This window comes from Lithobates pipiens, unplaced genomic scaffold (genome assembly GCF_037356315.1).
Source record: "Lithobates pipiens isolate NorthernLeopardFrog02 unplaced genomic scaffold, aLitPip1_a1.2 Scaffold_10, whole genome shotgun sequence".
Classification (NCBI taxonomy): Eukaryota; Metazoa; Chordata; class Amphibia; order Anura; family Ranidae; genus Lithobates; species Lithobates pipiens.
The window spans coordinates 192,313,781-192,602,138 of NW_027507686.1; the positions used below are offsets into that span (position 1 = coordinate 192,313,781).

Here is a 288,358-nt window from a genome sequence, read left to right on the forward strand (position 1 = left end):
TTCTAGAAGTCTAGACTTTGTTTTCTCTATTCCAGAGCATCTCCAACTACCATCTCCTCCATTCCCCTGAAGAAGGGATTTACCCTGAATTTCCTGAAACGCGTCGGACTATATGAGAAGTGCTTTGTTCTCATATTATATATGGAATGATATGTACTATTCTGTGTATGGTGCTGTCTCAGACCGCCATACTGTTTTATGAAATAATAAACTTTTCTATTTTTTTAAAATACTGTTAAAAATAATGTTTCTCAAAAAGTTCACCGTTAAAGTCCCACAGTACCGGGGGGTCTTACCTTCTTTAAATATAATATATTTGGGATGGTGGCAACAACAAATGGAGCTTCTTTGCTCTCCATAACGGTTCCCTCTCTATAATAGTTTTGTAAAACTAATCCTTTACAAGGCAAGTCTACTAATGTTAGGCATAATCTTAGGACATGTTTAGTCTGCCATAGCAGTGACTTGGTGTCTATAGCTCATATAATATCTGGTAAGTTGCCCTGCGGATACTTGTTTTCTATGGTATAGATTTACATCTACCTGGGTGGACTAAGTCTTGTGTGCACAGGTAAGAAAGCTCAAGAGTAAGATCCTGTTTATAAGCACTGGGAGTAGTAACACTGATTAGAATTAAGACTTTTTATTTAATATTTAAAAAAAAAAAAAAAAAAGTGGAAAGACTTTAAAACAAAAACTTGTACTTTTTCTTCCCTCTCTTCAATTGACAGGCCAGCAAGCTGTCTTGTTGTACAGATCCCAAAATACACAGTGTACTGTGCCTGCAATTGTCCTTATGTCGCCCACTCTTAAGTAAGGTTTTTTGGCAATGCAGAAAATAGTTGACTTCAGCTGAAGACCCCAAAGGGTTCCCAGGGACCCAAGGCTAATTATTATGACTGTAGCTGACACTCAAGACTGGGTGTTTGAGCTAGAAAACTGTAGAACAATGTTAATCGAAGCTTACAGAGTCCCTCATTAAATATAGGAAGGACAAACTGCAGGGGTTCGAGAACAAAGTTAAGGGAACATTTCTGAGGGGATCTGGAATGCAAAAAGATGCACGTATGCAGTAGTAATGCGTGCTGGAAATGAGTTATGTCAAGATATTGATGTGATCTACTCTTCTATATGATAATGATGCAAAATCATGTATCAACTGTAAAATCACCTGCTTGAGTACTTGTCTTTTAACCACTTGTTTACCAACCTGTAATATCCCTTCATGTTCTTTTTTTAGTGCTGTGCTTTGATGATTAGTCATGAAGCACTGTACCTAAATTAATTTTAAATCATTTTTGAGATGGACAGAGCCGTCTTTTGGTAGTATTTATTAACCATTGTTTTTTTTTTTTACTTTTTACTGTAAAAATAAAAAAATTGAGGGGAAAAAGGGATCCTTATTGTACAGTACAGGAGACAGGCTTGATATTTATAGATTCTGGTGTATTGGTTCATACCTTCAGACGATCGGAGACTGGCTGTGCCTCCTGGGCACCCCCCTATAGTCCTATCCCACTCCATGAATTCTCCGTTTTTTTCTAGGTGATGGACCTCTTCTCCCTTATGGAGAAATCACTCTTAACTCGTTTATTGTTTTAATTTGGATTCTTCAATAAACTCTTCAATCAACTCCATACTGTCTTGAAATACTATAATAAAAACAATGCATCCGGTTTGGTGCAATCTTGCAAAAACCACGGAATCCATACCTGGACCCACACCATAGGGACAGCCTGTAATATTAAAACATTTTTTTAAAAACTACAGCGATACTAAAAACCTAATTATAGTCAAGAGATGGTATAAGGATTGGGGGATAAATAGTATGACGGCTGCTCCCCTAAACAGGTCCTGAGTAACTAATACACATAAAGAAAGCAAGAAAGAGAGGGGGTGCCTCTAACTAAATGCAGACTGTATAGGAAATGGCATAACAAAAAAATTAAAGTATTACACTCCCTTTTACACAGTTGGTAGTGTGCATATCATCAAAAATGTGGGTGTCACAGGAGTTGCAGAGATCAGAAGGGAACAGGGGCGGACTGACAACTCATGGGGCCCCCGGGTAATAGGAGATAATGGGGCCCCCAGGCAATCAGAGATTATGGGGCCACACAGTATACACACACACAGTATACAATCACACAGTATACACAGACATGTTTCTATTGGCTGAGAAGGTACTGGAGAGGTGGGGCAGCTATAATCTCTGGATTTTTAGACCAAAAGGATGTCGGTAAGGGACATTTCAGAGACAGATGTAAAAAAAAAAAAACACAGATTTTTACATACTGTCCCTGGTTTTACTGAGGTTGGCAACCCTGATGGGGCCCCCTAGTGGCCCGGGACCCTCGGGCAGTGCCCGAGTGGTCGAATGGTCAGTCCGCCCCTGGAAGGGAAGGTGGTTGGAGTCGGCAGAGTGGCGCCAGGAAGCGGTTGGATGTCGGAGCCTGAGGACGGCTTGGATGCTAGGTAATGGAGCGCAAGCTATCCGGCTGTGTGGCGGCTTCCGGAGGCTTCTCCATCTGCTTGGCTTAGGTCAGCTGGACTCTATGCTAAGGGGATGGAGCAGAACCTATCTGGTTGTGCTGCAGCTCCTGGAACCTCTCAGCCAAGCTCTACCATCTAGCCACTTCCTGGCGCCACTATTCCAACTCCAGCTGTTTTTCTGCTGATCTATGCAGTTCTTCTGACGCCCGCATTATTGATGATATGCACACTACCTTCTTTGTAAAGTGTTTCTTTATTTGTTATGCCATTTGACATGGACAGGTAAGATAGGGTCGACCTGTTTCTTTGACCATTATTATAGTCCCAGCAACTATGATCTGTAATTCCTTCATTAATTGGTTTACACTGCATTGTGTGTATCCTGAGTAGTATGTTCATACATTAAAACTACTAGGAAACCAGGAATGTGTTTGAAACCTTTTCACTTAAACAGTATTGAAGTTTGAAAACTTAGTGCTAAATTCTATCATTCAGAGGTTAGTCTAAGGTAGATGACTAGGTATTACATCACACACTTTACTGCCACTTCTGCCTAGAGAGCTTTTCATATGGTACTGAGGGTCTTCCTCCTTTTTGCCACAAGCACTTGCATGCAGGATGGTCACTTCCTTGATTGCTGCATTCTATTTCTTGGATACACCTGTAGCGCAGGTGTTTTTGCCACCTAAATTACCATATGAATAGTGTGATATTTATAAGTTAGAGAATGGCTCCCTCTAGTATCCTTTCTTTGCATTATTGTTGTTAAGACTTTTGTTTGGCTTTTGCAATAGCCAGCTCCAATGCATTGTGCGGTATGTAGTGAATAGAGAAGTGACTCATATGTAAATTACCAGTCAAGGAACTACATACCCACAATGCCCACATACCTACGCACAAGGCCGAGTTAAAGAACTGCATGCTGGGTAGGGAATAAAAGATACAGAGCAGCCATGTTTTTGCTCTCTTCTGCCTGTGACGTGAGACCTGCCTGGGGGATCTGTGTGGGTGTGATCGGAAGAGCCGTGGCCTGCTTGGCGAGGAGCGGAGTTGAAGCCTCCGGAGAGGTCTTGAACACAGTGTGCTGGATCAGCGCATGATCGGATCGGAGGACCCAGGATACCGGAAAGAGTTCAGCAGTCATATGACGGAGAGGTTTGGCGTACGGAACTAACTTAGAGTGGGGCTGAGAAGGACGGAAGCAGAGCAGCAACATTGTTCAGGCCCTTTGTGGTGAGAGGGCTGTTGCCCAAGATTTATATATTATTTTGTCACTTTGCAGACTAGTTCAGAGGATTGCTGAGACCTGTAGTTCTACAGAGTGGTCTCACTGTTAAAGACTGTGTCCAACCAGGCCTCAAAGTTTGCCTTTCACATAATATAGTGTGTCCAGTTGCACTGTTCATAGAAGAAGTTTGCACGTGTTTCACATAACCAAGTTCACAGTTCACCTACCACCCTTATCTTAACATTTGCTTACTCACTGGATTACACATACTGCAGTATAATAAAGCTAGCTGAAGAAAGAAGATCGAAGACTTTGCCATTCACTATAAAGCGCTTATTACTTTTCTTACACACACTCTGAATACTGCAGTACAACCTAGGGGAAGCCTTTGAGCATATGTATTGAATTGCATTGTTACCTAATACAGGTTAGTAGTGTGTTTGCGCTGCTCCATCAGGAGTGGGTAAGTGCCAAGTGTCAAGGTTTTGCCACTCTGAGCATCAGTCCCACTTTGAGGCATGCTCGCATGCGTTACTCATGTGGTCTTTGAGTTTGAATATTTACATTCACCTAATTATTATTTTAACCCTGTGTATTAGATTTATTATTGTATTTGCTATCCTAAACCAGTTTCCAGTAAACTTACTGTGTGGTTAAAGTACAAATGGTGTGAGACGTTGTCTATTTCTATAGCAGGTGGAGTGACGGATAGGGATGAGCCGAACACCCCCCGGTTCGGTTCGCACCAGAACTTGCGAACGACCCCCGCGTTCGGTACGAACGTTAGAACCCCATTGAAGTCTATGGGACTCGAACGTTCGAATTGGAAAGTGCTAATTTTAACGGCTAATATGCAAGATAGTGTCCTAAAAAGGGTTTGGCGACCTGCCTCCTGCCTCAGGGGACGTGGGTCACTGCAAAAAAAAGTTTTAAAAACTACCGTTTTGGTGGGAGTACTGATTTTAATGACGATTAAAGTGAAAAAAAAAAAGTGAAATATTCCTTTAAATATGGTGCCTGGTGGGTGTCTGTAGTATGCCTGTGAAGTGCCACGTGTTTCCCGTGTTTAGAACAGTCCCTGCACAAAATGACATTAAGCGGAAATAACACCATTTAAAACTGCTTGCGGTTTTAATGTTATATCTGGTTCCTGCAATATGGTTGAAAATCATTCAGAAAAATGGCATGGGTAGCCCTCCCTGCCCATTACCAGCCTATTTGGGTCTTGTACGCATATTAAGGGGAACCCTGTACCCATATTAAAAAAAAGAAATGCGTGTGGCCCCCAGGCCCTATATACTCAGAACAGCAGTATACAGGCGGTGCAAACAAGACTGGGACTGTGTAGGTTTGTTGTGTTAAGTTGAATCTGTTTGTAATTTTCAACTGGTACATTTTTAAAGTGTAGCTCCAGTCAAAAAAAATATTTTTAAGCTTTTTGGAAAACATAGGGAAGGGTTATCACCCCTGTATAATTTGTTTTGTCGTCCATCTTTTTTCATCTCACTTGCTGTTGTCTCCTTCCGTTTGCAAGTAGGAGATGTTTGTAAGTTGGATGTTTGAAAGTAGGGGCCTGCCCTATATGCTCTGCAGAAATGGCGGAACAAGGTGTTGGTTTTGCAACAACATTGTAAGCCCTCAAAGTGACTCTTGGTGGGCGCTGGAGCGCCCTGCTGTGAACGATTATATCAAGAATTGTAATTACATGCCATTGTTGAACAGTGGTAGAAAAATTGACCTTTGGTGGTTGTGGTGCTGGTGCCACAACACTATAAGTCCTCACAGTTACTCTGGGTGGGCACAAGAAGGGGCCCTCCTGTGAAATATTATATCAAGAATTGTAATTACATGTCCCTGTTAAACAGGGGCAGAAAAATTGGGCCTTAGGCACTGGTGCCATCACACTGCAACCTCTGCCATACACTCTAGTTTTATTGCAGGAATTAGCCCTGCTGCAAAGCATTGCATCAAAAATTGTACTTAAACGCCCCTGTTAAACAGGGGCAGAAAAATTGGGCCTTAGGCACTGGTGCCATCACACTGCAACCTCTGCCATACACTCTAGTTTTTTTGCAGGAATTAGCCCTGCTGCAAAGCATTGCATCAAAAATTGTACTTAAACGCCCCTGTTAAACAGGGGCAGAAAAATTGGGCCTTAGGCACTGGTGCCATCACACTGCAACCTCTGCCATACACTCTAGTTTTTTTGCAGGAATTAGCCCTGCTGCAAAGCATTGCATCAAAAATTTTACTTAAACGCCCCTGTTAAACAGGGGCAGAAAAATTGGGCCTTAGGCACTGGTGCCATCACACTGCAACCTCTGCCATACACTCTAGTTTTATTGCAGGAATTAGCCCTGCTGCAAAGCATTGCATCAAAAATTGTACTTAAACGCCCCTGTTAAACAGGGGCAGAAAAATTGGGCCTTAGGCACTGGTGCCATCACACTGCAACCTCTGCCATACACTCTAGTTTTTTTGCAGGAATTAGCCCTGCTGCAAAGCATTGCATCAAAAATTTTACTTAAACGCCCCTGTTAAACAAGGGCAGAAAAATTGGGCCTTAGGCACTGGTGCCATCACACTGCAACCTCTGCCATACACTCTAGTTTTATTGCAGGAATTAGCCCTGCTGCAAAGCATTGCATCAAAAATTGTACTTAAACGCCCCTGTTAAACAGGGGCAGAAAAATTGGGCCTTAGGCACTGGTGCCATCACACTGCAACCTCTGCCATACACTCTAGTTTTTTTGCAGGAATTAGCCCTGCTGCAAAGCATTGCATCAAAAATTGTACTTAAACGCCCCTGTTAAACAGGGGCAGAAAAATTGGGCCTTAGGCACTGGTGCCATCACACTGCAACCTCTGCCATACACTCTAGTTTTATTGCAGGAATTAGCCCTGCTGCAAAGCATTGCATCAAAAATTTTACTTAAACGCCCCTGTTAAACAGGGGCAGAAAAATTGGGCCTTAGGCACTGGTGCCATCACACTGCAACCTCTGCCATACACTCTAGTTTTTTTGCAGGAATTAGCCCTGCTGCAAAGCATTGCATCAAAAATTGTACTTAAACGCCCCTGTTAAACAGGGGCAGAAAAATTGGGCCTTAGGCACTGGTGCCATCACACTGCAACCTCTGCCATACACTCTAGTTTTATTGCAGGAATTAGCCCTGCTGCAAAGCATTGCATCAAAAATTTTACTTAAACGCCCCTGTTAAACAGGGGCAGAAAAATTGGGCCTTAGGCACTGGTGCCATCACACTGCAACCTCTGCCATACACTCTAGTTTTTTTGCAGGAATTAGCCCTGCTGCAAAGCATTGCATCAAAAATTGTACTTAAACGCCCCTGTTAAACAGGAGCAGAAAAATTGGGCCTTAGGCACTGGTGCCATCACACTGCAACCTCTGCCATACACTCTAGTTTTTTTTGCAGGAATTAGCCCTGCTGCAAAGCATTGCATCAAAAATTGTACTTAAACGCCCCTGTTAAACAGGGGCAGAAAAATTGGGCTGCTGGCATCACCCAGAACCAAAAATGTTCTTCCAACATATCAGCGGAGGAGGAAGAGGATAGACAATCAACATAACAGGACAGTCACTCAGCATCAGCATAGGCAGTCTTGAAGGGATGTGGTATTTCAAAAAAAATTATTCGGTTACATCAGCTTCAGGTGCTTGGTAGCTGTGGGTGATCCAAGACTGATTCATCTTGATGAAGGTCAGTCGATCAACTGATTCGGTGGACAGGCGCACCCTGTGATCGGTAACGAAGCCACCAGCAGCACTGAAGGTGCGTTCCGAAAGAACGCTGGATGCAGGACAGGCCAGTAGCTCAATTGCATACTGTGCAAGCTCTGGCCAGTGATCCATCCTCAAGACCCAGTAAGCCAGAGGATTTTCAGTGGGAAAGGTGTCCAAGTCTGACCTTGCCCCTAGGTATTCCTGCACCATGTAAATTAGACGCTGGCGATGGGTGCTGGAACCAATCATACCTTGGGGCTGCGGACTAAAAAATTGTCTGAAAGCATCAGTCAGACGGCCACCTTCTCCACCGCTCCTTCTGACTGATGCCTCAGCAACACGTTGTCCAGGACCAGGAGTTTGTGACCTCCCAGTCTCTGGGAACGCGTTGCACAGAGCTTTCTGCAAGGCCTCCCGGAGATGTCTCATCCTCTGCTCCCTCTGCGATGGCAAGATAAGGTCGGCAACCTTACCCTTGTACCGTGGATCAAGGAGAGTGGCCAGCCAGTAATGGTCCCTCTCCTTGATCCGAAGAATACGAGGATCCTTCCGCAGGCTTTGCAGGATCAGGGAGGCCATGCAGCGTAGGTTAGCTGAGGCATTCGGTCCGGAGTCCTCTGGGTCACTAAGGACAACATGATCCGCAGCTACCTCCTCCCAGCCACGTACAAGTCCACGTGTTTCTTGGGACTGTAAATCATCCCTATAAGACTGCTGCTGCTGATGCTGAGTGCCAGCCTCCACCTCCATGCTGACACAATCATCCTCCTCCTCCTCTTCCTCCTCCTCACCCTCTTCCTGTGTGATGGGTGGCACAGCAGGAACACTGTCTGGATAAAGGGGGCCTTGAGAGGCAAGGAAGTCCTCCTCTTCCTGCCTCTGTTCTGCCTCAAGTGCCCTGTCCATTATTCCACGCAGCGTATGCTCCAAGAGGTGGACAAGAGGTATAGTGTCACTGATGCATGCACTGTCACTGCTCACCATCCTTGTGGCCTCCTCAAAGGGTGACAGGACAGTGCATGCATCCCTGATCATGCCCCACTGGCGTGGTGAGAAAAAACCAAGCTCTCCTGACCCTGTCCTGGTGCCGTAGTCGCACAGGTACTCATTGATGGCCCTCTGCTGCGTGTGCAGCCGCTGCAGCATGGCCAATGTTGAGTTCCATCTGGTGGGCATGTCACATATAAGGCGGTTCTTGGGCAGGTTCAACTCCTTTTGGAGCTCAGCCAGCCGAGCACAGGCATTAAATGATCGGCGGAAATGCACACAGACTCTCCTGGCCTGTTTCAGGACATCCTGTAAGCCGGGGTACCTGCCCAAGAACCGCTGCACCACCAGGTTAAGGACGTGAGCTACACAGGGCACATGGGTCAGTTGTCCCTGTCGGAGGGCGGAGAGGAGGTTGGTGCCATTGTCGCAAACCACCATTCCTGGCTTAAGCTGGCGTGGCGTCAACCACCTCTCGGCCTGCCCCTGCAGAGCTGACAAAACATCCGCCCCAGTGTGGCTCCTGTCCCCCAAACAAACCAGCGCAAGCACGGCATGGCATCGTTTTGCCTGCGTACTTGCGTAGCCCCTGCAACGCCTACGGAGCACCGCTGGTTCTGAGGACAGAGCACTGGAAGAGGCCATGGAGGAAGAAGAAGAGGAGGGGGTGGAGGAGAGAGGTGTGTCACAACCAATAGTAGCATTTTGGAGGCGTGGTGGCGGAACAACCTCCAATACTACTGCACCTTGTCCTGCATCCTTCCCAGCAGCCAGAAGAGTGACCCAATGGGCCGTGAAAGACAGGTAACGTCCCTGTCCATGCCTGCTGGACCATGAGTCAGCGGTAATATGCACCTTACCGCTGACCGCCCTGTCCAGCGAGGCAAGGACATTGCCTTCCACATGCCGGTAGAGAGCCGGAATTGCCTTCCGTGAGAAAAAGTGGCGTTTGGGGACCTGCCACTGAGGAACCGCACATTGTACAAACTCACGGAAGGGGGCCGAGTCTACCAACTGAAAAGGCAGCAGTTGAAGTGCTAGCAATTTAGCCAAGCTAGCATTCAACCGCTGGGCATGTGGATGGCTGGGAGTAAATTTCTTCCGCCGGTCCAGCAGCTGGGGCAGGGACATTTGTCTGCTATAATCGGACGTGGATGTACCACTAGCAGAGTTCCCGGAAGCACTTGGCTGTGACACACCTAATTCTACACCTTCATTCCTCTCAGAGCAGGTTGCAGAGAGGACTGAAGGTCTAGTGGGGTTGGAGATGCCAGCTGATGAGGAGCAAGGAGAGGTCCGCTTTGTTCTTTGGTGTGGGTCTTTGAGGTATGCTTGCCAACGAGCTGCATGGCAGGTCAACATATGTCTGGTCAAGCATGTGGTGCCCAAGCGGCTGATGTTTTGGCCACGTGAGATACGCATGAGACATATGTTGCAAATAGCAGCGGTGCGATCTGATGCACTCGTCTCAAAAAAGGCCCACACCAAAGAACTTTTAGAATAACGCGCAGAGGAAGCGCTCTGTGCAGAGGAAGCGCTCTGCGCAGGCGGAGCTCTGCGGTGTGATTCAATCGGTGTGCTGCCCCTAAGCTGGCCCCCGGAGGGCATCCTGCCTCGTTGGACATGTGCCTCCTCCTCCTCCTCCTCCTCCTCCCTCCTTCCAGGCACCCACGTGGAGTCAGTGCCCTCATCATCCCCTCCCTCTTCATCGCTGTAGCAAACCTGGCAGTATGCTGCAGCTTGTGGAACATGACTGCCAGATTGCTGTCCTTCTTGAGCATCCCCTCTCTCTGTGCTCACGCTACTGCCTTCCTCTAGCTGAGTGTCATCATCAGAGCCCACCAAACACTGGGCATCCTCCTGGAGCATGTACCCATGACTGTGCTCAAAGAGTTCAGGAGACTCCTCAGGAGGACGTGGTGGGTCTAGGGAAGGAGTCACTGATGATGACATTGAGAGGAGGGACGACGATGTGTTGGCAGCTGCTTTTCTACTACCCTGAGACTGGGTGAGAGAGGATGAGGAGGATGAAGAGGGCTTGGTCATCCACTCTACCAAGTCGTTGGCATGTTGCGGTTCAACATGTCCAGCTGCAGAAAAGAAGGACAAGCATGTTCCATGGCCACGTGCTGATGACAATGCACCGCGTCCACGACCAGCACTGTTGTCTCTAGACACAGAGCCTGCTTGCCCTCTTTTATCGGCTCGCGCCTGTCTGCCTCTCCTTGCTGGCCTTCCAGACATGGTAATGGCCTGAAGGGAGTTGGGTAAAACAGTAGTTGGGTAGTTTATATTGTGCTGGAGGCACACAACACCCACTAACTCCTGCAGATGCCTTTTTTATAGAACAGCAGAGTTAAAGGGGTATATACAGATGTATACTGTGCTGTGCTGGAAGCACACACAACTTCCAATAACTCCAGCAGATGTCAATCGGGCCCAAATAGAGAACAGCTATGTAGGTGGATAATAGCGGTATGTACTGGGTACAGAGCAGGCACACAGCACGCACTATCTCCTGAGTGACACTACTGACTGCAAGCTCTATTGTTAAAGATGGACCACTAGCTATATAGGTGAGGTGAATATCACGGTGTATACTGCGGTCAGGGCACGCAGACAATAACCAGAAAACAGCAGAGTTAAAGGGGTATATACAGATGTATACTGTGCTGTGCTGGAAGCAGGGCCGCTGATAGGCCAGTACAACTGGCCCTGCTGTACCGGGCCTGACCAGCAGGGGGGCCCGGACAACCTGAACTGCAAAGTAAATTTTTAATGGAAAAAAAAAAAAAAAAAAGATTCTCCTCCACCGATCATCGTCCGCACCCCCAGCCGCTCGGTAAAGTTTTTTTTTTTTTTTTTACAGATGTGCTTAATCTGTTCTGTATGCGGCTGCAGGGAGGGGAGGGACTATTTGTTGTATTTCGGGCGTGGAAGAATATGTCTTCTGCGCCTGCTCCTCATGCCCCGCACACCGCACAAGTCCCGGCCAGCATATCCTATGGTGTTGCGGAGTGATATTCCTCTCTCTCTCTCTCTCTCCGCGTGAGAAGTAGCAGAGTGAGAGGAGCAGAGAGAGCAGGGGCCGGGCGATCGAGCTATTGTGGACACTCAGGAAGAGGGAGAAAGTGATCTCTGCTGGGGCCAAGGCAGCTGAGCTAACAATTACACAGGTGAGGTGTATGCTTGCTTGGGGGGGGGGGCTTGAAGTTTAACATCTATTACTACTCTGCAATACATACTCTGCCAATACTCGCCAATACTTACCCTGCCAATACTCACCCTGCCAATACTCAGCAATACTTACCCTGCCAATACCCTGACAATACTCTGCAATAAATACCCTGACAATACTCTGCAATACTTACCCTGCCAATACTCTGCAATACTTACCCTGCCAATACTCTGCAATAAATACCCCAACAATACTCTGCAATACTTACCCTGACAATACTCTGCAATAATACCAAAAATACCATTTTTAATTGAAAAACAAACTTTATTGAAAGGAGCAGAAAACAGGGTAAAAAGCAGACATAGCAAACATGCCATCGGTACAGAGGGTAACATAGGCCAACATGGCCAAGACAGTATCGCCTATATGAGTACATTAGATTAGCTGTGCTGTAGAAAAATAAACACTAAACATTGGCAAAGTCATGATAGAGCCATTGTGTATCAGCCGGGGTAGGGGGGGTAAGCAGAGAGAAAGGAAAAAAATAAAGAAAAAGGGGAGAAGTTTGATACAAAAGTAACTGAAAAAAAGGGGGGGGGAAGGAGGAGGAGGGGGAAATAATAAGAGGAGGCCCAATGGGTGGAAGATACACAGAAAGGGAGAGGCAGAGGGGGGAGGGGGGTAAGGGATCAATATAGCAGCAAATCAGGTACATGTCTCCCCATCTTCCAACCATCTACCCCAGATCTGCTCATATTTAAGTGGACATCCTCTATGTGCATAAATCAATTTCTTATATGGAAGGGTATCGTTAATCTCCTTCTTCCAGCACTGGACAGTGGGGGGGAGGGCCTGCATCCAGCCACGAGCAATCCCTTTTCTCGCCAGGAACAGCGTTTCATGTAAAAAGGTGCGAAGAGGTTTGTCAGCGTCTAACTCCGGCAACAGACCAAGCAGGCACATCTTCGGGTTAAGGCTAGCAGGAGAGCCCATCTGATCATGGAGAAAGCGAATCACCTGTATCCAGTATGTTTGGACAACCGGACAGGACCATATGAGGTGATAGAAGGTGCCTGGGGTGTGGTCGCATAAGCGGCATCCCGGATTATACATTGGTTTAAACCGTGCTATCCTCTGGGGAGTCAAGTATGTCCTATGAATGATGTACAACTGCGTAAGGCGGTCCGACAGCTTGGGGGAAACTCTCTTCACATCCCCCAAGACTTCATCCCACTCCTCATCCTCAATTATTCCAACATCCACCTCCCATCGGGTCTTAGCAGCATATGCCAATTTCACGGTGCCTGGGAGACGGATGGTGGAGTAGAGGGCGGAAATCAACCTGGTTGGCTCATCACCTTTAATGATATCAACTATAGGAGGGACTGTCAGGGTTGGGTTGGAGCCGGCGAATTGGGTCTGTAAAGCATGTCGGAGCTGTAAGTACCTGAAAAGGACATGATTAGGGAGTGAGAATTCTTCCTTCAACGTTTGAAATGATTTGAGCCCAGCGTTAGTCATAGTTTGGTGCACGTATAGGATCCCATAACGTATCCAGACCGCGGGGTCTGGAACGGACAACAGTTCGGGCAAATGAGTGTTAAACCAGAGAGGTGTATAGGAATGGACCTGCGGGGTCCCGATTTTTTTCAGGGCCGTCCGCCAGATCCTCCGGTGATGTGTGAGCATGTCTACTTTGTGATGGGGGGAATGTCCTGACAATGGGGCCCGAAGGACCGACTGAAGTGGGGTATGGGCCGGGTCGCCCGGACGTTGGCAAAGTAGTGTCTGGTATCTTGGTAGCTCGCTCTTGTCAAAATGATAAAAGTGGGACAATTGGGAGGCAAGATAGTAATCCTGGAAATCTGGAAGAGCAGCCCCTCCCAATGTCGTTGGATTCTTCAGAATGTTCCAAGACAATTTGTGTCTGCTGTGACCCCATACGAATGAATTAAGAATTGACTCGATTGTTTTGAAAAACTTTTGTGGTATGTATAGGGGTGCATGCCACACCAAATAAAGTATCTTAGGTAGAAGTATCATTTTGACCAGACTGATGCGTCCCATAACACCTAGAGGTAGTCTGGCCCAGGTTTGTGTCTTGTTCTTGATCAGGGTATACAGGGGTTCAATGTTTAGAGGCACGTAGTCCGTCAGTGATCTAGTGACCTGCACTCCTAGATACTTGATCACAGAGACTCTAGGGAGATTCAGAGGAGGGGAAGTGGGTACAGGGGGGAAATGATCAAGTGGGAGGATCTGCGATTTGGACCAGTTAATACTCAGACCCGAGTGACTACCAATACTGTCAATGGTGTGAAGGGCTGCAAGAAGGGAGGGACCCGAATCGGCTAAGTAGAGGAGTGTATCGTCAGCGTACATCCCGATCTTTTCCTCCAGACTCCCTATCTTAAGGCCACGGATTCTGGTGTCTGCACGAACCATAATAGCAAGTGGTTCCACAGCCAAAGCATATAGCATGGGAGAGAGGGGGCAGCCTTGTCTGGTCCCTCTCTCCAGCGGGAACTGGTCAGAGAGCCAGCCATTTACTAACACCTTGGCCTTAGGGGATTGATACAGGAGCTGGACCCATCGAATAAAATTGGGGCCAAGTCCAAATCCCGAAAGGCACTCCCACAGGTAGTTCCACTCCACGGAGTCGAAGGCCTTGGCAGCATCTAGAGCCACCACGACCCGCGAACCGACTTCATCATGGGATCCCTGAATATTCATGAGTAAACGGCGGATATTCATGGCAGTGTTTTTTCCTGGCATAAAGCCAGTCTGGTCTGGGTGGATCAGTGAAAGGATGACCTGGTTAAGGCGGGAGGCAAGAATCTTAGCCAATATTTTAATGTCGACCTGTAGTAGGGAGATGGGTCTATATGATTCCGGATAGTGTGGGTCCTTCCCGGGCTTGGGAATTACTACTATTTGAGCTTCTCTCATAGAGGGGGGTAGGATTCCCGTGTCAAATATCGATTCATATAGATTGTGAAGTTTAGGGGTCAAAATTTCAGAGTAGGTGGCATAAAATTCAAGCGGTAAACCGTCCAGTCCAGGTGCTTTAGAGGTGGCCAGAGAGGAGATAGCCCCGGAAATATCCTCCTCAGTAATGGGGGCCTCCAAGAGCTCGCGTTGGGCATCTGTCAGTTTGGGAAACGTAATTCTCGCTAAGTAGTCTCTGGTGTCCTGGGGGGTATGAGTGACCCGGGTGGTGTAGAGCGTGCGATAAAAGCTCGCAAACTCCTCCGCCACTTGTTGTGTATCAGCAAAAATACCATTTTATTTATTCATTAATGGTTTGTATTACATATAGATATTAAAGAGGTATGTTTCAAGGCGGGGTCTGGGAAGGGGCAATGGGTGGGGTCAGGGGTGGGGCTGAAGGAGGGACCAGGGGCGGGGCCAGGGAGGAGCTGAAGGAGGCCCCATCAGGTAGGCTGTACGGGGCCCCATGATTTCTATCAGCGGCCCTGGCTGGAAGCACACACAACTTCCAATAACTCCAGCAGATGTCAATCGGGCCCAAATAGAGAACAGCTATGTAGGTGGATAATAGCGGTATGTACTGGGTACAGAGCAGGCACACAGCACGCACTATCTCCTGAGTGACACTGCTGACTGCAAGCTCTATTGTTAAAGATGGACCACTAGCTATATAGGTGAGGTGAATATCACGGTGTATACTGCGGTCAGGGCACGCAGACAATAACAAGAAAACAGCAGAGTTAAAGGGGTATATACAGATGTATACTGTGCTGTGCTGGAAGCACACACAACTTCCAATAACTCCAGCAGATGTCAATCGGGCCCAAATAGAGAACAGCTATGTAGGTGGATAATAGCGGTATGTACTGGGTACAGAGCAGGCACACAGCACGCACTATCTCCTGAGTGACACTACTGACTGCAAGCTCTATTGTTAAAGATGGACCACTAGCTATATAGGTGAGGTGAATATCACGGTGTATACTGCGGTCAGGGCACGCAGACAATAACAAGAAAACAGCAGAGTTAAAGGGGTATATACAGATGTATACTGTGCTGTGCTGGAGGCACACACAACTTCCAATAACTCCAGCAAATGACAATCGGGCTCAAATAGAGAACAGCTTTGTAGGTGTATATAGTGGTATGTACTGGGTACAGAGCACGCAGACAGCACGCACTAACACTACTGACTGCAAGCTCTATTATTAAAGCTAGATCACTAGCTATATAGGTGAGGTGAATATAGTGGTGTATACTGCGGTCAGGGCACAGACAGTAACCACTACACAAGAGCAAAATAGTAAATCAGCCAAAAACGATTGGTGTGTAACTGTGTTGAAGGTACACAGAACACCCACTGCTTCAGATGCTAACAAACACTACACGAGGCCGCCTGAAAGGCAGCTTTATATAGTGTGGGGCGTGCACTACACAGTCTGAGCTATGATTGGCCACAGGCAGGATGCCTGTGGCCAACCATTGCTCTCCTCGCTACTGGCGCTGCGATTGGCCAAGCATGCGGGGTCACAGTGCATGCTTGGCCAATCGTGAGACAGCAATGCATTGCGCCATCGCAGTGCATTGTGGGCCACACGAATTTTGCCGCGAACGGCCCAAACGTTCGGAATTCGGCGAACGCACGAACGACCGATGTTCGAGTCGAACATGCGTTCGACTCGAACACGAAGCTCATCCCTAGTGACGGATACCCAGATAACGGTAAAGGTGCAATATGTAATACTATTGTTGGGTTGTTCCTTGCTATTGGGTTTCACACCAACACTATTACACAGCTGTGTCAAGTTGGTTGAGACAATTCTTTGGGGGTGGAGAAGCAGAGTACAGGCCCAATTAATTACCAGCAGCTCCTTGGGGGGTAAGTGCTACACACCTACCCCATTTTCACGTGAGTACAAGATGGTCATTTCCTGGATTCCTGCATTCTGTTTCTTGGACATATCTACCCCATTTTCACTTGGGTACAGGAGGGTCACTTCCTGGATTGCTACCTTCTTCTTCTAGGACACACCTACCCCATTTTCACATCCTACTTAATAAGTACCCCACAGAGGGATACCCTCACCGATAGCAATGACAGAAACTAGACATGAGGGGACTAAAAGACAAAAGCGATCATCTATTCTGCCAAAGGCCTGCATGACCTTTAGACCACTTAGAGTGCTGATGGTTTCCTTGCACTATAATGGAATCTTATTTTGCACAAATATGTTTTTTTTGAACATATGAGAGTACATATGTAAAAATAACAAACATTGTAACCACAAGTAGTATATGAAATACCAGAAGGGATGTTTTTCACAATGTCAATAGACATGGTCATGAAAATAACATAGTAATACATTTTGACTATTCGGTATAAAAGGTGGAAGAAAAAGAATGTCACATGAAGAGATAGCAGAACTCTATTTTAGCACCTTTTTCATCTGATTTTAGCTCTCAGGTATGCGACAAGCAGCCTACTTGGCTAAAGTGGGTTTTTCTACAACTCGTTCACAAATGTTCAGGCGACAAATGGCTTTAATACACCCATCACTGTCGAGGGCTCAAAGGTGCCACACTCCTTTTCCACCCTACTTTCTGCGTGAGTCGGGCCTGATATGGATACTCTAGAAGATGTAGACAAAGAGGGGAAGAGGACCCAGGAGAACATACTGTGTGCAAAAGCCTGGGCATTTCCGAACTCGATTCTTTTTTTTTTTTTATCATTTTTTTTTTTTTTTTCAATAAAAATTAAGTTTTTTTTACAGTTTACAATTAAAACTAAAACAAACATACATTCCCACTAAACAAAAAAAAAAAAAAAGAAAGAGCAAAAAAGAAAAGAAACTGGATTCTTCTCGAACTGGACACACCCCTTTGGGTTCTAAGAGATCTGCTAAGTCTAAAAAGACATTGTTTAAGAACCAATAAAATGGGCAATCTATGACTTAGTTAATCCTAAAAGATTTTCACCCCTCTGAGAATCAAGGCTAAGTTCTATCTAGTGGAAAAAAAAGAGTTCACAAAAAATCGGTTTGTACTGGTAGTAGACCACCCCTGTTTATAACTAGCCAAGGAAAGGATAGGTTCACCTTTGGAAGAAATGCTGCATGTTACACCCATATTTAGGATGTAACAAGCTCCTATGCACTGGCCTCCCACCGTCAGCGCTCCCCTCTCTGTGAGAGTGGGCGAGGGATCCTCTCCCCGCACCTGTTGTCACATTTTGAAACTAGCGCAACTGTGCAGGGCTTTGCTTGCACAACCATATCATTAATTCACAGGAATCTGAGAAAGAAATAAACTACAAGTACTGTCTGCCACTGCGGCAGATTAACTTGTAGTATCAGTGAACTGAGAGGGTGCTGATTAGCAGGCTCATAGTTCATTCACACTGCCGACAGCTCAGGAACTGTCTGCCCACACATAGATATGGGCAGAGAGCTCTAGGCAGAGGGTGCAGGAGCCTGACATTGTGAAGTCTGCAGGCTGCAATGCTCTGCCAGGTCCAGTTAAAAAAATGAAAAATGCTAATTTTTATTTCCTGCAAAAATATGATTATTTTTTTACTCACAATGGTGAACTTGGCCTTTAAAGATTTGCAGGTTTTAATAGCACACCATAAAGTGGTACTAACTCTAGTGCAGGGGTGCCGCAAGAAGTCCTCAGGAGTGCCATGGCAAAAACATAAAAAGCTTCACCAACTGAGGTAGGCAAACATTTTTTTACTTCCGGCTTTTATTTAACTACAGTGCTGATCTTGGGCCTTTTAAACTGTTATGTAACCTCCTGTGGGACTCTATCCTGAGCGGGCTGCCCAACCACATCCTGATGACATCATCAGTAGATAAGGAGCGTGTTCAGTTCAAACAATTAAATTCAAACCCAAACCCCACAGGAGCAATTTGTCCTATTCTGGACCTAAAATCCTTAAACAAGCAACTTCATGTTCCAAAGTGTTGTATGGGGTCCACAAGGTCAGTTGTCACCTCTCTAAAACAAGGGGAATACCTAGCATCCATTAACATCCAAGATGCCTATCTGCATTTTCCCATCTACCCACCTCATCAGTTCTTTCTGCATGTCACAGTAAGAGACAAAACATTTCCAGTGTGCTGTATTGTAGAGATGTGCAGAGTAAAATATTTCGTTTCGGAATTTCGTTTTCGTCCGAAAAATTAATTTATTTAGTTACTCCCGAAATTAGTTTTTATTTATTTAGTTTTTCGTTCAAAAATTGCATTCATCCGAAAATCCACATGAATTACATCTGTCTTTGAAGGCTTATGGTGTCTGTCGAATGTATAAAGAAGATTCGACGGAGCTAGTATATAGCTAGTATATAGCATACTTCGTGTGAACTTTAGAACCCTATTAAAGTCTATGGGACTCCAACGTTCAAAATCTAAAGTGCTAATTTTAAAGGCTAATATGCAAGTTACTGTCCTAAAAAGTGTTTGGGGACCCGGGTCCTGCCCCAGGGGACATGTATCAATATTCCTTTAGATTTCGTAGGGGGGGGGGGTGTCTATAGTATGCCTGTGAAGGGGCGCATGTTTCTGGTGCTTAGAACTGTCCCTGCACAAAGTGTCATTTATGCAGGAAAAAAAGTCCTTTAAAATCACTCGCAGCTATTATGAATTGTTGGCTCCGTAATACAGAGAACACTCATTGAAAGTCATTGATAAAATAAATAAATAAATACATTTAAAAAAAAGCGTGGGGGTCCCCCAAATTCAATTACCAGGCCCTTCAGGTCTGGTATGGATATTAAGACCCTGATATTACCCTGCGTCAAATTAAAAAAAAAATTTGACGTGGGGTTCCCCCTAAATATCCATACCAGACCCTTCAGGTCTGGTATGGATATTAAGGGGAACCCCGCGTCAAATTAAAAAAAAATTAACGTGGGGGGTCCCCCTAAAAATCCATACCAGACCCTTTATCCGAGCAACCTGGCAGGCCACAGGAAAAGAGGGGGGGACGAGAGAGCGGAGCCCCCCTCCCTCCTGAACCGTACCAGGCCACATGCCCTCAACATTGGGAGGATGCTTTGGGGGTCTGTGACCCCTCAAAGCACCTTGTCCCCATGTTGATGTGGAGAAGGGCCTCATCCCCACAACCGTGGCCGGTGGTTGTGGGGGTCTGCGGGCGGGGGTCTTATCATAATCTAAGAAGCCCCCTTTAACAAGGGGACCCCCAGATCCTGGCCCCCCCCCTGTTTGAAATGGTAAGGGGGTACAAAAGTACCCCTACCATTTCACAAAGAAAGTGTAAAAAATAGTTAAATAAGACAAACACACTTTTGAAAAATTCCTTTATTAAAAATAAAAAAAAATAAAAAAAAGATTCCAGGTCCCCAAACACTTTGTAGGACAGTAACTTGCAGAATCTTTTCTCTCTGTCAAATCTTTTTTTCTCTGTCGAATATTTTCTCTATATAATCTTGGACTAATAGAGGTAAGGTTAGGCACATTCGACCACAGGTTCTATAGACACAGATTGTTATTGTCAGAGTCAACGTCGAATCTCCTATTCTATATCGAACTGTTGTAACAACTAAAACAAAAATAAAGCATTTATTTATGTCGGATCTTTTGTTTTTCGGATTCTGTGCTTTCGTTATCGTTTGTCAAAACGAAAACGAAAATAGCTGAAATTCGTACGAAAATGCATTCGGACGAAAAATAATGCACATATCTACTGTATTGCCACTTGGCTTATCCGCTGTGCCCAGAGTATTCATAAAGGTACTTGCACTCCTCCCTCCTGTCTTGAGAAGTCAGGGCATCCAGGCCATAGGGTATCTAGACAACTTTCTTCTGAAGGACACATTTATCTTTTAAACTATCTGCAAATGTCTGAAAGGCTATTCAGATACTTCAGAACCTAAGTTGGGCAATAGGGATGGGCGAACGGTTCGGCCCGAGCATAAGTTCGAGCAGAACTTTAGCTGCTCGGATGTTCGACAAACAGCCGAACAAACGGGCCGTTCGACCGCTTGTTCGCCCCCCCCCCCCCGAACCGACCACACTGCATTGCTCCGCTGAACAGTGCATTGCAAGCCCTGATTGGCTGAAGCAGTGAAAGCTTCAGCCAATCAGGGCACAGAGCACTGTCAGAGTCAAGATTGGACACTGTCATCATGCCTTTATCCAATCATGGCTCATTCCCGCCCCACAGTATAAAAGTATTCTTTCAATGGCAGCCCGTTTTCAGTGTGATTTTGGCATGGAGAGAGATAGAACAGGGCTCTGTTCAGTGCTATAAGTTATTTAATGTGCTATACTGTGCTATTTAGCTTCAATTGTCAGGGTAAAATATTATTTTAGTATCGGTCTAGGGATAGTGTGAGTGTAGTGAGGGGGACCATCATTCAGCTTTGCATAGTGTGCAACTAGTGTAGGGACAGCTCCGATAGTTTCACTGCAGTGTAGTGAGACCGTGTCATTCATACATACATTCGTGTAGAGTAGGGACGGCTCAGATAGTTTCAGTGTAGTGTAGTGAGACTGTGTCAGTAATCTTTATATTAGTAGCTAGAGTACTGACAGTTTATATAGAGTCAGTGTATTTGATTGTGTTACTGCCAGTTAAACCACTTGACCACTGGCCACTGGCCACTGGCCACTTAAACCTCCTTCTTATCCAGATAAATTTTCAGCTTTTGGTGCTTTCACACTTTGAATGACAATTACTCAGTCATGCAACACTTTACCCATATGAAATGTTTGTCCTTTTTTCCCACACAAATAGAGCTTTCTTTTGGTGGTATTTAATCACTGCTGGGTTTTTTATCCTTTGCGCTATAAATAAAAAAAGACAGAAAATTTGGTAAAAATAAATAAATCGTTTCTGTTAAAATGTATTGGCGAGTATTGGCAGAGTGTTGGCAGAGTATTAGCAGAGTATTGCACAGTGTGGCAGAGTATTGGCAGAGTATTACACAGCGTTGCAGAGTATTGGCAGAGTATTGCACAGTACTGGTAGGGTATTGCACAGTGATGCAGAGTATGTTCCCCAAGCCACAGCATATTGTCAAGTTGTCTCCAGTGGTAATGATGAAGATGATGATGAGGTCACTGATGTGACTTGGGTGCCACATAGAGCAGAAGAAGAAACTGAAGGTGAGGCGGCACAACCCCAAAGAGCCCAACATCAAAAAAGAGTAGAGAGCAGCCATCCTATTCCATCACATTCTGCAGCTGTTATCTCCCGGCCCACTACCCAAAGCTCAGCTGTCTGGGCCTTTTTCAGCACATCTGCAGCAGATCAATCTGTTTCTATCTGCAAACTGTGTCTCAGGCACATCAAACGTGGCAAAAACACCAACCATATGCCCATCTTTGCAATTTTTATTGCCTTGATCAAGAGCACCTTTTTAGGGTTACAGTGGGAAGCGCTCCCGACACCCAATGAGTCATTTTTCTGCACCTGTTTGACAGGTGCATATCATTGCAATTTTTTACAGCAAGGCCAATTCTTGCTTTCATCAAGAGTACCTATATAGGTGTAGCACAGACCCCCCGAAGGAGCTGCTGGTTTTATTGGGCTTACCATTACCTTGTTGACCTCATCTCTGTCTAGGGTTTCCCGTGGTACATAGCCAAAAGAAATGCATAAACTGACACTGGATCTTCTTTTAGGTTATGTAGCATCGGCTCCTGAAGAGCACACACTATGTGTTTTTAAAATTTAATGTTACACCTAAATTGCAGTTTGGTTTGGGTTTAATTACTCCAAATTTTGACCTCAGTATCAGTCTGAATAGACTACAGGATGTTCTGCCTAGCCACAGGGGGTGCTGTCACCTCTGGTAGGTATGGAAACACAGTCTGGTTGGGTGTTTTAAGGTTACTTTCTTTCGGAGCCAGCCCAGTGGCAGTGCCACTCTTGCTGTGCTTTCTGGGAGAGGGTACTTAAGATGCGGATGTCACTTGTTTCGGGGTTCCAGTCCAGAAGTATGTTCTGACTACATGGTCCTGGTCCTCCTGACCAGCCCCCAGGACGTCCATCCGAATTTATGTTTCGGGGCTGGCTAGCCCGAGGCAAGGAAACTGAAGAAAGGACTGATGCCGTCTCAAGTTGTGGAGAGGCCCAGCAACTTCGAAGTTATCCAGGGGAGGACTCTTCGAGAGAAGGCCACACAAGGGTTGGTTTCTCAACAAGAGCCTGGTAAAGCTGAAGGCCCTAAGTGAATCCAATCTCGTGGGTATCACCGGACCGGCTGCAAGATTCTGGTACTGCGCGAGTGTTCTACAAGTTTTTCCAAGTTTTCTTACACGTGTTCTATGTCTGTGGCAGAGACTTATTCCTACATGTTCTACAACAAAGTCTGTGGCAGAGACTTATTCCTACATGTTCTACAACAAAGTCTGTGGCAGAGACTTATTCCTACATGTTCTACAACAAAGTCTGTGGCAGAGACTGGTGAGAGAAGGACTATCCAACTAGGGTGAGGATTCAGCTGCGAATGGCTATTCTCTGGATTTTACTCAAAGCAAGAAAGTTCTTTATTACTGACTTAGAGTCACTAAGAGTACCTGGACTTTCTACCTAAATCCTCTGATCCTATACTGAGAGACTGTTGCAATCAGGATGACTGGGGGTTGGGACTTTGAAGCAAGCAGGTGTAAAACATTTAAATTTATTGGAAAATCAGTGGTAAGTTGCATGAGGGTAATCATGAGTACACCAAGAAAACCAATATATTCCATTCAATGGATAAACATACAGCAATAACAATTGACAACTAAAAATACAAATCACATATTACAAGTGATCATTAAGTAAGTAAAACATAAAGTTGGCATAAAACATGGCATATAGTAGCTCTATGCATTTTGTGGATTCATCCATAGTGATGGCCGAACGGTTCGCCCGGCGGTCGTTTCGCGGCGAATTTCCGACTTTCGCCGTCCGCGGGTTCGAACGCCTTTTTCCGTCGTTCGCCCCGGCGGACTTACGTGTTTAATGTATACAAGAACTTTAACCTTTCGTGACACGTTTATCATGTGTTACAGGACAACCAATTGAGACATGACAGCTCATGGACACTTGGACATTCCCCCTAACCTATAAATACACCCGATCCGGTGGCCATTTTACATTCTTTCTTCTGTCACTGTAGGGAAAGGATCCTGTGTGGAGTAGGGACAGAGAAAACGCTAGCTATTTGGTACACAAAAGTTCTTTTCAGGACTGGTATAGGTGTTAGGTCAGCAGCCTGAGTTTCTTTTGTCAGTTTAGATAAAGGGACAGAGCGCTGTATGCTGCTATTTTAGGGACAGCTCAGCCAGATTAGTCTTTCTTCATCATCATCATCATCATCATCATTAGCTGTTACTATCAGGTCCACAAAAGAGCTGTTCCAGCTAATCGTTCCAGCCTACTCTTTTTTGCCAATTTGTATAGGGACAGGCAGGAAGCAGTGTGTCAGGCAGTGAGGATAATTTTAAAGACTTGCTGTTACTATTAGTTCCACAAAGGTTCTTTTCAGGACTGGTATCAGTGGTACGGTAATAGGCTTGTACACGTATAATATTCTTTCTTCCAAATATAGAAAGAATATTATACTTGACTGCTGCCCTTCTGCTGCAGTCTGCTAATCATTCACAACTCACTTGTTCCACAAAGCTCTTTATCAGGACTGGTAACTTGGTCTGTCTAGGGTGCTACGGTACATAGGCTTGGGTGCGGTACAGTCTGCTGTTCTGTAAGGACCGCTATCGGTCCACAATACATAGGGTTGCCGTGCACTACTGCTGACCGCTGCCCTATACTGCAGCAGTCCTTCATTGGTATAGGGACTGACGTACAGTCTGCTAATCACTAACACACAACCTGCTTGGTCCACAAAAGTTCTTATAAGGACTGGTAACTTGGTATAGGGTGCTACGGTACATAGGCCTGAGTGCGTTACAGTCTGCTGTTCTGTAAGGACCGCTATCGGTCCACAATACATAGGGTTGCCGTGCACTACTGCTGACCGCTGCCCTATACTGCAGCAGTCCTTCAGCGGTATAGGGACTGACGCACAGTCTGCTAAACACTAACACACAACCTGCTTGGTCCACAAAAGTTTTTATAAGGACTGGTAACTTGGTATAGGGTGCTACGGTACATAGGCCTGAGTGCAGTACAGTCTGCTGTTCTGTAAGGACCGCTATCGGTCCACAATACATAGGGTTGCCGTGCACTACTGCTGACCGCTGCCCTATACTGCAGCAGTCCTTCATTGGTATAGGGACTGACGTACAGTCTGCTAATCACTAACACACAACCTGCTTGGTCCACAAAAGTTCTTATAAGGACTGGTAACTTGGTATAGGGTGCTACGGTACATAGGCCTGAGTGCGTTACAGTCTGCTGTTCTGTAAGGACCGCTATCGGTCCACAATACATAGGGTTGCCGTGCACTACTGCTGACCGCTGCCCTATACTGCAGCAGTCCTTCAGCGGTATAGGGACTGACGCACAGTCTGCTAAACACTAACACACAACCTGCTTGGTCCACAAAAGTTTTTATAAGGACTGGTAACTTGGTATAGGGTGCTACGGTACATAGGCCTGAGTGCAGTACAGTCTGCTGTTCTGTAAGGACCGCTATCGGTCCACAATACATAGGGTTGCCGTGCACTACTGCTGACCGCTGCCCTATACTGCAGCAGTCCTTCATTGGTATAGGGACTGACGTACAGTCTGCTAATCACTAACACACAACCTGCTTGTTCCACAAAAGTTCTTATAAGGACTGGTAACTTGGTATAGGGTGCTACGGTACATAGGCTTGAGTGCGGTACAGTCTGCTGTTCTGTAAGGACCGCTATCGGTCCACAATAGATAGGGTTGACGTGCACCACTGCTGACCGCTGCCCTATACTGCAGCAGTCCTTCAGCGGTATAGGGACTGACGTACAGTCTGCTAAACACTAATACACAACCTGCTTGGTCCACAAAAGTTCTTATAAGGACTGGTAACTTGGTATAGGGTGCTACGGTACATAGGCTTGAGTGCGGTACAGTCTGCTGTTCTGTAAGGACCGCTATCGGTCCACAATAGATAGGGTTGACGTGCACCACTGCTGACCGCTCACCTATACTGCAGCAGTCCTTCAGCGGTATAGGGACTGACGTACAGTCTGCTAATCACTAACACACAACCTGCTTGTTCCACAAAAGTTCTTATAAGGACTGGTAACTTGGTATAGGGTGCTACGGTACATAGGCTTGAGTGCGGTACAGTCTGCTGTTCTGTAAGGACCGCTATCGGTCCACAATAGATAGGGTTGACGTGCACCACTGCTGACCGCTGCCCTATACTGCAGCAGTCCTTCAGCGGTATAGGGACTGACGTACAGTCTGCTAAACACTAATACACAACCTGCTTGGTCCACAAAAGTTCTTATAAGGACTGGTAACTTGGTATAGGGTGCTACGGTACATAGGCTTGAGTGCGGTACAGTCTGCTGTTCTGTAAGGACCGCTATCGGTCCACAATAGATAGGGTTGACGTGCACCACTGCTGACCGCTGCCCTATACTGCAGCAGTCCTTCAGCGGTATAGGGACTGACGTACAGTCTGCTAAACACTAATACACAACCTGCTTGGTCCACAAAAGTTCTTATAAGGACTGGTAACTTGGTATAGGGTGCTACGGTACATAGGCTTGAGTGCGGTACAGTCTGCTGTTCTGTAAGGACCGCTATCGGTCCACAATAGATAGGGTTGACGTGCACCACTGCTGACCGCTGCCCTATACTGCAGCAGTCCTTCAGCGGTATAGGGACTGACGTACAGTCTGCTAAACACTAATACACAACCTGCTTGGTCCACAAAAGTTCTTATAAGGACTGGTAACTTGGTATAGGGTGCTACGGTACATAGGCTTGAGTGCGGTACAGTCTGCTGTTCTGTAAGGACCGCTATCGGTCCACAATAGATAGGGTTGACGTGCACCACTGCTGACCGCTCACCTATACTGCAGCAGTCCTTCAGCGGTATAGGGACTGACGTACAGTCTGCTAATCACTAACACACAACCTGCTTGTTCCACAAAAGTTCTTATAAGGACTGGTAACTTGGTATAGGGTGCTACGGTACATAGGCTTGAGTGCGGTACAGTCTGCTGTTCTGTAAGGACCGCTATCGGTCCACAATAGATAGGGTTGACGTGCACCACTGCTGACCGCTGCCCTATACTGCAGCAGTCCTTCAGCGGTATAGGGACTGACGTACAGTCTGCTAATCACTAACACACAACCTGCTTGTTCCACAAAAGTTCTTATAAGGACTGGTAACTTGGTATAGGGTGCTACGGTACATAGGCTTGAGTGCGGTACAGTCTGCTGTTCTGTAAGGACCGCTATCGGTCCACAATAGATAGGGTTGACGTGCACCACTGCTGACCGCTGCCCTATACTGCAGCAGTCCTTCAGCGGTATAGGGACTGACGTACAGTCTGCTAAACACTAATACACAACCTGCTTGGTCCACAAAAGTTCTTATAAGGACTGGTAACTTGGTATAGGGTGCTACGGTACATAGGCTTGAGTGCGGTACAGTCTGCTGTTCTGTAAGGACCGCTATCGGTCCACAATAGATAGGGTTGACGTGCACCACTGCTGACCGCTGCCCTATACTGCAGCAGTCCTTCAGCGGTATAGGGACTGACGTACAGTCTGCTAAACACTAATACACAACCTGCTTGGTCCACAAAAGTTCTTATAAGGACTGGTAACTTGGTATAGGGTGCTACGGTACATAGGCTTGAGTGCGGTACAGTCTGCTGTTCTGTAAGGACCGCTATCGGTCCACAATAGATAGGGTTGACGTGCACCACTGCTGACCGCTCACCTATACTGCAGCAGTCCTTCAGCGGTATAGGGACTGACGTACAGTCTGCTAATCACTAACACACAACCTGCTTGTTCCACAAAAGTTCTTATAAGGACTGGTAACTTGGTATAGGGTGCTACGGTACATAGGCTTGAGTGCGGTACAGTCTGCTGTTCTGTAAGGACCGCTATCGGTCCACAATAGATAGGGTTGACGTGCACCACTGCTGACCGCTGCCCTATACTGCAGCAGTCCTTCAGCGGTATAGGGACTGACGTACAGTCTGCTAAACACTAATACACAACCTGCTTGGTCCACAAAAGTTCTTATAAGGACTGGTAACTTGGTATAGGGTGCTACGGTACATAGGCTTGAGTGCGGTACAGTCTGCTGTTCTGTAAGGACCGCTATCGGTCCACAATAGATAGGGTTGACGTGCACCACTGCTGACCGCTGCCCTATACTGCAGCAGTCCTTCAGCGGTATAGGGACTGACGTACAGTCTGCTAAACACTAATACACAACCTGCTTGGTCCACAAAAGTTCTTATAAGGACTGGTAACTTGGTATAGGGTGCTACGGTACATAGGCTTGAGTGCGGTACAGTCTGCTGTTCTGTAAGGACCGCTATCGGTCCACAATAGATAGGGTTGACGTGCACCACTGCTGACCGCTCACCTATACTGCAGCAGTCCTTCAGCGGTATAGGGACTAAGAGTTTTGTCACAGGGTCATTTAAAAAATGACATGCAGAGGAAGAGGCAGGCCCTTCCGCAGGGGTGGTAGGGGTAGGGCAGGAGCAACAGGCTTGAGCCAAAGTGGGAAGTTGCAGAAGGTGCGTTCAATTACTTTAAAGGATGCACCAGACTTGGTTGAGTGGCTCGCTCAGCCTTACTCTTCTGCACCCTCCTCATCCTCTCGATCTGCACCCTCTTCTTCACTCTCTGCTATGTGCACCCCCAAAGACACTACCACCAACAACACGACCACCACCACCACCACCACATACCTTCCGCTTGAGTCACTGGAATTATTTTCCGATCCATATCAAGAGGACATTTCTGATGCGCAGCCACTCTTGGTATTGGATCAGGAAGAGGAGGTAGCAACAAGCGCTACTCAGCAGTCTGACGCCAGTACCCAGATCAGCCCAAGGAGGAGGTTGGTCCCCGGTGTTGCTGCCTACTCTACTTATAGCGGTGGGGAAGGTGACGTTGATGATGACGTGTCTAGTGATGTCACGTGGGTGCCCACAAGAGAGGAAGAGGAGGGGAGTTCAGAGGGAGATATGGACCAGCAGATAGGGAGGAGAAGCAGCAATGACTTACATTGCACAGCAGGGACAAAGCAGACTGCAAATGTATCAGGAGCGAGTCATCGACCATGTACGGTCACATCTGGCGCTCCCAGGACACCGGCACATGGCTCCGCAGTGTGGGCTTTTTTTAACGTGTCCGCTGCTGACAATAGCGTTGCCATCTGCAATCTTTGCAGTCAACGCGTTAGTCGCGGTAAGCCCAATACTCACCTAGGGACGACCGCCTTAAGAAGGCACATGAGCAGCCATCACCGAGCCCAGTGGGAGCAACGGAACACACAAAGCCACACTGCAGGCTCTCACCGTCCAGCCTCGTCTTCTACTTCTCCTTCTCCTCTCTCCTCACAATTGTCCTCCACTCCACCTTCCATCACGCCAAGCTCACATTTTTCTGCAAAAAGGCAGGCTTCCGTGGGCCTAATGTTTGAGCGTAAAAAAATGATGACGCCGGATAACCCTCTTGCCCAACGGTTGGCGGCTGGCTTGTCAGAACTCATAGCCCGCCAACTACTGCCATATAAACTGGTGGACTCGGAGGCCTTTCGCAAATTTGTGGCCATTGGAACACCACAATGGAAGGTCCCAGGAAGGAAGTATTTCTCAGAGAAGGGCATCCCAGAGCTATATGGCCATGTTCAGCGGCAAGTGAATGTATCTCTGGCACACAGTGTCGGTGCCAAGATACATCTGACCACAGACACGTGGTCTAGCAAACACGGGCAGGGAAGGTATATCAGTTTTACTGCCCACTGGGTGAACCTTCTGACGGCCGTCAAGCATGTAACCCGTGGCACCCGTGTAGATTTGGTTTTACCGCCACGGATTGCATGCAGGCCTGACTCTTCTTCTCCTCCTCCTACTCCATCCTCCTCCCTCTCCTCCTCAGCTGCCTCCTCCTTTTCCGCTGCTAGCGTCTCTTCCACTGCACCGCCCAAGCTCCCCAGAACCTATTCCACATGCCAGGTGAGACGTTGCCATGCCGTGCTGCGTCTGTTGTGCCTGGAAGCAAAGAGCCACACTGGCCCGGCACTCCTTTCAGCTTTGCGTTCACAGGCAGATGAGTGGCTAACACCGCTCAATTTGACAGTTGGTAAAGTGGTGTGTGACAACGGTGCCAATCTGCTTAGCGCATTGAAACAGGGCAAAATCACGCACGTGCCGTGCATGGCACACGTCTTAAACTTGGTCGTGCAGCGATTCCTTGTCAAATACCCTGGGGTCCAGGACATCTTGCGGCAGGCAAGGAAAATCTCGGCCCATTTCAGAAGATCTTACACGGCCATGGCTCGCCTTGCTGACATTCAGCGGCGACACCATCTGCCGGTCAGACGTCTTATTTGCGATTGCCCGACGCGATGGAACTCAACCTTCTATATGCTTGATAGGCTGCTCCAGCAGAAACGTGCAGTTAACGTCTACCTGTATGAACTCTGCGAAAGAAACGGTTCTGGGGAGCTGGGTTTTTTTTCACCGCGCCAGTGGCTGCTCATGCGCGACACATGCAGACTTCTGCGGCCATTTGAGGAGATCACCAAACTGGTCAGTCGCAGCCATGGCGCCATCAGTGACATGGTACCTTATGCCTTCTTTCTGGAGCGTGCATTGCGTCGTGTCATTGATCAGGCTGTGGAGGAGCAGGAGCGGGAAGATGAGGAAGTCGCAATGCTGGATGAATTCCCAGGGGGGGCTACTCTATCTGAGACAAGTCAACAACAGGAGTCTGATGAGGAGTCAGAGGAGGATGGTGCCGGGGCGGATGAGCAGGAGCAAGAAGAGCATGCTTTAAACCTTTCTGGGATCCCTGTTGTGCGAGGATGGGGAGAGGAGAATGAAGAGGACGACATTATCCTGGATGATGAGCAGGAGCCAGGCCACCACACCGCTTCCACTTTAGTGCAAATGGGGGCCTTCATGCTCCAGTGTTTTAATAGGGACCCCCGTATAAAAAGCATGAGGGTCAAGGACCAGTACTGGGTGGCAACGTACTTAGACCCCCGGTACAAACACAAAATGGCGGAAATGTTACCGCCGTCGCAGAGGGCTGTCAGAATGCAGCACTTCCAGGCCTTGCTTCGAGAAATGCTGCATTCTGCTTTTGCGTGCGCTGGCAGAGGAGCAATTCCCACTCCCAGAGAAGGATTTGCGGGTACCAATCCAACAGCGCCTGCAAGAAGAGGCCGGTTTGAAGATGTGTTGGTGACTTCGGATATGAGGTCATTCTTTCAGCCGACCCATCGACAGGTGTCATCCGGATCCAGCATCAGGGAACGCCTAGACCGTCAGGTGTCCGACTACATTGGGTTAACGGCCGATGTGGACGCTCTGAGGAGTGATGAACCCCTAGACTACTGGGTGGGCAGGCTTGACCTCTGGCCAGAGCTTGCCCAATTTGCAATCGAACTGTTGGCTTGCCCCTCATCCAGTGTCCTGTCCGAAAGGACGTTCAGCGCAGCAGGGGGGATTGTGACCGATAAGCGTACTCGCCTAGCTCACCACAGTGTTAACTACCTCACATTTCTAAAAATGAATGAGGCATGGATCTCGGAGGAATTCAACACATGTGATCAGTAGACCATGTATATGTCTATAAACAATTTTTGGAATCAAGCACACAGACCTTCTTAATTCATTTGGCTCACTTCCCTGACCCAAAAAAGCACACCGTACTATATGCCCCTACCCTCCTCTTTGAAGAGGTTGAGCGGTGTCATATTTCTACTGGGGCTGCTTATTATGAGGGGTTCCCACCATCCCTGTGCTGTGCTGACTTCCTCCTGGGTGTTCTTATTATGAGGGGCTCCCACCATCCCTGTGCTGTGCTGACTTCCTCCTGGGGGTTCTTATTATGAGGGGATCACACCATCCCTGTGCTGTGCTGACTTCCTCCTGGGGCTGCTTACGGTGCTGCTGTCAGCGCTGTATGTCACGGAGCTGCTGTCAGCGCTGTATGTCACGGAGCTGCTGTCAGTGCTGTATGTCACGGAGCTGCTGTCAGCGCTGTATGTCACGGAGCTGCTGTCAGCGCTGTATGTCACGGAGCTGCTGTCAGCGCTGTATGTCACGGAGCTGCTGTCAGCGCTGTATGTCACGGAGCTGCTGTCAGCGCTGTATGTCACGGAGCTGCTGTCAGCGCTGTATGTCACGGAGCTGCTGTCAGCGCTGTATGTCACGGAGCTGCTGTCAGCGCTGTATGTCACGGTGCTGCTGTCAGCGCTGTATGTCACGGAGCTGCTGTCAGCGCTGTATGTCACGGAGCTGCTGTCAGTGCTGTATGTCACGGAGCTGCTGTCAGCGCTGTATGTCACGGAGCTGCTGTCAGCGCTGTATGTCACGGAGCTGCTGTCAGCGCTGTATGTCACGGTGCTGCTGTCAGCGCTGTATGTCACGGAGCTGCTGTCAGCGCTGTATGTCACGGAGCTGCTGTCAGCGCTGTATGTCACGGAGCTGCTGTCAGCGCTGTATGTCACGGAGCTGCTGTCAGCGCTGTATGTCACGGAGCTGCTGTCAGCGCTGTATGTCACGGTGCTGATGTCAGTGCTCTGTATTACGGTGCTGCTGTCAGTGCTCTGTATCTCCTGCACCCTCTTGTTTGCCTACCCTGGTCCCTGACCTTCCCTCTCCTCCATTGCCTTCATTAGCTCCATAGTCCTGAATTGTCAGAACAATTTCCCAAATAAAAAAAAAATGCTTGTAGTTATCGATCCCAAATTCACCTCATACATGTATTATGCTATTGTCCAGGTGGTGGGACTACGTGCTACCCCCTAATAATTACCCCGTGGCCGCAAATTCGACCTAAAGGTTTGCGAAATTCGCCTCCCATTGAAGTCAATGGAGCCCGCGGCGAACGGTCGTTTTCGCGAACGTTTGTGTCCGTTCGCGTTTCGCGTTCGCGAAACGTCCCGTCGGAAGTTCGTCCATCACTATTCATCCACTCTTCAGGAGCATGCACGTGGAAAACTGAATGCTGTAGTATGATAATAACAAGAATATCTGTAAGGTCTGACCCTGTCATGGAAAGATAATAAATAAATGTGCCTAAATTAACAGAAAATAGTAAGAATATAAACGGTATCCTCATCCTCATAGATTTGATATAGGAAACAAAAATAGGGAAAGAGGCCTATGCGTGGAACACTCCAACCACGGCCAAACTTCCCCCAGTGGAATAAAGAACTGTCTTGATACCCAGAAAGTATAACAAATATAATTAAAATGGTTTTTATTTAAACAAAAAATATATGTATACAGATTAAAAACATTTGTTGACACACAGTATAGTTACATCACACAGTCGTGTATTTAAATGGTATGATTAGTATCCAAGTTTATCGTTTGTTCAACTAGTTTCGCGACTGTTTGTTGCTTCTTCAGGAAAGTCTTGGTACTATCTACAATTAAACATATAGCGTCAACATTGATAATAAAATCTATAGAGCACATTTAAAAATTCATAATATACAGTGTATTTGTTGATCGTAAACATTACAGAGTGAGTGGCTCACCGCTATGGGATACCGAGTTACGGACAAAAATTGGAACACGGGTGGTCCCTACCCGCTGGGCTTAACCACCCTTGGGGCGGACACGGGAGGTTTAAATAGAGCCGGCTAGAAAAGGAAAAGAGAGAAAAATAGCACCAATGCCATCAGTCTTGGTGTATCCTTATATCGTTAGAACATTGATATTTTTAAATTCAGTAGCATTATTTACATACCAGTGTGCTTATCAGCAATTCGTAATATGGTCTACGTTGGAAATGGCTGCAGAGATCACAAACAATCCCTAGAGATGCGGCTAGGTATGGTGAGTGCATAGGGTTAATCCCCTGTCATCAGTATCCAGTTCCAGAGACAACAGGTGCCTTTGTTTTGTTCAGGACAGTAATGTTAATTCTAGTAAGGCAAGTATATAATATATTAGAACCCCCCAATGAAGAAAAGGGTCAATGGAGGCCAGATCTATAAAAGATAATTACCGGGGGGAATTGATCGCTGTCTGCTGCGCCAACCATCCAGGTGGAGAAGCCGCTCTAGCAGGGGGCCATGATGGCTCTCCTTTTAACCTCCAACCCGGCGGCATCAAACGAACGGCGCCGTGCGCCTAGCAATGACGCCGCCGGGTCCGCCGCAGCGGGTAGGGACCACCCGTGTTCCAATTTTTGTCCGTAACTCGTTATCCCATAGCGGTGAGCCACTCGCTCTGTAATGTTTACGATCAACAAATACACTGTATATTATGAATTTTTAAATGTGCTCTATACATTTTATTATCAATGTTGACGCTATATGTTTAATTGTAGATAGTACCAAGACTTTCCTGAAGAAGCGACAAACAGTCACGAAACTAGTTGAACAAACGATCAACTTGGATACTAATCATACCATTTAAATACACGACTGTGTGATGTGACTATACTGTGTGTCAACAAATGTTTTTAATCTGTATACATATATTTTTTGTTTAAATAAAAACCCTTTTAATTATATTTGTTATACTTTCTGGGTATCAAGACAGTCCTTTATTCCACTGGGGGATGTTTGGCTGGTCCGTGGTTGGAGTGTTCCACGCATAGGCCTCTTTCCCTATTTTTGTTTCCTGTGATGGAAAGGAGGAGATTAAAATAAAGTAATTAGAAGTGATATTGTCTAGGATTACCCCCCAAAACCACTCTCAAAAGTACTTACATTATCTGTATCTATGCAGTAGCAATGTGCCAACATGAATCAGAATAACCCCATAGGGGTATCACTGGTGGGAGCTGAGGTGGTTAAGGCAGACCAGGATTGGACAAAGATGGTTTCCAAGAAAGGAAATTCCAAAAAGTAATAAATGATCAACAATGACCATATGTGCTAAAAACAAAAAGAGAGATTGTAAAATAGGTTGGAAGCTCATATTATGTGGTACCATAGGTCACCTGTCCTAAACTTGGTAAAGGATAGGATAATGAGATGCTAATGAGCGTATAGGTAAGGTTAAGTTAGTGAGAGTAGCAAGGTAAAATGATTGGAAAGGTGAAATACATAGAATATGAAAAATATTGAGAAACCATATCAACCAAAGAGATTGGATGAGATAAAATAGAAGTACAGCTTAAATCAGATGGTGAAAAAGTAAGATCAATTTACCTAATAAACACTTCAGTGTTAAGTGAACCACAAAGTGTGCAGATAAAAGGCTGAAACCACCATGTGAGTCAATCTGCCCCAGGAGGCTTATAAGGGCTAGTCTGCCACACCCACACCCACACCCACACTAAGGAGGATAGGCAGCTGCAGCCGGGCGGAACCGCCCCCAACCGAAACCGCCCTGAGAGACTGTTGTTTAACTAAGTTTTTTTTGCAAATAAAAATCCCTTTAAGCGGATCAATCGTCAGTCTTTATAGTTTCTGGGCATCTACCTCGGGAAACCCCTAGACGCATACGAGGCGCAGAAGGTAAGGGTAAGCCCAGTAAAACCAGCCGCTCCTTCGGGGGGTCAGTGCTACAGTTATTTATTTGGGATAGAAAACAAGATCTCTCAGTCTTGGGTAGAAGGTTAGGAGGAAGTTCAGGTACTTTTGAACTGCAAAAATAGAAAGTCTTTATAGGAAGAATCCAGAGAATAACCGCTTCACAGCTGGATTTCCACAACCTCTGGATAGACCTCCTCTCACTAGGCCTAGCAGCCAGTAGGGTGCCAAGTAAAGAAAAGTCTCTGCCACAGACTTGAATGTAACCGAGGGACATAGACAAATTTAGAGAACCATCATACGGTAGCAGTATCTCTCAGCCGGTCCGGCTATAATGTATGAGCGTAGATCCATGAAATGTCCTTCAACTGAGCCTCCAGGCTCCTTCAGAGAAGCCAGCCTTGTGCATGGCCTTCTCCTGAAGAGTGCTTCCCTGGATGCCTTTCCAGTTGCTGGGCCTCTCTTTAGATGAGACGGCACCGGACCACCTTTGAATCCTCAGGCCTCGATATCCATACAGGCCTGTCCCTGCAGTTACTTCGCCTCGGGCTATCCAGCCCCGAGACTTGGAATTGCATGGATCCGCACCTCAGGAGGACCAGGACTGAACAGACAGAAAAATCTTCTGGGCCGGAACCCCGAAGAGCGTAATGTCAGTACCTTAAATACCACCTCCCAAAGTGCACAGCAGGAGAACACTCCCACTGGACTAGTTCCAAGAAAACGTGGCACCCAATACACCCAGCTAAACTGCGTTCTACCACTTGTGGTGACAGCGAAACCTGCGGCCAAGGAGAACTCAGTGCAATCCAACCAGACTGGTACTGAAACCATAATTTAGCAAAATTAGCCCTAAAACCCAACTGTGGTTTCAGGAATATTAATTTTCAAAAACATATAGCGCATGCTCGTCAGGAGCCGGTGCTAAGTAGGGTTATGGTGGAAAGGCGCTACCAACACCCAAAGACCAATTTTTACACACCCGTTACTTCTATACAAAGTCAAAGTGACAGCAGAATGTATCCAAAAAATGTCTCATCCCAGTGAGCTACATTGTGGCATCATCATACCCACTGACTCCCCAGCTGTTGCTGAGCAAAATAAAGGCAGCTTGCAGGGAAAATTTTATTTTTTTGGCTTTATAAATGCAATTATTGCTGCAGCAGATTTATTTATTTTTTTATCAGAAAGATTTTATTGAAGTAACAGTAAACATTCAATCCAACAAATTAGGTTTTCCACGGCAATTATTGTCATATAAGGTTAAATACATCATCATCACAATTCACTAGTACAAGCGAAAATTGCAATATAGCTCTACAGATCTCTGCTTCCCCCTTCCGCCCCTGCACTCCCACCACCCTTTAACTAACTTCCAACTCTGTTAGATATAAGTAGTAGTGTACGCTGAAAGCAAAAGCAACATTCATACATACATTCATACATTAAACAGTCTGTCTAGCACCAACTCCACTGGGCTAAGGCCGGGAGTATCCAGCCATGGGGACCATAGAGTGTTGAATTTTTCAGGTCGACCCCGGTGCTGGAAGATATACTTTTCCAACTGCAGGGTGTTCCCCATTTCCGTTGTCCATTCTTTAAGCGTGGGGGGGCTCTGTTCCCTCCCAGGGTCTGAGGATAAGTTTACGTGCTTGAAACAGTGCTCTGGCTATGGCTTGCTTAGGAATGTGCTCATTTGAGAGATCGTCTAATATTCCCAAGATGCATGGCTTAGGGTCCACCAGCACTGTGACCTGAAATGCTTTATTGATGGTAGCAACAACTCCCGCCCAATAAAGATGTAGCTTGGGCCAGCGCCACAGCAGGTGGATAAGGTCTCCATGGTCTCTGGAGCATCTAGTGCAGTGGTTCTCAACCGGGGTTCCACGAGAGGTCCCCAGGGGTGATCTGACTGTCAGTCAGGCAACTGACAGGAGGATCGCACAGACACAGGCAGAGATAGGCAGGGAAGCGGCTGGCATCCTATTGTCCCCCACCCCATGCAATGTGCCCTGTCCCATGTAATGTGCCCTTCCATGTGCCCTGCCCCATGTAATGTGCCCTGCCCCATGTAATGTGCCCTGTCATGTGCCCTGCCCCATGTAATGTGCCCTGTCCCATGTAATGTGCCCTGCCCCATGTAATGTGCCCTGTCATGTGCCCTGCCCCATGTAATGTGCCCTGTCATGTGCCCTGTCCCATATAATGTGCCCTGTAAGGTGCTCTGTCCCATGTAATGTGCACTGTCCCATGTAATGTGCACTGTCCCATGTAATGTGCACTGTCCCATGTAATGTGCTCTGCCCCATGTAATGTTCCCCGTAATGTGCCCTGCCCCATGTAATGTCCCCTGTCCCATGTAATGTCCCCTGTAATGTGCTCTGAATGGATCAGCTCTGCAGGAAAAGAAAGCACCAGTTTCACATTAAATAGGTACGTTTTAATATTTATTATTTTATTTAATGCTATTTCTACAAATATTTTTTGTTATCAACAGCTCGCTGATCATACCAATGTTCCGTGAGCTGTAGATGTGAACATTATTTCAGGGGTACCTCGAGATCTCAAACTTTTTGCCAGGGGTTCCTTCAAGGTAAAAAGGAATCTAGTGCATTCTGCGTTTTCTCTAAGACCTATCCTGTGTACAGTTAGGGTTGAGGAGTTGCACCACATTTAGAGAACACATCTGAACTGCCTGCAGGGCCTCCTCCCACTGATCTTCTTCAAATGCGCCCACATCACTTTCCTATAGGGGCGTTACCTTGGCAGGGAAGTCCTGCAAGTGTATGGATGAAAGCATGGCCTAGCACTGTGACATGAATCCCTTAAGATGAGAGACTTCCATCATGTAATGGAAAATATGGGCAGGAGAGTATCCACACAGTTCCCTCTGACTGGGCATATATGGGAAATACATAGACTGGGGAAGGTTGAATTTAGCCTGTAAGGATGCAAAGGAGTTAAATTTGCCGCTCGAAAAGATGTGAGCCATAAGTGTAATACTGCTTCCATCTTTGTCCACACGGCAATGATCAAAGTTCCTCATAATGGCCATTATCCCATATAGGGCTATAACCCATAAATCCATTGACGTTTTGCAGCAAGCCGGTCTTTAAACAGGAACGCAGGAGATGGTTTCTTGTGATGTGACCAAGGCGAAGGCAGAGATGAAGTGAGCTGGACAGCTTTAAGTAGGCAGGTCAGACGAACAGGATCAGGAACAGCTGGGTAACTGTTGAGAGAGATGAGAGCTGGCAATTAGCTGAAAGCTGAGCAGCCAGCCCAGAGAAGGAAGGGTTAAGCCAGCCCTGACAAGATGCCCCCGTGTCCCCCAAAAGTTACATGGTGTCATCGGCATAGAGCATGTGTTTCTCATGAATCTTTCCGTATTTGAAGCCCTCTTATGGAGGGGTTGGTCCGAATCATGACTGCTAGTGGCTCTATGGCGATGACGAACAGGAGAGGGGACAATGGGCAGCCCTGTCTTGTACCTCTATAAAAGGGGAAGGGCATGGAGACCTGCCCAGCCTGCCCGATGGCTGCCTGCGGGGAGTTATATAATAAATGCACCCAGGATAGGAAGACTGGGCCAAACCCTAACTTCTGCAAGGTGGGCCATAAGTATTGCCATTCCATGCTGTCAAAAGCTTTATGGGCATCCAATGACAGCAAGGCCCTATCCCCCCATGTTATCCGCCGGGACTGTATGTTAATGAATAATCTACGCAAGTTAATCGCAGTATCGGGTATAAAGCCAGATTGGTCTGGATGGTTAATTGATGAGTCTCATGGCCAGGACTTTGGCAATATACTTTGGGGCAATATAACCTCTCCATATTGCTTAAATACCTCCACTGGGAGCCCATCTGCCCTGGGGGCCTTCGAGTTTGGGAAAGAGTTGACCGCATTCCATAATTCTTCCTCTGTTATGGGGGAGTCTAATACCTGTCTCTGAGAGGCTGACAGACATGGCATCTCAAGCCCTTGTAGAAAAACCTGCAATTCCAACAATGTACATCCCTGCCAAGACTGGTACAAATTCAAGTAGAACCCCACCAGCTCCTGGATAATAGTATTAGGGTCATTCACCACCTTCCCCCTACCATTGTGCAGGGCCCCGATAGAAGGGGAAGCCTGGTTCGACTGTACGATCTTCGCCAGCAGCCTGCCCATCTGCTCCCCCTCCTCATAGAAGGCCTGTCTATTGAAAAGCATTTCTTATCCACCGTTGATGTTGCTAGGCGGTCCACCACTGCCTGCACAGCCATCCAGGCCTCTCTAGTATCATCAGAAGACTTAGCAATGAACTCCACCTCCAGTCGACGGACCAGCTATGCAGCCTGCTCCCTCTGTATCCTAGAATTGTGTTTGATCACATTTACCTCGGTGATGAAGAATCCTCTCAGGTATTCCTTGAAGGCATGCCATGCAACCAAGGAGGTCAGGGTGCTCCCTGTTGTCTCTCCAGTATGTAGAGATCTCGTCAGTGATACTGTTCTGTGAGGTGAAGAGGTTTAGCCAAAAGGCATTAAGCTTCCAGAAAGCCCTTGGAAGGGTCGATGCAGGGCCTACATTGAGGCTTACCACCAGGGGGGAGTTATCGGAAACTCCTCTCACCAGATATGGTATGTCTTGGACCAAGAATGCGGCATCCCGGATACAGAGTTATAAATCAATTCTGGACAGGGATAGGTAGGACTTGGAGAAACAGGAAAACTGTTTCTGTAGTGGGTTACGGAACCACCATGGATCCATCCATCCTACTTCCTCTATGAATTTTTGAAGTGTAGTGCGGGGGCATTTAGACCCCACAATAGGTGGGGGGTGTTTTTCCAATTTTGGATTTAAATATCCATTAAGATCTCCGACTAGTATTAGGGGAATGTCAGGGTTACCCAGCTGGTAAAGTAGTCTTAACACTACAGAGCTAAAGGGAGGCGGTATATATACCGCTGCCAGAATACACCACCCTGTCGCCCAGAAGTGCTTGTTTAGCTATTTTGGTCACGTTCATCTGGGCAAGGGTATATATAAAGTTGTAGACCCTGGTCCAGAATCTTCTAACCTTAGAGCATGTCCACCATATATGATAAGTGGTTCCATCCTGACCACATCCTCTAAAACACTTGAGGGTAGCTCCATGTACAAAGGTAGCCAGTCTGACCGGAACCATATACCACCGTAATAACACCTTATAGTTTGCTTCTATTATTGAGGTATTGATGAGTGATCGAGAGGCCGTCTCTGATATTGCATGCCAATTCTCCATGTCAAGGGTTTCCTGGAAATCCTTTTCCCATTGGAGCATATAGTTCAGTTACATAGTGTAATGTTTATGCAAAATCACTGTGACCCTTAACCCCTTTCTCCTGATGCATGCTGTACCAGGAAGTCAGTTACAGTGTGTGTGGGACTGGAAGCAGCAGCATGAAACTTAGAGGGAGATCTGTTGTATATGACTCCTCCATGTAAGAATGTACATCCCTTTCTGAGTGAGTAATAAACCCTTCCCTGGTTAAGAAGTGCATCCAGCCTGTGTGTAACTTGCTGAGCGGATACTGGCAGCATTGCTACCAACACCCTGAGAGACCCTGTGTCCAAGGGACATAACACATAGTTACATAGTTAGTCAGGTTGAAAAAAGACACAAGTCCATCCAGTTCAACCACAAAAAAAAAAAAAAAAAAATAATATCATACAATCCCATATACCCAATTCTATACTCATAGTTACATAGTTAGTCAGGTTGAAAAAAGACACAAGTCCATCTAGTTCAACCACAAATAATAATAATATAATAATAATAATAATAATATCATACAATCCAATATACCCAATTCTATACCCACAGTTGATCCAGGGGAAGGCAAAAAATCCCAGCAGAGCATTATCCAATTTGCTAAAGCAGGGGAAAAAATTCCTTCCTGATCCCCCGAGAGGCAATCGGATTTTCCCCCGGATCAACTTTACCTATAAATGTTAGTAAGGAAATAATCCAGGCCCTTCTTAAAGCAATCCACTGAGCAGGCCAGAACAACCTCTGCAGGGAGTCTATTCCACAGTTTCACAGCTGTTACTGTGAAGAAACCTTTCCGTATTCGGAGATGAAATCTCTTTTCCTCTAGACGTAAAGAGTGCCCCCTTGTCCTCTTTGTTGACTGTAAAGTGAATAACTCGACACCAAGTTCACTATATGGACCCCTTATATATTTGTACATGTTGATCATATCCCCCCTCATTCACTCTTGATAAGAGGAGATTAAATTCAGTTCCTCTAATCTTTCCTCATAGCCGAGTTCCTCCATGCCTTTTATCAGTTTGGTTGCCCTTCTCTGCACTTTCTCCAGTTCCCCGATATCCTTTTTGAGAACTGGTGCCCAAAACTGAACTGCATATTCCAGATGAGGTCTTACTAATGATTTGAACAGGGGCCAAATGTTATCTCTCTCTCAGTTGATCCAGAGGAAGGCGAAAAACCTCAGCAGAGCATTATCCAATTTGCTAAAGCAGGGGAAAAAATTCCTTCCTGATCCCCGAGGGGCAGTTTTGTCGATACATTTATCAATATTGTATATATAGCTGACATATGGCCCCTGAGTTTATCATAATGATTGCATATGTATTCCATAGGGGTCAGGATTGCTAGATCACTCTTACGAGCTACAGATTGAACATAATGGTGTATTTGAGTGTATCTATAGCGTTCTACTGGTGGCATTTGATGTTTTTCCATCATAGAGCATTCGGATAGAATGCCCCTGCTGTCGCAAAGGTCTGCTATATGTAGTAGGCCCTTATTGGTCCACCATTCAAAGGCGAGAGGAATAAGGCCCGGAGTGAACGCACCGTTTTTAAATATGGGTGCCAATGGAGTATGGGGCGATTTGAATTTCTGGGTTCTGGAAAGCCTGTCCCAAATCTCCAGTGAGAAGGATAAGGATGGACATAATATTGTTTGTCTTTCTTTAGGTGTAAGCCACATAATGTGGGATACAGGGTGCGGATGACAGGAATAGGATTCCATGGTCATCCATATTGCGCGTGGAATCCTTGAGTGAAATCTAGATAGTTGGGCCATCTGGGCTGAAGTATTTCTGAAGGTCTGGCTGGCCAAGTCCTGCCACTTTTGATTTTTGATGTTCGGGTCGCATTGACTTTAAAGGGGGGGTCATTATTCGGGTTTGAACTTTCGTGGTGTTCACAAGTTCTGGTGCGAACCAAACAGGGGTCTGTTCGGCCCATCCCTATTGGGCAATTGGCTTCCAAAATCTCCTTTCCTTGGACCTCCTAGATCCAGCCGGAGCAAAGGTCTTTTCTTCCAGAAAACAAACCAGTCTTTTTCATATCTCATGCTTGGGTCTTACGGTCAAAGAAGCATCCCTCTGAGATTTTCCATGGGCATTCTGGGTCCATGCAAATGATTGTTTGCAAGGAACAAACATCCTCTCTCTCTTGACCTACCTATGCTCTTATTCAGCCAAGCAAAGTTTTTTGTACCATACCACTGGAAGGTATTAACAGATGCATGTCTCTCAGGCTGGGGAGGATGCTCCAATCTCTCACACTTCAGGGAACATGGTTACTCAAGGAATCAAACTTCCAGCAACATCTTGGAGCTCATAGCGATAAAAAATACTCTGAACCACTGAAAACACCTTATCAAGGACACCCAATCAGGGTACAGTCAGACAACCCCACAGCTGTGGCCTACATCAATCACCAAGGGGGCACCAGGAGGCTTTTAGCCTTGAAAGTAATAAGCCTGATCATCTCATGGATGTAAAAACACTGTCCAGCGATCACTTCTGTTCACATCCAAGGAGTAGACAACTGGAAGGCAGTTTACCCCAGTCATAACCTCCTGAACTAAGGGGAAATGGGCCCTTTGCCCCAACATGTTCAACCTGGATGTGGATGCCCGGCCTCCAGGTTCAACAAGAAGTTACCTCTTTTACCATGAATCCTCTAGCAGTGGCATGGATGGTTTGAAAATTCCACACTCTCCTTACTTCCAGTTCAGGATAATCTATGCTTTTCCTACAGGGTAAATTCTGCCCTGATTAGAGCACTCAGGGCAGAATTCACCCTGTATAGAGCAAAAGAAGAAACTGGTAATTCTCATTACACCCAACTGTCCCAGAAGAACCTGGTACATGGACATACCCAGACTTCTAGGCGATAACCCCTAACAACTTCCAAACAGGCCAGAACTGTTGTCTCTGTATCACCTGTTCTATCCCTCTTCTCAGTCGCTGGCTTTAAATGGCATGGCTGTTGAACCCCAAATCTTGAGGGACAGAGAGGTCCCTGATTCTGTCATTTCTATTCTGCTAAAATCAAGGAAAGCCACTTCCAGAAAAATCTACCATCGTACCTGGAAATCCTTTTTGCCTGGTGTGAACACAGACAAAGATTACTCTGTGCCTTACATTCTGGCCTTCCTACACTTGGAACTTGACCAAAACCTGGCCTTAATTACGCTGAAGGGACAGGTTTTGGCTAGAAACCTCTGGCTTTGCTTTTGCTTGTAAAGGCTTTTATATAAGGTGTTTCTCATATCAAACCACCCTTGTAGTAACCTGAGCTTCTTTAAAATCTAAATTGAGTTCTCCCTGACCTGCAGAAATCATCCATTGAACCCATCAGGGAACTCATTTTGAATGATCTCTCCTGCAAGTTAGTCTTGTTGGCAGCTATCATAGTTTCATAGTTTCATAGTTAGTAAGGTTGAATAAAGACACCAGTCCATCTAGTTCAACCTGAGTGTCTACAATTGTCCCCATACCTGTACATTGCACACTTACATTGGTCCCTACCCTCAAGGAGCCCACAATCCAATGCCCCCATTCATATACTATGGCCAATTTTGGACAGAAGCCAATTAACCTACCTGCATGTCTTTGGATTGTGGGAGGAAACCGGAGTACCCGGAGGAAACCCACGCAGGCACAGGGAGAACATGCAAACTCCAGGCAGGTAGTGTCGTGGTTGGGATTCGAACCAGTGACCCTTCTTACTGCTAGGTGAGAGTGCTAACCACTACACCACTGTGCTGCCCATGTCTGTGAGTTAGTGGCTTCCTCCTGTAAGGAGACATTTCTCATTTTTCACAACGACAAAGTAGTCTTGCTCCCAGACCACCCACCTTACTTCCAAAGGGGTGTCAGCCTTGAAGTGCCGAAATTGTCCTTCCTTCATTTTGCCCTATCCCAAAGCACCCAAAATAGATTGCCCTTCACTAGGGATGAGCTTGGTGTTCGAGTCGAACGTATGTTCGACTCGAACATCAGCTGTTCACACGTTCGGCGAATACCGAACGTTATGGGCCGTTTGCGCCAAATTCGTGTGGCGCTCACGGCCCAAAATGCACTGCGCCATAGCAGGGCATTGCTGGCTCATAATTGGCCAAGCATGCACTGTGACCCCGCATGTTTGGCCAATCACAGCACCGGCAACGAGGCGAGCCATGATTGGCCACAGGCAGGATGCAATCTAGGAGTCATGTTCCACAAGCTGCAGCATACTGCCAGGTTTGCTCCAGTGATGAAGAGGTAGGGGATGATAAGGGGAATGACTCCACGTGCGTGCCTGGTAGGAGAGAGGAGGAGGCACATCTGCAACGAGGTAGGATGCCCTCCGGGGGCCAGCTTAGGGGCAGCACACCGACTGAATCACACCGCAGAGCTCCGCCTGTGCAGGGCACTGCCTCTGCGCGTTATTCTAAAAGTTCTTTGGTGTGGGCCTTTTTTGAGACGAGTGCATCAGATTGCACCGCTGCTATTTGCAACATATGTCTCAAGCGTATCTCACGTGGCCAAAACATCAGCCGCTTGGGCACCACATGCTTGACCAGACATGCAGCTCGTTGGCAAGCTTACCTCAAAGACCCACACCAAAGAACAAAGCAGACCTCTCCTTGCTCCTCATCAGCTGGGATCTCCAACCCCACTAGACCTTCAGTCCTCTCTGAAACCTGCACTGAGAGGAATGAAGGTGTAGAATTAGGTGTGTCACAGCCAGGTGCTTGCGTGCACTCTGCTAGCAGTACACCCACGTCTGATTGTAGCAGGCAAATATCCCTGCCCCAGCTGCTGGACCATAGAAAGAAGTTCACTCCCAGCCATCCACATGCCCAGCGGTTGAATGCTAGCTTGGCTAAATTGCTAGCACTTCAACTGCTATCTTTTCAGTTGGTAGACTCTGCCCCATTCCGTGAGTTTGTGCAATGTGCGGTTCCTCAATGGCAGGTCCCCAAACGCCACTTTTTCTCACGGAAGGAGATTCCGGCTCTCTACCGGAATGTGGAAGGCAATGTCCTTGCCTCGCTGGACAGGGCGGTCAGCTGTAAGGTGCATATTACTGCTGACTCATGGTCCAGCAGGCATGGACAGGGACGTTACCCGTCTTTCATGGCCCATTGGGTCATTCTTCTGGCAGCTGGGAAGGATACTACTACTGGTTGTGACACACCTCTCTCCTCCACCCCCTCCTCTTCTTCCTCCATGGCCTCTTCCAGTGCTCTGTCCTTGGAACCAGCGGTGCTCCATAGGCGTTCAAGGGGCTACGCAAGTACGCAGGCAAAACGATGTCATGCCGTGCTTGCACTGGTTTGTTTGGGGGACAGGAGCCACACTGGGGCAGATATTTTTCAGCTCTGCAGGGGCAGGCCGAGAGGTGGTTGACGCCATGCCAACTTAAGCCAGGATTGGTAGTTTGTGACAATGGCACCAACCTCCTCTCCGCCCAGGGACAACTGACCCATGTGCCCTGTGGGGCTCACGTCCTTAACCCCTGGTGGTTCAGCGGTTCTTGGACAGGTACTCGGGCTTACAGGATGTCCTGAAGCAGGCCAGGAAAGTCTGTGTGTATTTCCGCAGATCATTTAATGCCTGTGCTCGGCTGGCTGAGCTCCAAAAGGAGTTGAACCTGCCCAAGAACCACCTTATGTGACATGCCCACAAGGTGGAACTCAATGTTGGCCATGCTGCAGTGACTGCAGACGCAGCAGAGGGCCATAAATGAGTACCTGTGCGGTTATGGCACCAGGACAGGGTCAGGGGAGATCGTTTTTTTCTCACCAGGCCAGTGGGGCATGATCAGGGATGCATGCACTGTCCTGTCACCGTTTGAGGAGGCCACAAGGATGGTGAGCAGTGACAGTGCATGCATCAGTAACACTGTACCTCTTGTCCACCTGTTGGAGCATACGCTGCGTGGAATAATGGACAGAGCACTTGAGGCAGAACAGAGGCAGGAAAAGGAGCACTTCCTTGCCTCTCAGGGCCCCCTTTATCCAGACAGTGTTCCTGCTGTCCCACCCATCACACAGGAAGAGGATGAGGAGGCTTGTGTCAGCATGGAGGTGGAGCATGGCACTCAGCATCAGCAGCAGCTGTCTTTTAGGGATGATTTACAGTCCCAAGAAACCCGTGGACTTGTACGTGGCTGGGAGGAGGTGGCTGCGGATCATGTTGTCCTTAGTGACCCAGAGGACTCCAGACCGAATGCCTCAGCTAACCTACGCTGCATGGCCTCCCTGATCCTGCAAAGCCTGCGGAAGGACCCTCGTATCCTTCGGATCAAGGAGAGGGACCATTACTGGCTGGCCACTCTCCTTGATCCACGGTTCAAGGGTAAGGTTGCGAACCTTATCGTGCCATCGTAGAGGGAGCAGAGGATGAGACATCTCCGGGAGGCCTTGCAGAAAGGTCTCTGCAACGCGTTCCCAGAGACTGGGAGGTTACAAACTCCTGGTCTTGGACAACGTGTTGCTGAGGCACCGGTCAGAAGGAGCGGTGGAGAAGGTGGCCGTCTGACCGATGCGTTCAGACAATTTTTTAGTCCGAAGCCCCAAGGTATGATTGGTTCCAGCAACCATCGCCAGAGTCTGATTTACATGGTGCAGGAATACCTAGGGGCAAGGTCAGACCTGGACACCTTTCCCACCGAAAGTCCTCTGGCTTACTGGGTCTTGAGGATGGATCACTGGCCAGAGCTTGCACAGTATGCAATTGAGCTACTGGCCTGTCCTGCATCCAGCGTTCTTTTGCAACGCACCTTCAGAGCTGCTAGTGGCTTTTTAACCAATCACAGGGTGCGCCTGTCCACCGACTCGGTTGATCGACTGACCTTCATAAAGATGAATCAGTCTTGGATCACCACCAGCTACCAAGCACCTGAAGTGGATGTAACTGAATAATTTTTGTTTGAAATATCACATCCCTTCAAGACTGCCTATGCTGATGCTGAGTGACTGTCCTGTTATGTTGACTGTCTATCCTCTTCCTCCTCTGCTGATATCTTGGAAGAACATTTTTGGTTCTGGGTGATGCCACCAGCCCAATTTTCCAGCTCCTGTTTAACAGGGGCGTGTAATTACAATTTTTGATGCTTTGCAGCAGGGCTCATTCCTGCACTACAAATAGAGTATATGGGAGAGGTTGCCGTGTATAGGCCCAATTTTTCAGCCCCTGTTTAACAGGGGCATGTAATACAATTTTTGATGCAATGCTTTGCAGCAGGGCTCATTCCTGCACTCCAACTAGAGTATCTGGGAGAGGTTGCAATGCTGTGGCACCAGCAAGCAGTGCCTAAGGCCCAATTTTTCAGCCCCTGTTTAACAGGGGCATGTAATTACAATTCTTGATATAATATTTCACAGCAGGACCCGTTCCTGCGCCCACCGAGAGTAACTGTGAGGACTTACAGTGTTGTGGCACCAGCACCACTACCACCATCAAAGGCCCTATTTTTCTACCACTGTTCAACAATGGCACGTAATTACAATTCTTGATAGAATTGTTCACAGCAGGGCTCTCCAGTGCCTACCAAGAGTCACTTTGAGGGCTTACAGTGTTGTGGCTACACCAACACCTTAGGCGCAAATTTCTGCAGAGCATATAGGGCAGGCCCCTACTTTCAAACATCCAACTTACAAACGTCTCCTACTTGCAAACGGAAGCAGACAACAGGAAGCGAGATGAAAAAAGACAGACGGCCAAACAAATTATACAGGGGTGATAACCTTTCCCTATGTTTTCCAAAAAGCTTAAAAATAGATTTTTTGACTGGAGCTACACTTTAAAAATGTACCAGTTTAAAATTACAAACAGATTCTACTTAACACAACAAACCTACACAGTCCCTGTCTCGTTTGCACCGCCTGTATACTATTTTTCTGAGTATATAGGGCCTGGGGGCCCCACGCCTTTCCTTTTTTTTATATGGGTACGGGGTTCCCCTTAATATCCGTACAAGACCCAAAGGGGCTGGTAATGGGCGGGGGGACTACCTATGCCATTTTTCTCAATGATTTTCATCCATATTGCCGGAACCAGATATTACATTAAAACCGCAAGGGGTTTTAAATGACTTTTTTTCAGTTAGATGTAATTTTGTGCAGGGACTGTTCTAAACATGGGAAACACGTGCCACTTCACAGGCATACTATAGACACCTCCCAGGCATGATATTTAAAGGGATATTTCACTTTTTTTTCACTTTAATCTTCATTAAAATCAGTGCTCCTGAAAAAATGCCAGTTTTTAAAAACATTTTTGGCATTGACCCATGTCCCCTGGGGCAGGAGCCAGGTCCCCAAACCCTTTTTAGGACAATATCTTGCATATTAGCCATTAAAATTAGCACTTTTTATTTCGTACGTTCGAGTCCCATGGGGTTCTAAAGTTTGCACGAATTTTAGGTCCGTTCGAAAGTTCTGGTGCGAACCGAACCGGGGGGTGTTCGGCTCATCCCTACTCTTCACTGTCTGGACATGGAAAAGAGCCATCAGAGTCTATCTCAAAGATACAGCTTCTAGACTCCCTTTTCCATCTCTCCTCAGGACCTTGAAAGGGACATCCTCAAGAGTTTACACCCTAGGGACAAAGCACACCTGCACTTATACATGCTCATTCTATAAGATCGGTAGGAGTTTCCTGGACATTTACCTCCCTTTTAACTACTTTTTAGTGTAAAGTGCAATTTGAAGGGCTTTAAGCAAAACCTACCAATCAGCATCCATTTTGAAAAATTTCAGCAAGTGTACTGAAATTGCCTATTTCCATATATGCAGATAGGGATCTATTAGGATGTTTGCTAATATTGCCATTACATTTAAAGCTGACCTGAAGGGGATGATTTATTTTTTCTGAACAGAACATTCAATTTAAACTGAAATCATAACTGCCAATGCTGGTAGAACTGCAAAACAATTGTATTCAATGTATATTGATTAAAAGATAACGTAGATTATCCAGAAATTCCAGAGACGCCAACATCGTGGGTGTTAGGAGAGAATGTAGTTGTTTATCAAGTGAAAATGCAGAAGGAATCTCAAGCCAAAAGGGAGGTGATCTTATAACAATAGAAGTATCAGTTATGGATAGTTGTCAAGAACACATGCTAAGTGGGAGGAATAATTTGGATGAGATTAAACAATACCTAATAACAAGATCTTGAATTCTCAAATTAGGATTTTGAAGGCTCGTAGGTGTTTAAATATGTTCAGAGTGGTGGAAATTTAAACAGCTTGTGCTGATACAGCAGAATAAAACAGAACAATCTTGTTCTGTGCCATAGCTCAAAATTTGCTTTTGTTGTACAGCAGCTATAACGACTTTTTTTTTTTAAACTGACCTTCTTAACAGCGTTTACAAACACTAGCAAGACTGAATTAGAGACACAAAGTAACATTATTGTTACTTTGTATTTACCCGTTTTGCTCATGTGCAAATCAAAGTTGTGACCATTGAGCTGGATACAGTGTGAATTAAAGCAACACTCTTTATGTTTAAATAACCTGTTCACTTTTAACCACTTCCAGGTCGTCCCATAGCAGATACACTGCTACACGGCAGCCCTCCTGTGCAGAATCACATATACTGTATATCCGTGAATCTGCACTGCCGTCTAGGGGGCGTGCGCCACCGGCGGGTCGCTTCTGCTGTGATTACTTACATCAGAAGCTGATCTGCAGATGCTGGGCAATGGATGTCCGCCGCCACCCTTCGAACGTTGGGCAGAGACACAGAATGGAGCTCTGCCTATGTAAATAAGGAAGAGCTCCGTTCTAAAAAGTATATACACACACACCATAGTTTGTAGACACTAACTTTTATGCAAACCAATCAGAATTTTTACCAAAAAATGTAGCAGAATACATATTTTTTCAATGGCAGAAAGTAAAAGTTAGAGCAGAAAGTAAATATTGGTGTTTTTTTTTCCCAAAATTTTTGGCCTTTTTTGTTTAGAGCTCCAAAAAATAAGAAACACGGTGGTGATCAAATACAAAAGGAAAGCTCTATTTGTGGGAAAAAAAGGCATACATTTTTTTTGGGTACAGCATTGCATGACCGCACAATTGTCAGTTAAAATAACACAGTGCTGTATTGCAAAAAATGGCCTGGTCATGGGAGGGGGGGGGTAAATCTTCTGGAGGTTAAGGTTAATCAGCCCTAAATAATTCCTTTTCCTGGTCCCTCCATGGCAGCATACCTGTGACAAGCTCCGCCTTGGCTCCTCCCTCAGGACTAGTGAATATTATAAAAGAAAAGGTTAGTACAGCCCCCGCATTCTCCTTTTTTTCCTCATACCTCATGGCAGTGAATCCTGGTCGGCGTCCTTACCTTCTGCATTCGGCAGCGTCCATCCGGGTTCAAGCCTCTCCCGGACGCAGTTCCTTCTCTTGGGCAGCTAAATGCGCTTATAAGGTTGGAAGTCCCTTCTGTAGGATCTTTTGGGACAAGCAGTTTGTCTCTTAAGTAAGAGCTTTACCTGCAGTATGGGCGTTCAGGCTCCAGTCTATGGCAGCAGAGGTGGCAGCTTTTGTTCTGTCCCTGAGACTTGTTGTTTCCCTCCTGTCTCATCTGTCCTTTCTCTCTCGCTCTCTTGCGCTCTGTTCCCCTGGTCCCCATAGCTTAGGAGGCCCCCCCTTCCCTTCCCACGTGCGTCTGTCATCCTCAGACTCACTAGGGGCCGCGCGCGGCGAGTCTGTGTCATTTTATAATAGTTTAGCGTTCCCGCCGTCGTCTGCGCATGCGCCGGCGGGTCGTATGTTTCGACGGCCAGTCTTGACGTTCGGCGCTTGCGCGGTAGCGTCGGAGGTATTCGACGGCCATTTTTACTGAGGGCGAATGGTTCTTTTTTGCCCTCAGAGTGTCAGGGGAGGAGCTCAAGCACTTCCCCTCCTCCTATTTATTTCCCCAGCAGCACAAGTGAAATGCCTGTGGTCAACAAGAGAATTACACTCTAAAGTTCCAGGCTATACCCACCCCTGTTAAGGTAAGGCATGTCTTAATGCATTTGTTTTCTTATACATGTGAGCATGCAAATATATTTATGTATAGCTCTGATGGAATAACTCGTTCATTAATTTATTAATTGATTTATTAATATTATTAAATTATTTAAAAAATTTATTTTTTCATCGGAGCCTCCAAAATAAAAATAAAAATAAAAAGATGGATGTTTTAAAAAAAAAAAAAACACAGCACACGGTAGCAGGGGGGGGGGGGGGGGGGAAGTCGTTACTTATGTAGGCAAATTCCCTTTTTTCCGTGAATCAGCGCACGACCGGTTGACGCCTTTTTCCTCTGACTCTTTCCTAGCCGTTACCTCTGCTAAGCCGCCTAACATGAGCCTTTCGCCGCCCGCTCAAGATCCTACTCTACTCCCAAGGTAAGGACCTACGCCCAGGTAAGTTTAAAAAAAAAGAGTGCACTAAGGACGATACTTTTTGTATTTCAGTCCTGTACGCCAGAAGACGTCTAAGAAGACCTCAAGGCGATACGAAGATGATGATGATGATTCCTGTCACAGCAGGGACAGGTCGCCCAGGCATGGGCATTACAGAAGTGGCAGGAAAGCTTCAGCCAAGAGGCGCCGTTATTCGCGCTCCCCGAGACCTAGACCTAATAGATGTCAGGCCTGCGGAGGCACCCCACTTCCGGACAAACGAATTTGTCGAGATTGCCTTAGAGACTATGCAGCAGACAGAGAGTCTGAGGGCCTACAGGTGGCAGATCTCCTTAAAAAGGCAGTAAAAGACTCCCTTGCGGAATTGGTCGCCACAATGCCGACCCAACAACCGGCATCCTCTCCTCAGGAACGGATGGCTGAGGCCTCCATTCCCGTTCCATCCACGAGTGGAAGTGGTCGTCCGTTCCCTCCCTCCTCCTCTAAGCATCAGGACGAAATGGCCATTTCAGAGGATTCTTCAGATGACACAGATGCCTCTGGCTTTGCCTTTGCCATGGTCCAGCCCTATGTGCAGGCTGTTAAACAAGTAATCGGTTGGGAGGATTCCAACGCGGAGGTCAGGAAGTCCAAATCATACTTCCTTTTCCTTAAGCGCCAGATCTCCTTCTTCCCTCTTATGGAGGAAATCAGGGAAGTGATCGAGGAAGAATGGGGGAGGACAGACAAAAGACTTTCCACCAATCGATTGGGAAAATTACACCCTCTCTCCGAGGCAGATTCCAAAATGCTGGACGGCCCTCCGGTGGTAGATGCTGCAGTGGTAAGGCTGGCCAAGAATGTCACCTTGCCCCTAGATGATTCAACCTCCTTCAAGGACCCTCTGGACAGGAGGATGGACCTCGACCTTAAGAAGGCCTATCAGATGGCAGGAAATGCCTGTAAACATGCAATAGCTCTGACATCAGTGTCCAACGCGTTACGCGTCTGGACAGATAATATAGAGTCGGCAATCCAACAGGATATCCCTAAAGAAGAGATAATCAGGGCATTGGATGAGCTGAAGCTCTCAGCTGACTTCATTGGGGAGGCCGCCATCGATTCGATTCGTTGCTCCGCAAGGGCAATGCTCCACACAGTAATGGCCAAAAGGGCACTGTGGCTAAAACCATGGGCAGCGGACGTTGCCTCGAAGCAAAATTGGTGCAAGATACCTTTTGACGGTAAAGCCTTGTTCGGGGAAAAACTTGACATAGCCATCTCTCGGGTCACTGGCGGAAAGTCAGGCCTACTTCCTCAGGACAGGCGATCCAGACGCTTCAGATCATCTGCACCAAGGTTCCAATATTCCAAAAATAGGGACTACCGACAATCCAGACAAGGGAAAGGCTTCAGGCACAACTGGAAAAGCACACAGTCTACGTTTCTCAAGTCCAGGAGGCAGAGGCCAGTGCCTACCCCACAGGATCCACCAAAATCCTTTTGACGCCAGGCCGGCCCAAGTGATCCCTGTGGGGGCCAGGTTGAAACAGTTCTCAAAAATTTGGGAACAAAAATGCAGGGATCCTTGGGTAGTTGCAACAGTCAAACACGGTCATTTCTTGTCCTTCCTAAACAAACCCCCCAAGGACTTTTTTTCTCCGACAAGGGTATCAAGATCTCCTCAAAAAGCGGAAGCTCTGAAGCAATTTCTTCTTTCCCTACAGGAACAACGAGCAGTAGTTCCAGTGCCTCCATCCGAGAGATTTTTAGGTTTCTATTCCACTCTGTTTCTAGTCCCCAAAAGAAACGGAGGGTGGAGACCCATGATAGACCTAAAGAGGCTAAATCGCTATATCTTTCTGGAAAAGTTCAAGATGGAGTCTCTTCAGACGATTATTCGCGTAGTCCAACCGGGGGATTGGAGGTTGTCAATAGACCTGCAAGACGCTTACTTACACATACCCATACTCCCTACATTCCAGAAATACCTGAGAATCGCGGTGGGGCAAGTACATCTCCAATTTCGGAGCCTTCCATTTGGCCTCTGCATGTCACCCAGAGTCTTTACAAAAACCCTGATTGCCATCATAGCACCTCTGAGAGAATTGGGGCTCCGGGTGTATCACTATCTGGACGACCTTCTACTCTTGGCGAAGGACCCAACCCAGTTATTAGAACACAGGAATATCCTGTTAACAACACTAGTGGATTTTGGATGGAAGATAAACTACGAGAAAAGTCTTCTCTCTCCGACTCAAGAGATGGTCTATCTGGGAGCCCTGTTCAATACAATGAACGGATCGGTGTCTCTCCCACTTCAGAAGGTATCTTCCATTGTCCAACAGATGAAGAAGGTGAGCTCGAGATCCTACCTGACAGCCTCAAATTGTTTGAGCCTGATAGGTCGGATGTCATCATGCATCCCTATGGTCCCCTGGGCCCACTGGCATTTGAGACATTTTCAGCTGGAGTTCTTAAGAATGTGGAACAAACGATATCTATCCCAACCCATACGCCTAACGACCCGGATGCTCAGGAGTCTACATTGGTGGATGAAGAGACAGTCGCTTCTGAAGTCTCGCCCGCTAGGGCATGTCGACTGGATCATAATTACTACCGATGCCAGCGCAGCTGGTTGGGGAGCACATTCCAACAAGACCTCAGTACAAGGAAGATGGTCCTTCAATGCAGCCGGCATGGTGTCCAATGTCCTGGAGCTCAGAGTGGCCTATCTTGCACTGCTAGCCCTGGAATTCGAGATTTCGGGCAAACCAGTTCTCCTCAGGATGGACAACAGAGCCGCGGTATCTTATGTGCACCGTCAAGGGGGAACGCGCAGCAGATCTCTCCTGAACGAGGTGGAGCCCATATTCCTCTGGGCCGAAAGGAATCTGAAGGACCTGAGGGCAGTCTATCTGCCCGGCCATCTCAACTCAAGGGCAGACGGCCTTTCCCGCAGGTTCGCAGACACCAACGAGTGGTCCTTACACCCGGAAATCTTCAACTGGATAATGATCCAGTGGGGGCCCCTCGAGCTAGACCTCTTTGCGACAGCATCCAACACCAAACTCCCAAGGTTTATCTCGAGGTTTCCGCACCCCCAGGCGGAGGCAACAGATGCCCTCTCAGTCCCTTGGGCATGCGATCGGGCCTACGCTTTTCCTCCACGGCCCCTCATACCGAGGTTCCTGTCAAGGCTCGTGAGGGAGACATCGACGGTGATAGCGATTCTACCATACTGGCCAAGAAGGCCTTGGTTCCCTACGGCAATGGATCTGAGCACCAGTCCTCCAGTCAAGGTTCCAATAATACCCCTCCTCCTGTCGCAAGGTTGTCACACCCACCCAGATCCCCGCAGGCTGGACCTTCACAGCTGGCAACTGAAAGGAAAAGGTTCCAATCCCTGGGGTGCTCCGACAAAGTGATCGCAACCCTGCTCAAAGCAAGAAAACCATCCACGAACAACATATATGATAAAGTATGGAACAAGTTCAGGACCTTCATGCATGATAGAAACGGTGATCCAGGTTCCCCTTCGTCATCTCAAATTCTTGAGTTCTTGCAGGCAGGCCTGGACCTAGGTCTTGCATTAGGTACATTGAAGGTACAGGTGTCAGCGATCTCAGCAGCAACCAGTAGAAGATGGGCGGAGGATCCATTGTTAATCCAATTCTTTAAGGCCGTCAGGAAGATCAGACCACCAACCAAACAATCTTTTCCCACTTGGGACCTTACGGTCATCCTGGAGTCCTTAGCCAATCCACCCTTTGCCCCTTCGAACTCAATATCGCTCTGGAATCTAACTTTAAAATTAGCCTTTCTGATAGCCATAACCTCCGGCAGACGGGTGTCAGAGCTCCAAGCTTTGGGAGCAGATCAGGATCACATTGTATTTTACCCAGATAGAGTGGAACTCAGAACAGTACGAGGGTTCATTCCCAAGGTCGCTTCATCCTTGAGCATGTCAGAACCCTGGGCACTCCCAACATTTTCTGAACAAGACTCTGTCACTCTTCATGAATTAGACATCGCCTCCACTCTGAAATGCTATCTGCAAGCCACAGCTTCATTCAGGGCTTCCATCAGACTGTTCATAATTCCCTGGGGAAAATACAAAGGAAAGGAGGCATCAGCCAGAACGATCGCTTCATGGATCGTCAAGCTCATCCACAAGGTGTACAGGACAAAGGGACTAGAGACCCCTTCGGCGGTCAGGGCGCACTCCACAAGAGCGGTTTCTGCCTCTTGGGTGGCAAGAGCGAATGTGTCGATCGAAACTATTTGTCGGGCAGCGACCTGGTCGTCCCAACACACATTCCTGAAACATTACAGGGTGGACCCAGGAGCTCTCTCCTCAGTGGAATTTGGCAGACAGGCAGTCACTTCGGCCTTCGCCTCTTCTAAATAATAAATTCTTTAAATAAACCTCTAAGCATTATCCCACCCGTCTCAGCTAGTTATTTGTCACAGGTATGGTGCCATGGAGGCACCAGGAAAACAGAAAATTGTACCATACTTACCGTAATTTTCTTTTCCTGGTGCCTATCCATGGCAGCATACATTCCCACCCTCGGTATTCTATATTAACGAGAATGCGGGGGCTGTACTAACCTTTTCTTTTATAATATTCACTAGTCCTGAGGGAGGAGCCAAGGCGGAGCTTGTCACAGGTATGCTGCCATGGATAGGCACCAGGAAAAGAAAATTACGGTAAGTATGGTACAATTTTCTGTTATTTCCTTCTCCCACTAGCTGTTTTCTAATGATTTTTTATTTCTATTTTTACCATTACCATTTGCATTTTTTTCATGTTTATTTGTTTTTTTTCCAAAGTTGGAAAAAAGCCTTTAAATTGGTTTGTAAAGAACTTTGTAATGTTTTGTAACAGAATCATAATTTTAGTGTCATTAAAATGGGCAAATTATTGAATTGGGTGTATATATTTTTTATTTTCAATAACACTATTTTTTTTAGATTAACACTAATCAACATAGAAAAAAGTGAATGTTTTTTTTTTTCTGTCAATGGATTGCATAGAAAATAAAATATATTTTGCAGGACAATATAACTGAAATAAAGCCCTGTTTGTCTTAATAATGAGGTATATATCTTACTTTGTTATCCTAAGTAATGACAAATAAATGTATTGCCAAATGAACAGACCCATAGCAGAAATGTAGAAATTGCTCTGGTCCATATAGAGCAACCTTTCTCAACCTTTTTACCCCAGGGAAACTCTTAAAATAATTTTCAGGTCTCGGGGAACCCCTGATAAAACCCATTCATTGGGGGGGTCAGTGGGAACAATGCCCCTTACTTTGGTGATCTGTGAGAAGAATGCCCTTTATTACAGTGGTGGTAAGAATGGCCCTCTAAGCCCCTGTACACACGGTCGGGGATTTCGACAACAAAATCCGTCGGATTTTGCCCGTCGGATTTTGTCCGTCGGATCTTGTCCGAAACTGTTGCATACACATGGTCGGACAAAGTTGGCGAAAAATCCGACCTTTCAGAACGTGATGACGTAATTTCGTTACGATGGGACTACATTCAGGCTAGTAGCCAATAGCTTTGATGTAGGAATTTGATCGGAGCATGCGTGGCACTTGGTCGGATCAAAATTCTCTACACATGATCGGAGTATGTCCGATCGGCCCAGTTGGTCGGGAAATATTTCCAACAAGTTGGAATATTGGGTCCGACGGATATTCCGACGGAATCAGTCCGATGCATACCACACACAGTCGGATTATCTGACAACACGGTCCAATAGGACACATTCCGACGGATTCTCCGACCGTGTGTACAAGGGCTTAGAGAGAGCTATAAAGATCATTGGTGTCATACCACTGGTTCCTCCAAGTTGTATTGGCTCAGAAGTATGTAGGCACCATCAAACAGGAGGTAAATCAGCCACAGCTCAAGGAACCCCGAGCCATCTCTGGAGGAACCCTAGGGTTCCATGGAACTCGGTTTGAGAATGGCTGATATAGAGTATACAGGTGCCAGGGATGACGTGGTTACATTTCAATTTTTCCTGGAGTGTACCTTTAAAAATCTATAAAAGGTGTAACAAAAAATGTTTTACAGCCTAACTCTGGGATTAAAAAAATACCACCCAAATACAGGAGGCACATTTACTCTTAAAGTGGTAGTAAATCTTATTAAAAAAAATAATAATGTTTTTTCCCTGCCAGGGAATATTATAATGTGCTAGTATGCACCGTATACTAGCAGATTATGAAAGACTTACATTCAAATGAAGCCCTCCAGCAGCGCGCTGTCACCATTGCAGAAGCTTCTATCTTCATCCGGTCTTCCCTCTGGGTTTGTTGGCTGTGGCCCCTTGACTAGCCGAGCTGCAATGACATCACTCCTACGCATGCACGCGGGAGCCCTGACCGTAGCACAGAGCTCTAAAGGAATGCCACGGGTATGCTGTTCCTCCAGAGCGCATGCGCTGGTGGCGTCACCGGCTGCTACTTGCTAGAATATTGCCTAAATGGTGCACGTTTAGGAGATATTTATTTTATCTACATGTATGTTTTATTATAAGCTTACCTGTAGGTAACAATAACACAAACGAGAGTTTACCACCATTCAAGCTTATTCTTGGTGTGCTTTGTGTATTTCTTCCAGTTCTTTGCAGTAATTCAGCATGTAACACTGCCTCTGGGCAGGAACATCCAGTAATAAAGAGCATTCATTGCTGTTCTTTCTGCTAGAGCAGGGCGATCCGTTCTCTGCTGTAGGTTATGTACAGCGCAGTAGTGATGTCTCTGTTACTTTTATAAGGGAATATCTAGCAAGATGAAGGGACATTTGGCGTACAAGATGTGGATTTATATTCTTTGTATTTATCTTATATTGAACAATATATTTGGATTAAAGTTCCTTGACCCTTTAATTCAGGTTTAATTATTGTTTGAAAACATTGATTTAGGGCCAGCTCACACCAGGAAGAAGAGGAACACGCTCTGAGTTCCTGTGTGAGTCACATGTGGTTTAGTGTGGTGCGATTTGAGCCCATTCATTTTGAATCAAACCAGAGGAACGCAACAGTAGTGCATGTACTACTTTAAAAAAAAAATCCACAGCAGCCAGATCACATGGTACTTCTGCGATTCAGTGCTGTCATTAACTTAACATTGACACCCTCTGCAGATGGTAAATGCAGTCCATTTTGGACACACCACATTCTGGTGTGAGCAAGTCCATACTGGATATTTTAGGAAGGCATCACATCTGACACATAGATGGTGTTAAGCTTCCTACTGCACTTTGGTGATTATAGCTAAAAAAATACATTGGATAGAAAGTTATAGCCAGTTTATCAGTGGTCCCAGTACAAACTGCTATACTTCAAGGCTGGTATGAGTCACCAATGCCAACTCATTCAAGGAGCACTTGAGAAGCTGAAAACACAATACCCATGGCACCTAGCCTTTATACTACTGCCAATCTCAATAGGGCATGACTCTCCATAACATCCCTGATGTGATATGCAAGCACAAATACTTTCCATTGTGAGTTCTAAATATGGAACCTGTGTTTATTCCTCCCACAATACACTGGGACAAGTGTTTTGTAGCTGCAATCATGCAGAGTACTCATCACCTTTGGCATTGGTTATTTGTAACTTAGTATAAAGAACCGGTTACAAATCTGATTCACAAATAAAGTGGACCTACACTCAAAAAGTGAAAATCTGCTGTTTTATAGATAATATATAGAAATGTTGATTTTGCCTAAGAAGTACCAGGAAAAAAAATCTACCCTTTGTCTTAAATTACTCCTGAAAAATATCAGCATAATTTTCAACAGGTAAGGCCTCATGAACATGGAGAGTAAGGCCGCGTACACACGGGCGGACTGTTCGCCCAACTTTGTCCGCTGAACAGTGTTTCACCGGACAGTCCGCTCGTGTGTGGGCTTCAGCGGACAGTTTCAGCGGACAGTTTCAGCGGACAGTCTGACGAACAAAGTTTTTCGGAATTTCCGTAAGACTGTCCGCTGAAACTTGGTTTGAGCGGACAGTCCACTCGTGTGTAGGCTTGTTCGACAAACTAAGTCTCGCGCATGCTCAGAAAGAATTTACACGGCGAAGGTTGCATTGCAGTGTATTGGACTTCGAATCTCTCGTCCCGTCGTACGTGCCGTTCACGTCATCGCGCAAGTTTTCAGCGGACTGTTCGTTCGTCGTGTGTGGTCAAGTCCGTTCATGCTAATTTTGAACGGACTGTTTGTCAAACTGTTTGACGAACCTAGTTGGGCGGACAGTCCGCCCGTGTGTACGCGGCCTAAGGTTTACAAATATGCAGGGCATACAATTCTGGGTGTGTGTCAGTGCCCAGGGAGCCGTATATTTGTGAATGGCTATAAGTGGCCATACTCTTATAAATGCCAATGGTGTTTACTTGAGAATGGGTATACAACCTATTTGCTGAACAAGAGTAAATGTTGATGCTTCTGTGCATCGGTGTTAACATGAGTGTGTACTGCCTTTTACTTGTATGGCATGCTGTATGTGGCACCTGATGCTCCCTGGGCACTGATAAACACCCAGAATTTAATTGCCCAGTGCATTTTTCGACATTACCATCCATGTTTATGAGGCCTTAACTTTTAAAAATGTGCTGCCATTTTCAGGGGGAATTTAAAGTGGCTGTAAAGGCTCAAGGTTTTTTAACTTCATGCCCCCCATGGAAAAAAACATCCCTGTACTAGCATAAAGCTTGGAAGGTAGCCCCCCCAAAACAACAAACACAGGAGGGTAGGTGGGAGAAACCTTCCTGATGCTATGAGAAGCTCCAACAAGAACCTCCGCCCCTCTACTCCCACAGGACACCCCCCTTCCCTTGGGACCCACCGAGCCAGGTAAGTGAATAACACCTCCCCCATCACACCACTATTCTCTCCACCTCATTGCCCACCCCAGTCATGCTGGCCCTCCTCCAAGTTGCACTTTTGTTCCAGGCCATTGACTGGAAATGCCATGTGAACATATGCACACACACACACACACACACGGATACCATCAGGGAAATCAGGAATGATGATTGTAATAAAGGCCTTTTATTCTTAAATCCTTGTGAGTGCTTATTTATCTTTATATTTCAGCTTGTGTCACTACCCTTCCTGCACTGGTAGTGCACCCAATGCCTTGCCATTTTTGTTTCACAGTTTTGGATATCCCTATTATGTTCTCACATTAGTGCTAACAATCGAAGGTGCTCAAACCCTACATCATGCTCTGGGACGGCAGGTCAGCAAGCCCAGATTGCAATCAGTGGGTTGCCAACCTGCCATCCCAGAGCATCCGAGTGCATGTAGCCAGTGCTGGGAACAGAGGAAGCAATTGGCAGCAGGAGCCTCAAAAGCTGATTCCTCTGTAGCACTGGCTCTTGTCCCAGGCAAAGTGATACCTTCGCTGGGACCTTTCTAAAAGCCTGGGAGAGATGCCAGCAGAAGCTGGAAAAGATCAGTGTATTAAACAGCACATACACTGCACTTTTGCAATGGGCATACAGTATTAGCACTTATGAAAAGGGTTATTAGGCTGCTTTCACACTATTCTGCAGGTGCAGTCATTGCACCTGCAGCTTTCCCCTTGGGTTAGCTGCACTGACCATAGACTTGTATTATATCCTGCAGGTTTGGTGTGCTTTCTGAAGTGAAGATGTAATTGAAACTTATGGCAAAGTGCAGCTAACCCGCAGGTGCATTGCACTGCACCCATGCTGCGGGTAAATCGCAGTGCATTAGTGTGAAAGCAGCCTTGTAGGGGGATCAGGACAGTAGGGCTCTTTTACATTTCTGGTTTAGGGGCAGTAAAACCCTATAGTTCATCATTGAGGCCCTCAACCAGTTACCAAATCACTTAAGTGGCCCTCACTCTTCAAAAGGGTTGAGCACCCCTGCTCTAGGACATTAGGCAGAACTTATGAGATTTAATTAACATCATATCCCCCCCCCCCCCCCCCCCCCGATTTCCACCCACCCATCCCCCTCAGGGGTGCATCTATAGAAAATAGCACCTATAGCAAGCACAGAAATTGTAGCCTGTAATACATTCACAATGCAAACAAAATAGCATTACAGATAGAGAGCATCATATGCAAAGTAATGGTTTATATCAATGAGAGTGGTTGATTCACTAACCTAGCACACTGTAAGTGCAGTCTAATCCATCTCCGCACATTATGACAGTGCAGTCTTTCCAGGCTTCGGACGGTTGCTTCAGCAATGCTCATGGTGTGTTGTGCGAGCATCACAGCATGGCTCTCTCCGTCTCTAAAGTCTCCATAAGTCGGCAAACTTTCATGGACCAATGATCCTGCGAATATTTATGATCTCTACTGCTGGGTGACATGGTGCCCTCCATGAAGGCACACGCAGGGCATGTGCCATACCATGAATACTTGACTGCCCCCTCCCCTGTTGTCCCCAATTTCTATTTTTACACAAAATCTATTATTATTTTTATTATATTCCAAAAAAAATATTTGTATAGGAGTAGAGAAGTTGAAACAGTGGGTCCGCATGCATTTTGAACATTTATGTTTATTCTTTGAGGAAGCGATTAGAACCTCTGTGGAGTTTTTATTGCTGTCTGTCCTGCTGAACATTGTTTCCATGAAAAAAAAAAAAAAGAAAATGCAAATGTTTTCAACATGCCTGGTACAGAAGTAGTGATGGAATCTCCTGGTGGGGACCCCTGTTGTTCTGACAGCTTGTTAGGTGGTGTCACTTTGCAGTTCGTTTTTTTTTTTCTCTCTCATTACCAGCTGTGTGTCTGGTCAAAATAATTATGCAGAATCTCCTCAATGGGACAGTAATGAAAACCTGACAGGGATTATAATCCTACCATACTCTATTAAAAAATAAAACTGGACACAAGTTTTGACTTTAACCTTTTAGATGCCCAGGTAAAAAAAAAAAAAAAAAGATATATTTTGCACTTTTTTTTTCTTTAATACAACCATGTAGTTTTCAAAACAAAATTAAAATGTACTTTTTAATACCATGATTTTATTAAACAGATTGCCTATTAAACAGTTGCATACATAGGCATTCAGATTGCCATTTGAACATAGCATATTGATCCTGATGATTGAGAACCACTGTAATTGGTTTCCAATCATTAGTGGAAACGAGCTATCAGTGACAACTGAGTTTGACAGCTAGCAGGAAGTGTTGGCTGGCAGCTGTCAAAAGCATAATGTGGATTAATCCATCTTCAACACAGGGCATCATTAAGGGAATTTTTAATCTATGGACTGCGGATGGGAAAAGGTTATGTAATTATAAAGAAATGTGCTGTTCCTTTTAAGAATGGCCTTTAACACATTTGACAATATGCTTGTTGCTGCTGGGAATGAAGCATGGCGAGGCTTTTCTTTGTGAAATAAGCAGAGATCATTAGTAAATCATCCTAAATTGTCTTCTGGCAGATCTGCTATGAAAGCTACGTAGGCTTTCTGACCTTTTCAATCATCAGTCATCAGCACATGGAGACTTTCTTTCATGACTGCACCAGAATCATGAATCAAGAAGTATGGCCAAGCTCAAATTTTACAGGAAAATCATTATTTGCTTATCATTTCAGCTGCCTAAAACTCTGGACCTACTTACTGCTTTGACAAGCAGTATTTATAGAAAATAAACATGTACTTACGGAAATATGGTTCTGGAAGTGTTGTCCGCCTCTTAAAAAATGCTATTAACCTCTTCAGCCCCGGGAAGGTTTTAGCCCCTTCCTGACCAGAGCACTTTTTACAATTTGGCTCTGCGTCGCTTTAACTGGTAATTGCGCAGTCATGCAATGCTGTACCCAAACAAAATGTGCGTCCTTTTTTCCCCACAAATAGAGCTTTCTTTTGATGGTATTTGATTGCCTCTGCGATTTTTATTTTTTGTGATAGAAAAACTGAAAAAGACTGAAAATTTTGAAAAAAAAAAAAAAGATATTTTTCTACTTTTTGTTATAAGAAAAATTCAATAAACTCAATTTTAGTCATACATTTAGGCCAAAATGTATTCAGCCACATGTCTTTGGTAAAAAAAGAAAATGTCAAAAATGCATATATTTATTGGTTTGCGCAAAAGTTATAGCATCTACAAACTAGGGTACATTTTCTGGAATTCACACAGCTTTTAGTTTATGACTGCCCATCTCATTTCTTGAGGTGCTAAAATGGCAGGGCAGTACAACCCCCCCCCCCCCACCCAAATGACCCCATTTTGGAAAGTAGACACCCCAAGGAAATTGCTGAGAGGCATGTTGAGCCCATTGAATGTCACATGCCATGGTTATATGTGGAATTGCACCCCAAACGACATTTTGCTGCTTCTCCTGAGTACAGAGATACCAAATGTGTAGGACTTTTGGAGAGCCTAGCCATATACAGGGCCCAGAAAACCAAACACGGCCTTCAGGACTTCTAAGGGTGTAAATTTTTGATTTCACTCCTCACTACCTATCACAGTTTTGAAGGCCATAAAATGCCAAGATGGCACAAATTCCACCACCCCCTCCCCCAAATGATCCCATTTTGAAAAGTAGACACCCAAAGCTATTAGCTGAGAGGTATGGTGAATATTTTGCAGATCTCGCTTTTTGTCACAAAGTTTTGAAAATAAAACTTTTTCAAGAACAAATGAGAGCTGCAAAATACTCACCATGCCTCTCAGCAAATAGCTTGGGGTGTCCATTTTACAAAATGGGGTCATTTGTTTTTTTTGCTATCTTGGCATTTTATGGCCTTCAAAACTAATGGGTAGGGAGGAGTGAAATAAAAAATGTACACCCTTAGAAATCCTGAAGGCGGTGCTTGGATGTCGGGGCCTCGTATGCAGCTAGGCTCCCAAAAAAGTCCTACATATGTGGTATCCCTGTACTCAGGAGAAGCAGCAGAATGCATTTTGGCATGCAATTCTACATATGCCCATCGCATGTGTGAGCAATATATCATTTAGTGACAACTTTGTGCAAAAAAAAAAGAAAGTTTGTCAATTGTGGCAAAATATAAAAGGAATACTTTATATTTTGCCACAATTGACAAACTTATTTTTTTTATATGAAAAAATATATTTTTTCTTTCAAGAAAAATTACTTTGAACCTCCAAACATTATATTTTTTTTTAAAGAAAAGGCCCTATAGATTAAAATTGTGGGCGTTTCATTTTTTTTTTTAGCACAGTATTTGCGCAGCGATTTTTAAAATGCATTTTTTTGGAAAAAAAACAACACTTTTTTTATATTTTAATGCACTAAAACACACCATCTTGCCCAAATGTTTGATGAAATAAAAAAAAGGTGATCTTAGGCCGAGTACATGGATACCAAACATGACATGCTTTAAAATTGCACACAAACGTGCAGTGGCGACAAACTACATACATTTTTAAAAGCCTTTACAGTTTGACACTTTAGATTTAGGGAGGAGGTCCACTGCAAAAATTACTGCCCTCAATCTGATGCCTCACATGCATAGTGCAAATGTGGTTTTAATTTGACGCCAGACCGACGCTTGCATTCGCCTTTGTGCGGGGGGGGGGGGGACAGGGGGGCTTTTTTCCCCCCTTCTTCATTTTTATTGTTATCTCAGGGAATGTAAATATCCCATATGATTGCAATAGCTAGTGACAGGTACTTTTTTTAAAAAAAAAATTGGGGTCTATTAAACCCTAGATTGCTCCTCTGCCCTCAAAGCATCTGACCACACACCAAGATCCGTGTGATGAAATGCTTTCCCAATTTCCTAATGGCGCTGTTTACATCTGGGGAAATCTAAGCCATGAAATTCTCGTAACTTCAGTTTTTTAAGGCCATAGAGATGATTGGTGTTGTTCTGGTCTCTGATCAGCTCTATGGTCAGCTGGCAGAACCACCGGTTGAATTCTCAGGTTCCCTGTTGGAACAGGAGAGCCAGAGAAAACCATGGAAAAAGGTTGGGGGGGGGAGAGACATTCCCTCCCACTGCTTGTAAAAGCAGTCTAGAGGCTAATTAGCCACTAGGATTGCTTTTATATGAAAGCTGACCACTGGCTGAAAATAATGATACCTAAACCCGCAGACATCTTTCTAGTATAACCACTCCAGTACGTTGCTGGTCCTTGTTGGGCATATATTGTAATTTTTTTTTCATGCAGCCTGTGGGCTGAATGAAAAAAAAGATTGATCGGTGGGTCTGCCCACCATTAGAATACCTCCCTTCATCCACCCACTTCTAATGATGGGCATACATGCACCATTTTGTTTTTAACTGTGGTGGTAAATTCACCTCCTACAGCACTGGAGTCACACCTTTATGTATTGTGGGAGCAAACGCTGTTGCTGTCAAGATAAATCAGTGCTGCAGCTGAATGGCCTAAAAAAATATAGGCAGAAGCATGGGGGCGTCCTCCCCAAAAGTTAGGAGCAAACCACTCCTCCACCTCTGCTGCCCCCATGCTTCGTGCACCATGTGGTGGTGAAATCACCTCCTACCGCGCTGGTGTAACGGCTTTCTGTATTGTGGGAGCAAACACTGTTGCTGGCAAGATAAATAAATTTGTGCTGTAACTAAATGGCATACCTGAAAACAAAAAAATGGTTAACAATAAAAAACAGTAAACAGTAAAGTATAAAAAAAAATGACATACCTGAAATGCAAACATGATAAAACATAACAATAAAACATCGCAGAATAGAATACAGTAAAAAAAGAGCAGAACAATAGAGAGAGAATAGAGAGAGAACAATAAAACGACAACTATTTTTGTTTTTATTTTGGTAGAACCACCGGCTGAATTCTCTTTTTTTTTTTTTTTTTTTACACTTTTTTTTGTAACTGTAACTGTTGATACCATAATGGTTCCATGTTCGGGTCTCTCAAAATGCGATGGTATCTTGGGAGACCCTGTGAAACTGTGCCTAGTCTGTGCAGTGCTGTACTCTACGCTAATACTCAACTAGTGTATGGTAGCGTTCAAAACATTCACCAATGCAAAGACCAGGATTGTCAGGACAGGCGGGACAATAGTGGGTGTCACGCCTATATCCGCGCTTGCTGCAGACACAACATATTCTTTGGGGGGCTCGTTGGGTAGGAGTACTCAGGAAGACATACGGAAAATGCCTCTCATGCAGCCGGCTTACTGCATTTGGATTGGGAAGGTGAGGTGGAGCACCGCCTGGAAACAGAAGGGCTCCGACGAGGGGGTGGAGGGGCAAAACGCAGGTGCTAGCAGCTAGTAGGGATGAGCTTCGAGTTCAAGTCAAACTCATGTTCGACTCGAACATTGCCTGTTCGCCGAACAGTGAACAATTTGGGTTGTTCGCGACAAATTCGAAAAGCCTCGGAACACCCTGTACAAGTCTATGGGAGAAATCTAAAGTGCTAATTTTAAAGGCTAATATGCAAGTTACTGTCCTAAAAAGTGTTTGGGGACCTGGGTCCTGCCCCAGGGGACATGTATCGATGCAAAAAAAGTTTTAAAAACTGCCTTTTTTTCGGAAGCAATGATTTTAATAATGATTAAAGTGAAACAAAAGTGTAATATTCCTTTAAAATTTCGTACCTGTGGAGTCTCTATAGTATGCCTGTGAAGGGGCGTATGTTTCCCGTGCTTAGAACTGTCCCTGCTCAAAGTGTAATTTCTGCAGGAAAAAAAGTCCTTTAAAATCACTCGGGGCTATAATGAATTTTCGGCTCCCGTAATACAGGGAACACTCATTGAAAGTCATTGATTAAAAAAAAAAAGCGTGGGGTTCCCCCAAATTCAATTACAAGGCCCTTCAGGTCTGGTATGGATATTAAGGGGAACCCCGCGTCAAATAAAAAAAAATCCATACCAGACCCTTTATCCGAGCATGCAAGAGCGCCCCCCTCCTGAACCGTATCAGGCCACATGCCCTCAATATTGGAAGGATGCTTTGGGGTCCCCCCCCAAAGCACCATGTCCCCATGTTGATGGGGACAAGGGCCTCATCCCCACAACCCTGGCCAGTGGTTGTGGGGGTCTGCGGGTGGGGGCTTATCAGAATCTGGAAGCCGGCCCCCAGATCTCGGCCTCCCCTTTTTGAAATGGTAAGGGGATACAAAAGTACCCCTACCATTTCACAAAAAAAGTGTAAAAAATTGTTAATTTAGACAAACACACTTTTGAAAAAGTCCTTTATTTAAAAAAAAAAAAAAAAAAAAAAAAAGGAAGGATTCCAGAGGTGGTAATCCACTCTTGCTATCCAGCGACGGATGATTATCTCTCCGGGGTCCAACGATGGCTGATCTGATCCAGCGATGGGTGATCTCTCAGTCCAGCACAGCGAATCCATCCATCTTCTGTCTCCACGGAGGAGACACTGCGGGATCCCGGCGGCCTGACGTTTCTTATATGAGGAGGGCGGGGCCGCCCGCCACCTGACCCCACCCCCCTCTGACGCAAATGGGGAAGCCGGGGCTTCCCCAATGACGTATGGGTGACCCGCCCCCCTCTGATGTAACAGAAACCTGCGTTACATCAGAGGGGGACGGGGTCACCCACATAAACCTTTATTGGGTAATAAACGGCGGGTGCCCTGACGACATTAAAAAACAAAAGCTATTGGTGTCACTGTGACAGGGGGTGCGGGGGGGGGGGGGGTGGGCAGGGTGATCTGTTTATGTGCCTATGCGTACTAGTGTAGTTCAGTGTAGTATTGGTGCAAACTCACTGAAGATGTCTTCTCTCCTCAGAAGCTGGAACGAAAAGGCTTCACGAGGAGAGATGACATCACTTCCTCTGCTTCTGTTTACATTACAGAAGCAGAAGAAGCTTCTCATTTGCCAGGGGCAATCGTGAGGGGGTGGCCATGAATCATTGGCCTCCCCCTCAGGACAGATTGCCTTGGAACGATGTGCCCCCTGCCCACGGGAGGGGAGTAACATACTCATACGTTAATCTGCTTGCCTGTGCAATTCTGCCGCAGTATATCTGTGTGGGGCAGTCGACAAGTGGTTAATAATATTTTAACGTGGTTCTAAAGTCTAAAGCAGTGGTGTCCAAACAATTTTCAAAGAGGGCCAGATTTGGCACACGCACGCACACACACACGCACACATACAGACACATACAGTATAGAGACACACGCATGCAGACACATGCACATGAATAAACTCCTTTTAAAACGCATGTAGCTTGTGGCACAGTACTGTACCTTTCCAGTTTCCTCATTCAGCCGGGTACTGCACTGTAGGGGGAAGCAGAGAGCACAGCACACTCCTCTGCACATTACTTTAGCTGATGGAGAGTCTCACTGCTGGGGATCGGGCTCATCTGACAGCCCTGATCCTGCGGCACACTGATTGAGAAATACCAGGCGGGCCGTTCAAAACCGGACCACGGGCCACGATTGGCACACGGGCCGGACTTTGGACATGCCTGGTCTAAAGGTTTTTTACCTTTATGCATTCCATGCCTGAAGGTAAAAAACCTTCAGGGTGCAGCTCCCCCCACAGTTCCCCCTAATACTTTCCAATGATGTGTATGAGAGCCAAGGCTCTCCCAGGACTCTCTCCTGACCAGCTGGGACTCCTGCTGTCAATCACAGCCAGTGAGGAGGTAATGGGACTGAGCCACACTCTGTGTCCCTTAGCAGTTTGCTCTGGGAGCACTCAGAAAGGAGGGGCCAAAAGCACTTATGGGGGGGGGGGGGGGGCATGAAGAGGAAGGTTTGGGCTGCACTGTGCAAAACCATTACACAGAGCAGGCAAGTAAAATGTGTTTATTTTAAAGGAAAAATAAAAACAAGGCTTTAGAATCACTTTAAGGTCCCAGTATGAAGCTTAAACAAAGTTTCTGCTCTTTGCTCCTGCCAGCAAATGGAGCAGTGAATGAGCTACAGCAGGGGTCCCGAAACTGCAGCCCATGGGCTGCAAGTGGCCCTTTCTTGGTTTTATCTGACCCTTGGGGCAACATTCTTTCCACTGACACCAAAGACAGAGCATGATTCCTTCCACTGACACCAACAATGGGGTACTATTCCTCCCACTGACACAAAAGATGGGGAACTAATTCTCCAACTGGCCCCAATTATGGAACACTATTCCTCCCACTGACACCAATTATGTATTTTTTGCATTCCCACTGACCACTAAACTTATGGCATGGTTTATTCCCATCGATGCCAGGGGGTAGGAAAGAGAAAGTGGGGTATGATGGTAGATGGAGAATAAGGAACTGCAGGAATGGTAAGGGTAGAAATATGGGGATTAGTAAAGGGAAGGTAATGAAAGTAAAAAGGTATGGAAAGGGTAAGAAGACAGGAATTGATAGGAAAGGGAAGGAAGGGGGAGGGTAGAAAAGAATAGGAATGTGAAGGTAGAGGGAAGACTGGGAAACAAAGGTAGGAGAGGGTAAGTAAAGTAAAAAAAAGGAGGGAAAGGGAAAGGAAATGAATGGGCGGAGTAAGAAAGTAGGTGGAAGGTAGAAAAGGGAAGCAGAGAACAGGATACGAAGAAAGAAAGGGTCACCTTGATAGAGGAATAATATTGTTTTAAACCAAAGTTCTATATATATAAAAAAAAAAAAACTCTATGGCTCCCAACTTGTCTAGAAAGAGGAATGCGTATTACTTAGCATGTTGCTCCATTTTTTATTTATAAATTGATAATCTAATTTGATGTTACATTTTAACAGATCTTCTTTCTATACACACTGTAGTGACTGTCACTCTTGTAAGCCATGACAACACTAGAGAGTCATTTTTCCAATAGAATCAGTTATTTTTAATACTATTGTGTTATAAATAAATGGTTGGATAATAAAAAAGGTAAGTAACTTGTGTAACAGGTCTGTAACTTTCTCCCAAACAAAATACCTTTAAGACACGAACATCTAATTCTGCTTTCACTATTGCAACTCCTAAAGCAGTGCTGAGACAAGGTCATTCAACGCCCAGGGCGAAAATGTCAAACTACCTTTTCCCTTTATGTGCGTGTTTGAATCACATTTAAAGCTGTCACCTTAATCTGATCCTACCTTAATCAATTTGCGTTCAGAGCACCATTTTTTTTATTTTTTATTATTATTATATACACACACACACATCTATGGTCACAACATACACTTTCATTCTATAACAAATGCACTGTAATAGCAACACAAAAAATAGTTATTTTGGACAATACAATATCAGACATCCCAAGTCTCCCACAAGGTGCGGGAGCCTCAGGCTTTTCGGGGGCGGCTCCCGGACACCCACAATTGCTGCCCAATACAGGGAGATCGGTGATCACCGCTGTCCCTCCTGCTGCACAGTTCATCCCCAACTGTTCCCTGTGTCCTCCTCCTCCAGCCCCCCTCCGTGTCCTTCACCCCTTCTTCTCCCTGTCCTCCCCCTCCCTCTTCCTCCGCAGCCAGCTTCCCTTCTCTCCGCTCCCACTGGCTGTGGGAGCCTGTCAGGATGGAGAGCGGAGGAAGGGATCAGTCATTTATCGACCCCTGCCTTTTCTGAACTGGACACAGTGAGCAAGATCGCTCTTGTGTAAACTGAGCAGAGTAGCCGGTGTTTTACTATGCTTAGTTTATGAATGGACAGGAGCTGCTGTCTTTTGTCCATTCATCTTCAGTGCTTAGAAAGGGACTGGGTAATCAATGTCCTCAGTCCCTTTGCCTGTTTCAAAGAGGAGATGTCAGGGGTCCGTTTAGATCCCTGATATCTCAGCAAAATTTTTTTTTAAAAAACTACCGACACCACCCCCCTGCCCTGCCAACACTGTCCACCCTCTCCATCCAAAAAGCATTGTGACCAAAAAATAAAAAATGTAAAAAAACAATATGTAAAAATAAAAAACTACTGACACCATCACCACCACAAAAAATAATGATTTAAAGAAAAAATAATAGTAAATTGTGAAATAATAATGCCACTATCTTGCACATACTATGTACCGCTGTAGACTCCTCACATGCACATACTACCCACTGCCATACACGCCGCACTGTATATTCCCTATTTAACATTACTACACAAGCCATCTCAGAATCTATTAAACCACACCCCATTAAAGTGGTTGTAAACCCTCCCCCCCAACTTTGTCCCATGTAAATCAGCATAAAAAACCCCAATGAACACTGCTTGTAGATATCTCCTTACTTGCTTAGTATTGTTGTAATCCTTTTTGTTCTTTAGAATGATTTTATTGAGCATGCTCAGATCTCCCCTGTTTTACGGCTAGGGATGAGCTTCGTGTTCGAGTCGAACATACGTTCGACTCGAACATCGGCGGTTCGCATTCCGAACGTTATGGGCCGTTCGCGCCAAATTCGTGTGGCGCTCACGGCCCACAATGCATTGCGATGGCGCAGTGCATTGCTGGCTCATGATTGGCCAAGCAGGCACTGTGACCCCGCATGCTTGACCAATCACAGCGCCGGCAGCGAGGAGAGCCATGATTGGCCACAGGCAGGATGCCTGTGGCCAATCATAGCTCAGGCTGTGTAGTACACGCCCCACACTATATAAGGCCGCCAGCGAGTGTGTTGGCGTCTGAAGTAGTTAGTCGGTGTTCTGTGTACCTTCAACACAGTATACACCGATCGTTATCGGCTGATTTTTCGATCTTGCTCTTCTGTAGTGGTTGTTGTCTGCATGCCCTGACCGCAGTATACACCGCTATATTCACCTATATAGCTAGCTATATATCTATCTTTTATAATAGAGCTTGCAGTCAGTGTTAGGAGCTTGTGCGTGCTGTCTGCGTGCTCTGTACCCAGTACACACCGCCATATCCACCTACATAGCTCTTCTCTATTTGAGCCATCTGCCATCTGCAGGAGTTATTGGAAGTTGTGTGTGCCTCCAGCACAGCACAGTATACATCTGTATTTACCCTTTATTGCTGGTGTTCTATAATAAAGGCATCTGCAGGAGTTAGTGGGTGTTGTGTGCCTCCAGCACAATATACACCTGCATCTACCCTTTATTGCTGTTCTCTAATAGAGCCATCTGCAGGGCTTAGTGGGTGTTGTGTGCCTCCAGTACAGTATACCCCTTTTTTTTTTTTTGTAATTGTTTATTTTAAATTTTCAACATCATACAGAAGAAAATATACATGAGATATGAATATTAACGTATCAAGAATGCAGGTATACTTTGATTACAAGGCATACAAAATCTAAACATATAGAGGCATAGCGATGTGATTAAAGTAGTGATCTTCCACCGTATCTTTAAGGGGGTTATAGACAGAATCTGTAAACAGACTATGTAACATCAAAGAGAGCTTTAAGGAAAAAATAAAAAATAGATTTCAGACCTTCTCTCGGGGACATGTATGTATCCAGGTTTATCTAAGTAGGAGCAATCCCATCAGAACCATATGTAGACTCATCCCATGTTGACCAAATTTTAGAAAATTTCTGCATCTTATCCTCCACTACGGCCGTCAAGTGTTCCATTCTGCGTATGTCAGCTACAGTGGTGATCAATTGCGGAAGTGTAGGTGGAGAGGTGGACAACCATAACCTGGGTATGACCCTTTTAGCAGCCAATAAGATAAAGGACAACAATCTGCGCAAGGCCTTAGAAATACCAGAGAAAGGGAGGCCTAGCAGATAATGCATGGGCGTCAGGGGAATAGGAGTGCCAGCCAGTGTTTCTAACAGATTTTGGACTTGGAGCCAGAACTGGTGGACTAGGGGGCAGTCCCAAAAAATATGGTAGTGAGAGCCGACTTCCCCACCACATCTCCAGCATTGTTTCGAAATTAACCTGTTACGGGCCTGTAGAATATCTGGAGTCCTATACCAGTGCATTAGAACTTTGTAAGCAGTTTCCTTGTGGGTCACACATCGAGATATTCTGGAAGTGTGCTCCCATATGTTCCCCCAGTCCACCAGGGAAATATCGTGTTGTAGAATCTGAGACCATTTCCTCATGTAGTGGTGGGTGTTCACCGTCATAGGTATGGCGTCATGTAATATCGTGTAAATAGTAGAGATCAGTCTGGGTTCGTAAGGACCCTTAGCACATAGGCTCTCAAAGTCTGTGGGTTTGTCCAGAGTCAGAGAGGGGGACCTGATAGAGAAAAAGTGTCTGATCTGTAAGTATGAGTGTAGAAGCCTTTGGGGGATCTGGTGTTGCTTTTGCAAGGTGGGAAAAGTCAATAAATGGCGTGTCGCCGGGTTAACAAAGTGTCGGAGTTGAAAGAGTCCCGCTTGGGTCCATGGTAGCATACGATCATAGGACAGGCTATCTGGGATGTCTGGGTTAAATAGGATATTTAAAAGCGGTGGACACGGTGAGGATAGGGAAAAGCGGTCATTGCACCTTTTCCAGATATTCAACGTGAACAACATGGGAGCTAGGCATATGTGCCGTAATTGGGGCATATGAAGGGCAGTAGAAGGCCAAAGCATATAGCAAGGATGTACCGGGGCTGTAACACTCATTTCTATTTCTGACCATCTATTTGGGGCCTTCCGGGAGGTCCAGGAGGTAAGAACTCTCAGGTGTGTGGCATAATAGTATTTAATGAAATCTGGGCCTCCGAGCCCCCCCCTATTCCTCCGAGCCAGGACCACTATCCCCGCTAACCTGTGGGAAGCGTTATTCCAAACAAAACGGAGGCTTCTCCTTTGAAGGGATTTCAACTGTGACATAGGGATAGCAACAGGTAGAGTTTCAAACAAATATAATAACTTAGGGAGGATAGACATTTTAAGGACATTGATTCGGCCCAACAGGGATAGGGGGAGAGATGTCCAGTATGTCAGCAAGCGATTAATTTCTGAGAACAGGGGGGGGAAATTGGCCTTATATAAAGTATCATAGGAAGCAGTAATGCGAACCCCCAGGTATTTAAGTGAGTGAGGACACCAGTGGTAATTATACTTACTTTGAAGCGAGGATAAGAGGGACGGGGTTATGTTTACAGGTAATGCTTCGGTTTTAGTATCATTAATTTTGAAACCCGAGAGGCTACCAAAAGTGGATAGTAGGTGGTGAAGGTGTGGTAGGGATGTGTGCGGGTGGGTGAGAGTTAGGAGGACATCGTCCGCGAATAAGGATATTTTATATTCTGCGTTGCGGAGGCAGACTCCTTTAATATCTGAACATTCCCGTATAGCCGCAGCTAGGGGTTCCAGACTGAGGATAAAGAGCAATGGCGATAGAGGGCAACCCTGTCTCGTACCGTTGCTAAGGGAAAACGGACGGGACAGATGGGAGGAGAGTTGTACCTGGGAGGTGGGCTTCGAGTATAGGGCTTGGAGGGCGTGAATAAAGGGGCCTGAAAATCCAAAGTGGTTTAGTATCGCAAACATAAATGGCCAGCTAAGGCGGTCAAATGCCTTTTGGGCATCTAAACTGAGTATCAAAGCGGGGTTTTTAGTTTTAGTAAGCAGGTCTATAAGGTCAATTGTGCGGCGGGTATTGTCCCCCGCATGTCTTGTGGGAACGAAACCCACCTGATCTCTATGGATCAACGCTGGCAGCAGTAGAGAGAGCCTGTTCGCTAGAATCTTGGTAAAGATTTTGTAATCAGAGTTCAATAAGGCTATGGGACGATAATTGTCAGGGAGGGAAGGATCCTTATCTGGTTTAGGGATAGTGGTTATGACTGCATGTAGGAACGAGGGGTGTGGTATTGTGCCCTGGAGCAGTGAGGAGAATAGGGTCAGCAGGTGTGGGGACAGGGATTCTAGGAACGTCTTATAATAGGAGTATGGAAGGCCATCTGGTCCTGGGGCCTTATGTGTGGGGAGATGTTTAATTACGTCAACTAGTTCGTCATTGGAGATAGGTTGGTTTAAGGAGGAGCGTTGCTCTGGTGAGAGTTTTGGGAGGTGAATAGATGATAGGAAGGAGTCCAACCTGTCTTGTGGGAACTGATCCTGTGTGCCCGTGTTCAGGCAGTTGTAAAGTTTGTTATAGTATTCTCTGAATACTCCGGACATGGTCTGAGGGCAGTGCGTTGGTGTACCGTCTGATTGCATTATATAATCAGGAATGGATAAAAAGGGCCGGGGCTTAAGTTTGTGGACAAGCATCCTATGTGGTTTGTCTGCAAACTCATAGAACTTTCGCTTAGACCATAACATTGATTTTGAAATGTCTTTTGCGTCTATAGCCTTAATGTGGTTGCGAATAGTAGTCACTGCACGCAAGCGATCCACCGTAGGGGAGCGGAGTAACCGCGCCTCCGCGACCTGCAGCTGGGCCACAAGCTCCACCCTCAGCCTAACAGAGTCCCGCTTCAGACGTGAGCCAGCTGAGATGCACTCCCCCCTAAAAACTGCCTTGTGGGCCTCCCACACAGTAGATATATCTGAAATGGAGCCTACATTGAGATGGAAAAACTCCTCCAATCTCTTGAGCAGTCTATCTTTGGTTTCAGCATGTCGCAATAGAGACTCATTCAGTCTCCAGTGGCAAGTTTTAGGTGATGCGTTATGGAGCGTCACATTGAGAGTGATGGGAGCGTGATCAGACCACGTGATAGGCTCTATTTCAGAAGATACCACATTGGGTAGCAAGGGTACAGTTATTAGAAAGTGGTCCAGTCGGGAATACAATTTATGTGGGGGGGAGAAAAAGGTGTATTGGCGATGGGTGGGATGTTTCACTCTCCATGCATCAAAGAGATTGTGGGAGCGGATTAGTTTGCGAAAGGAGGTGGACAGTTTAAGAGTTTGGAGGGACGGGGTTTGTTGAGAGAGTGCTAATCTATCCCTACCAGGGGACATACACATGTTGAAATCCCCACCTATGATTGCGAAAGGCTGAGAGAAGGAGCGCAGCCGATCCAATACTCTAGTGAGGAAGCCAATTTGTCCCGTATTAGGGGCATAAATGTTAGTTAAGGTAAAGGAGGTGTTCAGGTGAGAACAGTTCAGGAGTATAAACCGACCTTGGGGATCTAGGATCGAAGCAAGGATCCGTATAGGGCATGAACGTTTAATCAAAATGGCTACTCCAGCCTTCCTAGATGGGCTGGAGGCCATAAAAACAGTAGGGTACAGCTTGGAGGCAAATTTAAAAGAGCCCTCTGGGCGGAAGTGCGTCTCCTGAACCATTATCACATCAGCCCCTGAGGATTTGAATTCCCGCAGGGCTAGCCAGCGTTTTCTTAAGGAATTCAAGCCCTTAACATTACAGGAAAATATTTTTAGAGCCATAATACATTCATGGAATAATTAGCAGATGATATTGGAATCTGGTACATGTGGTTGGAGTGCTCTGATCTAAGGAGGTCTGGAAGAGGCATATACACATCAGCATTTCCTAGTAACATAAAATTGTATGTCAAGTTTACAACCTGCAGCGACATGTAAGAACCAGGACAGGTCAAAAAAGGACCTGGTAAAAACTTTGAAAAATTGAAAAAAATAACCTGAGTAAAATATAGAGAGACAAAAATGAAGAGACAAAAAACAAAAAACATAAAACATGTATCTTGAAAGCCTGAAGGATATAAAATCTTCAGGGAGCCAAGGCAGAATACCTTGGACCTATAAAGGGACATAACAAACATTTGGAGTGGTGAACTATGTACCGCTCCCGCAAAGAATGATTAACCTCGGACTCTTAACATTTGAACAGTGGTCAGACATACCACCATCGACTGGGAGTACAATACCAGCTGGAGGGGCCCCGCGGGGGGGGGGGGGGGGGGAGGAGGCTCGTTGAGCACTACAGAAATGGGAGAGATTTAAAGTTAGGGGGATGTTCCCCGAAGAGTTCCTGAAGAGGTCCGATAGGTTCCTGGAAACCAAGGGTAAGGAGGTGCAATTCGGACAGGCGCCGGAACTTCAGGCAGGTTGTTTAGGCACGTTGGGGCGTTGCGGTGTGGAGAAGCCTCTCTGATGTCTCAGACGAACTGGGGTCCAAATTGCCGTAGGGGCTTGGAGAGGTTTGGGGGCCAGAGCGGGCGGGGGGAGTTGGAGGTCCTCTTCCGGGACAGGTGGGAGGTCCAAATTGCGAATGAAGGCCTCACATTCATGCAATTCTCTGATAGAGTATTGTGTGCCATCTTTGGATGCTGACAGCCGAAAAGGGAAACCCCATCTGTAGGGGATTTGGTGTAGTTGGAGGTGTGCAGTGATTGGTCGGAGGTTGCGCCTTTTGGCCAAGGTGATGGGAGAAAGGTCGCTGAAGATCTGGATCTTAGAGCCTTTGAAATCGATGCGATTTTTATTGCGTGTGGCTGCAGTTAAAGCTTCCTTGCTGTCATAATAGTGGAAACGGACTATAATGTCCCTTGGATTGGATCCAGGAGGAGGTTTAGGGGCCAAAGATCTATGGGCTCTGTCTAGACGCCAATCGATATCTGGTATGTGCGGAGCCAGAGTGACAAACAGATCAAGAAAGTATACCCGCAACTCCTTATCACTGACTGTTTCAGGGACTCCACGAATCCTCACGTTTGAGCGACGTTCTCTATTTTCCAAATCTTCTTGTTGTAGTTGTATTTGGGAGACTGTGTATTTAAGAAATGCGTTTTCGTCCTCCAATACGTGCATGTATTGCACATTCTCATCAAATTTAGATTCCAAAGTGGCAGTACGCTCTCCAAACTGGTCGATCTCACCCCTAAGCTCCCGAGCAAGCTTTCCAACCTCTGTAGCTATATTGCGTGTCAAATCCTGTAGGAGTGTCTGTAGTTTCAGGTCCAGGACCGTTACCGTAATTGCTTCGGCAGGATTTGTTTGCTGGGTAGAGCCACCTTTGTGAAGAGAACTAGGTGTGGAGGGCAGGGAGTCGGTGGCCTCTAGTGGTTCTGCCAACGTGTGTAAGGCTGGAGATTGCGATCTGTGTAGGTATCGCTCCATGACGTGTGCAGGACGGGAGGTCGATGGCGGGATAAAGCCTTGATATATATTCTTTTGAAAACCAACTTTGCCCATGTAGTATCCGGAGGGGTCCGGGGGGCAGCTGATAATGACCCTGTGTATGTGAGAGCTTATGAAGAGGTGCAGGGTCCCTTAGGAAAGGAGCGGTATATTAAGCCATACTAAGACATGGTGTCAGCGTTGTTAGTCGCCCATGAGTTCTGCTAGTTTGCGCTGATTCCAACAACTGAAATTATGAAAGTCTCAGGAGAAGGGGGGTATGTCTCTTTAGGGGCTTGTTGAAGAGGCTGTGTAGGGAGAGCTGACTGGTGAATAGATGACTCCCGTGAACTGACCGTAGCCGTCTGCCTTGATGGTCAAGCAATTTCACCCAGACCAGGGGGGGGGCCACGGAGACTCCGAGCGGAGATGGCGGAGGCCAAGCCAGGTGTAGCCTGGAGAAGGGGCCTTAGCCGGAGCTCTAACCCACTAGGGCGGTAGTCAGGCTGTGAAGGGCCTGAACCCAGGAGGAGGCCGGGTCGGAGAGAGGGCCGTGGAGCCGTGGGGATGGGGAGAGTGTCCAGAACACAGTGGGGCGAGGTCTGGGGAAAGCAAGGGCCCCCTGGGCTAAGACAGTGCCTCACCTGCGGACCGTGGAGCTCACAATCACTGCCTCTTCCTCAGCTGTCTTGGGATCTTGGAGCGTGGGGGGAGAGGATGGCAGCTGTAGTGTCCAGATTCCAGTGAGTGGGCCCCCTGCCAGGCGCTGGGGCAGAAAGGTGTGGTAGTTGGCAGGCTTCACTGGGCCTTGCTAGGCCTCACTAGGCCGCATCCGCGGCAGACAGTCCCGGGGGCCCCTCGGACCTCCAGAGGTCCCCAATTAGTGACTAGGGCCGACCAGGTGGCAAGGGGAGCCGTGCAGCCCACCAGGAGGGCCTCCGTTAGCGTGATTAAGGAGGGTGGAGGCCGGGAAGACGGCCGCGGCGTCCTCCCGCCGGGCGCTGTTGTAGGAAAGTGCGGGGACTGGCTGGCTGTACTAGGCCGCACTAGGCCGCATCCGCGGCAGACAATCCCGGCGGCCCCACGGGCCTCTGGACCTTACCGGGCACGGAGTAGGGCAGTCCGGATGGCGGGGAGATCCACTGCCAGGTCCCCCGTTGAAGTGGTGGAGGAGGATGAAGGGCAGGGAAGATGGCGACGGCGGCCTAGGACGGACTAGGTCGGCGTCTCTCTCCGCGGATCCCAGGCCAGTCTCGTCCCAATTTTCTTCCAGGCTGAGGCAGGACAGGTGGTGGGGTGCATAGGCCGAAGATTTGGGGAAAAACGGCCGTGTATGCACCCGGATTGCTGCGGATTACACTTGGTACTCAGGAGCAGTCTGTGAACATGTCCGTCCTGGGTCACTTCCGGGTACGCCCCCCCAGTATACCCCTTTATCTACCCTTTATTGCTGGTGTTCTATAATAAAGGCATCTGCAGGAGTTAGTGGGTGTTGTGTGCCTCCAGCACAATATACACTACCCAACTGCTGTTTTACCCAACTCCCTTCAGGCCATTACCATGTCCGGAAGGCCAGCAGGGAGAGGCAGACAGGCGCGAGCCGATAAAAGAGGGCAAGCAGGCTCTGTGTCTAGAGACAACAGTGCTGGTCGTGGACGCGGTGCATTGTCATCAGCACGTGGCCATGGGACCCGCCTGGCCTTTTTTTTCGGCAGCTGGACATGTTGAGCCGCAACATGCCAACGACTTGGTAGAGTGGATGACCAAGCCCTCTTCATCCTCCTCATCCTCTCTCACCCAGTCTCAGGGTACTAGCAAAGCAGCTGCCAACGCATCGTCTTCCCTCCTCTCAATGTCATCATCAGTGACTCCTTCCCTAGACACACCACGTCCTGAGGAGTCTCCTGAACTCTTTGAGCACAGTGTTGGGTACATGCTCCAGGAGGATGCCCAGTGTTTTGTAGGCTCTGATGATGACACTCAGCTAGAGTAAGGCAGTAGTGTGAATGCAGAGAGAGGGGGTGCTCAAGAAGGACAGAAATCTGGCAGTCATGTTCCACAAGCTGGAGCATACTGACAGGTTTGCTACAGCGATGAAGAGGGAGGGGATGATGAGGGCACTGACTCCACGTGGGTGCCTGGTAGGAGAGAGGAGGAGGAGGAGGCGGCACATGTCCAACGAGGCAGGTTGCCCTCCGGGGGCCAGCTTAGGGGCAGCACACCGACTGAATCACACCGCACAGCTCCGCCTGTGCAGGGCGCTGCCTCTGCGCGTTATTCTAAAAGTTCTTTGGTGTGGGCCTTTTTTGAGACGAGTGCATCAGATCGCACTGCTGCTATTTGCAACATATGTCTCAAGTGTATCTCGCGTGGCCAAAACATCAGCCGCTTGGGCACCACATGCTTGACCAGACATATGTTGACCTGCCATGCAGCTCGTTGGCAAGCGTACCTCAAAGACCCACACCAAAGAACAAAGCGGACCTCTCCTTGCTCCTCATCAGCTGGCATCTCCAACCCCACTAGACCTTCAGTCCTCTCTGAAACCTGCTCTGAGAGGAATGAAGGTGTAGAATTAGGTGTGTCACAGCCAAGTGCTTCCGGGCACTCTGCTTGCAGTACACCCACGTCCGATTATAGCAGGCAAATGTCCCTGCCCCAGCTGCTGGACCGGCGAAAGAAGTTCAGTCCCAGCCATCCACATGCCCAGCGGTTGAATGCTAGCTTGGCTAAATTGCTAGCACTTCAACTGCTGCCTTTTCAGTTGGTAGACTCGGCCCCCTTCCGTGAGTTTGTACAATGTGCGGTTCCTCAGTGGCAGGTCCCCAAACGCCACTTTTTCTCACGGAAGGCGATTCCGGCTCTCTACCGGCATGTGAAAGGCAATGTCCTTGCCTCGCTGGACAGGGCAGTCAGCGGTAAGGTGCATATTACCGCTGACTCATGGTCCAGCAGGCATGGACAGGGACGTTACCTGTCTTTCACAGCCCATTGGGTCACTCTTCTGGCAGCTGGGAAGGATGCAGGACAAGGTGCAGTAGTGTTGGAGGTTGTTCCGCCACCACGCCTCCAAAATGCTACTATTGGTTGTGACACACCTCTCTCCTCCACCCCCTCCTCTTCTTCTTCCTCCATGGTCTCTTCCAGTGCTCTGTCCTCAGAACCAGCGGTGCTCCGTAGGCATTCCAGGGGCTACGCAAGTACGCAGGCAAAACGATGCCATGCCGTGCTTGCGCTGGTTTGTTTGGGGGACAGGAGCCACACTGGGGCGGATGTTTTGTCAGCTCTGCAGGGGCAGGCCGAGAGGTGGTTGACGCCACGCCAGCTTAAGCCAGGAATGGTGGTTTGCGACAATGGCACCAACCTCCTCTCCGCCCTCTGACAGGGACAACTGACCCATGTGACCTGCGTAGCTCACGTCCTTAACCTGGTGGTGCAGCGGTTCTTGGGCAAGTACCCGGGCTTGCAGGATGTCCTGAACCAGGCCAGGAAAGTCTGTGTGCATTTCCGCCGATCATTTAATGCCTGTGCTCGGCTGGCTGAGCTCCAAAAGGAGTTGAACCTGCCCAAGAACCGCCTTATATGTGACATGCCCACCAGGTGGAACTCAAAGTTGGCCATGCTGCAGCGGCTGCACACGCAGCAGAGGGCCATCAATGAGTACCTGTGCAACTACGGCACCAGGACAGGGTCAGGGGAGCTCGGTTTTTTCTCACCACGCCAGTGGGGCATGATCAGGGATGCATGCACTGTCCTGTCACCGTTTGAGGAGGCCACAAGGATGGTGAGCAGTGACAGTGCATGCATCAGTGACACTGTACCTCTTGTCCACCTCTTGGAGCATACGCTGCGTGGAATAATGGACAGGGCACTTGAGGCAGAACAGAGGCAGGAAGAGGAGGACTTCCTTGCCTCTCAAGGCCCCCTTTATCCAGACAGTGTTCCTGCTGTGCCACCCATCACACAGGAAGAGGATGAGGAGGAGGAAGAGGAGGAGGAGGATGATTGTGTCAGCATGGAGGTGGAGGCTGGCACTCAGCATCAGCAGCAGCAGTCTTTTAGGGATGATTTACAGTCCCAAGAAACCCGTGGATTTGTACGTGGCTGGGAGGAGGTAGCTGCGGATCATGTTGTCCTTAGTGACCCAGAGGACTCCGGACCGAATGCCTCAGCTAACCTACGCTGCATGGCCTCCCTGATCCTGCAAAGCCTGCGGAAGGATCCTCGTATTCTTCGGATCAAGGAGAGGGACCATTACTGGTTGGCCACTCTCCTTGATCCACGGTACAAGGGTAAGGTTGCCGACCTTATTGTGCCATCGCAGAGGGAGCAGAGGATGAGACATCTCCGGGAGGCCTTGCAGAAAGGTCTGTGCAACGCGTTCCCAGAGACTGGGAGGTTACAAACTCCTGGTCCTGGACAACGTGTTGCTGAGGCATCGGTCAGAAGGAGCGGTGGAGAAGTTGGCCGTCTGACTGATGCTTTCAGACAATTTTTTAGTCCGCAGCCCCAAGGTATGATCGGTTCCAGCAACCATCGCCAGCGTCTGATTTACATGGTGCAGGAATACCTAGGGGCAAGGTCAGACTTGGACACCTTTCCCACCGAAAATCCTCTGGCTTACTGGGTCTTGAGGATGGATCACTGGCCAGAGCTTGCACAGTATGCAATTGAGCTACTGGCCTGTCCTGCATCCAGCATTCTTTCGGAACGCACCTTCAGTGCTGCTGGTGGCTTTGTTACCGATCACAGGTTGCGCCTGTCCACCAAATCAGTTGATCGACTGACCTACATCAAGATGAATCAGTCTTGGATCACCCACAGCTACCAAGCACCTGAAGCTGATGTAACTGAATAATTTTTTTTGAAATATCACATCCCTTCAAGACTGCCTATGCTGATGCTGAGTGACTGTCCTGTTATGTTGATTGTCTATCCTCTTCCTCCTCTGCTGATATGTTGGAAGAACATTTCTGGTTCTGGGTGATGCCATCAGCCCAATTTTTCTGTCCCTGTTTAACAGGGGCGTTTAATTACAATTTTTGATGCAATGATTTGCAGCAGGGCTAATTCCTGCAATAAAACTAGAGTATATGGGAGAGGTTGCAGTGTCGTGGCACCAGCACCAGTGCCTAAGGCCCAATTTTTCTGCCCCTGTTTAACAGGGGCGTTTAATTACAATTTTTTATATAATATTTCACAGGAGGGTCCGTTCCTGTGCCCACCCAGAGTAACTGTGAGGACTTATAGTGTTGTGGCACCAGCACCACAACCACCAAAGGTCAATTTTTCTACCACTGTTCAACAATGGCATGTAATTACAATTCTTGATATAATCGTTCACAGCAGGGCGCTCCAGCACCCACCAAGAGTCACTTTGAGGGCTTACAATGTTGTGGCAAAACCAACACCTTGTTCCACCATTTCTGCAGAGCATATAGGGCAGGCCCCTACTTTCAAACATCTTCTACTTGCAAACGGAAGGAGACAACAGCAAGTAAGATGAAAAAAGATGGACGACAAAACAAATTATACAGGGGTGATAACCCTTCCCTATGTTTTCCAAAAAGCTTAAAAATTGTTTTTTTGACTGGAGCTACACTTTAAAAATGTACCAGTTGAAAATTACAAACAGATTCAACTTAACACAACAAACCTACACAGTCCCTGTCTTGTTTGCACCGCCTGTATAGTGCTGTTCTGAGTATATAGGGCCTGGGGGCCACACGCATTTCCTTTTTTTAATATGGGTACGGGGTTCCCCTTAATATGCGTACAAGACCCAAAGGGGCTGGTAATGGGCAGGGAGGTTTCCCATGCCATTTTTCTCAATGATTTTCAACCATATTGCAGGAACCAGATATAACATTAAAACCGCAAGCAGTTTTAAATGATGTTATTTCCGTTTAATGTCATTTTGTGCAGGGACTGTTCTAAACATGGGAAACACGTGGCACTTCACAGGCATACTACAGACACCCCCCAGGCACGATATTTAAAGGAATATTTCACTTTTTTTTCACTTTAATCGTCATTAAAATCAGTGTTCCCGCCAAAACGACCATTTTTAAAAACATTATAGGCATTGACCCATGTCCCCTGGGGCAGGAGCCAGGTCCCCAAATGCTTTTTAGGACAGTATCTTGCATATTAGCCGTTAAAATTAGCACTTTTAATTTCGAACGTTCGAGTCCCATAGACTTCAATGGGGTTCTAAAGTTCGTACGAATTTGGGGTCCGTTCGAAAGTTCTGGTGCGAACCGAACCGGGGGGTGTTCGGCTCATCCCTATTTACGGCACACTCTCGATGTGCTTAGCTATCTGTTATCAGGACTTCCTACGGGACAACACTGATATCCCAGGATGCTGCATAATCACTCAGAGCTTCCTCCTACACACCATGTGACATCACATGCAGTGTAAAGCAGGGCATGGGACAGCATTACTACAGTTTTATAAGCTGAAGCTAATAAGACTCACACAGGCAAACACTAGATAATCAGCAAGTAAATATTATGAAATAAAACAAGTCAAATATGAACAGGGAAGCCACAGAAATGTTGGCTTGAGAAGGAGGCTTGGTTAACAGTACAGGAGGTGCTCAATGTAAGGGCGGAAATACACTCCACTGTGGACAATATTTAAGAAGGCGCTGCCCAGGGGCGTAACTAGAGATCACAGGGCCCCATAGCAAAATGTTGTATGGGCCCCCCCCCCACCAAAAAAAAATAAACTAATGCTATTAAACAACAGACTACCACACCCATGTGGCACAGTACCCAGGCAACAGCTTATATAAATTTTGAACAACAAAGTATGCAGTATACTGTATGCAGCCCCTGAAGGGAACACATTGCTGACCTCCAGGCCTTTTAACCAATTTCTGTTCTGTTATATAAAATGAAATAGTTCAACTCACCATAATGCAAAATCAGTGGGATCCCTGAGCGTGTCACTTGCCATCATCGCCTGCCACCAGATGCAGATTGTAACTTGTCAAACGTTGCGGAATGTCACCTACCACATGTTGCGGATTGTCCACTTGCCACATCCCAGATTGTCACTTGCCAAGTCACCTGCCACACATTATGGATTGTCACTTGCCACATCCTGGATTGTCACTTGCCACACATTATGGATTGTCACTTGCCACGTCCTGGATTGTCACTTGCCACGTCACTTGCCACACATTATGGATTGTCACTTGCCACGTCCTGGATTGTCACTTGCCACACATTAAGGATTGTCACTTGTCACATCACCTGCTACACATTGCGGATTGTCCACTTGCCACGTCGCCTGCCACCAGATGCAGATTGTCACTTGTCACACTTTGCAGAATGTCACCTGCCACATGTTGCGGATTGTCCACTTGCCACGTCTCGGGTTGTCACTTGCCACGTCACCTGCCACACATTACGGATTGTCACTTGCCATGTCACCTGCCACACATTACGGATTGTCACTTGTCTTGTCACGGATTTTCACTTGCCACGTCACCTGCCACATGTTACGGATTGTCACTTGCCACATCCAGGTTGTCACTTGCCACGTCACCTGCCACACATTACGGATTGTCACTTGCCACGTCCTAGATTGCCACACATTACAGATTGTCACTTACCACATCCTAGATTGTCACTTGCCACACATTATGGATTGTCACTTGCACGTCCCGGGTTGTCACTTGCCACGCCACCTGCCACACATTACGGATTGTCACTTGTCATGTCACGGATTTTCACTTGCCACGTCACCTGCCACATGTTACGGATTGTCACTTGCCACATCCAGGTTGTCCCTTGCCATGTCACCTGCCACACGTTACGGATTGTCACTTGCCACGTCCCTGGTTGTCACTTGCCACGTTGCCTGCCACACATTATGGATTGTCATTTGCCATGTCATGGATTTTCACTTGCCACATCACCTGCCACATGTTACGGATTGTCACTTGCCACATCCAGGTTGTCACTTGCCATGTCACCTGCCACACGTTACGGATTGTCACTTGCCACGTCCCGGGTTGTCACTTGCCACGTCGCCTGCCACACATTATGGATTGTCACTTGCCATGTCACCTGCCACACGTTACAGATTGTCACTTGCCACGTCCCGGGTTGTCACTTGCCACGTCGCCTGCCACACATTATGGATTGTCACTTGCCATGTCACCTGCCACACGTTACAGATTGTCACTTGCCACGTCCCGGGTTGTCACTTGCCACGTCGCCTGCCACACATTATGGATTGTCACTTGCTCTGCCACTTTCCTGCTGTGTCACAGAGTCAGGCAGCAGATTATCAGTCAGGCAGCAGAGAGATAATGTCATCTCTCTGCTTCCTGGCTGCCTGCACAGTGAGGGGGAACTGCACTACAGGGATGAGAGGGCAGCGAGAGATGATGTCATCTCTATGCTCCCCCGCCCGTCAGCTCCCTGATTGGCCAGCCCACTCTCATCTGCCTCCCAGTCCCACTATCACCCGCGGAGCCGCTCGCGGACCACCCGCGGAGCCGCTGACTACCCGCGGACCACCCGCGGAGCCGCGGACCACCCGCGGCCGCCCGCGGACCACCCGCGGACTACCCGCGGAGCCGCGGGCCGCCCGCGGACCACCCGCGGAGCCGCGGACCGCCCGCGGACCACCCGCGGAGCCGCGGACCACCCGCGGAGCCGCGGGCCGCCCGCGGACCACCCGCGGACAGCCCGCTCTCACCCGCTATCTCCCGCGGAGCCAATCCTCACCGGGCCCCACTTGACTGCGGGCCCCATAGCGCCCGCATGTGTTGCTATGGCGGTAGTTCCGCCACTGGCGCTGCCTAACCCCTGGAAACAAGTTTTTTAAAGTTTCTTTAAACAGTAAGTAATATGCAATTTGGGCTGGATTACAGTGGCTATAGTTTGATAATTACTTATTATAATGGACTAAATGAAAGTATCAGAGTGGGAGAGTTTACTTCCTCTTTAAAGCCACGCCCAATATGTAGCACGGTTTAACCCACACCCACCTCCCTGAAATTAGTTTTTGTAGGTTCTGCCTGTCTGCTAGTCATCGGTTTCCACAACTTCCTGGATTCCCAGCATACTTTGCAGCTTCTCCTTCTGGCGGAGGTGGCGCCTGAACATTTTGTGTGATGTCATGGTCCAAGGGAGCTGAGAGGACTGAGCCTTGTGTGCGGGTCTGTGGGATGGGAGCAAGGCAAGCTGGGGGCAAGACTGTCAGTGCTGTTTGGACTAAAGGGACCACCAGGCATGGAATGAGACTGTCACTGTGACTCAGGAGAGGATGTGTCAGTGATCTCTGCTGCTGCACATTCCTGTAAGTATCACTGTGAGAGTCAATTTCATGTGTGTGCCACCCATTATAATTTTCTGTCCCTGAGCCACTTACTATATTGAAAATAAAATAAGAACTATGCTTTTTGCTTGAATAGCTACCTTAAATCACATTGCTAATTGCATATTATAATTATTTGTAGCCCAAATGCTGAAATGTGCACTTAAAACTGTAATTGTGTAACTTTTGGAATTGCCAGTAAAAACTTGGCTGTGCCAGTAAATTTTGGGTGTCATGTCAGTAAAATTTCTGTTAGGTTGGCAACACTGCATCCCATGGTCCACAACTATCTATAGCCCATGGGACTTTTACCAAGTCACAACACCAAGGTATAGGTAGGTATGTATGTATGTGTATATATATATATATATTGTAAGGGATCTTCCCGGGGTAGGGTGTGTTTGGACACAGTTCACAGCAGACTTGGAATTTATAAAGCAGATCTTGGCGTTTATTCGTGGTACAAACAGTCCAGCAAACAAAACATACAGCAACACCGTGCTTTCTAAGTACAACAAAAATAAAAGTCCTAGCCCGGCTGGGCGCTTACTAACAGGTTCTGCTCACCTATCTGACACTTACAAACACAGCGTCTTTCGCCTGGATATCGCAGGGTGAGTTTTAGCTCCAGCAGTGGCTGTGCTTGCAGCTTCCTTCAACACACAGATTGTTCATTCCCTGGCTGAGAAGCAATCACCTGCAGACTCTGCAGAGCCTTTAGCTTCCCAGGCTAATTAGGATCAAAGCTCACCTGATCCCAAACCCAGAACTGGATCGGGGGATGTGGAATGACAGGTCCCTCTACCAAACCTACCTGCCATTCCATATAAACCCAGGCCCGGCAAAATTAAATAACAACTCAGCAGCATATCGCTGCTGAGAAACTGATCCATCCTGGATTTACCATCTCACACTGTGTAGCAACGTAGGTGAGATGTACACCCCCTCGATCACTTCTCCAGTGACATGTCTACATATCCCCCCCCTCTTTTTCAGACCGGAGGGCTGAGCCTTTTGTCCCCACAGACAACTTACCCTCGACAATGCATCAGCATTTGCCTGTAATTTCCCTGGCCTGTGTTCCACAGTGAAATTAAAGTTTTGTAGGGAGAGAAACCATCTAGTCACTCTCGCATTTCTCTCCTTGTTTAACTTCATCCATGTTAGGGGGGCATGGTCTGTCACCAACTTGAATTTCCTGCCTAGCAAGTAATACTTTAAAGATTCTAGGGCCCACTTCACTGCCAAACATTCTCGCTCCACAATGGCATAATTTTTCTCGGCCGGGGTTAGTTTTCTACTCAAGTACGTCACTGGATGCTCCTCACCATTCACTACTTGTGAGAGTACTGCACCTAAGCCTGTGTTAGAGGCATCTGTCTGGACCAGAAATTCTCGCCTGAAATCGGGGGTAACTAAGACAGGTGGTTGGCACAAGGCAGACTTAAGGCTTTGGAAAGCCTTCTCGGCCTCTGGGGTCCACGTGACCATTGCTGTCTTTCCGCCCCTTTGTCAAGTCAGTTAGTGGAGCAGCAACTGAGGCAAAGTTCGGCACAAATCTACGGTAATACCCCGTAATACCCAGGAAAGCTCTAACCTGTTTCCTTGTCAGGGGTCTAGGCCAATTCTGTATTGCCTCAATTTTATTTAGCTGTGGCTTAATCAACCCTCTCCCAATAATGTAGCCCAGATATTTGGCCTCTTCTAGGGCTAGAGCACACTTCTCGGCATTTATGGTCAACCCCGCATCACTTATGGCATCCAACACGGCCTGTACCTTACAGAGGTGACTTTCCCAATCAGGGCTAAAAATGACCACATCATCGAGGTAGGCAGCTGAGTAATCACGATGTGGTCGCAGAATCAAGTCCATCAACCTCTGGAAAGTTGCAGGCGCTCCATGTAACCCGAATGGCATCACTACATACTGGAATAGCCCATCAGGGGTGGAGAATGCAGTTTTCTCTTTAGCCTCACCAGAAAGTGGAATCTGCCAGTAGCCCTTTGTGAGATCGAGGGTGGTTATGTACCTGGCGTTACCCAACTTCTCAATCAACTCATCTACCCTGGGCATAGGATACGCATCGAACTTGGAGATCTCATTCAACTTTCTGAAATCGTTACAGAACCTCCAAGTTCCATTGGGCTTTGGGATTAGCACAATTGGGCTGGACCATTCACTCTGTGACACCTCAATTACCCCCAGAGCAAGCATACGTTTTACCTCGGCAGATACGGCTTCCCTACGTGCCTCGGGTATCCTATAGGGCTTAAGGTTTACTCTGCTTCTAGGCTCAGTTTCAATGTGATGATGGATGAGGTGTGTACGCCCTGGGAGGTCAGAGAACTTGTTTTTGTTTTTCTGTAAAAATTCCTGAGCCTCCTGTTTCTGTGACACTGATAGAGTATCACCTACCTTGACTGGAGGGATTGGTGGTGACAAATTATTAACAGTATTTGTCGCCACCAAGGATTCCCTGTCTTTCCAGGGCTTGATCAAGTTTATGTGATAAACTTGGAAAGGCTTCCTTCTACCTGGTTGGTGCACCTTGTAGTTCACCTCACTGACCTTTTCAACAATTTCATAGGGACCTTGCCACTTCGCCAAGAATTTACTCTCAACAGTGGGGACTAGTATAAGGACCCTATCGCCTGGGTTGAATGTCCTGATTCTTGCGGACCGGTTGTAAATTCTACTTTGGGCCTCTTGAGCCCTCTGGAGGTGTTCCCTTACCAGGGGCATTACAGTGGCTATACGGTCCTGCATTTGTGCTACATGCTCAATAACACTCTTGTATGGGGTGGACTCATTCTCCCATGTCTCTTTTGCAATGTCTAGTAGACCCCTAGGATGATGACCATAGACCAACTCGAATGGTGAGAACCCTGTGGACGCTTGGGGCACCTCCCTAATAGCAAACATGAGGTAGGGTAATAAATGATCCCAGTCACGACCATCTTTTGCCACCACTTTCTTCAACATATGTTTCAAAGTTTTATTAAATCTCTCCACCAATCCGTCCGTCTGGGGGTGGTACACAGAGGTACGGATGTGTGAGATTTTAAATAGTCTGCATAATTCCTTCATTACTTTCGACATAAATGGCGTACCTTGGTCAGTTAGGATTTCTTTGGGGATCCCAGTCCTAGAGAACATATAAAACAACTCACGTGCAATTGTTTTAGATGCAGTGTTTCTTAAGGGTACAGCCTCAGGATAGCGGGTCGCATAATCCAGGACTACCAAAATATACTGGTGTCCTCTAGCTGACTTTACAATGGGACCCACTAAATCCATGGCAATACGCTCAAAAGGCACCTCTATAATAGGGAGCGAAACCAAAGGACTGCGAAAATGTGACACTGGGGCACTAACCTGACATGTGGGGCACGACTCACAGTATTTTTTAATGTCATCATATATGGCCGGCCAAAAAAACCTCTGGAGAACCCTCTCTCGCGTTTTGTCAGTCCCCAAGTGTCCCCCAAGAACATGGTTATGTGCCATGTCAAGCACCTGACGCCGGTACGGCTTAGGTACCAGAAGCTGTTCCACAATCTCATCCTTAACCTTATTAACTCTATAGAAAAGATCATTAGTCACCGAAAAATGTGGAAATCTTTTTTCAGCATCTGGTTCCTGAGGTACCCCGTTCATAACAGCAACCTGCTCTCTCGCATTTTTGAGAGTGGGGTCCTGTAATTGTGCAGCCCCAAAATTATCGCTAGACACCTCTAAGTCTAGTATATTTTGCTCAGTGGGAGGAGCCTCCTCCTCCCCAGCCAGGACCTGCAAAGGAAAACAATCATTTTCATCCTGTACACTTTTATCATTCACAGTGGACAAGGCAACCACCTTAGAGGTATCCTCACTCCTTTTGGGGATTTTTCTTTTTTCCCAGAGAGCCCAGAATAAAGGAAAATCGCGCCCCAATATTACATTATGCATGAGGTTTTTAACCACACCCACTTCATATTGTACTGTGCCTTGTTCAGTCCCGACTTTAGCCAGCACTATAGGGTACACTTTTGTATCACCATGTATACACACAACGCTCATATGCTTTTTAGACTCTAAGTCCCCAGTCACCAGGCTAGCATGCACCAAGGTTACAAGGCTTCCTGAGTCCATTAACGCTTTAACAGGAAAGTCATTGATTGTGATGTTGCAGATTTGCGGTTCAGTCTCTAGTCCAGGAACTGCAGCACAAGATGGTTCCGCAAATAGCGACTGACGCCGGCTAGCGTCACATTCCATGGGTTCAGAGGTAAGAGGGCAATGGGCCGACACGTGTCCCGCCTCATGGCATCTCCAACACTGGATAGGGCCTGGTCTCTTTGGCAAGGAGTCCTTTTCAGAGCCCCTTAGCCACCCGGGACCATCACCAGTCTTTTGTCCCTGAGACACCACTTGAGCCCTTTTCCCCCCATCAGCACCCCTCCACACTCCCCCAATAGATGGAAGTCTCTTACCAGCTGACGGCACAGATCTGGCGCTCCGGGGAGGTGAAGATGCTGCAGGAACATCACGGAGGTAGTCCTCAGTCGCCTGGAACCTCTCCACAAGGTTGACAAGTTCGTTTGCGTTCTTAGGATCACCTTGTCCCACCCAGCGTTGCAGGTCAGTAGGAAGCGCTCGGAGGTAGCGATCCATCACGACCTTCTCTAGGATTTGTGCAGGAGTAGAAGTGTCTGGCTCCAACCACTTTCTTGCCAAATGGATTAGGTCATACATCTGGGACCTCGCTGATTTGTCCAGACTGTAGCTCCAGTTGCGTACCCTCCGGGCACGGACTGCAGTAGTAACTCCTAGTCGGGCAAGTATCTCCTCTTTTAGCCGAGTATAGTCCTTAACCTCTTGCTCACTGAGGTCATAGTAGGCCTTTTGGGGTTCACCTGTTAAATAGGGCGCAATTACCTCTGCCCACTCAGCAGCTGGTAACTTCTCTCGCTCAGCCACGCGCTCAAATACTGTTAGAAAGGCCTCAACATCGTCCTCAGCAGTCATCTTTTGCAGCGCTTTCTGCACAGTCCTTCTCCCAAAAAAAATCTCTGGAGCGGCTCCCATCACTATGGGTGGATTAGTAACCACAGGCGCCTCTCGATTTGCTATCAGGTGCTCGATAGTTGTTGTTGTGCAGCCATGGACTGTTCATGTCGTCTATTGGCCTCTATCTGAGCCTGCTGTTGTGCAGCCATGGACTGTTCATGTCGTTGCTGTTGTTGCAAACTCACTTGCATAAACTGCTTCAGTATCTCCTCCATGTTGCTGGACTGTTCTTGGAGTGTCGTTGCAGCTTTCACCCAAGACATAAGCAGCTGTAGCCAAGTCTGTCCACACCGTTGCCCCTAGCAACCGACTTTGCCCGCATTCTCCACCAATTGTAAGGGATCTTCCCGGGGTAGGGTGTGTTTGGACACAGTTCACAGCAGACTTGGAATTTATAAAGCAGATCTTGGCGTTTATTCGTGGTACAAACAGTCCAGCAAACAAAACATACAGCAACACCGTGCTTTCTAAGTACAACAAAAATAAAAGTCCTAGCCCGGCTGGGCGCTTACTAACAGGTTCTGCTCACCTATCTGACACTTACAAACACAGCGTCTTTCGCCTGGATATCGCAGGGTGAGTTTTAGCTCCAGCAGTGGCTGTGCTTGCAGCTTCCTTCAACACACAGATTGTTCATTCCCTGGCTGAGAAGCAATCACCTGCAGACTCTGCAGAGCCTTTAGCTTCCCAGGCTAATTAGGATCAAAGCTCACCTGATCCCAAACCCAGAACTGGATCGGGGGATGTGGAATGACAGGTCCCTCTACCAAACCTACCTGCCATTCCATATAAACCCAGGCCCGGCAAAATTAAATAACAACTCAGCAGCATATCGCTGCTGAGAAACTGATCCATCCTGGATTTACCATCTCACACTGTGTAGCAACGTAGGTGAGATGTACACCCCCTCGATCACTTCTCCAGTGACATGTCTACAATATATATATATATTATTTTTTTATTGAAAAAAAAAATACATATATTATAAAACACATATCATTATACATATATACCAACAGTGAAAAAACATCAAATGGCATTCAAAAACCTTCAAGTTTGAAACGACCTGACATCAATATATATGACAACTCAACTGAGCTGATGCTGTCCATCAATCAAGTTGGTCTGTGCTTAAATTCTCTACATGCTTTGTGAGATAAAAACGTGCTTCCCCAGGAGAAGCACACAGGAAGATAGAAAGGTATAAAAAAATTTTTTTTTTTAAAGAATAGATAAAAAATAAAATAAAATATAAATCCTCATCCGGCTTGATGTTAGAAACTTACATAATTATGAAGTTTGTCCAAAAGCCTTCACATAGATAAAATAATATAAACTTATAATTGAAATACAATAACTGAAACTTCCAAACGTGTAACAGGTGAGGAAGGGACCATCCCAGATGCACATCAGACTCGGCCCCCGTTCACACCTATGCAAATTAGATGTGCGTTTCACCGCATCTAATTCGCATAGTAGGAGACTGTGACTGGCTCCCTATGGAGCCGGTTCACATATCTACGGAGCGTACTGCAGAAAAAAACACGTGCGCCTTTGGCTCAGTTTCAGCGGGTTATAGCGTGAACCCGGACTCAATCTGGGAGTTGCGGCAGGGAAGATGAAAAGAACAGATGCCCAATATGTGGATCTCCAGGCGTCCCAACAGATCACAATGAAAAGACAAAAACCAAAACTTCCAAACATCACATCAAAAATGGCCTAGTGAATGTACAAATAAACCAATTGTTTACTAGTGTAATTATATACCCCTAAAAGTAAGACAAATATGCTGTGCTTAGACTCGAGCAGAAAAAAATGTGTCTATTACAAAAACAAAGTGACTAGTGCTATTGATAAAGGAGACTTAGTGCCGCACAAAATGAAACATACTTACTTATTAAGGGCTGATGTGTGCACCTATTAAGCTGTCAGCCCATAGTGAGGGATGTTGTTATCACTGAGTCAAAAGGCCCACTGCACCAAAATAAATCATGCATCAAAACAGGTGTACATATAGATAAAAACATTTCCAGGCAGAAAAGCCAAGAAATCAATACAAAACAAATGAAGTGCCCTAATACATGACAAATGAAAAAAGACCATACCTAATGGAGATCTGTGATCAAGGCTGGAGCCACACATGCACTGTCCATTCCCAGCTGCAGATGGAAAGCCCTGGGCTAATAAAGCTCAGGTGCTTGACAACCCTCTAGCATCATCATGGCAGATATAAGCCAATGGGCCCAAACGCAGTGGTGGCCAAGATAATTTTTTTGGAGGGGGGGGGGGGGGCAAACAGTATGCCATCGACACCCCCCCTACATGTCAGTCGTTCAGTGGGATGGTCGCTTGCTCTTACCCCGTTGCAACTTTCCATGCTCGGCAGCAGCCTCCCTTTCCCCTGCTCTCGACGGGTCTCCACGGCGGTGGCCAATCGGGAGCCTTCTCTTTTTGGCCAATCAGGAAACGGGTCTCACACTCGCTTCTGTTTGACCGTATTAAGGATCAGTGTTACAACAGCGAATATTCAAATGCTGTTGTAACACTTGGATGGGCTCATAGCACAATGCTCTACGCCTCAAGCCACCCTATTTGGAAGCCTATTAGAGCCTATAGCTCTAATCAGGTGCTTCAAAAAAACACTTTTGTACACATATCCCATAGTATCTTGCTGCCTGCAAGGCAGCGATTCCTGTACTGATTCCACATCCTCCAAACCCCTCCTCTCAGCACCTCTGTAGTTCAGCAGGCAGGATCTGTGAAATGTGTGACGCTGCAGTGCCTACTCATAGGGTGTAGTGAATAAGGGGTCACAGAATTTGAATATGGGTCACAGATTTAAAGAATGTAAATGAGTGAGAATTGTCACAAAATAGGTTTACAGACTTCAAGATCATTCAGAGTAATAAAAGTAGGCTAATAATAATAATTGGAATACAATATGGAAATTAATATTTTATTCTGTACTTTAATGAAATGTCACAAGGTTATATTATCCCTAATTTCTATGTAAGGCAGCTTAGTTGCCATGCATAAGAATGCAGGGTTGCATACACTAGCAGTGACACTGGAACAAATTATTTGAGTTTCCATTGATTCCTATGGGGAAACTCGCTTTGATATACGAGTGCTATGGATTACAAGCATTCTTCTGGAACAGATTATGCTCGTAATCCAAGGTACTACTGTATAGACAGTGTGTGTGTGTGTGTGTGTATATATATATATATATATATATACACACATATTATCTCAAAAAGTCAGTACAGACCTCACATTTTTGTAAATATTTTATAATGTCTTTTCATGTGACAACACTGAAGAAACGACACTTTGCTACAATGTAAATGTAGCGGCCATAACCCGTTGCAGGGTGGCCTTGACTTTATGGGCTTACCGGTTACCTTCTCGCGGCCTGCTCTTCCACTTCTAGGGGTTCCCAGGGTTGATACCCAACGACTTGTACACTGACACAGATGAAGTCCTTTCAAAAAAGTTTTATTCTGCCGTAGAAATTTCAATAAACACAGTCTCTTAGGGAACAGAGGGCACGGGTGAAGAACTTAGGCACCTTGAACTGCAGGTCTAGCAAAGTCTCTATTTCCACCCAGAGAGTAGCCATTCGCAGCTGAGTACTTCAAGCCTGAACAGATCTCTAGCCAGAGATCATGGCAGTCAGCACATTGACTCAAACTTGAACAAACAACTGAGGCCGCGTACACACGGGCGGATTGTCTGCCCAACTAAGTCCGTCAGACAATCCGACAGACAGTCCGTTCAACTTTTGAATGAACGGACTTGACCACACACGATGAACAGACAGTCCGCTGAAAACGTGCGCGATGACGTGTACAGCACATACGACGGGACTAGAAAAACGACGTCCAATACACTGCAATGCAACCTTCGGCCGTGTAAACCCTTTCTGAGCATGCGCCATACTTAGTCCGTCCAACTTGCCTACACACGAGCGGACTGTCTGCTGAAACCAAGTTTGGACGGACAAAACCAAGTTTCAGCGGACAAAATTACGGAAATTCCGAAAGACAAAGTCCGTCGGACTGTCCGCTGAAAAAGTCCGCTGAAGCCCACACACGAGCGGATTGTCCGCTGAAACACGGTTCAGCGGACTAAGTTGGACAGACAATCCGCCCGTGTGTACGCGGCCTAAGGGTAAACAGGAACCTTTTTCCTCCGTACCTGGAATGCTCACGGGGCTACCCCGGTCCTGGAACCAGACTAGATCAGACGGGTCTCTCGAACAACTCCGGAACCCCGAACACATGACCCACACTCCTTTAGGGAACCCTTCCCAGACTCCTCAGCGGGCCCCGGCACTCCCACTGATTGGCTCCGAGAAGGCCGATACCTAAACATCCAACCAGACCTGGTTCTAGCCTGTTATGTGCACCTCACCGTCCACATGACCAGGCAGAACTTCCAAACACAGCCTGGCCAGACTGGTGTTAAGGCGTTTTGGTTCTTTTTGGATCTTGGCGTTTGCTGTCCCATCAAAATAACTCTAATAACTTTAAACCGCTGGCAACAAAAGTGAGCACACCCCTAAGTGAACATGTCCAAACTGGGCCAATTAGCCATTTTCCCTCCCTGGTGTCATGTAACTCGTTAGTGTTACAAGGTCTAAGGTTTGAATGGGGAGCAGGTTTGTTCAATTTGGTGTTATCACGCTCACTCTCTCATACTGGTGAAGTTTAACATGGCACCTCATGGCAAAGAAGTCTCTAAGGATCTGAAAAAAAAAAATGTTGCTCTACATAAAGATGCCCAAGGCTATAAGAGGATTAGCAAGATCCTGAAACTGAGCTTCAGCACCATACGGCGGTTTAACAGGACAGTTACACTCAGAACAGGCCTCGCCATGGACAATCAAAGAAGTTGAGTGCACATGCTCAGCGTCATATCCAGAGGTTGTCTTTGGGAAATGGACATATGAGTGCTGCCAGCATTTGAAGGGGTGGGGGGTCAGCCTGTCAGTGCTCAGACCATATGCCGCACACTGCATCAAATTGGTTTGCATTGCTGTCTTCCCAGAAGGAAGCCTCTTCTAAAGATGTACAAGAAAGCCCGCAAACAGTTTGCTGAAGACAAACAGACTAAGGACATGGATTACTGGAACCATGTCCTGTGGTCTGATGAGAACAAGATAAACTTATTTGGTTCAGATGGTGTCAAGCGCGTGTGGCAGCAACCAGGTGAGGAGTACAAAGACTAGTGTGTCTTGCCTACAGTCAAGCATGATGATGGAAGTGCCATGATCTGAGGCTGCAGGAGTGCTGCCGACACTGGGGAGCTACAGTTCACAGAGGGAACCATGAATGCCAACATGTACTGTGACATACTGAGGAAGAGCATGATCCCCTCCCTTCAGAGATCGGGCCACAGGGCAGTGTTCTAACATGATAACGACCCCAAACACACCTCCAAGACGACCACTGTCTTGCTAAATAAGCTGAGGGTGAAGGTGGTGGACTGGCCAAGTATGTCTCCAGACCTAAACCCTATTGAGCATCTGTGGGGCATCCTCAAACGGAAAGCGGAGGAGCGCAAGGTCTCTAACATCCACCAGCTCCATGATGTTGTCATGAGTGGAAGAGAAGTGGCAACCTCCAGTGGCAACCTGTGAAACTCTGGTGAATTCCATGCCCAAGAGGGTTAAGGCAGTGCTGGAAAATATTGACACTTTTGGCTCAATTTGGAGATTTTCACTTAGGGGTGTACTCACTTTTGTTGCCAGCGGTTTAGACATTAATGGCTGTGTGTAGAGTTATATTGAGGGGACAGCAAATTTACACTGTGTTACAAGCTGTACACTCACTACTTTACATTTTAGCAAAGTGTAATTTCTTCAGTGTTGTCACATGAAAAGATAAAATAATATTTACAAAAATGTGAGGGGTGTACTCACTTTTGTGACATACTGTATACACTATGTTACCAAGTATTGGGACGCCTGCATTTACACACACATGAACTTTAATGGCATCCCAGTCTCTCTCCCTAGGGTTCAATATTGAATTGGCCCACCCTTTGCAGCTTTAACAGCTTCAACTCTTCTGGGAAGGCTGCCCACAAGGTTTAGGAGTGTGTCTATGGGAATGTTTGACCATTCTTCCAGAAGTGCATTTGTGAGGTCAGGCATTAATGTTGAATGAGAAGGCCTGGCTTGCAGTCTTCACCCCAAACTTGCTCATCCATGTTTTTATGGGCCTTGCTTTGTGCACTGATCCAGATCATTTGGTGGAGAGGGGATTATGGTGTGGGGTTGTTTTTCAGGGGCTGGGCTTGGCCCCTTAATTCCAGTAAGTGGAAGTCTAATGCCCTGTACACACGGTCGGACTTTCCGATGGAAAATGTGCGATCGGACAGTGTTGTCGGAAATTCCGATCATGTGTGGGCTCCATTGGACTTTTTCAGTCGGAATTTCTGACACACAAAGTCTGAGATCTAGATCTAAAATTTTCCGACAACAAAATCTGATCATTTAAATTCCGATCGTGTGTATACAATTCCGATGCACAAAGTGCCACACATGCCCAGAATAAAGAAAGATACTGGCCTCTTTATAGTGCTGTTGTATGTGGTTTACGTCACCTCGTTCTGAACGATCGGATTTTAGGACCGTGTGTATGCAAGACAAGTTTGGGCCAAAATCCGTCAGAAAAAATCAAAATGTCCGACCGTGTGTACAGGGCATTAAGGTGTCAACATACCAAGGCATTTTGGACAATTTTATGCTCCCGATGAGGGGGTGGTTGTTTGCTGGCCCCCCCAAAAAAAAGAAAAAACAAGAACCGCCACTGGGCACACTCCTAAACCTTGTAGACAGCCTTCCCAGAAAAGTTGAAGCTGTAAAAGCTGCAAAGGGTGGGCCAACTCAATATTGACTAAGACTGGGATACTATTAAAGCCGGGTGCCCAACCTTTTGAGGAGCGAGGGACACTTTATCAACTTGGTAACCGGTTTGCGGGGCACAATGAGCGTAAATGGGAGATGGCAGGTCTGTGTCCACTCTGCATATGTAGAGCAGACACAGATGCAGCCCGCTCTACCCTAAGGGCCCTCCGTTACGCCCAGACAGAAGGGGACAGATCCCCTTATGTTTTTTTTAAGGAGCTCAGATTGCAGATAGGCGGGTGTAAATGGACACAAGTCCGTTTACATCTGCTGCTCTATAGAGGTGATTGGAGAGTCCGTTTGAATCCACCTGAAAAACAGACAGGCGGACCCAATTGGACCGATCATGTGAAAGGGGCCGAAGGTAGCTTTCACACTGATGCACAGTGGTTTACCTGCTCCTCAACTGACCTCAATCTTCACTTCTTCCTCAGGATTCCAGCAGCTGGCTGGTACTGCTGGCTGGTACCACCGGTGGATACTGCTGACAGGTGCTCTTACTGCTGGCTGGTACTGCTGGCGGATACTGTTGGCTGGTACTGGTACTGCTGGCTGGTACTGCTGATGGGTACTGATACTGCTGGCTGGTACTGGTACTGCTGACTGGTACTGCTGGCTAGTACTGCTGGTGGGTACTGGTACTGCTGGCTGGTACTGGTACTGCTGGCTGGTATTGGTACTGCTGATTTATACTACTGGCTGCTACTGAAGACTGGTATGGATAGGGGGTACTGGTACTTCTGGCTGGTACTGATGGCTGGTACGGATGGTGGGTACTAGTACTTCTGGCGGGTACTGGTACTGATGACTGGTACTACTGGCTGGTACTGGTATTGTTGGTTGGTACTGGTACTGCTGGCTGGTACTCGTACTGGTACTGCTGGCTGGTACTGCTGGTGGCTGCTGTCCCAGATCGCGGGTCCCTGTGTCCCGACCCCCCCCCCCCCCATCCCCGAGCATAAGTGTGACAGAAGCATGCAGCTGCAGTAGAGAGCAGAGCTGATGCTCCCTTTCACAGGCGGAGTACATTTGGTATCACTCTGCCTGTGAAGGAGCCGGCGCTATACAGGAAGCATTGGCTCTGCTTCCTCTAGCGGTGGCTCCGTTCTTTGCACTAATGCTCGGAGATGGCGGGTCGGGAACCCGCGATCCGGGCTTGCCAACCCGCCATCTCAGAACAAGACATGGCAGGCCCCAATGGAGGGCGCCGCCGTGGGCCAGCCGTTGGGCACCCCTGCAATAATGTTTATGTACGTATAAAGGCAGGCATCCCAATACTTTTGAAAATATAGTGTATATACTGTATATCATTTGAGCAATCCAATCCAATTAAAAACAAACTGAAAGGGGAAAAAATAAAAAAACTTACAATAATGTGGTTGAACAAATATGAACACCCTTAACCAGTTCCCACCCACAGTACATTTACAGCAGTTGGGCGGCAAGGGCCGTCCAACTGTATATTTACGTCATCCAGCCTGTTCTGGGTTAGGGGCCCATGTGAGCACCCCTATGCCGTCACTGGTTACAGTGGGATTTTGTCATTTATTTTTTCAGGCCCATAGCCTGAGACATGCTGATTGGCTGAAGCCAATCACAGCACTGAGTCCTGTGTTTACTAACACACAGAGCTCTGTACACAGTTCAGCGATCTGGCTGTTGCAGGGAGAAAAACAGCTATATCAGTTAATAAAACCAGCATATACATTACACTTGTTAGGCACACTGTTAACCAACTGATGGTAACCTCTTTCCAGCCATGACCAGGCCATTTTTTGCAATACTTTAACTGACAATTGCAATGCTGTACACAAAATGTATGTCCTTTTTTTCCAATACATAGACCTTTCTTTTGGTGATATTTGATCACCTCTGCTGTTTTTATTTTTTCTGCTTTTTTTTCAAAATTGTCTGTCTTTTTTTAGACAGAAAATAAAAAAAAACAATATTCCCTACTTTCTGCTATAAAACACATCCAATAAAAAATAAAAAATAAAAATATCACATTTCTTCACCAATTTAGGCCAATATGTATTCTGCTACATATTTTTTGGGGAAAAAAAATCCCAATAAGCGTATATCGAATCTATCGGCATGGCACATCTTGCCTTGCCAGGTTGTGAGGGCATCTCCTGTAGACAGACCTCTTCAGGTCAACTCACGGATTTTCAATTGGATCCAGGTCCAGGCTCTGGTTGGGACATTCCCAAACTATTCTTTTGTTGATTTGGAGGTATGCTTTGGGTAGTTGTCTTGCTGAGAGGTGAAATTCCTATTCATTTTCAGCTTTTTTAGCAGAGGCCTGAAGGCTTTGTGGCAAAATTGACTGATATTTGGAACTGGTTCCTGCACCTTGATTAAAACCACAGTTCCAGCTGAAGAGACAGCACCAAAACATAATGCTGTCGCCAATATGCTTCACTGTGGGCATGGTGTTTTTTTTTGTTGATGCTCTCTGTTGCTTTTGCACCAAACATGCTTTATGGAACTATGGCTAAATAAATACATTTTGGTCTCATGAGACCATAACACATCTTCCCACATGCTTTTTCATTCCGAATCCAAGTATAGTCCAAACCTGGAAGTTACATGTCATATTTGGGCCAATGATCTGTGAATGGGAGATTTCCCACCCCTTTATATACAAAGGAGCATTGACGTTTGTGACATCATTGAACTAATATGGCCATATGCTAAATGATGTCATGAGCATCCCCGCCCCTTTGTGTACATCAGCCATGGAGCGGGGATGCTCATGACATTATTGATCTGCTATGGACTCATGGCTATATTAGGCCCCTATCTTGGACCTAATATGATTACCGTATATACTCGAGTATAAGCCGAGATTTTCAGCCCCTTTTTTTAGGCTGAAAGTGCCCCCCTCGGCTTATACTCGAGTCACGGAGATCAGGTAGACAGACGGCGGCCATTCCACTATTCAAAAGCCGCGCCTCCCTGTCTGTGATAGGCGGAACACTCAATTTCCCAGCAGTCAGTGTTCCACCTATCACGGACATCCGCTCATTCTCATACTACGGACGAGGATGAGAGGATGTCCGTGATAGGCGGAACACTGACTGCTGGGAAATTGAGTGTTCCGCCTATCACAGACAGAGAGGCGCGGCTTTTGAACAGTGGAATGGCCGCCGTCTGTCAGACGAGGAGGAGAGGTGCGGCATGGCACACAGAGGCTGCAGATTGGCACAGGTAGGCAGGGATGGACACAGGGATGGACGGGACACAGTGATGGACACAGGGATGGACGGGACACAGCGATGGACGGGACACAGCGATGGACGGGACACAGCGATGGACGGGACACAGGGATGGACGGGACACAGGGATGGACGGGACACAGGGATGGACACAGGGATGGACGGGACACAGGGATGGACACAGGGATGGACGGGACACAGGGATGGACACAGGGATGGACGGGACACAGGGATGGACACAGGGATGGACGGGACACAGGGATGTCTCACCCTCGGCTTATACACGAGTCAATAAGTTTTCCCAGTTTTTTTGTGGTAAATTAGGAGCCTCGGCTTATATTCGGATCGACCTATACTCGAGTATATACGGTATGTAGACATATTAGTTAAAATAATGTAACAAGCATCAACACCCAGTTGTATACATGCATATGCAATGTAGAAAATCTCCCATTGCAGCTCATTGTCTCAGAAATGCATTGGCTAATTTTGGATTGTTCCCCTCTCTTTTATTGGAATAAAGTTGTATCTGGACCTCTTGACAGTGGTGTGGCTCTTCAGTTTCAACTCTTAGATTTGGACTGAACTTAAAGCGGGAGTCCACCGGGACTCCGCGTTTTTTTTTTTTTTTTAAAAGCCAGCAGCTACAAATACTGCAGCTGCTGACTTTTAAAATAGTGACACTTACCTGTCCAGCGCGCCCGCGATGTCGGCACCCGAAGCCGATCGCTAGGTCGTCTGTCGGGTCCTGCCGCCACCATCTTGGGTATGGGAATCAGGAAATGGAGCCTTTCGGCTTCATTTCCCGGTTCCCTACTGCGCATGCGCGAATTGTGCTGCGCAATAAGGACGCTCCCCGCTGCCTCTGGGAGCTGTGTGTTTCCCAGCAGGCAGCGGGGCACTTGCGGGAAGGGGCGGGCACTTGCGGAAAGGGGCGTAAGTTACGCCCCTTTCCGCAGAGAGCTGTCCCGGAAGTGGGTGCAGTTACCTGGATTATCCAGGTAACTGCACCCCCCTCCCCCCTGAAAGGTGCCGACTGTGGCACCGGAGGGGGGGAGGGTTCCGATGAGCGGAAGGTCCACTTTAGGGTGGACCTCCGCTTTAAGAAGTTGTAAGAAGAGGTCCAGATACCACTAATAAAGTTGTATCTGGACCTCTTAGCAGCGGTGTGGCTTTTCGGTTTCAACTCTTGGATTTGGATTGAACCTAAGATCATCCCTATTTGAGACCGGTTTCAAGATCAGAGGACAGCCAAAAACTGCTGAAATATTTTATAAGATTGATAAAGATCATTGCTATTGCAGCCCATTTACAAACCAATGCTTCCATAGTTGAACTCCCTTTATCACCGTTAATGTTCTCCAACAGGAACCGCCTTTTATTGACGTTTGTACAGCATGTCATACAGATTCACGACTTTCCTTAAAAACAAGCTCTGGACTGCCGCATTCTTCAGAAGACCACTTTCTTTTATTAGAGAATCACATCACAGCTCAACAAACACAGCGAACAAGGAAAAATTGCTGATGTTTCGCACTAGCTGTAGTGCTTATTCACAGCATTCATTCATTTGCTATGAATAAGCACTACATCTAGTGCGAAACGTCAGCAATTTTTCCTTGTTCGCTGTGTTTGTTGAGCTGTGATGTGATTCTCTAATAAAAGAAAGTGGTCTTCTGAAGAGTGCGGCAGTCCAGAGCTTGTTTTTCGTCTGTTGCTAGTGGTAATAGCCAGAACCTGTGGCTTCCCAGCCGAAGAGACAGTTTACAGCCTGCATGTGTGCTCCTGGAGCGGTGAGATCCCTTCTCCTTCACGACTTTCCTTAGTAAGACCTATTAAAAAAGTTCAGAGAAAAAAAAAGATTTAAAATAGAAACATAATCGACATCACAGAACAGAAGTAAGATGGTAATAAAAGTCAATTAACTCCTAAAAGTCAGCTTAAAGAACACTTCCCCTTCAGTGGGCTGAGTAAACAACTAGGTATGAAAAACATAGACAACTGTCTGCAGAGGCCCCGAAGGTCTCAACGGGCCCCATGTGGCCCCTATGCTGCAGGTTGGACACCAGGGTTCTACATTTTTCTCTCATGACAGGTTTCCTTTAAAAAGGTTTTCATTCCAAATCACGTGCTTAGATGCTCCTAACGGAACGCCAGACAAGCATCCTTGGCTACAAAGGGTTAAATGCAAAGTCCATTTACTCAGTGTGACCCGGTGACGCTCCATAATGATTTCTGCCTCTAAACAATCCCAATCTTTGCCAGAAAGTCTCGAAGTACATTGCATGCAATTTTCTGCTTGAACAGCCAGAAGAATAGGAGGCGGGAATACACTGGGAAGTAGGCAGGAAATATTCGATTTAGACAAGAGAGGTTGGCTGCAGCTCAGAAATGTATTTATTTCTTGCCAAACCAAAAAGCACAGCACCAGAGAGTGAATTACATGGTACATCAGGACAGCTTAGCCCTCAGCTGACACTCATCGTAGCCTCACTGCTGTTTGCTTAATTGAATTGGCTGCGCCAGTGATACGGAGCCCGTTCTACGATGACCTCGAACTTTCCACTCTCAAAAACTCTGAGACGATCGTGGAGTTTACCTCCGACACGGAACATCCGCATTGTAGTTCTGGGCCAAAGTGCAGTGGGAAAAACAGGTACCTTTGCTTTATGTTATAGATGCAATATACTTATCTACATGCTTAATAATCAAGCAAGGAGCAAGTGACGTAGCAATGAATCAGAATTATTTTTCAGTTCCTTAGGCTCCACGCTTGACTGAGAAATACGAAATATTTGTGTTATTAGAGGTCACAGGTTTGCCGATTGTCCCATGTCCACCCAAAGCTGATGTTTCAGTCATGGGCATAAGGTGCTAGTTTCTTATATCTTTCGGGAACTCTGGTGATAAATCCTCCCATTGGAAATGCCTATTTTCATCTATCTTTAACACAAAATTCTTTCTCACTCCTTCAGCTGCAGCAAGATCACTTGCCTGTGCAATTGTAAAATTGTAATCCCAGCACTAACCCTGGGACTAACTTGTCAGGACCACAGCAGGTAGGCAGAATTAGGTATTTGGTGTTCATAATTTCATTGTTGAAGTTCCTGAAATGTATAATAGACTACATTTTTTGTTGCCAATTTATATACCAATACACAGTGGCAGTGCAAAGATCGGCAATGATGTGCCACGAGCAGTAGCCCACAGCAACCAGTTAGAAAACATTTTTTAACTGATAGACTCCAGTAAACTGAAATTATGATAATAGAGGTTATTCTACTTTTAACTGCTTCATTGAATAAACCTCATGGTGGCCACACAAGCTTCAACAAACTATACATTTCTTCTCCGATCAATCCCCCCTGATAGGAATAATCAGTTTATAGTCGATAATCCATTCAATCGATATGACACAAACAGCGAAGTGGATTTTGATTTGGAAGATATGATTGTAAGAAATCGATTTCAGCTCAGTTTTCACAATGCAGTCTCATAATCTGATACAAATATGATCAAATTCACGAACAAGGCCACTCAGTGCCTGCTGATTGATTATTGATAGTTTTCAGCCCTGACCAATAGACTCAGTTTGGTCAAATCTGATCTAATTCAAGTCCAAACTGATTGGAAGGGAAGTTATACCTATTCAATTGTAAGCTGATTTGATCATGTTGATTTAATTGCAGTGATCGGATAATAAAATCAAACTGTGTATGGCTACCAACCTACAGCCAATTTCTGATGGTTTAACATGAATTGTTGCACTTTAACCATATCTTGCCTTACTTTACATAGGTGGGTTTATTGTGTGTCATGTCACTTATTAGCTCTATAAACCAGATAGGTGCTTTTTCAGTTGATATGGAATTACACACAGCCAAACACAGATCATGGTTCAGCTCGTGGGCTGAACAAGAGTAAATCAACCAAATCTCCCATCCATGCTAAACGGGGGAATCTCTACTGCTGTCTATTGCATTCAGCAACCACGGCTGTCTAAATACAGTGGCGATACTGACCAATACTGCATATGATAGGATGCAGTCACTATTCAGCTAACATTCCTACTTCATTTGATTTTTAAATCAACTTTTGTTAAGCTAGTTGGTGCTTGCAGGGCCCCCATGGCTCAAATTTTCAACTAGAAATTTCCTCCTGAATCTGTATAATCTAGAGCCAGTGATAATTAAAGTCTCTCTTTTTTTCACCTAAAATGAAAAAAAGAGGTTTATACCCACCACCTGCTCTGTGCAAGGATATTGCAAAGAGCGACACCTTACCTCCTCTTCTGGAGTCCACCCCCAGTGCAGTCCACCCCCCCCCCCCCCCCCCTCCTGAGCGTGCTCCCATAGCAAGCTGTCATGTTCTCGAGCCAGGCTGTATGCGTCCATAGACACACAGTGCAGCTCAGCCATGCCCCTCGCTTATGGTTGCCAGGTCATCCCTTTAAACCCAAACACATATTAATTACACAGGTTCTGTGGCTGATTAAGGTGGTAATTAAACTCACTTGGTGCCTTATCTGCATTTAATTAGCCTCAGAACCTGTGTAATTAATATGTGTTTAAGTTTAAGGCTGTGTTCACACTTGTATGACATACACTCTGACAATGGGAGCTCATGTGGCATGACGTGTGCAAATCAATGGTTCCCTATGAGACGCATCTTAACTGGTCCAACTTTGAAACATCCGACATGGTGATTACAGCAGCACAAAAAGGAATTTATGTCACTCTGGGATTGTTTTGATTGGTCAAAGGACAAGTGGTACTATCTCAAAGTCGGAGCAAAATCTTACCTTGTTCATTCAAGTCGGATGGAAGTAGGACCGATGTGGGACAGATGTATCAGGGCAAAGTAGGATGATAGTCATACAACAGTCATGTCGTACCAGTGTGGACCCGGCCTAAAGGGATGAGGTGGCAACCCTAGCTGGCCTCCTGATGATGTGAAAGCACCATGTTGTGTCATTGGGGCTTGCTGCAAGTAACAGGAAGAAACAACTGTGTGACATGGTTATCACAGGAGGCTAATGACATGTCATTCTTGCCAAGGTAATAACCTTGGAAGTTGGGAGAACTCCCTAAAAAGGTATTAAAAAAATGAAAAAACACAATCTGCACTTATGCGAGAAGAAGATGCTAGGAATGGTGTATGGTGGCTGGGGAGAGTGAAAGTCTGCAAGTATTAGTAATCTGCTAGAGACTGTGACCCTGAATTTGAGCATTAGCAATGGTTACTCAGAGACATCTAAAGTCTTTTTTTTTTTAAATTCTGAATAGTGAAGGAAATGGTGGAAGTGGAAGTAAAGACTGTTTTTGCACTTAAACCTATAATAGGGCATATCTGTAGGTACTGTGAATATCTCCTAAACCTTGTAGCCCATTCCAGGCTTGTGTAGGTCTGCAATCTTGTCCCTGACATCCTTGGACAGCTATTTGGTCTTGGCCATGGTGGAGAGATTGGAACCTGATTGATTTCTTCTGTGCCCTTTTGCGTTTTTATGCGTTCAAAACACACTGTATCTAGCTGGTTGCTAAAGAGGGGGCTGGGAAGCTGGCCACCCCATCCTTAACAACCGATGAGTCATCAGCTGTCAGCGAAAATAAATTGCAAAATGAACGGCGTGGGGTCTCCCCCCCAAGTCTATACCAGGCCCTTGAGGTCTAGTATGGATTCGTATGGGGCCCCTCCTCCTGAACTATATCGGGCTGCATGCCCTCAACATGGGGGGATGGGAGCCCCCCCCAAAGCACCTTCTCTTACTGCTGTCTTCTCCCCGCGCTGTCTTCTTCACTGCCAGTTACCTGCTAAAAAAAAAGAAAAGCTCTTCTTCTGTGGCTTTCTTCCTCCATTGTGTTGTCACCCACTGTGTGGCATCTCTGACCTCACAAGGGGCGAGCTGTCTGGGTGATGTCATTGGATGGCCACGCCCCATGGCTATACAGTATCTTACAAAAGTGAGTATACCCCTCACATTTTTGTAAATATTTTATTATATCTTCAAGCGATAACACTGAAGAAATTACACTTTGCTACAATCTAAAGTAGTGAGTGTACAACTTGTATAACAGTGCAAAATAACTCAACACACAGCCATTAATGTCTAAATAGTGATTTAACAGGACAGGTTCCACTCAGAACAGGTCTCGCCATGGTTGACCAAAGAAGTTGAGTGCAAGTGCTCAGCATCATATCCAGAGGTTGTCTTTGGGAAATAGACATATGAGTGCTGCCAGCATTGTTGCAGGGGTTGAAGGGGTGGGGGGGTCAGCCTGTCAGTGCTCAGACCATACGCTGCACACTGCATCAAATTGGTCTGCATGGCTGTCATCCCTCTTCTAAAGACGATGCACAAGAAAGCCCACAAACAGTTTGCTGAAGATAAGCAGACTAAGGACATAAATTACTGGAACCATGTCCTGTGGTCTGATGAGAACAAGATAAAAATCATTTGGCTCAGATGGTGACAAGCGTGTGTGACGGCAATCAGGTGAGGAGTACAAAGATAAGTGTGTCTTGCCTACAGTCAGGAATGGTGGTGGGAGTGTCATGGTCTTGGGCTGCATAAGTGCTGCCAGTACTGGGGTACTACAGTTCATTGAGGGAACCATGAATGCCAACATGTACCGTGACATACTGAAGCAGATCATGAATTCCTAACTTTCTTCGACTGGGCCGCAGGGCAGAATTCCAACATAATAACCCCCAAATACACCTCCAAGATGACCACTGCCTCGCTAAAGAAGCTGAGGGAACTCCATGCCCAAATGGGTTAAGACAGTGCTGGAAAATAATAGTGGCAACACAAAATATTGACACTTTGGGCTCAATTTAGATATTTTCACTTAGGGTACTTACTTTTGTTGCCAGCAGTTTAGACATTAATGGCAGTGTGTTGAGTTAATTTGAGGGGACAGCAAATTTACACTGTTATACATTGTAGCAAAGTGTCATTTCTTCAGCGTTGTCACATGAAAAGATATAATAAAATATTTACAAAAATGTGAGGGGTGTACTTACTTTTGTTAGATACTGTATGTATAAAATATCCATATCTATTCATCTTTAACCTCTTGCCGACGGCCAGCAGTACATTTACTGTTGGTTGGTGGTAGCCCCAGAAACCGGGATGTACCCGTACTTTGCGGTGTACTTACTGGTTTAGAATATGATTAATCATACTTTTGTGTCATCTTTTATCTCTGGTGATTAGTGTACTTTTGTTGATGGAATAAATTATCTCAACTGTTGGCTTCTTTCTGCAGTGCGGCTAATTCTTCTAGTCTATGTCTCTATGGTGGTGAGCTGGGCGGGCACCTGCTTGAGAGGGCCAAAATGGATCTCACTTGTCCCTTGCCTGGAGCAGCAGCATCCCTTTCATTGTTCTGGTTTAGGGGCACCCATGCGTGCGCTCCCTTCTGACCTGTGCTGTGATTGGACACAACACCAGTTTGTCAGCAGGTTACAGCCAATCGTTTTGGCTGTGTACCTGCTGATGGTTGTGGCCATTCACAGAGATCTGTGTGTTAGAAAACACAACATAGATCTCGCTGGATTTCTTCCTGCTATCAGTTACCGTTCAGAACTCAAAGCGCGGAGAAACCCAGCCAGATGATCTGTGAGTAAAGCAGCACACACACACACTGGCATACACTTGTCAGGCACACAGCTAACCTCTTGATTACTCCCATCACCCAGCCAGCATCATTAGTACAGTGTACAGTATTATCACTGTATAAGTGTCACCAGTGACATCAGTGTCAATTAGTGTCCCTCTCAAGTGTCAGTTAATGTCAGATTGCCTGCCACACTATAAGTCGCCGATCACTACCATTACCAATATAATGTCTGTACAGATCAGAATCTTGATCTTGGTTTTTTACTAAAGACATATAGCAGGACAGATTTTGGCCTAAATTTATGAAGACATTTAAAATTACGGTAAATGGATATGTTGCATAACAGTAAGTAAAAAATATTATAATAAAAATTAAAAACCCGGTGGTGATCAATAACTACCAAAAGAAAGCTCTATTTGTGTGAAAAAAAAATATAAATTTAATTTGCATACAGTATTTAATGACTGAGCAAAAAAAATGCCACGGTCATGAATGGGGTAAAACCTTCCCGAGGTCAAGTGGTTAAACTTCACTTTCTCAATCAACATTGACTATTTGTAATCCTTATGCTGCTAGCATTAGTAAATCGATAACAAGGTATATTCTATTTACTTGTTTTAAAACCTTTTTTATCCATTTCTTCAGTTATTTCCTAGTTTCTATGCCTAGTCAAATTATGTCATTCATCCCACGAGTCTTCAGGAGGGGAGGAGGGGCTTTCTCAGCTAAGCACACCCTCCTGCCTGCGTGCCTGAGCTCAGGGCAGATGGATTCCAGGAAGTAAGTGCTACATGAATCATCTGCCCTAACTCAAGATGGCCGTGGCTAGAAATGCTAACGTGTGTTTTTTCAAAGTGATTTCCCAGCAAAATAAAGCATGGAGACGTGAATGGATGGGGGAGTTTGCTTTGAATACTAAAAATAATTTAAAAAGTATTTTTGTTTTGTGTTCAGATACAGTGTAGATCCGCTTACAATGTAATGTTTGCATAATTTTCCAAACATCTCTTCTTTGCTAACTGTAAGACATTACATTTTAGGAGAACAACACCTAAAATGAAATAGTCGCTGGGTATTATTTTACAGCCATTTTATACAGAGGTGACAGAATGAGCATGTCTTTTCATCTGAACTTCAATTTTTCCCAACTCTTGTTGTTATATAGAGCATCTACTAGAGGGTACAATATAAATATTATTATTATTTTTATCATCTTTGGTTGATTTGGGTGAAATTAAGCTGTGGAGAAGTAAGTTTTGTAGTGTAGGAGAAGCTCTGCCATCAGGAGCGGATCCGGGGTGGGGTGGGGAGCAATTGCGAGAGAGAGAGAAATTTGAGAAAATAGTGAGCAGGCCAGGTGGCCAGCGGGTGAGTGGGTGGCAGTCAGGTCAGTAAGCGGCCGGCAATTGAGAGGAGCCGGCAAGCAGGCCAGTGAGCCAGCCAGCGGGTAGGCAGTCATACCAGTAAGCGGGCCGGTGGGTGAACCGAAAGGCAGTACAGTGAGCGGGCGGGTGAGCGAGCAGAGAGATGACATCTCTCACCGCCCGCCCTGCATCACCGCAGTACCGCCCTCACTGTGCAGCTGCGAACAGCAGTGAGATTACATCATCTGTGACACCCCAAAAGTGAAGGACTACAGGTCCCAGCATGAACCGCTCAGAGGTCATAATGTGTCACACACTCCTGCCCCCCCATCCCAACTAGCGAAGCACTACAGGTCCAACTGTCCCAGCTTAAACCTGTAAGAGCTGAGGCTGTGTCCCCCCCCGGCCCTTCAACTAGTGAAGGACTACAGGTCACCACAACATGAAGCTGAGGATGGGTCTCCCCCCCCCAACTAGTGAAGGACTACAGGTCCCACTGCCCCAGCTTAAACCCCTCAGAGCTGAGGATGTGTCACCCCCCCCCCAAACTAGTGAAGGACTACAGGTCACAGCATGAAGTTCTCGGAGCTGGGGATGGGTCACACCCCCCTCCAACTAGTGAGGGACTACAGGTCACAGTATGAAGGCCTTGGAGCTGAGGATGGGTCACACCCCCCCTAACTAGTGAAGCACTACAGGTCACAGAATTAACCTGTGGGATCTCAGGGGTTCATGCTGGGACTTGTAGTGCTTCACTTTTGAGGAGAGGACCCCCCCCCCAAAGTGAAGGACTACGGGTCCTAGCATGAACCCCTCAGCGCTCAGGATGATCTCAGGGATTCATGCTGGAACTTGTATTCCGTCACTAGTTGCAGGGGGGGGGGGGGTAAGGTCCTCAGCTCTGAGGGATTCATATAGGGACTTGTTTGCACTTTAGTTCCTGGAGGGAGGCCATGGTGGTACAAGCCCCCCAGGGGCCCTGAAGGACCACATTGTCCTCCCCCCCTCCCCCTTTGTGATCATGTAAAACCTTAGACTGTTTTCACCGATCCATCACTTTGCCACCACCGACTCTATGGGGCACTTGACTGCACTTTCCACCCAGGCCTAAGGCTGCCAGCCCTCCCCTTGTCACCAATGTGGTATTTGAAAATTGAAATCATATCCCCTCTCAAGCGTCTCTTCTCCAGAAAGAATAAGTTCAGTGCTCACAACCTTTCCTAATAACTAATACCCTCCAGTCCCTTTTATTAGCTTTATTGCCCTTCTCTGTACTCGCTCCATTTCCGGTACATCCTTCCTGAGGACTGGTGCCCAGAACTGGAGAGCATACTGTAGAGCGGGAGAATTATCCCGAGAATTATCTACAGAGTTTTGTAGCACGGGAGAATTATCGTTCCCTCTCTGGAGTTGATACCCTTTTTAATGCATGCCAATATTCTGTTTGCTTTGTTAGCAGCAGCTTGGCATTGCATGCCATTGCTGAGCCTGTCATCTACTAGGATCCCCAGGTGACAAGTGGCAAGCTGCATCTGGTGGCAGGCGACAGTGGCAAGTGACATGCAGCATCTGATGGCAAGCTACAGTGGCAAGTGACGTACACAGGGCGCCCACTGATTCTGCATTATGGTGAGTTGAACTATTTCATTTTATATTACAATGTAATAATAGAAATAATGCTCTTCAATCAGCCTGACACCAGATCAACCATGGTGCCATGATGATTGAAGCGCCAACACCAGCCATCGCCATGACAAATTGCCTGCAAAAAAACTTATTTTCTGGCAGTGCCCCTCCCGAGACTAGACTCTGGATCCGCCACTGCCTCAGTTCAAGCAAAGACATATGACTATTGTAGCCCGGAGGTTATTTTTGGATGGCTACTTGGTCAGGAATCCTAGCACACACATGCTATACAAACCTTGGGCATAGCAGATTGCTATAGGGAACAGTGCTGGGTAACCAAGTGCAGAACCACATTGGTAGTGGGCTGCAAGAACCATTGTATCGGGTTGTCCTAACTGGAACCCTCTCAAGTGTGCTAGACCTCCCTCACATGAAGAGCAGTAGTCCAGGTTCAGTGTGCGGGGCTGTCCCTAATATGTACAGCACGGTAGACTTTCATAGCCTTATGTGTATGTTGTGACCTGCACTAATGAACTCTACTATGGTCATTAGAAGAGGATTGTTGATCACTGGTTATATCTGTTTGCCAGAAAGCAACATGTTGTATGTTAAATCTCCTGTCAAGTTCTTGTTTTTCCCAGGTTTGTGCCTGTCACACCATGTATTTTATACTATTTAAAGCGAGCTGTCACAACTATTGGCTGCGTAACAGCTGCATGGTAATGTGCAGTATTCATGGATTAAATTGTGTTGCCTTAAGGCATCTCTTTATTGGAGTGCCAACATACTACAGGATGCTGAAAAATTGTCATGCATTGGTTTTTTTAATGCAGCATGCCACAAGGCACAAATAGTTCACCAAGTGGGCACAGATGGTGTGCTGCAATGCAAGTGCGTTGTGCTGCCTAGTTGCATTGGGGTGTGATTTACAAAACATAGAACTGCAGTGCACTGTGCTGTATGTCTTATATCTGTTGTAACACTGGGAAAAATTAGCATTTTACTGCCAGTTACTATAGTGCGCTAATGTGAATGGGCTATAGGTAATGCATTTCTACAGTGGACACCATAAGATTCCTGCTGAATCCTCCTATTAGTAAGAAAGGCATCCATTTTGCCTCTCTAAAATACTGTCAGTTTTTTACTGAGGCCTGGCTTCATAGCTAAGTCAATTCACCAACTGCCACCCCAAAACACCCCCCCCCCCCCCCGGTTCCATAAGGGTGCTATTACTAGATAACGAGACAATAAACAGTGATAAAGAAGTTTGCATAGCTTATTCCTGAATTTAGGGAAAGTTTGTAAAAGTTAAACCAAATCGGAGATGGGCACAAACTTTATTGGCCAGTGGATGTAATCTAAAACCTTTTGTGGTGTTTTCTGTTCACAGGACTTCAAATTTAATGGTTTTTCTGTATAAAATATTTTATGTGCAATGGTAATACTGGATTCAAAGACCATTATGAGTTCTCAAAGTGAAAGCACAGCAGAAGCTGTTTGCTTGCAAACTTTCTTGAATTAAACCCTTTCTATAGCCCAGGCTACAGAAATAAGCTTCTTACACCTCCCACCTGGAATTTTGGACCACTCTTCCTTTGCAAACTGCTCCAGGTCTCTCTTATTGGAAGGGCGCCTTTTCCCAACAGCAATTTTAAGACACAGGTGTTCAATGGGATTTAGATCTGGACTCATTGCTGGCCACTTTAGAACTCTCCAGCGCTTTGTTGCCATCCATTTCTGGGTGCTTTTTGACGTATGTTTGGGGTCATTGTCCCGCTGGAAGACCCAAGATCTCGGACGCAAACCCAGCTTTCTGACACTGAGCTTTACAGTGCGACCTAAAATCCTTTGGTAATCCTCAGATTTCATGATGGCTTGCACACATTCACGGCACCCAGTGCCAGAGGCAGCAAAACAACCCCAAAACATAATTGAACCTCCACCATATTTCACTGTGGGTACTGTGTTCTTTTCTTTGTAGGCCTCATTCTGTTTTCAGTAAACAGTAGAATGATGTGCTTTACCAAAAAGCTGAATCTTGGTCTCCTCTGTCCACAAGATGTTTTCCCAGAAGGGTTTTGGATTCTCAAGTACACTTTGGCAAACTGTAATCTTGTTTTTTTTTATGTCTCTGTGTCAGCAGTGGGGTCCTCATGGATCTCCTGCCATAGCGTTTCATTTTATTTAACCACTTGCCGACCGCCTCACGCCGATGTACGTCATCAGAATGGCACGGGCAGGCATAAGCACATATATGTACGTCCTTTGCCTCCCGCGGGTCGGGGGCCCGATCGGGCCCCCGCCCGGTGCCTGCGGCGGTCGGTTTTCGTTCGGGAGCGATCCCGGACGAGGGGACGGCCATTCATTCATGGCCACCCCCTCGCGATCGCTCCCGACGAATGGAAATCCCCGGTGACATCACTTCCTCTCCTGTAATGTAAACACAGGAGAGGAAGTGATGTATTCTCTCCTCCGTGTCGGTATTTTTCGTTCCGACACGGAGGAGAGCGGATCAGTGAGTTGCACCAACACATCCCACACACAGTAGAACATGCCAGGCACACTCACACCCCCCCTTTACCCCCCGATCACCCCCCCAATTACCCCTGCCCCCCAGTCACAGTGACACCAATGTCATTTTTTTTTTTTTTTTTTTTTTTTTGCATTGGTGTCATTTGTGACTGTAATAACTGTTAGGGCAGTTAGGGTTAGCCCCCTTTAGTTCTAATGTACCCCCCTAACCCCCCCAATAAAGGTTTAACCCCGTGATCACCCCCCGTCGCCAGTGTCACTAAGGCTGGGTTCACATTGCAGCGGTTTATGAGAACGAATGTGATTCGCACCGCACTGCAGTGCAAATCACATCCGATCTCTGTGCGATTCGAGTTCAGCCATTCGCCGCACCCGCCGCACCCGCCACACCCGCCGCACCCGCCGCAAATTCGCACGGGACCCTTTTTTTGGCCCGCAGCAGAATCGGATCGCATGGGTGTTCACACCATGCGATCCGAGTTTGCAGATCGCACTGCGATATGCGAACTGATCTGGGGGTGTCAGTAACATTTCACTGACACTCCCAGCAGTTCGCATAGGGCAGTGTGAACTGCCGCCGGGAGGCATGCGATGCGGGAACCCGCCGCGGATTCGCGGCGTTTCCGCATCGCTCCAGTGTGAACCCAGCCTAATAAGCGATCATTTTTCTGATCGCCGTATTAGTGTCACAGGTGACGCTAGTTAGGCAGGTAGGTATTTAGGTTCGCCGCAGCTTTTTATAGCGCTAGGGACCCCCATATACTACCGCATAAAGCCCCCTGATTGCCCCCTAGTTAACCCTTTCACCAGTGATCACCATATAACTGTTACAGGTGACGCTGGTTGGTTAGTTATTTTTTTATAGTTTCAGGGCACCCGCCATTTATTACCTAATAAAGGTTTAACCCCCTGATCACCCGGCAGGTGTCATTTGTGACTAATAACTGTTAGGGCAGTTAGGGTTAGCCCCCTTTAGTTCTAAGGTACCCCCCTAACCCCCCCAATAAAGGTTTAACCCCGTGATCACCCCCCGTCGCCAGTGTCACTAAGGCTGGGTTCACATTGCAGCGGTTTATGAGAACGGATGTGATTCGCACCGCACTGCAGTGCAAATCACATCCGATCTCTGTGCGATTCGAGTTCAGCTATACAGATAGTATGGCTGAATTCGTGTCGCACCCGCCGCAAACTCGCACGGGACCCTTTTTTTGGTCCGCAGCAGAATCGGATCGCATGGGTGTTCACACCATGCGATCCAAGTTTGCAGATCGCACTGCGATATGCGAACTGATCTGGGGGTGTCATTAACATTTCACTGACACTCCCAGCAGTTCGCATAGGGCAGTGTGAACTGCCGCCGGGAGGCATGCGATGCGGGAACCCGCCGCGCATTCGTGGCGTTCCCGCATCGCTCCAGTGTGAACCCAGCCTAATAAGCGATCGTTTTTCTGATCGCTGTATTAGTGTCACAGGTGACGCTAGTTAGGCAGGTAGGTATTTAGGTTCGCCGCAGCTTTTTATAGCGCCAGGGACCCCCATATACTACCGCATAAAGCCCCCTGATTGCCCCCTAGTTAACCCTTTCACCAGTGATCACCATATAACTGTTACAGGTGACGCTGGTTGGTTAGTTATTTTTTTATAGTTTCAGGGCACCCGCCATTTATTACCTAGTCTCACTAGTGTACCCCTAAATTTAGGGGTGTCTACTTTCTAAAATGGGGTCATTTGGGGGGGGGGGGTTTGTGCCATCTTGGCATTTTATGGCCTTCAAAACTGTAACGCCCTTAGAAAGCCTGAAGGCGGTGCTTGGTTTTTGGGGCCCCGTACGCGGCTAGGCTCCCAAAAAGTCCCACATATGTGGTATCCCCGTACTCAGGAGAAGCAGCAGAATTTATTTTGGGGTGTCATTTCACATATGCCCATGGCATGCGTGAGCAATATATCATTTAGTGACAACTTTGTGAAAAAAAAAAAAAGTTTGTAATTTTCCCGCAACTTGTGGCAAAATATAAAATATTCCATGGACTCAACATGCCTCTCAGCAAATAGCTTGGGGTGTCTACTTTCTAAAATGGGGTCATTTGTGGGGGTTTTGTGCCATCTTGGCATTTTATGGCCTTCAAAACTGTAATAGGTAGTGAGAAGTGAACTCAAAAAATTACGCCCTTAGAAAGCCTGAAGGCGGTGCTTGGTTTTCGGGGCCCCGTACGCGGCTAGGCTCCCAAAAAGTCCCACATATGTGGTATCCCCGTACTCAGGAGAAGCAGCAGAATTTATTTTGGGGTGTCATTTCACATATGCCCATGGCATGCATGAGCAATATATCATTTAGTGACAACTTTGTGAAAAAAAAAAAAAAAAAAAAAAAGTTTGTAATTTTCCCGCAACTTGTGGCAAAATATAAAATATTCCATGGACTCAACATGCCTCTCAGCAAATAGCTTGGGGTGTCTACTTTCTAAAATGGGGTCATTTGTGGGGGTTTTGTGCCATCTTGGCATTTTATGGCCTTCAAAACTGTAATAGGTAGTGAGGCGTGAAATCAAAAATTGACGCCCTTAGAAAGCCTGAAGGCGGTGCTTGGTTTTCGGGGCCCTGTACGCGGCTAGGCTCCCAAAAAGTCCCACATATGTGGTATCCCCGTACTCAGGAGAAGCAGCAGAATTTATTTTGGGGTGTCATTTCACATACGCCCATAGCATGTGTGAGCAATATATCATTTAGTGACAACTTTGTGTAAAAAAAAAAAAAAAATTTTTTTTTTGTCATTATTCAATCGCTTGAGGCAAAAAAATAAAATATTCAATGGGCTCAACATGCCTCTTATCAATTTCCTTAGGGGGTCTACTTTCCAAAATGGGGTCATTTGGGGGGGTTTTGTACTGCCCTGTCATTTTAGCACCTCAAGAAATGAGATAGGCAGTCGTAAACTAAAAGCTGCGTAAATTCCAGAAAACGTACCTTAGTTTGTAGATGTGACAACTTTTGCGCAAACCAATAAATATACAATTATTGACTTTTTTTTTACCAAAGACATGTGGCTGAATACATTTTGTCCTAAATGTATGACTAAAATTGAGTTTATTGGATTTTTCTAATAACAAAAAGTAGAAAATATCATTTTTTTTCAAAATTTGCGGTCTTTTTACGTTTATATCGCAAAAAATAAAAATCGCAGAGGCAATCAAATACCATCAAAAGAAAGCTCTATTTGTGGGAAGAAAAGGACGCAAATTTTGTTTGGGTACAACATTGCATGACCGCGCAATTACCAGTTAAAGCAGCGCAGTGCCAAAGTGTAAAAAGACCTCTGGTCATTTACCAGCAAAATGGTCCGGTCTGAAAGTGGTTAAAGGTCGACAGATAGTTTGCGCCGACACTGATGCTCCCTGAGCCTGCAGGACAGCTTGAATTTCTTTGGAACTTGTTTGGGGCTGCTTATCCACCATCCGGACTATCCTGCGTTGCAACCTTTCATAAATTTTTCTCTTCCGTCCACGCCCAGAGAGATTAGCTACAGTGCCGTGGGTTGCAAACTTCTTGATAATGTTGGACATTGTGGACAAAGGCAAATCTAGATCTCTGGAGATGGACTTGTAACCTTGAGATTGTTGATATTTTTCCACAATTTTGTATAGCAAAACATGTGTTACTGCAATACTTTTCTGTGAGAAATACTTGATTTTCTGTAAACATTTCTGGGGTGCCAAACAAATGGCTATTTTTCAACAGAACAAAAAGAATAGAAGGGTAAAGTGAAACAGAGCCTAGAATTCGCTCTTTTGGTTAGGAATATACAGTCTCTCCCAAAAGTGGGTACACCCCTCACATTTTTGTAAATATTTTATCTTTTCATGTGACAACACTGAAGAAATTACACTTTGCTACAATGTAAAGTAGTGAGTGTACAGCTTGTATAACAGTGTAAATTTGCTGTCCACTCAAAATAACTCAACCCATAGCCATTAATGTCTAAACCACTGGCAACAAAAGCGAGTACACCCCTAAGTGAAAATGTCCAAATTGGGCTGAACGTGTCAATATTTTGTGTGGCCACCATTATTTTCCAGCACTGCCTTAACCCTCTTGGGCATGGAGTTAACCAGAGCTTCACAGGTTGCCACTGGAGTCCTCTTCCACTCCTCTATGATGAAATCACGAGCTGGTGGATGTTAGAGACCTTGCGTTCCTCCACCTTCTGTTTGAGGATGCCCCACAGATGCTCAAAATTGTTTAGGTCTGGAGACATGCTTGGCCAATCCATCACCTTTACTCTCAGCTTATTTAGCAAGGCAGTGGTCGTCTTGGAGGTGTGTTTGGAGTCGTTGGAATACTGCACTGCGGCACAGTCTCCGAAGGGAGGGAGTCATGCTCTGCTTCAGTATATCGCAGTACATGTTGGCATTCATAGTTCCCTCAATGAACTGTAGCTCCCCAGTGCCAGCAGCACACATGCAGTCCCAGACCATGACACTCCCACCACCATGCTTGACTGTAGGCAAGACACACTTGTCTTTGTACTCCTCACCTGGTTGCCACCATAGTATGTGTACTCGACTTCTTTGGTCGACCATGGTGAGGCCTGTTCTGAGTGGAATCTGTACTATTAAACTGCTGTATGGTCTTGGTCACTGTGCTGCAACTCAGTTTGGGGGACTTGGCAATCTTCTTATAGCCTAGGCCTTATTTATGTAGAGCAATTCTTCTTTTCAGATCCTCAGAGAGTTATTTGCCATGTTAAACTTCCAGTGACCAGTATGAAAGAGTGAAACCAAATTTAACACATCTGCTCCCCATTCACACCTGAGACCTCGTACCACTAATGAGTCACATAACACCGGGGAAGGAAAATGGCTAATTGGGCCCAATTTGGACATTTTCACTTAAGGGTGTACTCACTTTTATTGCCAGCGGTTTAGACATTAATGGCTGTGAGTTATTTTGAGGGGACAGGAAATTTACACTGTTATAGAGTTCAGTTCGCATTGTGCGCTATACAAGTATTTCATTCATTCATTATACAAGCTGTACACGCACTACTTTACATTGTAGCAAAGTGTTATTTCTTCAGTGTTGTCACATGAAAAGATATAATATTTAGAAAAAATGTGAGGGGTGTACTTATTTTTGTGAGATACTGTAAATATTAAAAAAGCAATATATTTTATTTCTACCTGACGGAATAAAAGTATATAAGGAAAATATATACAAAATGTTTAGGACTTGTTCATACCATAACATGCTTTTTAGCATGTGTGTCACTGTTTGAAATTTGATTACTCCCCAATGCACAGATGGATATGCTCTGTGTATTGCGTTGCCCTGTACTGGAAAAACAAAACATATTTGTTTTGCATTGACAGCCCATTTAAATTAAATTGATACACACTGCAATGTGCCTCAACGTGTCAACGTGTGTGTGTGTGTGTGTATGTGTGGTACAATACACTTGACTTCTTATGTGAATACTGAATAGGCCCTTATACCTTCCCTTTAACACCTGTCATTGTTGGCAGAGACAGTGAGGCCCGGAGCGATAGGAATGTAATGGAAATAGTGAAGGGCTGGCATGACAGATTGAGAAGGGGAAGCAATGAATGCGTTAAGGAAGTTAAAGTTGTAGTAGCAGGAAGAAGAGAGGATTGGCTGAGAAAAGCAGGAAAAGGAAGGGTCTGGTAGTTTACTTAAGGGGGAGGCGGGGCTCTCGGGCATTAGTGGAGGGTCAGCAGGTGAAGAAGCAGGCAGTTTTACATGCTGCTAAAAAATCAACAGCTATAGCAGAGGTGGACAGGATCTTGGCCCAGCTCCGGGCGGCTGCTGACACGAGGGGACCGGAGTGGCTACTTAGTCAGGTAGTGTCCCTGATAGAGGCTCAGGCATCCAGGTCAGGGGTAGGAACTCCCCCATGTGCGGAGGTCTTGGCCTCCGGAGCGTTTTTCCCTGGGTACATCATCCCTCCCCGAGCTTTGCACCAGGTCAGGAGCCCTTTGTGAGACCTGCCAGGCACACCTACTGGGCCACCATCGGCTGCAGCAGGTGGATCACCTGGACAGAATTCTAGTTGAAAGCAGAGCTCTACGAGCAAGGTGGTGGGTCATGTTCAAACTCCGTGCCCGCTCGGCATCACTGTAGGGAGCCAGCGGTCTGCACCACCTCTGACGTGGAGGTGAGAGGGGGTCCCTGCGAGGGAGACGATCAGCGATGGCTGGAGGGCCATCACCAGATGAGGATGGTGGCTCCAACACCAGGCCAGGTCCCACTGTAGGAGGCAGAAGGGGAAGAAGCTACAGGAGAGTGACGGTGGTTTCCAGGGCGACGGAAGGATGGAGCAACTCAGCTGTCGTGTGGGGAGCAAGTCCGTTGCTGCAAGGAGGGGCCCAACACCGGCATGGGTCCCCAGCATCCAGGCCCTCCACGCCTGGAGTGCTAAGAGCGGAGGAACAGCATCTTCCAGAACAGTGATCCGAGGGAGAGCTGTCATCCTCTGAGGAGGAAGAGTAGCGAAACCAACCGGCACCGGTGGATTCGGGAGCGATTGCTGTTGAAGTCTCCCCTGGTCAGCCCGGTAAGTCTGCTTCTTTATCTACTACCTCTTTCAATGCTGCATTGGGTGGGTTGTTGGCTGTGATTGATGGGGGGGGATTCGGTGAATGTCAGGGCTGCACCGCAGGCTGGGAACTTGGTGGCTGGCCCACAAAGGGCAGGTAATACACCTGCCACTTCCAGAACAGATGTGCAGCTGCACAATTTGCTGGGAGGACTGCAGTATCTCATGCAGCGTTTTGCGTGTCGCCTTGGGTCCAGCTGGGTGGAAGGGCAGTGTTAGATGGGGCTAGTCTGGGGGTGTTCACTCCTCACCCTTCAGTCTCGGTGGTAGCCCCTGTAGCTACAGGGATTTCTGTGTCACCTCCGGCATCGGGGGCAGTTAGTGTGGTGCCTCAGAAGATGGGAGCGTCGCAGGGGGTCTCAGGAAAAACGGATGTAGTGTGGTTAGCTGAGGCGGCAAAATGAAAAGTTTATGTATGCTTTGTGGGTCCGTTGGGGGCGCATTTTAAAACAGGATCTCCGAGAGAAGATTTGCAAGGCTGAGTATGTAGAATTTTTTTTCCTTACTGCCGTTGGAGAAGATTAACCTGAACTGGCTTAAGCCCGACGACACTAAAAAAAGAGGATGAGGAGAAGCGGTGGTATCGATTGATTCCACTGACTTTTGCCAACTGGCTGCAAGCGTTTGCCATTATGGCGAGCGTCATAGGGAATAAGAATCCAGAACATTGTTCTGCACTCTTTTGCTACATGGACGCCATTGGCGAAGCTCATAGTCTATGGTGGAACCGCCTGGCTACGTTATGATGAGCAGTTTCGGCAGCGTTGGGCTATCCTGCCATCCCTTCGCTGGGAACACAAGGACATTAGCCTCTGGATGGGGCTCATGTCCTCGGCACGGGCCCCAAATCTGATTTTTCAGGGGGCTGCCAGCTTCTAATGTGTGTGCAATCCTTTTATCTACGTTGCAGCACATTGCGGGGAATTTTGGTATTCCTTTAGCGGAGGACAAGACGGAGGGTCCGACAACCATGCACAGTACTGGACTCGGACGCTATGGAGTGTTGCTTGCCAGAGGAGGCTATAATTGTTGCTGGGTACGTTTTTATCTTTGCATGTCACATTATTCCTATGGGCAGGGTGTTTTGCCAACGGTTGTCGGCGGTGACAGCAAGGATTGGGTTCCCTACTCATTCTTATTCGTTCACTAGGGAACATCGGGAAGATTTGTAGATGTGGCACACGTTTTTGGAAAGCTATAATGGTAGATCGGTTTGGATGTCCGGACTGGTGAGTAATTTGATTTGGAGCTGGAGCTCGGCCAAGGTTCTGCGTTCCAGTAACCCTGAAGCGCAGAACTTTGGCAGAGTTCCTGGACAGACGCGGGGTTCCTTCGTAACCTGGTGCTCTTGGCGCTTTTTCTGGTAGTGCTGGCGAAGGAAATCTGTTGTGAATCATTTAGGAATTTGACATTTTGGCTGAATTACAACAACCTGGGTGTGGTGCAATCATTAACCGCATCTCGGCATAGGCACAACCTGTGATACGGCTGCTGCATCACATGGTACTCCCCTGCCTGCAGATGAATATTTTTCTATATGCTGTACACCTCCCGGGGATTGGCGATAAGGTGGCTGACTCATTTTCTTGGGTTTAGTGGGACAGGTTCCGAGAGCTGGCACCAGTGGCGGAATAACGGGGGGGGGGGGGGGGGGTTGCTTGTCTGTGTTGGCTGTGGGAGATTGCCTTGGAGCCGTCACTGGATGGATCAGAAGGATGGTGAGTGAGTCCACGTGGGCAGCATATACTAAGGTATGGCAGGAATGGTTGGAGTTGGTGCAGAATGCAGAAGGGGTTCGGGAGGATTCGATAAGGCTGCTGGTCCTTAACTTTGTTTCCAGGAACCTGGAGCAGGGCGTGTGGGTGTCTGCCATTGAGCAGAAACTGGCAGCCTTGGCCTTTTTCTTTAAATTAGAGGCTGGGGTTGATTTTACAAAAGACTTTTGGGTCCACCAAGCTTTAAAGGGGTATCGGAAGTTGCATATGTGCAAGGATGCTAGGAGGCCAGTGTCCTTTGCTATCTGGCAGGCCATTTTTGTGCAGTTGGGCACCATCTGTACTTCCAGATATGTTTAAAGCAGCTTTTTCCTTGGCATTTTTTGGGGCGTTCCAGATCAGCAAGCCGGTCAGTCCTTCTAGGAAGGTTTCGGGGGGAATCTTGGCGAAGGATGTGATTTGGGAGAAGGACAGGGTGCAGGTTTTGATATGCAGATCAAAGACGCACCAGACTTGTAAGGGCACATGGGTACAGCTGTTTCAACTGCCAGGTTCCACGGTGTGTCCGGTGGGGGTTGTACGGGAATTTGTGGATGTGCGCCCAGCATGGCAGGGCCCTTTCTATTACACGGGGATGGGTGGCTGTTGTCCAAGTTTCATTTCATTGCCATATTCAGGAAGAGTCTTCAGGCGGCGTGTTTTGACAAAAAACAGTATGCCTCAGTATCGGGGCGGCCAGGCGGCCGCTCGGTGCATGCTGGAAAAGGCATCTGTAAGGAGGATTGGAAGGTGTGACTCAAGAAGATTTTGTACCTACATGTGCCCGCATTTGTTAGCCGCTTAGGCAATCATGGGGGGAGCAGGGAGATACCCGATAGAGGAAGGGTCACGGTGGTTCTTGCTTGTGTGTGAGTATTCATAATGTTTTTGTGTTATCCTGTGTTTCTCTTTCTTTTCTTTCAGATGGAGTGCAGACACGCCTCATCTGGATTTTGGGCCACTCATACGTATTTTGGGGGGCCAGGCAAGCTGATGTTAGGCCGGATGGCAGACAGCTAGGTATTTCCAGGAGGGAGGCGTGTATTCGCTGGCTAGGAGTACCAGGGATTATGTGGAATAGGGTGGTGCCAGAGGTACATTGTTTTGCACGCCTTGACAGGTCACCCCTCATTATGCTGCTCCAAGTTGGAGGGAATGATCTGGGGATTTGTTCCAGTAGGGAGCTTATTATGGATATCAAGTTAGATTGTCTCTGGCTCCGTATGGCCTTCACCGATATGCTGGTCTTGTGGTCCGACATGGTGGCTAGGACGACTTGGCACATGGCGAGGTTGCTTACAAAACTCAACAAGACTCAAATTAAAGTAAATAATGTGGTGGGCTGATTTTATTTTTATATTTTATTTTTATTTTTTTATGAGAAATGGGGGCATGGTCATTCGCCATAGGGAATTCGAATCTGATGCCAGGAGCTACCTAAGGAGGGGGGGGGGGTGGAGTCCATTTATCGGTGGTGGGGATAGATTTGCAGTCCCTGGGGTTGCAGGATGGGAATCAATGTGCCTTGAGAGTGTGGGGGGGCCCTTAAGGGTAAGGTGTCACTCTTACGTGTGGTGGCGGTAGATTGGTCTGTGACAGTGTAAGAAATGACTTATGATGGAAGTGTGAGGGAATCCTCGGTGGTATGTGCCCCTCTGGTGGATTCCCGTTAACATGGTTTAGCTGGAATAGGGTAATGGTTGCACTGCGGGTAGTGGGGTTGTCTCCGAACTGGTGTTCACGGCTGGAGGCCTTATCATGGTAAAGATCCTGCAGTGGAACATGTTTTAGAATGTTGGGGTTGCCGTCACAGACCAACAGGCCTGAGTTTATTTTGGTTTCAGATGTTGATTTAAAGAATGTTATTTGAATAAGTGTTTTGGTTAATAAAAAAGCTACTATGGCCATCTATGTGCTCCATTTCATGTCTGGTCTCATTTAATATAGGTAATGAGAAGGGGTGGGTGAGTACTTATGGTCGGGCAGGTAAAAGGAAAGTTTGGGACATCTGATCTACACTGGTCATGTCCTTCAGCATATTGAATTTGCAAACACAGCTGTCCATTTTACATGTACCGTATATACTCGAGTATAAGCCGAGATTTTCAGCCTCTTTTTTGAGGCTGAAAGTGCCCCCCTCGGCTTATACTCGAGTCATCGCTGTCTGCCCGCTCGATCAGCGTGTCGAGCAGACAGACAGCGGCCATTCTATCATTCAAAAGCCGCGCCTCCGGCTCCGCCTTCGCCTGTGATAGGCGGAACACTGAATTTCCCAGCAGCCTGTGTTCCGCCTATCACGGACATCGTATCATCCTCGTACTACGGACGAGGATGATACGATGTCCGTGATAGGCGGAACACAGGCTGCTGGGAAATTCAGTGTTCCGCCTATCACAGGCGAAGGCGGAGGCTTTTGAATTTTACAATGGCCGCCGAGGCGCCGACGAAGAGGGCACGGGACGGAGGCAAGGCAAGGCACGGCACGGGACGGGACGGGACGGAGGCAAGGCAAGGCACGACACGGGACGGAGGCAAGGCACGGCGGCAAGGCACGGGACGGAGGCAAGGAGGCAAGGCACGGGACGGAGGCTCGGGACAAAGGCTCGGGACACAGGTAGGCTGGACACACACACACACACACACACACACACACACACACACACACACACACACACACACACACACACACACACGGATGGATGGAGACACACACACACAGGGATGGATGGATGGAGACACACACACACAGGGATGGATGGATGGAGACACACACACACAGGGATGGATGGATGGATGGACACACACACACACAGGGATGGATGGACGGACACACAGGGATGGACGGACACACAGGGATGGACGGACACACAGGGATGGACGGACACACACACAGGGATGGACAGGCATGTCTCACCCTCGGCTTATACACGAGTCAATAAGTTTGCCAGTTTTTTTGGGGGTAAATTGGGGGCCTCGGCTTATATTCGGGTCGGCCTATACTCGAGTATATACGGTACTTCTTAGCAAATCTCTATTCTAATCCTATAGCAAAACATATAAACACAGTTACTTTTTTTATTAGGGTTTTGTCCAGGTACATGGGGTACAAATCAGTAGTAAAAGTAGGGCACTCTTCAGTTCTGATCTCTTCCCTGCAGCTCCCCTGGTTCCTGCAGATGACTTCCTCTATTCTTATACTTGTTACTGTTTTGTCCAACAAAAGACTCTAAAGTTGTTTCTTTGCACCATTTTGCCTTTTTGTGATGAATAAGACCCGTTGTCCTTCCACAGCTGTAAGCAGCCTAGGTTGGTACAATACTTCTAGCCCCTTTAGCTGATTTTGTCACTGTTATATAGCATAGGGCGAGTTGATGTACCAGTGTGATCTCCTGCTGAGACGGTGGAGAGTGGTGGTGTGTGGTCTGTCTCTTCCCTCTGGGGCACAATGTTCTTTCCCAGACACATTCATACAGTTCATGTCATTGTGCTCATTGTGGTTATTAGTTTTCCAAATTGCTCCTTGATGCACACAGGCTGAAATTGTGCCACAACTCATAACCTTCAGCTGAGGCATCCAACTGATCACTTAGAGTATATTTCCACCTATTAAGTATTAATATATTTCTCGTAACTTATGCAATAAAAAATCTCATTGTTGTAATTGCCTGTGTGTGTGTTTTTTTTAATTTTTATTTTCACTGTGAAGGTACAAAACAGGACCATTGGGGCATACCCCGGCCAATTGGTGCACATAGCCATGTGCATACCAGCGTACAACTCACCATGCATCTCAAAACTAAAACATATAGAGCTATAACTAAGAACCAAAACAACTATAAATTTGTAAATACGGTACCCAAGTTTCACATGTTAGGATGATAGTAGGAGACATATTTTCCCATGGAACTACTCTTCCCTCCCATCTGTCTGAGCTGAAAGTTGTGAGAACATTTAGGATTAAGTGTGATCACTGGACCGCTGACTAACCCCACCGCTCACTTGTCTGGGGCATGGACCTCAGTACTGTGTAACTAGCCAGGGCAATCCTCCATGGGCTGATCATCTGTCGTAGACTCTGAGTACGTCCGCAAACTTTTTCATATTTTTTTGGGGCATCCCCGGGACAGATATGTTGCTTTGTAGAGGGGTATCATTATATTAATTAATATTTTCCATGATGACAGGGTAGGGATGATTAGCTGACTTCCATTTTAGTACTATGACTTTCCTCGCGTAAAATAATAGGACACTTATTAGAGTACGGGTTGCTTTAGCTAACGCCATGTGTTCCACAAGACCGAGGAGGCAGACGCTGATTGTCAGAGGAATAGGTATGGTAGTTAACCCATGGATAAATTGAGTTACCTCCCTCCAATACTCTTGAACCTGTGGGCAATCCCAAAATATATGTAGAAAGCCTGCAGGGATGCCAGAGCATCTCCTTCTAAGGTCTCCATCCCTTCTAATCTAACCCATGTATCTTCTGTGATCCCTGGACATGTCTCTGGGCCTCCACCCCTTTTAATCTTACAGTGCGAGGGGGAACTCTGATGTAACGGGGAACACTGATGTAAAAGGCAATGCTGCAGACTCTGATGTAAGTGGGAACTCTGATGTAAATGAAAATGCAGTGAACTCTGATATAAGGTGGTGTCTGGTGACCAGAGCATCCCTTACGCCAGAGTTCCTCCTTAAATGATGCTCTGCAGCATTTTCCTTTACATCTGAGTTCACTTGCACTGCAAGGGGGAATCCTGCAGACTCTGATATAAAGGGGAATGCTGGGAGTTGTGATGTGGGGGGAGACTCTGGTGACTAAAAACCACCTTCTGCAGAGTGAATACACTATGGTAAGGGGGGGGGGGGGTTACTGATGTAAGAGGAAACCTTTATATCAGTGCCCCCTTACATTATTGCATTTACTTCCCCCATTATATCAGTGACCCCCCCAAGACTGGCCTGAGGTCACTATCACTGACCTCCTATCAGGTGCACCGTGCAGGGCTGTTAGGCGGCTCCAGGTTGGTGGCTCTGTTTTTTTTCTAAAGTCTCCTCTCCACAATCCACACACGTCTGACTCCTCCCGTAATCCCCATCCTGGCGGCGCTCTCTCTCTTGATTCCTCTCCAGACTCCCCCTCAGAGACTGCAGACATGAGAAAAGACAAGATATAGTCAGGGATTGCAGACATGATACAAGAGATGCTTAGAGGCTGTGGACAGGAAATAGGAGGTGGTCAGAACATGCACACAGGATACAGGAGGTGGTCAGAGTATGTAGACATGTAGGGGGAGCAAACAGACTGGCTGTGTGGGGGAAGCACACAGATGGGTCAGTCATGTAGCGGGAGCACACAGAGGGGTCAGTCGTGTAGCGGGAGCACACAGAGGGGTCAGTAGTGCAGCGGGAGCACACAGAGGGGTCAGTCGTGTAGCGGGAGCACACAGAGGGGTCAGACGTGTAGCGGGAGCACACAGAGGGGTCAGTCGTGTAGCGGGAGCACACAGAGGGGTCAGTCGTGTAGTGGGAGCACATTCATGTAAGAGAAGCACACAGTGGGGTGAAGTCCTGATAAGAGCTGTCACAGGAGGGCCCTCACACAGGACACATGGCAGGCAGGGCAGTGTGGTTGGCACACTCGGGGTAATCAGGTTCCTGTTCTTAGGGGAGGTGGGGTCCTGGTCCCCAGGGATGATGGGGTCCCTAGGTGAGATGGAGTCCCGTTGCCAGGGGAGATGGGGTTCCTTTCCGTAGGCAAGATGGGTTCCCCATGCCTAGGGGAGATAGTGTTCACGTCCCTAGGGGAGAAGAGGTCCCTGTCCATAGGGGAGAAGGGGTGTCCCTGTCCTCTGGGGCAGAAGGAGTGTCCATGTCTTCTGGGGCAGAAGGAGTGTCCATGTCCTCTGGGGGAGAAGGGGGGTCCATGTCCTCTGGGGGAGAAGGGGGGTCCATGTCCTCTAGAGGAGAAGGGTGGCACCCTCTCCTCCTTCAACCACCCAAGGATCAGTTCTTCCAATTTTGGCCAACTCTGGGGCTATCTCCTTCTCCGCCAAACAGCCAGGGGTCCAGTCCGTCCTTTGCTGCAAACCACCCTGGGGGCCCTTTCCTCCTCCCCATTCACCTTGGGGGCCCTCTCTTACTCTAAACACTCAGGTGCCCTTTCCTCCTCCGAATGTCCACCCAGGGGCCCTCTTCTTCACTAAATGGCCACCAGGGCCCTCTCCTCCTACAAATACCCAGGTGCCTTCTCCATCTCCCCTGGCCACCCAGGGGTCCTCTCCTTCTCCCCCGGGCCACCCAGGGGTCCTCTCCTTCTCCACAGGCCACCCAGGGGCCCTCTCCTTCTCCCAGGTCCACCCAGGAGCCCTCTTCTTCTCCCAGGTCCACCCAGGAGCCCTCTCCTTCTCCCAGGCCCACCCAAGAGCCCTCTCCAGGAGCCCTCTTCTTCTCCCAGACCCACCCAGGGCCCTTCTCCTTCTCCCTAGGTCCACTCTGGGCCCCTCTCCTTCTCCCCCGGCCACCCAGGTGCCCTCTCCTTCTTAACCCGGCCACCCAAGGTTCCTCACCTTCTCCCCCGGCCACCCAGGGGCTCTCTCCTTCTCCTACATCCACCCAAGGGCCCTCTAATTCTCCTACGTCCACCCAGTGGCCCCCTCCATCTTGACCCAAAAATATGGTCTGCGTGGTATAGCCGTGGTGAAGCCGCGCGAACAGCTGTTTAGTGATATGGCCGCCCCGGAAGTGACAGGGTCAAGGTTTTTCATAAATCAACAGTTTTATATACCAGACCCATGCAGCCGGGCAGGCTAGAAAAGGAAGGGGACGAGCAAGCACCCCCACTCCTTCCTGAACCATAACAAGCCACATGCCTCAACATGGGAGGTTCTCTGGGCCCCTAGATTCTCCCCCCCCCCCCAATGTGAATGAGTATGGGGTACATAGTACCACCTACCCATTTACCAAAAAAGTGTAAAAAGTGAGTAAAGACACAACAAGGGTTTTTGAAAAGTCCTTTATAAAAAAAAAAAAAAATAGATAGAGATGTAGATCCATAGTCAGCCACGCTGCCTGCCACCACCGCCAACCCGAAAAAAAAGAAAGAAAAAAAAGTTCCACTCATGCTGAAGGCTCCATCTGTCTGTTCTGCTGTCTGACAGTTCTTACATAGCTAATGGGTGTCAGCAGCCCAGCATGCACTAGTCGATGATCTCACAGGGGGCAGTGCCACCAGGTGACGCCGCTGTGCGGCCTTGCCCCTTAGCTATGTTAGAACTGTCAGAAGGTGGACCAGGCAGAAGGCAGGAGCCTCTTTTTTTTTTCTTTTTTTAGGTTAGTAGTGGCGGCGTGATTGACGATGGTTCTACACCGGGGGACATTTTTTTTTTTTTACATTCTTATGTTTTAATAAAAGGACATGGGTTGGTGGGATCTAGGTGCCCCCTTCTTATAGAGGGCTTCCAGACTTCCAATAAGTCCCCCTCCCACAGATCCCCATAACCACCGGCCAGGGTTGCCCCCTTGCCACAAAGCACCCCATATTGACGGCATGTGGTCTGGTTTGATTGGGGGGTGGCAACGGATTTACTCGGATAAGGATCTGATATGGAGTTTGTGGGGGACCCCACCTCATTTATTTTTTATTTTTTTAGCGTAGGGTTCCCCTTAATCCATACCAGACCCGAAGGGTACAACATTTTATAGAAGCATGGCAAAGCAAACCATGGTAAACCCATTTATTGCAATGATTATTATTGCCATCTGCATACTCTGTGCTGCTGTATGTTATTGTTAACAAACTGCATTCAAAAGTACACAAAGCAAAAAATAAAAAAGTGCAAAAATGTTCAGATGATTCTTCTGCTTAGATACATTAAATTCACGGATGTACATCTCTTTTAGGTTTGTAATTTAAAACACAAACAGATGCATTTGATGTGCATTGTAACATGCTTATATTTTATTTTATAATGCATAATTTAAATGACAAGTGTTGATAATAGTTCTGTGGTTTGGTCCCATCTGTGAGTCTGCTTTTGATCAAATGTAATTGTTAACAAGGATTTTCTTTCATATTGCGGTCATCAGAAACCATTTGAATTACCAGAGAGACACATTATGATTTAGGCAGCACTGAACTGCCGAATGGTAGAAACTAGATTAACAATCTGTATAATTCTTGCCTTTTTGATGCTGACATTAAAGTGAACCTGTCAGAACATCTAACAAAACCTGGGCAGGTTTCGTGATGTGCCAGTCCAAGGTACAGCACAGCTGAGTCAATGGGCTACCTATACCAGGGACATCCATGGGCGCCCAAACAATCTTGACAAGCTATGTAAAACAAATAAATCTGAGAGCTAAATTCAGTTCAATCACTCAATAAGGGATTGCAGTTGGCGGCATTTACTCAGTACCAAAAAATACCAACACTCCGGGGATTGAAATTCAGTTAAACAGCTGAATAAACAGATGAAAAGCATGGGGGGGGGCTGTCTTACCTGCCAAAGAATTGATATTTCTGTCCATCCAGTACTAGATTTACACGGTTCTGCCACACAGCATAGCCCTGTCTGGAAGAGAAGGTGATCTGAGTTTTTCTGGTGGAGCTCAGTCACACTTAAGCAAGCTATAGACGATGTGAAAACCAAATGAAAAATTTGAATCGTTCTTTTTTCGCATTACTAGTTTGCCAGCTGCGACATGTGATTTTTGTGCCACAATTGAAAGTGCCTGATCCAACAAGATGGATTTCTATTATAAAAAACAAAACAATTGATGGCACAATTAGATGAGCTATTTTCACTCGACAGAATTTTCAGGTTTGGACTTGTCTATGGCCTGCCTTAGGTTTCAGGAAAACTGGGCATTTATCATCAGTTTGTGAAACTCCGGCATTCATTTAAGGGTTAGTTGGTACAGGTGCACCTGGCACCCATGCTGCCAGCAGCCTGTCAAATGCTGAGGCCGGATGGTGCACCGAGCAGTATTTACATTTCATGGGGTATGCATCCAGGGATGAATTCCCAGAGTGTAGACTGCTTCCGTGTACCATCCATATGCACCTAAACACTGGCACTTCATGCACTGGGACTAAATGCTCAGTGTGCATGAGGCTTTACAGGTCTCTTCCCTAGCCCCCACCCTGGACAGTGAGAGGAGAAGTAGCACACTGGTGAACTCATCTCTCTGTTGCTCTGCTCTCTCATTCTATTAACATGATCCTAAAGCCTCGTACACACGATCAGATTGTTGGCCAACAAAGCGCCAGACTTTTGTCCGAAGGACGTGTGCCAGGAATTGTCAGGCAACAAACAAGAACGTAGTGACGTACTATGTGAAAATTCATCTCTTGAGCACCACCCTTTGGGCACCTTCTGCTAATGTTGTGTTTGGTGAGCACTGATTCCGAGCATGCGTGTTTTTACTTTTGTATGACGGACTTCTGTACAGAGAAGACAAAAATCTGACAACAGACCGCTCTCCGCCAAAAACTTACTAGCCTGCCATCCAACATTTGTTGGAGGAAAGTTGGACAACAATTGTCTGATGGAGCGTACTAATGGTTGGATTTTAGTCAAACAGTCTTTCATCACACAATTCCCTGACAAAAATCCGATCATGTATATGAGGCTTTACACTGCAGCAAAGCAACTTGGCTCATTGTGTTGCTTCTTCCTCCTTCATCCAGAGTTATATTTCTATTAAAGAACTGCAAGAGGCTAACATCAGGGCAAATGTAGGTATGTATACTGCTTGTATTTAAAAATAAAAACATTAAGTTGCGTATTTTGTATCTGTCTGGAGTCCAGCTTTCATAGCAATGAGACAAACGCTCCTGGAAATCCAGAACAGCCGTCTTATCACCTTTTCATGGTTCTTATCCACTCCACTGCTTCGTAAAAGCTCTTTCAAAATACCCAGTGATTTTGGGTGTGGGATGGTATACAGCCTGGTACATGCTATTCCTTTTTCTACTTTCCTATTCCTCCGTTGTACTAACTATACACATATACACTATTGTGTTCTGACAGGAGGACAGCCCCCCACAAGAACACTCCGATCAGCTCTCTCTGCCATTAGCTGAGAGTGCTGATCGGGAGTCGGTCAGCTGTTGGTTTTCCAGTATGCAAGTCTGACAGATCCTGGCCATACACACGGGCTGAATGTCAGTTGTATTTTTTCTGAACCGGCAAATGTCTCCTGACATTCAGGCCGTGTGTACTCCCGGTTTAGGACCTCATCCCATGTCCGGGACACTACAGCACTGAAGTAAAGGTGGGAGTGAGCATAGTTCCACTTTTTAAGACCCATTTAAAGAGCAGGTGGGATTCTCATGAATGGATGGACATAAATACAAATCCGTTGGTAGGTTAAACATATCCCTTAAGCCCCATACACACTATCAGTTTTTCTGCTGAGTCTTTCCTTCAGATTTACCAAAACCATATACCGTATTTATCAACGTATAACACGCGCTGGCATATAATGCCCACCCCAAGTTTAGGAGGGAAGTTTAAGGAAAAAAAGTTTACATTAAATGCCCATCAATGCAGCCTTATCAGTGTCCATGGCAGCTTTGTCAGTGCAGCCTTGCCCCAGTGCAGCCTTGCCCCAGTGCAGCCTTGCCCCAGTGTCCATCGCTTGGACAATTTAAAATTGGCAAAATTGGCACAGCCGAGACTTGCCGGAGCGGAGCGAATGCCACCGAGATCGTAGGGACTGGGTGGAGCCAAGATACACATAGCCAAGTGTACTCAGCTCTTCTTGGCTCCGCTCACAGTCACACCCAGTCCCGCCCTATGATGGACATGTAGCGATGAGACTTTGGACAAAGTGTCTGTCATGTACAAATTTAGTTTTTGCCTCAGAACAGTAAAGGGGTTCTGAGGGTTAATTATGTAGGTTTAACTTTGACATCAGTTTGGCTGGACTGAGTTAGAGTTCTGCCTGGTCATGTGTACAGTGAGGACTTTTATGGTGTCAACGTCCAAAGTTGTTGGGTACTAACTCTGGGAACCCCTAGACGTGGAAGAACCAGCCAAGCGGAGGTAACCGGTAAGCCCAAAAGTTAAGGCCGCCCTGCCAAGGGTTATGGCCGCTACAGACATAACACAGGTCCAATGGCGGGACTGGGTGTGACTGAGCGGAGTTGAGAAGAGCCGAATACACTTGGCTATGTGTATCTCGGCGGTGATCGCTCCGCTCTGCTCACAGTCAGCAGGGATCGGCGTATAACACGCACCCACGATTTTCCCCTGATTTTAAGGGGGAAAAAGTGCGTGTTATACGCCAATAAATACAATAATATGAGGTCAAACCTTAGGAGTTTCAATTTGTATGCAATCAGGCAGGCCCTTGCATTACGGTACATGGTTTTGGTAAACCTGAAGGAAAAACTCAGCAGAAAAACTGATAGTGTGTATGGGGCTTTAGACATTATCTGGACTTTAGCAATAAATACTCCAGGCTCACAGCCGGTGGGTGTAAAGGGGTTAATCTCATGATTGGATGGACAGAAATGCAAATCTTTTGGTAGGTAAAAATGATCTCCTAGATGTTTCCTGGAGTTCAGCAACAAATACAGTGAAATGACACACCTACCACATTGTAGCATGAGATGGTGGTACATGTAATCCACCAAGGTACAGGATTATAGCATGGAAGGAATGTTATCCAATGTGGTTTTATATACCTTGTAAGCAGCGATTTATCATCTAAACCCGTTAGTCATACTACTAAACCTCGGGCATACTATGCCTTTTCTAATCATACGTAAATCCAGCCTCTCCAGCTTTTGTCTGTAAATTCCCTTTTGCAAGGAAGTCATTTTCATTTTGCAGACATAACAATTCAGACATAATCCTCTCGTCTTTACCAACAGATGTCTACTAGGAGATCATTTATTTACCATATCAAATAGAGCACAAAAACACATCAAAATCAAGTCCTTGTATGACATTAATATTATACCGCAAAGACAGCCATAGCTATGTGTGTCTAGATAAAAACTGAGTGTGATGCAATAAGAGCTTGTCCTTTTGTGCTCTACCATGAACTCTTGTATCAGACCACATGGTATAACGAGAGGTAGGTACAGACACATGACTAATGCATTCCAGATGTCCTTCCCATTAATACATTTACCATTCTATTTTACCATCTATTGACCTTTACCTTAAAATAAATAGTCGACACAAGAGTATTTGGAGTGTAACCGGCCATAGCAGCCTTTTTTTAACCAATATCTTTTAACCAATATATAAAATGAACCTTATTAACATATGTACAATATTTTCCAACAGTAGTTATCTCCCAGTCAATTGGTCTTTGACGGCACCCGATTTGGTTACCTTTTTACTTAAACACATTTCCACCAATACACTGCGGGACCAACTTTCCCATAAGGCCTCCGGCCGTTTTATCAGCCCGGAGACAACCCCCTTCCCGCAGTGCAACCATTTCCGTATGCCAACCTACCCTTCCGCTGGGATACACCAAAAAGGGGGGCACATACCACCTATGAGCCCCCCCACCATTTCATCACATCAGTTCACTTGCCACCATCAAAGACCAAAAGACCCCCGCCACAGCCCGCAAAGGATGACACCTTAGCCTTAAGGGCCCCTCCACACCCTCAGGGCCTTCTGAATCCCGTCCTGAAGGCCCAAAGCCCATAGGTCAATCCCAACCGCTGAAAGGTGCACCCCATCCCCTCTCAGGTAAAGACCTACATCCTTCTCCAACTCCATGTGCCAAATCACCAAACTACCATTACGCTTAAAAAACCTCCCCACAACTTTGTTGACTTTTATCCACGCTTTGTTGACGCTAAAAACCGAACGAGCCATCCGCCACGACGTCCGAGCGACTATATCAGACCACACCAACATTATTCCCGGAAAAAAGTCTTTGCAGCAGGAAGAAATCGCCTTTCACGTCCGCAATAATATCCCGCATGGTTCTAGCCCCCAAATCATTCCCCCTTGCGTGAATGACCAACACATCCGGAGGCTGATCAAGACCAGCATATTGCTGAGCCTCCGGTACCACCCTACTCCAACCCATCCCGGGAATACCCAACCATCGGATACACGCCTCCCTCCGGGGGATCCCCAATTGCCTGCTGTCTGGCCTGACATCCGCTCTCCTGGCTCCCCAAAAGACATCCGAATGCCCAAGAATCCAGACAAGGCTTGGTTGACCACCATCTGTAATGACATAACCAAAACAAGCCCCTTAACAGAGAATCCCCTCATATCTCCCAATGGTTTACCATTGTGCTTTTTTTTTTATTTTTTTATTAACACCAGTCTATAGCAAGTGCGGTCACACATATGACCTAAACCGTCGCGACTCCCATCTCCCAACCCTTTTTACCTTTTCATCCAGCCCACACCTGGCGGCTTCAGTAGACGCCCCGATGCGAAAGGAGTGTGAGGCAAACTGCGAACACTGCAGTCCCGCGGCCGCGAGGCTTTTGCGAAAAACAGCCACAAACTGAAAACGTGACAGGAACAACCCATCCTGATGCAATAACCAAGGCCCCAATCCCTGTGGACGCACCTCATTAAACTCCCAGACCACCTGTACCGGACAGACCGGAGACCCCAGCAACGTGAACAGTTGTACATCCACCCCTCTGCCTGCTTGGTCAGTTTTGGACCGCCGCAGCCGTAGCACCAACCTATCTACCCCCACATACACATCCTGTAATGACAGCCCCCCGGCAACCCGTTTGGCCGGGCTGACCAATTCGCCCACTTGAAAAGCTCCAAAAAACGCCACAGAAAAAGCCGCCCTAAACAGTAACACCTCGTATGCGGAAGCGCACACTGAGCCCAACTGATCGCAAATCCGGAGCAAAACCGAAAAAGACACCGGTCTTCTCGTATCCTGCTGACGGTAGCATTTCTGGTACCCCTTCATCACCTGACGCACCCAAAAATCCTGAGTAAAATCCCCCCCTTCAATTTAAACCAGAACACCAAGGCCGTCAGCTTCCGCTCAATAGTCAAAATCGACCCCTGCCTCTCCATCTGTCTAGTGACAAAATGCAGCACCAACAAACCCCACTCTGAATCCCCCGGCTCGGCACACGCCAGCCGTGTAAAACCCATCCATTCCCTCCAAACCTTGGTATATGCAGCCCACGTAGATCCGCTCACCGACCTCCTGATCCATCCCGCGGCGACTCCAATGCAATCTCCCAAAGTCAAGCCGGGCAAGGCGTCCTGTCCATCTCCGCGTCCGGCGCCAGCTCCCTGAACCGTTGCCACTGGAACCGAGACAAGGAGTCAGCCAGATTATTATTAATGCCCGGGATGTGGACCGCATACAAGAAAATGTTCACCTGTAAACATCTCAGAACCAAATGACGCAACAACAGAATCACTGATCGGGACGACACGGAAATGCGGTTAATCACCTGAACTACCCCCATGTTGTCACAATTTAATCTGATCTTCAAATTCTGACACGTGGATCCCCAAAGTTCCATAGCCACCACCACCGGAAACAATTCCAAGAAGACCAGATTCTTCTTAAAGCCCGCGCCCACCCAAGATTCCGGCCAGGCCGCCGCACTCCATTGGCCACGGTAAATGCCCCAAACCCAGTCGATCCCGCTGCATTAGTAAACAGTTCTAAGTCGCCGTTACTCACCGGCCCCGTCATCCAGAATGATCGCCCGTTGTACGTAGCCAGGAATGTAGCCCACACTCTCAGATCTTCCCTCAATTCCTGTGTGAGTCGGATAAAATGGGTTGGCACCTGCACGCCCGCCGTGGCCGCCGACAGCCGTTGGCAAAAAATCCTACCCATCGGGATAATACGGCACGCAAAGTTCAACTTACCTAAGACCGATTGTAACTTCCGAAGTTGCACCTTCCGTAACCCCATTAATTCCCGAATGTCCGCCTTAAGCCCATCCACCTTGTCCCTCGGCAAACGGCACTCCATTGCCCCGGTATCAATCTCGATCCCCAGGAAACGAATCACTGTCGTCGGGCCCTCTGTCTTCTCCGCCAACAGCGGGACCCCAAACCGCTCTGCAACACGCTGCAACGTAGCCAAGAGGATCGCACACACGTTGCTGGACGGGGGGGCCCACCACCAAGAAGTCATCCAGATAGTGAATTACCGAGTCCAAACCGGACACGTCCCTCACTACCCATTCCAAGAATGAGCTAAACAGTTCAAACAGGGCGCAGGAGATGGAAAAGCCCATGAGCAAACATCGATCCACATAAAATTGCTCCTGCCAGTAACAACCCAAGAGGCGGAAACTCTCTGGGTGCACCGGCAACAGTCGAAACACTGACTCAATGTCTCCGACTTTGCCATGAGCGCCCCATGTCCATAGCGTCTGACCCATCCCACCGCCGCATCAAATGAAGTGTAAGAAACCGAACAAGCCTCGGGGTCAATGGCATCATTCACCGACCCACCTTTCGGAAACGCAAGGTGGTGAATTAGCCAAAACTTGTTCGGCTCCTTGTTGGGTACCACCCCCAACGGGGACACGACAAGCCCAGGTAGAGGCATCTCCAGGAAGGGGCCGCCCATGCGCCCCAAAGCCACCTCCTTGGCCAGCTTCTCCAAAACCACCCTTGGGTTCAAAAAAGCCGACTTCAAATTCCGCGCCATCGGCGGAATCTCCGTCAACGAGCAGGTGATCCGGAAACCCCCAAGACCTCCCTGTCCGGATAGCTATTTAGGAAAGGGCGCATCCTTACCTCCATCACCGGGGAAGTCCCTTTTCGGCATAGAGTCTCCGGGACGTTTTGCTTTCTTAAAGCGGCGGGACAGGGGGTGGGACCCACCGCAGCCGGAACATTCATGTTTGAATCTGCAAGCTCCTCCGAACTTGCAAGACCCCTCATTGAACTGCCAGCATACCCCCCATTTTTTTCTGCCCGACAGCCCAGCGGAGGGTGCGCCCCTGGCCCCGCCCTGAAAAAACTGACTTGGGGCCCTAGCCGATGACATCAGTCTCATCCACAGACTGATGTCCTTGTGATCCCACCGGAGAGCCGGCCTCACCGCCCTGCGTTGCCGAAACTGCTCATCGTAACGCAGCCACGCAGTCCCTCCATACATGCAATGCGCCTCCTCGATCACATCCATGTAACAAAACAATGCGGAACAGTGTTCCGGAGTCTTCTCTTCAATCACACTGGCCAAGATTGCAAACGCTTGCAACCAATTGGTGAATGTCCGCGGTATCAGCCGATACCTCCTCTTCTCCTCGTCCTCCTTCTTGGAATCGTCCGGTTTTACCCTGTCCAGGTTGAACTTTTCCAATGGGAGCAAGGAAAAGATCTCCACGTACTCACCTCTTCCAATCTTGTCCCTTACCTCCTGCTTCAAATGCGCTCCCAACGGTCCCTCGTAGCAGACATATACTTCGCACCGCGCCGTGTCCGCCAACCTGACCACGTCCGTCCTGGCAGCCGTCGCCGGCTCCGCCGCTTTCTCCAGCCCAGCCGGCTTTTCCACCGCATCCCCCGCTGTCACAGCCTCCGACCCCTTGGCTTGCCCTGTCGCCTCTACCTGACCGGTCTGTCCCCCCAGCCAAGGGGCCGACTGTGGTGGATGCTCCTGCACCGCTGCAAACCGCTGCACCAAGTCCTTCAACCCCCCTAACAGCTCCTGTAACGGCTCCCGGGCACCGGGGGGAGCGGGCGTACTAAGAGCTCCCCCAGCAACTTCTCTCTCACTGTTCTGGTCCCCTTTGCTCCCGTTCCTTAGCAAAGCCTCCTATTTATAGCAGCTCCTCCTCTGCACCCAGCACCACCCCCGTTTGCTTTCCTGAACTCTCTCTCCATTCTGAGTTAACTCTTTCCCACTCCCTGTCGCCTTAGTCATGCCCAGCCCTCCATTAGTCCCTGCTCTCCTATTCCGGGCTTCTCTATACTCAAGATATCAGGCACTAGATTCCACAAGAGTTGCTCACTATTTGCAAGAAATGAGGCTAAAAGTGTTAATTGGTATTTTGAGTCAGTAGGTCATTTGTGTTATTATTCAACAGGAGCTGAACAAGATCAATTGCACATAATGGTAATTGCAGTCTGTGCACTTTTAGGAAGAAAAAATAATGTGTTAAAAAGGAGATAAAACATATGACTGGGCAAAAAAAATTTAAGAAAAGTTATTCAGTACAACTCTGCAATACATGCATTCTTCCCACTTTTGCCTTGCGAACTAGGCCTTTCTCCCTAACCCCTTGGCACCGGCTTCTGCCAGACCTTTAAGGGGTTTGGCATTCCAGGATGTGGGACAGGGCTTGTGACTGCCATGATTGGCAGTCACGGCGGTCATGGGATTGGAAAACTCCCAATTGTAAGAAGCGATCTGGAGGTTTTCGTGAGCCGCCGGTCACTGTGCAGGAAGCCCGCACTCTCGGCACAGCTCTATCAGTGCTAATGTACACAAATATGCAACCCCATTGGTGCCAAGGCTCGGCCGCAAATTTGCGTAGGTCGGCGCCTAGGTGTTAAAAATTCTGAAAGTACTGAAAATACCTGTTGATATTGTCAGAAGTCTAAAGAGCTCTAAATTTGTCTTTGCTGCACTGAAATCCTAACCAGAGTTATCAGCCCTGTCCAGTTCTTCCCTTGGACTACATACAGAACACTTCACCCTTTACGGTATAAAGATGACAAAATTAAAGAGTATTCTGTAATCCTGCAGAGAGAACTGTGCAGGTCTAAAGCAAGGATTGGTATGTCAGAGCAGCAGTAGCAGACTTGAAAGTGCAAATGAAAATGGATTTCTGGCAGATCATTAGGTTTTTGTATGTGCGGTGGTTTAACTACTTAAGCTCCAAAAGGTTTTACCCCCTTCATGACCAGGGTATTTTTTGCTATTCGGCACTGCTCTAGTTTAACTGCCAATTGCGTGGTTAAGCAACACTGTGCCCAAATTAGATTTATAAAAAAATTTCACACAAATAGAGCTTTATTTTGGTGGTATTTGATCACCACTGGGTTTTTATTTTTATTATATAAACGAAAAAAGAAGATTTTAGAATATTTTTTTATTTCTGCTACAAAACATATTCAATAAAAAGAATCAAATCTAATTTCTTCATGAATTTAGACCAAGATGTATTCAGCTACCTGTCCTTCATAAAAATAAATCCCAATATATTGCATATACTGCGGCACAATGGCACTGTTGCGCGAAACTCAGTACAGGCACAGGGTTCCTTTAAGAGCCTAAAAAGACGGAGCGCGCCCGCTGCACGGTGGGGGACCCAATGCGTTTTGCTGGTGGTTGCGATCGCTAGCACACAGATTTGTGTGTGTAAACACACAAATCCCTGTGCTGTCGGAGGAGAGGAGACATGTTGTTTGTTCCTAGTATGTAGGAACAGTGAAATGTCTCCTCTCCTACTCAGTCCTATCCCCATACAGTTAGAACACACTGAGGGAACACACATTTAACCCCTTTATTGCCCCCTAGTGTTAACCCCTTCCCTACCAGTGTCAATTACACAGTAATCAGTGCATTTTTAATAGCACTGATCGCTGTATAAATGTCAATGGTCCCAAAAATGTGTCAAAAGTGTTCGATCTGTCCGGCGCAATGTTGCAATACAGCTAAAAATCGGAGATCACCGCCATTACTAGTAGAAAAAATAAAAATTATAAAAATGCCATAAATCTTTTCCATAGTTTGTAGACGCTATAACTTTTGCACAACCCATAAATATACGATTATTGCAATTTTTACCAAAAATATGTAGAAGAATATATATTGGCCTAAACTGATGAAGACATTTTTTTTTGTGTTCCAATGATTTTTTATTGAAATTAAGTTTTTATCAATAACAAGGGTTCACAATGATATATATTTTGTCCACAATCATATTACAGTTGTGGGTCTCAGACTAGTACAGAAGAAACCGTATATACTTGTATTAAAACATATATCAACAAACTGATGGGTCATAGGATGACCAATACACTCGTCCCGCTGTAACCCAGGAAAACCTCAGAAAAAAAAAAGGGAGGGTGGGGGATAGCAGGAAGGAGAAAACATGGGACAATGAGATTTCACTGTAGAGAAACTGTCGTGTGGTGGAACCAAATTACCCAGCTTGAAATTGTGACAGTCCTTAATAGTAAATGTATGCTGGTTTGAATATTCTGTAGAGCCCACTATCATACATGTAAGGACCCAACCATAGGGACAAAATAAGCGTTTATATAGAAGGATGAAAGAAGAAAAGAGGCGAAAAGAAAAAGGAGAAAGGGAGGGAAAGAAGAGAAAGAGAGAGTGTGTAGACGATCGCCACGCTCCAGGATACTGATCCCCGCCCCTCACGGTAAATTAAGATATCTAATCCAGGGGTTCCACGTCTTTTCAAATCGGTTTTGCTGGTCTCTGAGAATACAAGTACATTTTTAATTTATCATGATCCAGGAGATTTTGTTTTTTACTAATGCCAAATTTATCTGAGGGGTTTTCCATGCTCGTGCTATGGCAATTTTAGCTGTCAAAAAAATAAAAAAGACTAGGAATCTGAGATGTTTAGGCAGTTAGTTCGAGAGATCAGAAAATAAAGCTGTCTTAACATTTTTAGGTATATTCACTCCAGTCACCGAGTAAACCAAGTTAAAAATTCTTATCCAGAATCTCTTGACTTTTGGACATGTTCACCAGGTGTGGAGCACTGTGCCCACCTGACCGCACCCCCTGAAGCAGAGGGACGAGGCCTCTGGGTGCATTTTGGCTATCTGCGTCGGAACAAGGTACCACCGCGACAGTACCTTGTAATTGGCCTCTACTAGGGAGGTGTTCAGAATTCCGCTGTGCATGGTCGACTACCTGGACCAAACGTCCTCGTCAATTGTCTCCCCCAAGTCTGCCTCCCAAGCTATTTGGTAGGCAGGGCCATCTTTAAGGCAGGGCAAAAGGGGCAGCTGCCCTGGACCCTGTCATTGTTGTGGGGGCCCCAAAGCAGCTGCCTCATACTTGCCAACTATCCCAGTGTAAATTCCCTTGTCCCTTGAAGTTTTAGTCCTGTGCTGTGTCCCAATATCTGTGTGAAGTGCTGCTACTAATGCTGCCCAGCTCTGCCCTATTGTTGTGTACAGATGACTCACCTGCAGACCCTGTTTTTACATGTAGTAAATAGATGCGGCCGGCAGCGTTGATTTGTTAATAAAGGTGGCATTCATATGTATATCATGCTCCTCTGCAGTGAGGAGATGATGTGCTGTAACCTCTAGCAACCAGTCAGTGAGCCGTAATGTGTGCTGTAACCTTTAGAAACCAGTCATTAAGCAGTAATGATATGTTGTAACCGCTGGCAACCAATCGCAATTGCTGCCTGATCTGATAAAATAAACTATTTTTAAGTCCAGCTGCTATTTATTTTATGTCTCAGAGCAGGTGGAGTGCAAAATTGCATGGGGGGGGGCCCAAGAAATTTTTTGCCCGAGGTCCAATCAATATTAAAGACGGCCCTGTTGGTAGGAAAGCTTAGAGCCCAGGTCTGTTAACAAGGCATACAACTCTGAAAAGCTTTCCCGCATCACAGGTCCTCTGAGGCACTTATTTTCATAAAGTGTTCTAGTGGTGATGTCTCCCTGACCTTGATAAAGTGGTTGAATATAGTGGATAATTTCGGTGAATCGGAATGTCTCCGTCAAAGGCATTTCGAATGTGTCTCGGAAGTAAGACAGTTTTCTGTTGCCTTTATGATCTATGAAATGTGCTATCTTATACAAGCCTGTATTAGTCCACCAAGCAAACTGTTGTGGATGTTGTCCTGGGGGAAAGTGCGGGTTTCCAAGGATGGGGGCCACTGGGATATGTGGTGACCTCAGACGGTATACTTTGCACATCCTGTCCCAGAGGTCCAATGAGTGAGAGAGGGAGGGACTCAGAATGGCCCTACGCTCCTTAGAAGGTAGCCACATTAGGAGGTCTATGGGGAGAGGGGAACTCGCCTGAGCCTCTAAATTAACCCAGTCAGGACGATAGGTTGTAGAGTAAATTTGGTAAAGCTGTGCCAGTTGGGCCGCTCTATAGTAGCACAAGAAGTGTGGTACCCCTAGTCCACCCGCCCCTTTGCGACATACAAGGAAGACCGAGCCACCCTGCAAACTCCCCGACTCCAGATAAATTTGAAGACTAGTGATTGGAGTTGTTTAAAAAAATGTTGTGGGAACTGGGATCGGTAGGGACCTAAAATAATAAAGAATTCTAGGGAGGGTCATCATTTTAACAGTGCCTTTTCTACCCATCCAAGAAAGACCATGGTTCTGCCAATTCTTTAAATCCTCTGTCGTGGAGGAGAGAAGGGAGAGGTAATTAGCCTTGTATAAGGTGGATACATTTGTAGTAAGTTTAATTCCAAGGTATGGAAGGGCCTGTTTGCACCATCGAAATGGGAAGGAGGCTTGTATAGTGATCTGGGTTGAGGCGGATAAATTAATGTTCATTGCCTCTGATTTAGACTGATTGACTTTCAGGCCTGATACTGTTCCAAACTCAGAGAGAAGTGACGCCAAATTAGGTAGTGTCGTGATAGGGTCTGTAATGAATAGCAGAAGATCATCCGCAAATAATGCGCATTTATGATCTCTGCTTCCGCTAATTATACCATGTATGTTAGGATTGGATCTAATGGCGATCGCCAATGTCTCTATTGCAATTATAAATAAAAGTGGCGACAGGGGACAGCCTTGTCTGGTTCCTGTTCTAATTTGTATTAAATCCGATTTGTGACCAAAGGCTACGATGTTTGCCGAGGGGGTAGAATATAATTTGGATAACAAAGAGAGAAATTTAGGTCCAAAATTCCATTCTCTCAAAATATGGAACAGAAAAGGCCAAGAGAGGGAATCAAAGGCCTTATGGAGGTCCAATGATAACAACATTCCTCTTCTGGTTCCTAGGCCATCCCAATTAGAATGGAGCAAAGATATAATGTCTACGGCCCTGCTGATTTGATCTGCTGCTTGTCGTCCTGGGACAAAACCCACATGATCCACATGGATATATTGTGCTAGGAAGGTATTAAGTCTATTGGCATAAATTTTGGTTAATAATTTGAAATCCACGTTAATGAGTGATATGGGACAATAATTTGTTATCTCACTGTGTTAGCTCTATTTAGGTCTCCCCCTAGATGGTCTCCTTCTCACAAAGACATTTGTTTTTTTTAAAACATTTTTGGGGATATTTATTATAGCAAAAATTTACGCTCTTTTGTATATAGTGCATAAAATAAGAGGTGATCAAATAGCACCAAAAGAAATCTCTATTTGTTGGGAAAAAAGGGACGCAAATTTTGTTTGGGTACAGCATTGCATGACCCTGCAATTACCAGTTAAAGCAACGTAGTGCCGAATTATAAAAAGTGCTCTGGTCAGGAAGGGGGTGAAACCTTCCGGGGCTGAGTTGGTTAATTGATTTGTGCGAAAATTATAGCGTCTACAAACTATGGTGTATATATATATACTAGATTCGAAAAAATTGTAATACTAGTAATGGAGGTGATCAGCGACTTATATTGGGACTGTGACAGTGCGGCGGGCAATCTGACACTGGGTGGGAACTGATTAACAGAGATGTCACCAGTGACACTAATACAGTGATCAGTGCTAATACTATGCAATGTCACTGTACTAATGACATTGGCTAGGAAGGGGTTAACATCTAAAGGCAATGAAAGGGTTAACGGTGTGTGCCCAAGAAGAGTCATGTGTGCAATATGTGCTGATTTTTCTCTCTGCAAAGCGGGGAGAAAAAAAACAGCCACATGCTGCTCTCTTTACAGAGCCCTGTGTTGTCAATAGACACAGGGCTCTGTGCTGTGATTGGCTAAGCCAATCAGCAGGTCACAGTCATAAATCCATAAATCATTGGCCAGGACCTGCTGACCGACTTGTTCTGTACTGAATGACAGCACAGAACGGGGGGGGTCTCGCATGTGCCGATACCTGGAAATGTCGAATCGTGTACATGTACGTGATAGGGCACAGAATGGCCGCCCCATCGCCGTATATGTACGTGGGACGGTCCACAAGTGGTTAAAGTGGATTAATTATTGGAGGAATATACCAGCATTTTAGAGATGCACTAAACATATTTTTATCCTGACCAGACATTCCCTTTAAAGGAGTACATTAAATGGTGAATTAACACAGCATGATAAAACAACAAAGCTAACAAGCACAGTGAAAAAGAATACAGGTAAAATACCTAAAAAAGCTAATGCATGCACTCAAATCTGACCAGCCCCTTTGTGAAGTCCCTTTTTAAACAGTGTCTCTTACACTAAAATGAATTTACCCAAAGGAATCTAATTCATAGTTACATAGTAGGTGAGGTTGAAAAGACACAAGTCCATCAAGTCCAACCTATGTGCGTGATTATATGTCACTATTACATTGTATATCCCTGTATATTGTGGTCGTTCAGGTGCTTATCTAATCGTTTTTTGAAACCATAGATGCTCATCGCTGATACCACCACCTCTGGGAGGGAACTCCACATCCTTGCCGCTCTTAGCCCTTGTACACACGGTCGGACATTCCAACAACCAAATCGGTCGCATTTTTTCCGACGGATTTTGTCCGAAACTGTTGCATACACACGGTCGGACAAAGTTGTCGGAAACTGATCGATCAGAACGTGATGACGTTATTTGGTTACGACGGGACTACGTTCACGCTAGTAGCCAATAGCTTTGCTGTAGGAATTTGATCTGAGCATGCGTGCCACTTTGTCCGATCGGAATCCTCTACACATGATCGGACAAAGTCCGATCGGATCATGTTGTCGGAAAAGTTTACCGACAAGTTGGTCCGTCGGATACTCCAACGGAAACAGTCCGATGGAGACCACACACAGTTGGATTATCCGACCGTGTGTACAAGGGCTTACAGTAAAGAACCCTGTATGTAGTTTAACGTTAAACCTCTTTTCTTCTAATTTTAATGAGTGGCTACGTGTCTTGTTAAACTCCCTTATGCAAAAATGTTTTATTTCTATTCTGGGTTCACCAATACGGTATTTGTAAATTGAAATCATCTACCCTCTCAAGCGTCTGTTCTCCAGAGAGAATAAGTTCAGTGCTCATAACCTTTCCTCATAACTAATATCCTCCAGACTCTTTATTAGCTTTGTTGCCCTTCTTTGTACTCGCTCCATTTCCAGTACATCCTTCCTGAGGACTGGTGCTCAGAACTGGACAGCATACTCTAAGTGCGGCCGGACCAGAGTCTTGTAGAGTGGGAGAATAAATATAGTTTTAGTTTATCCCCTTTTTAATGCATGCCAATATTCTGTTTGCTTTGTTATCAGCAGCTTGGCAGTGCATGCCATTGCTGAGCCTATGATCTATTAGGACCCCCAGGTCCTTTTCCATCCTAGATTCCCCCAGAGGTTCTCCCCCCAGTGTATAGATTGCATTCGTATTTTTTCCACCCAAATGCATTATTTTACATTTTTCTACATTAAACCTCATTAATTTGTTCAGATCTTTTTGCAAGGCTTCCGCATCCTGCGGTGAAGCTATTGCCCTGCTTAGCTTAGTATCGTCCGCAAATACAGAGATTGAACTGTTTACCCCATCCTCCAGGTCGTTTAATAACAAGTTAAATAGGATTGGTCCCAGCACAGAACCCTGGGGGGCCCACTACCCACCCCTGGCCATTCTGAGTACTCACCATTTAACACCACCCTCTGAACTCGCCCTTTTAGCCAATTTTTTATTTATGTACTGACCCTATGGTCCATGCCAATGGACCTTATTTTGTACAGTAAAAGTTTATGGGGAAGTATGTCAAATTCTTTTACAAAATCCAGATACATCACGTCTATGGGCCTTCATTTATCTAGATGGCAACACACCTTCTCAAAAAAGGTTAATAGATTGGTTTGGCAAGAACGATTCTTCATTAATTCATGCTGATTACTGCTAATGATACCATTCTCAGGGTAATTCTAGGGCATAGCCCCTCCAGACTCCACAATTTAGTGGGGGGATAACTAATGTTAGTATATGTTGGGGCTCAAAGTCTAGGTGAGAGGTCTAGAGTCACACCGCACACGCTGGTGATGCCAGGGTCCTCCCCTTGCAGGTAACAGCTTTAGAGCCACATTTGAAACAGCACCCTCAGGAACCCTGGGATGTGGATACAATATCCTCTGGAGCCACAGCATCAGGATTCAGCACAGCAGACTGAATAAAACAGGTGTACTGGGCTCTTTGGTTCCACAGCAGCACAGTGTGTGATTCAAAGGCAGTAGCGATCTCTTGGTCTAGCAGTCAGCACGTGCCTCTTGTGCGCCCCCCTCCCATTCAGCAGCACAGGGCTCAGAAGCAGCTCATCCTCCTCACAAAATAAACATGTCTCTTTCGCAGCACTGGACAGAGATCCTCCCCAAATTAGACTTCTGCAGCCTGGGCTTTTAGTCCTCCATCTCCCTGTCCAGCCTCCAGCTTCGAGGACTTATAGTCCCACACTGCCTCTGTCTGGATTCATGCTGCTCTTCTGGGGACCACATCCCCATGGTTCTGCAGCTAATCCAAGTCCTAACACTGCTCCTCTGTATCTCCCAGCCCTCTGTCCTATCCAGCATGAAACTGAAGGGCCTGGGTGCCAACTTAGCTGCATAATCCCCCCCCCCCCCCCACCAAAATGTCTTTGGTCCACAAAGAGGAAACATTTATTCAGGCAAGTATAATATAACAGTAAACCTGGAAAAAAATATATAACAGTAAACCTGACATAGGAATATACAACAGTTTAACAACAAATTGAACAAACTTACTTACAAACTAACTTATCATATGACACATTTTCTAGTAAACATATCAGCCAAAGGAACCACCCACAAAGAAGTCAGGACTCAGGAGGCAATCCAGGGTAGACAGCATTAGCAGCTCCTCTAATTTACGAGATATGAACGCTTGTTCCCAACTGTGGCCTAGGTATTTGTAGGTTAGTCTCTTAAGAGGGTATCTAGATCTCTTCACTCTTTGCTCCTTAGACTCTGACTAAACTTCTTCTAGGGACTCATCAGATTCAGGGGGTGGTTGAGAGCTCTTCTTTCTCTTTAATGGGTTGAACTGAAGCCTCCTCCTTTCTTTTCTTCTCTTGAATCTGATGCATGAATTAACGGGCATCACACCTAAGAGCCCCGAATAAGTCCATTGACCCAGATGGCCACAACCAATTTGTACAGACATTTTCCTTTTTTAACTATCTCCATCCTCTTCTCTGGTAGGTGAGAAAGGCTGTAATCTGGTTTCTGGCCCTTGCTTGAAGTTCCAGAGTTTCAATGGTCCCATCTTGCCCTCTGGGCAGATCTGATACGCAGATCTGATATGCAGGTCAGACCGTTGCTTGTGAATCATGTTGGATTGTGAGCTGCACCAGTCAGCTATAGTAGCTTGTGCTTTCTGGGGATACCTAGATTCCCCAGCGACAATTGATTGCTCGGTTGTCGGTTCTGAACCTTTGCACTTAGGCAATAGTTTCCCTTAAACACCTGACAAAAAAGTGGTCCTTTTCATATGTAGCCCTAAGTCAATCCACATATCCTCTGTGAGTCACAACAGATGCCTGTAATGGATGGGGTTACTGAAAGCCAAGTCCACAAGCAGTCAGGCCTCTCTTTCAAAAATATACTGTTATATGCATGCACAACTGCAGGCAGAACTGTGCCTGCTCCAATGCGGTTTCTTTTCCAGATCTTGTTGCATTATTAATTGTCTCAGCACTATCCCCCACAGACTCACCACCAGTCTTCTGGATCGAATGACATCAAGCATCTTACAAACCACTTCCTGTGAGCCCATTTTGCCATCTCCTTCTGGGACTGCATTATCAGGCAGGCTGACAGTCATACCTGTGAACTTTTGGATATCATAAATCCTGGAAGAAGAACAGAGCTAATCATGGAACGTTAGGTGTGGAAAAATTGTGAACAAAGGGTCGAGTCAACAGTAAATCAACATCAAAAACACAATACTGTTTCTTATTGGCCACAACTGACCTCCTCCACCAAGGAGCATAAGAGAATATATATAAATGAACCAGAAATAAACAGTAGGGAAAAAAAGAATAAAGTAGAACCATGTCCCTTTAGAAATATTTATTAGCGTTTGCATTAGTGATGAATGACAGTCAGCAGCGGGTTTTCCTTTCTTCCAGGCACTCACTCATTATATTAAAACAGCTCAGCCTCAGTTACAGGCTACCCACATAAAAAATATGCCCTTTCCCTTTCCATTTATTTATTTGGTACTGTATAAAAAAAATGCTGCCTTGTCTAATTTGGCCAGCTGTCTTGCTTCTGTTCCTTACATGCTGTGCTGCTTGTAATCTCGCCTTGCTCCCCCAACCATTGTGCCCACTAGGACCATTGCCAGCCGCTACCACCACCTGTTTCCTTCATCGTCAGAGTCCCCTCCATGGCCTTTGGGCCTTGCAGCCAGCACAGCAGGTCGTGCAGTTCACCAGCCCACCACAGAGAAGTTACTTGTCTCCTCAACCAAAATTTTTTTTGCCACTAAGTCACCCATGGCATTGTCAAACTGTCCTGAAAAGTGCAGTGAAAATGCAAGTATAAAAAAAAGCAGAAAAGGGGGATTCAGGGAGAAAGTGGGGACAGGGAGGTTGGGGGGGAAAGTAGAATTGGGATTCAATTAAACAATTATTTATTTACAACTGAAAGTCTCACTAAATTAAGCTATCCACTTGTTCTGCCGCGCTGCAACCAGCTGGGTGCCAAAGCCCAAGGGGTCTGTCCATGCTCCATGCAATATGTGCCACTATGAAGAAAAGGGCCACTCCAATGAAGTACCTAAAGCTTGGCAGCTTTCATGATACAAACGCACTGCATCCTTTCACCCTAGGTCTGTCCCACTAAAGCATTTCACCCATCCAGGTTTAGTTGTAGAGAAGTCTACTATTTTTAGGTATAAAAGTCAAGGTAGCCAGTTTAAAGCAAAGTTTCAGTCCCCCAATTAAACATTTTCTAAAAGCTCCCCAATATTTGTTACCACTTCCACTGCAACACTTGGATACTGTAAGCAATGTGGTCCTTTTTGTTTGTATTAAATTATTATAAGTAGAGTTGTCCCGATACCACTTTTTTAAGGCCGAGTACAAGTACCGATACTTTTTTCAAGTGCTCGCCGATATCGATTACTGGAATTTTTTTTCATTAAATGTCATGTGACAGTGACGCACTGATGGCTGGCACTGATAGGTGGCACTGACTGATGGGCACTGATAGGTGGCACGTACTGGCTGGCACTGACTGATGAGCACTATAAGGTGGCCCTGATTATGCAGCACTGATAGGTGGCCCTGATTATGCAGCACTGATAGGTGGCCCTGATTATGCAGCACTGATGAGCACTGATAGGTGGCATGCACTGATGGCTGGCACTGATAGGTTGCATGGACTGATGGCTGGCAGTGGCACTGATGGATGGCCACTGACAGATGGCACTGACTGAGCACTGATGGATGGCACTGACTGATGAGCACTGACAGGTGGCTGGCACTTATGGGCACTGATGGGCAGGCACTGAAATAAATGACTTGAGAGGAAAAGAAAGGAAACTAAACTATTTAGCTATGCTGCCTGCAATGCCCATCTTGGTACACCCTGCACTCAGCCGCATAAAAGTAGTAGCAGACATCTTGTTACACCAGCCCAAACTATATGGGCTGGGTGTAACAAGCTGTCCGCTGCTGGCTTAATGTGGATGAGTGCAGGGTGTACTAATATGGGCGTTGGGATGTTCAAGCACTGACGGCAACACAGAGCATCACTTCAGTTACTGAATGTGATGGCTCTGTTCACCGATCCCGATGGATGATGTGGCTTCACCCTGCACCCCTGCCAGCTTACCTGCTTGAGGACTCGCTCTCTCCTCCACCCGCTGACTCCTCATGCTGACTTCCTGTTGCACACCGCCTCTCTCTCCCATCCCAGGTATAGGATTAGGCATCTGGAGCATTTGTGCGAGTACAAGTACTCGTGTAAATGCTTGGTATCGATCCCAAAACTGATACTAGTAATGGTATCGGGACAACCCTAATTTTAAACTAACCAGATCTTGGAAGCAGGCAGGGTCCATTGCTGTTGAGGGCATTTGAAGCCTGCTTGTCTTCATTTCCGGGATTCGGGGCAGCTGGCTACCCAGCATGCACCTCCCGATCTTGTGCATGTGCAGTAATGCCACTGCGCGGCAAAGTTTCTTCATGGCTGGTCCCGTACTGGCTGATCCTGAGCAGAGTGACTCCACTTCCTCCCAGCAGATAGTCTAATGCCGTGTACACATGACCGGTTTTCCCGTCCGAGTTCCAACGGAATTCTGCTAAAACTGTCTTGCGTCCACACGATCACACCAAAGTCCGACCGTCAAGAACGCGGTGACGTACAGCACATACGACGGGACTAGAAAAAGGAAGTTCAATACCCAGTGAGCCACCCTTTGGGCTCCTTCTGCCAATCTCTTATTAGTAGAAGTTTGGTTAGAGACGATTCAACTTTTCAGACTCTTGCTTTTCAGATCGTTCAAAATGCTGTTCAGTTTGTGCTTGTGGGTTTGTATCTGTTCGGTCTTGACCATGGTGGAGAGGTTTCAATCTGATTGACTGACTATGGATAGTTCTCTTTCATACAGGTAACAAGCTGAGATTAGGAGAACTCCCTTTAAGAGAGTGGTCCTAATCTCAGCTCTTTACCTGTATAGAAGACACCTGGGAACCAGAAATCTTTCTGATTGAAAGGGGATCAAATACTTATTTCACTCATTAAAATGCAAATCAATTTATAACTTTTTTGAAATGCGTTTTTCTGGATATTTTTTGTTGTTTTTCACTGTTAAAATAAACCTACCATTAAAATTATAGACTGATCATTTCTTTGTCAGTGGGAAAAAGTACAAAATCAGCAGGGGGATCAAATACTTTTTTCCTTCATTGTATTTAAATTTGTAAAAGTCACCTTAGGCCACTTCCACGCAAAGGTTCCAATCAGGTCTACCTTTTAGTTTTTCAGGCAGACCTGATCGGACCCATTATTAACTCCTATGGACTGGTGGGTATAGAGACTTGTGTATGTTTACACCAGCCAACCTCCAATCCAAAAAACAAATGGAAGGGGATCTGTCCCCCTTCATCTAGGGCCTAGGCGGATAGGATCAGAGGGCAGTTGCCTGTAAACTGATGGTGGAGTCTTTTTACACCCAGCGCCCATAAAGCAGAGTGGGCTCTGTCTGTATAAACTGAATGGACATGGATGTGTCATGCATCCGCTATGCTCTCATCAGCGGGGGATCGGTGGACAGATCCTCTGCTGATTTAAACTGAGTCCGCCCCATGTTAAAGTGGCTTAGCCCTCGTTCATCTCGGGCTGTTTTAACAAGCGGTTTGACAGGTCAAATCACCATCCAGTGCCAGCAATGACACCGTCCAAATTGTCACAACGCCAACTTTGCGGCACAGTACTGGTTCCCAGAAGTGAACCTGCACAGATGTCTGTCAAATTGCACCTGATGTTGGACTAAAATGCAGTTTTTGAAATCACATGAGTTCCGCTGAACTCGCACCATTTCAAACCAGCCCTCAGTGTGAACGTGGGCTTTAGACCCCTTTCACACCACACCGCCCATTGCATCATTGGATTTGCGGCATATTTGCGGCCCCTTTTCGGGCGCTAGCGGGGCGATTTTACCCCCCCGCTAGCGGCCGCGAAATGGTTAAAACCGCCGGCAATACGCTGCAATAGCGGCGTTTTGCCGGCGGTATTACAGCGCTGCCCCATTGATTTCAATGGGGAGCAGCAGTGGAGGAGCGGTAAACACACCGCTTCTTCACCGCTCCAAAGAAGCTGCTGGCAGGACTTTTCCCTGACATCCTGCCAGCGCACCGCTGTAGTGTGAAAGCCCTTGGGCTTTCACACTATATACAGTGGTGTGAAAAAGTGTTTGCCCCCTTCCTCATTTCCTGTTCCTTTGCATGTTTGTCACACTTAAGTGTTTCGGAACATCAAACCAATTTAAACAATAGTCAAGGACAACACAAGTAAACACAAAATGCAATTTGTAAATGAAGGTGTTTATTATTAAAGGTGAAAAAAAATCCAAACCATCATGGCCCTGTGTGAAAAAGGGATTGCCCCCTAAACCTAATAACTGGTTGGGCCACCCTTAGCAGCAACAACTGCAACCAAGCGTTTGCGATAACGTGCAATGAGGCTTTTACAGCGTCCTGGAGGAATTTTGGCCCACTCATCTTTGCAGAATTGTCCTAATTCAGTTACATTAGAGGGTTTTCGAGCATGAACGGCCTTTTTAAGGTCATACCACAACATCTCAATAGGATTCAGGTCAGGACTTTGGCTAGGCCACTCCAAAGTCTTAATTTTGTTTTTCTTCAGCCATTCGGTGGTGGACTTGCTGGTGTGTTTAGGATCATTGTCCTGCTGCAGAACCCAAGTTCGTTTCAGCTTGAGTACACGAACAGATGGTCCGACATTCTTCTTCAGGATCTCTTGGTAGACAGCAGAATTCATAGTTCCTTTTATCACGGCAAGTCTTCCAGGTCCTGAAGCAGCAAAACAGCCCCAGACCATCACACTACCACCACCATATTTTACTGTTGGTATAATGTTCTTTTTATGAAATGCAGTGTTCCTTCTACGCCAGATATACTTGGACACACACCTTCCAAAGAGTTCCACTTTTGTCTCATCGGTCCACAGAATGTTGTCCCAAAAGTCTTGGGGATCATCAAGATGTGTTGTGGAGAAATTGAGACGAGCTTTGATGTTCTTTTTGCTCAGCAGTGGTTTTCTCCTTGGAACTCTGCCATGCAGGCCATTTTTGCCCAGTCTTTTCCTGATGGTGGAGGCATGAACGCTGACCTTAACTGAGGCAAGTGAGGCCTGCAGTTCCTTGGACGTTGTTGTGGGGTCTTTTGTGACCTCTTGGATGAGTCGTCGCTGCGCTCTTGGGGTAATTTTGGGCGGCCGGCCACTCCTGGGAAGGTTCACCACTGTTCCATGTCTTCGCCATTTGTGGATAATGGCTCTCACTGTGGTTCGCTGGATTCCCAAAGCTTTGGAAATGGCTTTATAACCCTTTCCAGACTGATAGATCTCAATTACTTTCTTTCTCAATTGTTCCTGAATTTCTTTGGGTCTCGGCATGATGTGTAGCTTTTAAGGATCTTCTGGTGGACCTTACTGTGTCAAGCAGCTCCTATTTAAGTGATGCCTTGATTGTGAACAGGTGTGGCAATAATCAGGCCTGGGTGTGGCTATAGAAATTGAACTCAGATGTGGACAACCACAGTTATAGTATGTTTTAACAAGGGGGGCAATCACTTTTTCACACAGGGCCATGATGGTTTGGATTTTTTTTCACCTTTAATAATAAACACCTTCATTTACAAATTGCATTTTGTGTTTACTTGTGTTGTCCTTGACTATTGTTTAAATTGGTTTGATGTTCCGAAACACTTAAGGCCTCTTTCACACGGGGCGGATCAGTAATGATCTGCCCAGTGAAGAACCGCTCGCTCAGCGGGGATCGCTCCGTTGTCCCCGCTGAGCCGGCTGCGGACAGGGCGGTCTCCGCACACTGTGCGGGGACCGCCCTGTCAGCTCTCCGCTCTCCTCTATGGGGATCGGACGAGCACGGACCGTCTGTCCGTGTTCGTCCGATCCGCTCTGCAGACGGATAGAAAAATAGGATTTTCCTCCGTCTGCAGAATCGGACTGTTGCGGAGGCGGACGAAATCGGGTGTCTGCGGATGCTCATCCGCAGACACCCGCTATCCCATAGGGATGAATGTATGTCCGTATTTCATCCGCAAACGGATGGATGAAATACGGACATATCGTCCGCATGTGTGAAAGGGGCCTAAGTGTGACAAACATGCAAAGGAACAGGAAATGAGGAAGGGGGCAAACACTTTTTCACACCACTGTACAATGGTGCAGCTTCTTTAGGGCGGATTGCAGGGGTTATTTCTAACGCTATAGCGCCTGCAAAACGCCCTGGTGTGAAAGGGGTCTAAAGTTAAATTTAAAAAACTCACTGGGCTTGATTTACAAAAACACAGGAAAGTGCAAAATCTGGTGCAACTGTGCATGGTAGCCAATCGGCTTCTAACTGCAGCTTGTCCAATTAAGCTTTGACAAAAAACATGGAAGCTGACTGGTTTTGATGCAGAGCTGCACCAGATTTTGCATTGCTTTATCCAGTTTTAGTAAATCAACCCCACTGTGTACATTTTAATAACAAACTGCAATGTCTCTTTTACCTCCTGCTGATCATGTAATGCATATATGCAGTAGCTTTAAAGTAGAACTATAGGCAAAACTTTTTTTTCATTTTGGATATCGTAAGTAAGAGTTATAATCCCGGTCAGATTTTCTTTTCATCATCTGTGTCCCATTTCAGAGATTTCCCTTCACTTCCTGTTCTATAGACAAACAGGAAGTGAGAGGAAATACCTGTAACTCAAGGGAATGTCTTGGGGACCTCCAGTTCACCGGGGCTGGTGTACCCATTGTACGATTTCCCCTCTGTTACTTTTCTAGGGACAACCGAAAATTTGGGTAATTTCTTTTACTTTCACTTTCAATGATAAAGGTAAACATGACCAATAGAGAGGGTGACTCTTAGGGTTGCCACCTGTCCAGGATTCACCCAGACAGTTCGGGTTTGGAATCATGCGTCCGGGTTTCAGACTGTCTGAAACCCGGACACATTATTTTAACTGGACTATGGCTTCCCAGCAGGGTTGCTGGCTGCAGTTGTCTAGGCTGAGAGTGTCTGTTACGCTCTTTCACACTGCCCAAAGCCAGCACTAACAATTCACCCCCAAACACACACACAGAGGAGAGAGGGCCTCGATCAGCACCTCATCCTTCCACCCCTACCCCTCTGTGTCTGCCCACACTCCAATCCCTGGTGCTGTGCCTCAAAAAGGAAAGTTGGGTCCGGAAATTTAAATTCAGCAGCCTCGGATGCATCTGGATGAGAGGTGTTGGCTGCCAAGGGGTGAGTGAGCTCACCATCCTTCCCTGTCTGTCACTGAAGTCTCCCCCCTTCTCTCTCCTGCCTCTGAGTGAATACACTAAGGTAAATCAGGGTTCTCAGAGCACTCCTTACATCACAATTCCCCTTTACACCAGAAGCCACAGTGTTCCCCCTTACATTAGAGTCCTCTCCGAACATCAGAGTTCTCAGTGTTCCCCCTTAAATCAGGGTTCTCAGAGAATTGCTTATGTTAGAGGCCCCAGAGTTCTCCCTTATATCAGAGTCTGCAGAGACCCCCCCTTACAGTGAAACTCTGCGAGTTCAGATGTAAAAGGGGAACTCTGTGGACTCTGATGTAAAGGGGGACTCTTGTTATTAACTTCATATGATTAGAAATGTTATTTAATGGCAAAATATATGTATAGTTTATACTATAAAAAAATTGGCGTGCTCCGCTAAAGTGTTCAGGCTTGACTTGAAGAAAAGGTGGCAACCCTAGTGACTCTCCTTAACAGGGGCACAGACAGCACAAAAACTGTCAGGTGTTCTAATTCATCTCTAATCCAAAACGAAAAATTCATGGTGATCACATAATACAGAAGCCGCGCCTGCATTATAGGGTTAACAAAAGTTTCCTACAAAGTGAACTTAAATGAGTATTGGCAGGAGCTGAGAATTATAATCAAGCAATCAATGGGGATATGTGTAATCTGAGAGTGAAGAAACCATTTTTATAGCACTAGTTGTTGTGACAATCTACTTAAAACTGCTTGTTAAAGTACATTTGTAGCAATTTAGCAGCACAAACTGTTCCTGATCTTAACAACATTATATTTCATACTACAGGATTAAACCTTTATAGAACAAGCACAGAACAGTAAATCTGTTGGAAGATTAATATTTGATTATTAATAATACTATACCAAAATTAATATAAATATGAATAAAAAAATTAAATCCTCCTGTCAACAAAAGATGGTCCGCCAACAAAAGGGAGACGAACAATGCTGTAAATAAATTATATTTCAAACAGATACATAAATGCACAAAAGCTGGCCATACATGATGAATTTTCGATTCCCCTATCAACGCGCTCTGTGTTGATGAGGGAATCCATCCTGCAGAGCTATTGTATTTTGACAGCGGGGAGAGTTCTATGCTGTCAGAATCAGAACGATCAGCGTTGCTGGCTATAACCGGTGGCACTGATCGAGCAAAGAAAAACCCAGCCGGTTGTACAGAAGTCGAAAAATTTACTTCTGTACAACCAGCCTGCCATAGATGGATTGAAATTTATCCGGTCCCTTATGAACTGGCCAAATTTGGATCTATGGCCAGCTAAAAGGTTGAATGCCACAATAACATTGGAATACAAATAACAAGAAATGAATCAAACAATCTGCACAAAAGAAGAAATGGTACAGATGGGGACATCAGGATATTACAGATTCTGTAACCTTATACACTGGAAAACGAAATCCTCAAATTTTACAAAATGCAGTGAAATTTCGGACTCTTTTGCCCTTACTTTATATAGCAGCAGGGACATGGTAGCCTGCCAACTTCCTTATATGCCCCTGCTGCTATTTCAGTGCACCTATGTCCATAGTTTGAACACAGATGCACTTTAACCTTCCAAAGAAATCTAAATGTTACATATTAGAAAGTACTAAGTTCCAAACGTCATCTTTGATTTGCACCTGTTGCTTTCTAATATTCATGGCCATTCAATAAAAAACAAACAATTATTCACCTAAACTTTTCCACAAAGTTTCATTCACCCTTTTGCTCCCACCACCCTAGGCAGATGTAGCTCACTCTCTCCCCTCAAATTATTATACTTAATTAGATCCCACTCCCACACCGAGAGATCAAGGGTTGTCTGCTTTACTTTGCACTTGTTGCTTTCCAATATTTATGGCTATTTAGTACCAAGCAATCAATCATTAGACCTATAAAATAAGAAAACTGTCCCATCACATTTCCTTAATGTTTTGCCCCTCACTAGCCTAAGTGTAGCCCACCCTCTTCCCCCAAATTGCTATAGTTAATGAGATCTCCTTCTGAGGCCTACAACATTGTTTACATTCTCTTCCAGCTTTTTGATCCTTGCATGTGCAGTTCGGCCCCAAAGGCTTCCACAGGGTTGGTAGATTAATATCCTCCTATCTATCTGCCAACCCCATAAAAGCCTATGAAACAAACGTGCATGTGCAGATATTGGGTTAAGAAGCCGGAGGATGAAAGTAAAAAAAGCCGTGGATCTCAGACCAAGATCTAGGTATGCAGCGATTTGGGATGAAAAGGTGGTCTACAAATGCTGGGTGTGGGAGCAAAAGGGTAAGGAAACTTTGTGAGAAAGTTTCTTTACCCTTTAAAAAATCGTCTAAAATGTAGATAATCAGTGTTTTTAGTTCAGTAAGACCAATTAAATGTAGCTAGTAGTAGTTAGTCATATTCAATTGGGATTATTTTGTAATGTTGAATTAGCATTCTTAAACAAATTGCCAAAGAATTTAAACCCATATGGGTAACTCATAGTAGGTATCAAGGTAGATGCTGATGGTCCAAGAATATGGAGGTAGGGAGGTGTTAAAGTTTTTGAAATTATTGTGTTTCATGTACATAATTTAATCACTTAGAAGCCATAAAGTCTTCCTCACACATTTAACACCCCCTTTCCCCCACCACTTACACCCCCCTCAGCTTTTAAAGCATGTTTTACTAACCTTAATCTGCCATCCTGATCTTTCGCTGGCACCATTTAAGAGTATCAGTCCAGCACTGCAGATGTGTTCTTGCAGGGGCTGGTCCCCTCATATTAACGTCACTGTTGGGAAACTCGCTCCTCTTTAGAGTCCTGAGAGAACCCTGCCACTGGATAGTGAATTGGAAGTGTCATGCAGGCAATGAGGTGAACACCTGCAGAGGGATACCATCTCCTGCAAACAGAAGAGCGAAGACTTGGCTCACAGCATTATATAAGCACATTATTATTTGAATACAAAGAGCATTTATGTAGGCTTTTCTATGCCAGAGATTAGAGAAGGGTGGGCGGAAGTTCAGATATAAACGTATAAATGACTGAGTTACTAGTGTGGCTATAAATGCTACAGTGCTATTAAAAAGTATTTGCCCCTTCCTAATTTTTTTTTTTTGCATATTTGTCACACTTAAATGATTTAGATCATCAAACAAATTTTAATTTTACACAAAGACAACTCAAGTAAATACAAAATTCTGTTTTTAAATGATGATTTCATTTATTAAGGGAAAAAAGCTGTCCAAACCTGCCTGACCCTATGTGAAAAAGTGATTGTCCCCTAAACCTAATAACTGGTTGTGCCACTCCTGGTGGCAACAACTGCAATCAGTCATTTGCAATACCTGGCAATGAGGCTTTCACATTCACATTCTAAAGAAATTCAAGAACAGATAAGCAACAAAGTATTTGACATGTAGCAGTCTGGAAAAGGTTACAAAGCCATTTCTAAGGCTTTGGGACTCCAGCGAACCATGATGAGAGGCATTATCCACAAATGGAGAAAACTTGGAACAGTGGTGAACCTTCCAACGAGAGGCCAGCCCACCAAAATTAGTCCAAGGGCATGATGACGACTCATACAGGAGGTCATAAAAGAACCCAGAACAACATCTAAGAAACTGCAGGCCTCACTGGCCTCAGTTAAGGTCAGTGTTCATTCAACTATAGAAAAGAGACTGGGCAAAAATGGCATCCATGGGAGAGTTCCAAGACGAAATCTCACATTTGCCAAAAAACATCTTGTAAAAACAGGGGTGAACAGCGGCGCTAGATATGGTGATAACATAAAATTATATAGCAACTGGAATATAGGTATACATAAAATGTGTGTGAATAAGCACACATAATATTAAACCATTTGTTAAAACATAATGTCCATAAATGATCCGAGATCTTGTATGATTAGCACCTGGAGGCAGCTCCCTTAGAGTGAAGCGATAAGCTCTGTGTAGAAATGTGAACAGAGGGGCGCCAGACTGAGTGCAGTATAAATCATATATTTAATAAAAACAAGTAGTAACTCACAGGTTAAATTAGATGAGTTCAGTATGTGGTGAAAATCGCCAGTCCTGGAGTCTCATAAAAGTCTTCCCTTTGCAGCCTGGGGCACTGGTGTGATCTTACAGGGATCCAGAGAATGCTGGGAACCAGGAGGCAGGAAACAAGAAGCAGCTGGTCGTGACTTCACAGGAACAGGAAATGTGATTATTCAGTGGCAAGGAATGGTAATGCATTTCGAAGCTACAGCTTCTTCATCAGACCATCTGGTGGAACTAAAACTTTAAAAACTGTATTTTGTATTTACTTGGGTTATCTTTGTATAATATTAAAGTGTTTTGACCTGAATCATTCAAAGTGTGACAAATATGCAAAAAGAAAAAGAAAATTAGGAAAGGGCCAAATACTTTTCACAGTACTGTATGTTTCTGCTACTCAGAACTAATGATGGGTAACTCTGCTTGGGTTTGATTTGAGGGCACATTTAGCGAGCACACCCAAAAATCTGCAAGTTGCGTACTTCAAATGCGAAAACCAATTGAAGTTAATGGAAGTTGGTTCTGTCCATTTTTCTAGGCTAACAGGCAAGGGATTGTCAAACAGAGCATGGGTGATAGGCACTATCCTGCGGACATGTACCAATGAAAAAAAATACTGTTTGGTTGGGAGCAGCTCTTTTAATAGGTCTTGTAAGACAAAAATAAAAGGTATACAATTCCTTTAATAATATACATAGGAGAGGCCTTAAACCTGTCTGTGAAGTGGCATATCTGTACAATGTACTAAAGCAAAGTAACGTTTGTAAAGTAAATTTCTTAAAGAATATGTAAAACCAACATTTAATTTTTCTGATAAGTATCTGCTATACCATGTAGTTGTATGAAAAATTATCCTGTTCTCTTTGTATTGCTTCCTTTATGTGAAATACCTGATGTTATTGCCTGTTCCTGTTTTCCTATTAAAGACTGAACACACTAGGCAAGGGAGCACACGTGGTCAGTTTTCTAGTTGTGCTGAAAACTTAAACTGCTCACCCCCCAACAACCAGACTTATGATAACACTTCTTGCCCTGCACAGTCATTCACCGAGAGGACCAGTGTACTGATGTTTATCCTCCCCTAGCTCTCTAAGCTCATTATGCAGCTGGGAGCAAAGGGTGTGTGATTACTTATAAATAAAGGGAAAAAATACATTTATAATTTTTATTATATATATACACAAATGATTTGTTCTTTACAGTTATTATAAACAAAATGGGTTGTTTTACAAGGTAAGCGTTTCGAATATAATTTTAGGATTCCATTAATCAATAAACGATCATTATTCCACGAAAAAAAAGGGCTTAGAGTGTCCCTCTGAAAATATATACCAGACCCTTATCATGCTGAGGGCATGTGGTTGAAAGGCCTGCGGAATGCTGTGATAAGGGTCTGGTTCACGGGGGGCGTGTCCGGATGTGAGCGGCGAAGGACGTCTCTGTGGAGAGCTCCAGACATCCTAGGCCCCATCCTTTGACATCCTTGGCATACAAAGCCCAAAAACGGAATCCTTCATACCTACTTGCTTCCCTCCATTGCCTGCTGCTGCTGCCGGGTCCATTGTGCGGATTCTGGCCCGCGATGGGAGCCTGCACGCTGGTGACCGCCGCCATCTTCCCGACCGTCTTCCCGACCGTCTTCCTGCCCATCGACCCTCTCCTGGACCAGCGGTGTGGTAAGGGGCCCTCCCTTGTCCTCTAGCCGGCTCCCCTGCATCTCCGGTGGGGTCTGGTGGCCCGCGGGACCCCCGGTGGCGTCCTAGTGCAGCCTCCAGCCCACCGCTCTTTCCTACGCCGCCGGACGGCCGCCGCGGCCGGCGCCGGCCGAACGGACGCCGCTGGTGACATCCCCGGCTGCCCTACTAGCCCTCCATCCTCCTGCTGCGCCCTGTGTGCTGTTGGGCCTGAACTTGGACTCTGCTCCCAGTACGGCGGCCATCTTGGTGCACCCAGCTGAGGCCCTGCCATCTACTACAAACCTTCTGCACAGCCTGGGTCTATTCTCAGCCTCCCTCAGTGATATAACCCTTCTACTGGCCGATTGTTTCCTGCAGCCGTGCCGTGGCTCCCCTGCATAGTACTCTGTGGTGCTTGGCAGCCATCTTGCTACACCCAGGAACTCTCCTGACCCCTCTGTACCTGCTCCGGACCCCATCTACGGACGCCCTGGCCTGCCAGCAGCGTAGGGCATCAGCTTCCACTCCCAGGCATACTGTGGCCTTCCTTCCTGACTCCAGTGCCACGTGCTGAGCCTCTCCTGCTCCACCCGGCCGTACTGGGTACGCTCTTGGTCCCCCTGACTCCTCCTCCGGTGGCTCCCTGTCACCTGAACTGCCCCCTCGGCTGGAACTGACGCCCGCAACCTCTACGTCTGAGGCCCTGCCACCTTACGGACTCTCTTGACCACTGTCTGCACCGCCAGCATTGCACATAGCGACCATTTTACTAGGCAAAAACGCCACCTGCTGGCCCCCCCGTCTCCGCAGTCCCCGTCTCTTGCTTTATTCCGGCCGGGGAGCCATCTGATGCCTTCAAAGAAGCCTCCGAAACCTGTGCAACTGCCCAGGGCACAGGCTGCAGCCCCACCCCCCCCGCGGGGACCCTGCCTTGCTCCAGAAGCTGCAGGCCTTGTTGGTCGACATGGATGACAGTTCCCCAGCTGACATTCCCACGCCCTCCTCACCCCAGCCTCCCACAGGTGACACCAGCATGATCTTAGCAGCGATTGAAAGCAGCAGGACATCTCTATTGGTACGGATCGATCACCTGGCAGAGGAGTGCAACCTTATCCGTAATGACCTGGATAAAATACGGGGGCGTCTCTCAGAATCTGAACACCGGATCTCGGAGGTGGAGGATCGAACGGGACAGCACGCTGACCAACTCACGGACATACGCAACACACTTAAAGCCTTAGTGGCGAAGTCAGACGACGCCGAAAACCGAATGAGACGTAACAATGTTCGGGTACTGGGCCTTCCTGAGGGCTCAGAGGGAGACCACCCGGCGGACTTTGCAGAAGCCTTCTTCAAGGATTTACTGGGATTGACTGATGTCCCTCCTACGTATGTGGCAGAACGTGCACATCGCGTTCCGATGGGTCGCCCTGTCTCGGGTGCGCCCCCGCGTGCCTTCTTGGTGCGTTTCCTCAACTACCGTGATAGAGATCGTATACTCGCTGAGGCCAGGAAGCACCCGAATCTGCAATATGGTAATGCACGCATCATGCTGTTCCCCGATTTCTCCCCGGACCTACAGAGAAAACGGCAGACTTTCACTGATGTTAGGCGCATACTCCGAGACCGCAATATTAAATATTGCATGCTCTATCCTAGTCGCCTGCGAATCCAGCATGAAGGCACTGTCAAATTTTTTGACACGCCGGCCGAGGCGGATGCCTGGCTTACTGGGCTGCGCTGAGGTGGCGTGCACTATTCCATTATGGGGGCCCGGGGGTTGACTGGGGCTCACTGGGGGACAGCAATGTAAATGACGGGAAAACTCTGAACTCTTATGTCATTTTAGGCCCAAGTACCGGCCCTTCATCCTTACCTGTCTACGATATCCTATTTTGAGCGAGCTATCTACAAGGAACTCTACAAGATAAGTTGTTGCTCTCCCCCCCTTCTGGCTTGTCTCGGTGAAGTTTTAAAGTTGTGCCGGGGATATACCTCTCCACCCCGGCTGGAATACACCGTGGCAGCTATATTTTCCCCCTGTTTTGGGGGGATTTTTATTTTTTTTTTGTTTTCTCCCCTTGTGGCACTTGGGTGGCACGAAGTGTTGTTGCTGACCTGCAGAGGACTGCCCCCTGGAGGATTTCTACACGTTCTCACGCACGGCATTGGACTGCTACCGTGCACAGTTTAAGGGGTTCAATTGTTATTGTTATTTTTTGGGTATAGGCCCAATCTGATCGCTCCCCAGTTTCCAGGGATGCCATCAGCTATGGGCAGGGTTGACCCCTCGCGGTCACCAAGGGTATGTTTGCTTTTTGTTAATGTGTTTATTTTTTTGTTTGTATGGTTATTGTCTGGTCACGATTCTTCCTACAATAGGCTCTCTGGGTCTAGGCGGCTCTTTGTACATGATGTTGACGCTCAGGTGTGTCTCCTTGACATAATAATGGCACCTTCTGATGGCCACGCGTGACATGTCCTCTTTTAACATCCTATCTTGGAATGTCCGGGGGCTCAATTCTAAATTTAAAAGGGCAGTTCTCTTTAAATATCTGAAATTGCACTCCCCCCATATGGTGCTGCTTCAGGAGACGCACCTTATGGGCAGCAAACTATTGGCACTGAGGAAGCCATGGATCCAGAGAGCCTTTCATGCCTCCTACTCTACCTATGCCAGGGGGGTCTCGGTGCTGATTAGCAAATCCCTTCCATGTGCAGTGGAGCAGATTCACACCGATCCTCAGGGTAAATACGTGATTGTGGTTTTCACAGTTTGGGGAACGAGATATATTGTGGTAAATGTATACTTGCCTCCTCCCTTTTCAGCATCCACCCTATACACTATCCTGGAAAAGGTTACCCCGTACTGCCCCGCTAGGCTGCTACTTATGGGTGATTTTAATGCCATTCTAGCCCCAGACTTAGACAGACCGGTCCCCCCCAAACACTGCTCCCCTGACCTATCCATTTGGGCACAAGCCATGGGAGTGACGGAGGCCTGGAGGTGGAAACACCCCTCAACTAGGGCCTACTCATGCTTTTCCACCACCTATAAAACGTCCTCACGCATCGACTTAGCTTTTGCTAATCCAGCCATGCTTTCGGACGTGCTAGACGCCACGTACCTGCCCAGCGGGCTGTCGGACCACTGCCCCCTCCTCCTTAATGTCCGTTCCCCCACTTCCCGTACCTCGGCCCTTTGGCGCCTGGGAACCCACTGGCTCTCCCATGCCGATTTGGTCAACACTATCCCGCCCCACCTTACCGAATACTGGCAAATTAATGCAGGGTCCTCCTCCCCAGAGGTTACTTGGGACGCATTCAAGGCCTTCGGTAGAGGTCATTATATCTCCTCCATAGCTGGGATCCGTAGAGAACAAGCCACCACCACGACTGAATTACAGAGCAAGGTAGATACCCAGGCTGAGGCCTATGCAGATGACCCCACTGACTCTAGTTTCGAGGCCCTTAATGCGACGAAACGAGAACTACACCTCCACCTCACAGAACTTGCCAGACTGGATCTTTACCGCAACAAGCAAAGGTTTTTTGAACAGGGGGACCGGAACGGTCGTCTCCTGGCAATGTTAGCTCAACACGACCTGCCCCTGACGGTGATACCTAGTGTGGTGTCCCCTTCAGGTGAATCGGTCTCCTCTCTTCCAGACATATTAGACGCGTTTAGGCAATACTATAGTTCCCTTTATACCTCCGTACTGCCCTCGGATCTCAGGCCACAGGACCTGGCGCCTTGGCTGGACCCCCTGGCACTCGGCTGGCTCTCGGACGCCGAGAGAGAAAATTTGGTAAGACCCATTACCCCGGAGGAGGTACGGAGGGCCATTTGCTCCTTTCCCGCAGGGAAATCCCCGGGTCCAGATGGCCTCCCTATGGAGTTCTGCAAAACCCACGGGGACCTACTTGCCCCCCAGCTGGCCCAGCTCTATACTCACTGTCTGGCGGAGGGCACCCTTCCCACCTCCATGAGCCATGCCCACATTATACTAATCCACAAGGCCCCTAAGGACCCCACATTATGTGCCTCATATAGGCCTATCGCCCTCCTAAATGCGGACTTCAAAATTCTTACCAAATTGCTCACTACGAGACTACAGCCCCTACTGCCGTCTGTGATAGAGACAGACCAGACTGGTTTTATGGCTAATAGAGCCACTGACATCAACTTACGACGCCTGTTTACTAACATCCATGCTCAGCACCTTACTGAGGGTTCCAGGGTGGTGGCCTCCCTGGACATAGAGAAGGCCTTCGACACTGTAGAGTGGCCTTTTCTGTGGGAGGTCCTCCGCAAAATGGGGTTCCCCTTGGTATTTATTAAGTGGCTTCAGACGCTCTATAGGCACCCCACGTCGGCCATTATGTTGGGGGGGAGTCTTTCGCGGTCCTTCCCTTTGTCCAGGGGCACGAGACAGGGCTGCCCTCTTTCTCCGGCCCTATTCGCCATTGCAATGGAGCCTCTGGCGGAGGCCTTACGTACCTCCCTGCATGTCAGGGGCCTGCGTGTTGGCTGGCTGGAGGAGAGGGTCGCCCTGTATGCGGACGACCTCCTTCTCTTCCTTAACGATGCAGACTCCTCACTCAGAGGGGCATTACAAATTCTTGACTCATTCTCCACGATCACGGGCCTTAAGGTTAACTGGTCGAAGTCGCTTCTGTTCCCCATAGACCCAGCAGCTCGCGACACTGCCCCCCCTGATTTACCCCTACAGTGGGTGGAGACCTTCAGGTACCTTGGGGTTGTGGTCTCGAGGCAGGCTTCGGACTTCGTACCCCTAAATCTATCCCCAGTGGTTCATGAGACACGGCTGCGTCTGAAGGCATGGGAGTCACTACCCCTATCATTGCTAGGGCGGATAAACCTGATAAAAATGAAAATCCTACCGAAATTTATCTACCTACTTCGCCAATCTCCACATTGGATTCCCAAATCCTTTTTCTCCCGTCTGCATAGTCTGTTTGCCTCCTTCATCTGGGGAAACCAGTCCCCCAGGTATGGATGGTCAACAATTACGCCTCCGTCCTCCCAGGGAGGACTGGCGTGCCCTGACCTGTACAAATATTTTCTAGCCACCCAGCTGGTTACAGTCCAGCTGTGACACTAAGCCCACCTCAACACTTTAGTCCCATTTGATCATGACCTCCCTCCCTACTTTGGGAAAACTTAGAGATAGGTGGGTGCGAGACATTCCCACCTTTGATAAAGATGATTGGGATGACATGTGGGACTTCCCCTTCAGATCCCTGGTCTCCCTGAGAGATCGGCTGATACAGTTTAAGATGGCCCACCGAGCATATTTCACCCCATACAGACTGCACAAAATGAACCCCGCCTCCCCCCCGGGATGTTGGCGTTGTGGGACAATACCGGGGGACTTCATTCATATTTTTTGGACCTGCCCAGCCATTGTTGACTATTGGAAGGAGATACTAGGGGTCATTACACAGGTCACCTCCATATCGCTCCCACTCTCTATAGAAACTTGCATACTGGGCCTGCTAGATCATCTAATTCCCACTGTGGCGCGGCGCACCCTAGCTGGGCTACTCCTCTTCTATGCCCGCAAGGCCATTGCGCTCAGCTGGCGTAAGCCCACTCCTCCCCCTCTCTCCCTGTGGAAAAAATTGGTGAACGAAAGCCTGCCTCTCTACAAGGACTGCTATATTAATAGAGGTTGCCCGCAAAAATATAACAAGGTCTGGTCCAGCTGGCTGGCGGATGCCTCCACGGCCTCAGACCCACAGCCTACTTAACGCTTTTTCGTTTGTTAATAAATAGGAATATGCACTAGTGGAAATGTTGTATATCTGAGTAGCGTGGTTTAGTCCTGAGTCGTCCTACTGCACATGGAGACGGCCCTCTGTGGCCGGTGAGATGCCTTGAATTCTCCGACATGTTTTGTTTGTAACGCACTGTCTTATATTGCAACTCTTTACACGTCACGCCTGTAACACTAATCGTGACCAATGTATGTGTTTTTGTTTTTGTCTGTTTTGTTTTGCTTTTGGTTGCTTGTTCACTGTCTAAATTCCAATAAACAGATTTGCAAAAAAAAAAAAAAAAAAAAGGGTCTGGTACACATTTTAGAGGGATGCCCTCTGTGACAGTAATGAGGTCTGGGCACCCCAAATCTCAGACTCAGGAGCACCGTGACAATATTGACAGAAACTTATTCTGTCAATATTCATCTGTCTGTGACAAGAGTTAAGCTGGCCATAGATAGATCGAAAATTGGACAGTTAGAAACATAGAAACACAGACGAGTGACAACAGAAAAAAGACCAAGTGGTCCATTGAGTTTGCCCTATTTGTTATATATGTTTTTGATTTATTTTTTGTTTTTACTTTTTTGATCTCAGATCAGTTCTGTGCTCCATTACCAGAACTCTGCTGTAACCCAAGAACCCAGAACTTTTTTATGTTCATTGCTATTTCTTTTTGCTTTTACTGTTATAATATTGTCTGACTTTTTTGTGCAATTTCTTTTTTTTAACTGTAAATATTTTTCTGCACCAGACTGCATTCACACTATAGTGTGAATCTCTGAAATACACCTGTCTGCGTGACAGTTAGTATTAGACATTTCTCCAAAAGTAAGACCTGTTACGGTTATTATTGTGAATGGTTCGAGTCTCTGATAAAATATGTGGTGGCAGCTGTTTTGGTGTGAAACAGGATTGCTTCATAGTTAACCAACCTCAACGCTGATAACTCCCAGTGTGCTGGCAATTTAGATTGTGGTCCTGTAAGCTCTAAAATCTTTATAAGGTAAGGCCAGGTATTGGTAGCAGCACCGTGGGATCTGACAGCGCTGCAGTCACATATTAGTGAAATCACACTGAGATTTGACCCGCTGTTTTTCATGCCCACACTTTTTTTTTCTGTGTGGGGTCCCCTTTAAAACCAGCCCAGCCCATTAAGACAAGGATCTGATATAGGGTTGGGAGGGAATCCCCCCATTCTTTTATTTCACAGCATCATTGGTGCACAATAACAATCAATGACTTTGTGGCCTCTGGCATCCTAGCAATAAATGATGTCCTTGGTTGCTAGTAGGCAAGCGGCTCATCTGTTTTTTTTTTAGGATGCAGACAGCACTGTGGAAAGTCATCATTTGGTGGCAGTAGTAACAGTACCACTAAATGAATGACTTCCTGCTGCAGTAGAAGCCAGAGGTTTGTGCGGACACATAGGCCAAACCTGTCTATTTAGCTTACCTGGTCTGTGAATTGCAAACATGCAGTTTGGTGCGTACTCTGCATGGCCACAAGCGTGACCCTAATCCCTACTTCAGAACTGAGTGAGCTACTTGGGTGGCTGTCAAAACATCTTCATTGTCACAAAACGCATCCAGTTGAATGTGATTAACTCCTATTAGCTATAGTATACCATGACCTGGATAAATGAGAAATGTGAAACCAAGGCAGGACACGAAGGGAAGGGGGTTAACAGAAGAAGAAGTTGCAGACAGCAAACAAAACCTGACCAAAGTTATAACTTTTCCCTATTGTACTAAAAATTTTCTGTGCAAAACACGATAATACGTTTTGGCTGAAAATGGGCTGAATTAGCCTGATTTGGGCCTGCAGGGGAGAAGGTAAAGGGAATTAAGAGTAATGATTTGCATGTTAAAAGAAGTACAATTGTCTGACAGATCTAAAGAATTCAATTACACAGTATAAACACTTCAGATTATTTGTTTCATAACCTTGTAGTAAGCCATTAATCCATGAGGCAGATGATTCACTGCTTGATAAATGGCAGATTGTGCTGGCATGCTGGGAGACAACACAGGCGGCAGCTACCTTTCTACAGGAAGAAATGCAAAACCACACCGCAATTCTATAACATTTGCTGCATTAAGTGATTGGCACTCATTTTGCCTTTCTGAGCAATTACTTTGTTTTTCTGCAAAAAATATGCACATTTGGATGCAGAGATCAAAGATATATTTCCAAGCAAACTGCCAAATTATGCAGATGGCTTATAAGAAAATTTAAAATGGACTATTGTTTTTTTGTTTTTTTTTTTGTTTCTGCTGCAAAAAGAATTTGAGAGTCATACTTCTTGTATTGCCATCCTATTCCTAAAACTACAATCCTGAAGATCATCTATTCTCTTCATAGATGTGGTGATTTAATAGGCAACTTTGCACCCACTTATGCCAACCTATATATAGGGTGGTGGGGAGAGAACCGTGTCTTTGGAGACACTAACTTTTATTCTTTCATGTTCTTCTCTTGTTATATTGATGATTTTATTTCCATTGTACATCAACTATTGTCAGAGATAGATTTTATAGAGGCTGAATGTCACTAGCAGAGTAAACCGGGGTTTTCTCTATTCAAAGCACACAAAGAAATAAAATAAAAAATAAAGTCTTGGCCTTAAATGCACTTTAATAGTGATTTTATTGTCTTAGCACCCTTTTGATATTTCGGCCTGCCTTCTGTATGTATATAGAGGAATTATATGGTATCAAATCAAGTTAGTTCTCCAACCCTACCTTAGCTTGAGAAAACCCTTGACAAAGCCATTTTGAATAGAAAATGGTACCTGATAAACTAGAGTAATCAAGGTTTGTTTTTGTTTTTTTATTGGTTGAACTAGATAGACTTGTGTCTTTTTTCAACCCGACTATCTAATTATGCTAATGTTCTAACTGTTGTTGATAGGGTAGGCAGCTGCCTTCATAGACATTTCTTAAACTCTTTCAAACCTGTGGTAAGCAGAGCATGTTGCCTTGCAGAGAAATACTGTGTGACAGCAGCTTTAGGCTGGCCATACATAATACAATCCTCTTCTACAATTTTTCATAAAATATGAGGTCAAACCTAAACACTTCCAATTTGTATGCAATCAGGCAGGCCCTTACACTACATCATGGGTCCTCAAACTATGGCCCATCAGGGTAATTTACACGGCCCATGGACAACCCCTTCCATAAGATCGCAGCACTCGGACTTGCACACTGTCAGGAACCATGAATCAGACTGAGACAGAAGTGCAGTAAAAATCACACTTTTTAATAAAATGCTAAAATGGTAAAAACAGAGCAAACGTAGTCAAAACATGCAAGGGTTCAATAATGAGAGCGTGTAGTTGGAACAAGCCAGTGAAACAGGAATCCAAGGATCAGCGTAGTAGAGGCAGTAAACAGGATCATGAACCAGAAGGGAAGTCAGCAAGGCAAAAGTCTTTAACAGGAAAACACAGCAGAGAGTATCCGGATATGTTGACCAGGCAAAGGCACAGGAGATCTGATCCAGGCATTTTAAATAGCCAGCAGAGCTAGCTGACGAGCAGCAAATGAAGACCAGGTGAGTCACTGTGGAATAAAGAGTACTGGCAATCAATCGACAGCTGAGCACAGAGAAGGAAGGGCTGAGCCCAGCCCTGACACACTCCCCCTTCTCTCTGCTACCTTATTCACACAAGACAGGAAACATGACAGGTGACAAGGGTTGGACTTTTTGTGTTAAGAAGTGGTGATTGTTTGCCAGACAGCAGGGTGGTCACAGCAATCAATCACTTGTCTTTAACATGAAAAGTCTCACCCTTTGTCCAGACCTGTTATGTTTCCTGTCTTACGTGAATAAGATAGTAGAGGGGAGGAGGAGTGCAAGTTCTGTGATCTTATGGAAGTGTGTAATATTGATGGGGGAGCTTTGTGATATGGGAGCTCTGTGATGGTTACATAGTTAGTAAGGTTGAATAAAGACACCAGCCCATCCAGTTCAACCTGAGTGAGTGTCTACAATTGTCCCTATCCCTGTACATTGCACACTCACATTGGTCCCTAACCACAAGGAGCCCACAATCCAAGGTCCCCATTCATATACTAGGGCCAATTTTGGACAGAAGCCAATTAACCTACCTGCATGTCTTTGGAGTGCAGGAGGAAACCAGAGTACCCGGAGGAAACCCACACAGGCACAGGGAGAACATGCAAACTCCAGGCAGGTAGCGTTGTGGTTGGGATTCAAGCCAGCGCCCCTTTTTACTGCTAGGCAAGAGTGCTAACCACTACACCACTGTGCCTCCCTAAATATGGGGGACTATGTGATGGAGGAGTCTTTGATGGGGGGCTATGTGATGGAGGAGTCTGTGATGGGGGAGTCTGTGATGGAGGAGAGTCTCTGATTGAGGGCTCTGTGATGGGGGGCTCTATGATGGATAAGAATCTGCGATGGGGGGCTCTGTGATGGCGGCTCTATGATGGATAGGAATCTGTGATGGGGGGAGCCCTTTGATGGAGAGGAATCTGTGATGGGGGGGGTCTGTGATGGAGTGGAATCTGTGATGGGGGGGCTCTGTGATGGAGAGGAATCTGTTATGGGGGGGGGGCTCTGTGATGGAGTGGAATCTGTGATGGGGGGCTCTGTGATGGAGAGGAATCTGTGAAGGGGGGGGGGCTCTGTGATAGAGAGGAATCTGTGATGGGGGGGGGCTCTGTGATGGAGTGGAATCTGTGATGGGGGGCTCTGTGATGGAGAGGAATCTGTGATGGGGGGGGGCTCTGTGATGGAGAGGAATCTGTGAGCTTTACAAGTAGGTTAACCACTTGCTGACCAGCCGCCATCATTATACAGCTGCAGATCGGCTCGTTCCTGTGAATCAATGTAACTGTACATGGCTCCTTTAAGAGCCTTAGCAGGCGCTCACTGCGCATGGCCAGTGGCCGTGATGTCCGCTGACCACCGACGATTGCGGGCACAAGAGCCAGAGCGGGGTTTTGAGTGTGTAAACACACAAATCCCCGTTTTGACAGGAGAGGAGAAACAGATTGTCTGTTCCTAGTAATTAGGAACAGTGATTTGTCTCCTCCTCCTAGTCAGTCCCACCCCCCCCACAGTTGGAAAAACACACGGGGGGACACATTTAACCCCTTGATTGCCCCCTAGTGTTAACCCCTTCCCTGCCAGTGACATTTACACAACAATCAGTGCATTTATGTGCTGTATAAATGTCAATGGTCCTAAAAATCTTTCAAAAGTGTCCGATCTGTCTGCCGCAATCCCACAAAAATTGAAGATCGCCGCCATTACTAGTAAAAATAAAAATAATAAAAATGCCATAAATCTATTCCCTATTTTGTAGACACTATAACTTTTGCGCAAACCAATCAGTATATGCTTAGTGCGATTTATTTATTTATTAATTTTTTTACCAAAAAAATGTAGAATACATTATGGTCTAAACTGATGAACATTTTATTTTTTTATTTTTTGGGGGATATTTATTATAGCAAAAAGTAAAAAATATTGTTTTTTTTTTTTTCAAAATTATCATTTTTTTTTGTTTATAGCGCAAAAAATAAAAAACCTCAGAGGTAATCAAATACAACCAAAAGAAAGCTCTATTTATGGGGAAAAAAAGAATGTACATTTTGTTTGGGTACAACATACGACCGCAGAGCCGTATCGGAAAAAATGGCCTGGTCATTAAGGGGGAAAATCCTGGGGCTGAAGTGGTTAAGTAAGCAAATATATTTGTGAATCTAGACACCAGGCAATTTCTATGCTAAAAATCAGTATCTGGTATTGTATGTGTGATAAAGCTGGTAGCAGCCAGTTTGAACCGGTAACTGCATTGCTGTCTTACAAAAAACACTTAAGGGCATCTACCCAAGAGATTGCAAAACGAAAACTGCTGCCATTTCAATAGCCAGAAAATTCCTCAACCAGGACCAGAATATTCCTCAACCTGCACTGATATCTCTGTTAAAGGTAAAGTTTAGGTGACAGTTTAGGACTAGGAAACGGGACTACAGTATGTAAATAACAGGAATAGAATTATGCTAGACCAAAGAGTATGGATATAGTTAGATGATGGTAATGGCCCAGATTTTAGGGCAGAGGGAGTAGTCTTTGGAGATTTCATCAACTCCAGACAGACTTTTGTTTTTCATTTTTGAATTTAGAACCCTTGCCAGAGTTTAAATGTTATCTGTGTCCTCAATAAGGTCCCTTTCACATGATCAAACCGATCAGGTCCGCCTATCTGTTTTTCAGGTGGACCCAATCGTCCTCTATAGGGAGGCGGATGTTAGTGGATACGCGTCATCCGATCTGACAAAGCCTGCTTAAAACAGACATATGGGGATACGCTCGCCATCCGTCCAGCGGGTCAGATCGGATGAAAATGGACATGGTGTCCATTTTCATCCGATCTCCCATAGAGGAGAGCGGGACTCTGACAGGTCCTTCTATGCACATTGAGCGGAGATGGACCTGTCATCCACCTGCTCAGCGGGGATCAGCAGAGTGAACAAAACGGATCGGCCTCGTGTGAAAGGGGCCTAAGGGAAAATTTCTGTAAGAGTATAAAATATTATTTTATTCACTTTCTGCTCTGTCCAGCTGCCACCTAGAGAGGACGTGATGATATAAAACATCAGGTGGATTGGGGTTCCCTCTGCTGCAGGGTTTTGGTAACACTAACCTTTTGGTTGTGGGTATCTCAGTCTGTGTCCTGCTATGATAACAGTGTTCCGTAATATCTGCTGTGCCTGCTGTGGCAAAAAAAATAAATAAATGTCACATCAGCCTTAGTATTTTATATTTCTTTACACAGAAAGAAAAACAAAAATTGACAGTGCACAATTAACTAAATGTAGCGGATGACATTTTGGACAAAGTGTCATTCATGTGTAAATTTCGTTTTTGCCTCGAACAGTAGTGGGGTTCTGAGGGTTAATTATGTAGGTTAAAGGGGTTGTAATTACGGATATGGGCCTTCGGTTGCTGCCCCAGGGGCGGTTTGTCCTATGCAACATAGGGGAAGTTGAGGCCCTCGGGATGTTGTGCATGAAGTGTGATGGGTTGGTCGCAAACCCCCGGCTGTTCTTGAGATGTCAGAGGTGCGAGGACTATGTGTTCTAGGTTGAGCAGCCTACTGTACCACCCCAGGCCTTTTCGATATGATTGGGCCACGGGTGTTTCCACGGAGGAGTCTGTTGGATATGCCCCAGTGTCGTCCTTCGGGGCTCAGACTGCCAGGAGGGAGTCTGCCCCTTCCGAAGCTTTGGAAACCCTCGCAGAGGTTGCAGATGTGACCCCGTGAAAGAAGGCTGCTACTACAGCATGGGCCATCCAGGCGGAGGAGCAAAGCAGCAAACCCCGCCATCGCAGAGGCAGGCCTGCCTCCTGCACCCCGAGGCCAGATATCTGGGGGAAGGTGTTTAAATGCAAGCCGCGGGGTACTGCAAGTACTGTTACGGAGAACTATCTGCCTGCAGGAGCTTCCTCGCCTGACTCGCCAGTTGAGACTGACTCCGACAAGGGGGACAACTGGTATTTTGAGCCGAAGCTGCCGTGAGTAAAAGGTTTTAAAATTTTAAAGTTTTTTTTGCTAAACTGAACTGTTGCCGGTGCATGGACACTGCCCGAGAATGACGGGGTTGTTAGGCCCCTGAGACTTTTTATAGGCGGGCGGCAACAGAGTATGGACTTGATCTCTCCTGTGCTTGGGGGAAGTCATGGACATTGTGAAAGAAGTGACATATGGAAAATGTTCGGGACCACCTTAAGGTCTCAAAGTCACTCCGGAAGATGTCTTTTACTTGGGAAATTGTTGAACTGATTTCAGGGCTGTTTGTTGCACTGGAGCTATGGTCGGCACATTTATTGTGACAAAGTTATAATATGCAGACCGGAATAAAGAGAGTTCCATATACTTCATCACCACCCTTGATGCTCAGGGAAAAGACCTAACTCTACCGGACCCAAGGTTTTATTGGGGCACTGTTCCTAGAGTCAAGTCTTTGAGAAATTTTGCAGAGAAGAAGAAGAATTTCTCTGTGTCTTCAGCTTTTCCAGTGTTTCTGAAATTTACAAGGACTCTGGGGTAGTTAGGTAGGTGGTTACTACAGGAAAATGCATGTCAAGTTCTACAGGCTTTTTAGCCCCCCGTGCTCTTTTTATTGAGAGACTTGTAGTTACAGCGGCTCTGACCACCAGGTGGCGTGAGTCGGCAGGAAAAGAGCAGTAATAGGCAAGAACCTTTTTCTTTTACAAGTCGTTACAAAGTGTTAGAGAAAAGTTTGTGTGTCTTTGAAGGAGGAAGTTGTGTTGAATTAATAATGGAATTTCGCTCTTCAAGGTGAAATATATATTGTACAGTGTTGTCCTTTGTATTGTGTTTTCTTTCAGGATGCACCGAGATCGACTGTCAAGCTTATCGGAGGTTGGATGGGTTTAGTCAGTCAGCTGGGTGGTATATGTACAGCATTGAATGTGTCATTGTGAAAACGTTAATGTTTGAATATGTTTTCCCTTCTTTCCCTTCTCCAATACCCAAGAAAAAAAAAAACTCAGGCACTGCATAGTTTTTTTTTTATAGTATTTTTACCCTGACGATGTTACCTAGACGATGGGGTGTGCTTCCCTTCCCTTCCCTTCCTCCCTCCTTTTCATTGTTGTGGCATTTATGTACCCGGTTACGGGCCCCTTTTTTGGTACTCTCTGCTTCATTGGCCCTCTAGCTACGCTGTATTAATCTTTGATGACTTTTGTACTGTACAAGCCTGTTGTGATGTCTGTATATTTCTTGTTCTGTGCTGTCTTCTCAATAAAACCAACTGTGTTGTTAAAAAAAAATCAGTGGGTGTGCTGAGCCCCGCTGAGGAGTCTGGGAAGGGGTACTTAAGATGTTGAAGTCACGTGTTTGGTAGGAGTTTGTGAGGCCTGAGCAGTCTGTTTTTGTTTTCCTGGACCAGGGTAGCCCCACGAGCGGTCCCAGTCACGGGGGTGTTTGACATCCCACAACATGCTTCTGTTGGTTACCCCCAATAGACCCGCCTGGTCTGGGGTAGGGATCCGTCTGTTCCCGAGTCTCGGAACCGGCTGGTCCGGGGCGCAGTAACTGAGGGAGGATTTAAGGTGTCCGGGTGTGCTCTCGTCTTGGAGGGTCACCACAGCTCGTGAAAGTGACTGGGGGAGGACTCTTTGGAGGAGGGCCAACAAGATGCCATCCTGAGAAGTGCTTGGCTACTGAGTTGGGAAGGACATTGACGAATCCACGCTTTTTCCAGTACAATCAAGGCGACAGAGAACGTTCCAGGTACTGAGGAAAAAGGTTCCTGTTCACTTTCAGTTACACATAATGGGCTACTATGCGATGCATAGTAGTCCATTATGCTTTCCCTTTGCAGGGAATGAAAGAGGAAGTAAACTCATCAGGGTTTACTTCCTCTTTAAAGCATCCAGCTGCGAGTGGCTACTCTCTGGGTGGTACTAGAGACTTTGTTATGTCTGCAGTTCAAGGTGCCTGAGTTCTTCACGCTTGTCCTCTGTTCCTACACGAGACTGTGTTGTTGGATGTTACCCCTGCAAAATAAAACCTTTCAAAAGGACTTTATTCGTGTCAGCGTCCAAGTTGTTGGGTATCAACCCTGGGAACCCCTAGACGTGGAAGAACAAGCCAAGGGCGGGTAACCGGTAAGCCCATAAAGTTAAGGCCGCCCTATAAAGGGTTATGGCCGCTACATAAATAAACACAAAAAGGGTGAAAAACACAAATAAAAATAACACTAAATTAAAAAAACCTAATCATAATATACCCCCTTCAATGCACCTAAATGCAGCTAAAATAAAGAAAAAAATCATATGAGTGTTTTACACCCCACTCTTCTAAAACTAAACAAAGGCTCCTGGAGAGAAACTATATAGTATATACATAATTGCTAAAATGATGTTGCTAAAGCAAGGGTGACTCAGAAAGCCTCAGGAGTCCAGATATTTACATGTATACATGAACAATGCTTGTTCTCAAACACTTGGGCGGTATAGTAGCGCATGCTGGCAGATAAACTGGCCTTAATCTAATAATAAACAGAGGTTTCAGCTTATTCTTTATTAATCATTCGCATCACAGCGTACCTTGTCAGATTTTATAATCATTGCTTTTGATCATATTTAAAGATCATTTTTTTGGAAAGAAAAGTTCAGAAATCCTTTGGCCTCTTCTGACTTTTAATTTTTATCCATATGGCTTTTGTACACTAATATATTTTTATTATTTCAAGTATTGGCAGACCACTCTAAATAGGCATTTACTCTACCATCCATGTCCAGGAAGGGCAAGGACAAAAAAGACTTGCGGGTTTATATGGTGGAAAACGGGTTGCCTGGAACTGGCTTCTCTTTATCTGCGGATCCCCTATGCCATTTTACTGGCTCTTATCAAAACAACACAACACAACAAAGTGCTTCCAAAAAGGTGTGGAAAATTGTCCCTGCATGTTGAATTGATTTTGATCCCTGGGATAGTGATGATAAAGGGTTTTGACACCTAATACCAGCGACCACCATGAGAAAAGTTTGGATTTAACAAAGAAGAATGTCTGTTTCATTGTTCTTGCTGGTTCCTTGTAGTAAAGTAGTTCAGTATCTGAAAGAGAAATGGGCAGAGAGGGGTACACAAGACAATGCAATCTTCGGAGATGGGCACTGTTCATCTGTGATTATAGGTGGACCATTACCAAGGCAGATCTGTAATTAGGGTACCCTAGAATTTCTGTAGGGTTTAGCAAGGGTAGCTACAATGCAAAGGTTATGTGTGGAACATGCTCCTTGAAGTTGCAAGCGAATGAGCCTGGGTTCACACTTGCTGCTGCCGTAGCTAACAGCAGGGGGTATGGTGTGTTCCTATACGTCCCTATACACCAATTCAGGTGTGAATCAGGTCTGAATTTCTGCCTGAATTTGCACCTAATTTAGAGCCAAAGACGCACAGGACCCTTCTTCAATGCAGACTGTGGTCTCCCCGGAGGTGTGTGAACCAGCTCCATTGAAATCCGGTCACACTCTACCTGTTATGCAAATTGAATGTGGGGAATCCCGCATCCAATTCGCATACATGTGAACCCAGCCTAGAACTGTTTTCCATATGCTGTTCCATAATCCTGAAGAAGGCCCACAAAATAGAGATAAGAGTGTTTTGGGACCTGGAATATGCTTGAAAGCTTTGGGGATATTTTACTCAGTCTCAGCTTGGTGGTTGTGACCTCCCTTGTAGTTATAGAAATTTAGGTCTACAGTACTGTGTAAAAGTTTTAAGTTTTAAGGCAGGTGTGAAGAAAAGCTGTAAAGTAAAAATGCTTTCAAAAATATATATTCTATTGTTTATCTGTATCAATTTACCTATTTATCTGTGTGCTGAAAACGGGTCACAGGAGTGCAAAACAAACTGAACTCCTCTTGATCCACAGGTGAAGTACAGCCAACTGCGCTTTGGTTGTACTTCTCGTTTAATTGATAAAAATAAACTATTAACACTTCTATTTCTGAAAGCATTCTTAATTTACAGCAATTTTTCACACCTTTGCACAGTAGTGCACAGTAGTGTATCAAAGCACAATTTAAATGCTGTGCAGAGGCACTTACCGGTATCTGACATTTCTCTTTTGTGAAATACTATGGACTAAAAGCTATCAATGAAAGAACAGATGTATTTTTGTTCAAGAAACTAGGAATGGCTTTGCCTCAAGTCTCTTTCATAGAATAAAGCCCAAGGCAAACTTCAGATACAGGGCTTGAGTTACTAAAACTGGAGCACATAGAAACTGGTGCAGCTGTGCATGGTAGCCAATCAGCTTCTAACTTTAGCTTGTTCGATTAAGCTTTGACAATAAAACCTGGAAGCTGATTGGTTTCTATGCAGAATTGCACGTTCCACTTTTAGTAAATCTCCCCCCTATGTGTGATCTTTCTCTTCACGTCTCTGCCTCTCACTATTTTGGGCACTGCTCACATCCGTTCTTCACATGGACAGCTGCTGCAGTGCACAGGTGTGGCTCTTGGGCTGTTAAAATGAACAGAAAAGCTACCAGGTAGGAGGAGGTAGAAGCAGGTCAAAATGAGACCAAGTGCAGGTCAAATGCAACTGTCCATAAATTTTGAATGATTTAGAAGAGTCTCAAACTGATGTTGAAAGCATATAAAAAAACAGAGACATTTCCAAGCTAAACTTACCGACCAGCCTGCGACCAAACAAATTGACCTAACAGCATGCATTAAAAACAACAGTTTAGTCTGCACACAATTGCAAATACATGCGCAAGCTACAGAGTCCATCAAGGCACCCCGTTTTCTATAGACTCTAACTCTAACTTTTAAGAGTCTCCACAGTGGAAGCACATTTTGATGGCTAGGTATAGGGCAGGTGAGCCAGAGGCTATTGGCCAGTCGACGCACTGATGCCTTCGCTGCCATGGTGCTATGTGCTGGGTGTTCAGTGTGTCCCTGTGCCTGTAAGGAGGGGTGGGCTCCCTCCAGGTCAGCTGCCCTCTACCTATCCAGCAAAATGCATGTGCTTCCACTGTGGACACTCTTCCAAGTTAGAGTTAGGGACTACAGAAAATAGGGTGCCTTGACTGGGCCTATAGCTTACGCATGTATTTGCAAATGTGGCACAGTGGTGTAGTGGTTAGCACCTTTGCCTAGCACCAAATGGGTCGCTGATGTGAATCCCAACCACAACACTACCCGCCTGGAGTTTGCATGCTCTCCATGTGCCTGGGTGGGTTTTCTCCGGGTACCCCGGTTTACTTCCACACTGTATGTGTATGTATTAATGTGAGTTAGGTTAGATTGTAAGCTCCTTGATGGCAGCTCTGTCTCCTCCTCTCCATTGCCCCTTTCTGTGGAGCTCCCCCAGGGCTCTGTTCTTGGACCCCTTCTCCTCTCTATCTACACCTCCTCCCTTGGTAACTTGATAACCGCCCCCAGCTTCCAATACCACTTATGCCCTGTACACACGGTCGGAAATTCAGACGGAAAAAGTCAGATCGGATTATATTGTCGGAAAATTCGATCGTGTGTGGGATCTATCGGACTTTTTCCGTCGAAAAGCAGGACCTCAAATTTTCCGACAACAAAATCCGATCTGACTTTTCTCAATCGTTTATAGAGAATTCCGATCGGACAAAGTGCCACACATGCTCAGATCAAATTACAAGACCAAAGCTATTGGCTACTAGCCGCAATGTAGTCCCGTCGTAACGAATGAACGTCACCACATTCCGAATGATCGGATTTCCCTACAACTTTGTCTGACCGTGTGTATACAACACCAGTTTCGGACAAAAACTCATCTCTTCAGGGAAGCCTATAATGTCTCCAAGTAATCTTTTACCACTTCCATCAGCTCATTCCCCACAGTTATAACCTTTTGTACCACCTACCACACCCTATTAGATTGTAAGCTCTTTTGAGCAGGGCCCTCTTAATACTCTTGTATTTTATTGTATTATAACTGTATTGTCTCGTTTTTATATTGTATAACAATAAAGCGCAGCGGAAATTGACATCTCTATATAAGCGCCTGAAAGAAAGAAAATGTGTGCACACTAAACCCCTGTTTTTAATGCATACTGTTAGACAAGTTAATTTGGTTTGGTTGCAGGCTGGTTGGTAAGTGGTGCTTGGAAATTTACTGGTTTTGTTTGATATGCGTTACTCTTCCAGTGCTCCTTGCTGCATAGGCCAGTTATAGTTGGGGGCAGTGCCCACTTGTTTGTAATGTTAAAAGCAGCTTTATTACCCCATCAACAGATGCCCGAAGCCTTTCCACACACTCCCTTAACCAAATCAACTATTTAGCCATTTCTGTCAAGTAGTTCTTCAGTCGTTCTTCCTTTAACCCTTTCCCGCCGAGCGTACGCACATCTGCGTACTCGGCTTCCGAGGGTTATACCGGGATGATGCCCGCACCTGCAGGCATCATCCCGGTACCGTTTTTTACAGCAGGCGATTGGCTATCCAGGCATAACAACCGATGCGGCTAAAAGCCGCTCGGCTGTTATGCCGGAGGAGCGGGAGGGGACGTCCCCCCCTCCCGCCGCCTCTCGCCGCTGTTACCGGTGCTCCCGCTCGATCGGGAGCACCGATTTGCGATCCGTCGGCTCTGGCTGCTGGGGAGGAACTGGAACGAAGCCGTAATCGGCTTCGTTCCAGTCTCCTCATCGTAAACACGGAAGCGACGTCATGACGTCACTTCCCGTTTACTCGGCTGCCAATGGCTCCGGTTTTAAAAAAATATCCGGTATTCAGAATCGCCGTTTTCGGCGATCTGAATACATTGAAGTGTAAAGGAGGGGTGGGGGGTCTTTTAGACCCCCGATCCCTCCATAAAGAGTACCTGTCACCACCTATTACTGTCACAAGGGATGTTTACATTCCTTGTGACAGCAATAAAAGTGATCACATTTTTTTTTTTTTTTTAAACAATTTAGTCATTTAAAAATAAATAAAAAAAATAAAAAAATAAAAAAAAAAATTTCAAAGCGCCCGCCGTCCCCGCGAGCTCGCGAAGCAAAGAAAACGCATACGGAAGTCGCGCCCGCGTATGTAAACGGTGTTCAAATCACACATGTGAGGTATCGCCGCGATCGTCAGAGCGAGAGCAATAATTCTAGCAGTAGACCTCCTCTGTAACGCTAACCTGGTAACCGTAAAAATTTTTTAAAGCGTCGCCTATTGAGATTTTTAGGTACCGTACTTTGTCGTCAATCTACAAGTGCGCGCAATTATAAAGTGTGACATGTTTGGTATCTATTTACTCGGCGTAACATTATCTTTCACATTTCGCAAAAAAATTGGGCTAATTTTACTGTTTTGTTTTTTTTTTATTCATGAAAGTGTCCCTTTTCCCAAAAAGTTGCGTTTAAAACACCACTGCGCAAATACCGTGTGACATAAAATATTGCAACAATCGCCGTTTTATTCTCTAGAGCCTCTGCTAAAAAAATATATATAATGTTTGGGGGTTCCAAGTAATTTTCTAGCAAAAAATATGGATTTTAACTTGTAAACACCAAATTCCAAAAATAGGCTTAGTCATGAAAGGGTTAAACATGCTGACATGGGGTCCACTGCAAACATTGGGGCTGTATACTTTTTTTCGAATGCAGAAATGTAATTTGTTTTTTGTTTTTTTAACTAATAAAAGTATATGATACTCAATAAAGGTGTGAATTGAATTGTACTTTTAGGAATTCACAGCATTGCAACACAATAATAATAATACAATATCATTTTCTTTCCTGACACAGCAATGACTGTCAGATTTATCACTAAACGGTTTATTGGAGAATATGATCCCACCCTGGGTAAGTAGAATTTGTGAAGATAACAGAATTATTAGTTGGATAGAATATCAATGCATCATTCAGCCTCAATTTGTTGGTCAATACTATTGATTTATTGTCCTATATATTTAGGAGATAATTGATGTTTACTTAGGATCAATTAATGTTTATTCTTATTTTGCCTATTGCTTGCCAAATATTGATTGGTAATACCTATTCAATTTAATTACAGTAGCCATAAATTCTCCTTTTCGATTTTAGATCTATTTATAATGTGAAAGGGAGATTTGCCAAATTTATAAGGACCGGAATTCTATTTTTACAAGAGGATTTGTGGAAAACTTTTACCTGCCTCTAAATAATCACTTGCCGTAAAGAATACAACTGAATAAAGCTAAAATAAGAAAAGTAGATTATTTTTTTTCCTGATATGCACATGACCAGCTCACGCCCCAATATTCATCCCACCAGTAAAATCTGTACTCCAGCTAACACAGTTCATTCCTTGGTATCCATGTCCTCAGCGAGGTTTATAAAAGGGATGAATAGTCAGAAGGGGTCGATTAAAGATCACATTTCTTTAATGGATTTATTTGTGAAAGATCACTTAAATACAATATATCTGACATATTGGGGCAATGCAGGGTCCCTTTCTCAAGGCCTGACCTGCTGAAGAAGCCCGTTAGGAGGGCGTAACGCGTATGGGTGGGAGGAGCCGTTGTCCATAATGTCATTACTTTTGCATGAGCGTGGTGAGATGAATATATGCTTGTTTTACACATATCTATGTGAGTTTTTTTAATCCCTTTACTCAGTTTTAATAAATAATTTGAAGCAGAGAGCACTATGGTTTCTCCATTTCTATTCTATGGTATGTCACATGGTTGATTGAGGTTTAAGAAGTGGAGTAGCATGTTTTAGGGACGATTCTTGCAGGAGTGTTCCAGTACCATCCTGAATGGAGTACACTAATGCCACGTACACACGATCGGACTATCCGGTGGACTTACTGTAGTCTTGCGGACCAGAGTCCACCAGACAATTTGACCGTGTGTGGGCTCCGGTGGACTTTTTCTTCCCAAAAGTCCTGCGAACTTTGAAAGAAGTCTTGACTCAAAATTGTCCGCTGGATTTGGCTTTTGGCAAACAATAATTATTGTTAGATACTTGCTCTGATTATATTTCATTCTTTTTCTGGGAAAAAATTTAAAATAAATTCTGACTGAGTCAATAATAATGAATCTACTAAATTCCTAAACCCTATAAACTCCCACATGGCACTGAATAAAAATTATTCTTTAACCAGTTTCCACTGAACAATGGTGCAGAATATGCTGTGATTTTCCACCTAAATAACTCTTGTACTTTCTTGCCAGATTCTGCTAGGATGATAAAATTATCATACAATCAGTCATTGTTTCTAGTAATAAAAACATACTGCATTGCTGTCTACTGTTACAAAGCACCTGTCTTACAATGTCAAACATAGGTAGAATGTTGGGCACCGAGAGATGTGTAATTTTTCACGTTTGTCTCACCATAGGGACTCACCACAGCCCTTATCCCTAGCGTAATCCTTACTTTTTTTTTTTCATGTGGCTTTATTAACTATACAACACACACTAACAACCAATAAGGCTAGAAAAATAAAGGCTCAGAACCAAAAGTTTTTTACTTATTCACTTTTTTTTTGTACCTTGTCTGAATATTGTTGGATTTTTCAGGGTAAACCCAACAACAGAAAAAAAAAGTGAGGTTAGGGGACTGCAAAAAAAAGAAAAGTTGTCACGAGTCTCTCTGCAGCCGTTGAAACATGCCATCATATTCTCTTTTCCTGCAAACTTCTGATTGGTGGGCTGCATGGAATATTGTGTTTTTGACAAAAAAATAATTAAGTTGTTTAAAGGTAGGTAACTAATGGCTAGATGACCCTAAACGTGGGGTAACTTTTTTTTTTTGCCACAGTTTTGTATACGTTACTGCAAAATGTTGCAGTGATGTTATAGCTGAAATACACATATTGGAGCTGTTTTTCCTCTTATGCCGCGTACACACGATCGGAATTCCAGCCAGAAAAAGACAGATGAGAGCTTTTCATCGGAAAATGGGACCGCGTGTATGCTCCATCGGAATTTAGCTGTCTGAATTTCCGCCAGACAAAAATTGATAGCATGTTCTTAATTTTCCCGACGGAAAAACTTTCTATCTGAAATTCCGATTGTGTGTATGCAATTCCGACACGACAAAAATCACACATACTCAGATTCAACTATGAGACAGAAGCTATTGGCTACTGAACTTCCTTTTTCTAATCTCGTCACACGTGTTGTACGTCACCGCGTTCTAAACGATCGGAATTCGGTGTGACCGTGTGTAGGCAAGACAGCTTGAGCCGAATTCCGTCGGAATTCCGTCGGGAAAACCATCAGAGCTTTTTCCAACGAGAATTCCAATCGTGTGTACGCGGCATTAAAGTGGAAGTAAACCCTTCTATCGCTTTCAGTCAAGGAAGCTGCGATCTTGGCCTCTAATGATTCTTCAACTGCCATGATACTGCACATGTGATCAGTTATGAAACCAGCCATTGGATGGTTTGAAAGTTTGGTTGAGAGCACAACCAATGTGAAAGTTAGCATTTCCGGCATGCCGGGAATGTAAGTGTTTTTTGAAACAGGGTTTGCTCCCGCTTTAAAGACATTGCATATGTGTACATTTTTTCTCGGTTGCAGTTAAGTACCAGCTATAGGTTTTGTTCTTCTTTCACCCTATGACTGCACAGTATTGGCGGTGAGGCAGCATACTGATAAGCTCACCTACTGTGTCTGTTACTCTGCTTTCTCATTCCATCAACATGCTTTCTCCCTCTTATGCCGTGTGTTGGATGTGAGCTTGTTGGCTAGCAGGTTCTCAATTTTTCCAGCAACAAATGTTTGTTGTCAGACTTTTCGATCATGTGTACACAAGTCCGTCGCACAAAAGTCCATGCATGCTCGGAATCAAGGACGAGCCGGAAGCGCTCGGTCTTGTAAAACTAGCGTTCGTAATGGAGATATCACATGACTATTGAACTTCCTTTTTTATCGGCTCACCGTACGTCTTGTACGTCACTGCATTTGTAATTGATGGCCAACATTTGTGTGACCATGTGTATGCAAGACAAGTTTGAGTCAACAACCTTCGAAAAAAAAAATGCTGCATACACATGACCGATTTTTCCGTCAGAATAAACTCTGACAGTTTTTCTGATGGAGTTCCGCTGAAACGGACTTCCCTGCACACGATCACACCAAAGTCCGATCGTTTAGAATGTGATGAAGTACAACACGTACGACGGGACTATAAAAAGGAAGTTAAATAACCAGTAGCCAATAGCTGCCCTTGCGTCATTTTTGGTTAGTCGGAACAGCATACAGATGAACGGTTTTCCCGATAGGAATTGATTCTGTCGGAAAGATTTAAAACACGTTCTATTTCTAAGTCCGTCAGAATTTTAGAAAAAAAAAAGTCAGCTGAAGCCCACACACGATCGGAATATCCGATGAAAAGTCTGATCGGATCATGTTGTTGGGAAATTTTATAGCCCAGCTAAGTAGGAAAAGACGATCTGTCTCCTTCTCTAGTCAGTCCCATCCCCCCACAGTTAGAAACACACAGGAGGGAAGACATTTAACCCCTTGATCGCCCCCTAGTGTTAACCCCTCCTCTACCAGTGACATTTACACAGTAATCAGTGCATTTTTATAGCACTGAACATTGTATAAATGTCAATGGTCCCAAAAATGTGCCTGGTCCCAATCTGCCTGCCACAATGTCGCAGTCCCGCTAAAAATCCTAGATCACCGCCATTACTAGTAAAAATAAAATAAATAATAAAAATGCCATAAATCTATTCCCTATGTTGTAGACGCTATAACCAATCAATATACGCTTATTGTTTTTTCATATGTAGAAGAATATATATTGGCCTAAACTGATGAAGAAATTTCTTCTTTTTTTGGGGGGGGGGGGATATTCATTTTATAAAAAAAAAAATTTTTTCAAAATTGTTTGAGTACAGCATCACACGACCGTGCGACTGTTAGTTAAAGTGACGCATGGTCGTATTGCAAAGAATGGCCTGTTCATTAAGGGCGAAATTCTTTCAGTCCTAAAGCAGTTAAAATACATTTTATTAAATATTCTGAGAACTTGGAGCCAAAATTGTGTCAATCTTTTTTGTATACAATAGAAACAAATCAAAATCAATGTTAGTTATGAAATTCCGTAACATGCCATGTCTGACCTTTTGAGTATAGGCCTGTGGGTGTCTGCAGGCAATGAGCCACTCAGTAAAGAATAGCTGATCTCCTGGGTACGCGTTAAGAGACAACATTCAATGAATCACTCCAAATGGCAGATGGCAAGTAGTCTCCATCCTATGAGTCATTTGTCTTACCAAACAAACAGACATTTGTGTAGTTTCCTCCAAAAACGTTCAGTATTTATTAAAAAAAAAAAAAAAGAGAGAGAGAATTGATTTAAAGGAAGCATTGACACTATATTCTACATCCCCTCCAATTACTGATCATTTATTAAAGTAGACACAGGGACTGCTGGATTACTTCTTTTAATGAAATGCTTTGCAATTGCCAAGGCTGAAGCTAATGTTTTATGTACGGCATACGGCAGTGCCAACATTCATTGTGGTGTACCCAGTTCACTGCAGATGCCGCAGTGTTTTCAAGTAACTTAAGAAGATTGAAGCACACGTCTTGCCGAAAGGCATAATGAGCTTGTATGGGTTGCAGTGACTGCAGGGAGTCGACATTTCCTTTAATTAAACAGACTAGATTCAAAGCCCAAGTTTATTCCAATTTTTTTCTTTTTAATCAGCACAAGGGACAGCACTTACTATTTAATGAGGTACTGTCTACCATAAATGAGGAGTGCTGCGGTTTTACTTGAAGTCCTCTGAACCCCCACAGCAGTTGTCTTCTGATGCTACAGATGTTAATAGAGCTGAGGGCCTAGTCACCAGCTTATCAAGAGAGGTTGTACTTTAGTTTACATGAATGAAAAGCAAACTATGAATGGCGGAGGCTATGCCTTTTATTCATATGCCTGGGGGGGTTGAGATGTAGGGTACAGTTGACACTTTTGAATGCCTGTGTCCCTTGGCAGCAGCAGATGATTATAGCTGCTGGAGTATAGAGATACAGGTCTTCAGATTTTAACAAAAACAGCAGCCAGCAGCACAAGGGACACTTCTCATTTGATAGTAAGTCAGTCCCAAGTGCTGATTTTAAAAAGATTTTTGTCTGAAATTACACGTTAAACTCTTGGAGCTGGCGCCACCTTAGGGGTTTAGGGTGGTGGGGTTTATGGTCATGTGACCACCATGATTGGTTGTCAAGGCGGTCACGTGATCGGAAAGCTCCTGTCAGAAACCATGAATTAGACCAAGACAGAAGTACAGTTAAATCCCGCTTTTGTTTAATAATAAAAGTAAATAGAACAAAGGTAGTCAAAACATAGCCAAAGTTCGGTAACTGAAACGCATAGTCAGACAAGCCAGAAAGTCAGGAATGAGGATGAGCCGAACACCCCCCGGTTCGGTTCGCACCAGAACCTGCGAGTAGACCTAAACTTCGTGTGAACTTTAGAACCCTATTAAAGTCTATGGGACTCGTACGTTCAAAATCAAAAGTGCTAATTTTAAAGGCTAATATGCAAGTTACTGTCCTAAAAAGTGTTTGTGGACCTGAGTCCTGCCCCAGGGGACATGTATCAATGAAAAAAAAAAGTTTTAAAAACTGATGTTTTTCAGGGGCATTGATTTTAATAATGCTTAAAGTGAATCAATAAAAGTGTAATATTCCTTTAAATTTCGTACCTGGGAGGTGTGTATAGTATGCCTGTAAAGGGGCGCATGTTTCCTGTGCTTAGAACTGTCCCTGCACAAAGTGTAATTTCTGCAGGAAAAAAAGTCATTTAAAATCACTTGCGGCTATAATGAATTGTCGGCTCCCCGTAATACAGAGAAAAGTCATTGAAAGTCATTGATAAAAAAAAAAAGCGTGGGATTCCCCCAAATTCAATTACTAGGCCCTTCAGGTCTGGTATGGATATTAAAGGGAAACCCGCGTAAAAAAAAATGACGTGGGGTTCCCCCCAAATATCCATACCAGACCCTTCAGGTCTGGTATGGATTTTAAGGGAAACGCCACGGCAAATAAAAAAAAAATGGCGTGGAGTTCCCCCCAAAAATCCATACCAGACCCTTTATCCCAGCACGCAACCTGGCAGGCCGCAGGAAAAGAGGGGGGGACGAGAGAGCGGCCCCCCCTGAACCATACCAGGCCACATGCCCTCAACATTGGGAGGATGCTTTGGGAGTCTGTGACCCCTCAAAGCACCATGTCTCCATGTTGATGGGGACAAGGGCCTCATCCCCACAACCCTGACCGGTGGTTGTGGGGGTCTGCGGGCGGGGAGCTTATCAAAAACTGGAAGCCCCCTTTAACAAGGGGACCCCCAGATCCCGCCCCCCTGTTTGAAATGGTAAGGGGGTACAAAAGTACCCCTACCATTTCACAAAGAAAGTGTAAAAATTTTTTTCTAAAAACACACACACCGTTGGGAAAAGTCCTTTATTAAAAAGAAAAAAAAAGAAAAAAAAATTCCAGCGGTGGTAATCCACTCTTGCTCATCCAGAGATGGATGATCATCTCTCCGGGGTCCAGCGATGGGTGATCTCTCCCTCCAGCGCAGCGCATCCATCCTGTCTCCACCGGAGACACTGCGGGAATCCCGACAGCCTGACACTTCTTAGCTAAGGAGGGTGGGGCCACCATCACCTGACCCCGCCCCCTCTGATGCAAGGGGAAAGCCGGGCTTCCCCAGTGATGTGCGGGTGACCCCGCACCCCTCTGATGTAACGGAAACCTGTGTTACATCAGAGGGGGCGGGGTCACCCGTACATCACTGTACATCACGTACATCAGCCATTGCTGGACCCCAGAGAGATGATCATCCATCGCTGGATAGCAAGAGTGGATTACCACCATTGGAATCTTTATTTTTTTATTTTTAATAAAGGACTTTTCCCAAGGGTGTATGAGTGTATGTGTGTGTGTGTGTGTATGTGTGTGTGTGTGTTTTTTTTTTAACATTTTTTTACACTTTCTTTGTGAAATGGTAGAAGTACTTCCAGATTCTGAAAAGCCCCCGCCCGCAGACCTCCACAACCACCGGACAGGGTTGTGGGGAGGAGGCCCTTGTCCCCATCAACATGGGGACATGGCTTTCAATGACTGTTATCTGTATATTTATCTGTATATTTATGTTATCTGCTTTTAAATGACTTTTTTTTCCTGCAGAAATTACACTTTGTGCAGGGACAGTACTAAGCACGGGAAACATGTGCCCCTTCACAGGCATACTATAGACACCCCCCAGGTACGAAATTTAAAGGAATATTACACTTTTATTGTTTCACTTTAAGCATTATTAAAATCACTGCTCCCGAAAAAACTGACGTTTTTAAAACTTTTTTTTTGCATTGATACATGTCACCTGGGGAAAACACTTTTTATGACAATAACTTATATATAACATATAAGCTTTTAAAATAAGCACTTTATATTTCTCCCATAGACTTATACAGGGTGTTCCCCGGCTTTTAAAATTTGCTGTGAACACCCCAAATTGTTCGCTGTTCAGTGAACAGGCGAACAGGCAATGTTCGAGTCGAACATGAGTTTGACTCGAATTCGAAGCTCATCCCCAATGCTTGTGTGTGGCCAAGTCCGTTCGTTCTGAAAGTACCTCAGAACTCCGCTGAAAGTCCGTCGTGAAGACCATCGGACCTAGTCCGTCAAAAAGTCCGGTCGTGTGTACGCGGCATAAGTCCCATTGCAAGGGAAAAATTTTATGTTTCTGGAGTTAAGCTTTAAACTGGGTTCACACTACAGAGATGCGGGAACCAGTGTGTTTCCAGTGCGGGTTCCCGCATCGCATCTCTCCTGCAGGCAGTTCACACTGCTCTCTGCTGGTGTCAATACAATGTTAACCACTTCAGCCCCGGAAGATTTTACCCCCTCCCTGACCAGAGCACTGACAATTGCATGGACATACAATGCTGTACCCAATTTAAGTTTGTGTCATTTTTTCCCCCACAAATAGAGCTTTCTTTTGGTGGTATTTGATCACATCTGCGGTTTTTATTTTTTGCTATAAATAAAATAATAGCGACAATTTTGAAAAAAACAATATAATACTTTTTGCTAGTTTAGGCCGATTTATATTCTTCTAAATATTTTTGGTAAAAAAAAAAAAAAATCGCAATAAGCGTATATTGATTGGTTTGCGTAAAAGTTATAGTGTCTACAAACTATGGGAAAGATTATGGCATTTTTATTTTTTTTACCAGTAATGGCGGTGATTTTTAGCGGTATTGCGACATTGTGACAGACAGATCGGACACTTTTGACACATTTTTGGGACCATTGACATTTATACAGCGACCAGTGCTATAAAAATGCACTAATTACTGTGTAAATGTCACTGGCAGGGAAGGGGTTAACACTAGGGGGCGATTAAGGGGTTAAATGTGTGTTCCCTCAGCATGCTCTAACTGTATGGGGATGTGACTTACTAGGGGAGGAGACATATCGTTGTTCCTACTTAGTAGGAACAAACAACGTCTCCTCTGCCCTGACAGCAGAGGGATTTGTGTGTTTACACACACAAATCCCCGTGCTGGCGCTCGTGCATGCATTTTCATGTGGCCGGCAGCGATTTTGCATTGAGTCCCCCTTCTTGCAGCGGCCACGTGCCCTCTGGCGGCCACTAAGGGAAAGGATGTACCCATACATGATTTCACCCAGAAGAGCCATTGTGTCGCAGTATATCTGTGTGAGCCAGTCGGGAACTGATTAATGACACCCCCAGATCGGTTCACAGATCGCAGTGCAAACTGTGGATTGAAACAGGAATCAGATCCGATTCCAGAGCAGGGAAAAAAGTTCCAAGCTGTTTGGCTGAACTCGCATTGCACAGACATCACATGTGTTCAACACAGCAGTGCGGGTGCGAATCACATGCAATGTCCGTGTTCGCATATGTGTGAACCCAGGATTAATGTAAAACTAAACCTAAGAACAAACATTTTAAATATTGCAAGGTAAGTACAGAAAACAATGTTACCTTTCTTCTTTAAACTACTAATACCAACATCTCTAAAGTAATTTAGATGAGACATGCTTGAAATACAGACTGGGTATCAATCATTGCTCCCGTCATAGCTGTAGTGAAAGAATGAACGTACATACAGTAGTAAATGGTGCTGCACTAGCAATATACCTAACGGCACTTCTGGTCCGCGTCACCCAGGCTGCGCCCTACATGGTACATTACGGGTCATGTGACTTCATCAGGGCAAATAATAATAGTACCGACCTTATTTATCATTTATGCACTTTATTAAAAAAAAAATTTTTTATTGTTTTCCTTATATTGGCACAAATATATTGATTGTTATATACCATGTCATGTGCGGCACCATTTACTACTATAGGTTTGCTTGTATATGTAGGAACACATTAGGTGTTAGCAGCAACTATTTGTTGGTTTTACTGGTTTTGATTAGGTAGAGCTGTAGTTATTTTTGGTTTAGAACATAGACGATCAAGTACAGGAATTGTGTTATTTGCAAGATTACCAGGAGAAAATAAGGGAAAGAAAGCCTGAAAAAAAAAATTCAGCTATAAGGCCTGGTAAGCTGCTATATATATTATTAAGGTTTTTTTGGGGGGTTTAGATATGCTTTTAAAGTCAAGCTGTGCTATGCTATAAAATAAAATAAAAAAAAAGAGGAAAAAAAACAGAAATAAAGAAAATTAATGATACTCCTGGCACCTATAGCATATTAGTACTGTTTGTTTTACTGAAACATACTCAAGTTGCTGAATCACACTAATATTCTGCAGTAGCCCATTGTCACACACCTACGAGTCATTTATTATATTATTATATGTAGTATAATGATGTGCATTCCATTTATGTGTTTATTTTTATTCCACTTTACCTAGTTTGTATTACATCATATCCTTGTCTGGGTAAAAAAATAACTTCTCAGATTTCTGTTTGATCAGAGGCATTTCATTTCCTTTCCATTGTCAATTCTGACAGCTAGAAAGACCAAATTAATTATGGGTTACTGTCCACTATTTTCCATTTCCGTCAAAATTCTTTAAAGATGTACATCAAAGCCAAATGCAAGTAGCTAGCAACCTTGGATTAACCTTATGCCACCATACACTGCTAATATTACTAATCAAAATGATGTGAAAATCTGAAGTAAATGTATCCAATTGTGTTAATAATGCTTTATTGATCTTGCATGAACTCACATGGAATATGTTTGAACCCCTCCCATGCACATATATTTAAATGCATTTAATACATTTTTCTTCTTCATTTATCTTACTAAGATTTTTTTTATTTTAAACTATTTTTTGATATTTAGGTTTCTGTTTTTCCATTTTTCAAAATGTATTTAGAGTCTATTTACTTCCAGATAAAAGAGAGAGCACAAACTCGAATTTTTGCCTCAGAATGATCGGCGGGTACGCTGATTGTTTCCCTGCTGTGTCCAATCACAGCAGAAGCGGGTCGCCAGCAGCGTGCGCATACACCCAAGTCCTCGTGCACGAAATTTCGATGATTGGCTCAGCCTTGTTATATGGAGTTTTTTACAAGCCTATCTATGCCTGGAAATACTGGTTATTTTTTTTATTTTTTTTAACCACTTTCAGACCGGACCATTTTGCTGGCTTAAGACCAGACCACTTTTTGCGATTCGGCACTGCGTCGCTTTAACTGACAATTGCGCTGTCATGCGACGTGGCTCCCAAACAAAATTGATGTCCTTTTTTTCCCACAAATAGAGCTTTCTTTTGGTGGTATTTCATCACCCCTGCGGTTTTTATTTTTTGTGCTATAAACAAAAATAGAGCGACAATTTTGAAAAAACGCATACTTTTTTACTTTTTGTTATAATAAATATCCCCCAAAAATATATAAAAAAAACTTTTTTTTCCCCACAGTTTAGGCTGATACGTATTGTTCTACATATTTTGGTAAAAAATCGCAATAAGCGATTATTGATTGGTCTGCGCAAAAGTTATAGCGTTTACAAAATAGGGGATAGTTTTATGGCATTTTTATTAATATATTTTTTACTAGTAATGGCGGCAATCAGCGATTTTTATTGTGACTGCGACATTGTGGCGGACACATCGGACATTTTTGACACATTTTTGGGACCATTGTAATTCATACAGCAATCAATGCTATACAAATGCATTGATTCCTGTGTAAATGACACTGGCAGTGAAGGGGTTAACCAGGGGTGGCAGTGTAGGGGTTAAGTGTTCCTAGGGGCGTGTTACTAACTGTGGGGGGTTGGGTTTTGTGTTAGTGAACACTGATCTCTGCTCCAATCACATGGAGCAGAGATCAGCGTCACTAGTTGCTAGGCAGAACGGGGAGATGCTGTTTACAATGGCATCTCCTCGTTCAGCCGCCCCGTGAGACGATCGCGGGTATCCCCGCGGCGATAGAGTCCACTGGACCCGGGACCGGGCTCATGGGGGTCCCGAACCGGCACACTCATGATGGCAGGGCAGCATTTAAAAATAGACGTACCTGTATTCCAATATGCCTGCCAGTGCCATTCTGCATCGGCGTGCGCCGGTCGTGAACTCGTTAAAGAGAAGTATGGACTTTTGAAAAAAACAATTATACTCACCTGGGTGGATGCAGCATCAATCCAATGCTGCATCTGTTCCCTGCTGGCTCTGCAGTGAGAACTGAGCAGGGACTGTCAGTCACAGGCTCTCTGCTCTTCCCCTCCAGTGCTCACTGAAGCGCTGGAGGGGCAGAGCACATGTCAGGTGCTGGTCCAGACTGCTGGGTTGATCTGGACCATATGGTTAGAATCATGTCAGAGCCTAGACCGGCTCAGTGGCATTAGCTGACAGCAGACTTTAGTCCGCTGTTGGCTGGAAATGGGTCACAGGAGCGCAGAACAAATCGCACTCCTGTGATCCATAGAAGAAATATAGCCAAAAAAGCTTTGGCCATACTTCTCCTTTAGTTCTAGTTTGTGTGGGCACAGCACAGGTTCACTTATAAGAAAAACATTCTGCATACTTAACCCTCAGGAACCCCTAGTATTTAGGTAAACCATTACCCAGGCTATGAGTACTATAGTATTTACATATTCAGAACAAACAGGAAAGGGTTTTAAAACAAGATATCGATCAACTCTGTAGCTATAGGCATTGTGGGGAAATATTTCCTTAAATTCTCATCAGAGGTACTAAAACCTTTGCTGTTTCTCTATTATTTTATATTGCAACAGAATCTTAGTAGGCTGCCAGTCCTCTAAAAAACACACACCAGGTTAACCAGTTCCCGACCAGCCACCGCAGTTTTACTGCAGCAGAACGGTACGGGTAGGCGAAACGATGTTGCCTTATGTCGGGTGCACGCGGCCGTGACAGTCGGATTAGTTTGAGAACCGATCAGTCTCCAGGCCCAGGCCAATGATCTCTGGCCTGGACCTGCTGATCGGTTCTGACTGATTAAATGCTTTCCCTGCCTGCAAGTGTAAATACAGGCAGGGGAAGTGATGTCAATCTCATATTTTTCTTTGATCACTGTACTGGTGTCCAGGGCCGTCTTTAATATAGATTGGACCCTGGGCAAAATTTTTCTTGGGCCCCCCCCCATGCCATTTCCCTCCCCACCTACTCTGAGACATACAATAAATAGCAGCTAGACTTAAAATCAGTTTTCTGTATCAGATCAGACAGCAATTGCGATTGGTTGCCAGCAGTTACAGCATTTCATTACTGCTTACTGACTGGTTGCTAGAGGTTACAGCACACATTAAGGCTCACTGATTAGTTGCTAGAGGTTACAGCACATCACCTCCTCACAGCAGGGGAGCATGATATACATAGGAATGCCTCCTTTATTTACATATCAATGCCGCCGCCGCAGCTATTTACTTAGTATTGTCGCCGCTATTTACATACGAATTCCAGTAATTTACATGTAAACACAGGGTCTGCAGGTGAGTCATCTGCACACAACAATAGGGCAGAGCTGGGCAGCATTAGTATGACCACTTCACACTGAGATATTGGGACACAGCACAGGAATAAAACTTCAAGGGACAAGGGAATTTAAACCTGGATAGTTGGCAAGTATGAGGCAGCTGTTTTGGGCCCCCCAACAATGACAGGGCCCGGGGCAGCTGCCCCTTTTGCCCTGCCTTAAAGACGGCCCTGCTGGTGTCATTTGTGACACTAATCAGTGTTAGGGCACTTAGTAGTAGGCCCAGATAGGTGTAGGGACCCCCCTAATAAAGGTTTAACCCCTTGATCATCCCCTATCACCAGTGATCACCGTATTAGTGTCATGGGTGACACTGGTTAGTTATTTTTTTATAGCGTCAGGGCACCTGCCGTACATTACCTAATCAAAGGTTTAACCCCCTGATCACCCGGCGGGTGATATCAGGTTTTAGCATCAGTTAGGGTCTGCATTGCCCCAGGCAGCATCAGATTGGTGCCAGTAGCGCTAACACCCACACATGCACCATACACCTCCCTTAGTAGTATAGTGTCTGAACGGATCGATATCTTTGATCTGATCAGAACTATACTCCGTTCCCAATAGTTTAGGGTTTCCAAAAATGCATTGTTAGCGGGATCAGCCCAGATACCTGCTAGCACCTGCATTTAGCCCCTCCACCCAGCCCAGCCCACCCAAGCGCAGTATCAATCGATCATTGTCACCTACATGGCACTAAACACATAACTGCACCATTCGCAGAGTCAGGCCTAATCTCTGTGAACGCTAACAGTTTTTTTGGTAGCGTTTGAAGCAGTCGCTGACAGGAGCTCTTTTTTTCTGTTGGTCTCACTAGTTGTTCCAGTGAATCTAGAGGCCAAATTCGAAGGTACACTAGTGAAGAGGCCTACATGTTTCTGAGCATCACAGGTGAGAGAGAAGAGGAACTCGCCCATCTTTCAGCTCAGAATACGAACCTGTAGACAGCAGCGGCACCCTGACAGATAGCTCTGGCGATGGATTTGTGGTCCCTGCCAAGGTCAGGCGTACATGACCCCGTTCTTCTGCTGTTGTTGAGGTGCATAACTGCAGGGTCTTGTATGGAGCAGAGAGCCAATACTAGTGCCGCTCATCCTTCTGTTGAACTGGCAAGCACCAGAGCCCTAGTACATCCTGGTCGTACATCCAGCACTGCAGTAACACTTGGTGACGTGGCGAGTCCCATAAGTGCAGTTCAAGCTGGTGGGGTGGGAAGCACAACTAATGTTCCACAGCCACCAAGAAGACAAAGACAGGCCCGACGAGCCAATAGTGCCCTTCCTGCTACATTTGCTAATCCGAATTGGGAGCCCACCACTTCTGCAGCGCCCGTACTTCCCCTATTCCCTGGCCAACCCGGAATTCAGGTGGAAACAGTTGATTTTATGTCACTGGATTTTTATTCGCTGTTTTTCACAGAAGATCTCTATAGATCTATTGTGGCCAAAAGCAATTTGTATGCTGGTTAATTCATCACCACTAATCTCCAGATGACCCTTGCCAGAGATTGGAGACCTATTATGGTCTCCAAATTTAAGACCTTCCTGAGCCTATTCCTCCTCATGGGCATAACTAAAAAAGTGAGTTGCAGTCATATTGGTGACCCAATTCACCAAATACCTGTGTTCTCTGCCTCCATGACCAGGACACGATACAAGCATCTTGCGGTTCATGAATTTCAATGACAGTGAACTCTGTCATCCTCGGGGTGACCCTGAATGCGATCGGCTCTAAAAAATTTGGCCCCTCATAAACCACTTCAACCTGCAGTTTGCAGCCTTGTTTACTCCTGATCAAGTTGTCTGCGTTGATGAGTCCCTGATTAAGTTTTCTGGCCACTTGTCATTCAAACAGTATCTTCCCAGCAAGCGTGCCAGATATGGGGTCAAGTTATATAAGCTTAGTGACAGGGCAACAGGCTATACATATAATTTTCGGGTTTACGAGGGAAGAGATAGTTATGTAGAGGCGGAGATAGGGAGAGCTGGTAAGATTGTGTGGGACTTGGTGTCACCCTTATTCGGAAAGGGGTACCACTTATATATGGACAATTATTACACAAGCGTGCCACTTTTTAGTCACTTGTTTGATCATGAAATTGGCGCATGTGGCTTACCCCAGCGGCTTGTAGATTCCCGTCTTAGGCCCCTTTCACACATGCGGACCGTATGTTCGTATTTCATCTATCCGTTTGCGGATGAAATACAGACATACAAGCATTCCTATGGGATAGCGGGTGTCTGCGGATGAACATCCGCAGACACCCGATATCGTCTGTCTCCGCTATGGTCCGATTCTGCAGACGGAGGAAAATCCGTCTGCAGACGGTCTGTGTTCATCCAATCCCCCATAGAGGAGAGCGGAGAGCTGACAGGGCGATCCCTGCACAGTGTGCAGAGACCGCCCTCTCATCCGCCGGCACAGTGGGGATAAACAGAGCGATCCCCTCTGAGCAAGCGGATCATCATGGGGCGGATCATTACAGATCCGTCCCATGTGAAAGGGGCCTTAGGCTGCGGGAGAGAACATGCTTGAGATGTAATAATTTGCTTGCTGTGAAGTGGAGGGACAAAAATAATGTTTTTGTTGTGCCCTTCCTTCATGTACACAAATTCAAACGGCGAATGGTGTTGTGGAGAAAACCCTCTGTGTCCACGAATACAACCTTAACATGGGAGGGGTGGACCTCAACGACCAGCTGTTGGAGCCGTACTCAATTGCCCGTAAGGCCAGACGCTGGTATAAAAAAGTGTCTGTATATTTATTCCAATTGGCTCTGCTGAATGCTTATGTGCTATACAAAGCTTCAGGATGAACCGGATCCTTCCTTAAATTCCAGGAAGAGATCATCACAGCCCTTCTGTTTCCAGATGGTGCTTTGGCCCAACTTCCCAATCCAAATGCAGTGAGCCGGTTGCATGAGAGGCATTTTCCGTATGTCCTCCCTGGTACGCTTACCAAAAGAAGATGTTGTGTCTGCAGTAAACGTGGATATAGGCATGACACCCGCTTTTATTGTCCCTTCCTGTCCTGACCAAACTGGTCTTTGGTGAATGTTTCGAAGGCTACCACACACTGGTGGAGTATTAGCGTAGGGTACAGTATTGCACAGTCCTAGGACACACTTACACATGATCCCTAAAGATGAGATGACCATCACATTTTGAGAGACCTTAATCTGGAACGTTTACAGTTTACGGTTTATATAAAAGTGCAAAAAACAAAACAAAAAAACAAAAACACAAATAATAAATAAATAAAAAAGCCAAAAATAGTTGTGGTTTCATTTTTCTTCTCTCTATTGTTCTCTCTCTCTTATGTTCGCTCTCTATTGTCTGCTCTATTGTTCACTCTCTGTTGTTTTCTCTCTATTGTTACTGTATTTTATAACTGCAATGTTTTATTTTTACTAGGGTTGTTCTGATACCGATACTAATATCAGTATCGGTACCTATACCGAGCATTTGCCGGAGTAATGCTCCAATGCTTCACCCGATACCTAGACAGTCAGGGTGATTGGCGTGGAGGGGGAGTTACAAGCACCGATCAGCCTGTATAGATTTCAATAAAGCCTGCCAGCCATTTCTCCCCTCCCCCCCCCCTTCAGCTACTTTAGTGAAATCTACACAGTGGTGATCAGTGCTTGTAACTGCCCCCAAAGCCGCACTGATCACTGCTGACTGTCCCTGTATCCTCCTCCTGTCCCCCTCTGTTATGCTGCTGCCCCCCTCAATGTCCCCCTCCATGCTGCTGTCCCCCTCTGTTCTCCTCCGTGTCCCCCTCCGTGCTGCTGCCCCCCTCTGTTCTCCTCTGTGTCCCCCTCTGTGCTGCTGTCCCCCTCCGTTCTGCTGTCCCCCTCCGTGCTGCTTTACCCATCTGTGCTGCTTTCCCCCTCCATTCTGCTGTCCCCCTCCATTCTCCTCCTCTGCCCCCTTGATCTGTCAGGATGGAGAGCAGAGGTAGTAAATCTGGCTCCTTCCTTATCCTAATGAAAAGTCAGTGATGACTGACTCTGTCTATTCACATAACTGAAACATTGTAACCTGTGTTTACAATGCTTCAGTTGATGAATGGAGAGGAGCCTCTGTCCACACAGTTCAACCACAGTTAAAAAAAAAAAATGGTGCTTGTATGCCCATCATTAGAAGTGGGTGGATGAAGGGCGCTATTCTAATGGTGGGCATACCCACCGATCAATCTCTTTTTTTCGTTAGAACATTACAATATATGCCCAACAAGGACCAGAAACGTACTGGTATGTTGCTGGACTTTGAGCGGTTATACCAGAATGATGCCTCCAGGTTTAGGTATCGTCTTGATATCATTCTTTTCAGCCAGCATTCAGCTTTCATGTAAAAGCAATCCTAGCAGCTAATTAGCCTCTAGACTGTTTTTACAAGCAGTGGGAGGGAACGCCCTCCCTTCCCACCATCTTCCATGGTTTTCTCAGACTCTCCTGTCCCAACAGGGAACCCGAGAATGCAGTCAGTGGCTCTACCAGCTGACCATAGAGACCTGAATGGCTCCATTTATCTCTATGGCCTAAGAAACCGGAAGCTACGAGCATTTCATGACTTACGTTTCGCCTGATATAAACAGTGCCATTGGGAAAGCATTTTATTACACTGATCTTGGTGTGGTCAGAAGCTTTGAGGGCAGAGGAGAGATCAAGGGTCTGAGACCCCAATTTTTTTATTTTTTAAAAGAGTACCAGTCACTACCTATTGCTATCATGCGGGATATATACATTCCCTGAGATAACAATAAAAATGATAAAAAAATAAAAATGAAAGGAACAGTTAAAAAAAAAAAAAAAGCACCCCTGTCTCCCCCTTGCTCACGTTCAAAGACGAATGCAAGCGTCGGTCTGGTGTCATATGTAAACAGCAATTGCACCATGCATATGAGGTATCACTATTAAGGTCAGATCGAGGGCAGTCATTTTAGCAGTAGACCTCTGCTGTAAATCTATAGTGGTAACCTGTAAAGAATTTTAAAGGCTTTTAAAAATATATGCAGTTTGTCACTGCTGCATGTTTGTGTGCAATTTTAAAGCATGTGTTTGGTATCGTGTTTGGTATCAATGTACTCAGCATAAGATCATCTTTTTTATTTAATCAAACATTTGGGCATTATAGTGTGTTTTAGTGCATTCAAATTAGTGCATGGTGTCGAATTCCCCCCATTCCTCCTCTTAACCAAAATACCCCCACCCGCTCCTAGCATCTATCCCCCCCATTCCTCCTAGCAAAAATCCCAACCCGTATCCCAACCCAAGTACAATGATTCTTGTGGTTGTGCTCTCCCCCTCCTGTCATACCAGCGATCCTCCATATAGCACATTACACCAGATCCATAGATCAATTTGTACCCAGTATGAGTACTGCCCCCATCCCCATTTTCTGCTGCTGAAAGATGAATAGTCCTTGCCATAGGGAATGCAAATCATACTGTGCACAATCCAAGCTATGGATCCAATGTCACCTGCCATATAAAGGATCCCTGCAATAAAAAAGAGGACACAGCCATTGTCACCTCTCTCTAGACTCTTCACTTTCCTGCTCCAGGCGGCTTTCCCCATGTCCTAAGTGTGGGGATGGGAAGAGGAGCTCAGGCACAATATCTGGTCTGGGAGGGGGGCACAGGAGAAATCATGGCCTAAATCCGGCCATGACTTCTCAGCGCCTCCCCCTCCTGTCTCTGTGCAGGAAATCCTCAAGGAGAAGGCCTGCCCTGCAGTGCACTGTGTATGTGTGAGGCAGCTGACATCTCTTATGGCCGTCTGCCTCTCATATAAACACATAAATGTGTGTGTGTGCGGGACCCCACACAAGCCACGAGGGCAGGCATTACTGGTGCCTGCACTAGTGTATGCTGCCAGGCAAGTCATTGATTTTCCGGCACTGGGCTCCACTCGGGGATGAAATCTTGATTTGTCGGGATTGGCATCAAATCCTGGGACAGTCCTGGCAAATCTGGGACGAGTGGGAGGTATGGTTGTTGACACTAGTACATATTCTCCCGTAGAGATTTCCTTCACAGAAATCCTAAATATGGCCTTACACAAGGATTTCTAACAACTATTACATGCGTCCCACATTCTGGGGTATACAAAACTAACATGGATGGTTTCGTAATGTATACTATTATCTCATCATTTGATTTCAGGTTCTTTTGTTCACTATGTAAGAAGCTTCGCATTTGACAAGATTAAACTGGCTATGATTAATTTAAATCTCTACCTTGCTTTAAGCTTATTACACACAGACTGTAAAAGCACAAAACAATGGGTTTATCCTATTCGTACAATAATCACCTTTTCTCAGAACACTGCAAGATGTGCTAATTGCGTGTGATTTTTACTGCAAAGGATAAGTTGCTCTTCACTATAAAGCCAATTAGTTCCTTTTAGTGCTGTAAGCAATTTAGAATGCCCTTCGACAGGAATGTAAATCCTGGGATTAGTATTATGTGCTGTTGAAAACAGTAATAGCGCCAATAACAAAATCCTTCCCCTGAGTAACAAACTCCCTGGTATTAGAAAATAACAGTATAATAAATGTGAAAAATTTCTGAATTTGGGATGGGATGCCTACAGAAATTTACTGTTCTAACAGTGTGTAAGCAAATGTAATGTGTGCACTAAGGCAGTCTAGATGCTGTTCTCTAACATAATGTAATCCTTCACATTTAAAAGAGTTTTCAAGAAAAATAAAAATCCTCTATTCAACTGGGCACCTGTCATGTATTATCAAAATGGGGTTCCCTTCTTTAATTGTGGTGTATTTATGACTCTTCTGCGCAGAGACTGATGTGAATGAAGGAATGACAACTCAAGTCTCTAATTACTTAAAGGAACAACATGCTTTGTTCTTGAATGTCTCTTCAACTTCTTAAAGTAGAACTAGAGGCAAAATGTTTTCTTTTTAATTTTGGGGATAGAGCAAGGGAGCATTATAACCCCTGATAGACTTTTTTTTTTTCGCCATCTGTTTCCCATTCTGATATTTCCCTTCAATTCCTGTCCCATAGCCAAACAGTGAGAAGAAATCCCTGAAAATTAGCATAATCCCTTGGGGACTAATAATAGTGTGATCCCTCGCGCTACTAAGTGAACAAATAAAATAGGTGAAAACTAAAATGAAAACTGCTGCTGGACCTGTAGTGTACACAGTGCACAAAAAATAGGAATAAATGAATAGTGATCAGCGCAACTTCCTTCAACTTAATAAACAGTGACAAATAATGCACAAATATCTAAAATAAATTCACAATCTCCAAATAATAGACTGATAACTGTGCTATGTGAAAAATGTCCTTTCAAACAATATATCAAAAATTCTTGTGACCAACAATTCTTCTGTGTTAAATCTTTGAGGCTTGTGAACTTAATGCTCCCAGAGCTCTTACCGCAATGAGGAATATAATCCACCTTAACGCTCTCCTTGTGCCAAATCAAATCTCCACCTTTGTACCCCCCCAGGGGAACTGCGGTTCCTGGTTTTGCTGGACTCGGTTGTAGATTTCCAACAGTGTTATGACTTTTCAGGCTCCCGACCATATGATGGTACCAGTGTTTTTCAAATATTATGTAGGGATAAAGAAAAAGCTCCCATACTGTAAAAAACATTTAACTAGACTAAATTTATTAAGGCCAAAGTGGACTCTTACATTTAAAAGCATTAAAACGGCAATACTTATTAAAAAGCATTGTAGACAGCATCACAACACATGACTTCTTCAGGGAAACAGCTCCTTCTATTTATATATCCAAACATGAAATGACTTGGTGGTCATTTTGTTTTAGAAATGTCTCTAAATTGGAGGTGGCCATCTTTTTGGTGGGATAAGTGAAATACTGCAGCCATTTTCTTAGAGACTGATGAATGTGTCTCGTCCCTAATGGTGACCATTTTTGCTTGGTGGGTGTACACTGTTATACGTCTACAGGAGTAACTTAATCAAAATTCCTGATCCCTGAGACAAGTATTAGGCAGATTACATAACAAATGTTCTATATAAGACTATTAAGACTCTATATTCAGATTTAGAGTATATATGTTCGATGTTAATCTATATCTTATATCCGAAATACATCACTAGATTCAATTAAAATGTTAATTTGAATATTATTCCATTAAAATTCAAATTAAAAATTAGTAACCTACGTAAATTTATATATAAAATATAAATTGTAAATGACCTAAAACGACCATACATGTGAAAAATTAGGTATAGAGGGTCACATATCAATATTGGCATCGCAGTAAAATCACAATAAAATTACAATAATATTCCAGTTAAAAATGACTTAAAAAGCAGTTTAAATCGAATTCCACATTTAAATCTTCAGGTACAAGGGTTTGGAGGGTGTGTATCCATTTGGATTCCTTCTGACTAATGGATCTCACTTCATGTGCTCCCTCCAAGGTCTATTGTATCTATCAACACCCCAAAACTGTAAATGTGTGGGATCTTTGGCATGTACTTGTGCAAAATGTCTGCTTACATTATGTTTTGGAAAACCCATAAAAAATTTTTGAACATGTTCCTTAATGCGGACCATCAAGGGTCTCTTGGTTCTTCCCACATATTGTAAATTACAACTACACTGTAGAATGTAAACTACTCCCTCAGCATGGCAACTGATAAAGTCACTAATGGGGTACTCTTGTCCCATTTTTGTAGATATAAATTATTTTCTTCTTGTGTTTTTTTTGGTATTCTGGCAGGCGAAGCAGTATTTACAGGGGTAAAACCCCTTTCCTGTAAAAAATGTGGGGCTCCTCTCTGGAGGTGGTTCCACAAAATTTTTTTCACTATGATGTCCCTTAAGATAGGTGTTTTTTTGTAGACTATATTAGGTTTGTCTGGGAGAATACTGTTAAGATGTCTATCGCAACACCAGTAACCGTAGCACCCCTGGGGGGGGGGGGGGTACAAAGGTGGAGATTCAATCTGGCTCAAGGAGAATGTTAAGGCGGTTTATTGAGGTAAGAGCTCTAGGATCATTAAGTTCACAAGAATCACAAAGATTATACACAGAAGAATTGTTAGTCACAAAAATGTTTGATATATTGTTTGAAAGGACATTTTTCATATAGCACAGTTATCAGTTTATTTGGACATTGTGAACTTATTTTAGATATTTGTGCATTATTTTTCACTGTTTAGTTAGTTGAAGGAAGTTGTGCTGATCACTATTCATTTAATCTTTGGAATCTTTGGAAGGTTTTCTACTACTTTTCTAGGTACAAAACAAAATTTGGGATTTTCTTTACTTTCACTTACAATGATAATGGCGAAAACGACAAATCGAGAGGGTGAATCTCTGTAATGAGGGCACAAGCAGCAATTAAACCTGGCAGGTGTTCTAATCTCTCTATGCTTTATCCAAAACCAAAAAACGGCTTTGCTGTGTGATTTTAAAGCTCCTCTCTAGATATTAAAAAACAATCATATCTCTTTTCTACTGCCCTGTACCTAATATATACACCATATTTAAAAAAAATGTGTTTTAACCCTTTCGCTGCCCAGTTCATCCTCTGCTATTTAGCTCATGGTCACTTCAGTGACCATAAACTTATAGCAAAATTATTCAGCAATTCTGAACAAACTGATAGTTCTGGTCAGAGCAATATACCTAACACGAGAACACCCCCCCCCCCCCCCCCAAGGCCATGTTCATGCAAGGCATACTACAGCGAGGCCGTGTTTAGCTGCACAGGGATGCACAGGTGCTCCATGCATTCCTGTGCAGGCAGCCCCATACATATCAATTGGGACACAGTGGCTGCATGGACACAGCCATTGTTCCCCACTTGACATCCATGTGGGTTTATGTCCCTGAACTCACACTGCCTGCGTTTGGGGCCATGCACCAACACCTGCACAGATGTCAGATCTGTCCTTGCAGCTGCCTGCACAGCACAAAGCATCTGTGAATCTCCGTGCATGTACACACAGCCCTCCATGGGTGTATGCTTTAGCACACCCCATTGTATAAGGCCTTAGTAGGAATTTAGCAGGAATTTTATAAGTTACGTTTTGTGTGCAAAAAATGATTTTAGTGGGTTTTTTTTTTTGCGAAAATAGCGATTTGATAAACATTTGCGCAACTATTGTAGGGCCTATAAAAATCATCAGCACCTTATTTTTATTCTACTAGTCATTTGCATTCAAAAAAATATATGGTTTGGGGGATCTTTTACAAACTCTGAAAGCTGTAAGTGAAAATTAAATGTAGCGACCACAACCCTTTGCTGTGCGGCCTTGACTTGTTGGGCTTACGAGTTACCTTCTCTCGGCCTGCTCTTCCACGTCTTGGGGTTCCCAGGGTTGATACCAAACAACTTGAACACTGACACAAATGAAGTCCTCTTTAAAAGGTTTTATTTTGCAGTAATAACTTCCAGACAACACAGTCTGTTAGGGAACAGAGGGCATGGATGAAGAACCCAGGCACCTTGAACTGCAGGTCTAGCAAAGTCTGTAATTCCACTCAGAGAGTAGCCACTCGCAGCTGGGCACTTCAAGGCTTAACAGTCTCTAGCCAGAGATCATGGCAGTCAGCACGTTGACTCAAAACTTGAAACAGTCCCATCTCCTCAATGGTACTAGAAAAGCGTGAATTCGTCAATGTCCTTCCCAACTCAGTAACCAGGCACTTCCCAGGATGCCACTTGCCGGCCCTCCTCCGAAGAGTCCTCCCCCGGTCACTTCCACGAGCTGTGGTGCCTCTCCAAGCCGAGAGCACACCCGGACACCTTGAATCCTCCCTCAGGTACTGCGCCTCGGACCAGCCAGGTCTGAGACTCAGGAACAGATGGATACCTACCCCAGACCAAACTGGTCTATCAGGGGCCTTCCACAGGAACACGTTGCGGGGTATTGAACACCTTGTGACCGGGACCCCTCACGGGGCTTCCCCAGTCCTGGAACCAGACCAGACCCCATGGGTCTCACAAACTTCTCTCCTCCCTCCACACGTGACCCACACCCCTTAAGTACCCCTTCCCAGACTCCTCAGCGGGTCCCGGCACTCCCACTGATTGGCTCCAAGGAGGCTCATACCTAAACATCCAACCAGACCTGGTTCTGGCCTGTCATGTGCACCTCACCGTTCACATGATCAGGCAGAACTTCCAAACACAGCCTGACCAGACTGGTGTTAGGTCCACATACTTAATTAACCCTCAGAACCCCTACTGTTCTGAGGCAAAAACAAAATTTACATGCGTATGACATTTCATCCAAAATGTAATTCGCTACATAAAATTTTGTGTACATTCGATTTTCACCATGACGTAAAAAGGTGCAATTTAAAATGGACAAAAATGTATTTATTAACTCAATACAGGTTAAGCTTTTATATTTAGTATGACTTTAGCATGAATTTAGTAAAATTTGCTGTGTGTGTATCTGCTAATAATGATCTTAGTGTATTTTTACCCAAAATATTGTTTTGATAAACATTTGCACAACTATCGTAGGGCCTTTAAAATCAGTAACGCCATCTTTTGATTCTACTGGTCATGTGCTTTCAGAAAACATATGGTTTCGTTTTTTGTTTTTTTTTACAAAGGGCTCCTTCACACGGACGTGTCCACGTATGGAGCCCGCTCTGCTCAGCGGGGATCAATCCGTCGATCCCCGCTCAGCAGGAAGATGACAGGTCTGTCTCTGTCAGAGCGCCGCTCTCCCCTATGGAGGATCGGATAACGACAGACCGTAGAGTCCGTCGCCACATGATCCGATTTGCAGACGGATGGAAAAATAGGTTTTTCCTCCATCACATTTTTTCAGATCGGAGCTGGTCGGATGTCAGCGGACATGTCACTGCTGACATCCGTCCCTCCATAGACCTCTATGGAGTGTCCGTTCAGGTCCTCCTAAAAAATTGACAGGTGGACCTGAATGGATCGTCCGTGTGAAAGGGGCCAAACTCTGGAAGCTGTAAGGGAAAAATGCAAAAATTGCAAAAATGGACTGGCTACACGTGTTTAAAAGTGGAGCAACATGTTACACCCATATTCACGGTGTAAGCCCTTGTACACACGGTCGGACATTCCGACAACAAAATCCGTCGGATTTTGTCCGAAACTTGTGTTGCATACACACGGTCGGACAAAGTTGTCGGAAAATCCGATCGTACATAACGTGATGACGTTATTTCATTACGATGGGACTACGTTCAGGCTAGTAGCCAATAGCTTTGGTCTAGGAATTTCATCTGAGCATGCGTGGCACTTTGTCTCTACACACAATCGGACAAAGTCCGATCGGATCATGTTGTCGGAAAGTTTTATAGCCCAGCTCTAAAACTTTGTCCGTCGGATATTCCGACGGAAACAGTACGATGGAGACCACACACAGTCGGATTATCTGATCGGACATTTTCATTCGGAATGTCTGGCCATGTGTACAAGGGCTAACATGTTACAGATGCACCCTGATCTCTGTAAAGATTCGCTCACGTGGCTCTTTATCCATGTGATCGGCTGTCCAATCATAAACGGTCACATGTAAACACGGAAGTGGCCATAATTGTCTTTCATCACCTTACACAGACAGAGTGTGTGGCAAGGAGAGACGATCAGCGGCATCTCCTTGCAGAGCACAGCAGGAGATGTAATCAGGGCACTGATCATCAGTGCCCTGACTACAATAATGCGCCAGCAATCAGTACCCATCAGTGCCAGCAATCAGTGCCACCAATCTGTGCTGGCTTTCAGTGCCGCCTATAGGTGCTGCCTATCACTGCCACCCATCAGTGCCCATCGGTGCCGCCTATTCGTGCCACCTATCAGTGCCCACCAGTGTGGCATCAATGCCACCTAATCAGTGCCATAAGTGCTCATCAATGCCCATCAGTTCAGCCTCATCAATGCACATCAGTGAAGGAGAAAATTGACTTTACAAAATTTACTGACAGAAACTAAAACATTTATTTTTTCAAAAATTTCAGTCTTTTTTTTTTGTAAAAATATTAAATATCACCAAAAGAATGCTCTATTTATGTGAAGAAAATGATAAAAAATTGCACATGGTTGTCATTGGAAGTGTGACAGCGCTGAAAGCTGAAAATTGCCTGGGCAGGAAGTGGGTGAAAAATGCCCTGTATTGAAGTAGTTAAAAAATCAAGATAAAGATGAACAAGAAGAGATGATACTGATGGTGCATTGGAGGGTCACCTTCAGGGCTGGACTTACCATTGGGCTTGACTGGGCTCAAGCCCATGGGCCCCACCCAATAGGGGGTCCCGCCAAGATACATAGCCGAGTGTACTCGACTCAGCTCTGCTCACAGTCACGCCCAGTCCCGCCCTGTGCTGGACATAACACAGGGACTGGGCAAGACTGTGAGCTGAGCCAAGTACTCTCAGCCACTCTCGGCTCAGCTCGGGACTGCGAGAGGACCCGAGAGCCGCCGAGAGGACCTGAGAACCGCCAAGAGGACCCCAGAGCCGCCGAGATACACTTCTCTGTATCTAGGCGGCGCCGTTTTTAAACTTCAAGACTGCAATGACAAGGCTGCAAATGACACTGGGGCAAGGCTGCAAATGATAAGGCTACACTGACAAGGCTGCAGATGGACACTGATAAGGCTGCATTGATGGGCATATAAATGTAAGTTTTATCCTTAAACTTCCCTCCTAAAAGTTTTTTTCCTTAAAATTCCCTCCTAAACTCGGAGTGCGTGTTATACGCTGATAAATATGATAATGTATAGAAGGTAGGGCCCGAAAGTGACTCAAGCCCAGGGGTCCCCACCACCCTAAGTCCTGCCCTGGTCACCTTAGTTATACAATATGCATAGTTGGCTGCCTACCTGCTTTAATCTGCCACAAAAGGACAGAAATACGACAGATGCCTTTGCGTGTGCTTGAGAGTACTAGAGGACTGTCATTCCCATCTGTCAAGATGAAATCTGGGTTAGAGTTAACCTTGCAATGCTTTCCTGTTACTTCCTGTACTGCAAGGGTTAAACACTTGTTTAGTCTAGCAGCATAGGAATAAGAAAATGACTTACTATATTCCTTCCTCCCCTGACAGCTGCTGCGCTCCTCCATTTTTTCAATGCACCCAGAATGTGGATGGGTCTTTAGCATCCTTAAGTACAATGCTGGTCCTACATTGATCATGATGATGTCACAGATGATGATCCTACATTGTTCATGATGATGTCAGGCAGCGAAGAGAAGCAACTTTGAAGGATTGGTCGTACAGAGCAGAGAAATCCTGTGGGAGCCTCTCCTGGTCTCATTTCTACACTGCTAGATTAAACCAGCATTTATCCCTTGCAGTCTGGGTAAAAGGGGCACTGCAAGGTTGAATTTTACACCGTCCCAGATTTCAGCTTTATCATTGATCAAAAACAAGAATACAGCTAGTGAAGCCAAGGCTCCCAACCTGTATACTGGTTCCAGATCAGAGACTTGTTAAAGAGGAAGTAAACCCTTCCAAACAACTTGGACCTACAGGTAAGCCTAGATTAAGGCTTACCTGTAGGTCCAAGCAATATCTCCTAAACCTATATGGTTTAGGAGATATTTGCCCGAAAATGGGCACCGCTGTCTACGGCGCATGCGCCGTAGACAGCGGCGCGCAGGCGCACTAAATGCGGCAAATCCATCAATGGATTTGCCAAATTTGTCGACTTCCGTGCGCATGCGCGGGAGTGACGTCATCGTGGCTTCGCCGAGTGGCAGCGGCGGAGCTGCGAGACGCGACTCCCGTGCGCATGCGCGGGAGTGACGTCATCGCGGCTTCGCCGCTGTGATTCGTCGGAGCTGCGAGACGCCACCAGCAACATGGATGCGGCGGACTACAGGGATCAGCGGCGACTTCGCTGGCTCCTGTGTCAGGTAAGTGACACATAATGAGCTACTATGCGATGCATAGTAGTCCATTATGCTTTACCTTTGCAGGGAAAAAAAGAGGAAGTAAACCCATCAGGGTTTACTTCCTCTTTAAATAGATAGGTGTGAAGATAACAGCTCCAGCACTTTGCATTTTGGCATAAGAAGCATGTTGAATGACGTTGAGCTTCATTCAACCAGGAAGAGGAGTGGTGACCAGGAGCGGTGACTCTGTAGAGAACACTTTCTGACCTATTGACAGTAGGTCAATATTGTAGTGAAAGCATTCTTTAAGTTTTCCACTGCTAAGCTATATATATATATATATATATATATATATATATATATATGTGTGTAAATAAATAAATAAATAAATAAATATATATATATATAAATAAATATTAGGGCTGTTACTGATTTTCGTATTCGATTAATCAAATTTTTTTTTTTAATCAACTAATTTTGATTAATTATAACGCACATACAGATCCAACTACTTTTAGCTGATCTCCTTGCATTGCAACCCTGCATTAGTCAGTGGTAAATTTGGTATACACTATATACAATCACCCGACACTAGTTAGTTTTCACAATCCATGACCTAACTTCACAGTTCAAACAAATACATTTTAAATGCAAACTGTAGCACTGGCATAAGTAATTTTAAACTTTAAAGAAAAACATAGAAAGTTAGTTTAACTTTAATTATAAAACGTATCTAGTATATTGACTGTGAGTCACTTTATAGTAGGCAAGTAGGCATCACTTTAGCCAGTCACACAGACATACCAGAGTGTTTACATTTTGTTTTTGTTTTTTTACAACGTTAAAAAAACAGAGGTTACACTTAGCTTACTGAATGATCCCAGTTAACCACATCCATATTTACGATCGCTGTCCAGTGACGTCACGGACATCAACGTCAGCGGACTCCTCCTCCCTTCCCTTCATTAGCAGACAGAGGCACTTGGGGAAGGGGGGAGGAGTCCGGTGACGCCGGTATCCGTGACGTCGCCGGATCTCCGACGGAACTCCCCGAAGACCCAGAAGCCGGCGGAGAGGTGAATACTGATCAAAAGAATTTTGATCAATCAAAAAAATTAACGATTAATCGAGGAATTAATCTTTAATTTTCCCAGCCCTAATATTATATATATGTATGTATGTATGTATGTATGTATGTAGAGAGAGAGAGAGAGAGATTAATTTTAACATGTAATTCTGCTTTAAAAGGTTGCACTGAAGACCTAGTAGCAACTCTACTCTATAAATCCCTGTAAAATACATTGTCATATAATTGAAAAAAGTATTTTCAGTTCATGTCGTAAATGGTAGCCATTTCATTTTATTTGTTCCCACCAGTGATATGTTCTAAAACCTGAGAAATATGTGACTAGTTAATAAAGTGGATTTTGTTATTTTATTTTATATTTTAACTTTTTTTTTTTTGCAACTGCAAACAAACCTTTAAAGGTTCAGTCAGGGGCAAACTGACCATTCGGGCACTGCCCGAGGGCCCCATGCCACTAAGGGGCCCCATCAGGGTTGCCAGCTTCAATAAAACCAGGGACCATGTAAAAATCGGTGTTTATTTAAAAATCTCAAGATTATAGCTGCCCTGCCTTTCCAGTACCTTTTCAGTGTGTGTATGTGTATTCTGTGTGTGTATACTGTATGTGTGTGTGTGAGTGTGTATACTGTGTGGCCCCATAATCTATTGCCTGGGAGCCCCATAATCTCCTATTGCCCAGGGGCTCCATGAGTTCTCAGTCCGCCCCTGGGTTCAGTCCACCCAAATATGATATCTCAGTTTTAAGTAGATGGTAAACCACCCTTGGGACAACTCTGCAGCCGAGTTTCTTGGTCTGCATACTTGCTGTGACCAATACCACTGGTTACCATTGAGTTTTTTCATTGATTTATGTTGTATAGAAAACAGCGGGGGGAACTGGAACATTGGTGGGCACGAACACGTACAATTACCAGGAGAACAGCAAGGAGTTGGCAGTTATGGCAGGGAGATCTGGCTGTTGGCGTATTCAAGACATTTTAGAAGCTAGAGGCTGACTCACTCCAAAAGGCTCCATCTCTATCGTAAAAAGCACTTCTGGGAAGGCTGATCCTTTAACTGCCGATTTTGGAAACATGCATACCTGCTTCAGCTATATACATTTTTAATGTTTTAGTGATGCCAAGAAATATGTACACTGTATTCATTGTTGGTATCCTGTCTTGGCAGAAACAATTTACAGACACACCGGGGTTATAGATGGGGAATTTGTCCATTTTGAGATCCTAGATACTGCAGGTCAGGTATGGATCTATTTTTTATTCTCACACATTTTTGCATAATTGTGAGCATTGGATTTATAAATGAACAGCTAAAGGGGCTATGTTAAGAGCGTTATTCTGCAGCAGTGATTTAAAAGCGAAGTTGAACCGCCTGTGCTGTAATTCACACTGCTTAACTTGGACCCCCTTGGCAGCTCCAGGAAAAAGCTTAAAATACCTATACATGAACTGTATGACCTGCCAAATTATTTCACATAATTAGGAAATGGGTTATCGACCTATGGCAGCTAAAACAGTTCATGCATAGATAGTTCAGCTGTGTATGACACTGTATTGCAAACTGATTTCTGGATAACTGCTGTGTTATGTAGAATATTCATTCTCATTCCCTAAAAATTATTTAATAAGATCTTCACAAAATAGTAGCTCATACACCTACGGGCATCCATATATCTTTGGATTTTCTGGTGAGTCATGTGACAAATTTGAGTTTAGCAAAGCAAATAAATCACAAGGAGCTCATCAATTCACTGTATATTCTGCTTTTCTGCTAGGGATGCCTTCTGGGGAGGCAATAAAGTAATAGGGCTGCAGTGTATTGGGGGCCTAGACAATTCAGGCAACATTCACTGCTATAAGATGAGGGGGTAACACAAATCAAATGCTTCATTAAGCTGTTTTGTATTCTGAGCCATTTGACTCAACACACATTTTTATAGCCTGGAGGGTGGTGGGAAAGGGGAGGGGGGATTGGGGCACCGTCTGTCTTTATCATCCGTTTATGAGGCCTTAGACACAGGGACCACACAGGGAAATAAAGAAAGGCTTTAAAGCCTAATTGATTTACAGAAATAGATATTAAGTCAGATAGACATTGCACTAACAATTTTCATTTTCATAGTCTAATCTCGATGTTTTTGGTAATGCAGTTATACCGTGTGGCTAAATATGACTGTCATCCAGCAGGCACCAGAGTACTACAGAACGCAAAAGATCTGGTCAAACATGCCCCATTCTTTTTCAGCAGTGCAGTTCTATGCAAGAATGGGTGTGGTTGTTACTCAGCTATGACAGCTTAGAGCACTGCAGTGGGAGGGCAGAAAGTGCATTTATCCAAAGAGTAAAAGGTAGTTTGACCTTTCCATGACCAGAGGTCATTTAGGTCTAGATGTGTCCAGACCACATTTAGCAGTTTCAGTGTGTCAGTTAATTTAATCATATCTCCATAAATAATATTCCTCCTTAAAGTGTAAGTTCACCTTCTGTAAGGTGAACTTACACTGGACACCCTTCCCATTGCACCTGGTCCCACAATACCTGAAGCAAGCAATCTCCCGCACTGACACATCGAATAGCTGCTTTACCAGTCCGGGATTTGAAATCCCCGTGGCTTTCTCTCCTCTTCTCCAGCACTGACAGGACAGGCTATGCGGGTTCGGATTGGTCGGCGCCGACCAATTAGAATGCCTCATAGCCGTACCTTTATGAGGTACGTTTAGGCGATCAAGCCACAGGGGATTTCTGATCCCTGGACTGGTAAAGCGGCTTTACGACATGTCAGTGCGGGAGATCTCTGGGTTCAGATACTGCAGGACCAGGTGCGATGGGGAGAGGGTCCAGTGTTACAGATTTTTCTGCAAAGGTGAACTTGCCCTTTAAAGTGGTTGTAAACACTCTCATATACCTCAAGTGACTGGCCTCAAGTGATACACAAAGATGAAACAAATCCTCCTGCATTAGTTTCACTTGCTTATCTGCAGTCTTCTCTCTTTTTTTTACATCCCTTCAAAAGTGGTGAGTTGTAATAAAATCCTTCTGCATTTGTCAGTATCATAGAGGAGAGGGCGGAGAGCTACAGTTAGAGCTCTTATACATTGCTGATAGCTGATTGGAGGAAAGGGACACACCCCTCTTAACACACAGCAGAGGAACCAAGTAAGGATACTGAGATGTGTTGTGAATAGACAAGATGTGTGCTGAGGTCTCTTCCTCGTCACAAATTTATCTCATGTGTCAAGTAAACTTTTCAGAAGTGACTCATGCTGATAACAGAGGATCGAAGCAACAGAGATAAACAACACTTAGAGCTTTGGAGATAGACACGTAAACACTACAGATATATGTGCTTATTTCATATTTAATGACTGAGGTTTACAACCACTTTAACCGCTTGCTGCCTGCCCACCATCAAATGACGGAGGGACGGTGCGGCTCTGTCTGGGAGGACGTCATATGACGGCACTCAGAACAGTCGCTATTGCATGCCTGCGGGGGTGTGCAGCATGGCAATCATGGCTAGGACACAGCGCGACCCCAATCACTGTAAAGAGCCACGGCCCTTTAACCATGTGATCAGCTGTGTCCAATCGCAGCCAGTGATATGTAAACAAGGAAGTGCCGTGAATAGGCTCTCCTTGCGTCACACCGACAGTGTGTGGTGAAGAGTGGTAATCAGCGGCAACTCCTTGCAGAGGAGACCTGGGCAGGTAATAATCAGTGCCCTGATTACAGGAAAGCCCCAGAAGTGCCACCAATCAGTGCCCATAAGTGCCACCAATCAGTGCCCATAAATGATGCCAGTCAGTTCCTCCCATCAGTGCCTGCTCATCAGTGCTGCCCATCAATGCCCATCAGTGCTGCCCATCACTGCCCACCATTGCTACCTATTGGTGCCCACCAGTGCTGCCCATCAGTGCAGCCTCATCAGTACACAGAAGTGAAGGAGAAAAATTACTTATTTACAAAATTTATTGGCAGAAAAAAAGAAAAACTTTATTTTTGTTTCAAATTTTTGGTCTTTTTTTGTAAAAAAAATAAAAATCCCAGCAGTGATTAAACAACACCAAAAGAAAGTTCTATTTGTGTGAAGAAAAGATAACTAAAAATGTATTTGGGTACAGTGTTGCATGACCGCGCAATTGTCATTCAGAGTGTGACAGCACTGAAAGCTAACAAATGGCCTTGGCAGGAAGGGGCTGAAAGTGCCCAGTATTGAGGTGGTTAAATAAATTTTTATATATTAGTTTTAATGAATAAAAATTTTACATTAATGTATATATTTTTTTCAAATATGTAATAACTATTATACAAGTTATAATTCTGTATAAAAGTTATAATTAAAATTAAGGATGAGCCGAACACCCCCCAATTCGGTTCGCACCAGAACCTGCAAACAGACCTAAACTTCGTGTGAACTTTAGAACTCTATTAAAGAGGAAGTAAACCCTGATGAGTTTACTTCCTCTTTGATTCCCTGCAAAGGTAAAGCATAATGGACTACTATGCATCGCATTGTAGTCCATTATGTGTCACTTACATGACACAGGAGCCAGAGATGTCACCTGTAGTCCGGAGCATCCATCTTCTCGGTGGGTCTCGCTGCTCCGCCGCTGTCATTCGATGAAGCCGCAATGACGTCACTCCCGTACATGCGCACAGGAGCCGCCACTCGTGGCATATCGCCGTTGACAGCGGCGCACTCAGTGCGCCTGCGTGTCGCTGTCTACGGCGCATGCGCCGTAGACATTGGTGCCTGTGTTTTGGCAAATATCTCCTAAACCGAACCTAAAACATAAAAGTGTAATATTCCTTTAAGTTTCGTACCTGGGGGGTGTGTATAATATGTCTGTGAAGGGACGCATGTTTCCCGTGCTTAGAACTGTCCCTGCACAAAGTGACATTTCTTCCAGAAAAAAAGTAATTTAAAATCACTCGCGGCTAAAATGAATTGTCGGCTCCCGTAATACAGAGAACACTCATTGAAAGTCATTAATAAAAAAAATTGTGGGGTTCCCCCAAATTCAATTACCAGGCCCTTCAGGTCTGGTATGGATATTAAGGGGAACCCCGCGTCAAATAATTAAAAAAAAAAGACGTGGGGTTCCCCCTAAAAATTCATACCAGACCCTTTATCCAAGCACACAACCTGGCAGGCCGCAGGAAAAGAGGGGGGGCAAGAGAGCGCCCCCCCTCCTGAACCGTTCCAGGCCACATGCCCTCAACATTGGGAGGATGCTTTGGGGAAGCCTGGCTTCCCCAATGACGTATGGGTAACCCCGCCCCCTCTGATGTAACGCAGGTCACCCACATGTCATTGGGGAAGCCAGGCTTCCCTACTAGCATCAGAGGGAGGTGGGGTCAGGTGATGGGTGGCCCTCCTCATATAACAAATGTCAGGCTGCCGGGATCCCGCAGTGTCTCTGCCAGTGGAGACAGAGGAAGGATGGATGGACTGCGCTGCGCTGGACTGGAGGGAGAGATCACCCGTCGCTGGATCAGATCAGCCATCGCTGGACCCCGGAGAGATGATCATCCATCGCTGGATAGCAAGAGTGGATTACCACTGTGGAATCTTTTTTTTTATATTTTTTATTTTTAATAAAGGACTTTTTCAAAAGTGTGTTTGTCTTATTTAACTATTTTTTACACTTTCTTTGTGAAATGGTAGGGGTACACCCCCTTAGCATTTCAAACGGGGGGGCTGGGATCTGGGGGTCCTCTTGTTAAAGGGGGCTTCCAGGTTCTGATAAGCCCCCCGTCCGCAGACCCCCCACAACCACCGGCCAGGGTTGTGGGGATGAGGCCCTTGTCCTCATCAACATGGGGACATGGTGCTTTGGGGGGGACCCCAAAGCATCCTCCCAATGTTGAAGGATTGTAGCCTGGTACGGTTCAAAAGGGGGGGGGGGGGCGCTCTCTTGTCTCCCCTCTTTTCCTGTGGCCTGCCAGGTTGCGTGCTCGGATAAAGTGTCTGGTATGGATTTTAGGGGGAACCCCATGTCATTTTTAAAAAAAAAATTGATGCGGGGTTCCCCTTAATATCCATACCAGACCTGAAGGGTCTGGTATGGATATTTAGGGGGAACCCCACGTAATTTTTTTTTAAAAATGACGTGGGGCACGGGAAACATGCACCCCTTTTACAGGCATACTATGCACACTCCCCGGTACGAAATTTAAAGGAATATTACACTTTTATTGTTTCACTTTAATCATTATTAAAATCACTGCTCCTGAAAAAACTGCAGTTTTAAGAACTTTTTTTTGCATTGATACATGTCCCCTGGGGCAGGACCTAGGTCCCCAAATGCTTTTTTAGGACAGTAACTTGCATATTAGCCTTTAAAATTAGCACTTTAGATTTCTCCCATAGACTTGTACAGGGTGTTCCGCGGCTTTTTGAATTTGCCGCGAACACCCCAAATTGTTCACTGTTCGCCAAACAGGCGAACAGGCAATGTTCGAGTCGAACATGAGTTCGACTCGAACTCGAAGCTCATCCCTAATTACAATATTAAAAAGACACACTGCCATCTGCAGACTAAAAGTAGAACTATAGGCAAAACTTTTTTTTTTTATTTTGGATAGAGTAAGGGAGGGTTATAACCCATCAGATTTTTTTTTTTCAGCCTCTGTATCCCATTGCAGAGATTTCTCTTCACTTCCTGCCCCATAGCAAAGCAGGAAGTGAGAAGAAAGCAGTGTAAATTAAGAGAAATTCCTTGGGGACTCCCAGCTCCCTAGAACTAGTGTCCCCATTGGAAGATTTCCCCTCTATTTTTCAGGGGGACAACCCAAAATTTGGGATTTTCTTTTACTGTCACTTTCAATGATAATGATAAACAGGACAAATTTCTGAACAAATGTTAAACTTGCATCTGATCACTCACTATACCATACAGTAGATAACATAGGGTTTGATTTACTAAAGACAAACAGGCTGTTAACTTCACAGGGAAGTTGCCTAAAGCCGCGTACACACGGGCGGACTGTCTGGCCAACTTAGTCCGTCGAAACACATTTCAGCGGACAGTCCGCTCGTGGGTGGGCTTCAGCTGACTTTTTCAGCGTGCAGTCTGGCGGACTAAGTATTTCGGAATTTCCGTAATATTGTCCGTCGTACTTTGGTTTCAGCGGACAATCCGCTCGTGAGTAGGCTAGTTCGACGGACTAAGTATGGCGCATGCTCAGAAAGGATTTACACGGCGAAAGGTTGCATTGCTGTGTATTGGACTTCCTATTTCTAGTCCCGTCGTACGTGCTGTACACGTCATCACGCAAACTTTCGACGGACTGTTTTGCATCCGTGTGTGGTCAAGTCCGTTCATTCGAAAGTAGGACGGACTGTCCGTTGGATTGTCTGACGGACTAAGTTGGCCATACAGTCCGCCCGTGTGTACGCGGCTTCAGAATAAGTAAATGTGGAGAAGTTTTACTTTGCAAAGACTGGATGATAGCAGTCAGAACAACATCACCTCTAAGCTCTGGGGCTAATCCCCTTGCAAAATGAACAACCTATTTGTCTTTAGCAAATGTAACCCTATAATAATTAAGAACAACTTTGATTGGTTCCCAGTCTTTAGTAGGGACTGCAGCAATCAGTGACAGCTCACTCTCAGAGCTTCCATGACGCATAACAGAACATTGACTCCTGCCACTGGAAATTGCAGGCTGTTCTAATTGCCCATGTAAATGTACATAGCTCCCAACTGTCCCTGATTTTGAGAGACTGTCCCTGATTTGGAACAAAGTCCCTCTGTCCCTCTTTCCTCCTCTGTCCCTCATTTTTTTCTGATGCATATACCTGTATATAAAATGCACTATTCATCTATCAAAAAGTGTTTCTCAGTGCTAAACCTTTCATCCAGTTTCTAGATTGTTGCATTTGTACATTTCAAAAGCCAATATAAAGGAATAGAAGTGTTAAAAAGAAATCATTTGTGGGTTTAACTATTAATTATTTTTGTATAATTCTCCTTTAAGGGGGTGTGACAGGGGTTGTGTCCTATGCCTGTATACTTTTGCTAGTAGGTGTCCCTCATTCCCATCTCAAAAAGTTTTAGAGGTATGATTGTACCATTATGCCCCATACACACGATCGGAAATTCGGCCAGCAAAAGACCGATGAGAGCTTTTGGACGGAAAATGCGACCGTGTGTATGCTTTATCAGACTTTTGCTGTCCGAATTCCCGCCAGAAAAAGCTTGAGAGCAGGTTCTCAATTTTTCAGTTGGAAAAAGTTCCGATCGGAAATTCCGATCGCCTGTATAAATTTTTACGTGCAAAATTTCTACGCATCCTTGGAAACAGTTCAATGCATGCTCGGAAGCATTGAACTTAATTTTCTCGGCTCGTCAGTGTTGTCACCACGTTCTTAACGGTCTAAAGTTCAGCAAACTTTTGTATGACTGTGTGTATTCAAGCCAAGCTTGAGCGGAATTCTGTCGGAAAAACCATCTGTAGCACTAACCCCCGAAGGAGCTGCTGGTTTAATTCGGGCTTATCCTTACCTCTTCTGCTCGCCTCTTCATCTTAGGGGGGTCCCGTGGAAAGTAGCCCAAATTAAGCTATATCAGACACGTGATCCTTTTTGAAGATTTATTTAGGGGTAAACACAGTCCTTCAATAGAGGGATTAGATGATAGGGGGGAGTTCAGGCACCTGGTACTTGCGGGTTAGAGGTATCGCATAAGATCCAGAGGAAAAACAGCTCCACAGACTGGATCCAGCAGTCACCGGATAGGCCCCTCTCACTTGACCTAGGAGCCGATGATATGCCAAACAAAGTCTCTGCCACAGACTTGTTAATGAAACTTAGCGGTTCTTGAGAGTAGATGCACAACAAAGTCTCTGCCACAGACTTGTTAATTAAACTTAGGCCGCGTACACACGGGCGGACTATCCGTCCAACTAAGTCCGTCAGACAATCTGACAGACAGTCCGTCCTACTTTTGAATGAACGGACTTGACCACACACGACGAACAGACAGTCCTCTGAAAGCTTGCGCGATGACGTGTACAGCACGTACGACGGGACTAGAAATACGACGTCCAATACACTGCAATGCAACCTTCGGCCGTGTAAATCCTTTCTGAGCATGCGCCATACTTAGTCCGTCCAACTTGCCTACTCACGAGCGGACTGTCCGCTGAAACCAAGTTTGGACGGACAATATTACGGAAATTCCGAAAGACTTAGTCCGCCAGACTGTCCGCTGAAAAAGTCAGCTGAAGCCCACACACGAGCGGATTGTCCGCTGAAACACGTTTCAGCGGACCAAGTCCGTCAGACAGTCCGCCCGTGTGTACGCGGCCTTAGAGTTTTTAATAAGAACTACCATACAGTACCAGATTCTTTCAGCCGACCCGGCGATACTGTAAGGATATTGATCCGGGATGCGTCCTCAAACTGAGTTTCCAGGCTCCTCCAGAGACACCAGCCTTGCGCTCAGTCCTCCACTGGAAAAGTCCTCCCCTGGATCCTTCAGCTTTGCTCGGCTTCTCCCCGCAGGCGAGACAGCATAGGACCACCCCTGGATCAGTAGGCCCCAAGACATTCCTGGGCCTACACTCTCAGTTGCAGAGCCTCGGGCCAGCAGGGACCATGCGTCACAGACCTCAGGCCAGGAGGGCCATGGGGTTGGGATCACGGACCCCAGAAAGCACAGACGAACCTAGAATGCACAACAGAATGCATAGCAGGGAAACCACACCCACTGAACCATTTCTGAGGAAGAGGTGGTATTCAATACATCCAGCCTGCTGCTGTTCACACCTACTGATGGTGACAGTGACACCTACGGTCAGGTGGGAATCAGTGCAACCCAACTGGACTGGTACAGAAACCAGAACTTTAGAGAAATTAGTCTGAGCCAAATTATAGCTTCAGATAGTTAAATTTGAAAAAGAAACAATAGCGTCTGCTCATCAGGAGCAGGGCGCTACATATCCAAGTTTTTTTTTCCGATGGAAAATCCGATCGTATGTATGGGGCATAATTCTCTAGGTAAAGACTTGTGGATTGATAATGAAATTGACTGTTTTAGCTAAGCAAAAAAGGGGGAGATGTGGTCTGACATAGCATGCAGACCACATGGGAAAACTGATGGTTAAAACAAACTGCAAACAAACATCTGAAACAGAATTTGGATTTTTTTGAAGGAAATTGGGGCAAGTGGGATAATCAAAATGCAGAAGAAATTGGACTTAATTATGAATGTATCACCAAAAACATAACGGTGCATAGAAGCTGAAGGACGATCATTTTTTTATGTTTACAATGTAATGCCATCTTAGCCAATCCCATCTATCTCACCAATATTAACATACATTTTATGTTTTAGCTTAGATGAGTTTTTTTAGCATGGATCTTTACAAATCAGCTGCTGTGAGCTCTTCTGTTCTGAAGTAGCATAGAGTTTGATCAGGTCAAGCAGAAGATTTCACCTCTAGCATTGTGCACAAAGAAAAGCAACTGAAAACAAGTATGGTCTTGACTGCCATCTAGTGGAAATTTGTCACATTGACTAAAATAATTCATTACTGGAATGCTCCTTTTACAGTTAGTGGCACATATGTGCCCTATATATCAACACCACAGTAAAAAAAAAAAAAAAATAACACCTATTTTTATAGGTAATGTATTTGCTTAGATATAAGAAAGGGCAACACCAGCAGATCCACATTAAGGTGTTGTTAAAACGCATTGCAGTGCTAATTTTTATTTATTTATTTTATTTATTTATTTATTTATTTATTTATTTATTTTTTTTTTTAGTTTCCAATATTTTTATTCCATTTTTCAGATAGAAATACAAAATTAGCATTTGTCATTGTAAGTGAGAAAAATGAGTGTACATGAATAAACATTGAAAAATGTGTTACATAACTGTAAAACCTCTATATACTGGAGTCTATATATTGCTTCATGTACTTAATTGGGTCAAAGCTGAACCGAACTTGCGACCCACCATCTGATTTTCCACGTGGGATCGAGGACCATATAAGGTACAAGAGTCACAGTGTCAAACTCGATCGAGAAGAAAGAGAAGAAGGAAACCGAAGTAGTAAAATGAATGAAAGGGAGAGAGAGAAAGAAAAAAAGAAAAAAAAAGTGCTAATTTTATTCCTCCTTCCTTTAAACTTGATATAACTTTAAATTTCCTGTAATTCTATGCTCAGCTGTAAGTAGCAATGCGTTATAGCATGCCTGAACATCCTGCACAAAATTGCAACATGCGCTATTGTTTTTTTCCAGCGCACATCAAAGGAGCATTTTATTTTTTATTTTTCCCAAAGTTCAGCTTTAACGCTGAACTCCAGGGCTTAAAGAGGAAGTAAACCCTGATGGGTTTTACTTCCTATTTGTTTCCCTTCAAAGGTAAAGCATAATGGACTACTATGGAGCGTCCATCTTCTTTCCGGGTATCGTGGCTCCTGCACTGCGATTGGCCGGAGCGCATGCGCACGGGATATCGCCGCTAGCAGCGGCATGCTCAGTGCGCCTGCGCCGCTGTCTATGGCACATGCTCCATAGACAGCGGTGCCTGTCTTTTTGCAAATATCTCCTAAACTGTGTAGGCTTAGGAGATATTTCTTGGACCTACAGGTAAGCCTTGCTCTAAGGTAAAGCTTTTACAGGCGGCCTGCCTCTCCAGCCGACTGACTTTAGAGATGATCGAGGACTGGAACTTCCCCGATCATCTCTATGGTCTATGAAATCAGAAGCAACAAGTATTTTGTCAATTCTGGTTTTGCTGGATTTAAACAAGCCATTGACGGCTTGAGAAAGCATCAGATCAAACCGATCTTGGTTTGATCCGATGCTTTTAAGGGCAGAGGAGAGACCTTGGATCTAATAGACCCCAGATCTCTCAGTAAAGAGTACCTGTCACTGCCCATACTATCAAAAGCGATGTTGATCTAAGGGGAAAAAAAGGTGAGAGTAAAAAACTAAAAAAAATTCAAATAATAACAACATTTTTAAAGCACCCCCCTAACCCCAGTGCTTGTGTGCAAAGGTGAACACACGTGTCAGTCCCACACACATACATAAACAGTGATCACACTACACATGTGTATCTTAATACTGACCCCCAAGTAGCAAATGGCAGAGACAGACAGCATTCCATGTCAACACGGGCGATGCCAGAGTCACCTGAGTGCTTCAGTGAATGTTGAACTGTGTGAATGAATAAAACGATCTTATAAAATTAATGTGTCCAAATTGGTCAAGCAGCGGTTTGTCAGGTGTTGAAAGGAATTCGAAATTCCAGCTGGTAATTGAAGCCAGGGGAAAAACCCCTCCTGAAGTGAAAACAACAAGGGTCCACATGCGTCCAGCCACGCCACCGCGATATGAGTCACATGACTCATAACGAACCGCTGCTTGACCAATTTGGACAAATTAATTTTATAAGATCGTTTTATTGATTCACATGGTTCAACATCCACGAAACCAGGTGACTCTGGCATCGCCTGTGTTGACATGGAATGCTGTCTGTCTCTGCCATTTGCTACTTGGGTGTCAGTATTAAGATACGTGGATGCCTAGGATATAGCCCTGAGGAAGCAGTGACTACAACTGTGAAACGCGTCGGCTGTATAATATACCCTGGCATCAATTGTTCTGCTTTTATTAATTTGGGTCACTCGATGTACCATAAATGTTGTTTTTAATCTATGAAGTCTCTTTGTAATAAAATTAATGTCTTTCTAAACTATGTGTGTTGATATGCTTACCTCTTGACAGACTAACGCATCTTGTAAAGTCCCAATTAGCCATTAGGGACAGGTCTTCGATCTGTCCTTTTTTTGTGCTTTTTTTATTGATTTTCACACGTCATGCGACATAAACTCCCAATGTCGGTGCATTTGTCGCACCAGTGTAAACCCGGCCTTAGAACTGTATTTTCACAACACTTTGAGTTGTTCATGTTTAATCATGGTGTCTGGACTCTTTTTTTGATCTTTTTTTTTTGTGTTTTATTCATGAAGTTTATTTCATTTTGTTAACTTTCTTTATTTATTTGTTTTTACACTATAGAGGTACTAGATTTATATTTTTATTGTAGTAGGTCATTTTAATCATTATTTGTACACCTTCTAAATGCACTCTACAAATTAATTATATTTAATACGGATATATAGTATTTAATACTTTGGAACTCAACATCATTTATTGATTTTTTTCACACTATTTGGTTGTGTTCTGATGTATTGCCACACTTTTTTTACACATTTTCATTTACCTCTGGAGAGGGGTCATCGACTCTTAAAGGGGCAGCTTCACTCATCAATCCTAACAATTGTTTGGCGCCATTTTTCTGTCACTTTAGATTATACACAGGTTTATTCATTAGCCTAGCAATACAGGCGGAATTGGGATTCTGGTGCAGATGCCTTATGACAAGGATTGGAGATAAAAAAAAAAAAAAAAAAAAGGTCATAGGCCAAATCAGCTTACTGGTTGCCAAATAACTATTCTGGGTGGCATTTTGAAAAGAATAGCTATGTTACTATTACTGAATCGCCCAAAATAGGTTAGCACTTCTGCCTTGCAGCATTATGCCCTGTACACACGGTCGGACATTCCGACAACAAAATCTGTCTGATTTTTTCCGACGGATTTTGGCTCACACTTGTCTTGCATACACACGATCGCACAAAGTTGTCGGAAAATCCGATCGTTCAGAACAAGGTGACGTAAACTATGTACGGTGGAACTATAAAGAGGCCAGTAGCCAATAGCTTTTGTCTCGTAATTTATTCTGAGCATCCGTGGCACTTTGTCTGTTGGAATTGTCTACACACGATCGGAAGTTAAACGATCAGATTTTTTTGTCGGAAAATTTTAGATCCAGCTCTCAAACGTTGTGTGTTGGAAATTCTGATGGAAAAAGTCAGTTGGAGCCCACACACGATCGGATTTTCCGACACCAAGATCTGATCGCACATTTTCCGTCAGAAAGTCAGGCCGTGTGTACAGGGCTTTAAAGTTATTGGTTGAAACCATCACACTAACTGGATGGAGTTTACATGTTCTCCTTATGTTGTGTGCGGTTCCTCCCACACTCCTTAGACATGCCGGTTCATTGGCTCATGCATATGCGTGCACTTGAGGTGTGCCTGGGCCCACCTTAATCAACACCCTGTGCATTACTCTGTCTGGACCTTCCAATTCAACTCCCGCTCTGCAGCTATTTAAAAAATAATCTTTCCATGTCCCATTGTTCAGCTAAAGACCTGGGGGGCAGAAAAGAGGACTATTTAACCACTTGCGGGTGCAGGCGGAGTCATCTACCGCACTCCTGACAATTAAATTAAAGTCCCTGCCTCTTCTATATCAATCCGCTGAGGCAGGCAAGGTAGGCAAAAGCTACAGAAGAATACTCTGCCTGTCCCAAAAGTGGTAGTCATTTTTATGCCCCGGACTGAGTTGCCCAGCTCAGATCCCAAGAGGAAGAGACACCACCGGGCTCTGGCTCTTGGCTCAGGAGTATCCTGCAGAAGAAGCACTGCACCCAGTTCCTGGGCCCCAGGTAGGAGAAGTCGGCCGGATCGGGTGCAGAAGGAGACAGGGTTGTCCCCTCTCTTGATTCACAGAGTGATGGCTCCCTGCAGCACTTATGGCTTCCCTCTGTCCTCTCCTGCTGCGGTTATGCTTCAATTTGTTAATGCATGATAAGCTGCTCAGCACAAAGCACTTCCCATTCGTTCACTGTCTAGTGCAGCTGAGGCTGCAAAGAAAGGGACTGGGGAATCTCTTTCCTCAATCCCTTTCTCTGTCTCAAAAGTGAGACATCAGGGATCTGTTTAGACCCCTGATAATCCACTAAAGCCTCCCGAAACAGGGCTTGTTAAAAAATAAATAAAATTGTAACAAAAAATAATAATAAAAAAAAAAATCTACTGACACCGTCCACTGCTCTACTAACTCATACAATCCACTGTCCTACTAACACCAATCACTACCTTATTGACGCTGTCCACTGCCCTACTGACGCCGTCCACTGCCCTACTGATGCCGTCCACTGCCCTACTGACGCTGTCCATTGCCGTACTGACACCATCCACTGCCCTGCTGACACCGTCCACTGCCCTACTGATACCGTCCACTGCCCTACTGACACCGTCAAACAAGACAAGGAAAAAGGCGCAAAGACTATTAGTTCTCATAAAACCATAATGTGTAGAGGAAGTCCATTAAAAGTCCATATGTCATAAAGATAAATGGGAGTCCATTCACTGAGGGCTGACACCAACGTAGGAATAAAAGACAGATTCCAGCACAGCTGAAAGTAAAACAAAAGGGAGAGGTGTCTCTAAAGCCTCGTACACACGACTGGATTTTCTGCAGACAAAACCTCTGACTTTTGTCTGAAGGCGTGTGCCTGGATTTTTTCTTGCAAACAAACGGAAAGGAATTGTCTGGCAACAAACACGCATGTAGTGACGTACTACATGGCTTTTCAGCTCTTTAGCGCCACCATTTGAGCTCCTTCTACTAATTTTGTGTTAGTAAAAGTTTGGTGAGTGTTGATTCGCGCTTTTCATTTTTCGCTTTTCATTTAGCACTTTTCAGTTCATTTCTGAATGGCCGTTCGTCAACCAGCCATGTTAGGGAATCGGAGGGGATAACGTTTTATTTATTATTGGCCTTGGAGTTATTGCTTTGACCCAAGTCCAGTCCAGGAACAGGAGGAGGATTTCTTGGACCAAAAATTGGTTGCTTTATTAATGGTGACCAATTATGCCATATGCCTTTGCTGCAGGAGCTCCAGGAGAACAATCCGGATGATTTTCAGAATTATCTCCAGATGACGGACCCCCTATATTAAGAAGCAGGACACATGCATGAGGCTTTTATTTTATTTTTTGGTTGAATAACGATTAGATTTGTTATATTTTCTATATTTTTGGATGCATAGAATGTACTTTTTGGTTAAAGGGATTGTAAAGTGAATTTTTTTTTTTTTTTTTTAAATAACAAACGTGTTATACTTACTTCCACTGTGCAGCTCGTTTTGCACAGAGTGGCCCCGAACCTGCTCTTCTGGGGTCCCTCGGCAGCTGTCTCAGCTTCCTCCCGCAGGTGCTTCTCACATTCATGCGAGCTCCCTCGCATGGTGAGAAGCATCTGCAGGCGCGCTCCCGTGATACAGCCGGCGGCTATAGCCACTCGCTGTATCACACGGCCCCGCCCCCGGCTGGGGTCACAGGCACTGTGAAAAAACATTTACCTTTACAACCCCTTTAAGTTCTATTGGCAGATATTTATTTATTTGTTTTATTTTTTAATGCACAATAAAAAAAATTGTGGAGAATAATACTTGGCTATGTGTTTTACTTCAAATGACAGTTTAGGAGTAGGCAGTTACATTTTAAAGAAATACAATGTAAAATTAACAAGGGACACCCTTGATCTTAAAAACTATAGGATAATGGTGTTGTGGTAACTTGCCCAAAAAATAAAAATAAGCATAATATTATTCTTGATATCAATAGAAAATACTGCTCTACTGACAACGCCCACTGCCCTACTGACAATGTCCACTGCCCTCCTGACTCATACCATCCACTGTCCTACTAACACCAAACCACTGCAACACCGTCCACTGCTCCACCGACACCGTCCACTGCTCCACCGACACCGTCCACGACACCGTGCCCTAACGACCATGTCCATGTTTTAATACATTTTGAAATGTTTGTTTATATTTATTTATAAGAGCCTGTTCACACTGCAATGCAGTGTGGGAGAGCCGCGTTCCCATGTGTCTTCCCGCACCGCATTCCAATTGCATTGAGGTGCACTTCAAAGGTAGAGCATGCACTGCTTTTAGTGCGGTGCTGTTTCAGCCCATTCAAAAAGAAAGAGCCTGAAATCACACTGCAGAGAACTCCATGTGAATCGCACAGGAACCACACAGCATTCCTGTATGATTCCCATGCAGTTTATAGTGTGAATGGGCCCTTAGAGTGAGTGTGTGTGTTATATACACACGCATGTGTGTTTAAGCTTTGTGGTGCACACCCTAATGCAATAAGCTTCATACACCTATGGGCTCATGTCTTAATTGGTTTCAGTATGTGTATGTATCCAAATGAGATTAGAATATAAGTGCTTTGAGGGCAGAGACTGGTGGCAGTCTCCATCCAATATGTAAAGTGCTGTGTAAACTGTCTGCATGTAAATACCTGTAATAAATAAATGCCTTGTTGTTTTCTTTGAAGCAATATGCTAATATAGATTTTTACAGCTAAACATTTCTTTTTTCAATTTTTCCAAAGGAGGAGGACTCACTTCAGCTCGAAGAGAAGATTAAGTGGGGGGACAGTTTTGTTATTGTGTACTCGGTGACAGACCGTTGCAGCTTTGATGAAGTCATGAGATTATGTTTCCTCATCAACCACACCCACTCAGCCAATAAAAAAGGAGCAACAGAGCATCCACCTATCGTAATAGTAGGCAACAAGAAAGATCTCCAGTTTGATCGTATGGTGTCTACAGATGATGGGGAAAAACTCTCCAAGGCATTGAAGCACCCTTATTTTGAAATTTCCACCAGAGACAGCTATGAAGAAACCACCATGGTCTTCAATACACTCTATTGTGAGATGCAGAGGCAAGGATGTCTCTCCCCAGCAACCTTCAAGAAAAGAAATGCATCAAAATTAATGGAGAAGATTCCAAAAATTTATGCCAATTCTACTTTAATTGCAAATGGTAGAAGTTTGAGTTTTAACTCATTTCGAGAATTTATTCCAGAGTGAAAAAAAAGAGAACATGGGCCAGTTCTACGTTTTTTTTCCAGTATGCCAGCCCTTAGTGATGAAAGATGCCCTCACTAGTGTGGTGTATAGGTTAGAAGAGAATTTGGTTAAAAACCTTCAGCTGACCTTAAGTTTGCCACAGGTCATACTAAAAACTTTTTGCTGAATAATTTGGCAAAAAGCTTTAGACCATAGGATGACTGAACACCAAAAATGAACTGCTGAGAACGAGATGGCCAATGAAGACAGTTTTGATTGGTTTATAAGTCGATGAACATCCTTGCTCAATAAACCAAGTTATAGAATGATTTTAGAGCATGATGCCAATCGTATCTCCTCCCCGCACATCTAAACCCACTGGATATAAAACACAGCTTTTATTATTCACCATTAGGACTTGTTCACACATAGTGCGGCCGGTGACTGACAGTTTTCCACACTGGATAAACACCAGTCACCAGTAGGGCAAACATAAATCAATTGTTTTCTATGTGCCTCTTCCGATCTGCAGTGCAACCTAGAGGTGCAGTGCAGTAAACTGCAGACATGTAGAATTTTACCGCAGTGCACAGGTTGGCACAGTCTGTCACTACACAGCAAGGTAACGCACTGCACTGCTTTGCAGAGACATCAAGAAGTTCACTTAAAGAAAAAAAATTACAAAAAAAACCACAAAAAAAGTAAACGGTGTTACAGAGTATCACACTGTCCCCTCACCTTGGCTCAATAAAGGGTAAAAGAGAATCCTGCCTGCATAATAAAATGGAGCATTTAGCATGCGGACACTATGACCAGGCGCTTGATTTTTTTTTTCCTGTTTAGCAAATATCATCAGCCTTTATTTGGACTGGTTTTAATCCTATAGTGCTAGCTACATGGCATTAACTCCTGTTGGTGTATCTCAAATATCCCATAATAGTGCATAATAAAAGCTATGCGTTATATCCAGTGGATTTAGATGTACAGGGATTATAATGTGTGTCATAAAGTGATAAAGTAATAAAGGTTTCGGACTGGTAAAGACAGACATATATATATATATATATATATATATATATATATATATATATATATATATATATATATATATATATATTTATATATATACACTGTACATAGGTTATAGAACAAGCACAACATGTTTTACCTACTGTAATAGTTCACAGATTTCACACAGAATTGTTTCAGACAATCTGTTTGTGCGATATATGTTTCTGACTGTATTTAGCATGTAGAGGATAACTGATGGGAACAATTCCAATACCATAACTGCATGCGGTTTATATGTGCAAAGATAATCCTCAAAATATTCAGTTTTTTACATTTCACATTCCCTTATTCATATTTTTTCTCCACATTTACATGCATAGCAAGGTGACCAGCAAAAGCGACAGTGATTGGGAAAAACTGTAATGCCGTGTACACACGATTGGACATTCCAATTACAAAATCAATGGGATTTTTCCAATGGATGTTGGCTCAAGCTTGTCTTGCATACACACAGTCACACACTGTTGTCGGAAATTCTGAACGCAAAGAACACAGTGATGTACGACGAACCTAGAAAATTGAAGTTCAATAGCCAGTGCGGCTCTTCTGCTTGATTCCAAGCATATGTAGAACTTCCAACAACAGATTTTGTTGTTGGAAAATTTAAGATCCAGATCTCAAATTTTGTGTGTCTGAAATTCCGATGGAAAATGTCCCATGGAGCCTACACATGGTCAGAAATTCCGACTGTGTGTACGCGGCATTATACTGCTAAGGTAATCATTTGGCAAAAAATCCACGTTTCACTAAAAAAAGAAAAAAAGTTCCCTACAACATTAGTGACATCACTTATATAAGTATAGCTCATGTCATGCAGGCAGCTGGATCCTTGAGAAATGTTCACTGCAAGGATACCTGTCCTCTTCTTGGTTCTGAACTTCTGGCACTGCAATAGTCAACAGAATAAAATAAATGTTGTCAATGGTGGAGGTGTGTCCTTGTCTAACCATCTGTACTGCTGTTCTACCTGAAGACGCAAAGCTGGTATTCATTGCAGCACCCGAAGTTCAGACCAGGAAGAGGACAGGCATCCTGGCAGTGAAGATTTTTCAAGGATCCAGCTGCTTGCACAACATGAGACATCCTTCATTATAGGTAAGAGATGTAAGGACAGCTTTTGGGATTTGTTAAAGTGGGAACTTTACCCATTACAACTTCATACGTTCTTTAGCAAGGAACATACATTCCACAATAATAGTTATGCTAACATAATTAGTGTGCTATAAATTGCCTCCAGCATTGTTCCTATATCTTCTTGCCGGCTGCCATTTTGTTAAATCCCAGAGCCCCTGAGCAGCAGATCAGCCTCTAGATTTTCGGCACAGAGCCAAAAAATATAGAGCAACTGAACATGTGCAGAGCAGGGTGAGACAGTGTAATACTGGATTTTAACCTGTATAGGCACTTATTTTTTAATGTTTTACACAGCTACAGTATACCTGTAAAAGGAGCCAGCATGAAGTGAAACAGCAGGACTAAATTTTCTGACTAAAGTTCCACTTTAGGCTAAACTTCAGCTTTAAATCCGAGCTTTAAAGTGTAAGCCCAAAAACAAAAATGACATGGGTTAAAAAAAGTCCATCTAGTTGAATCAACAGAAAAAGAAAAATCATATAGAAAACCTCCTTATACCCAAAATTGATCCAAAGGGAAAAAAAAGTGAAAACAAAAAAACCCCCAATAAAGCATGATCCAATTTGCTCCAGTAGGGGAAACAAATTCCTTCCTGATCTCCCAGCAGGCAATCGGATGGATCAACTGGATCAAATACCCCTGTGGGGTTGTGTGATTTACCAGTGCCCATCAGTGCTGACCAATAAACACACCTGCCTGACACTGACCATTACACTGACCTGCCTGACCTACATACACTGACCTACGTACACTGACCTGCCTGACCTACATACACTGACCTGCCTGACCTACATACACTGACCTTCATGACTTACATACACTAACCTACCTGACCTACATACACTGTTCTGCCTGACCTACATACACTGACCTACATACACTGACCTACATACACTGACCTACCTGACCTACATACACTGACCTGCCTGACCTACATACACTGATCTACATACAATGACCTGCCTGACCTACATACACTAACCTGCCTGACCTATAAACACTGACCTACATACACTGACAATGACATACATACACACACTGTCTGACCTACCACCTCAGCTCAGCTGTGGTCCACTGTCACAGCAGGCAGTCAGTCACTTGTCAGAGAGGTGCCGAGCCGAGGAGGAGAGGAGAGCCACCTGCCCGAGTGGGGAGCAGGGATGTGGCGTTCCTGCCTTCTGGAGCCTGCAGGCCAAGATGGACGTCACATCACTCACACGTCCCGCGGTCCTGGAATTGGCGCTGCAGGCTCAAGAAGGCAGGACCTGCTATGGAATTCGTCCATTTTCAACCGCTATGGCGCTCGACCACTTTCGAACGCACTCGCGATCAGATCAGTCCCGGAGCTCGAGGTTAACAATTGAATGCAGCATTCAATAGACTCAGGGCTTTTTGGGGTCACATTTGGGGCTTCAGCCCCCCCCCCCCCCCCCCAGATACCCCCTCCTGACACCCCTATTCATTCAGACTTGGAGCTGTGGTTTGGCCCTGCCCCCCTCTCCTGATTGGCTAACTGAGTTTGATTGACAGCAGTGGGAGCCAATGGCGCCGCTGCTGTGTCTCAGCCAATCAGGAGGGAGAGTTCCGGCTGGCCAAGGGACTTGTGGATATCGCTGGATAGAGAGGGGGCTCAGGTAAAAATTAGGGGGCTGCTGCACACTGAAGTTTTTTTTTATCTTAATAGAATGCATTTAGATTTTAAAACCTTTTGCCTTTACAACCACTTTAAGGGCTCTTTTAGACTTGCTGCATCCTGTGGAGTCCTCTGCAGAGTAATCGACATTTGTATCGCTTTTCAGAAGGCATTTCTCAGGTGGTGTGTTGGCTTTATAATGCCTCTTCATCGCCTGACTTAACTCCATAATGCTTCACTACCGTGCCATAATTGTACACACTGCAAGCGGTTGCGGCACAGCCCCATTAACTCAATCTCTGCCTGTCAAACTTTGTACGGATTTAAAGTTCTGTACAGCACAGCTGCCTGTTTTTACCGCCCCCTGTTTGAAAGAACATTTATTTTCATTTCAACAATACACTTCCATTGGAAAAAAGGAAGAGGAAATCTGCGCTACAGTGTATACTTAACGAAAATGTGTGATGCAGCAATTTTAATATATACCCAAAGTGAAATATACATATAAAAACAAAGAAAAAGAAGAGAACTGCGCAATCCCTAATACTTCTATTAGGATGTAAACCACTCTACCTTAAAGAAGTGTATCTTGTGATCTATTATTCTAACACACCAAACTAATGACTAAATAAACCATAAGGCATTACTTATAACTAAATACAGTAAACATATATATTGCCCCTCATAGGTTATGAACCAAAAGGAAAAAATTTACAATTCTAAGTGAGCGATTCAAAAACAAGAAACATATAAAGTAGAATCAAACAGTACTGAAAATGTATGTGATAACATAAAGTCCATTAAAAGTCCAACTGGAGAAACACCCTGTGTAGAAGGGATCTATTCAATCGTAAAACTTTTCAATCAACGTGAAGTAAAACCAGGTGCACCTCCACCAGACAAGTAATAATAGCCCCTTACCAGACGTCCCGGTAGGGAGCGCTTAATCACAAAATGGGTCTGAAGATGGATCAAACTTGAGCCCTCCAAATGGAACACTTTTACGTAGGGCAGGTTAGGAGATACGCCAGTCATAAACCATCCAGCAGGGGAAAACGCTGTTTGAAGCGGGACTCAGATGTGTAGCATTGTAGGATCAAGGAAGGTTCACCATAGGGAGGAAAAGATGCTCCAAATAGTGTAAAATCATTTATTAAAACAAAAATATAAAACAAGAGATGCACTTACAAACATGAAAGAACATCGGGCATATCATCAAACTGGGCAAGCGTCGGCCGATCGCGAACACCAATCGATATCCCTTCTGGTACCAGTTCACATGAGGCAAGTCAGCGTGTCACGCCACCCAACGCGTTTTGTGAAAAATTCACGTCGTCTGGGGTATGGGTGACACGCCATATTGCCTCCATTATATAGTGAATGTTGGAACAAACAAAATAATAAAAACAGTGTAGCGCTTCAATGATAAATGTGGTCAGCATAGATTATAAAAATAAAGACAAAGATCATATGAATATGAATGCCTAAAGGAAAGTCCAACATTGGCCGCACATTCCACTATGTAGCAGGCATGAGGGTAACCGAACCGTCACAGAGGAGGGAAGTTGGACTAGGCGAGTGTATTCATGTAAATCTGCTTGACTGTAAACATCAGGAAAAAGTGGATAAAATACTTCTTACCGACTCAGTTGGACTCATACAGTCATATGACAGTTGAGTCTAGAAGGCTTTAGGTCACAGTCTGGGACCAAGGAGTACCAAGAGGGAGGTCTGTTGAGCTGATGGATGAGCTCCAAACGATTGTAGGCCCTATGATGGATCCTTTCAAATGGAACTTCAAGGTTGTTTGTAGTCAAGCTCAGACGTGGCCCGTTGTACTGATGCTCCAATCTCACCCGAATAGGGAGGGAGATGTTGTAGAGGTTTAAGCCGGAGAAACGGGAAAAAGGAAAAAAGAAAAAAGGCTCCACATGGTGTAGGTCAGACGGTATAAAAAATGTTGGTTTATTGAAGTCAAAAAATAATTAATGACTTAGTGATCACATAAAAAGTCTAAAATAGAAATTAAAAGCAATGTAGGGTGCCAACAGCTCGCCCAACGCGTTTCGACATATGTGTCTTCTACAGGGGCATGTACGTAGCGGTGTGTTGTCATCCGCTCGTTACGTACATTGTATTGAAAGCGAGACTTGGCATCAGATGGAGCGCACATACTTCCTTGTAGTGGGTGATGTGCGCTGTCCATCCGCTCGCTACGTACGACGTGTTGTCATCCGCTCGTGACGTACGATGTGGCGTCATCCACTCGTTACGTACGGCGTGTTGTCACGCCGTTGTAAGGAGCGTCGTTTTACAGTCGTAAACAGGGAGGGGCGGGTGATTGCATGGATCATTTCCGCCGCCTTGGCTCTCTGACCTTGCACTCTATTGGATATGAGAGTGAGGCCTGGTTCTTTGATCCCGGAAGTGAAACAGGCTCTCACTCTATTGGATATGAGAGTGAGGCCTGGTCCTTTGATCCCGGAAGTGAAACAGGCTCTCACACAACGGAGGAGGTGGCTTGTTCCAACATTCACTATATAATGGAGGCAATATGGCGTGTCACCCATACCCCAGACGACGTGAATTTTTCACGAAACGCGTTGGGTGGCGTGACACGCTGACTTGCCTCATGTGAACTGGTACCAGAAGGGATATCGATTGGTGTTCGCGATCGGCCGACGCTTGCCCAGTTTGATGATATGCCCGATGTTCTTTCATGTTTGTAAGTGCATCTCTTGTTTTATATTTTTGTTTTAATAAATGATTTTACACTATTTGGAGCATCTTTTCCTCCCTATGGTGAACCTTCCTTGATCCTACAATGCTACACATCTGAGTCCCGCTTCAAGCAGCGTTTTCCCCTGCTGGATGGTTTATGACTGGCGTATCTCCTAACCTGCCCTACGTAAAAGTGTTCCATTTGGAGGGCTCAAGTTTGATCCATCTTCAGACCCATTTTGTGATTAAGCGCTCCCTATCGGGACGTCTGGTAAGGGGCTATTATTACTTGTCTGGTGGAGGTGCACCTGGTTTTACTTCACGTTGATTGAAAAGTTTTACGATTGAATAGATCCCTTCTACACAGGGTGTTTCTCCAGTTGGACTTTTAATGGACTTTATGTTATCACATACATTTTCAGTACTGTTTGATTCTACTTTATATGTTTCTTGTTTTTGAATCGCTGACTTAGAATTGTACATTTTTTCCTTTTGGTTCATAACCTATGAGGGGCAATATATATGTTTACTGTATTTAGTTATAAGTAATGCCTTATGGTTTATTTAGTCATTAGTTTGGTGTGTTAGAATAATAGATCACAAGATACACTTCTTTAAGGTAGAGTGGTTTACATCCTAATAGAAGTATTAGGGATTGCGCAGTTCTCTTCTTTTTCTTTAATACACTTCCATTCCCTGGGTGGCTATGCTCACTCCTCCACTGTATCAATAGAGGGGGCCATGATTGCTTTTGAAGTTTGACTTTAAACATGTCAGTCTTTTCCATCTCCATTACATGGGGGAGATTAGTAGTTTACATAAGAAAGTAGGAGTCCATTCTAACACTAAAATCCCTGCATCTACAGACATCCACAAACTAACACTAACCCTGCGGAGAAGAAATCAATATATATTGCTTTTTTGAAGCCAATCCAATGTCTGTAGATGCAAGAATTTTAGTATTAGGGTGGATTTACACGTTAACATTTCCATGTAGCTCCAGAGAAGTGACAAGGACATTCCATTTTCAGCAAAACAATGGGTATTTTCTGTACTTGCAAAAAACATTCTTAGCCTGGAAAAAGAAAACAAATGCAGCCACCACATCTCAGAACTGGTAAGCTGCATTGTATTAATTTTTTTTTGTGGATTTAGTTATCCTTTTTATAAAATGTTGCTGCAACTGCTCAAGCACTGACAATAAGTAGTTACCTAGTTGCTTGTACACTTGTCACTGTAAATCTTGCTGCTCAGCTTCAGTATTCATGTAAATGCAAATCATACAGAATATTATTGTGTACAGTGCCAGCTTTCCCCCTGATTGGTGACTTTTACATGTACATCAAGAACTTTTAATAAAATATTCTTCTATGTCTGTTTTGGCGATTGTAAAATATTTAGGGTGTCCAGTTCGTTTTTTCCGTACTGGGTGATGAGATGTCATATGTAGTAGGGTAGTTTTTGCAGGATCATTAGCAAAGTTATTTTGTGCACATTAAAGTATATATAAACCCTAACAATTGACTTATTTTATTTGCACCCATGTTTTGTTATGACTGATAAGTTCAAATAAAAAAAATAAAAAAAAATGTTGATCCTGCCACAAATGCAATGAGCAAAAAACTTCTCCATTGCATGGTTATCAGTTAACAATGTTCCCATCTTTATCTGTATCCTACAGAAGACCTCTCCCTATATTAGGAAGAGAGGAAAAGGGGGGTGTTCTGTAGCCCTAACACATTTCCTATCCTAGGGTGACAATACAGCTTCTCCAGAGATAGGGTACAGTGACTGTTGTCACCCTTGGGTAAGATTTGTGTTACTGGCTGGATCACTAGGTAACTATAAAGGAAAAAAGATATTACTGAAACTGAATGCAACCACCACATCTATGGAGTAGTAAATTGCAGTACTGGTATCGCTTTTTTTTTTTGGATTTAGATACCCTTTAAAGGTTAAGTTCACCTTTAGGAACATGTTCCACCAGTTTTTAGGGTGGAACATGTAACTATATTATTATTATTATTATACAGGATTTATATAGCGCCAACAGTTTGCACAGCGCTTTACAACACGAGGGCAGACAGTACAGTTTAAATATAATTCAATACAGGAGGAATCAGAGGGCCCTGCTCATTAGAGCTTACAATCTAGAAGGGAGGGTCAAGTGAAACAAAAGGTAATACCGTATATACTCGAGTATAAGCCGAGATTTTCAGCCCCTTTTTTTAGGCTGAAAGTGCCCCCTCGGCTTATACTCGAGTCACCGCCGTCTGTCTACCCGATCAGCGTGTCGTGCAGACAGACGGCAGCCATTCCACTATTAAAAAGCCACACCTCCCTGTCTGTGATAGGCGGAACACTCAATTTCCCAGCAGTCAGTGGTCCGCCTATCACGGACATCCACTCATCCTCATACTACGGACGAGGATGAGAGGATGTCTGTGATAGGCAGAACACTGACTGCTGGGAAATTGAGTGTTCCGCCTATCACAGACGGAGGCGCAGCTTTTGAACAGTGGAATGGCCGCCGTCACAGACGAGAAGAGGTGCGGCGATCCTGGCATGTTTTTACATGCAGATCGCTGCAGAAGGACACAGGCTGCAGAAGGACAAAGAGGCACAGGACACAGGTAGGCTGGACACACAGGGATGGACGGACACACAGGGATGGACGGACACACAGGGATGGACGGACACACAGGGATGGACGGACACACAGGGATGGACAGGCATGTCTCACCCTCGGCTTATACATGAGTCAATAAGTTTTCCCATTTTTTTGTGGTAAATTAGGGGCCTCGGCTTATATTCGGATCGACCTATACTCGAGTATATACGGGAACTGTGGGGGATGAACTGATGGAGAAAATGAAAATGCAATTGTTAGGTGTGGGTTGGATAGGCTTCTCTGAAGCGGAGGGTTTTCGGGGATTGTCTAAAAGCTAATAGAGTAGGAGATAATCGGACAGGTTGGGGTAAGGAGTTCCATAGTATTGGAGAGGCTCTGAATAAGTCCTGGAGGCGAGCAAAGAAGTAGGTGACGAGGGAGCTAGAGAGCAGGAGGTCTTGAGAGGAATGAAGAGAATAATTAGGTTGGTATTTTGAGACTAGGCTAGAGATGTAGTTTTGGGGCTAAATTGTGGATGGCTTTGTAAGTTGTTAGTATTTTGAATTTCATTTGTTAAGTGAGTGGGATCCGTTGGAGGGATTGACAGAGAGGAGTAGCAGATACAGAGCGATTGGTAAATGTGGATGTGGCAGCAGCCTTCATGATGGATTAAAGGGTGATAGCCTATGTAGAGGTAAGCCAATGAGTAGGGAGTTGAAGTAGTCGAGGCGAGAGATGACCAGGGAGTGAATTAAGAGCTTTGTTGTGTCATTGGTTAAAATGGGGCATATTTTGGAGATGTTGAAGAGGTTGAGGAGGCAAGATTTGGACAGTGATTGAACTCGCCTTTAAGCCCCACGTCCTGAGTCGAGGACTACACCAAGGACCTTGGCATGCTAAGATGGGATGATAGCTGTGCCATCAATTTTGACAGAGAGATCAGGGGAAGGTGCCCGTGGGCGAAGAAAAATTACAAGTTTGGTTTTGGATAGATTGAGTTTGAGGAAGTGGTGTAACTTTCAGACTGATATATTGGTTAGTAAATTAGTGATACGTGAGGAGACTGAGGGAGTGAGCTGAGAGGTAAAGAAATAGATTTGGGTGTCGTCAGTGTAGAGATGGTATTTGCAGCCATGGGAGGCAATCAGCTGACCCAGGGAGGAGGTGTAGATTGAAAATAGGAGAGGCCCAAGAACAGAACTGTTAGAGTCCAGATGTGGAGCCCGACTTGTAGGAGGAGACCTCTCTTACAGCGCTGGTTCAGGAGCCGCTGGAATGGGAACAGCGGTCTCGAGAGCACAGTGGGTAGGAGGGCCTGCTGGATAGAGCCGCTGGAGCTGGTAGAAGAGCGGAGATCCCTCTGAAGGCTGAGTGGACTGCGGGTTGCTGGAAGCTGAAAAATGCAGGCAGTAGCTTCAGAGACCGAAGGTTGGAACTGGCAGCAGGCTGGAGAAGAGTCAGACGGTCCGGGTCAGAAGGTAAGCAGACTGATGGTAACGGAAGGCAGAAGAGGTGTCGGTAAGCAGGCAGAGGTCGGCAACGGAATCACAAGCAGAAGAGGTTTCGAGGTCAGGCAGGCCGGGTCGGGATTGGAGAAGGCAGAGAAGTCAAGCAAGCCGGGTCGATAACGGTAGCAGGTAATCAGGTTCAGGATCAGGTATTCAAAGGTAACCGGGTTCAGGATCAAATGTTCAGACACACGGAAGCTGAGACGAAACAGCGCCGCACCGGCGCACTTGAGAGTCCTTTAAACGCTCAGTGGCGGGAAGGAGCGCACGCACGCCACGCACGACCACGTGGACGAGCGCGCGTACGAACGCCACTCGCGAACGTGCACACTAACGCGTAAACGAACGCGCACGCGAACGCGTACGCGAACGCGCAGAAGACACACGCCGACGCCTGTGTGCACGCAGCTGTACCTGTCTATTGCTGGTAAGTTCCTGACATTGCCCCCTCCCAAGGGGCAGCCTCCGGATGCCCAACAGGTTCCTCTTTTCTGGATGGGCAGACAAGTATGCGTGAATTAACCGCCTGGCATGGATATTGCTGTTTGGTTCCCAGGAATTGTTCTCTGGCCCAAATCCCTTCCATTTGATCAGAAATTGGATGCGTCCCTGTCTTCTTCTGCAATCGAGGATGGCCTCCACCTCGTACTCCTCGTTTCCATCCACTAAGATGGGTTCTGGAGGTCTAGTTCCTCTATCAGGAAAGGGATCAGGGGTGGCAGGTCTCAGCAGTGACACATGGAACACAGGATGAATCCTAAGCGACTCAGGCAGGGTTAGCTCGTAGGAAACTTCATTAATTTTCCTCTTAACCGGAAATGGTCCCATAAATTTAGGTGCAAGTTTCCTGGAGGGACAAGCCATTTTAATGTTATTGGTAGAAAGCCATACCTGGTCGCCAGGTTGTAGGATCAGTTCCCCTCTTCTTCTCCGGTCAAAGGCTCTCTTACTGTCTGCCTGGGCCTTGGCCACTGCTTCCTGCAACACCCGGTTATTGTGGCTGAGGAAATCCACTGTCTTCTGGACCGCTGGAACTGAGGTTTCTGGAAGAAAATCAGGCAAAAAGGTTAAATGAAAGCCATAATTGGCGAAAAAAGGGGACTGACCGGTGGCCGAATGACAAGCATTATTGTAGGCAAATTCTGCCAAAGGCAGCAGGGACACCCAATCATTCTGTACGAATGATGTGAAGCACCTAATGTACTGCTCAAGAGTCTGGTTGGTCCTTTCTGTCTGCCCATTAGTTTGGGGATGATAGGCCGAGGACAGTGCCAGCTCAATTTTCAGGATCTCGCACAGGGCCCTCCAGAAGCGTGAAGTGAACTGCACTCCTCTGTCGGAGACTATATTCGCTGGAATCCCGTGTAGCCTCACAATCTCCTTAATGAACACGTGGGCAGTCTCCACAGCAGATGGGGTGCCTTTTAAGGGTGAGAAGTGGGCCATTTTGGATAGCCGGTCTACAACCACAAAAATAGTTGAACATCCCTCAGAACATGGAAGCTCGACAATAAAGTCCATACTAATCATTCTCCAGGGTCTGTCGGGTACAGGTAGGGGTTTCAGCAGTCCCCAAGCCCGGTTCCTGGGTGTCTTGTTCTGGATACAGACGGGGCAAGAGCTGATGTACTTTTCGCAAAAGTCCTTCAAATTGGGCCACCAGAACGTGCGTTGTACCAGATCAAGGGTCTTACGGACCCCAAAGTGGCCTGCCAGTGGGTGGTCATGAAGAAGGGACAGCACCTTAACTCGGACATTCTCGGGGACAAAAATTTGACTTCCCCTCCAGAACAAGCCATCTCTGGACATTAAGGTGATTCCGGGGGGTCTTGAGGAGTCAGAGGATGCTTCTCTGATCAGAGAGAGGAGGTCAGGCTGTAAAAGTAAAAAATTCCCGGCAGGTAAAATGGTGTCAGGAACAGATGAGTCCTTAGGATTGTCATACATCCGTGACAGCGCATCCGGTTTCACGTTCTTCGATCCGGGTCGGTACGTGATGTGAAAGGAGAAACGTGAAAAGAACAGGGCCCAGCGGGCTTGTCGGGGTCTCAGTCGCTTGGCAGACCGTAGATATTCTAGGTTCTTGTGGTCTGTGTATATTAGTACCGGGTGAGCAGCGCCCTCCAATAGGTATCTCCACTCCTCCAAGGCGGCCTTGATGGCGAGCAACTCTCGGTCGCCTACGTCGTAATTCTTCTCCGCGGAAGAGAGTTTCCTGGAGAAGAACCCCACGGGATGCATTAGGTCCTTGTTGCCTTGACGTTGGGAGATGACCGCTCCTACGGCCACTTCAGAGGCGTCTACCTCGAGGATGAAGGGTAGAGACGGGTCCGGATGGCTGAGAATTGGGGCGGACGTGAAGAGTTTTTTAAGTCTTTCGAAAGCACTCTGGGCCTCCTGAGTCCAGCAGAAGCGGAAGTTTTGTCTGGTCAGTTGCGTGATGGGCGCAATTATAGCTGAAAAGTCTCTTATGAACTTTCTATAAAAGTTCGCAAAACCAATGAAGCGTTGTACACCCTTCTTATCCAGAGGCGCTGGCCAATCTAGTACAGCAGACACCTTTTGGGGATCCATCCTGATACCCGTTGGAGAGATCACTAGTCCCAGGAATCGGATGCTCTGTAACTCAAATTCGCATTTCTCAGCCTTTGCGTAGAGTCGGTGCTGGCGAAGGCGGTCCAGGACTTTACGGACGTGTTCTCGATGCTGATCAAGAGAGTTGGAAAATATTAAAATGTCGTCCAGGTAGACAATCACGAACACGTCGAGGAAATCCTTAAACACGTCATTGATTAGGTGTTGAAATGTGGCCGGGGCGTTGCAGAGCCCAAAGGGCATCACTAAATATTCATAATGACCGAATCGGGTCCGGAAGGCTGTTTTCCATTCATGCCCGGCCTGGATGCGAACTAGGTTATACGCCCCCCTTAGATCCAACTTGGTGAATATCTTAGCGGATCTCAGTCTCTGAAAGAGTTCGGGTATCAAGGGTAAGGGGTAGCGGTTCTTAACCGTAATCTTGTTTAAGTCTCTATAGTCCACACATGGACGGAGGGACTGATCTTTTTTAGTGACAAAAAAGATTCCAGCTCCTGCTGGGGAAGTTGAAGGACGGATGAACCCCTTCTCTAGGTTCTCGTCCAAGTAGGTCTTCAGTGCCCCCTGCTCCTTTTCTGATAAAGGGAATATGCGTCCGAAAGGAATCTCGGCCCCAGGGAGGAGTTCGATCGGACAATCATAGGGACGATGAGGAGGCAGAGTGTCTGCTCCCTTTTTACTGAACACATCAATAAAGTCATGATAGTGCTTGGGCACAGTCTGCAGTAGGTCTTGATCAGAGTCTATACATAAAAGGGTGGCGGAAGGCTTGGTGGAATCTGTTAGGCAGTGTTTCAAGCAATAGGAAGATGGGAATGTGACTTCTCTGGTAACCCAATTGATGTAGGGGTTGTGGGCCTGGAGCCAGGGTATGCCCAGAATGATTGGGAACATTGGAGAGGAGATGACATCCAACGTCAGGAATTCCTTGTGTTGAGAGGAGATAATGACAGGTAGAGGGAGAGTCTCTTGAGTTACCTTTCCAGAACTGATGCTAGACCCATCGGCCAGAAAAACTGAGAGTTCATGAGCCTTGCCTCGTAACGGGATGCCCTGTCGGCCCGCAAAGGTGGAGTCTATGAAGCAGCGGCATGCCCCGGAGTCAATGATAGCGTTGACTGTCACCGTCCTTCCTTGGAGCTGTAGTGAGAGAGGAACAGCAAGGTGGGTTGAATTGGCAGTCAATGCAGAGAGACTGGTAGAAGCAGAAGGTAGGCACTTACTTGTCTTGACAGGGCAATTAGAGACATAGTGACCCGAACCACCGCAGTAGAGGCAGAGATTCTGCTGCCGGCGACGTGCACGCTCTTCTGGAAGCAAAGCGGGGCGCAGTAGTCCTAATTGCATGGGCTCGGAGGTGTCAGGAGCCGTGCAGGGCGGAATAGGGCTGGACGGAGATACATAGCGAGAAGCAGGCATTGGGGCTCTCGCTGTCATCCAGACTGGACGGACTTGCTGAGCGGAGCGCTCTGATCTTCGCTCCCTGAGACGGCGATCAATCTGGATTGCCAAGGAGATCAGGGCCTCCAGGGTTTCTGGTATACCGACTCGAGCCAGTTCGTCCTTAAGTCCTTCAGATAACCCCATGCGAAATTGATGCCTTAAAGCCGCATCATTCCATTCCGTGTCTGCGCTCCAGCGTCGAAAGTCCGAGACATAATCCTCAGCCGGTCTGCGGCCCTGCTGGAGCGCAACCAGAGCAGATTCAGCCGTGGCAGTCTTTTGGGGGTCCTCGTAAAGCTGAGCCATGGCCTCAAAGAAGGATTGCAGAGAGAAGGTTGCGAGTGAATCTCCTTCAAGTAAACGGTGGGCCCAGGTCTGCGGTTCTCCTTGTAGGAGGGAGATTACAAATCCTACCTTCGTGGCTTCCAGGGAGAAAGTCCGTGGTTGTAGGGCAAAATAGAGTTGACAAGCGCTCCGAAAAGCCCGAAATTTGGTTCGATCCCCAGAAAACCTTTCCGGAATGGGTACCCTTGGTTCAGGTGGAAGCATGACAACGGATGGTGAGGCGACGGGCTGTGCCGATAAGGAGGCAGGAGCAGAGGCCATGTGACCAGTATCTGTAAGGTCCTGGACCTGTCCTTCAAGCCTGGCGTAGCTATCTTGAAGCGATTTTACCGCTTGGGTAAGGGCCGACAGGTGCGTGCAGATCTCCTTCATGGGAGAGGTCTCTCCTGCGGGCTCAGTCATGGCTGTTTCGTACTGTTAGAGTCCAGATGTGGAGCCCGACTTGTAGGAGGAGACCTCTCTTACAGCGCTGGTTCAGGAGCCGCTGGAATGGGAACAGCGGTCTCGAGAGCACAGTGGGTAGGAGGGCCTGCTGGATAGAGCCGCTGGAGCTGGTAGAAGAGCGGAGATCCCTCTGAAGGCTGAGTGGACTGCGGGTTGCTGGAAGCTGAAAAATGCAGGCAGTAGCTTCAGAGACCGAAGGTTGGAACTGGCAGCAGGCTGGAGAAGAGTCAGACGGTCCGGGTCAGAAGGTAAGCAGACTGATGGTAACGGAAGGCAGAAGAGGTGTCGGTAAGCAGGCAGAGGTCGGCAACGGAATCACAAGCAGAAGAGGTTTCGAGGTCAGGCAGGCCGGGTCGGGATTGGAGAAGGCAGAGAAGTCAAGCAAGCCGGGTCGATAACGGTAGCAGGTAATCAGGTTCAGGATCAGGTATTCAAAGGTAACCGGGTTCAGGATCAAATGTTCAGACACACGGAAGCTGAGACGAAACAGCGCCGCACCGGCGCACTTGAGAGTCCTTTAAACGCTCAGTGGCGGGAAGGAGCGCACGCACGCCACGCACGACCACGTGGACGAGCGCGCGTACGAACGCCACTCGCGAACGTGCACACTAACGCGTAAACGAACGCGCACGCGAACGCGCAGAAGACACACGCCGACGCCTGTGTGCACGCAGCTGTACCTGTCTATTGCTGGTAAGTTCCTGACAAGAACCTTGGAGGACCCCAATAGAGAAAGGAAGAGAAGAGGAGGAAGTAAAATTGTAAGTTACGCTAAAAGGTGTAGTTGGATAAGTAGGAAGAGAACCAGCAAAGAGTATAGTCAAGGAGAACAATGGCGTGGAGTTTTTGGAGGAGGAGAGGGTGGTCAACTGTATCAAAGGCAGCAGAAAGGTCCAAGAGTAGGAGTGCAGTATAGTGTCCATTGTTTTTTGCCATTAATAGATTGTTAGTTTTAGGAGAGCAGTTTCTGGGAGTGTTGAGGATGAAATCCAGACTGAAGGGGATCAGGAAGGCTATTCTCGTTGCTCAGTCAGTTGTAGACCAGATGTTCAAGGAGTTTGGATAAAAAGGGGAACAAGGAGATGCGGCGTAGGTTGTTAAGATTGGATGGGTCCAGTGAAGACTTTTTAAGTATGGGGCTGACTAGTGCATGTTTTAGAGAGTTGTGGAAGATACCAGAAGAGAGGGAGAGATTGAAGATGTGGGTTAGAGAGTGTAGAATAGTCAGAGGGTGAACGTAGCATTTGTTAGGGAACAGGATCCAGAGGGCAGGTGGTTAGTTGGACATTAGCTGGTAGTTTAGCAACCTCCTCTATGATGGTGGGATTGACTGAGGAAAAGAATGATTGCACCTGTGGGCATGTGTAAAGTGTAAAGCGTGGAAGGTATAGCAGGGATCTCCTCCCAAATTGTTTCAATCTTCTGTTTGAAGTGATTGGCGATCTCCTGGGCAGTGAGTGAGTTAGTGGGTGGAGGCAGTGGAGGACGAAGTAGAGAGTTGAAGGTAGAGAAGAGTTGACGGGGACATGATGATAAGTTGTTAATGAGTGATAAAATAGGTCTGCTTGGCAGTGAGGAGGCAGGAATTGTAATTTTGGATGGCAGATTTATACTGGTTGACATGGCCCCACGCTGCCCCATCATTCATTCACAGAGCTCTGTGTGAGAACTACAAGCCCCTGACACCTTTTGCGGCTGTCGGCTTGTAGTTCTCAATAAACTACCACTGCGCTGTGATTGATTTATTCTTCCTGTCTGCTTGTCCATACATGATATACGGGCACACAGATACACTCAGTGTTGCCAACCTACCAGATTGAAATTTACCCCAAATTTCCTGGCACAGTCAAGTTTTTAATTGGCATTTCCAAAAGTTACAAAATTACAGTTTTACGTGCAAATTTTAGTATTTAGGCTACAAACAAGTACAATCTGCAATAAGCAATGTGATTTAAAGTAGATATTATGGCAAAAAACATATTTCTTATTTTCAATATAGTAAGTAAGTAGCTCAGGAGGGCAGGAAATTAGAATAGGAAGGCACACACACGAAGTTGACTCTCACAGTGACAATGGCAGAAGTGTCCAGCAGCACAGATGATGCTTGACTAGGGTAGCCAGATGCCTTACTGCCCCACCAATACATGCATGCACTTACTGTTATATTAAATGAATACACGGACACCCGATTGGATATAAATGGCCTCAACGGCCTTTATTAACAACCAATAAAAAACTAAATTTTTATTTTAAACAATTTTCAAACTTTGAAAATATTCCAGTTACAAAAACCACCAAGTAATTTTTCCGCTGGTCCCTGACGACCCCTTATAACTTTGAGCCTGTAAGCCCTTGTACACACGGTCGGACATTCCGACCACAAAATCCGTTGGATTTTTTCCGACGGATTTTGTCCGAAACTGGTGTTGCATACACATGGTCGGACAAAGTTGTTGGAAAATCCGATCATCCGGAACGTGATGACGTTCGTTCGTTCCGACGGGACTACGTTCAGGCTAGCAGCCAATAGCTTTGGTCTCGTAATTTGATCTGAGCATGCGCGGCACTTTGTTCGATCGGAATTCTCTACAAACTAAAAATCGGATCATGTTGTCGGAAAATTTTATATCCAGCTCTCAAACTTTGTTGGTCGGACATTCCGACGGAAAAAGTCTGATGAAGCCCACACACGGTCGGATTATCTGACACGGTCCGATCAGACATTTTCCGTCGGAATTTCTGACCATGTGTACAAGGGCTTAGTCAGCATCTGTCCCCAGCCGCCAACTCACCTCAAGGACTCGCTAACTGACCACAGACCCCCCCAAAACATATTAGCGTTAATCCGGACTGACATTAGACCAACCATAAGGACTCCATACCTGGGTCCCAATCTTTTCAAATGACCCATGTATATCTATATATATATATATCTCCATATATATATCTGCCTATCGTTAAGTACACAACACCCCCATGCCCCGCTGTAATCCAGCACACAAACCTAACCTTTTATTAGGGAGGGAGGGCGGGAACGTTTCTCCTCACTTGCTGACCTCTAACTGCTGCCTTGCTCCACCCAAGCACATGGAAGAATTGCCACACTCCTCCCCTCTGTGACCATCCACCAATGGGGTAAGTACGGCTATATTCTAACCACCCCCCACACTAACTTTAACCTGTTAACTCACTAATTTCCTTGCACCCTGTCATGTATGTCCTACGCTTCCTTTTCAATACAGCTGCGTACATGTCTGACTTCTCACTGGCACAACATGTCCTCCTGAGTCTCAGTGACAGTCTCTCTCCAAGCCAGGTGGTCCCTTCAGTCCACTACAGCCTAAACAGCACTGACAGTCCCTCTCCCGACCTGCCTTGCTCCTGTCCTGCAGACCCACACACAAGGCACTGGCCGCTCTGCTTGGTTCCCTTGCACCATAACATCACACGCCACGCTCGGGCAACGCTTCCACCAGAGCTACCCGAACACACTGTAGCAGGCACTCGGATGGTCTTGGCCAGCTCTGGACCGAGCTGGACATCACAGCCATATTTTTTACTGGCAACTTTTTCCTTTTACTGGCATTTACAGGAGAAAATTGCCTGGCTGTCAGTAAAAATATTGACGGTTGACAAAACTGGATACACTGACAGGCCTGCAGGAAACCTGCATGACACCAGCGATCTACAAATCCCTGGTGCAATGCTTTACAGGCTCCAAAATAAATAAATAAATTCAAATTTTCTCTGCAAAAAAAAAAAAGTGCTTTTCTCCTTTAAGTGGGAACATTAGTGCCCTTAGTGATGGCCCGCGTCTCCATCTTTGATGGTTTGACACAGGCAGAGGTGTGCCGAAGTGCTCTGCCCATCCTTCAGGATCTGGCAGTGTTGCGGCAGATCTGAGCATGCACTGAACCATGAAATAACGTGGCATCATTAGGAAGGTACAGGAAATTAGGTTCAGTCTGAACACAGTCCTATACCATCCTAATCACGTCATAATGGGGTTTGTGCAGATGGGCTGAAGGTCTCCGCCCAGTAATAAGGGTCAGGCAGAGCCCTTCAGCATATCTGTGCATATGAGGATGCGGCGCAACATAATTCTTGCTTAGGTAACAAAGGTAAAAGTACTGCCTGCAGGTATAAAACAAAATCTAATTCTGGGAGAGGGAGGGGGCTGGATTAGCTACAATTAGTTTTTGTGGGTGAGTGTCCACTTTTAATTATTGAGCTATCTTCTAGATGCTTCTAATGTTTGAAATTTTTCTTAACTACTTGCTGACCGCCCACCATGGTATGATGGTGGCAGAATGGCTCCCCTGCGTGAATATCCGTAGCTGTACGGCGGCTGCTTTAAGGGCTATAGGGGGCACGCCCACTGCGTTGCTGAGGAGCTGATTCGCATGCCCAGGGGCCACGATGAGCGCCGGGCACTTGCGATCGCTCCTGACAGAGCTAGATTGGGCATGTGTGTGTGTGTAAACGCATAAATCCACGTTCTGGCAGGGGAGAGGAGACAGATTGTGTGTTCGTAATATATAGGAACAATGATCGGCCTCCTCCCCCAGGCAGTCCCATCCGCCCTACAGTTAAAACACGCTGAGGGAACACATTTAATCAGTGCATTTTTATAGCACTGATCGCTGTATAAATGACAATGGTCCCAAAAATGTGTCAAAAGTGTCCGTTGTGTCCACCATAATGTCGCAGTCCCAATAAAAAATCGCAGATCGCCGACATTACTAGTAAAAAAATATAATAATAATAAAAATGCTATAAATCTTTTCCCTATTTTGTAGACGCTATAACTTTTGCACAAACCAATCAATATACGCCTATTATGCAATTTTTTTTAATGCGATTTTTATTACCAAAAATATTTAGAAGAATACATAACGGCCTAAACTGAGAAAAAAAATTGCTTTTTTAAAGAAAAAAAATGGGGATATTTATTATATCAAAAAGTACAAAATATTGTGTTTTTTTTCAAAATTGTCACTCTTTTTTTGTTTATAGTGCAAAAAATAAAAAGCACAGAGATGATCAAATACCACCAAAAGAAAGCTCTATTTGTGGGAAAAAAAGGACGTCAATTTTGTTTGGGTGCAGAGTCGCGCGACCGTGCAATTGTCAGGTAAAACGATGCAGAGCCGAATCGCAAAAAATGCTCTGGTCATTTAGCAGCCAAATCTTCCGGGGCTGAAGCGGTTAATTTATAACATTTGTATTGTGGTTTTTTTGGGGGGAATTTTCAGTTGAAATTCTGTCTTTATCATTTAAAATACACCTAAGATAACAATTCTAGACCCTTCATTTTTTTGTGAGTGCACAAACTTACAAAATCTGCAGGGGATCAAATAATTATTTTCCCAACTGTATGCATGTTTGCTTTTTCTGTTGTGTTTTTTCGCAAAATCACAGTAAAAACGCATTGGTGTGAATGGAGCCTAACACTGCTACAAAATGTAAAACAAAAATCAGTAGCAGTGCTAATGGTTAAAATGCTCAACAAGAATACAAGTGCCAATGTATTACAAACATATTCCCAAGTCTTTAAAGTGGAATTTTTATTAAGGCTTGCACCTTGTACAGTATAGGAGTTCATGCAATCCAGCTCTGAGCAGTCCTATTACCTTTTTTCAGTAAGATAAAAACTGACATACAGAGAAATAGGAGTCAGTTCTCCCCCCGTGGCTGTGAGTGAGAGGTGATTTACATATCTCATGCACAGTCTGAGAGAGGCATTCTGTGTACTTCAGACCCCCTCCTCCTTTCTTCTCCAGCTCTCCTAGGACACTTCAACCTTCAACACAGTACACACCGATCGTTTTCGGACGATTTTCGATCTTGCTGTTGTGTAGTGGTTGTTGTCTGCGTGCCCTGACCGCAGTATACACCGCTATATTCACCTCACCTATATAGCTAGTGATCTATCTTTTATAATAGAGCTTGCAGTCAGTAGTGTTAGGAGCTAGTGCGTGCTGTCTGCGTGCTCTGTACCCAGTACATACCGCTATATCCACCTACATAGCTCTTCTCTATTTGAGACCACTTGCCATCTGCAGGAGTTATTGGAAGTTGTGTGTGCCTCCAGCACAGCACAGTATACATCTGTATATACCCCTTTATCTCTGGTGTTCTATAATAAAGGCATCTGCAGGAGTTAGTGGGTGTTGTGTGCCTCTAGCACAATATACACTACCCAACTGCTTTTTTACCCAACTCCCTTCAGGCCATTACCATGTCTGGAAGGCCAGCAAGGAGAGGCAGACAGGCGCGAGCCGATAAAAGAGGGCAAGCAGGCTCTGTGTCTAGAGACAACAGTGCTGGTCATGGACGCGGTGCATTGTCATCAGCACGTGGCCATGGGACACGCTTGTCCTTCTTTTCGGCAGCTGGACATGTTGAGCCGCAACATGCCAACGACTTGGTAGAGTGGATGACCAAGCCCTCTTCATCCTCCTCATCCTCTCTCACCCAGTCTCAGGGTACTAGCAAAGCAGCTGCCAACGCATCGTCTTCCCTCCTCTCAATGTCATCATCAGTGACTCCTTCCCTAGACCCACCACGTCCTCCTGAGGAGTCTCCTGAACTCTTTGAGCACGGTGTTGGGTACATGCTCCAGGAGGATGCCCAGTGTTTTGTGGGCTCTGATGATGACACTCAGCTAGAGGAAGGCAGTAGCGTGAGCGCAGAGAGAGGGGATGCTCAAGAAGGACAGCAATCTGGCAGTCATGTTCCACAAGCTGCAGCATACTGCCAGGTTTGCTACAGCGATGAAGAGGGAGGGGATGATGAGGGCACTGACTCCACGTGGGTGCCTGGAAGGAGAGAGGAGGAGGAGGAGGAGGCACATGTCCAACGAGGCAGGATGCCCTCCGGGGGCCAGCTTAGGGGCAGCACACTGACTGAATCACACCGCAGAGCTCCGCCTGTGCAGGGCGCTGCCTCTGCGCGTTATTCTAAAAGTTCTTTGGTGTGGGCCTTTTTTGAGACGAGTGCATCAGATCGCACCGCTGCTATTTGCAACATATGTCTCAAGCGTATCTCGCGTGGCCAAAACATCAGCCGCTTGGGCACCACATGCTTGACCAGACATATGTTGACCTGCCATGCAGCTCGTTGGCAAGCGTACCTCAAAGACCCACACCAAAGAACAAAGCGGACCTCTCCTTGCTCCTCATCAGCTGGCATTTCCAACCCCACTAGACCTTCAGTCCTCTCTGAAACCTGCTCTGAGAGGAATGAAGGTGTAGAATTAGGTGTGTTACAGCCAAGTGCTTCCGGGAACTCTGCTAGCGGTACACCCACGTTCGATTATAGCAGGCAAATGTCCCTGCCCCAGCTGCTGGACCGGCAAAATGCTAGCTTGGCTAAATTGCTAGCACTTCAACTGCTGCCTTTTCAGTTGGTAGACTCGGCCCCCTTCCGTGAGTTTGTACAATGTGTGGTTCCTCAGTGGCAGGTCCCCAAACGCCACTTTTTCTCACGGAAGGCAATTCCGGCTCTCTACCGGCATGTGGAAGGCAATGTCCTTGCCTCGCTGGACAGGGCGGTCAGCGGTAAGGTGAATATTACCGCTGACTCATGGTCCAGCAGGCATGGACAGGGACGTTACCTGTCTTTCACAGCCCATTGGGTCACTCTTCTGGCAGCTGGGAAGGATGCAGGACAAGGTGCAGTAGTATTGGAGGTTGTTCCGCCACCACGCCTCCAAAATGCTACTATTGGTTGTGACACACCTCTCTCCTCCACCCCCTCCTCTTCTTCTTCCTCCATGGCCTCTTCCAGTGCTCTGTCTTCAGAACCAGCGGTGCTTCGTAGGCGTTCCAGGGGCTACGCAAATACGCAGGCAAAACGATGCCATGCCGTGCTTGCGCTGGTTTGTTTGGGGGACAGGAGCCACACTGGGGCGGATGTTTTGTCAGCTCTGCAGGGGCAGGCCGAGAGGTGGTTGACGCCACGCCAGCTTAAGCCAGGAATGGTGGTTTATGACAATGGCACCAACCTCCTCTCCGCCCTCTGACAGGGACAACTGACCCATGTGCCCTGTGTAGCTCACGTCCTTAACCTGGTGGTGCAGCGGTTCTTGGGCAGGTACCCCGGCTTACAGGATGTCCTGAAGCAGGCCAGGAAAGTCTGTGTGCATTTCCGCCGATCATTTAATGCCTGTGCTCGGCTGGCTGAGCTCCAAAAGGAGTTGAACCTGCCCAAGAACCGCCTTATATGTGACATGCCCACCAGATGGAACTCAACGTTGGCCATGCTGCAGCGGCTGCACACGCAGCAGAGGGCCATCAATGAGTACCTGTGCGACTACGGCACCAGGACAGGGTCAGGGGAGCTCGGTTTTTTTCTCACCACGCCAGTGGGGCATGATCAGGGATGCATGCACTGTCCTGTCACCGTTTGAGGAGGCCACAAGGATAGTGAGCAGTGACAGTGCATGCATCAGTGACACTGTACCTCTTGTCCACCTCTTGGAGCATACGCTGTGTGGAATAATGGACAGGGCACTTGAGGCAGAACAGAGGCAGGAAGAGGAGGAATTCCTTGCCTCTCAAGGCCCCCTTTATCCAGACAGTGTTCCTGCTGTGCCACCCATCACACAGGAAGAGGATGAGGAGGAGGAAGAGGAGGAGGAGGATGATTGGGTCAGCATGGAGGTGGAGGCTGGCACTCAGCATCAGCAGCAGCAGCAGCAGCAGCAGTCTTGTAGGGATGATTTACAGTCCCAAGAAACACGTGGACTTGTACGTGGCTGGGAGGAGGTAGCTGCGGATCATGTTGTCCTTAGTGACCCAGAGGACTCCGGACCGAATGCCTCAGCTAACCTACGCTGCATGGCCTCCCTGATCCTGCAAAGCCTGCGGAAGGATCCTCGTATTCTTCGGATCAAGGAGAGGGACCATTACTGGCTGGCCACTCTCCTTGATCCACGGTACAAGGGTAAGGTTGCCGACCTTATCTTGCCATCGCAGAGGGAGCAGAGGATGAGACATCTCCGGGAGGCCTTGCAGAAAGGTCTGTGCAACGCGTTCCCAAAGACTGGGAGGTTAAAAACTCCTGGTCCTGGACAACGTGTTGCTGAGGCATCGGTCAGAAGGAGCGGTGGAGAAGGTGGCCGTCTGACTGATGCTTTCAGACAATTTTTTAGTCCGCAGCCCCAAGGTATGATCGGTTCCAGCACCCATCACCAGCGTCTGATTTACATGGTGCAGGAATACCTAGGGGCAAGGTCAGACTTGGACACCTTTCCCACCAAAAATCCTCTGGCTTACTGGGTCTTGAGGATGGATCACTGGCCAGAGCTTGCACAGTATGCAATTGAGCTACTGGCCTGTCCTGCATCCAGCGTTCTTTCGGAACGCACCTTCAGTGCTGCTGGTGGCTTTGTTACCGATCACAGGGTGCGCCTGTCCACCGAATCAGTTGATCGACTGACCTTCATCAAGATGAATCAGTCTTGGATCACCCACAGCTACCAAGCACCTGAAGCTGATGTAACAGAATAATTTTTTTTGAAATATCACATCCCTTCAAGACTGCCTATGCTGATGCTGAGTGACTGTCCTGTTATGTTGATTGTCTATCCTCTTCCTCCTCCGCTGATATGTTGGAAGAACATTTCTGGTTCTGGGTGATGCCATCAGCCCAATTTTTCTGCCCCTGTTTAACAGGGGCGTTTAAGTACAATTTTTGATGCAATTCTTTGCAGCAGGGCTAATTCCTGCAATCAAACAAGAGTATATGGGAGAGGTTGCAGTGTGGTGGCACCAGCACCAGTAGCTAAGGCCCAATTTTTCTGCCCCTGTTTAACAGGGGCGTTTAATTACAATTTTTGATGCAATGCTTTGCAGCAGGGCTAATTCCTGCAATAAAACTAGAGTATATGGCAGAGGTTGCAGTGTGGTGGCACCAGCACCAGTGCCTAAGGCCCAATTTTTTTCCCCCTGTTTAACTTGGGCGTTTAAGTACAATTTTTGATGCAATGCTTTGCAGCAGGGCTAATTCCTGCAATAAAACTAGAGTATATGGCAGAGGTTGCAGTGTGGTGGCACCAGCACCAGTGCCTAAGGCCCAATTTTTCTGCCTCTGTTTAACAGGGGCGTTTAAGTACAATTTTTGATGCAATGCTTTGCAGCAGGGCTAATTCCTGCAATAAAACTAGAGTATATGGGAGAGGTTGCAGTGTGGTGGCACCAGCAGCAGTGCCTAAGACCACATTTTTCTGCCCCTGTTTAACAGGGACATGTAATTACAATTCTTGATATAATATTTCACAGGAGGGCCCCTTCCTGTGCCCACCCAGAGTAACGGTGAGGACTTATAGTGTTGTGGCACCAGCACCACAACCACCAAAGGTCAATTTTTCTACCACTGTTCAACAATGGCATGTAATTACAATTCTTGATATAATCGTTCACAGCAGAGCGCTCCAGCGCCCACCAAGAGTCACTTTGAGGGCCTACAATGTTGTGGCAAAACCAACACCTTGTTCCGCCATTTCTGCAGAGCATATAGGGCAGGCCCCTACTTTCAAAACATCCAATTTACAAACATCTCCTACTTGCAAACGGAAGGAGACAACAGCAAGTGAGATGAAAAAAGATGGACGACAAAACAAATTATACAGGGGTGATAACCCTTCCCTATGTTTTCCAAAAAGCTTAAAAATAGTTTTTTTGACTGGAGCTACACTTTAAAAATGTACCAGTTGAAAATTACAAACAGATTCAACTTAACACAACAAACCTACACAGTCCCTGTCTTGTTTGCACCGCCTGTATACTGCTGTTCTGAGTATATAGGGCCTGGGGGCCACAGGCATTTCCTTTTTTTAATATGGGTACAGGGTTCCCCTTAATATGCGTACAAGACCCAAATAGGCTGGTAATGGGCAGGGAGGGCTACCCATGCCATTTTTCTCAATGATTTTCAACCATATTGCAGGAACCAGATATAACATTAAAACCGCAAGCAGTTTTAAATGGTGTTATTTCCGTTTAATGTCATTTTGTGCAGGGACTGTTCTAAACACGGGAAACACGTGGCACTTCACAGGCATACTACAGACACCCCCCAGGCACCATATTTAAAGGAATATTTCACTTTTTTTTCACTTTAATCGTCATTAAAATCAGTGCTCCCGCCAAAACGGCCATTTTTAAAAACATTTTAGGCATTGACCCATGTCCCCTGGGGCAGGAGCCAGGTCCCCAAACCCTTTTTAGGACAGTATCTTGCATATTAGCCGTTAAAATTAGCACTTTTCATTTCGAACGTTCGAGTCCCATAGACTTCAATGGGGTTCTAAAGTTTGTTCGAATTTGGGGTCCGTTCGAAAGTTCTGGTGCGAACCGAACCGGGGGGTGTTCGGCTCATCCCTACCTAAGACTGCTTCATGGATCTTTGGGGCCCCTGCATCCACTATACGAGTACAGCAGAAAAGATTGCACTCTAAATCATAAATATATCCCCTCTAAGACCTGATTCACACCTATGCATTTTTTGTGCTTTTTGCATTTTGCAGATTTTCTCTAAAGAACGTGTTCCATAGGAAACCATGTTAAATAGACTGCAGTGCAAATCTGCAAAATGCAAAAAGCACTAAAACTGCATAGGTGTGAATCCAGCCTAATAATCACCAAGAAACCTTATTAACCACTAATGGACCGCCCGCCGCAATTTTACAGTGGCTGTTTGAAGGAGGATATCGTTTTTATGGCAGCAGCTGGCTGCCATAACCCTGGTATCCTCGTCTTCAGCGGGCAGTCCGCTACAAGATAAAAGTGGTCTCTGTGGCGAAATCATCGTAAGATCACTTTTATCGCTGGTGGGAGAGGGGCCCCCCTCCCGCCGGGATCCGGTGCCCTCCACCGCTTACCGGAGCCATCGGCAGCAGCGGAGTTGATCGCGTCCTGTCTCCTGTCAGGTATGGAGATGAGTGAAGGGAAGATGGCGCCCACCCATCTCCATACAATTGCTGGGTGGAAGCGACGTCAAAATGTCGCTTCCGCCAAAAACTCAAATTTTTTTAACCACTTCCATAAGGGCATTTTGACCCCCTTCCTGCCCAGGCCAATTTTCAGCTTTCAGCGCTGTCGCACTTTAAATGAGAATTGTGCGGTCATGCGACGTTGTACCCAAATTAATTTTTTCCCCACAATTAGAGCTTTCTTTTGGTGGTATTTGATCACCTCTGCAACTTTTATTTTTTGCGCTATAAACAAAAAAAGAGCGACAATTAAAAAAAAAAAAAAAAACAATATTTATTACTTTTTGCTGTAATAAATATCCAGATTTTTTTCCTCAGTTTAGGCTGATATGTATTCTTCTACACATTTTTGTTAAAAAAATAAATCGCAATAAGCGTATATTGATTGGATTGCACAAAAGTTATAGCGTCTACAAAATAGGGGATAGAATTATGGCATTTTTATTTATTTTTTTCTTACTAGTAATGGCGGCGATCTGTGATTTTTATTGTGACTGTGATATTGCGGCGGACATATCGGACACTTTTGACACTATTTTGGGACCAGTGACATTTATACAGCGATCCATGCTATAAAATGCATTGATTACTGTATAAATGTCACTGGCAGGGAAGGGGTTAACACTAGGGGGTGATCAAATGGTTAACTTTGTGTCTTAGGATTGATTCTAACTGTAGGGGGAGGGGACTCATAAGGGGAGGAGACCAATCGGTGTTCCTCTGTAATGGGAACACACGGATCGGTCTCCTAATGCCGCGTACACACGAGCGGACTGTATGGCGTACTTAGTTCGTCATACAATCCGACGGACAGTCCGTCGTACTTTCCACTGAACGGACTTGACCACACACGGATACCCAAACAGTCCGTCGAAAGCTTGCGCGATGACGTGTACAGCACGTACGACGGGACTAGAAATAGGAAGTCCAATACACAGCAAAGCACCCTTCCGCCGTGTAAATCCTTTCTGGGCATGCACCATTCTTAGTCCGTCGAACTAGCATACTGACGAGCGGATTGTCCGCTGAAACCAAAGTACGACAGACAGAATTTCGAAAAATCCGAAATTCTTAGTACGCCGGACTGCACGCTGAAAAGTCCGCTGAAGCCCACACATGAGCGGACTGTCCACTGAAATGTGTTTCGACGGACTAAGTACGCCATACAGTCCGCTCGTGTGTACGCGGCATTACTTGACGTTTACACACACAGATCCACAGTCCTGCTCAGTTAACGGACAATCGTGGGTGCCCACCGGGCATGCGCATCGGGTCGTGAGCGATGCTGCGGGCCACAATGCAGGGAATCCCAGGATGTTATATGACACCCGCCTGGAGGGATGAAGGGTTCCTGCACACATTATATGACAATAGAGCGGCAGGGAAGTGGTTACATTTTTTTTTTTTTTATTATTGCATTTTAGTCTAAATATGAGATCTGAGGACTTTTTGACCCCAGATCTCATATTTAAGAGGTCCTGTCATGCTTTTTTCTATTACCAGGGATGTTTACATTCCTTGTAATAGGAATAAAAGGGATTTTTTTTAAAACAGTGTAAAAATAAAAAATAAAAGGTAAAATAAATAATAATAAAAAAAAATGTTTTTAAACGCGCACCGTCCCGACAAGCTCGCGTGCAGAAGCAAACGCATATGTGAGCAGCACCGCATATGAAAGCGGTGTTAAAATCACACATGTGAGGTATTGCCGCGATTGGTAGACTTCCTCTGTAACTTAAATCATGCAACCTGTAGAATTATTTAGACGTTGCCTATGGAGATTTTTAAGGGTTTGTCGCACGCACACATACAAGCATGCTCACACGCATACAAGCATGCTCACACACACACACACACACACATACAAGCATGCTCACACACACACATACATGCATGCTCACACACACATACAAGCATGCTCATACACGCATGCACATACAAGCATGCTCACACACACACACACACACACACACACACACACACACACACACACACACACACACACACCACACACACCACACACACACACACACACACACACGCATGCTCACACACACATACAAGCATGCTCACACACACACATACAAGCATGCTCACACACACACATACAAGCATGCTCACACATACACATACAAGCATGCTCACACACACACATACAGGCATGCTCACACACATACACATACAAGCATGCTCACACAAATACAAGCATGCTCACACGCACACATACAAGCATGCTCACACACACACACACACAAGCATGCTCACACACACACAAGCATGCTCACACACACACAAGCATGCTCACACACACACACACACACACACAAGCATGCTCACACACACACACACATACACACACATACAAGCATGCTCACACACACACACACACACACATGCATGCTCACACACACATACATGCATGCTCACACACACACACACACACACACACACACACATACAAGCATGCTCACACACACACACACACACATAAACACAAATACAGTAGCTAGTCTTATAAAAAAAAAAAACGTCAGACATTTACCTTGGCTCTTCCTGCCGGGTACTGCACTGTAGGGGGAGACAAAGAGCACACGCTGTGCTTTCACTTTACCCTAATGTGAGGAGCTTAGATCTGATTTCAGTTCGGCTGATGATCGGGGAGCTCCTTTCAGCCTCCCCACCTATGGAAGAGTACAAATTCCGCCACTGATCTTGGGTGGGAGTTCCCACACTTTTTTCCCCAGGACTTGACCCCTGCATACATACATACATACACACACACACACACACACACACACACACACACACACAGGTATCACATTATTATTACAATTGAGTGCAGGGTGCAAAACTTAAGCAAAGCATACAAAAAAGATTACAGTTTTATAAAGAATTTCAAAATTCTTTCACTACATACAGGTGATCCTACAAAAAAAAAATCATTTGTGGATAGTTTTGGGTTTGCTTACATGTGATGGCCTGGGATTGTTCAACTGCTCTGAAAAATGAGGGGTGATGGGGGAATTTTGTCAATAGTAATACGGAGAGAGGCAGTGCAGAAGAGGACTTTTAGACTGAGGCAATGTTAATATACACTCTAATTTTATTTACTGGAAAGAGCTGGTACCACGGAAAAAATAAAAAAAGTACACCCTGACCAGCTGTCAGTCCTTAATGGTCAATGTATACCCACCACTCAGGCATGATGGTTCTGTTACACTTTTCTGATTACTAAACTGTTCTGTTTATTCTGTTCAATCTTCTTGGAGGAGAGAATAATTGATCTCTAGAATTGCTGTAACAGGTTTGTGGTACTAAATCTTGTAAAACGTGTTGGAAGAACAGCAATCTGCCTGTGTATATGCATTATAGATGTCTAACCAACAGGTGGCACTACATAATTATAGGGTGTTTAATATGGTAAAGTAACCCGAGGAAGTTTTATCTTTCTCAGTGTTTGTGTCTCTTAAATTCCTGCTTCCTGTTCCATGATAAAGACATGCTGTAAGATGTGTTCTGATATTCCTCCATGAAAGTAAAGTACTCTCTGCATCCAACAATCTTCCAACGCGTTATTTCAATATGCTGAGATCAGTTATTGGGTCCAGCAAACCCATCAACACCCAGGCACTGGAAAGAGTTCTGCAACTTGGCGAGTACAGAGAATTAGTGAGTACTGTATACTATGTACTGAAAGATGGCAAGTGGTTCAGATGTGAAGTTTACAGTAGCAAAGCTGAACAATGGCAATAACCTGCTATGGAAGTTCAAGCTAGAAATTATTTTTAGCATAGATGACATGTGGCAAGAGCTGAATTTAGACAGACCCACAAATCGATAGATGGAGGAATGGAACAGGAAAGATAGGCAAGCAAAATCAACTATAAGAGCTTGCTAGTTGAAGATGACCAGCTTATCCACATAAGGACAGAGAAAAAAAACAAAGGTATGTGGACTTCAATACAGAAACTGCATGAATGTTCAAGTCTAAAAACAGTAAGCTACTTCTACTAAAGCTTCTATCAGAGAGGACATCAACAATAACCATATTGTTGTCCTGCTCCTTTGCAGGCTTCCAGAGACATATACTACCCTTAATAAAGCTTTAGAAACCAGACCCCAGTAGGAACACTTGACTGTGTCAAAGGGAAATTAATCGAATATGACAAAAGGAACGAAAATATGCATCATGATGATAAAGCCCTTAAGATATACAAAGGCACAAAGCAAAACAAAGAAAAAAAGAGCCTGTTTTCGCTGTAAACGGACCGGTCACCTACAAATGGACTGTTCTATCTGGAAACCAAGCAGCAAAAGCTATCTGCAAAAGAGTCAAAGCAACCACAAAAGAAACCGCCGACACATCATAGAGTGGCACATTGAACGTGATATAAAGTGGCAAGCAATACAGCTGGTGCATAGACGAAGGCACGAAAAAAAAACACATGACTAGCGAGGAGACCTTCACAAACATTGATTACAGTGCAAAATACAATGTTTTCCTAGCAAATGGGAAAGCATCACCTCAGAAGGTAAAGGCCAGGGATTCCTGAACTGCATTACACCACAAGGAGGTAAGCAGATTATCCCTGTAAAGTGTTGTATGTTCCAGAACTAGAAGGCAGCCTTCTATCAGTGAAAAGTCTTGCAAACAAGGGTCTAAACAGTTAAGTTCCAGGGTGATGAATTCACAATAATAGTCAATGCCTTGCAAAAGGAAAATTGGATGATCACCTATACAGGCTCATCACTAATGACCTACACAACAAATGTATTCACATATGGCACAAGCAGCTGGGGCACAGAAGTCCAGAAGCTATACAGGACATTATAAAGAGAGGCTTATCAGAAGACAATAGAGCCTTGCAAGATGCTCATGAAATGCAAATGCTGTATTGAAGCAAAAGCCCCACATACACACACACAACTCATACACAGTGATGTATGCAGTCTAATGAACTGGACTGCAGTCCAGTCCACAGCAGGCGGGAACAGATATCTGCTGACTTTGATGATTGATTTGATCATTGATGATTATTCCAGGTACACAACTACTTATTGGATGAAACACAAGACTGAAACATTAGAGAAACTTCAAGAGTTTGCCATGTCTAGCAACAAAATCCCAATGCAAACCAGAAATAAAATGCACCGACAATGGGGGAGAATACATAAGCAAAGAAGTGGCCACGTACCTGAAGAGACAAGGAATAGTACACCATACAACCGCACCATACACTCCTAAACAAAATGGTGTAGCAAAAAGGAAAAAAAAAATGTAAAATCGCACTCTTATAGAAATGGCCAGATGCATGTTGTCGGATGCCAACCTACCTCACAAGTACTGGGAGAAGCAGTCATTACTACAACCTACAGAACAGATTACCCTCAAGAGCTATTAAATCCATTTGAGATGTGGCATGGATCAAATAGAGTGCATGGATGTAAAGCCTATGCCTAGATTCCAAGTGAAAAGCGATCCAAGCTGGAGAACAGAGCCATAGAGAGCATTCTTGTAGGTTACAGTGAGCAAACTACGGGTTACCGAATCCTACACAAAGACTGACAAAGTGACAATCAGCCATAGTGCTTATTGTGATGAGAGCCCATCATCAGAAAACACAGATCCCTGAAAGCTGTGAAGCGAATATGCCAAGCAAACCAGAAGAAAAGGTTGACCAAAGCAAACCTAGGAGTCAGAACAGGAGGTGGAACTCACAATGCTTAAACAAAGTTCCCCACCAGATTGTATATTATATATATATATATATATATATATATATATATATATATATATATATATATATATACATACACACACACACACACACATTATAACCTGTTTTCAACAAGGGGATTACAATAAGATTGTTCACAAGCTGAAAGAAAATTTGAAATCAAAAGAGCTTGTGGACATAAGACCGAGACAGAAGTACAGTTAAATCACACTTGTTTAATAATAAAAGTAAATAGAACAAGCGTAGGTCAAAACAAAACCTAAAGTTTGGTAACCAGAAACAGATAGTCCGACAAGCCAGAAAGTCAGGAAGCCAGACTACAGCGTAATGGAACAGCAGGATCTGGAGCCAGAAGGAATGTCAGTTAAGCAAGGCTTTAACAGGAACGCAGGAGATAGTCTCTGATGTTGACCAAGGCGAAGACAGAGATCATCTGGGCTGGACGACTTAAGTAGGCAGGATTGATGAGCCAGATGCCATTAACAGGTGAGTCACAGGTGGGGTTAGAGAACCCCAGAGAAAATGGGAAATATGGAAAACATTTAAACTAACAAAGTCATACAGTGAAGTATATGGGCTATAAGGATGTTCTTTTTTCTCTAGGAGCAGGTAGGGGGTGGGGGAAGTATCGCCTACTGAGTAACAATCGGAGCAAGGTGTTATTATTATTATTCAAGATTTATATAGCGCCAACAGTTTACGCAGCGCTTTACAATGCATAGGGGGGACAACACAATTACAGTACAATACAAAAGGTACAGGAGGACCCTGCTCGTAGAGCTTACATTCCAAAGTGAGGTGGTGGTGATTTGATGGGGGTGTTATTGACATTGAATACTGCCTGTCAGAGGAGAGGACTGCTGATGCCTTCACCAAGCCTTTGTTGAAGGAACGTCATAGTTATAGCCAGAAGAAGCTGAATGTAATTTGACAAAGCACATGCTGTTGAGAAGGGGTATTGGAAGAACAGCAGCAATCTGACAGAGAAAGTATTGACTTTCTCTGTGTGTTCTCTTATATTCCCGCTTCCTGTTCCATGATAAAGACATGCTTAAGATATGTTGTGATATTCCTCCATGAAAGTAAAGTATTCTTTGCATCCAACAAGCTTCTAGCACATTATTTCAATGCCAACAAAAAGATCTCTTGCCACTGGAGTTGCCAAGAGATTTAAAAAGCACACATAGGGGCTTTTAGTTAAAAAGTATGCCAATAGGATAATTACTTAATTCCCAAAGCAACCAATCAGAATGCTTAGATCATTTTAAACTTTTAGTTGAGGAAATGGCGGTTGGTAGTTGATTGGTTGCTATTAGCAACCATACATTTTCTTGTTTGTACACCTTCCATAAACACCTATGCCATTTGAACTCCCATTAGGGTCCTGCCAGATACACTGAATCATTGGTTTCTATTTACTCAGTTTCAATTTCCTTCTCACTCTTTCCATATATTTGGTAACTGATATTACAGTATTACCCATATTGTAGTTGGTGGTTAAATTGGTGGTTAAACTGCAGATTTGTGTCCAGTCTTTTGTGATTACATGGAAGTACATGTGAAATAATTGAATAAACTAAAGCAAACAATGTCACCACAACAACCATCCACATTAACGGTTTAAGTTGAAATATTTTCTCAATATATAAAATACATATGAATTTAAACAAAAACACATGAGCTGAAGGGAAATTTTATATACCTGGCTGCATTTCAAATTAAGAGATAAAATATGGTTTCATCATAGGTTATGGACATGTCAACGAAATAAGCTTCCTCTCGTTACTTTGTTCTGCTGCATCACCCACTAAGCTACAATTACCCGGAGCACCAAAGTAAATCCACGACGGTCTGGCTTCAGGAAAAAAAAAATTGCCTTTTGTAGCGGCCCAGTTAGAGCCCAGACCTTAACCCCATAGAGATGCTGCGGAATGACTTCAAGAGAACCGTTCACATTCTACAAATGTGTTTGAGACAAAGCAGTTTTTTTAAATAGAAATGGTCAAATTCCCCGGAACGTTGTGCAGTTCTGATCCAGAGAAACCGAAAGCGCTTTCCTGAAGTTATTTGCGGCTAAAGGAGGGTCGAGAAGATCAACGTTGGGGGTTCACTTACTTTTTGTGATGGAAGCCGCATTTTACGTCATGGTAAAACTGAAATATGCCCTAATAATTTGTGTAAAATGTTATTTTTTTATGTGTCCCTTTGAGGCATTTTTCATTAAATACCTTTCCACAGCAGAAAATGAAAATAAATCTCCCAAAAGTAACAGATATGCCTCCTTGGTTGTCATTGGAACAAATGTCCCAACTCTTCCTTTAAGATTCCCCTAGTCTTCCTCTAAGCTTCTGTTCCAGCAAGGATTGTAAAATCTGGACTTTCCATCGCTTTTTGCCCAAGTGACAATGGTCACCAGGACAAAGGATGAATCTCTCCAGCCGGACAATTAGAAAAATCGGAAAAACCAAAAAACCAAGTTGTACCGGCGCTCAACCTCCCCCCTTCTGTGCTTAAGGGTCCACTGCAATACCAGTCCTAATCCTCCCCCCAGAAAAACCAGGGAAAGTAAATGATGTATATATATATATCTTTAGGGGATTGCGCCTCCCATTCACTATTTTAACTACCCCCTTCTCAATAGATTACGCTTGATAATACATATATTCAGGAAATAATCACTGTGCCCCCATATTATTATCCAAAATATATACACAAGACATTAATTTATATTTGCAAAAAATATAGCGTACTTTTTGGGTGATATTTTAATTCGATTGCTCCAACTGTGCCGTCTTAATCACCGTTCATCTTCTAATCAAAAGTCCACTTGTGTCAACTAAAATAACCAAAATTGTGCCACCGTCACCAAGCAGAATGGCCACTCACCAGATGTCCCCAATCAGTAAGCCTTCGGTTCATTCAACGGATAACCAATCCACACTGCATTCCTCCCGTTAGCAATTCCTCAACGTCCGTATATTCATACAAAATTAAATGGAACCAATATAGTATAAAACCGTTTTAACTTTAATGGAAAATCAATAAAAAAACGTATTGCACTCACATTTCAATGTGTCTATCGGCCGACACCAAACCTTTCCAGCAATGAGAAAACCGTTCTAAAATCGGGCAAGCCACTGATGTTCCACAGGTGGTGATAGTCTCCCTCCACTGGCCCGACCTGTTCCTGGCTTGTATTCAAGGACCGTATGTCTCCCACAACTCCTACGCGTTTCCCATTTGAGCGTCGTCAGGAAGCTGTGGGAGCCCTCCTCAAACCCCCCTTTTATAATGCCCCCAATTACCTGTTACTGTGCCACCGGAAGTGATGCTGCCGCCATCTTGATCCCTGAAGTGCATACCCGACCTTTCCCTATTTACAAACTGGCCCCTTCCTTATAATCAATAATACCTCTACCTTTAAGTCATTGTTTTTAATTAGGCCAGTAGCAGACATTTTATCCTTCTTTAGTTGGTTCCCCAACCTTATGGTTCCATTTGGGATTATTTGTACCCGAGGTGGGTCCCGCCATCTTGTTATAGGGCAATAATGCCCTTACTAGTATTGTTCCATGTAATTGATTTAATTAACCCCCCCCCCGCTATATTTTTTGCAAGTATAAATTAATGTCTTGTGTATATATTTTGGATAATATGGGGGCACAGTGATTATTTAGTGAATATATGTATTATCAAGCGTAATCTATTGAGAAGGGGGTAGTTAAAATTAGAAAAATCTGTCAGGAAATCTAGCCATTCCCTACTACTTCCAAAAAATACATTTGGCTAGATACTCAGTTTAGGGCTGCTGGACATCCCAAAAAGTGTACAATCTCAAACACTGACACAAAGTGTTTTTACACAACTTTCCCTGTAAATAAAGCTAAAACAAGTATGTCAGTGTGCAGGTACTTCTCTCCAAGACCTCTCTCACACTGAGGGCATTTTGCAGGCGCTATATCGCTAAAAATAGCGCCTGCAAAACACCCTAAAACAGCTGCTTCATGCACTCCAGTGGGAAAGCCCTGAGGGCTTTCACACTGGAGCGGTGCGCTGGCAGGACATCAGAAAAAGTCCTGCCAGCAGCTTCTTTGAGCGGTGAACTCACCGCTGCTCCCCATTGAAATCAATGGGGCAGCGCTGCGATACCAGCAGCGTTTTTCGGGTGAATTTAACCCCTTTTTGGCTGCTAGCGGGGGTTAAAACCGCCCCGCTACCGAATAGCACTGCTAAAACTGCGCTAAAAACAGCGCTGATTTACCACTGACGCCCTAGGCAGCGCAGTGTGAAAGGGCTCTAAAAACACATAAAAGAAGCAAAGATCATTCCCAGATGATGAGAGGACCTTGCAAAAAAAAGCCCTTTATAAAACCTCACTATTAAAACGATGAATATCCTACATTTTAACGACAGCCTTCAAAAAAAAAAAAGTAAATCCTGAGCAATTCTTAGGCAATAATATTCGAGAATCACAAGTCTGTATTGATCGTTGGCAATGTACATGCATTTATTTCTGCTATGACAATTTAAAATTAGAGCCTGGGACACAAACAATTTCTAGAAATGTTTGGATATTTCTTAAAATCAATTGACTGGAAGTTTTAGTGTGGTGATCAGCAACTAATCCATGGTGGCCATGTGATGTCATGTTGATTACGGAATCTAATCCCTCCTCCCTCTCGACTGCCAATTCCCTGGATAACATTCTAGCAAAGTGTTGTCACTGCACCCTAGCCACTGATGCCCTGTTCCTCTGGCGCACCTCACTGATTGGTGGCTCTCAGCCCAGGGATCACATTGGCTGGCAGCTCTCAGCCCAGAATCTCATTTGCTGGTGGCTCTACTCAATGATGAAAATGGCTTATGGGGCAGGTGAGTGCTTTAGAGTGATGGGGAGTGTGTGGGGCCCCTGTTCTTCCCAATTAAAATACAGACAGCTCTGAGTTCAGCGTATGACAGAGGGGAGGACATGATGCTACCTGTAGTGCCTCATTCCATGTTACCTACTAATGGGCACTAAACTTTTCGTTACATACTACTAATGACCACTGAACTTGGTTAAAATACTTCTACTGATCGACGAACACTTAATACTACCCACTGGCCTCTGAACTCTGCATTGCATACAACCATTGACAGTTCATTCTTCTAGCTTCCCAGGTCATCTCCCAATGACAGGGTAGAATGTGTAGACAAAGTAAAGCCCAGCCATCAGGACCAGATTTTTATTTTTATTTTTTTTACTTTTTTGGGCAGATTCAGTGCTTATATGTTAACTCAAGCTACACCCTTGTGACCTTGGATCTTCTCCAGGTTGTTCAGGTAGATCTATACCTTTCCAGGTTTGCCAAGCCTTGCGGTAGTGTACATACAAAGTAATTTTTGTAACATTTACCAGAGTAATTGATGCAACTTTCTGGTGCTGCAAATGTGACTGCCTATGGGATAGACCAGGGCAGTGTGAATCATTTAAAGTAGGGGGAAGCAATTATGTTAAAGCTATCCTTTTAAGCACAACTGAACTTCAATAGTACAGATTTGTACACTTTATTGCAGACTACAGAAAGTAAAGGAAAAAATAAAAAAGGAGCCACCTTTACAAATATAAAAACGCTTTTCAGTAGTAGGACTTGGCCCAATGTCTATACAGTATATATGCTTGCTTTAATAAGCATTTCCTGCTACCACTAGAGGGCAGAATGAAACCTGCTTTGCATTATGCTGAACAAGCAATCTATTTCCCAGCAGCAGCATGTACTCAGAGCTTAAAGAGTTTAAAGGGGTGTTCCAGCGGGAATTTTTTTTAAAAAAAAGTCAGTAGCTAAAAAAAAAAAGTAGCTGCTGACTTTTAATAAGGACACTTACCTTTCCAGGGCGCCCGCGAAGGCTCTTGGGTCCCTGCGCCGCCATCCTCACAAAGGGAAACGGCTTCACTGCCCGTTTCCTACTGCGTATGCGCGAGTCGGGCGACGCTTTGTGAATGAGACGTGCTGTGTTAGGAAACACACAGTTCCCAGAACAGTGTGTCCCATTACCCAGGAGCCAACGCGAGGAGGAGAATAGACCAAAGATCACCGTGGAGTAGGAAGAGGCAGATTAGGAAGATTGCCTAGCAACAGGGGTTTCTGGTAAGATACATTTTTTTTAAGAATATTAATGCTTTTTTTTTTTTTTAGGGTGGCCCTCCACTTTAAGTTAATCAAACAAACTGCTGAATAAGCTGTTGAAATATATAAGGCCACAATTTGTTAAAGGTTTGTAAAACAATGTCATAGTCTTGTGTTATATCCACCTGTACTAAATGATACTCCTAGGCGTGTGCAGGGGGTGTGCCAGGACACATCCTAATCACTACGTGCAGTGCCCATTCCCCTACTTTGGGGTGGACACCCTAATGCAAGAGGCTGCACACACCTATGATGATAGTACATAGTAAGATATAGCATGTCAATGTACTTAACGCACTCCTGAACCCCGTACTCTGTACATAACGCACTCATGAACCCCGTACTCTGAACATAAAGCACTCCTGAACCTCGTACTCTGTACATAACGTACTCCTGAACCCCCTCACTCGGAACATAACGCACTACTGAACCCCGCACTCTGTACATAAAGCACTCCTGAACCCCGTACTTTGTACATAACGCACTCCTGAACCCCGCACTCTGTACATAATGCACTCCTGAACCCCGCACTCTGAACATAATGCACTCCTGAACCCTATATTCTGAACATAAACCACTCCTGAACCCCGTACTCTGTACATAACGCACTCCTGAACCACGCACTCTGAACATAACAAACTCCTGAACCCCGCACTCTGTACATAACGTACTCCTGAACCCCGCATTCTGTACATAACGCACTCCTAAACCCCACATTCTGTACTTAACGTACACCTAAACGTAACACACACCTGAAGCCCGTACTCTGAACGCCACTAAAATGTTCGGGTTTGGCTTGAAGAAAAGGTGGCAACCCTAATGCAGGAATATATGCTTAGTTGAGAAAAACCCTCCTCCCCTCCTGAAGACTCTGACATAATTTGCCTAGGCAAAAAAAAAGTTTAAAAAAATAATAATGTTGGTATACTTTTCTATCTATTTACTAAGACTAGCAGCATGAGGATTAAAAATAATGTTGATTGATTATGTTGATTAACTGAGATAAGTACACACTATATGCTTTATTCATATTTCATATCTGAGGTTTGCAATCACTTTACGTGTTCTATAAATCTCACCTTGCTAGCAGTGCAGATGGAGGAATCTATCACTGCTGATCATTGCATATAAACAAATCAGGCTTAAAATGGTTGTAAAGTCAGAAGGTTTTTTATTTTTATGCATTGAGATAAAAATCCTTCTGTGTGCAGCAGCCACCCTAATACTAACCTAAGCCCATCTCGATCCAGCGATGTTGCAGGAGAGTCTCGGCTCTTCATTGGCTGAGGCAGCAATGTGGGGATGGAAAGCTGAAAAGCGTCTCCGTGTCTGAATGGACACACAGAGCAGCAGCTCGGGTGCCCCCATAGAAAGCTGCTTGCTGTGGGTGCTCTCAGCAGGAAGGAGGGGCCAGGAGAGCTTGTGGGGGACCAGAGAAGAGGAGGATGGGGGCTGCTGTGTGCAAAACCATTCCAGCAGGTAAGTATAACATATTTGTTCTTTTTAAATGAAAAAAAAATGGAGACTTTAGTATTACTTTAAAGCGGAGGGCCGGTTATAAAAAAAAAAAAAAAAAGTCAGCAGCTGCAAACACTGCAGCTGCTGACTTAATAAACACACTCACCTGTCCAGGGCGCCCGCGATGTCGGCCGCCCGAGGCCGACCCGTCCCTCGGCTCTCGGGTCCCGGCACCGCCATCCCTTGTAAGGGAAACAGGCAGCGGAGCCTTATGGCTTCACTGCCCGTTTCCTACTGCGCATGCGCGAGTCCCGCAGCTACTGCGCATGCGCGAGTCCCGCAGCGCTTTCTGAATGGGACGCGCTGTGTTCTGGAACACACAGTTCCCAGAACACAGCGCGACTCATTACCCAGAAGACGCCGCGACGAAGAGAGAAGACAGAAGATCTCCGCGGAGGAGGAAGAGGAAGATTAGGAGAAAGTGCCTAGCAACAGGCATTTCTGGTAAGTAAAAAAAAAAAAATTTTTTCATTTTTTTTTTTTTAGATTTTTTGTAATTTTTAACATTTTTTTGTTTTTCAGGGTGGCCCTCCCCTTTAAATAGTTTTATTTTCGTAAAATAGGACAAATTAATCCACTGACAAGAGCTATAAAGATATATATTTTTATTATTTCCTGAAATTAAAATACATACAAGAGCCTATAATAAAAATCACAAAGCTGTGTTATTTCCACACATTTTCCTGTTTCCGCACTTAGGAAAGTTGCGTATCCTCATGGGACAGCAGGCCGGAATCTTTTTTCAATAACTTTTGAAATAAGACAAGAAGACAAGTGTTTGGATAATAATGGCCGCGGTTGTTTATTATTGGTTTCAAAATGTTGTACATAACTCATCAAAACTCATCCAATAAACTTAAAGCTAGCCCAGTCACTACGGCTCAGGCAGCAACACAAAATCCCCAAAAGGGGCATGTAGTACATATCACAACAAAACTCATCCAATAAACTTAAAGCTAACCTAGTCACTACGGCTCAGGTAGCACATATTTGAACACTATAATTAAAATTCTTAATAACTTGTCCCCCTTTGCTGTTATAATTCAGTATTATTATCATTATATATTTTTTATTTTATTATTATTATTATTATTTTTTTTTTTTTTGCAATGGTGACTTACCACATAACAACAACCGCGACAGAATAAATTAACATAACCATACAGAATTAAAATACAATTAAATACAAATTTATTTATAGGGAGGGAGGGAGGGGAGAGAACACCACAGCTTTTCTTCTGAGGCGAATGAGCCCCCTCAGAGGAACCTCCTTTTTATAACCCCAAGAAAACTGGTTTAAACCAGTTCTTCCCGGGCTTTTCACATGTCATGAAGAGGTCACCTGTACCCCTTCTCAAAACATGTGACTAACAGCTGTTTCCCCGCTGGCCACAGGCTCTGCGGGGGAACTTGAAACAGCTGATCCAGCCGCTCTCCCATGAGGAAAAGGGGGGGCAAGAAACTGCCCTCTCCCTTTTCCTGTCATGGGACAGCAGGCCGGAATCTTTTTTCAATAACTTTTGAAATAAGACAAGAAGACAAGTGTTTGGATAATAATGGCCGCGGTTGTTTATTATTGGTTTCAAAATGTTGTACATAACTCATCAAAACTCATCCAATAAACTTAAAGCTAGCCCAGTCACTACGGCTCAGGCAGCAACACAAAATCCCCAAAAGGGCAGGAGGACCTAAGGCCAACTGCCCACAGAACCCCAACCCGCGGCCATCTCAACACAGTAACTTAAATTTACATTGAAAATATCCAAGCCAATATCAGACAGATGGATGCCATCCTGTCTGAAAAGGCCAGGGATACCCCCCTCCAGCTCAGTGTGCCTAAAGGATAGCATTCCCAATTTTGATAGCAACTTGGATACTGCCCTATTCACTCTCTTCCTGATTTTTTCAAAAGGACGTACAGAAGGATGAGAAAGCCAACTTATCCTCTGCACAATTTCTGAAAAAAACACTACTGAATTGGGAAATGACAACTGTATCCTCTGTAAATCATCCCTAATCTGAAAAATAAGGTCTAAAGTTTTAAAGTAACCAATATCATTACCACCTAGATGAATAATTAAGATATCCGGAGAGGGAAAATGAAGAAGAAGCTGAGAAATAAAAGAATTTAGGTCTGACCATAACATTCCCCTCTTTCCACACCAAAAAATCTTAAATTTAGAAGCATCCAATCCTAAATTACAAGTATAAACTCGCTGCTGAGCTCTCAAATTCGCCCAATAAATGAAGGAGTGTCCAATCATCCACACAATGCGAGTGTTACCTGAAATAAATCATAGCATTGCGTTAGGACGAATATAAAGCAAGTACCTATCTGACTTCCATCTACCAATTCGCTTAATAGATCTAACATCAAAACCCAGTCTAGCGGCCAATCCGAAAAGAATGCGACGTCAAATGTTCTTGATCTAAATTTAAGGCCTGTAAACAGCTCCTAAAAACGCATAAGAACTGATATTTAGTAAGGGGTAACCCTGATTCATGAATAAAAAACTTGGAAAACCCCAAAGGCCTAATTGAATAATATTGACGTATTAGAGCCACCGGGCAAATGCTAGTACTCATACACATATCTAAAGTTAACCAATTACCTTTACCTACCTGATCCGTTTTGGATCTGCTAATTAAAATTTTTAATGAACTTTCAAAAATAACAACTTTAGACATGTGTATGTGAACCAGCTCAGATACCCTAAGCGCCGCAAAAAACATGACCGAAAAGGCTGCCCGAAAAAGAACCGATTCAAACTGAGAAAAACAAATTTTATCCGTCACGGAGCAAAGCTGACCCAGCACTAGAGGAGTGATGGGCTTCCTTGAATCAGGCCTAAAATTATTCCTTTTGTAACCTTTTAAAGCTTGTTTTATAGAGAAATACTGCATGCAAGTGTCACGTACCTTACAGTGGAGTCAGACTGCTGAGGGTGGCCTCTCGCACGGTTCCCGTCTCCACGCCCCTGAGGATGGGGACAGGGCGCGTGAGGACACGAAAGGGTGCAGGTGCCTGAAGGTGGAGGTAGCAGACCTTGGAGATGCTGGGTCCTCACGGTAGAAGAGATGTTGTAGGTAGGCACCGGAAGATCAGCAGGTGTGCAGGAAGCACTGCGTGTCTGTAACAGGCAAGGTCGGCAACTGGCAGGCAATGCGGTACAATAACAGGAGGCAGGTGCGTAATCAGGAACAAGCAAGGGTCTGGCAACGTGCAAGCAAACGAGGTACAGATTCAGGAGACAAGCCAAAGTCGAAGTCCAAGCCGGGGTCAAAGGTAGTCCAGGAGATAGTAGCACAGGGTATCCAAAGAGCGGGTGTCAGGAACGGGTCACAGGAACAAGGATCACGGGAGCAAGGTCACAGGAGCAAGGTCACAGGAGCAAGGTCACAGGAGCAAGGTCACAGGAGCAACGATCAGGTCTACAGGAGTAGCTGAAGACGATCCAGCACTGATGTCAGGCCAGGATCCTGTTTATATAGAGGGGAGTGAGCCAGGATTGGTGGAAGTGGCCGTCCGTGCGTGAATACGTACATCCGTTCAGTTTGCGCGGGTGTCTTCGCGTGTTCGGATTGGCGTACGTCCACGTGTTCGGATTGGCGTACGTCCACGTGTTCGGATTAGCATACGTCCGTTCATCCTGGAATTCGTACGCCTCTGACGGGGACACCGCGAATGCCGCCTGGAACGAAGGGAAACTGTCGCTATACGGGGACGGGCATACGTATGGTGAGTTCCCTGACAGTGCCCCCCCCTTAAGGGCAGCCTCCGGGTGCCCCTTAGAACCGACCTTTGAGAGCGATGAAAAGCCCGTATAAGCCTCTGGGCATGAAGATTTGCTTCGGGTTCCCAGCAATTTTCTTCAGGGCCAAAGCCTTTCCACTTAATCAAGTATTGGTTTTGTCCTTGACGCTTCCTGTAATCCAGAATGGCTTCGATTTCAAACTCCTCCTCCCCGTCTACCAATATAGCTTCTGGAGGGCTTAACTCCCGACCTGGAAAGGAATTAGGTACATCAGGCTTAAGTAGAGAAGTGTGAAATACAGGATGGATTTTAAATGAGCCGGGAAGTTCAAGTTCATAGGCTACTGAATTAATTTTCTTCTTAATTGGAAAAGGTCCCAAATATCTGGGTCCCAATTTTTTAGAGGGACACGCCAGTTTTAGGTTTGCAGTTGACAGCCACACACGATCACCGATTTTTAAATCCAATTCTCCCCTTCTCTTTCTGTCAAAATTTTTTTTATCATCCTCCTGAGCCTTAGAGAGGGTTTCTTTAAGTGCCTGATTGTTGATAACAAAGAAATTCAGCCTATCCTGGACGGCTGGTACAGGAGAATCCGGTAAGGATGTTGGCAGGAAGGAGGGATGGAACCCATAGTTGGAGTAAAATGGTGACTGGTTTGTGGCGGAATGAGTAGAGTTGTTAAATGCAAATTCTGCCAAGGGTAGTAACGAAGCCCAATCCTCCTGAGAAAAAGAAGTGAAACAACGTAAATATTGTTCTAACGTTTGATTAGTGCGTTCAGTCTGCCCGTTTGTTTGGGGATGGTAGGCCGAAGAGAAATTTAACTTGATACCCAGAGCTTCACATAATGATTTCCAAAATTTTGACGTGAATTGGACTCCACGATCAGAGACAATATCACCGGGAATTCCATGGAGTCTGACAATTTCTTTAATGAATACTCTGGCTGTCTCGGTTGCAGATGGAGTTCCCTTCATGGGGATGAAATGTGCCATTTTGGAAAAGCGATCCACCACCACGAAGATAGAGGAGAATCCTTCAGAGGGGGGAAGCTCAACAATAAAGTCCATTGCGATCTTATCCCATGGTTTTTCAGGGATAGGTAATGGCCTCAACAATCCCCAAGCTTTATTCTTGCTGTTTTTATTCCGGAGGCAGGTTGAACAAGAGCTAACATAGTTCCTGCAATCTTTCGCAAGGTTTGGCCACCAGAAATGCCTTTGAACTAAACTTATCCTCTTGTGACCCCCAAAGTGACCCGCCAGGGGATAGTCATGACAAGCCTGTAGAACGGAAGTGCGAAGATTTTGAGGAATGAATAGTTTACTTCCTCGTCAGAGAAGACCATCTTTTTCTTGGAGGTTAATATCTGGAGGGACTGATGCACCTTGAGACGACTGCCGAACCTGTGACAGAAAACTGGTTTGTGTTAATAGAAAGTTCCCGGCTTGCAAAATGGTGTCTGGAGGGGATGAGGCTTCGGTTTCAGAAAACATACGGGATAATGCTTCGGGTTTACTGTTCTTGGATCCTGGTCTGTAGGTTATGTGAAAATTAAAACGGGAGAAGAAGAGAGCCCATCTTGCCTGCCGGGGCCTGAGACGCTTAGCAGTTCTGAGATATTCCAAATTTTTATGATCTGTAAAAATTAATACTGGATGTGTTGCCCCCTCAAGTAGGTACCGCCATTCTTCTAAAGCCAGTTTGATTGCCAGGAGCTCCCGATCTCCCACATCGTAGTTCTTTTCTGACGTATTTAGTTTTTTGGAAAAGAATGCTACAGGATGCATTAATGATTTAGGTCCTTGGCGTTGGGACAGAATGGCGCCTACAGCGTTCTCTGAAGTGTCCACTTCCAGAGTGTAAGGTAGAGCAGGATCAGGGTGTTTGAGTATTGGGGCCGACGTGAATAGCCCTTTTAGTTTGTCGAACGCAGCTTGGGCCTCGATGGACCATCGGAAGCGGTTTTGTTTGCTGGTGAGTTGCGTGATGGGAACTATAACACTGGAAAAGTTTTTAATGAACTTTCTATAAAAATTTGAGAATCCAATGAAGCGCTGTACCCCTTTCTTATCAGTTGGAGGTGGCCAGGATAAAATGGCTGAAACCTTTTGAGGATCCATCTCTATTCCCTCCGTTGATATTACCAGACCCAGAAAGTGAATGGTCTGTCGCTCGAATTCGCACTTCTCGGCCTTGGCGTAGAGCCCATGTTGTCTTAACCTCAGGAGAACTTGTTTCACATGGTCACGATGGGTTTCTAGAGAGTCTGAAAATACCAAAATGTCATCTAAATAAACAATTACAAACAAATCCAAAAAGTCCCTGAAAATGTCATTAACAAAATGTTGAAAAGTAGCTGGTGCGTTGCAGAGTCCGAATGGCATGACCAGGTACTCAAAGTGGCCAAAACGTGTCCGAAAGGCCGTTTTCCATTCGTCCCCCTTACGGATTCTGATTAGATTATAGGCCCCTCGTAAATCCAGTTTCGTAAATACTTTGGCTGATCGAAGTCTCTGGAATAATTCTGGAATCAATGGAAGGGGGTAGCGATTTTTAATCGTCACTTTATTTAAATCCCTGTAATCCACACATGGGCGGAGCGAATGATCTTTCTTTTCAACGAAAAATATTCCAGCACCGGCTGGGGAAGAGGAATGTCGAATAAATCCTTTCTTGAGGTTCTCATTGATGTATTCTTTGAGGACCATGAGTTCAGGTTCAGATAGAGGGAATATCCTCCCGAATGGAATTTCGGCTCCAGGTAGTAACTCGATTGGGCTATCGTAGACCCGATGAGGAGGGAGTGTGTCTGCCTTTCTTTTGTCAAACACGTCCAGGAATCTGTGGTATGTGACTGGGACCAACCTCTGGAGCTCAGATGTAGAACCCGAACAGGCAATGACCGGAACCAGGTGGTTTGAGGTCCTGACACAATTTTGGAGGCAGTAAGTGGATCGAAACACGACCTCACCGGTTATCCAGTTTATTTGGGGATTATGGGCTTGTAGCCATGGCATTCCTAAAATAATTGGGAAGAGTGGTGAAGAAATGACATCCAGGCAGATTAATTCTTGGTGATCGGATAGAATGTTGGCAAGTAGTGGCTGAGTCTCATGGGTAATAGGACCTGATCTGATGTTGGATCCATCTGCTAACCTTATAGAAAGTTGGCGTTGCTTGGGTACCAATGGAATGTTGTGTTGTAGAATGAGAGTATGGTCAATGAAGCAACTACAGGCGCCCGAATCAATTATAGCCTGGACCTGGAGTGTTCCTCCTGGAAGCTGTAAGGAAAAGGGAACAGCTATATGAATTGATTTTGTCAGAGGTAATGCATTGGATACAAGAGGTGAGTCTTTGAACTTACGAATCTTATTTGGACATGTATTCGCATAGTGACCAGTTTCCCCGCAGTAAAGGCAAAGGTTATTCTGGCGCCGGCGTAGCTTCTCTTCAGGAGACAATGGTGAGCGAAGTAGCCCTAATTGCATTGGCTCTGGAGCTTCGGAAATGGGAGCAGGTGTGGAAGCAGGAGGATAATTCGGAGCCTTGGGTAACATCCAAGTGGGGCGAAACTGGCCAACTCTTTCAGACCTCCGTTCCCTAAGACGGCGGTCAATTTGGATCGATACCTGTATGAGGTCTTCCAAAGAACTGGGAACTTCGATACGGGCCAACTCGTCTTTTAATGATTCAGACAATCCGATGCGGAATTGGTAACGTAGGGCGGCGTCGTTCCATTGAGTGTCAGAACTCCACCGCCTAAAGTCCGTCACATAATCCTCTACAGGTCTGCGACCCTGACGCAGGGCATGGAGACTGGCCTCAGCAGTTGTGGCACGCTGAGGATCGTCGTATAATTTAGCCATCTCATCCAGAAAAGAGTCCATGGTATCAAGTAAAGGGCTGGCCTGTTCCAAGAGGCGATGGGCCCAGGTCTGAGGTTCCCCCAGAAGCAAGGAGACGATGAACCCTACTTTTCTGCTTTCCAAGGAGAAGGTGTGAGGCTGTAGCAGGAAGTATAGTTGGCATGCATTACGAAAAGCACGGAATTTGCTGCGATCTCCGGAAAATCGCTCTGGAGTAGGAACTCGAGGCTCCGGGGATGGCACCACTATTGCAGGCATGGATGCTGGGGTTGCCGGACTGGCGGACCGAGATGCTGTAGCCCCTTGGGAGGCAGTAGTGTTTGGAGTTAATGTCTCCACCCTCTGCTCGAGTTGATGGTAACCATCCTGCAGGCCTTGAACTGCTTGGGTAAGGGCAGAGATTTGTTGGCACAGAGCTTCCAAAGGTGAGGCCCCCCTGTCTGACTCCATGTTTCTGGCTGGATCGTACTGTCACGTACCTTACAGTGGAGTCAGACTGCTGAGGGTGGCCTCTCGCACGGTTCCGGTCTCCACGCCCCTGAGGATGGGGACAGGGCGCGTGAGGACACGAAAGGGTGCAGGTGCCTGAAGGTGGAGGTAGCAGACCTTGGAGATGCTGGGTCCTCACGGTAGAAGAGATGTTGTAGGTAGGCACCGGAAGATCAGCAGGTGTGCAGGAAGCACTGCGTGTCTGTAACAGGCAAGGTCGGCAACTGGCAGGCAATGCGGTACAATAACAGGAGGCAGGTGCGTAATCAGGAACAAGCAAGGGTCTGGCAACGTGCAAGCAAACGAGGTACAGATTCAGGAGACAAGCCAAAGTCGAAGTCCAAGCCGGGGTCAAAGGTAGTCCAGGAGATAGTAGCACAGGGTATCCAAAGAGCGGGTGTCAGGAACGGGTCACAGGAACAAGGATCACGGGAGCAAGGTCACAGGAGCAAGGTCACAGGAGCAAGGTCACAGGAGCAAGGTCACAGGAGCAACGATCAGGTCTACAGGAGTAGCTGAAGACGATCCAGCACTGATGTCAGGCCAGGATCCTGTTTATATAGAGGGGAGTGAGCCAGGATTGGTGGAAGTGGCCGTCCGTGCGTGAATACGTACATCCGTTCAGTTTGCGCGGGTGTCTTCGCGTGTTCGGATTGGCGTACGTCCACGTGTTCGGATTGGCGTACGTCCACGTGTTCGGATTAGCATACGTCCGTTCATCCTGGAATTCGTACGCCTCTGACGGGGACACCGCGCATGCCGCCTGGAACGAAGGGAAACTGTCGCTATACGGGGACGGGCATACGTATGGTGAGTTCCCTGACAGCAAGACGGCATGTTATTTAGTTTCAAGAAAAAAGAAATTCCTGACAAAGTTTTATGTATGACCAAGAATAAGTTTGTTCAAACAAAGAACCAAGAAACTTTAATAACAGTATTTCAGACACCGAACCCAACGGTTCACCTAACTCAGGGGTGTCCAAACTTTTTTCAAAGTGGGCCGGATTTGATGAAGTGAACATGCCTGAGGGCCGACCATTTTGCCTGACATTCTTTGAACCATTGAAAATTCGGTCTAATGCCCCGTACACACGAGAGGGATTAAGTCTGACAGACCTCCAAAGGAGTTCTGCCGGAGTTCCGACGGAGTTCTGGCGGACTTTTCGACCGAACGGACTTGACCACACACCATCACACCAAACTCCGACGGAGTCGAACGTGATGACGTACGACTGGATTCGACGTAGGAAGTTCATAGACAGTAGCCAATAGCTGCCCTAGCGTCGGTTTTAGTCCGTCGGGAAAATTTGAAGCATGCTTCATTTCTAAAGTCCGTCAGACTTTAGCGAAGCTAAAGTCCGTTGCAGCCCACACACAATCGGATAGTCTGACGGACTCAGTCCGTCGGAGTTTGGATGTCGAAAAGTCCGCTCGTGTGTACGGGGCATAAGTGTGTCCATCCGAGCACTAATACACTGCCCAACAAGAATTCTCTTGCCTTTGTCGCACTCGTTCCCAACACACAGACGAATGCTCTGCACTTTAGGGGGCACCGTTAATTCTTAATGGTACCCCACACATTGGAAAATGTAGGGTGCTTTTGGTGCAGTGCAATAAAAAAAAAAAAAAGCTCGGGAACTTCTTTCCCAGCATTTTTGTGAGTAGGAAAGTCCATTGAAATTAATGGGCTGCCCTACACACAGTACACAGCCACACAGATGTTGCATTTACGGGCTTAAAACAGGTGGTGAGGAGGCAACATAATGCCTCTTTACCGCCATTCAAATGCCTCTGAAAAGAGATCTGTGCATGGGTTGCTTTTCAGAGGAGCAGCAGTCCTGGCTAATAGCACACACAAGCCCTACAAAAGCAGTTTTGATGGTATAAGAATGGGGGGAGGGGGGTCCGGATTAAAAGTAACATACACACAGACACAAGCACACAAATGCAGGCACACATACAGACAAATGCACGCTGCACACACATACAGACATATATGCACACACATACAGACATACATACAGACACATGTGCACACACACATACACACACACATACAGACATACATACACATACTTACAGACACATACAGAAATACATACAGACACACATGCACACACATACAGACATACAGACACATGTGCACACACACGTACATACAGACATATATACAGACACACACATACACACAGAGACATACATACATACATACATAAATGCACACACATACAGACATACATACAGACACATGTGCACACACACATACATACAGACACATGTGCACACACACATACATACAGACACATGTGCATACACACATACAGACACATGTGCACATACACACACACATACAGACATACATGCACACAAATACAGACACATGCATACACATACATACACACACATGAATAAAGGCCTTTTTAACACTAATCTAGCTTGTAGTACAGTACCTTTGCAGCTTCCTCATTCGGCCGGGTACTGCACTGTAGGGGGAAGCAGAGAGCACAGTACAATCCTCTGCACTTTACTTTCACTTTTGAAGCTCACGGAGCTTCTCACAGTGCCGGGGATCGGCTGATCTGACAGCCCTGATCCCGCAGCACAATAAATTGAGAAAGACCAGGCGGGCCGTTCAAAACCAGACCGCGGGCCGCAATTGGCCCGCGGGCCGGACTTTGGACATGCCTGACCTAACTTGTTTAAAAATTCTTGATACATAAACCAAGCAGACTGATATCCTGCCCAAGTAGAAGGTGCCAAAGAATTGATAATAAAGACAGAAATGGGCCTTAGATCAGGTCCCATAAATTGATTGGACAGGAGTGTCCCACTTGATCCGCCTTCGGAAATAGCTTGAAAAAACGCTCCATCTGTGAACGAGACAACGCATCCGCCAAATCATTGTCCTTACCTGGTACATGTACAGCCTTCAACCATATATTCAAACCTAAGCATTTAAATATCACGTATCTCAAAAGGACAATGACTGGCGGAGACTTAGATGTTAAACAATTAATAGCATACATCACTCCTTTATTATCTGTACGTATCAAAATTCTTTTATTTTGGAAGAAAGCACCCCAAATTTCAAGTGCAACAATGATAGGAAATAGTTCCAAAACGACTATATTTTTAGTGTAACCCTTCATTACCCAAGAGACATGCCAGCGTTCAGCGCACCAATGCTTCTGCCAAATTGCGGCAAAGCCATGTGACCCTGCGGCATCAGTAAAGAGAAGGAAATCAGAATCAAGAATGAAATCCTTCTGCCACAAAGCCCTGCCATTGAAATGAGAAAGAAACTGCCACCAAACTAGCAAGTCCTCTTTCATATCACTGGATAAACGCACATGAGAAAAGGGAGACTTTAAACCAGAAATAGCGATGTAAAATCTCCTGGAAAATACCCTACCCACTGGCATGACCCTTGAAGCAAACGCCAGAAGGCCCAAAAGAGACTGTATCTCTTTCAAGCAGGCTTTTTTCTTCCTTACCAGTTTTAACAATAAAGAGCAAATTTTTTCAATTTTTTCCTCAGGTAACCTAAACTCCATTAATTCAGTATCAATAATAATACCTAGAAATTCCAGACAAGTGGAAGGCCATATAGTCTTCTCATGAGCCAATGGGATACCAAAATGGTTGCAAACCTCAAAAAATGTCTGTAATAAGTTAGCACAAATAAAAGAATCCTGAGGGCCTAAAAATAAAAAATCGTCTAGATAATGAATTAAAAATTGAGACCCGGAAACGGCAGAAACTACCCACTCTAAAAATGAAGAGAAAGACTCAAAATAAAAACAAGACAAGGAACAACCCATAGGTAAACATTTATCAAAATAAAAGTTACTATTAAAGAAAAAACCAAGGGAATTAAAAGATGAAGGATTAATGGGAAGTAAGCGAAAAGCTGACTTGACATCCGCTTTAGCTAAAATAGCTCCCTTCCCCAATATTCTCAATTTAACTAAAGCATCTTCAAAAGAAGCATATGAAACAGATGACATGCTCTCATCAATTTGGTCATTAAGGGAATCTCCTTTAGGAAAAGATAAGTGATGAATTAGTCTAAAAGAATTCTTTTCCTTTTTGGGCACTACACCCAAAGGGGAAATCCTGAAATTTTTAAACGGAGGGAAAGAAAAGGGGCCCGCCACCCTTCCTTCTAAGATTTCAAAATTAACCTCATCTAATACTACCTGGGGAAATGTAGATACCGATTTCAAATTTTTAACTAAAATACAACCTTGACCCTGAAAGGAAGGCAATAAAAAAAACATCCCTAAAACCATCAATGAGAAGATGTGCTTTCAACTTGTCTGGATACACCTGAAGCCACGGGAGCATTTTTGCTATACTCACTGGTGTGTGTGCTTTTTGAAAAAAAAATTTTTCCAGCTTGCAAATTTGCTGCTGACATTTTTTTGAAACATTTTGAAACTGAGTGCGCTCCAGCACAAAAGGCGCTTTCATGCTTGTATTTACATGAATTGGGCCATTTACACTGACTATCATTGAAGTTGAAACAAATTCCTCTTTTGTAACCGGACATGTATTGAACTGTTGGTGCTGAAACCGGCCTTGCCACTGTTGGCCTCTGTGGCAGAAAAAGATTCAGCTAAAGGCCCACATCCTTAGCTCCCCAGTGCAATCTGGGATGAACTGATAATTTCTGACGAAATGCTTCATCATAATTAAACCACGCCACTCCACCAAAATTTTTATATGCCTCAATTATAATATCTAAATGCTGAAATAAACCCGTATTTTTCTCAGGTGATTTTTCACAAAGCACACTTGCAAAAATACAAAATGCTTGCAACCAATTATTGAGGTTTTTTGCTATAGGTCTGCGTCTATCATCATCCTCTTTCTTCTCTGACTTATTAATGAAATCTTTAGCGGAAGGGAGAAGAGACAAAATATCCAAAAATTCCCCTCGCCAAATTTTTTCCTTAACAACTGGAGATAAATGTTAACCTAACGGAGAAATATCACAGGGCATGGATTCCTTTAAACAAATTTCTGGCAAGTTCTGTGACCTAGCATTGCTATAAGAAATATTACTAAATTGTTCTAAATGAATTGGTAAATCCTGGTCGCCATTAGCATTAACGCCACTAGGTGGCGACCAAACTCCCATAGCTGAAACATCAGAAGCTAAAAACATTAGTAATAGCTGGCTGACAAATCGACTTTTGACTGGCTAATTCCTTAGACACCTTTGTTAATAAATCCACAACACTATTCAATAAAACATTAACAGAAAGATCAGTCATACCTGTATTACCTTGTTGTAAAGCAGGCTCACTATCAGGCCCTGCTTCACTGATATTCAGCATTGACGGTTGCCTAGGAGATGCTGGACGCTGAGGAGAGGGAGACCACTCCCTCCGAGAGGTTGCTCCGCCTCCCGTACCGCCTTCGACCCTGCCCACTGCTTCAGTCAATGGAGCTCTGCCGCTCAGCTGGGAGCTCCGCCTACCCGCTCCAAGCCTTCCCCCGCCCGCCTGCCCTCTGCTATGGTTCTGAGAAGGACCAGCTCTTTTATGTACAGCAGGGCGCGTCGGGGTAGGAGAATAGCTCCGGCGGGGGTTGCGCTATCGTTTCGCCGCCCCATTCGACCGACCTGGGGCGGCGCTTCCTTATTGACGCGACGTCTCCTCCTCCACACCTTCGGCATCCTCTTCACCCCGCAGCGACATCTCCGTGGCTTCCACCGCTGGCCGCTCTCTTCCTCTCTCCTCCGGACCCGGATAGCTGACAGGCGGTGTAGCTCCCACCGGAGCTTCTTGACACGCTGCGCGGGGTAATTCTAAGCACTGGCGAATCCAGGCTTCTCTGCCGTCCTCTCCCGCCCGCTCTATCAGTCGCCGAAGAAGGCTCATCTTCTGGCCACAGAAGAGGCTGTTTGTTCAGGGAATAATCCCAGAGAGAACACCACAGCTTTTCTTCTGAGGCGAATGAGCCCCCTCAGAGGAACCTCCTTTTTATAACCCCAAGAAAACTGGTTTAAACCAGTTCTTCCCGGGCTTTTCACATGTCATGAAGAGGTCACCTGTACCCCTTCTCAAAACATGTGACTAACAGCTGTTTCCCCGCTGGCCACAGGCTCTGCGGGGGAACTTGAAACAGCTGATCCTGCCACTCTCCCATGAGGAAAAGGGGGGGCAAGAAACTGCCCTCTCCCTTTTCCTGTCATTCCTCTAGCAGTGGCAGTGAGCAGTCCTTCCATTATAGTGAAGGGATATCCCATGAGCTCCGTCCAGTTCTGTAATACTAAAGAAAGGCTTATTCACATCATGTCCAATGGGCTGCATTTTGCTGCAAACCTCCACACATGTATAGTACAGCAGTGATAAAAAACAGATAGTGCTGCGCTGTACAAGGATAATGTGTCTAAGTTTAAAAAATAAAGTGCAAAAGTGCTCTGAAAGAGAAACCAATACTTGTGATATGGAAACATAAATAGAAAGTAATCACAAGATAAAATAAATGAGGATAAAGTGCAAAAGTGCCCTGGATTGGAAGACACTAGTAAAACAATTCTTAGTGGTAAATAAATTAATCACACATTATCACTGTCATTCTTCAAACGTAATAATAAAAAAAAATTGGGATACAACATTAATAATGCAAATCTTTCTCATAAGTGAATAAAATTAAATGTGTCAGTGAAAGTCCTTTTAAGCACTTAAGCCCCGGACCATTTGGCTGGTCAAAGACCAGAGGACTTTATACAATTTGGCACTGCGCTGCTTTAACTGGTAATTGCCCGGTCATGCAATGTTGTACCCAAACAAAATTCAT

At 45.5% G+C, this 288,358-nt stretch overlaps 1 protein-coding gene across 1 annotated transcript; it reads left to right on the forward strand.

Annotated features, from left to right (window-relative positions):
• Positions 1 to 105,469: 105,469 nt before the first annotated feature.
• Positions 105,470 to 236,875, forward strand: LOC143937228 (ras-related and estrogen-regulated growth inhibitor-like). Its single transcript, XM_077460792.1, has 4 exons — positions 105,470 to 105,888; positions 185,616 to 185,672; positions 215,915 to 215,988; positions 232,039 to 236,875. The coding sequence occupies exons 1-4, from the start codon at positions 105,780 to 105,782 to the stop codon at positions 232,519 to 232,521; spliced, it is 723 nt and encodes a 240-aa protein (XP_077316918.1). The 5' UTR covers positions 105,470 to 105,779; the 3' UTR covers positions 232,522 to 236,875.
• The last annotated feature ends 51,483 nt before the right edge of the window (positions 236,876 to 288,358 follow it).

Bases quoted from the DNA above. Each gene is read 5' to 3' on its own strand.
- LOC143937228 (XM_077460792.1), top strand. From the start codon at position 105,780: ATGACCTCGAACTTTCCACTCTCAAAAACTCTGAGACGATCGTGGAGT. The intron at 185,673-215,914 runs GTAAGTAGAATT...CTGTCTTGGCAG, and splicing joins AGAATATGATCCCACCCTGG to AAACAATTTACAGACACACC. The intron at 215,989-232,038 runs GTATGGATCTAT...ATTTTTCCAAAG, and splicing joins TCCTAGATACTGCAGGTCAG to GAGGAGGACTCACTTCAGCT.